This window comes from Hippopotamus amphibius, chromosome 1, assembly GCF_030028045.1.
Source record: "Hippopotamus amphibius kiboko isolate mHipAmp2 chromosome 1, mHipAmp2.hap2, whole genome shotgun sequence".
Classification (NCBI taxonomy): Eukaryota; Metazoa; Chordata; class Mammalia; order Artiodactyla; family Hippopotamidae; genus Hippopotamus; species Hippopotamus amphibius.
This window is the reverse complement of record NC_080186.1, coordinates 220,837,115-221,067,990: the sequence shown is the minus strand read 5'-3', so window position 1 is coordinate 221,067,990 and position 230,876 is coordinate 220,837,115. Positions and strand designations below refer to the sequence as shown.

At 39.7% G+C, this 230,876-nt stretch overlaps 4 protein-coding genes, 2 non-coding genes and 1 pseudogene across 21 annotated transcripts; 3 read left to right on the top strand and 4 right to left on the bottom strand.

Moving 5' to 3' along the window:
- Nucleotides 1–40,972: 40,972 nt before the first annotated feature.
- Nucleotides 40,973–88,620, top strand: OCLN (occludin). Of its 8 annotated transcripts, none has more exons than XM_057741626.1 (10): nucleotides 41,145–41,194; nucleotides 46,851–47,053; nucleotides 48,598–48,711; nucleotides 52,535–53,213; nucleotides 56,215–56,376; nucleotides 74,248–74,393; nucleotides 79,630–79,845; nucleotides 81,860–82,031; nucleotides 84,503–84,544; nucleotides 86,154–88,620. In XM_057741626.1, exons 3-10 carry the CDS (start codon nucleotides 48,662–48,664, stop codon nucleotides 86,253–86,255), a joined length of 1,569 nt encoding a protein of 522 aa, XP_057597609.1. In that variant the 5' UTR covers nucleotides 41,145–41,194; nucleotides 46,851–47,053; nucleotides 48,598–48,661; the 3' UTR covers nucleotides 86,256–88,620. The 8 variants fall into 8 exon arrangements, with proteins under 8 accessions (XP_057597617.1, XP_057597595.1, XP_057597609.1 ...); XM_057741617.1 differs by lacking the exon at nucleotides 41,145–41,194 and adding an exon at nucleotides 41,291–41,444; XM_057741634.1 differs by lacking the exons at nucleotides 41,145–41,194; nucleotides 46,851–47,053 and adding an exon at nucleotides 40,973–41,049.
- LOC130842780 (U6 spliceosomal RNA) lies at nucleotides 70,540–70,649 on the bottom strand. Its single transcript, XR_009050570.1, has one exon. It is a non-coding gene; the product is annotated as a U6 spliceosomal RNA (small nuclear RNA).
- A 6,399-nt stretch (nucleotides 88,621–95,019) lies between the features above and the next one.
- LOC130856742 (general transcription factor IIH subunit 2) lies at nucleotides 95,020–172,938 on the top strand. 4 transcript variants are annotated; one of them, XM_057741604.1, is made up of 29 exons: nucleotides 95,109–95,142; nucleotides 97,484–97,641; nucleotides 98,659–98,736; nucleotides 99,062–99,098; nucleotides 99,292–99,378; nucleotides 100,042–100,092; nucleotides 100,409–100,463; nucleotides 104,657–104,762; nucleotides 106,884–106,974; nucleotides 107,140–107,227; nucleotides 107,778–107,885; nucleotides 110,538–110,601; nucleotides 112,978–113,081; nucleotides 113,640–113,742; nucleotides 116,611–116,650; nucleotides 134,306–134,879; nucleotides 136,614–136,713; nucleotides 140,853–140,934; nucleotides 142,496–142,547; nucleotides 144,697–144,816; nucleotides 146,868–146,967; nucleotides 155,437–155,518; nucleotides 156,939–156,996; nucleotides 157,233–159,341; nucleotides 163,921–164,088; nucleotides 165,192–165,344; nucleotides 165,686–165,772; nucleotides 167,991–168,155; nucleotides 170,491–172,938. In XM_057741604.1, the coding sequence occupies exons 2-29, from the start codon at nucleotides 97,586–97,588 to the stop codon at nucleotides 170,853–170,855; spliced, it is 5,283 nt and encodes a 1,760-aa protein (XP_057597587.1). In that variant the 5' UTR covers nucleotides 95,109–95,142; nucleotides 97,484–97,585; the 3' UTR covers nucleotides 170,856–172,938. The 4 variants fall into 4 exon arrangements, with proteins under 4 accessions (XP_057597581.1, XP_057597587.1, XP_057597576.1 ...); XM_057741598.1 differs by lacking the exons at nucleotides 134,306–134,879; nucleotides 136,614–136,713; nucleotides 140,853–140,934; ... (9 more) ...; nucleotides 167,991–168,155; nucleotides 170,491–172,938 and adding an exon at nucleotides 119,037–119,225 and having other exon boundaries at nucleotides 95,020–95,142; nucleotides 97,576–97,641; XM_057741593.1 differs by lacking the exons at nucleotides 134,306–134,879; nucleotides 136,614–136,713; nucleotides 140,853–140,934; ... (9 more) ...; nucleotides 167,991–168,155; nucleotides 170,491–172,938 and adding an exon at nucleotides 119,037–119,225.
- LOC130859066 (FGGY carbohydrate kinase domain-containing protein-like) lies at nucleotides 127,595–128,308 on the bottom strand (annotated as a pseudogene).
- Nucleotides 172,939–176,367: 3,429 nt separating the features above from the next.
- LOC130856723 (survival motor neuron protein) lies at nucleotides 176,368–211,679 on the bottom strand. Of its 6 annotated transcripts, XR_009054672.1 has the most exons (11): nucleotides 211,566–211,679; nucleotides 197,092–197,163; nucleotides 195,503–195,622; nucleotides 194,058–194,258; nucleotides 193,738–193,893; nucleotides 192,265–192,363; nucleotides 192,028–192,138; nucleotides 181,342–181,392; nucleotides 179,428–179,540; nucleotides 177,374–177,413; nucleotides 176,368–176,724 (listed from the first exon to the last, which is right to left on the bottom strand). XR_009054672.1 is itself a non-coding variant. In XM_057741562.1 (10 exons), the coding sequence occupies exons 1-8, from the start codon at nucleotides 211,638–211,640 to the stop codon at nucleotides 181,345–181,347; spliced, it is 882 nt and encodes a 293-aa protein (XP_057597545.1). In that variant the 5' UTR covers nucleotides 211,641–211,679; the 3' UTR covers nucleotides 176,368–176,724; nucleotides 177,374–177,413; nucleotides 181,342–181,344. The 6 variants fall into 6 exon arrangements, 4 of the variants coding, with proteins under 4 accessions (XP_057597545.1, XP_057597535.1, XP_057597568.1 ...); XR_009054671.1 differs by lacking the exon at nucleotides 177,374–177,413; XM_057741562.1 differs by lacking the exon at nucleotides 179,428–179,540.
- A 6,133-nt stretch (nucleotides 211,680–217,812) lies between these two features.
- TRNAG-CCC (transfer RNA glycine (anticodon CCC)) lies at nucleotides 217,813–217,885 on the top strand. The gene has a single exon. It is a non-coding gene; the product is annotated as a tRNA-Gly (tRNA).
- Nucleotides 217,886–223,382: 5,497 nt separating this feature from the next.
- Nucleotides 223,383–227,846, bottom strand: LOC130831438 (small EDRK-rich factor 1). The gene is made up of 3 exons (XM_057699586.1): nucleotides 227,698–227,846; nucleotides 226,801–226,909; nucleotides 223,383–223,649 (listed from the first exon to the last, which is right to left on the bottom strand). Exons 1-3 carry the CDS (start codon nucleotides 227,702–227,704, stop codon nucleotides 223,577–223,579), a joined length of 189 nt encoding a protein of 62 aa, XP_057555569.1. The 5' UTR covers nucleotides 227,705–227,846; the 3' UTR covers nucleotides 223,383–223,576.
- Nucleotides 227,847–230,876: the final 3,030 nt, after the last annotated feature.

Below are 230,876 nucleotides of genomic sequence, written 5' to 3'. Positions count from 1 at the left end.
TTGAAAAGCACTTAGAGCCTGGCACATTGTAAGCACTGCATTAGTGTTTGTGAACTATATAGACGTGTTAGTGGAATGAATAAACTACCTGGAATGAGTCTCAGAGAGAGGACCTTAATGAGCAAGTGCAGCCAGCTAACCCAAGGCCGTGGCCTCATGACTTTCTCTTTTTGTGCTGTAAATAACTCTTACACACATCGCCTTAAGCAGGTGCTTCCCTGTGGCCCTGTGCCCACTGGGGTCTAGCACGGCCGTCTTTAATCAGCATCACTGTGCACGCAACTCCTCGTCCCCACAGCCCAGCCATTCCTGTAAACCTCGAATAGGAGGATTGTGTGAATATTGTTGCTGTTTCTGTCCTGTTTAGATGTCCATCCTGAGGCCCCATGATGTTCCATCTGCCTAGACACTCCCTTTGATTTATCGGAATGCCTCATCGTCCCAAGAATTATCTTGGCTTTGAGGCTTTATTCATGAGAAATATTCTATTTTTATTACTGCGAACGAGAGACTGTCTTAAAAATGTTTTTTAAAAAATCATTGTTATTCAGCAGCATCTCTCTGGTAATCATTTCCCAGGTGTAGAAATACAGTTTCTGCTTCGTATAGCTGCCATTCAAGCAATTAATACTTGAGGAATTTTCTAAGTAATGAAACCAAAGAAAAGCATGCAGAAAAGTAAAGGCTTACAAAGTATGGGTTACTGAGTAAACTTCCTAGTGCTTCTTTGTCAATGAAATCTTACTTAGTGTATGTTGTTACTATTTTCAATCCGTGGTTCTCAGACGGTGCTTAGGGCACTAAGAGTCTTAAGAGGTGATACCGAGGGAAGTGTGAGGCCCCCTCTAGCCCCACCCCCAACCTAGAACAGCTTCACTTTGTGTTTTACATATTGAGGCCCCACGTCAACATTTCACTTAAGAGGAGCGCCTGTGCTTGAAAAAAGAAAAGATGAAATAATACCATTTTGATAAACTGTAAAGAGTTCGATTAATATTGAAATGAAGTGTTAAGGAACTTTAACTTTGTGAAACTTTATTTTACTACCGTTGTAAATGTTAATCTTTGGAGACCAATGTTGTAATGCTGATTTTCACAGTTTTCATGTGACTACCTGGGTATATTAAAATTTCAGTTACCTGTTGTTTTGTGTGTGTCCTTTATTGTTTACTGTCCTAGCATTCCTGAGATGACTGGGCATGTTCTTGAAAATATTTTCCATTATTAGAAAATAAACTGGAAGGTCATTGAAAACTTGTAGGTCATGATGCTCAGGTGACTATTTCCTCCTCCCCCATTATTTGCAAGAATTCAAAGTCAAGGCCACTGTTGTTTTCCTCAGGCTGCCTGCCATAACCAAGTACCACAAGCTTGAGACAACAGAAACGTAGTGTCTCACAGCTGTGCAGTTTAAGTCTGAAATCAAGGTGTCAGCAGGGCCAAGCTCCCTTCAAGCCTGTAGGGGGATCCTTCCCAGCTTCTGGTGATTTGGGCTGGCAGTCTTGGACATTCCGTGGCTTGTATACTTATGGCCCCAATCTTCCGTCCTCACGTGGCCTTCTCCCTGTGCCCCTGTCTTCACACAGCCATGATCTTGTAAGGACACCAGTCATATTGGATCAGGGACCCACCCTCTCTAGTATGACCTCGTCTTAACTAATTATACCTGCAAAGACCCTATGTCCAAATAATGTCACATTCTGAGGTCCCAGAGGTTAGGACCTCAACCTGTCTTTTTGGAGGGGACACAGTTCAACCCATAACAGCCACCTTTGGCAAGTTGTGAGGTTCAGAAAAAGATAGTTCCCTGTACATTTTTTCTTTCACCTGACTTTTAACATGTTTTCTATTTTGAAACTTAATATGAGAACATATCAGTATATCTAAAACTTGGAAAGAGAAAGTATGTATCCTTCGCTTATTCATTTGACAGTTATGTGCCAAATGCTTTCATTGGCCAGATGTTCTAGCATTGAAGATACGGTAGTTAGTAAAACAGGTGGAGACCCTGAGGTTACTGTCTAACAGGAGATCCGAATGAGAAGACAAAGGGTTGGTGATGAAGTATGCATTTTTCTCAAGGTCATTTCTAGAAATGGTTTGTGTAGTGAGCCTGATACTGAAATGTACCAATGTTCAAAAGATAGACAATATAGGAAAAAGTATAATTTTTGACTCATGTTTTGTTTTTTTTTAAAAAAACTATTATAGAAAACTTTTTAAAAGAAAAAAAAAACTGGGACTTCCTTGATGGTAGGAGAGCAGCTCTCCTACGTTAGAGAAGCTGGGCTTAGGGGAAGGTGGACTTCGAGCTCACCACAACCGAGACTCCATTATTTCCTGTGTGATCTTGACAAATGACCCTAAGCATCAGCCTCCTTATCTATGACGTGGGGACAATATCACTACCTGATGAAACTTATCGAAAGGAAATAATGTTTGTAAAATACCAGGAAGATGCTTGCTCAGTTAGTGGGGGCCAGATATTCAAACTGTGCTTTTCGCTGCGTTAGATGATGAGTTGGTTGTTTTAAAGGTAGACTATCACAACGACTTTAATTATAATAATGATAAAGGGCTTTTTTCGAAAGTATAGGTAATGCATTTATTGTAGAAAATTTAGAAAATGAAACTAAGCTAATACTCTTCCTCCCAAGCTCACACAAATAAAATTGCCCACAAATCTGCCCCTTGGAGATAGTCACTGTTAACATTGGTATCATAACCTTCCATTCTCATCTTACACAGGTGTGTATTTATATAGGCATATTATATGAAGAGAGTTTTGGTATTTACAAAATAAGTGTATTACATAGTACGTTGTATTCTGTGTTTTAATTCATAAAACTAGACCATGTAATTTTTCTGAATTTAGATTTTTTATGTTTTCTATTTATTTCATTTTAATGCCATGCAGTTATCATTTTAGTTATTGATGTTCATATTGTATGGCAGAAAAAGCAAGGAATGGGAGTTAGGGCTAGATTCAAGCTGTGTGGCCTCAGGTAAGTCATTTAACTCCTCTGAGCAATGGGATTAGATGAGATAAAAGTGCCTGAAATAATTTTGTAAATGATAAATCTCTATGAAAATCCTTACATTTATTTTTATTTTTTTGTTCTGACAGTGTTATCAGTAAGAACTCTGCATAAGTGGTTTAGTTCATTATTAGTCACTTGAGCTATTGGTGAGCATATTTATTATATAATCAGGGCTTCTTTGGAGGTCTGTATATTCTCATACAGCTAGAATGGCTTTGATGCATACAAAGAAAATTTCCATTACAACTGATTGACTTGGAAGCCACAGCATGTGCCAAAGTGGAAGGAGGAAATAGCAGGCAGCTGGGGAACAGGGCATTTTCCAATTAATAAGGTGCAGATTCAGCACCTTCCTCTCTTCTTTATAAAGAGGGAATAAAGGCCCGCAGATATAAGGAGCTTATCACACACCCCACCTCCAGGTATGTATGTGTGTATGTATTTATTTATTAAATTTATTTATTTTATTGGCTGTGTTGGGTCTTTTTTGCTGTGCGCGGGCTTTCTTTTTAGTTGTGAGCGGGGGCTGCTCTTCGTTGTGGTGCGCGGGCTCCTCATTGCCGTGGCTTCTCTTGTTGCGGAGCATGGGCTCTAGGCGCGTGGGCTTCAGTAGCTGCAGTACATGGGCTCAGTAGTTGTGACTCATGGGCTCTAAAGCGCAGGCTCAGTAGTTGTGGCACACGGGCTTTGTTGCTCCGCGGCATGTGGGATCTTCCTGGAGCAGGGATCGAACCCGTGTCCCCTGCATTGGCAGGCGGATTCTCAACCACTGCGCCACCTAGGAAGGCCTGTATGTATTTATTTTTAATTTTTTTATTTTTTGGTTGTGTTGGGTCTTCATTGCTCCTTGTGGGCTTTCTCTAGTATGGCGAGTGGAAGCTACTCCTCATTGTGGTGCGCTGGCTTCTTATTGCGGTGGCTTCTCTTGTTGTGGAGCACGGGCTCTAGGTGTGCAGGCTTCAGTAGTTGTAGCATACAGACTCATTAGTTGTGGCTCATGGGCTCTAGAGCGCAGGCTCAGTAGTTGCGGTGCACAGGCTTAGTTGCTCTGAGGCATGTGGGATCTTCCCGGACCAGGGATCAAACCCATGTCCCCTGCATTGGCAGGCGGATTCTTAACCACTGCACCACCAGGGAAGTCCCTAGGTATGTATTTAAAGACTTAATTCTGTTTGCCTTGTAATTTGTTTCATGGATAACCCTATCATTTAATTGCTCTGAAGAAACTAAAGTTATTGCAAGATGTTAGACCCATAACAGGCATTTATTAAGACAGTTGGAATGGTAAGTAGTATACAAGGATGCTCTTTTTTACACAAAACACCATTTTGTGCTACCAGTTAAAACAATAAATATTTGTAATCATTATTTATGGGGCAATTTTGGTAGGAGGATGTAGCAGTGTTCTTAGTTATAAGCCACAGAAAACAAAGCTGGTTGATTTAGGAGATGAGGGATTTATTAGCATCTACTGTCTAGCTTACAGAATTGCTGGGAGGCCTGGAGAACTGAGTTGGAGGCTATACAGCAGGAAAACTGCCCAAAATCACACCTAATATTTGATCTGGTGAAAACAGTTCTCCTGCTCCTGCTGCCCTCTGTGTGCCAAATATGCCACCAACCCTGCCATCCTTGAAAGTGTGACTCAGATTCAGATCATTCAGAGCGAGAGATGACTTGGCGGAAGCTAGGTCCCTTGCCATGCTCTATTTGCAAAGGAGACTGGGATGGGAAGGGCCTTTTGAACTTCAGCAGGCAGACCGGCCTCCTACTGAGATTCATCACTTGGAGAATTCCCCAAAGTATGAAGGGATTTGGATGCTGACAGCCAAAGAGAAAACAATTATCACCTACAGATTAGTAGTTGTCTTCCCTGCGAGTGTAGTCAGGGATTTATCTTATTCATTTATGAACAGGCCAGATATACACATGACAGCTAGTGCCAGAACACCCTTAACCTTAACGCTTCCAGAGCAGAGAGAAAAGAAAGGAAGGGTCCCCACTAAGGTCCTGGATATAAATGATGTGTCCCTGGCCTCCAGGTTTGAGATTCAGAAAAACATTATCACCCAGAAAGCACTGCAGTGCAGTAATTTCCTGGCCTTTCAAGATTAGATCAAATCCTCCTACTAAATGCTCTTCTACAACTGTACCTCTTATTGAAATGAGTACAAGTGGGTTTTTTTGTTTGTTTGTTTTTTAAGAACTTTTATTGAGATACAATTAACATACAATAAACCACATATATTTAGAATGTACAATTTGGTATTTTTTTTCTTATTGGTAATGTATATATGGCAATCCCAATCTCCCAATTCATTCCCCCCCAACCCTCCCCGCTTTCCCTACTTGGTGTCCATATGTTTGTTCTCTACATCTCTGTCTCTATTTCTGCCTTGCAAACTGGTTGATTTGTGCCATTTTTCTGTATTCCACATGTATGTGTTAATATACGATATTTGTTTTTCTCTTTCTGATTCACTTCACTCTGTATGACAGTCTCTAGGTCCATCTGTGTCTGAAATGAGTACAAGTGTTTACCAAAAGGCGTGTACAAGACTGTTCATAGCAGCTTTACTCATCATAGCCTTAAGCTGGCAATAGCTCAGACGTCCATCAACAGTAGAGTAGTAGAAATGAGAAATTGTGGTATAGTCATAGAATACTACAGAACAATTTTAAAAAAGCATGAACTGCTGTTACATCAAAACACAGCACAATGTTGAACAAAAGCCAGGCCAGAGCGCATACTGCACAGCTCGGTTTATACAAAGTCCCAGATTGGGCAAGAGAATAGGGGTTAACTTCAGAGAGCCAGTTATTAACTGGGACGAGGTATAAGGGAGTCTTCTGGGGTATGAAAATGTTCCATACATTGCTCTGGATGGTAGTTACATGGTTATGTACATATTTAAATGTTTATTTCGGTCTGCCCTTGAGTTCATTTTATACACTTAACATATGTCTGTTCTATATCAATAAAAAAGCTACTGTATTATAAAAATCTAATCTCTGGTGGTAGAATTCAAAATAGAGATTACCTCTGAGAACTGGTTATTGGCTGGGATGAGGCATGTGGGAGCCTTCAGGGTGCTATACATTGATCTGGTTGGTTACCTGGGTATATAAATATGTAAAAGTTCGTGAAGAATTAAAATTAGTGCCTTTTACTGCATATATGCAATACCTCAATTTTTTAACAATATATGTATGTTTGAAGAAAAAGTATATTCCCAGTTTAAACCAATCAATGTAAATTTGGGAACACAGTCCTTTCATAAATTGAGAACTGCCTAGTGTTCTAGTGGTCTCTGGAGAACATCTACAAAGCTATAGCTGGGGCAACACAGCAGTCTTACAACTGTTGATATAATGAGTTATATTTGAAACCCAAGGTTGTATGTGTTTGTGACTTTGAACCAACCCCCGCATCAGAGATGGCAGATTATAACCATTTTCTTCCTCTTTTCCTCTACTAGCTGTCCAAAAACAGATGGTCTACACATGAAGGAAGCTGAAGATTATTTATACCTGTTTCAACACTTTTGTTCTAACACTGTTGAATTCGTGGCTATTAATTCTCTGTGCATAGAGCAGGAGGCTGACAGATATATGACAGGTGAGGAAAATACTGTTTGGTAGTAACGTGTGAAAAACAGCAGCCCTTCCCTATTTAAATCTTGTTTGCAATCAGGAAGGCTGCCAATGTTGTTAATATTCAAGGGATTGTTTTTGCCGAAGGGCAAACTCAAGTTAAACCGTGGGACAAAGTTATGCCCAACTACTGTCCAAGTATTTGGAGGTGCCTGCCATGTGATTCCGCTGCCCAGATGCAACAGGGTGGTGGAAACAGTCTGTTGCTCTCCATATAATTAGCGGTGATATCCAGGATTTTCTTAGAAACCCTTGGGATTAAGTGTTTCAAATCATACTATAGAGAGTTTACGTATTGCAGGCATGTTATTGTAGGTGTCTGATGTCAGCATGCCATGGGTCAGTGAGTCATTCTTCATGAGTCACTTTCATAGTTTCACTATTTCCCTACAGGCTGCTCCTTGATTTTCCCCTATTCTCATGATGAGAAACTGGCACCGAACAACAGGACTATAGAAATTCTTCTTTATCTTTGTGACATTCAGATCTTCAGCAGCTCACACCTAGGCTGGCACCTGGTCCTCCCACCTCCGTTTCGTGATGTTAATTAAATAGGAATTGAGCTGCTTCTATGTACAAAGTAGATGCTTTGCTCATAGGGCTGCACGTGAGACAACCGTGGTTTTTCCTTTCGTAGGAGTCATTGGTGCACATGTGCCCACAAGCTATGTTAGAAGCTGTAGAGTAGAGTGGTTAAGAGCGCTGGCTCTGGGACCAGACTGCCTGGGTCCAAATCCTGGCAATGCTACTTTCTAGCTGTCTAAACTCGGGCAGGTTACTTCAGCTCTCAGAGTAGGGACCATGACTCCATCATTTTTGTGCTTCTGCTTGGGCCCTTGAAGTGGTTGGTCTGATTATCAGAATTACCTGGGATGCTGTTATTAGTTTAGGTTCCTAGTTCCCTCCCTGGGATTTTCTGACCAGTCTAGAGTGGGGCCCAGTGTTTGTATTTGTTACATATTTGTGTTTATTATGTATTATGAGAGATACTCAGGGAAGAGACTCAGGGAACAAAAACTCCAGTCTTATCCTCTTCCTCTTCCCGTGTCCTGCTTGTACCTCCCATTACCCAACCAGAAGGCAGAGACAAAGAGCCTGATGATGTGGTCTACCCAGGTCAGTCCCTGGCACCCGGGTGGAGAAGGGTGGAAAGTGGGTCTGGAGGAAGACATCCAGCATCCGTGTTACCTCACCAAATTCCAACCAACATCAACTCCGTGATATGAGTGCGATTATTATACTGTTTTACAGTTGAGGTCACTGGGGCCCAGAGGCAGACACTCAAGTTTCCTGCACAAGCAATGCTTAATTCTACCTACAAGGCATTAATCCTAACAGGATTGGCATTGAAGCTCATAGGGCCTAGGTACCTCTCATTGAATACCCCGCTTATTTAACGCCTCGTCCTTCTCATCTTCCTTTTTTCTACTGCGCCGCTTGTGGTCAGAGCTGCAGAGGCCACAATTCATTATTGTCCTGGTTCCGTTAACATATAGACTGTTGGAGTTAGAGAGTTCAAGGAGGTGTCATCCAACCGACTCTTATTTTGCACAGTTATTGGCAGCCCAAGATCCAGTTCACGTATTCATTTTCCACTTCCTGACTAGCCTGTAAGCTGCAGGAGGGCAGAAGTCAAGTCTTTCGCATCATCTCTATCTTCCACCCACTTATCAGAGTGGAATGTATTGCTGATACTCAACAAATTCATTTTGATTGGTTTGATTGGTTATTATTATTACTTGACTAACAGACAAGCTATTTTAGCATTGAAATCATCTGACCTGAAGGTGAGAGAGAAACAAAAACATCCTCATTCACGGCTGTTGAGAGTAGAAGTTGTTAAACCATCCAATGTCCATTGCCAAAGTATCAGATATAATGCAATCCTTTAAAAAAAGCTATACCTTCTGACTTGGCAATCTCACTTCTAGGGGTTCAGCCCAAAGATCAATCACAGATACATGTAGACTTATGGACACCTGTGTTCATCTCAGTGTTGTGTATAACTACACACATACAGATGCACCTAGATTGTAAGAGACTGATGTAGACAATGATCAAACCATATATAAAAAGAGAATTCTGGCCCACAGCCTGGTAGCAAGGAGTCCAGGAATATAAACCACAACCTCTGTATCAATCAGCCCCAAACAGCAAGGATGTGATCAATAATTGCCAGCTTCCCTAATTTTTGCCCCCCCCCCCCCATTCCAATTTAGGATCAACCAGAAAGAGCCAAGTATGCTCTCCTAACCAAGTACATGGTGCCTGTTTCTCATTAGCCCACCCCCAGTTTCCCTTGCCAGCAACCTCCAATCAGGGCCTGCCTGAAGCCTTTCTTTTCTTTCAACTTCTTTCAATAAAGCCTTTCAATTCCTCTGCCTGCCTGCCTTTGAGTCCCTGCCAAATGGGTGTGATGGTGCCTGACTTCCTGGCTATAGCCAGCTCTGAATAAATAGGCCGCTCCCTTTCATTTGGGTGGTCTTCCTTTATTTCCACAACTGGAAACAACCCAAAGGATCTGACAATAGAAAATGGTGTATCTACGAGGGTAAGTCAAAAATTATCTGCACTCTGGCTGTAGAATTTATTTTAATTAACTTTTAGAAAAGATAAATACATCATTTTTCAACATAATCTCCTTGCTTTTCTTTTTTTTCTTTTTGTTTTTTTTATTTTATTGGCTGTGTTGCGTCTTTTTTGCTGTGCGCAGGCTTTCTTTTCAGTTGCGGTGAGTGGGGGCTACTCCTTGTTGTGGTGGGCGGGCTACTTCTTGTTGTGGTGCGCAGGCTCCTCACTGCCGTGGTTTCTCTTGTTACAGAGCACGAGCTCTAGGCGCGTGAGCTTCAGTAGTTGCAGCACATGGGCTCAATAGTTGTGGCTCACGGGCTCTAAAGCGCAGGCTCAATAGTTGCAGTGCATGGGCTTAGTTGTTCTGCGCATGTAGGATCTTCCTGGAGCAGGGATCAAACCCGTGTCCCCTGCATTGGCAGGTGGATTCTTAACCATCGCGCCACCTAGGAAGCCCTCTCCTTGCTTTTCAATACACTTTGTCCATCGGTCAACAAACTTTTGTATTCCCTCATTAAAAAATGTTTTAGGCTGAGCTGCGAGCCATGAATGCACTGCTGTCTTCACTTCTTCATCAGAAGTGAATCTTCATCCTCGTAGGGCTGCTTTCAGGGGACCAAACAGGTAAAAGTCCGATGGAACAAGATCAGAACTATTTAACACCTCAAAATGAAGTTTTTGCAGAAATTTGCAGAAGTGCATTGTCATGCAAGATCACAACGCCCTTGGATGGCAGTCCTCTATGTTTAATCCCAAGTTTAGGCTTGAGCACAAACTTTTTGAAATTAAGTCTGTCGTGGATTATTTTATAGGCAGAGCAATGGCTGAATTGCAAATGATTTGCCACATAATCCCGTCACTCATCTATTCAACAGAATCATTTCACGTGTACGTTCAGTGTTGTCAACAGCCATGGACGTGGACAGGCATATGGCTTCTTCTTGATGGCTAACACTTGTGTGAACTTCCTTTAACTTCTCTATCCATTCATACACATTTCTTCGCGACAAAACACTTTCTCCATACTGCGCACAAAGCCTTCAATAAATAATGGCACCAGGTACACCCTCGGACCACAAAAAATGAATCACTGCATGCTGCTCTTCTTTCGTGTAGATCACAAGTGGGGCATCCATTTTTGCTCTCACCGCAGTTTCAAATGAACCGATGTAACACGTTCACACCTGCACAGCAGTGACTGGGGAGACAGTAGCCTTGAACGGAAAGCACTGAGACAGTGTGACCAACAGAAGTTTTAATACAACCAGAGTGCTGATAATTTTTGACTCACCCTTGTACAATGAGTAAAAATCAACTTTTTGCAGAAAAGTCGATGGTAAATGCTCCTGAAGTAATATTGGGTGTAAAAAGCATAGTTATAAATACAGTATGGTCTATATGCAGTTATACTTGCTTTTATATATATATATATATATACACGCATTTTATATACATTCACACATTTCTGTGTGCACACTACGGAAAAAAATAGTTTAAGGAAATCCACCAAAATGTTAACAGTTTCCTGTGAGTTGGTAACACTGTGTATTGTTTTCAATTTCTTTATGTTTTTCTATAATTTCCAATTTTTCTCCATTGACTACGCATTTATTTTGTAATAAGAAAAAAATTAACTTTAAAAAATTATCTTTAGTTTTAACAAGCTTTTGAAGAATTGGCCATTACAAACTAAATATCTGTCATCTTCCTGTCCCTTCCCTTGTCAGTTCCCCAATCATAGAAACTTTATGTCTCTTGGGAAAACCAGATGTCAAATTGGTTTTCTCCTACCGATCAAGTTGGTCAAGTAATTTCAGTCTCACTGAAGACTAAAAGACCTGATGTTGAGCTGACCACCTGTGGCTACGCCCTGGTGTGAAGAATCAATATGAGAATGGATCTATCACATTTGAAACATATTAAGGCATGTGAGAGACGATTAATAGGTCTTGTCTGGTTCTTTTTACATTGTGGTAAAATATACATTAAATTTACCATTTTCACCTTTTTTTTTTTTTTTTTAGGTAAGAAGTGGATTTATTTAGAGAGATACACATTCCATAGACAGAATGTGGTCTGTCCCAAAAGGCAAGAATGGCCTTGGGAGAAACACACTCCACTCCACAGAGTGTGAGCCATCCCAGAAGGTGAGAGGCCCCAAAATATGGGGTGGTTAGTTTTTATGAGCCAAGTCATTTCATAGGCTAATGATTGGGAGAATTATTCCAACTATTTTGGGGAAGGGGTGGAGGTTTCCAGGAATTGGGCCACCGTCCATTTTTAGTCCTTTTATAATTGTCCTTGGAACTGTCATGGTGCCTGTGGGTGTGTCATTTAGATGCTACTGTGTTACAATGAGCACATAATGAGGCTCAAGGTCACCCAGAAGTCGAATCTTCTACAATCATGGACCTAGTTGGTTCTAACCAGTTTTTGTCATGCCCTATGGGTATGTCATTCTTTTAAAGATTGTGCCCTGCCATCTTCCAACCTGTTTCATTCCCCCCTCAGAGATTTTACTCCCATATTCTTATCTTAAAGTATATAATTCTTAAGTGTACAATTCACTGGCATTAAGCACAGTCATAATGTTGTGCAACTGCCACAATTATTCATTTATGGAATTTGTTCATCACCCAAAACAGAAACTCTGTGCCCATTAAACTATAACTTCTCATTCCTGCCTCCCTGGTAGCCTCTATTCTACCTTCTGTGTCAAATATATGAATTTGCCTATTCTGGATACCTAATAGAAGTGGAGTCATGCAATATTTCTCCTCTTGTGTCTGGCTTATTTCACTTAACATAATGTTTCAAGATTCACCCACATTGTAACGAGTCAGAACTTTATTCTCTTTTTGTGGTTGAATAATCTTCTACTATGTGTATATATTACATTGTTCTTATCTATTCATCTGTAGATGGACATGGATTTTTTCCATCTTCTGGCTGTTGTGAATAATGCTGCTATGAATACTGATGTGTGTTTGACTCCTCACTTTCAGCTGTTTGGGAGATGTATCTAGGACTGAAATTGCTGGATCATGTGGTAATTCTATGTTTAACCTCTTGAGGAACCACTACACTAGTTTCAACAGCAACTGCACCATTTTACATCCCCACCAGCAATGCATGAGGGTTCCAATTTCTGCACTTTCTCACCAATTCTTGTTATTTTCTCTCTGTTTTTTTGGGTGTGAAGTGATATCTCATTATGGTTTTCATTTGTCTTCCTAATAATTAGTGATGTTGAACATCTTTTCATGTGCTTATTGGTCATGTGTATATCTTCCATAGAGACATATCTATTCAAGTCCTTTGACCATTTTTTAGTTGGGTGTTTTGTTGTTGTTGAGTTGTAAGAGTTCTTTATATACTCTGGATTTGATTTAGTTTTGAACTAGGCTAAAGCCATCTGTTCATCAGAAGACTTATAAACATAGACTCTGGAAAATATTCTCAACTAGATTATCTTTAGAAGCAAAAATATATAAAATAATATAATCTGATGGGAGCTTAATGGTGTTGGAGGGTACTTAACAACACATAAATTGATCAAACATTACTTCTGGACTGTTGGCTGGGCTGGCCAGATTACTTAAGGATAATAGGTCACCAAAAAGTGAATGTCAAGCAACAAAAGCCAAGACTCCTTTCATTCCTGTGTTTGCTGTGTCCCTTGATACCCAAGCCTGCTGTAGCCATTTACTGCAGCCTGTGTGTCCCTAGAGTGGTGGGAAATGGAGGGGACACATTTCTGAGGTGTTTGGGGCTTGTAGTGGGGGAAGGAGTGCTCCAGTGACTGATTTGGGATCTTCTGGGTCAAAAGATTCTGAAGAAAATGGTATATGTACCTGGTGAACATATTATGAGGCATAGGAGTGAAATGAGAAGAAGATTATGGAGGAAGAGTTTCAGAGACATTTAGATAGAAATATTGAATGAGAAGATGTCAAAGTAGGTATTCAGAAGTAAGTACTTGGGAACAAGATTTTAAAATTAAAACAAACCACTCAGTTATGCTTTTCACCCCCAGAAGTGATTTCAGAAACACTATTTTATGGGAATAAAGTTATTTTAAGAGGTAGCTGACAAGAGCTATTTTAAAAGGCAATCTAAATATTTACTTTCATGCTGTAACCTTTGCCTTGCTTGTAGTTTAGTTTAAGCCTTTAGACTGAAGACAAAAGAATAAAAGGATTTAAGTTTTGAGATAACTACATGAATATTAAAAATAATTGAAGCACCGTGCTAACAAAATTGACCTTTTCAAATTAGCAACACAAAATTGGTTATATCTAATTTATGGAAAACTATTTTTATCTAGTTATTTCATTGTAATTATTCAACATATATTGCAAACAAGAGGAGGGAAAACTATTTTAAACTTCTATCAAAACCAGTTAAAAAGCTCTTTAAATAATATGAATGAATAAATAACTTCTAAATTTCTAGATTTCATTAATCTATTAAAAAAGGTTTAAAGAAGGACCAAAATCATATTATATATTTAAAAATCATATATTTGTGTGTATGTATGTATAAAATATACATTTAATTTAAATATACAATTTAATTGAGAAAAAAGTGGTGTGGGGTTTTTTCTTGTTGAAAAATGGGAGAGGACAGAGGGTAAATATTTTCTTATTAAATCTTTGCCTGGAGGAAGCTAAATGGAAAAAGGGTGGTAAATGTTTAATTTTGTTTCCATTTAAAAGAAACCAAACTTTGTTATTTTGCCACCTTTGAAAATCTGCCTTTTCTTTTCTGAAGAGCTGGGGGGGTTGCAAATCAGAGGGGATGGCCCACCAGTTCAAAAGACCCGGAGGGGTGTTACTTCCTTTTCTTCACAAGTTTAAAAGACGTGGATGCCTAAGACAAGTCCCCAGGGGTGGAGAGAGGATGTGGTGTTGCTAGTCTTGGTAACTTTGGAGGCAGGACCACATCCACTGGAAGTCCTAGATTAAGTTTATTAATATTTTTAATCTGAGAGCAGGGAAGGCAAAGAATCTGTGGCTCTAATTTGTGACTCTCCATTTCTAAGGACATGAACTACCAACACAGTCACCATTCTCTATCTTCCCTCATGGAATCTTTGTTTTATTTTTGGGTGGCTTATAATAACTGACTTCACCTTCTCTCTTCCCTGCCTACTCTGAGATGTCCCTTACCAGGAAATGACTTGGTCTTAATTCCAAAGGAATACCGAAAGCACAGGGTGCAATGGTCTCAGAGACGCTAATTGCTCCCTTAAATTAAAGAACTGGGGACTTCCCTGGTGGTGCAGGGGTTAAGAATCCACTTGTCAATACAGGGGATACACATTCAATCCCTGGGCCAGGAAGATCCCACATGCCATGGAGCAACTAAGCCCGTGAGCCACAACTGCTGAAGCCTACCTGCCTAGAGCTCGTGCTCTGCAACAAGAGAAGCCATTGCAATGAGAAGGCGTCGCACCACAACGAAGAGTAGCCCCCACTCACTGCAACTAGAGAAAGTCTGGATGCACCAACAAAGACCCAACACAGCCAAAAATAAATGAATAAATAAATTAATAAAAAAAAAATAATAAAACTGGGCTGGGTCAGATCTATTGCTCTTCTTCTAAGAAACTTGCTTCTAGACTTCAGAATTGTCCTCCCAGGGAAAAGATTTTAAAGTATGAAGTCCAGGTCAAAGCAGCTCCACCCACATGTGTGACGTATTCATTTTCCTCTCAGAAACCTGTGCACATTCTTACTCTTCCCAATATCCAATTCGTTACCAGGTTTTACATGCGAAATATCTCTCAAAACCCTTGCCTTCCATTCATTTATTCAACAAATTTATTGACCATCTACTACATGTCAGGCTCTGCTAGCTCCTGAGGATACAAGAGTAGAACAATTCTAGTGGAGAACCCAGTAGAGCTCACAGTCTGGTTGATTCCTCCCCAGCTAAGCCAAGCCAAACCAGAAAACTAGGCCAGCTCCCCATAGCACTGGTCATTTCTCCCTCCTAACTCTTGGCACATGCACTTCTCCCCACTTTACAGGTGAAAACACTGAGGGCTGGGACAATGATGTAACATGCCCTAGGTCACAGTTGGTAATCAGCTGGAATTCTCTAAGAATCTTGTTTGTTCATCATCCAAAAAGAATTGATCATTCACCATCAGGCGTGTCCTCAGGATATAGTGGTGAACAGAAAAGAATAGGTCCCTGCTGTCATGCACTTTATATTCTAGTGAAGGAGATAAAGAGTAAATAAGAAAACAGGAATTAGAATAGCTGGATGGCTACTTAACTCTGGGTGGTCAGGGACGGCAACTCTTTAAATCTCTGTAACTTCTGCAGATTTACGTTATTTTTTTAAATTAATTAATCTATTTATTTATTGGGTGCATTGGGTCTTCGTTGCTGTGTGCTGGCTTTCTCTAGTTGCAGCAAGCGGGGGCTACTCTTCGTTGTGGTGTGCGGGCTTGTCATAGCAGTGGCTCCTCTTCTTGCAGAGCACAGGCTTTAGGCATGCGGGCTTCAGTAGTTGTGGCACACAGGCTCAGTAGTTGTGGCTCATGGGCTTAGTTGCTCCACAGCATGTGGGATCTTCCTGGACCAGGGCTTGCAACTGTGTCCCCTGCACTGACAGGCGGGTTCTTAACCACTGTGCCACCAGGGAAGTCCCGATTTATGTTCTGTTTTATAACTCTGTCCATTTTCCCAGAGTGGTAAAAAAGCAAAATCTTCAGACTAGTTTTTAGAACAGAGAAAAGAGGAAGCTGGGTATATTTGTTTCCTAGGGCTCCTGTAACAAAGTACCACAAACTGGGTGGCTTAAAACAACAGAAATGTATGTCTCACGGTTCTGGATGCTGGAAGTCTGAAATTAAGCTGTCAGCAGAGCCATGTCCCCTCTGAAACCTCAGGGGAGACTCTTTTCTTGCCTCTCCCCTAGCTTCTGGTGGTTTGTGGTAATCCCTGGCAGCCCTTAGCTTACAGCTGCAATCTCTGCCTCCAGTGCTACACAGCATCTGGCCTGCGTCTGTCTCTCTGTTTCCTCCTCTTCTTCTTTTCTCTCTTTTTTTTTTAAACAGATCTTTATTGGAGTATAATTGCTTTATAATGTTGTGCCAGTTTCCGCTGTGCAACAAAGTGAATCAGCTGTATTTACACATATATCCCCGTATCCCTTCCCTCTGGAGCCTCTCTCCCACACTCCCTAACCCACCCCTCTTCCTTTTCCTATAAGGACACCAGTCATGGTGGATTAAGGGCCCATCCTTTCCAGTATGACCTTTTTTTTTCCCCTTTGGCCATGCGATGCAGCATGTGGGATCTTAATTCCCCAACCAAGAATCGAACCTGTGCCCTCTGCATTGGAAGTGTGGAGTCTTAACCACTGGACTGCAGGGGAAGTCCCATGACCTCATTTAAAAAAAAATTTTTTTTAACTTTATAGAAGTATGGTTGATTTATAATGTTGTGTTAATTTCTGCTATATAGCAAAGTGACTCAGTTATACATATACATTCTCTTTAGCACTGTTTTTCTTTATGATTTATTACAGGCTATAGAATATAGTTCCCTGTGCTGTACAATAGGACCTTGTTGTTTATCTACCCTATCTGTACTAGTTTACATCTGCTAATCCCAAATTCCCAATCCTTCTCTCCCCCCAACCCCTTGGCAACTATAAGTCTGTTCTGTCTGTGAGTCTGTTTCATAGATATGTTCATTGTGTCGTGTTTTAAATTCCACATGTAAGTGGTATCATATGGTATTTGTCTTTGTCTTTCTGACTTAATTCACTTAGTATGATAATCTCTAGTTGCTCCATGTTGCTGAAAATGGCATTATTTCATTTTCATTTTCATCCTTTTGAAAAATATTCCATTTTGTATATGTACCACATCTTCTTTATCCGTTTACCTGTCAATGGACATTTAGGTTATTTCCATGTCTTGGCTATTGTAAATAGTGCTGCAGTGAACATAGGGGTGCATGTATCTTTTCGATTATAGTTTTGCAGTGTGACCTCCTTTTAACTTAACTAATTGTATCTTCAAGGACCCTATTGCCAAATAAGGTCACATTCTGAGGTACTGGGGCTTAGTATTTCATACGTTGCATGAAAGACTTTTTAAACTTTCATATGGTCAAACATCAGTTTTTTGGGGGGGTGGGATTTAAGTCAGAAAAACCTTCCCCACTCTGAGACTAAAAATATTCTTCCATAGTTTCTTCTAGATGCTTATCATTTCATTATTTGTAGTAATTCTTTGATCCGTCTGAAATTTATTTTAGTGTGCAGTACTTCATCATATGAATATATCTTCTTGGCAATGCCCCATGCTCCCCATACCACCCCCCCCCACAAAACAAACAAACAAAAAGACAAATGACAAACTGGCAAAAAAAAAATCCATGACTCATAGTGCAAAGGGCCAATTTTATTATGTATGAAGAGTCCCTATAAATTGATACAATAAAGATAAATAGTTCAATAGAAAATTGGCACAGGATTAAGACAGTTCACTGAAAGGAATACAAATGGCTCTTTTTTAAAAAAATTATTTATTTATTTATTTATTGGCTGTGTTGGGTCTTTGTTGCTGCACATGGGCTTTCTCTAGTTGCAGCGAGCAGGGGCCACTCTTCGTTGTGCTGCACGGGCTCCTCATTGCCGTGGCTTCTCCTGCTTCAGAGCATGGGTTCTAGGCACGTGGGCTTCAGTAGTTGCACAGTACGGGCTCAACAGCTGTGGCTCATGGGCTCTAAAGCACAGGCTCAATAGCTGTGGCACATGGGCCCTGTTGCTCCGCGGCATGTGGGATCCTCCTGGAGCAGGGATCAAACCCGTGTCCCCTGCATTGGCAGGCAGATTCTTAACCACTGCTCCACCTAGGAAGTCCCAAATGGTTCTTAAACATATGAAAAGTTGCTCATCTCACTCAATGCAAATTAAAATTATACCAAAATACCATTTGTTTGTCATCTATCAAAGTGCCAAAGATTTGATAATCCACTGTTGACCAGAATTTGGGAAACGGTTACGTACATATATTTCCTGTAGGTGTATAAATTGGTGCATCCTCTATAGAGAGCAATTTGGCAATATCTATGAAAATTTAAAATGAACAATCCTTTGGAATACTCTCACTTCGAGGAGAAAGATGCCCACCTGGTACCAGGAAGGAGAGAACATTTTTATTGCTGGAGCTGGGGAGTTGATGCCAAGATGAGTCTGCTTACTGAAATAATCCTTGTCTTCCATTATTTCCCCCTATATATTTCTTAGTCACTTTCCCAAAATTTACCACCCCTAAAAACCCAGCCCCCTTTTCCTTTTTTCCTAGTCATTTCTCTACATTTTTGGGCCCTTTGTTAAAGTGGTATGTAAGTCCCCAATTCTAATCACTTCTTTGGGGTTTTCACTTTTCCATGAAGCCTCAAATGCCACATAAAAATACTAACATCAAAAAAAATTTGTATGCTTTTCTCCTGTTAATCTGTCTTTTGTCAGTGTAATTCACAGGCTCCAGTAACAGAGCCTAAGAGGGTAGAAGAAAAGTTTTTCTTCCATGGTGGCTGCATCATTTTACATTCCCACCAACAGTGCTCAATGGTTCAGTTTCTGCACATCTTTGCCAATATTTCTTTTATTTTCTTTTTTTTTATTGTAGCCATGCTAAATGGGTGTGAGGAGGTGTCTCATAGTAGATTTGATCTGCATTTCCCTAATGTTTAGTGATATTGAGCATCTTTTCATGTGCACATTGACCATTCATGTATCTTCTTTTGGGAAATGTCCACCCAAGTCCTTTGCCCATTTTTAATTGGGTTATTTGGTATTTTTGCTGTTGAGGTTTAGGAATTCTTTGTGTACTCTGGGTATCAATCCATTATCAAATATATGATCTCCAAATATTTTCTCCCATTCCTTGGGTTGCCTTTTCACTCTATTGATAGTGTCTTTTGATGCACACAAGATTTCAATTTTGATGAAGTCCAACTTATCTATTTTTTCTTTTGTTGCCTTTGTCTTTGGTGTCATATTTAAGAAATCATTGCCAAATCCAATGTGGTGAAAACTTTCCTCTATATTTCTTCTAAGTGTTTTATTGTTTTAGCTCTAATTTTGGGTCTTTGATCTCTTCGAGTCGGTTTTATTATGTGGTGTAAGGTAAGGGTCCGCCTTCATTTTCTTGCATATTATGAATATCCAGGTTTTCCCAGTGCCAGTTTTTGAAAAGACTGCTCTTTCCTCATTGAATGGTCATGGCACTTTTGTCTAAAATAGCAATATGGGGACTTCCCTTGTGGCAGAGTGGTTAAGACTCCACCTGCCAGTGCAGCGGACATGGGTTCGATCCCCGGTCCAGAAAGATACCACATTCCGAGAAACAACTAAGCCTGTGTGCTCTAGAACCCACAAGCCACAACTACTGAGCGTGCGTGCTGCAACTACTGAAGTCCACATGCCTAGAGCCTGTGCTCCGCAACAAGAGAAGCCACCGTGCTGAGAAGCCTGCACACTGCCATGAAGCGTAGCCCCTGTTCACCACAACTAGAGAAAAGCCCGTGTGCAGCAAAACAAAAAACACAGCCAAAAACAAGAAAATAAAAAGCAATATATTTTAAACAAAACAAGTGTGTTGTCAATATCATATCACAATGTGATACCACAATATAGACTAAGAATATCGTTAATATATTTTTCCTCATAAGCAAATTGAGATAGATATACTGCTGGATACATAATATAAAATCACTTGGTATTTACTTGACAACAGAAGAATATGAGCTTGCCCACAGGATTATATATTATAAAACAATGTCTTATACATTTAAAAATAACACATTGTTTTGTTGCACTTAACTTGAATTCCATGTTATAAGCTATATAAATAGCACAAATTCATGAGAAACACATAACCAATGAAGTGCCCTTGCAAGGATATTTCTAGGGGATTATAAAAATATCTGATTTAGCAATAGGAGTATAAAGGAATCCTATTAGACCATCAACTCACACATATCTTAAAGTCTAGTTCCTTGAAAATTATGGTCCCCAAATTGACAATAAGAAAGCTAAACTAACAATAATTGACATTTAAAGGAAAGACTAAGCCAACCTAATACCTAAAGACCAACCTGAGTCAACATTGACAATACACTCTTAACAAAGCCTGCTAGCTGGAAAACCGAGGAATTCCAGCTATCTGGGTGTTTGCACCCTGGGATCTTTGCAAAGTTGTTGACCACTCAGCTTCTCAGTACAATGCTGAATCAATTCCTATGTGAACTTGAGTTCAGAGTCAGTACTCTGGTTTATGAATAGCAAAGATGAGTTACCTTTAATACCTTCTGTAGGTTATTAGTAATCTTTAGTGTTGTATAAAAATTTACCCCTTAAAAAGAAAAAAAAAGAACTGCATGTTTTTGTATGTAGGAAACAAGGGAAAGACTTTCAAATTCTGGGTGCACGGATGGCCTCTTAGGAGGTGCACTTGAAGAAAAAAAGCTAACCCCCAGAAGGGTGTGTGGTGTGGGGGGAGGGGAGGGAGTGGAGGATGGAAGAAGAGGGTTGACTCCAGAGACCCTTGGAGAAACATAAAAGTGGCCTAGATTTTCTCCGTAAAAGCAGAGCTCTCTTGAGCTAAGCTGGAAAGAATGTGAAGGCTAGGCGCGGTTGAGAAGTATGAAGTACACTGTGTTAGTAAGTGCTGAGCTTTAGAATTCAGAGAAGTCTGAAAAGCATTTTTGGCTCTTTAGGAATTTTCCACAGAGCTGAGGATGAGGGGATACGTTTATGTTTAAATAGCAATTCAAGTGATACTATACTGTTACACTTATATGACCTTTGTTCTTTCTTAAACCCTTTTACATGGTTTATTTTAGGATTGACAGCCTCCAACAGTGTTAGGAATTCTGGAGATAGGGAGTTCTGGAGAGACAACAGTAGGCTGGAGTGGCCAGAAAGTGGATAAAGAAGTAAGGTTGGAGTTGAGCCCTGGACTGGGTTTACGAAATAGGGTGTGTTAAGAGGCTCTGAGAAGGTGAGATTGACTGAATTGGAGGTGAGTCCCAAAGAATGCACAGATGCAGGTGGAAGAAGGTGTGGCAAGTTCAACTTTAGGTAACACAGAACTCAGAACCCTTGAGGGTTTGGAAAGTCAGGAAAGTGTCAGGTTTTGGAAAGCGCACACATTAGCAGTCATCAGTCTCAAACCTCAGTCTCCTCTCGTTCATTCTCTCCACAGTCCCAAGCACTCTTTGTCTTAACATACTTTCATTTGTGTAACTTCCTTCAGAAGCTCTCTCTCCATGCCTACACCATGAAATCGAAAATTCCAGCGTATATAGCATACTCTGTGGTCTGCTACGTACCTCATCCCAGTGGTGTAAGGATGGGGCAGGTGTGAGATGCTGTCTACTTCAGGGAGGCAAGCTTTTGTATATGTTCTTCCTTGTTTCTAGAATGCCCCTTTTATACCCTAGCTAGGGTTTCTTTCAATACTCTAATGCATTCGCCTCTTAGGCGCCAAGGATTCTGCTCAACCATGGAAATACAAAGATGTATACAACATCAAAATTATATGACTTACAGACCAAATGGTATTAAACATGAAGGGAGTTAAACATTTCATATTAAGTGGACTCTGTCACCTAATATATGAATCATCTTGAAGTTTTGTCTGAGAATAAGTTTTAAAATTTCAGAAGCTTACATGGATTTTTAATGAGTGAAATGAATATTCCAACCTGTAAGTAAGTTTTTACCTCCTGTTGTTCAGGTAGGACAGTTTTGAAGTCAACAGATTGTTGTTCCCTTACCTGACATAGTCAGGACCAGAAACTTGAATGTCAACTGCAAAAAGTAGATTAAAGCTGAGGATCAAAGGGCAACATATAGATACCTTAAACAGTTCCTTTTAATTTGAACTACACAGTGTGCATTCATTTGCTGTTAGTTTGGTGTAAGATCAAGACCTTTCCTTTGTATATGGACTTTTTCCTCCTTTTCTCATTTTCAGCTTTCTCATCATTTTCATAAACTATCTATGATTTTTAGTTTCAGTTTCCTTAAAGTTGAGTGAGAAATTAAAGGTACTTGGGAAGAAATCTGAGTATAGAGGCCTTCTGAGTTTTAGTACTTTTCCTTCCAATCTTTTACAGTTGTTTCTACCATGCCTAACTTGACAAAAAATGTTTTTTTGTTTTTTTAAATTAAAATTTATTTATTTATTTATTTATTTATTTACTTATTGGCTGCGTTGGGTCTGTTGCTGCGCGCAGGCTTTCTCTAGTGATGGTAAACGAGGACTACTCTTCATTGCAGTGCATGGGTTTCTCATTGCAGTGGCTTTTCTTGTGAAGCGCGGGCTCTAGGCACGTGGGCTTCAGTAGTTGCAGCACGTGGGCTCAATAGTTGTGGCTCATGGGTTCCAAAGCACAGGTTCAATAGTTATGGTGCACGGGCTTAGTTGCTCCACAGCATGTGGGATCTTCCTGGAGCAGAGATTGAACCCGTGTCCCCTGCATTGGCAGGCGGATTCTTAACCACTGCGCCACCAGGGAAGCCCTACAACAAATGTTTTTAAGCAACATGTCTATTGAGTCTTTTAACAATTAACTTGCCTTTCACAGGAACATCTCTCTTTTGGAGGTCTGTCACATTTCATCAGTTTACATAGTACTTAATTTGTGTGTGTGTGTGTGTGTGTGTATGTGTATTTATAATAACAAGTGGTTGGGGGGGACTCGAGGGAGGGTGGGGGGGGAGTCGAGGGAGGGAGGAAATACAGGGATATGTGTATAAAAACAGATGATTGAACTTGGTGTACCCCCCCAAAAAATAATAAATAAATAAATAAAATTAATAAAAAAATAAAATAAAATAAATGAAAAGAAAAAAAAAATAACAAGTGGCAAGATCAGGTTTGGGTAAAACACAGATTGGTGAGGGTACCACCAACTCCACTGTTGGGAGGAGAGTTAGCACAGTTCACTAGAAACTTGCCTTCCAACTGTGAGATTCCAGGGTGCTAAAGGCATTACAAGGTACTTAAACTCAGCGGGTATGTTATAGAAACAGCTGATATGTTTTTAAAATGGTCTCCATTTTTTATTAAGTAAATAATTATATGGTTTATAAGATATGAGTTATTTGAGGATTGAGACTGTATCAGTCAGAACTTCTTTGGTTGCAAGTGACGGAAACTTAACTCAAAGCAGCTGATGCATAAAAGGGAATCTAGCGATTTAGGTAACTGAAAAGTCCAGGAGTGGACTTGGCCTCAGGGCTTCCTCTCAGCCCATCTCTCCTGTCTCCTCTGCTTCTCACAGCATGTTAGTCTCCTGTTCTCATACTTGCGCGTCCTCTGTGTAACTGAGGAAGGTGGCTCAGCTCCAGCATGCAGCATGGCTATATCCCGGGAACACAGGAAGAGGCTCTGCTCCAGCAGCCCTCCATCACATGTCTGAGGAGCCTCTGGTGGGCCTCGATTTGGGTCACGTGTCCGTCGCTGAACCAGTCCCCACCTCTGAGGAGCCTCTGGTGGGCCTCGATTTGGGTCACGTGTCCGTCGCTGAACCAGTCCCCACCTCTGAGGAGCCTCTGGTGGGCCTCGATTTGGGTCGCGTGTCCGTCGCTGAACCAGTCCCCACCTCTGAGGAGCCTCTGATGGGCCCTGATTTGGGTCGTGTGTCCATCGCTGAACCAGTCCCCACCTCTGAGGAGCCTCTGGTGGGCCTCGATTTGGGTCGCGTGTCCGTCGCTGAACCAGTCCCCACCTCTGAGGAGCCTCTGGTGGGCCTCGATTTGGGTCGTGTGTCCGTCACTGAGCCAGTCCCCACCTCTGACCCGCCAGCCTGGATCCCACCCCAACTTTTGTTGGGGGGCATTGTGACTGACAGCCCCATCAGACCTCATGAAGTCGGGGAAGAGACAAGTCTTCAAAGGAAAAGCGGTGCGCTCTTCATAGAAGCTAGACATGCAAAAGCAACAGATGCCCACAGCACGGACCATGCTTTAGGTACTCTTGTACTCTAAAACCAAGCACACAGAAGCTTAGCTTTAAATATTGAATGGGGGACTTCCCTGGTGGTCTAGTAGTAAAGAATCCACCTTCCAATGCAGGGAATGTGGGTTCAGCCCCTGGTTGGGGAACTAAGATCCCACATGCTGCGGAGCAACTAAGCCCACATGCTGCAAGCAAGCCACAGTGAGAGAACCCTTGTGCCGCAACAAAGACCTAAGGCAGCCAAAATAATAATAATAATAATAAATATTTAAAAATAAATAAATAAATGTTGAATGAATAACTACTGATGACACTTTATACTTCCAAAGCATTCCCACAGGCATTATTTTATTGTCAACGGTAACAACAGATTAAATAACTTGCTTAAAGTTACACAGCTGATTTCTGATAGAGCTGAGTTTATAACTGCATCTCCCAGTTTCCAGTTCAGTTCCCTTAGGAAGTCTTCCTCTTTTCTTCTCTCTTGCTGCCAGGACTGATGTCAAAGCGGAAAGAAAGAAGAGAGAGATATTTTGGTCATATTTTTACTGTTTTTCAGAAGGCTTGAGTGGGTTTTGTCCCTAGAAGGCCATGATGATAGTAGGTGACTAGTAGGTTGCCTTTATCTTTCAGACTAATCATAGGTACATGTAACGGATGGCTCTCATCACTATTTGAACTATTAATTCATTGAGTTGTGGAATCTGCCGGGGGAAACCTCATATATTATTTTGTTTCTAAGGCTAATATTTGCCCTGTGTTTGACAATAATTTAATGTGCTAACAGTCATGAAGATGGTACTTAAAGATAGTGTAGTGTACTGCAGGTAATGTAGGATGCAGAGGCAAACTGTTTGAATCTCAGCTCTGTTACTTATAATTGTGGGCAAACTGGGTAACCTCCATGAGCCTTAGCCTCCTAAAGAAAGGGTGATATTAACATCTGTCTACTATACCTACTCCACAGGGTTGTGGTGAAGATGAAATAAGGTCATATTTGTAAAAGTACCTCGGTAAAGTGTCCTAAAGGGCTCCATGAAATTTATAAGTTATCAATTTTACATTATTATGTCTTATTTTAAGAAGAAACATTCATACAGGCATTCTCTCCTATCTGTATAACCAACTTGTGGTCACAGAAAAGATACCCAGTTTTCTTCCCCTTCTAGGCACATGGAAGACTGGCTGGGTGAAGCTCTGGCAATATGCTGTTAACAGAAGTGACCTAATCACTTCCGAGTCAGAGCATTTAATTGCCAGTGTGAGACCCTCCAGAACGTTCTTTTCATTTACTATGTCTGGTAACATGAGAAATGGTGGCTTCTCTGATGCCTAGTGTAAGAAAATTGTGGAACAAAGCCTCTAGCCAACTCTCCTTAGACATGCAGCATGAGCAAAAACAAACCTTTGTTGTTTTAGACACCACCATGTTTTGAGGTTTTTGTTATGTCAGCAGAACCCAGCCCATCTCAGCTGAACCCCCAGGATCCGCTTAGCCATTTTCGACATGGATGTTTCTGTTTATGTTACTGAAGGTTTGTGGCAATGTCTCTTTAGTAGAAGAGGCAGAAGAAATGAATCTTGCCAAGTAATAGTCTTATAACTTCTTGTGAATGAGCTCTCCCTTAAGGAAAAGTGAGCACCTTCCTCCCTTCATTAGTATAGAAGACAGTGGAGCCATGGTATCGAAAGATCCTAGTTTGATTCCCAAATTCAGCATTGACCAGCTCTGTGACTTTAAGCAAATCACTTAACCAGCTGAGACTTAATTTCCTTATCTATAAAATGGGGGTGATGATCGTACCCACCTTGGAAGGGTTGTTTATAAAATGACTAGCCTTTTTCCTAGCACTAAAGAGAGATTATTCAATGGATATTTACTAAATGACTATACTTTCTATATCAGGATGATTTTAGCTCAACGCACCAAAAAAAAAAAAAAAACCCAAAAAACCCAAAAAAACCCAAGTGTAAGGGGGCGTAAATAATACGGCAATGTATTATCTCACATAACTGGAAGTCCAGAGTGGGCTCCATCCCTGGCTTTCCTTAGTTCTCTTGGCTCTGCCTCCTCTGGGCGCGGACTTGATCCTTGGGCTGGTGCCCCTTGTGGTTGTAAGATGGTTGCCAACAGCGCTAGAGCAACGTGTCCAGCTATGTACGCGCTGGTTAGGTTTAGGTGTGAGTTCCTGAGCCAGTCACTGGCAAGGGGACTAGAGGGTTTTTCGTTTGTTTAATGGTTTTCACTTCCTATTTTTTTAAATAATTTTTTTGAGTTTTGTTGAGGAATAATTGACATACATCACTGAATAAGTCTAAAGTGTGCAGCATAATGGTTTGATTTATGTGTATCGTTAAATTGTTACCACAATAGGTTCAGCTAACATTCATCTTCTCATACAGAGAAAATAAAAAGAAAAGGAAGGAGAAAGGAAAAGAATTTTCTCCTCGTGATGAGAACTCTTAGAATTTACTCTCAACCACTTTTCCCATATATCATACAGCAGTGTTAGCTATAGTCACATGTTGTACATTTCATCCCTAGTACTTATTTATCTTATACCTGGAAGTGTGTACCTTTTCTCCATCTTCCTCCAATTCCCCTTCCTCTTCCTCTCCACCTCTGGTAACAAGTCTGATCTCTTTTTCTATGAGGTGTTTTGTTTTTGTTTTTTCTTTAGATTCTACAAATAAGTGAGATCATACAGTATTTGTCTTTCTCTGTCTGGCTTATTTCACTTAGCATGCTGACGTCAAGGTCCATCCATATTGTTGCAAATGATAGGATTTTATGGCCCAATGATATTCTATTGTATATAAACACCACATTTTCTTTATTCAGTAATCCATCGACAGACACCTAGGTTGTTTGTCTGTCTTGGCTGTTGTAAATAATGCTGCTATGAACACTGAGGTGCAGATATCTATTTAAGTTAGTATTTTGTTTCTTTTGGATACATTCCCAGAAGTGGAATTGCTAGATCATATGGTAGTTTTATTTTTAATTTTTTGAGGATCCTCCATACTGTCTTCTATAGTGGTTTACCAGTTTACAATCCCAACATGTGCTGTGTTTGTTATCCACACCAGCATTTGTTGTCTCTTGTCTTTTTACGATGGCCATTCTAACAAGTTTGAGGTGACACCTCATTGTGGTTTTAATTTGCATTTTCTTAATGACTAGTAACGTTGAGCACCTTTTCATGTACCTGTTGACCTTTCATATATCTTCTTTGGAGAAATGTCTATTCAAGTCCTTTGCCCATTTTAAAAATTGGGTTATTTGGTTGTTTGCTGTTGAGTTGTATGAGTTCTTTAGACTAGAATCATCTTTAGCCAATATGGCCCTCCCCTGGAGCTGGGATAGGGTCAGCCTCTCAGTCTCTGACTGCGTGGGGAAGGTGAATATAAGAATAAAATTGAGATTCGGTGTGATTGGAAGAAAGTGGTAGTGGCGACTGGGAGACATTCAGTTGTATTCCGAATTCATGCACCAAGCATTGGGGTAGGTTATGCGGACATAGGACTTCACAGTTTGATGTAGGGGGCTGGTATCTGAATAAGTACAGTCCTATAATGATGCCATGGATTTGGGGGCAGAAAGACAGGTGTTTTAAAATCCTAGCCTTATCCTTTTCTAGCTGTGTATTTGAAGCAAGTTTTTTTTTTAATCACCTATGAAACCCAGTTTTCTTATCTACAAAATTACATAATCTTTAACATGTGATGTTTTAGTGACACAGAGTAGTTACTCAACAAATAGTATGTTCTATTTCTTTTTTTAACAATGTACAAAGTGTATGGGAGCCCAGAAAGGAAGCAAGTTATCTGCCTGCTGCATCCGACCAGTTCCTGGATCACAAGTTTGATCATGAACGCAGCTTTCAGTTGATGATTATGGATACTTAAATAATATCTATTTACTGCTGTTAAAAGGCTGTATTTTAGCTACTTCCTTTAGATAAAAACAAGCCAAATTGCTCTCCTGGAAATTCTTAAAGCTCAAAGCAACTTTGATTCTTTCAAGTGCAACTGTGATGACCTAATATCGTGCATAATTCCTCTTGTAATGGAAAGGAACAAATATTTGATATTCATCTTCATTGTTTGCAGTGGCTTGGTTTCCTGTTATTTTTTTTTCCTCTGTCTAGAGGAAGGAGTAAAGGAAACTTCCTTGTTAACCTACTACTGTAAGGAACATGTTTGAAAAAAATAAGCACAGAGGACAAGAGTAGAGTTTCTTATCAAAGTTATTACCAGCATAATTCAACTCCAGCATACTTAGGGATAGTTTATTGAGGCATTGACTGTTGTTCATTTACTGCATTAAAGTAACAAAAGTGCAAAGTACCAGAAGGAGGGGCCTTCAGGGCGCCCAGGCAAATCACAAGGAGAGCTCACCTTCAGAGAGTGTACAGTCTAGGAGAAGGGCCCACACACTTACGTAACCCAAGTCAGACAGTGATTTAACATTGGACAGTCAAAAGATTGAGGTAAATTGTTTTTGGAATATGTGCAGAATTGGGAGAAGCCATTTCTTAGAGAAGAAGAGAAGTTAAAGAACGTTTTGTTGTTGTTTAATAAAGAGGTGGTAGCTCAGCCTTGAAGCGCTGGCAATATTTTAGTACATGAACCTGCAGACACCAGGGTGGACTGGGAACATTCCAGGTAGAAAAATTAGTGTGAGCAAAGGGCAAGTCACAGAGACAGGGGTGGGAGGAGGCTATGGGCAGCCAGGTGAGCAGTTCCACTGAGAAAGAAAGTATTCTTATCTCTACCACTCATCCAGCACTTATCTGTCCTTTTATTATTTTTTGTTTGTATGAGTGTACACTTCATCTCCTAGACTACGTGAGGGAAGAGTGCTATACAACAGTGTGATCTGATTTCTCCCCGCATCACCTCCCCTCCTTAGTAAATAAACAAGCAATACATATATTATGCAGGTGAGGAGATTGGTGACTTCTTAAAGGCAAAACAGAAGGAAATTGCATCACTAAAATGTTTTTTTCACGTAAGGTCACTATTTTAATGAATTATGTTTTCCACCTTCTTTTAATCACACTTTAAAATTCATCATTTTTTCCTTCAGAGTACTAGTGTTTGTCTGCTATGTTTGTTTGTTTGTCTGCTATGTTTGTTTGATTGTCTGCTATGTTTGTTTGTTTGTTTGTTTGTTTTGTGGCCATGTTGTCCAGCATGCAGGATCTTAGTTCCCCAACCAGGGATTGAACCATTTCCCCCTACAGTGGAAACGTGGAGCTCTAACGACTGGACAGCCAGGGAATTCCCTAGATAGTGTTGATACCAATATTTGATAGTATTAGAAAAAAAATTATGCACCAACTGATGCAATACTTGAATCAGGCAAGAATGAGCAATGGGCACTAAAAGTTTTCATTGGATAAAAGGTTGTTGGGGAATAAGATAGTCACAGTTATCAAAGTGTTCCCTCCCCCCACAGAATACATATTAATTATAAAGGGAAAAGGGGGATCTGGAAGGTACCACCTGATTCAAACCGACCATCACTCATCCTGGGACCACTTGATAGTGTCAGCCTCTGGACGTAATGGAGTAGGATGTCCATTACATCACTGAGATGGTATTCTTACCAATGGTGTTTCCTCCAAATCTAATAGTTGTGGGGGTGGGGACATACAAATCCAGACTGTGAGACATTCAACAGGACAACTGGACCACACGCTTTTAAAAAAAGACAATGTCATGAAAAATAAAAATAGCATTGGGACTGTTCAAGAATTAAGGAGACTAAAGAGACATGACAATGAAATGCAAGGAATGATCCTTGACTGGCTCCTGGATTAAAAATAAAATGACAGGGGCTTCCTAGGTGGCACAGTGGTTGAGAATCCCCCTGCCAATGCAGGGACACGGGTTTGAGCCCTGCTCCAGGAGGATCCCACATACCGTGGAGCAATTAAGCCCGTGAGCCACAACTATTGAGCCTGCACTTTAGAGCCCATGAGCTACAACTATTGAGCCCATGTGCTGCAACTACTGAAGCCCATGCGCCCAGAGCCTGTGCTCCGCAACAAGAGAAGCCAGGGCAATGAGGAGACTGTATACCACAACAAAGAGTAGCCCCTGCTCACCGCAACTAAAGAAAGCCCACCCACAGCAATAAAGACCCAACACAGCCAATAAATAAATAAATAAATTTATTAAAGAAAAAGAAAAAAAAATAAAACAACAAACCGTAAAAGACATTTTTGGTACAATTAGAGCAATGCGAATATGTACTTCATATTAGATAAGATTATGTATTAATGTTCATTTGTGGGCATATGTTAATATTATGATAGTTATGGAGTGAATGTTTGTCTCCTCCCTCCCCCAAATTCATATGTTGAAATCCTAACCTCTGGGACTTCCCTGGTGGCTCAGTGGTTAAGAATCCACCTGCCAATGCAGGGGACACGAGTTCGAGCCCTGGTCCGGGAAGATCCCACATGCCCAGGAAGCAACTAAGCCTGTGTGCCACAGCTACTGAGCCGGCGCTCTAGAGCCCACGAGCTACAACTACTGAGCCCACATGCCACAACTGCTGAGGCCTGTGTGCCTAGAGCCACAACAAGAGAAGCTACCGCAATGAGAAGCCCATGCACCGCAATGAAGGGTAGCCCCCGCTGGTCACAACTAGAGAAAGCCCACTCTCAGCAACGAAGACCCAACACAGCCCCAAAATAAATAAATAAATTAGAAATTAAAAAAAAAAGAAATCCTAAGCTCCAATGTGATTGTATTAGGAGGTGAAGCCTTTGGGGACGTGACAAGGTCTTGAGGGTGGAGCCCTCAGGAATGGGAAAAGCACCCTTATAAAAGATATCCCAGAGAGCCCTCTTCCCTCTCCACCATATAAGGAGGAAACTGCCATCTGCAAGTCCAGAGAGGGTTCTCACCAGAACCTGACCATGCTGGCGCACTGATCTCAGCATTCTCTCCTCCAGAATTGTGAGAAATAAATTCCTTTTTTTTATAAACCACCTAGTCTATGGTATTCTGTTAAAGCAGCACAAACTAAGATGGTGGTCGAATTGGAAAATGGCTTGGTTCTTATGAGACACATGCTGGAGTATGTAGGGGTGAAGTGTCATCGTATCTGCAAATTACTTTTAAATGGTTGAACCAAATAAAAGTATAAATGTGCTTGGGTATAAATGGTTGAGCAAAAATAATACTATGCATACATTTCGAGTATGTATGGTGTGTGCGTGAGAGAGAGAGAGAGGGGGAGAGAGGGCAAACAAGCAGGTGTGGACAATGTTAACAATCTGTGAATCTGAGTAAAGAACACAATTCATTGTGCTATTTTCTCAACTTTTCTACATAGTAAGTTAGGGGAAAATTAAATACCTTTTGCTAATTGTCAAAAGTAATACAGGCTTGTTCAATGAGAAATTTTAGAAAAATATAGAAGCAAGAAAAATAAATAATTATGTGATTATGGTAGAGCTTCTCTTACCCTCTTCTTTTCTAGTCCCTCTGCATGTGGTACCTCTTAGGCACAAAGACCAACCTTTCTAATTAAGATTCATGTAGGAAGATGAATAGGAGTGGTTTACATTTCTCAAAGATTGTATCTATTGGGTTTCAGATCACCCTGGCTCTCTTTCTCAGGTTTAATCCTTTCTGCTTAGAAGCTACAAACTTTAAAGATAAATACTCCAGTTACCAAAAATTATTTTTAAAAAACAGGAATATGCTAAGGTTGACACAAAATCCCATGAAATTCGAAACATAAATTCATCACTATAAAATGCCTAAAACCCGCCACAGCTTCTGGTTGCAGTCAGAAGAAAACAAACACTGAGGTGTCCTGGCATCCAGGATCTGACCTCTGCCTTCCTCAGACTTCATCTCCCACTCTCTTCCCTTCTTCTGGCCTCCCGTGCTTTGAACCTCCACAGTGGCTCTAGATTTTGCCCTAGGATGTTCTTGGCCCAGATCTTTGCATGGCTGGCTCTGTCTCATCATTAAAGTCTCAGCACAAATGTCACCTCTTCAGAGCAGCAGCCTGTGACCACTCTACCCAAGGCAGCTCCTCCCCACTGCTTCTCCCAGCCCTCTTTGTCCCCTTAGCCTGTTTCATTTTCTTCAGTCACTCATCACTGTGTAACATTATCTTGTTCATTTCCAGTTTAATCATCACTGTTGCATGTCTTCTCCCAGCTAGAGTGTAAACCTCCATGAGGGACCCTGTCTGTCGTGAGTCCACTGTATCTCCAGGGCTGAACGGCAACCGGAACATAGAAGATATTGAGTAAACATTTTTTGACTGAATAAGTATTTCTTTAGGTATGCAGTTGACAAATGTGCCACTGAGACCACATTCTATGTCTGTGAGCATCAACATTTCAGGAACGGTAGTGAGTTCCCCTTTACAGGCTCCTAAATTTTCTCCTAAAGAAATTCCAAATAAAGGGAATTCCCTGGCAGTTCAGTGATTAAGACTTGGCGCTTTCACTGCCGCGACCGGGGTTCAGTCCCTGGTCTGGGAAGTAAGATCCCACAAGCCGCTTGGCGCAGCCAAATAAATAAATAAAACAAATACATTAATTAAAAACATAAAATAAGAAATTCCAGATAAAATCAGAAAAGCTGCCATGTGGAAGCCCCTGTAATGGATAAGAGAACTGCATCCTATAATGAGCAGAATGTCACGGGAAGTTTGTCATCTGCTTAGAGCATATCCGTTTCATACCCACCTGATTCAAGTGATTTTTCTAGGGTGAGGATTCAGCTTATTATCAGGACTTTTTAAAGTTTGGGGACCCAGGAGGTAAAGAGCCCCAAGAAGTTAAAATTAGATACGAGAACACAGCCTTTGCAGTATTTGGTTGTTTACTTTTTCCTCTTTCCTTTTTTGAGCTGAATATTCAAGAAGGCCAGTTCCTGAAAAGGCTTTGTGAGGCCAAGTTTCCCCCTGTAATGGATGACTGATGCAGTTTCAAACACAAAAAATCAGCCCCAATCTCTTTCTCTGCACCACCCGTTTAATGACGGAAATATTCTGTCCAGGTCAAGACCTCCCTCTCCCTCTTCAGATGAGGATCTCTACTTACTCTGATCCTATGAAGTGATCTTCTGTTAGTATTTGAGGAATATTACTCACAAAACCATACACCTAGACACGGGTATCCAACCACCTTTTAAGAATGTCCCTAAACTCTATTAAATAAATTTTTCATTATAAAATTCCTACCAAAAAGTGTATAAAGTATATGTGTACAGTTTAATAACTTTTAAGGCTCACAGCTGTGTAACCTGCACACAGGTGAAGAAACAGATTATTGCTAGGAACCCAAGAGCATCTCCACTCCTGTATCCCCATCCCTACCCTCTCTCTTCTCCTACAGGTAACCACTCTCTTGACTTTTATGATAACAATGGCTTTGCTTTCCTTTGTCGCTTTGCCATTTACGTATGAACCCCCAAATGATGTGGTTTAGTTTTGCCTGTTTTTGAACTTTATATAAATGGACTCATACTGTATTGGGGGAGGACTTTAGTTTGTTTAATTTTATGTTTGAAAGATTCACCCTGTTGTTGGGAGTAGCTCTAATTGGTTCATTCAAATCCATGACACCGAGTGGTATTCAATTTTTTTTTTTTTAGGATTTTTTTCTTCTACAGCTACACTATGAACTCTATGAGTAGTTTTTTAAAAAAGTTTGGGTGTTTTTAAAGACAAAAAGTGATGCTAAATTATAGTAAAATTGTTGAGTACATTAGTTCTGGAGGTAGATGACCTGTGTTTGAATCCCTACTCTACAACTTAGCAGAAATCTTGAGTAAGTGATTAAAACTTTCTGAGCTTTTAGTTTTTCAAAAATGGGGGAAATAATAATACATCATAAAATTGTTATAAAGAAAAACAAAAGTTCATAAAGCACATAGTACAGTGCTTGGTACATCGACAGATATCCTGAGTAAATGATGGTGGTTACTCTTGTTATTATTCTACTTGTTGAATTTCCAGTTCAAGTGCTGACTCAGTTTAACCTCAGATTCTTCCGGAAGGCTCTTGCTTAATGCACAGGAATTGAGGCGACAGAGCTTTACTCACCAAGTGTCATCATCCTCTCAGAAACTGCCTTCCTGGTGACTTCCCCATAAATTCCTCCATAAATCTATTCAAGGAAACTGTGCTAAGTGGACTGGGAGCCTCCCACCTCTTGAATGGGTGGGGAACCGAGAGCCCTCAACGACTCCAAACTGAGTTGCCCTTGAAAAATACCAATCACTGAATTCATCCACTAAGCACGTGAGGTAGAGTAGAAATATTCTAATCCAACGTCTTTTCTCCTCTAAGACTATGTACTAAGGATTTCCCTGGTGGTCTAATGGTTAGGATTCAGTGCTTTCACTGCCGTGGCCTGGGTTCAATCCCTTGTTGGGGAACTGAGATCCCGCAAGCTAAATAAATAAATAAATAAATAAATAAATAAAATTTGTTAAAAAAAAAAAGACCACATACTAGAGATATAACCTTTGACATGGTTTTAAGAATGAACTGGCTTAGATAGCTTCCTCCACAAGAGGGCAGACAGCAGTATCAAGCAGTATCAGCAGTACTTCGTCTTATGGAACTGAAACCCACAGCCACAGAAAGATAGAGAAAATGAAAAAGCAGAGGACTTGTACCAGATGAAGGGACAGGATAAAACCCCAGAAAAACAACGAAATGAAGAGGAGATAGGCACCCTTACAGAAAAATAATTCAGAATAATGATAGTGAAGATGATCTAGGACTTTGAAAAAAGATTGGGTGCAAAGATTGAAAAGTTTACCAAAGACCTAGGAGAATTAAAGAGCAAACAAACAGAGATATGCAACACAATAACTGAAATGAAAAATACACTGGAAGGAACCAATGGCAGATTAACTGAGGCAGAAGGGCAAATAAGTGACCTGGAAAATAGAATGGTGATAATCACTGATGCGGAAAAGAATAAGGAAAAAAGAATGAAGAACTGAAGACAGCCTAAGAGACCTCTGGGACAACGTTAAATGCAACAACATTTGCATTATAGGGGTCCCAGAAGGAGAAGAGAGAGAGAAAGGACCCGAGAAAATATTGGAAGAGATTATAGTTGAAAACTTCCCTCACATGGGAAAGGAAATAGCTCCCCAAGTCCAGGAAGTGCAGAGAGTCCCAGGCAGGATAAACCCAAGGAGAAACACGCCAAGACATATAGTAGTCAAATTGACAAAAATTAAAGACAGAGAAAAATTATTAAAAGCAACAAGGCAAGTAATCCCACTACTGGGCATATACCCAAAGAAAACCATAATCCCAAAAGAAACATGTACCATAATGTTTATTGCAGCACTATTTACAATAGCCAGGACATGGAAGCAACCTAAATGCCCATCAACAAATGAATGGATACAGAAGATGTGGCATATATATACAATGGAATATTACTCAGCTATAAAAAGGGATGAGATGGAGCTATATGTAATGAGGTGGATAGAACTACAGTCTGTCATACAGAGTGAAGTAAGTCAGAAAGAGAAAGACAAATATTGTATGCTAACTCACATATACGGAATCTAAAAATGGTACTGATGAACTCAGTGACAAGAACAAGGACGCAGATACAGAGAATGGACTGGAGAACTCAAGGTTTGGGAGGGGGTGGGGGGTGAAGGGGAAGCTGAGACGAAGCGAGAGAGTAGCACAGACATATATATACTACCAACTGTAAAATAGATAGTCAGTGGGAAGTTGTTGTATAACAAAGGGAGTCCAACTCGAGGATGGAAGATGTCTTAGAGGACTGGGGCGGGGGGGGGGGAGTCAAGGAAGGGAGGAATATGGGGATATGTGTATAAAAACAGATGATTGAACTTGGTGTACCCCCCCCAAAAAAAAAAAAAAAAAAACCACAACAAGGCAAAAACGACATATAACATACAAGGGAACTCCCATAAGGGTAACAGCTGATTTCTCAGCAGAAACTCTGCAAGCCAGAAGGGAGTGCCACAATATATTTCAAGTGATGAAAGGGAAGAACCTACAACCAAGAATACTGTACCAAGCAAGGATCTCATTCAGATTCAATGGAGAAACCCAAAGCTTTACAGACAAGCAACAGCTAAGAGAATTCAGCACCACCAAACCAGCCCTACAACAAATGCTAAAGGAACTTCTCTAAGCAGGAAACATAAGAGAAGAAAAGGACCTACAAAAACAACAACAAAACAATTAAGAAAATGGTAATAGGAACATACATATCGACAATTACCTTGAATGTAAATGGACTAAAATGCACCAACCAAAAGACACAGACTGGCTGAATCGATACAAAAATAAGACCCATATATATGCTGTCTACAAGAGACCCACTTCAGACCTAGGGACACATACAGACTGAAAGTGAGGGGATGGAAAAAGATATTCCATGCAAATGGAAATCAAAAGAAAGCTGGAGTACCAGTACTCATATCAGATAAACTAGACTTTAAAATAAAAAATGTTACAAGAGACAAGAAAGGACATTACATAAAGATCAAGGGATCAATCCAAGAAGAGGAGATAACAATTATAAATATATATGCACCCAATATAGGAGCACCTCAATACATAAGGCAAATGCTAACAACTATGAAAGAGGAAATGCAAGGCAGAAACAGAAACACAGGTGTAGAGAACAAACACATGGACACCAAGTGGGGAAAGAGGGGAGGGTTGGGGGGGAATGAATTGGGAGATTGGGATACCAAATTGTACACTCTAAATATATGCTGTTTATTGTCTGTTAACTGTATCTCAATAAGAGTTCTTAAAAATAATAAAATAAAATAAAAAATAAAGATGGAGGAGCCAGGAGCTCAAAGTTCAAAAAAAAAAAAAAGAATGAACTGGACACTTCTGAACGTAAAATAGATAGCTAGTGGGAAGCTGCTGCATAACACAGAGAGATCAACTCGATGACTGATGATGGCCTAGAGGGGTGGGACAAGGAAGGTGGGAAAGAGACTCAAGAAGGAGGGGATATGGGGATATATGTATAAATACAACTGACACTTCGTTGTACAGCAGAAACTGGCACAACAATGTAAAGCAGTAATACTTCCAAAAAACAATACAAAACAAAACAAACAAACAAAAAAAGAACTGGGGACTTCCCTGGTGGCTCAGTGGTTAAGAATTTGCCTGCCAATGCAGGAGACACGGGTTTGAGCCCTAGACCAGGAAGATCCCACAACTGTTGAAGCCTGTGCACCCAGAGCCCGTGCTCTGCAACAACAGAAGCCACTGCAGCGAGAAGCCCACACACCGCAACAAAGAGTAGCCCCTGCTCACCACACCTAGAGAAAGCCCACGCGCAGTAACGAAGATCCAACGCAGCCAAAAAAAAAAAAGAATGAACTGTTTTCACAGTGGCAGCAGGCTATCTGAGAGATGCACACAATTCCATGAGCATGTTGGATTCAGGAATCAGGGTTATATTCATTCACTCATTGAACAAATATTTATAGAATAACTGTGTGACAGGACAGGGACTGTTTGAGGAAGACAGACAGGATACAGCAATGACCTCAAATGTATCAAGACTTGTTTTCTTGCCCAGCATGTGATCTATCTTGGTGAGTGGTCCACTTGCCTCCCAACAATCTCATGAAGAGCATTGCTTAATATCATCCCAAATTACAGCAGAGAAAAATGGAAACTTATGCATTTAGCTTCCCTTCCAGCTAGTAAGTGGCAACCTTGAGTTTTGGGGTTTTTTTAAATCTTAACACTGAGATTTTGAACCCAAATTTCTGATACCATAATCTGAGCTCCTAATTTTCTCCTTTACATATGAAAATGAATTAAAGAAGTTTTTTTAGGTCTTATTTTACTGCAGGTAAAGTCAACAAATTTCTAATCATGGGTCCTCTGAGAATAATATTTACTTTGTTGCTGAGTCATGAAGATTTTCATCAAATGGTGTTCATTAGTGGATAACAGCGATTAATACTTCCATGAGCTGCCAAGAAGGAATACTTGATTAATTAAAATTTTGTTAGAATTTATGATTATGTAACATGATTACATTCAGCATTGCATCATTTACCATCTAACAAATTTGATTTTGCTACTGATGTGTTTAGGTTTTAAGGCTGGATTTTCTTTCTGAACATTTTCAAATATAGTACTATCTAATAGGCACACTATTAGGTAATAGTTAAAAGAATATAGTTTTTAGATTTTTCAATGTTATGAGCATTGTTTGGAAAATTAATCTGAATGAAACAAAAATGGCATACACCATTCCAATAGAAATTTAGTTTAGTATTAAGTTAAACCATATTAAATTGCCATTTTGTAGTTTAAAATGATCAGCTATTACCAGTTTCATATAGTTCAAGTTAAAAAAAAACCCTGCTATTCTATATGGCTGAATGCAGCAGTAACTAGAGTGTACTCTTTGCCAAGAAAGGGATTTTGGGGTTTTGTTCACTATTGTGTGCATGGTAGGCATTCAGAAAATGGTTGTTGAATGACTGAATCAGGAAAGCAAATAAAACACAGTAACTAACCTTCCAACCTAACATGTCTTTGGGTTTAGGTTTAAAATGGGAATAAGAAAAAGAGCGTGATATGCATAAGTTAGTCTCTTGAAATGATAAAAAGTTTAATTTAAATACTTAATTTACTCAAGAGAATTGAAAACCTATGTTCACACAAAAACCTGTACATGAAGGTTTATAGCAGCATTATTCATAATAACCAAAAAGTGAAATAACCCAAATGTCCATCAACTGATGAAGGTTTAAATAAAATGTGGTACATCCATGCGATGGAATATTACTGAGTCATAAAAAGGACACAAATGAAACTTGAAAACATGCTAAGTGAAAGTATCCAGACACAAAAGGCCATATATGATATTAACAGTTCATATAAAATGTCCAGAATGGGCAAATCAAGAGAGACAGAAAGTAGATCAGTAGATGCCAGGGTTTAGAGGCAAGAAGAAGTGAAGAGTTACTTCCTTCTGGGTGATGAAAATGAAAATGAAAATGTTCTGGAATTAGTGGTGATAATCGTACAACATGGTGAATAGACTAAAACCACTGAATTGTATATATACTTTAAAATTAAGGGTGAATTTTACAGTATATGAAATATATTTCATTTTCCCCCCAGAAGTTTATTTTCTTATGTATTTGGTTGCACCAGGTCTTAGTTGCAGCAGGTGGGCTCTTTAGTTGTGGCACGTGAACTCTTGGTTGCAACATGCATGTGGGATCTAATTCCCTGACCAGGGATGGAACCCAGGCCCCCTGCACTGGGAGCGTGGAGTCTTATCCACTACTCCACCAGAGAAGTCCCTTATTTCAATTTTTAAAAGTGGAAAAAAAACTAACTTCTCCCCTTCAGAACATGTCAAAAGTACACTATAAAATAATAGACATGTGTTTATAAATGTGAGAGTATTAGGAAATGTTCCCTTGTTTAATTATAAACCAAGTGGAATGTTTGGAGATTTCAGTAATCTGACAGGGAACATTAAGAGGATTAACCTGACTTCCCCAGTGTTAACAATACCAATTTAAACTGCATCATTCAAAAACTACATAGTCATATTAAAATAACTGTAGCAATGACTTCCACAAAAAACACCAATTAGATTAATTACTCATTAAGGCTGTCATCATTTTAACTACCTTATATTTATATAATGCCTTTACTTCCTTAAGTGTTGAACTGTGCCTTAAGATCTAATGTACAGGAGAGTCACATCTCTAACCACATAATTAGAGGCAGAGAAGTGGGTGGGATTGCACTGAAATTTATTAGCAATGCTGACGTTCCAGATTGGAACACAAAGTGAAGCAGGATTTAAGAAACCTAAATTCTAGCCTTCAACCTGCAGACACTTAAATAGCAGGAACTAAAATTGCCCCATTCAGCAGTGCATTTTTTTTTAAATATTGAAATACAACATATAAGTAAGTGTACATATCGTTAAGTGTAGACTATGAGTTTTCCTACATTGAATACTCCTTTGGAAACAGCCTCCAGATAAAGAAGTAGAACACAGTGCACAGAACTAGGGCTTTTTGTTGTTGTTGATCTTAAGCCAAAGAGAATATTCAAATAGCTTAAATCCCCTCAAGAGCAGACCCTCAGTCACGTCCTAGTTAAATGTGGGAAGGGCAGAGAACCCTGAAATGGTCTTAATGTAGTATACACTTTATGGTAATCGCAGCGTACATTTAATTTTGATGGCAAATTTACCAACACCAGCATCTGCAATACTTCACCTTCAGTGAGCCACTCTGAGAAATGGTCTTTTTCTGGATCCAGAGATTCAGAAACAGTTCCTAAATTCACACATGACTTTTGAAAGTCTCTCACATCTGGATGCTCCTTTCCCACACAACTTTAACTCAGTTTTTGGAGCAGGAAAGGTCTGTGTCGGGTCGTGTCTTTCACACCAAAGTGCTGAGCACCCTTGAACACCCTTGAGGAGGAACAGTCCCCTGCAGACCACGCTCGCCAAACGCGCCGCAGGGCTACCCGAAGCCCGCGGAGCTCTGAGCGCTCCCTGGAGCGGCCCAGGACCACCCCCCGCCCTCGGGGAGCCCGAGCCCCTCTCCCACGCCACCCCCTTTGCTCTCCGTCCCCGCCCGTTGGGGCCGAAACGCCGCGCTGCTCCTTTAAGACCCGACGCCACAAGGGTGTGCGGAGAAGGGCCGGTTCCTCCCGCCTCCTGCTCCACCGCTCCCTTCCCCCTCCCAGCGGAGTTTCAGGTGAATGGGTCACGGCGGGAGGAGGCCGCCACGCCACCCCGCCTAGCCAGCGTCCACCTCCCCCTTTGTCCTTCTTGTAGCGAAGGCGGCGGGACTCCGGGGAGCGCGAGCCAGAGAGCCGAGGAGCCCGCGCGGGGCGCAGCAGGTGGGGCTCGCCCGCGCGGGGCCCTGGCCCTCCCGGCCCGGGGCCGGGGGTTGGTGCGCATGCCCGAGGGCAGGACGGCGGGGTGGGTGGGGAGAGAAGAGGAGGGAGAGGGAGAGGGCGAGGGCTGGGTCCCCCCGCGGAGTCGGGGCGCCGGGCCGGCTGTCCGCGCGGCGTCAGGTGCGCCCTCCAGGTGCGCGCGCTGCTGGGCTCGCGCGGTCCTCGGTGGGCTGGGCCGGGCGGCGGTGAGGAGGTGAGAGCTGGGGGCGCGCGGGGGGACCGAGGCCCCTCCGGGTGGCCGGGGAGGCGCGCGGGGAGCACGCCCCGCGCGGGTTTCGGCGGTGGTTTCGCTCCTGGGCTGGGCCTGGCGGGAGCCGGAGAGGCGCGGGGCGGCGGAGAGAGCCGCGCCGGGCCAACCTGCAGCCCGCTTCCCGGGGCGAGGGGCCGCGTGCAGCCGCCCGTCGGCTCCTCCGGCGGGAAGGCTTCCAGCCACCCGTGTCTGGGCGGCGCGGGCAACTTTTCGCTGTCAAGGGGGCCGGGATGGGGGGGAGGTTTGTGAACGTCCAGCACCCTGCGCCCGGCTCTCCGGGCTGCAGTTCTGGGAGGTCCTCGGGGAGAGGGCCCTGAGCTTGGGGGCTGGAGCGAGGGTCGCCGCTCGCTGGCCGGGGCGGGGCGGCTCGGACCTCGGGGGGACCCTGCTGTTCTCCGCCCCCATCCCACGCCTCTGGGTGTCCCCGGAGGAGAGGGGGTGGCCGGCTTTAATCCGCTCAGTGTTCCCGGAGACCTGGGGTGGGCCGATTGGCTGCCTTCAACCCTCTTGGGGGGAGTTGTGTGGGCCCGCGTCGATTTCAGCTAGGGGCGGGGAGTTCATTTGGAAGGAAGCTGTGCTTCGAGGGAAGCCGCCGGCGCTCGGGATTCTCACCCCTGACCGAAAGGCCGCCGCCGGGTGGGCGCACCTGCCTCGGGGCTGTCCCTGCTCGGCGGGCGCGCGCCGCCCGGGGTGCTCCTGGGCGCGGCGGGGGCGTACAGCCGCCGGGACCTGCTCGCGGCCAGGCCGCCGGCTCCTGCGACCCCGGCGAGGGCAGGCCCCGCGCGCCGCAGACGTGCTGCCCGTGGTGGCGGAGGTGTGCGGGGCCGGTGGGATGAGGGGCCGAGATGGCCTCTGCAGCTCGCAGCTGGGCCAGGAAGCCCGAGCCCCTCGTGTCCCAGGTGGAGCGGCTGAGCCGCAGGAGAGGCTCGGCATCCTCGGGCCGGCCGGGCAGCCCGGCCAGCTGGCAGGTGACCCGGGGCGCGGAGGAGGCAGCCTTCCAGGGTAGCGTGCGGCTCTCACGCACGACAGGTGTATTATTGGACCCCGGGAAAAGAACCTCTTCCCATGAAGGCACTTGTGCCTTTTGTGATTGAAACTAGTTCTTTCCAGACGGAGGTAAATTTCTCGAACGACGTGTTCCCTAGTGTAGCAGTGTTTTCTTTTGCACCGTACATGTTGAATCTTTGTTTTCCCTTCATGGTGTTTTAAAATAGACATTTTTAAAAGGTGGCGCCACAGGAATTGATATCTGCTCAGAGCAGCAGCGCTTTTGTATTTTGTAGTTTTGCATGTATTCGGTTATCAGGCGCCTTCTTTGTTAGAGTATGGAGGGGAGGAGAGCGAGATTTCCGCAGCTTCCAGGCAATTTAGGGAAACGATGAGCGTTACCTCCTATGTGTAAGGTATTGCGCTAAAAGCCTGTTGCACTTTATATCATTTAATCACCCCAGCATCTCTACAAGCTAGATCTTATTAGAACTCCATTTTAAAAGTGAGTAAACACCAGGTAGCAGAAACATGATTTAAAGGGGCTGGCTTGAAAATTATTTCAGCTAATCAGGGAAGGTATATCATTAAAGGAACAGTCCTTGGTATTCCAGCGCGAAACCAGATTTGGGGAGTTTTTCTGGAATTTTCTACCTTCGACTAGTCCCTATGGCCTCATGTAAGTGTTCCCCATCTTCCTTGATGTAAAGGTAAAACTTTTCCTTTTTCTTCTAAAGATAATGCTGGAATTATTGCCCTTTCAAAATGATAGAGGACTGCTTTCAACCACATAAAGTAACTCATATAATGTCTTTCACCTTTCCAGGAACCTCCCAGAGGGAAGTTTTCTTTAGCTGCATTTCAAGGTTTACTTGATTGGAATATTTAGTGGGCTTTTTTCATCCACATTACTATTTCTGGAACTATTGGAGTAAAAAGGCTATTGTTATACCTTTTTAAAAATGTGCCTCCAGGATTGCACCTGTTCTGTAACTTCGTGCTTTCCAATATTGAAGGTGGTATGAATCACCTGGAGATCTTATTAAACTACAGATTCTGATTCATAGGTCAAGGGTGGAGCCTGGAATTCTGCCTTTCTAACAAGTTCCCAGGTGATTCCTCTACAGTTGTGAGTTTGACCCTTTTTTTCCCCTCACACTGTAAGCACTTAACTACTTTTGTTGAACTTAACTTGAAGGATTGTCTTTCTTGGGTGTAAGTTTCATGAAGAACTTCAAGGCATTCACTGCTGAATTGAAATCCCAACTCTGATATGGGCTGTTGATCTTATAAATCAAATATTGATTGAGCATCCCTTTGTACCACGAACTGGATCTAGGGATCAGGAATAAGAGTGATGATCAAGACAGACATTTAAGTGCTTGAGAAGCTGGTCTTCCTTTTGGGGTGGAGATGGTGGCAGTTTGGGGGGGAAAAAAAGAAAGAAAAAGAGGGGAAATTTGCTCTGAAAATAAATTGGTTTGATGGATCAAGTGAGTTACTGGGAGGACATCTCTGAGGAGGTGACATTGAGCTGAGACCTGATTGGGAGATGCCTGCCATGTAAAGATTTGAGAATTCTAAATAGGAAACCCTCAAGATCAAGGCCTTCCTTGATTTGATGCCTTTATTCTAGGCAATGAGTCTCAAAATATATGGTGTGGTTAAAAATCATCTGGAGAGCTTATTTAAAATGTGGTTTCTCACACAGAGCTAGTCTATTTCAAAATCTTCCTAATTTCAAAATTTTAGACAATTTATCAATGATGTGCGTATAATCTAAATAGAATCATTTAATATCAACTTAAAAAACCTCTTAAAGGCAAATTAAAGGCATGTGAAAAGGAACAGAGTGCCCTTATATATAATAACATTTATTTATTTTTACTTACAGTTTGCTTTAAAGAATAATTTTGAAGCATAGCATTTTCATGTTTTCCTTTAAAAAAATTATTTTTATTTATTTGGTTGCACTGGGTCTTAGTTGCGGCCAGTGGGCTCCTTAGTTGTGGCATGCATGTGGGATCTAGTTCCCTGACTAGGATCGAACCCAAGCCCCTTGCATTGGGAGCACAGAGTCTTATCCACTGCACGGCCAGGAAGTCCCAGGCTTTACTTTTTTTTTTTTTTTTTTAATCTTAGCTTAGTTTTCTAAAATTTTTTTGGCCAGTAAATATTTTCAAAGAGAGAATTTTTATATTTTGACATCAGCTGGCTTTCAGCTTACCATGTTCAGTAAGGCTCAACTGCTTCCCCTGTGCCCTGACTCTGAGTCAGCTGTTTGAGTTATATCCCTATCATTCTTATGACACAGGTTCTGTGAAGGTGACCAGTGAGCCCCTTCAGCCAGATCCTGTGGCCTTTTCACTTCTCATGTTATTTTTTTCCTTCACTCAGCATACGCTTATTGACCAGATACTGTTAATGTTGCTGGGCATCGGGCAGTGCTCTTGGTCCTCTCTTTGCTATTGCCTTTGCCTTAAAACCCAGTCATAGGCTGCCTTGAAGGAGACCTTAGAAGTCCTGTAGTCCACTTCCCCCCAACCCAGGGCAAATACGGAACAAGCTTTCCATAAATGACATGAGGTCAAATTGTTGTTTGTTATTTTGGGAGGGTGTGTGGAAAGACTTCCTAACATTGAGGTGAAATCTGACCCTCTGGAGTGTTTTTGTTTTTTTTTTTAAGGAACCATTTCTAGGACTACAAAGACAGCTCGTTAGCTATTTGAAGGCTGCCATAGTAGTCCTTCTAATGTTGAATTCTTCAGGCCAAACATTTCCTGTTTTTCCAGTCATTTGTCCTAAGACATGGTTTTTCTAGATCTTTAACAACCTTAGTCTACCTCCTGGAGAGACACCTCATTGGAACATGATGTTCAAATTTCACGGTTCCGCAGGGGTTTGTTTCTTTTTATTATTATTTTATGTTTTTATTTTTATAAATTTGTTTATTTATTTATTGGCTGTGTTGGGTCTTCGTTGCTGCACACGGGCTTTCTCTAGTTGCGGTGATGGGGGCTATTCTTTGCTGCGGGGCTTGGGCTTCTCATTGCGGTGGCTTCTCTTGTTTGGGAGTACAGGCTCTAGGCTCACGGGCTTCAGTAGTTGTGGCTCACGGGCTCTAGAGCACAGGTTCAGTAGTTGTGGTGCACTGGCTTAGTTGCTCTGCGGCATGTGGGATCTTCCTGGACCAGGGATTAAACCCGTGTCCCCAGCGTTGGCAGGTGGGTTCTTAACCACTAAGCCACCAGGGAAGTTCCTCTTTCTTTTTAATAATAAAAACTATATTATTCATTGATCTAAGCACTGTCTCTAAAAATACTGCCTAAATTTGGGATAGCTTGCTAGCTTCTGTTGAAATTCTGATCACGGAAATGCACTTTTAAAAATGAAAAGTTATTAAGCCAGGTTTCCCTTATCTAGTACTTATACTATTAATTTTTTAAAATTGAGTTTTATGTATTTAAAATGGTTTACTCCTGACACCAGTATTTGAAAATGGGTACAAGATACCTAAGTGCCTAAACACTGAAATTTATCACCTTCAGAATAATCACCTTGCTGAAATGCTTTTTGCTCACCTTCTTTAATACATTATCTTACCTATTTATCCCAGTCCAGAGGTCAGGATTATTCCCCTCTTTGTCACAGGAGGGTAGCAATGCTCCTAGAAGAGACGAATTTGTCTCCTCAGATTGTGAGCTTTTAAAACCACTAGGTTTTAAGGGGATATGTGTATAAATACAGCTGATTCACTTTGTTGTACAGCAGAAACTGGCACAACAGTGTAAAAGCAATTATACTCCAATAAAGAGCTTTAAAAAAAAAGACAGGAAGCCGGGGGAAAAAAATGAAATGATAAACCCTTTTCACCACACATTTTGGAGGGAATATAAAGTGTCATAAACTTTTTGGAGGACAATAAAAATTATAAATGTAAAACAAAATAAAAAAACCCACTAGGTTTGTTTTAGCCCATCATTTTAGCCTTATGGAGGCCTTGATCAGTGTTGATGTACTTGTAGCCAGTGGGTTACTTATCCTTTCCAGTGTCTTGTCAGCTGCAAATCTGGATACACTTGGCCATGTTGTCTCTGCTCACGATTAGAGACTTCCCTCCAGGTGGATATAAATGGTCCATTCATTCATCCTAATTAGGTTCCATTATTCAGCACCGTAGGAATCTGCCTACCCACACTATATACAAGAGGATGTGTCCAAGATTCTCAGGATTCTCTCTGATTTCCCTTATCTACTGGTCTGGTAACCTTCTCAAAAAAGAAGATGAAGTTAATGGCATAACTTGTTCTTATTGAACTTTCTGAAATTATTTGCTTCACAATTTAAAATCTCTGCTTTTAGGGGAGACATGACAACTGAACTCTGAATCCAGGAAATAAAAATTTGAAAAGGGATTTTGTTGTCTGGATTTTTGACAAAACTTAAAACTTCAGCCTGAGTCTGGGTTAATTGAGAATTTTCAAGAACTACCACTGAGCCTGGAATTTTTGGCAGAGTCTTGAATGAGTTAGACCTAGCTGTAGAAGAGAGAAGATTCCTGTAAGGTCAGTGTGTCAGTATTTGACATTCAGCTTCAGAAGTAGGGTCCCATATTTAATAGTGTTTAAATTCAGTGTTCTTTAATGTTCTTTTTCTGAACGCAAATAAGGAAGATAGTTTATCTGTACTTTTTACTCTTTCATAGCACCATAATATTGTAGCCTAAATTGCTACATGTGTGTTTGGGTGCTAGTTCCAGGGCTGTATACACTTAGATTTGTGCACTTTTCTATATATTATACCTCAGTAAAGCAGTTTTTAGAAATAAAAGAATATGGAGAAGTTGTCTTCCCTCACTGTGTTTGGAAAATTATGTGAATTGTGTTGGTGGTACTAACATTTAATGTATTTCCGTCTTTGAGGTTTTTACCTACATACATTTGGGAAATATTTTATTCTGAGAAATTTGTAACTGAATGTTCTTAAGGATGTGGAAGATAGTTGCTGTTGATTTTAAAGAACAAAGTTTAAAGAGTTTGAATTGATTTACTATGTTCCTAACACAGTAATGTATGATTACACAGCCCTTATCTGAAAAGGAGAAAGTATTAGACACGTTAACATACTCAGGTTATAGATCTTGCTCGTGTCCTTCCCCCCACCCACCCCCAAGCTTTCGGTTCTTCTTGCCAAGTCTTCCCTGTTATCTCCAAACTGGACTTACTCATGTAGCTTAGCCCTACATAATGCCTGTTGTAGGTGCTATTTTCTTTGTGCGTGACCTTTGAGAGAACTTGGTCTCATAGTTAACTTCCACAGGCTCCTATGGTACAGTGTAGGCATTTAATAAATACTTGTTGATTGAGTGAAGTTGCCTCTCAGATGTTCAGGGATTTTTGCTCTGAGGAATTTTAGAACAAAAGTATTCTGCTTTTCTCTTAGTGAAGAGGACTCTTTAATACAGTGTGTGTTTGATGTTTTTCCTTTTTTTGAAAATTATATTTTATCTTGAAGACTTGGAAAAGATAAGGGAAAAATGTTCACAATCCTACCATTCATAGATGCTTTTTGTAACCCTTTTTAATGATAAAAACATCCTTTTATGCCACATTATGCTTTAGTTGACATTGAAGGGCTGGTATATGCTGGACACAGCTATGCCTGCACTCCCGTATGCATTCTCATTTTATATGAACTTTGAAAAGTAATACGAGAGAGAATAAATGTATTTTAAGAAATTTTATCTTTTATACATCTTTGTATTCTTTGAAGTGACTATTTAAAAAAATACCGTTTTTACCTATGCTGTAAAAAGCTTTGTGAAATATTCATTACCGCAGAATTTCAAGTTTAAACAATAATCACATGCCAGTAATGCAGAAAGCATGATGCCGGGTGCTCTGAGGACCACCAGGCCAAATGATTCCTACACTCAGTGATTTCTTGTGCTCGAAGAATTAGTGGTCCGATGGGTAAAAATGACAGTGGAAAAGACAAGAGAAATAACCATGGGGTGGGAGGTTACTTGAGATTGATATTATTAGTTTTCTTAGTTATGCAAGGAAACTGAGCTCAGTAGTAATGTCGTTACCCTACTTATGTTGCTTAGATTGGCTCTTGGGAGCTACGGGGCATTGCTCATCCTGAAGATCAGGTGACCACCGACATCAGCCATGTCATCCAGGCCTTTTGAAAGTCCACCTCCTTATAGACCTGATGAATTGTAAGTAAATACATAATTCCTTTTCTTTTTTCTTTTTTTTTTGACCGAGCCTCACAGCTTGTGGGATTTTAGTTCCCTGAGCAGGGATTGAACCCGGACGTTTGGCAGTGAGAGCACAGAGTCTGAACCACTGGACCGCCCCGGGATTTCCCCTTTTTATTTTTTTAAAAGTCTATTACATGTTTAAAAAAAAAAAAAAAAGATAATGTGTAGTTGAAACTTTCATCTGTTATGTGTTTGCTTTTAAAAATAAAATCTGATATGTGTTTGGTTCATTTATAAAATCAAATTGAACCAGAGGGTATGCACTGAAGAGTGCATTTCCCTCTTACCTTTATCTTCTAGGATGACAGTTTTTTCTGCAGTGGGAGCTATTATCACTTGTTTTTAATGTTTGCTTCAGTATAGTCTAGGCTTATATTTGTGTGTGTATTTGTTTCTTTTTGTTTTTCACAAATGGTATGAAGCTTCCTTATTAATGCTTTATTTAGATGACTGTTGGCAATAGATTATCAGTTTTTCAAATGACACCTTTATTGAGGCATAACTCACACACCTACAATTCACCCGTTTAGAATGGGCAATTCATCAGTTGGGTGTATCCACAGAGTTGTACAGCCATGACCACAGTCAGTTTTAGAACATTTTCATCATCCGCTTCCCAGAGAAACGCCCCCATCCATTCGCCGTCACTCCCCATCTCCCCACCAGCACTAGGCAACCACCAGTCCACTTTGTTTCTAGATTTGTCCATCCTGAACACTTCATATAAGTGGAGTCGTACAATGTTTGGTCTTTTGTGACTGACTTCTTTCACTTGGCATAATGTTTTCCACATTGTCAGTTTTAAGTAATTCCTTAATTATATTAAAACAAGAAACAAAGTTCAGGGTTCTTGGTGTCTTTAGCCATTTGGAGATTTAACAGTGAATTCTTAAACTTTAAATTTACTACCAAACGTGGATCGGGATTTCCTCCTTTAAGTAGTTTGTAGCTTTAACTCTGGTAACTGTAGTAAGGGGATGTGCTCCTGTTCCATAGCCTCCTGACTGACACCTGAATGTGGGAGGGACGCAGTTCTTTATGGCAATGAGGTATGCTGGAGAATATAGTGCTCCTTTAACCTCACGCTTATTTTTGTAAACAATGGCAAAATATGCATATCGAAAAGGGCACAGAACATGCATATAAAATGGTGAGTAAATACAAAGCAAAAGCATCATCTCAGTCAACAAATAGGACACCTCAGAGTCTTTGCCTGTGTCCTCTCCTTCCTGTGGAAGCCACTGTTCTGACATATGGACTTCACTTGCTTTTCTCTATTATCTTACCACTTTGTACATCCTAAACAATATGGTTTAGTTTTATTTGTTCTTAAACTTTGTATGAACATAATATGCTGTATATTTTCTTTTCTGCCTTGTTTCTTCTTTACTTGTAAGATTTATCTGCATGCATTTGTAGTTCATTTTTTGCTTCAACCTAGTGCTAAAGAAATATAATGCAAGCCATATATGTAGTTTCGTGTTTTCTTGCAACCATATTAAACATACAAGAAATTAATTTTAATAATATATTTCACTTAACTCATATCCAAAATGTTATCATTTCAACATGCGATGGATATAAACACTGATGGACAAGATAGGTTATATTCTTTTTTTTTTAACGTAGTTGTTATTTTTTAGAGCAGTTAGGTTCACAGCAAAATTGAGAGGAAGGTAGAGAGATTTCCCATAGGCCTCCTGCCCCAACGCAAGCATAGCCACCCCCATTATGAGTATTCCCCACCGGAGTGGTGCATTTGCTATAATTGACACATCATTTTCACCCAAAGTCCATAGTTAATACTAGGGTTCTCTCTTGCTGATGTTACACCCTTTCTTCACACTGTGAGCACTTTGTGTTTTACACTTAACAGTACATCTCAGTTTGGACTGGCCGCATTTCAAGTGCTTTGTCAATCTGAGTGGCTAGTGGCTGCCATATTAGCACAGCGCTGTAGCATTCCATTGTGAGGCTGTGTCACAGCTACCCGTGGCACTGTAGGTAGGCGTTTGGACCATTTCCAGTTTGGGGTTATCATAAGCAATGTTTCTGTGAACATTACACTGTTAATGGGAGTATAAGTGAAACAATCATTTTGCAAAAAACAGTTTGACATTGTTCAGTAGAACTGAAAATTTTTAAAAAGTTTGACCCAGAAATTCTGTTCCTGGATATATACCCTAAAAAAGAAGTACCTGTGTGTACCAGGATGTATGTTGGAGATTGTGTCAGAGCTACGCTGTTCGTGACAGCCCCAAATGAAAACTACCCAAATATCCAAGTAGAATGTGTTATGAAATTTTCTTCCTTGACATTTTCAGTGTTCTCTCCAGTTTCTCCATTTCCTTTTCATTCTCCTATGCAGCACTCAGGTAATTCTTCTAATTCCTGTGGTTAGTGGCACCCAGTAGTAAAATGTCTCCTTTGGAGTGAGGAAGGTGGTCTGTGGAAATAATAGCAAAAACAAAAGGGGCTTCAGTCGGTTTAGGGATTGAATTTTGCCTCCCCAGGGCCCACAGTTTTTAGATTCAGTATGTCCACACATCATTGTGTCTATTACAGGCTGTGTGTTTATGATTAAATTCCTGGAGTTTGCAAGGTATTTTTATAAAGGAGACTCAAGATCTGATTAGCCATTATTCTGATGAGCCCTCATTGATATTTGATCTTTGTAGCTCTTGCCATAACTGGCTGTAATTCATGTAGTGCTTTGTTTGATGTGTTAGTGCTCTGACAGACTACACTCAGTGAGGGGCCTAGACTGAGGCTGTCCTGTTCACTGTTGTATCCCCAGTACCTAGCACAGAGCCCAGCCTGGCAGCTCCAGGAAACAGCTAGCCGTCAAATGAATGAGTGAATGAATGTGCTTTCCTAGGTAAGAGAGCGAGGCTGCCAGGAATTGCACCTAACCCAGTGTAGGCCAGTGTAGGTGTCATGTCCAAAGGAATTGGTCTCCAGTCACAAAGGCAAAAGGGTTGATAGCACTGTTCTAAACTGCCTGGCTCCCATCCCTAGGGATTATGATTTAACTGGTCTGGAGTGCTCCATCTGGGGATTTTACACATTCCCCAGGCGATTCTAATGTGCTGCAAAATTTGAGAACCTCTGCTTCATAGAAACTAAGCAGTCATTCTCAGTGTACGGTTCCCAGACTGCAGCATCAGTAGCATCTAGAAACTTGTTCTACACCAGACTGCAGACTCAGCAGCTCTGGGGATGAGGGCCAATAGACCCTGCAGGTGATTTTGATGCATCACGCACAGATACCTTTACTGTTCAATGGCTGTCTGAGTCAGTTGGGGCTACTATAATAGAGTACCACAGACTGGGTGGCTTACGAACGACAGAAATATACTTCTCACAGTCTGGAGGCTGGAAGTCCAAGACAGGGTGCCAGCATGGCCAGGTTCCGGTGGAGGCCCTCTTCCAGATTGCAGACTGCCAACCTCTTGTATCCTCACATTGAGAAGGGGCAGAAGAGCTCTCTGGGGCCTCCTTAATAAGGGCACTAATCCCATTCGTGTGGGCTCCACCCTCATGACCTAATTACATCCCAAAGACCCCACCTCCTAATACCATCACATTGGGGGTTAGGATTTTGATATTTGAATTTGATGGGGGGTGGAGAGACACAGATTGTCCTATTGCAATGGGACAGTACAAATAGTAGTTTTATTTGCCAATGGTTTGTTTACATTATTGCAGGTTCTTTATATGTTCTTTCTGCTTACCACTAAAAAGTGCTAACTTAAAATTGTTCTCGTGTGCCTTTCAGCAAACCCAATCATTATGCACCAAGCAATGACGTATCTGCTGGGGAGATGCACGTTCGACCGATGCTCTCTCAGCCAGCGTATTCTTTCTACCCGGAAGATGAAATTCTCCACTTCTACAGATGGACCTCTCCTCCAGGAGTGATTCGGATTCTGTCTATGCTTGTTATCGTGATGTGCATTGCCATTTTTGCCTGTGTTGCCTCCACTCTTGCCTGGGACAGAGGCTATGGAACTTTGCTAGGAGGTGGGATTGGCTACCCTTACGGAGGAAGTAGCTTTGGTGGCTACGGAAGTAGCTTTGGCTACGGCTACGGCTACGGTTATGGCTATGGAGGAGGCTACACAGACCCAAGAGCGGCAAAGGGATTCCTACTGGCCATGGCTGCCTTTTGTTTCATTGCTGCGCTGGTGATTTTCGTTACCAGCGTTATAAGATCTGAAATATCTAGAACAAGAAGATACTATTTGATTGTGATAATAGTGAGTGCTGTCCTGAGTGTTATGGTGTTTATTGCCACAATTGTCTACATCATGGGAGTCAACCCAACTGCCCAGTCATCTGGGTCTCTCTACAGTTCACAGATATATGCCCTCTGCAACCAGTTTTATACACCTGCAGCTACTGGACTCTATGTGGATCAATATTTATATCACTACTGTGTGGTGGATCCCCAGGAGGTAAGGATAGTTTTGTTTTTTTTCCTTCCCCTCTTTCCTTGGGTCAGAGGCTCTCATCTTGGGATGCTCAGTAGATTCACTTTGGGAATGTTTTAAAAAGTATTGATGCTGCGGCCTCACTTCTACTTAAATCAGCATCTGGGAGAAGGGCTGGGTGTCATTATTAAGGCATGATTAACATACCATCTAATTCATCCACTTAAAGTACCGTTCAGTTGTTTTTAGTTATTCACAGAGGTGTACAACCATCACCGCAATTGATCTTAGAACATTTCACTACCCCAGAAGGAAACCCCGTGCTCATTAGCAGTCACTCCTCATTTCCCTAACCATCCCAGATTGAGAAACCATTAATCCTGTTCTGCAGATTTGCCTATTCTGAATATTTCATATAAGCAGAATCACACAGTATGTGTTTTTTTACGGTTGGCTTCTTTCACTTAGCATTAATGTTTTAAGGTTCATTGAGCATGTACCACTAGTTCATTCCTTTTTATTGCTGAATACTGTTCCATTGTGTGGATATACCACTTTTTATTTATTCGTCAGTTGATAGACATTTGGGCTATTTCCACATTGGCTATTGCAAATAATGTTCTGAACGTTTGTAAGGTTTTGTGTTTTAAGACCTATGTTTTAATGTCTCTTGAGTTCAGTATATACCTAGAGGCAGAATTGATGGGTCTTATAGAGACTCTGTGTTTAGCCTTTGGAGGAACTGTCACATTGTTCTCCAAAGAGGTTGCATTATTGTCCATTTACCAGAATTGTACGAGGAATCCAATTTCTCCACATCCTTAGCAACATTGTTTTTGTCAGTTTGATTCTAACTATGCTGTCGGGTATGAAGTGGTACTTCATTTTGGTTTTGATTTGCGTTTCCTTGATAGCTAGTGATATTTTCTTGTGCTTATTCTCAATTAGTATATCTTCTTTGGAGAAATGGTTTTTCAGAATCTTTGCCCATTTTTTAGTTGGGCTATTTGGATTTATATTATTGAGTTGTAAGAAATTTTATATATTTGGATACAAGGCCCTTATAATATGATTTGCAAATATTTTCTCCATTTTGTCATTCCCTTTTCACTTTCTGGATGATGTTCTTTGCACAAAAGTTTTTAATTTTGGTGAGGTCTGATTTAATTTTTCTTTATTGCTTGTGCTTTTGGTGTCATATCTAAAAACTTTGCCTAATTCAGGGTCACAAAAATTTACTCCTATGTTTTCTTCGAGGAGTTTTGTAATTTTAGCTCTTAACAGTTAGGTCTGTGATCCATTTTGAGTTAATTTGGGGCATGTTATAAGGAAAGGGTCCAACATTTCTTGCATCTGGATATCCAGTTGTCTTAGTATTATTTGTTGAAAGGACTGTTTCTCCATTGAATTATTTTCATGCACTTGTCAAAAATGAATTGACCATAAATGTGACTATTTATTTCTAGACTCTCAATTTGTTTCCATTAACCTGTGTTTCTGTCCTTAGGTCAGTACCACACTTCATGATTACTATAGCTTTGTCATCAATTTTGAAATTGGGAAGTAGGGGTCCTCCAACTTTGTTCTTCATTTTCAAGATTCTTTTGGCTAGAGTCTAGGTCTCTTGCATTTTCTTATGAATATTGGGGTCAGCTTGTTAACTTCTGAAAAAATGTCAGCTAGGATTTTGAAAGATTGCATTGAATTTGTACATCAATGCAGTCCTTCAGAATCCTAGCTGGGAGAAGAACTGTTATATTTACAGTAAGTCTTCTGATCCATGAACATAGGGTACCTTTCCATTTACTTACGTCTTCTTTAATTTCTTTTAAAAGTGTTTTTTAATTTTCATTGTGTAAATCAGTATTTCAAAAAGCTATCAGGTGATTCAGATGTACAGGTGGGGTTGAGAACCCTGCCCTCAGTAACCATGAGTCATCCTAATTAAGCAAATGTTTCTGAGTTACAGATCTTTTTCCCTTGTTCTTTTTTTCTTCCCCCTCCTTATACTGACCCAGGAATTTTCATTGTCTTACCTGAATGAGCCACTTTTGGGGGGGTTAGACCTTCTCTGATAATTACCATTATTTTGAAGACTGAAATGTGGGTTTCAGAGTGTTGTTGATGTTCAGAATGTCTGTGGTAAATGGGGCTGAGGGTTGATACTCCTGTCCTACCATACTGCCATCCCTCTTAGTCCTCTGACTGCCTGAAACCTGTATTCTTTGAAAACGGATATCACTGTTAGCCGCGAAGAGAGCTTCCCGTTACCCGTTAGCAGATATCCAGGCCAGAGTCCTGGTACCTGTCTCAACTCCAAGTGCCTCCAGGCTAGTGTACCACTTAACATACCTGTTAAGACACTAAGAGAACTGCCAGGGGTAGGGTTTCCTTGTCTCAGGCCCTTCTGATAATACACAAAAGACACCTAAAACAGAGCAACCTAACAGACTAAATGAATCATTAGCGCATTTTCTCTAATTTATAGCTTGGTTAGATCATATCTGCATAATTTATGGTAAGGCAGATTCTCTTTGGACTGCAGCTTACGTTCACGGTAAAAAGTCGTTGTCGAGCATGTGTTACGAACCAGACTATAAGCATGATTGGGTATTTAAAACTACTGAGAATAACATTTTCCAGCTCTTTACAAGTGAACCAGCGATTGAGTTAATTTATTGACCATTCTCATCTGTTTATGCAAATATGGCCCCTTGGTGCTCAGGCTTTGAAACTGGTTTTCTGTAATTCTAAAACAGGGATGCATATTCGTTCCAAGGACTGAATCAAAGTGGGGGGGGTGGTGGTGTGTGGGGGTGTGTGTGTGTGGGGGGGGGTGTAGCTAGCCTTAGCCCCACTGGCTTGTAGGCTAGGTTTTCTATTTCCAAAATGTAACCATGTGTATCAGTTTTATAGCCGTTAAGCCACAGATATTTAGTAGGGCCTTAGGTATTTGTAGAGTGTGGGTTGGGATAAAGTAAGTGATTAAAAACTAAGTATGTCAATATCCTTAATCTCTTTTTAGGCCCTTGCCATTGTACTGGGGTTCATGGTTATTGTGGCTTTCGCTTTACTAATTTTCTTTGCCGTGAGAACGCGAAGGAAGATGGGCCGGTGTGACAAGTCGAATATTTTGTGGGACAAGGAACGTGTTTATGATGAGCAGCCCCCCGATGTCGAAGAGTGGGTAAGTGTTTTCAGAAAGGCAGCAGACCTGCGGCTTTTTATTAAACCCCCAGATCTGTCTCCAAGTTTGACCTCGAGTGCTCTGTGGAACGTTGTGCTTCGAATGATGGTCTGTGTATAGTGCAAAAGCTGTGGCCTCCGGTTTTACTGCGAACCTTAAGAAAGTGGGATGAGTGGACATGTTTTTGCTGCAAGGTAAAAAGCCAGATTCCTGTTTCTAAGAAGTGGATCTAGGCACTGAGAAGAAATGCCTTTTAAAGGAATCACGAGGGAGGAAACGTGGCTTCACAGAGCAAAAACAACTCTCCCCGTTATTTTCCTGCTGATCATTTCGGAGGGACATACCATTGCTCGGGATGTTCACTGTCTTGGGTCAAGCTTGGCAAGGGTGTTTTTGGGGTGGTAGCAGGTCTTTAAACGTTTTACATGGAGAACAGCCTGGTGAATCACAGGGACAAATGCTTTACTAATGTTGACCTATGAAATACTTTAGTGAAGGCAGAGAGAGATTAGGGCAGTTTTTTTTTTTTTTTCCATAATGTTAATCCTACCAGTAGGTGACTTCCTAAATGATGTGATTTGCTGAAAGTGCAGAGAGTCCCTCTTACCAAAAATACCTCCCAAATGCACGTTACTGACAGCTAACCTGTTTTTAGGGTTGTTCCAAACTTTGTTTCTTGGAAATGCTTTGTTAGGATGTTGTTGAGAGCAGCCTCAGAAACTGCCTTCATAGGTTTCTTTGAGCAGATTGGTTTCTTGCCTCTTCAGTTAGTTGAGAATCCTGGACCCTGGTTCCAGGGTAGGTTGGTTTTGGCCCGTGGGAGTGGGGCAGAGTGGGCTGAGGATGGGTCCTTCTGGTCAGGTCGGGGGTGAAGATATTGATCATCTTGAAGGCTCCTAGCTCTAGCATCCTGTCCATCTGATGTTTGAAGAAATTTAGGAATGTAGACGAAAATTTTCTAGTTAAGGTGCAAAGAGAAAAGCAGTCAGGAAGATCAGAAGGTCTGGTATGTATGTGCCTGTGTTCCTGACGTCTCCTTGAAGCCTGCTTGTTGTTTTTTTTCTTCCTCATTTTTCCCCCATGAAGTCTGAAGGTGTTGGGGATAGTTTTCTTTCGACCTTTAGCTCCAGGCAAGGTCACCTGTATAGGACAGTCTATTGTAAACTGTGAAGTCAAGGTTTCACCGAGAGTTTCTGGGTGTGTCAGTTTTCACTGGCTATTGGATTTGTTTACTTAAGGTTTCGAGAGCCTAAAAAACTGACTCGAGAGAGACCAGTGCCAGTAATATTAGAGTCCCAGTGAACTTTGGCTTCTTATCTGATTTTACTGCCATGAAAGTTTAATCAGCTCTAGGTGCTTTTGATAATTTGACAAAAGATGGAGGTGATGACGCTGAAGCTTGAAAGGGCTTAACTTTTAAAGCGGCATTATTTTTATAATGCTGCCTCACTGAATCCCTGGAAATCTGATAGCCAGCCTGTAGGTTGTTTCACGTGTACGTCATAGTTTCTCTACAGTAATAAATGTTTTGTCGTATGAAACTAATCATCTGTTGGCTAGCAGACATGATTTTGAGCACACTGATGTTTCATGCAGTACTTAATTACTTGAAAATTCCTCGTTTCCTTTTCCCTTGTTTCCCCAACTCAAATGCCTAAGAAAGGCTGTTTGAAAATAAGCTTATTGGGAGTCATAGGTATGGTGCTTTTGCTTCCTTTCTTCCCTCACCTGCCCAGGTTTGCTTTGCTGAACTTAATCTCACATTTTCATCCTTGCCTCAATTTACTTCCACAACCAGATGCAGGTTGTTCCTCAGATTTCTCTGCTCTTATGCAATATTCTGCTCGAATGGGTTTCATTCCGTTAACGTAGCTGCCCAAGTGGAAATGTTTGATACTGCATCTGAAGTGCCTGGCGTTACAGAGTATTGAGTAGAGTACAGGAAAAGAATCTAAAAAAAGAGTGGATATATGTACGAGGGTGAGTCAAAAATTATCCACACTTACGTGTGTGTGTGTGTGTGTGTGTGTGTGTGTGTGTGTGTGTGTGTAAGTGTAATTGATTCACTTTTTGCTCTATAGCAGAAAGTAACACAACATTGAGTCAACTATACTCCAATTAATTAAGTAAGTAAATAAATAAATAAATCAAATAAAGTAGGGAATTCCCTGGCAGTCCACTGGTTAGGACTTGACACTTTCACTGCTAGGGCCTGAGTTTAATCCCTGGTTGGGGAACTAAGATCCTGCAAGCCATGTGGCATGGCCAAAAAGATAAATTAAACATTTAAAAATAAAGTAAAATAAAGTGCTTGGCATTGGAGTGGATTAGTGTTTTTTCTTCCTTTTGGTCATTGGAAAGTAATATCTTAAGAATTATCTCCACTTGAAATAGTGGAAGAGAATCTAGAATTAATTACTTGTACTAAATGAGAATTAAAATTTGAATTCTAATTGTGGAGGACTAAGGCAAGATACTCCCCATGCAGCTAATAATAGATTGTTTGGAGTAGGGGGGTATCTTACTAAACTTACTGAAGGAACAGTTACCTACTAAATATTTGTTTACTCCTTTCCTACACATTGGGGTAGGTCCAGACATTTAGTATTAAATCTTACTGCCTTTCTTGAATTAGGATAAAAACCCCCAGAGCAAAGGCACCTCAACAGCTGAGGATCAGAGTTTTAAGCAGGTTTCAGCCCTTTAGTATTATCTGTGAGAAAACGTGTGTAGTCATTTTCTAGTTTCCTGTCTCGAATCTCTGGCACAGTGGTTTCTCTGCCTTCTTAGAGATTTTTAGGGTTGTATTTTTTCCCTCCCCTTTCTGGATATCTTGTACTTTGTAAAATAAACAGGCCATGTTTGCACACTGTTTGGATGTTAACCTGGTCCTTTGTAGTCTGCCACTCACTTAAGTTTGTACCAACCTCATTGTATTTTAAATGTTTAAAGGCTTTTTTTTTAAATTAATTTTATTTATTGGCTGTGTTGGGTCTTCGTTGCTGCGCGTGGGTTTTCTCTAGTTGCAGCCAGCAGGGGCTACTCTTTGTTGTGGTGCGAGGGCTTCTCATTGTGGTGGCTTCGCTTGTTGTGGAGCATGGGCTCTAGGCGCCAGGGCTCAATAGTTGTGGTTCTCAGGCTGTAGAGCACAGGCTCAGAAGTTGTGGGGCGTGGGCTTAGTTGCTCCAAGGCATGCGGGATCTTCCCGGATCGGGGCTCAAACCCTGTCCCTTGCATTGGCAGGCGGATTCTTTTTTGTTTGTTTTTAATAACGTGTTTTTTGTGTGTGTTTGTTTTAATTAATTAATTTATTTCATTGGCTGTGTTGGGTATTTTTTTTTGCTGTGCGCAGGCTTTCTTTGGTTGCAGTGAGTGGGGGCTCCTCGGCATTGTGTGCAGGCTCCTCATTGCTGTGGCTTCTCTTGTGGAGCACGGGCTCTAGGCGCGTGGGCTTCAGTGATTGCAGCACATGGGCTCAATAGTTGTGGCTCACGGGCTCTAAAGCGCAGGCTCAGTAGTTGTGGCGCATGGGCTTAGTTGCTCCGCGGCACGTGGGATCTTCCTGGAGCAGGGATCGAACCTGTGTCCCCTGCATTGGCAGGCGGATTCTCAACCACTGTGCCACCTAGGAAGCCCCAGCAGGTGGATTCTTAACCACTGCGCCACCAGGAAAGTCCTAAAGACTCTTTTAATTAAACTTGTAGATCTTTATTTTTTCTATTACGTCCTCAAACCCCAGATTAATTGGTACTTTTTCTGAATTAAAAAAAACTTGATTATTTATTTTAACTAAATAATTTTGAAAATACTGTGAAGTATAAAGAAAATTCTCCCATCCTGAGTTAACCTTTTTGGGTATATTTTCTTTAATCCTTTCCTCCTCTTCCTCCTACTTTGTATTCTAATTAAGAACTATGATTATAGTCCTTACAGTGTAAAACTCTACCTTTTTTTTAATTTAACATGGTATTACAGGCTTTTTAACCACATAACTAAATATTTCTCAGAAACAATTTTGATATTGTTAAAAATTTTACTGAAGTGTAATGTGCATCTACACACACAGTGAAGTACATTAAAAACACTAATTTAATTGTGTGGCCTGGGGAAGTTTTATATGTATAAGCCCAGTTGTGAACAGCACCTAAATCAAGATATAGGACATTCCAGTGTCCAAGGTTTCCTCATGCCTCTTAGTCAGTATCCCCTAGGGGTTGGTAACTCCTCTTATTCTTATCACATCAATTAGTTTTGCCAGTTTTTAAACTTCACATAAGTGGAATTATGTACTGTGTGCTGTTATGTCCATTCAGCATAATGCTATAAGATTCATTCATGTTGTTGCCTTGGTTGGTGTGATACTGTTTTTGTTTTTGTATTTTTTTGGAACGATAAAAGCTTTCTAATTACCTCTTTTTAAAAAGCCTGTGGCCATGCAACAAGGGAAGCCACCGCAACGAGAAGCCTGCGCACCTCAAGGAAGAGTAGCCCCCGCTCGCCACAACTAGAGAAAGCCCGCATGCAACAATGAAGACCCAACACAGCCCCCCCACCCCCCAAAAAACCCCCAAAAAGACCCAAACCACCTATGGCTAGAATTACAATTTTTCACAAAAACAGGTTTTCAGGCAATTTCCCTGCCATCCTTGTGTTTCCATTTGCCCATTTCTGGGTATCTTTCCCCACCCTCTCCCACACTTGTACGTACTCTTCTTACTTTCTTATGGTTCCGTTCAGTGTTTTATTTTGTGAAAATAAAGCCAAAGAAAAATACACTTCCTGCTTTTTTTATACAGAAGTTAGTGTACTGATCGCACCATTCTATCTTCACCTCACCTTTTTACTTTACAGTGTGTCTTGGTGATCTTTCCTTACCACTTCATATCCTCTTCGCGGTATGGATGTACCGTGGTTTATGTAATCAATCTTGCATTGATGGATACATTTATTATTTAATATTATAAACAATGATAGGATTTTAAAAAAGAAAACATTGTATCCTTTGTGTATATGTCTGTCTATATATATGTACTCCTACAGGCTAAATTTCCCAGAGTATTATTGAGTCAAGGGGTATGTATATACATACGTCTGTAACTTTGATAGATAGTGAGAAATTGCCCTTCAGAGATGTACCAGTTTATACAGCCATCAGTGATGTGTGGAATTCTGGTTCCACACACCTTTTCTAATAACATTCCATTGTAGAGATGTATTTGACCGATCCCTATTGCTGCATATTAGATTTTTTACAATTTTTTTCCAGAATAATTATGTGAAAAGTAATTTTCTTACAGTGAGTATATGGTAATTTTTTATTAATTAACTAATTAGTTTTGGGGACTGCATTGCGTCTTCGTTGCTGCGTGAGAGCTTTCTTTAGTTGTGGTGAGCGGGGGCTACTCTTTGTTGTGGTGCACAGGCTTCTCAGTACCATGGCTTCTCTTGTTGCAGAGCACAGGCTCTAGGTGCGCAGGCTTCATTAGTTGCAGCACATGGGCTCAGTAGTTGTAGCGCATGGGCTCTAGAGCACAGGTTCAGTAGTTGTGGCACATGGGCTTAGTTACTCCATGACATGTGAGATCTTCCCAGACCAGGGATTGAACTCATGTCCCCTGCATTGGCAGGTGGGTTCTTAACCCCTATGCCACCAGGGAAGTCCCGGTAGGTTTTTTTTTTGAAAGTGGAGAAAATTGATGTTGAAGATAACTTTGCTGTCACATAAATGGAAAGTATTTTTTAGTTTACATGCCTGGGCTCACATAATGTGACAAAACGAGTACTAGAGCCCTAGTTGAGCATTTCCATAACAATGCTTTTAGAAAGCCTTAGTGATTACATTCTCTCTCTCTCTCTCTCTCTCTCTCTCGCTCTCTCTCGCTCTCGCTCTCTTTAAATTGCCTTCAGGTGCACAGAAATAGATTATTCCCAATTCTTGGTTCATGACCTTGTCGTCTTTGGTCCATGTTGTATTTGTTGATTTGTTTCATAATGAACACCCGAGAATTACAATACTAGGTCTAAGTTACATTACCCCATGTGTTTTCTACTCTCCCATCCACCTGCTTCTGCCTTCTCCCAGAGGTTACCTGTCTCTGGAGTGCCTTCCCTACTTTAATTAGAAAAGACCGTGATGTGTTCCTTCCCTTTTCTGTTGTCTTGATTGCACGACTGCAGTGCTGTCGGTGCTGGGAATGGAACTAATGGTTCCATTGTGGTCAGAGTAGGTATGCTCAGATGTTCTCACACTGAGCAGACTTCCTCGCCCTTGCCCTAAGTCATGTGACTACTTACCGGCTGGAAAACCAGGCTCTGCAGAGTTTTTACATTGCTTTAGAGGAAACCCTCTGTTTCGTCTCAGATGGATAGCCCTGGGGGATTGGTGGTCTTCGCCTGTCTTTTACTCTTGCTGTGTAATGCTGTCTTTTCTACTTCTGTCTAATAGAAGCAGCGTGTCAGGGAGGTGGAATACCAGGGTTTGAATTCTAGCGTCACTGCGTTTGCCGTGACTCTAGGCGGATCAGTTCTGTTATTTTTAACCCATATGTATGTCAAGAAAGTCTAGTTTGGAGAGAATTCCTGGTAGAGGGACAACAGCACCGGACCCTAAAGCTGTGGGTTTGAGTCCTGATTCCAGCACTCTTTGGTAAACAGAGTAACCCTTCTGATCCTCAGTTTTCTTATCTATAAAGTTGGCTGTATTATTTGGCCTGCCTCTCCAGACTCATGTGAGATGCATATGAGAAAATGAAGACGACCAGTAATAGGTGGCTGTCTGTCTTACAGGGATACTGAAAGGAAAACAGCTGACTGTACAGAAAAGAATTTTGGTGTTGCATGAGTACTAGTTACAGTTGACAAAAACAGAACTTAGCATAGGTAAAAAGAGGAATATATCTGCAAGATTTTGCAGGGTGATTTGTGAAATCCTAGAAAGAGCTGAAGCAATTTAGCCACAGAAGCAAGGATGTGGCTGTGTTTCAGGCACAGCTAAAATCAGAACTTCAAGGCCATTAGGATCTGCTTTCTCACCTTGACTCCCTCCTGTCTGGTAGGTTTCATTTTCTCACGGAAAAGGCGAGCAGAAAGCAGCTACCGAGAGCCCTTGAGTTGTTCATATTAGTGCTTCATCTAAGACGGGCCCGGGGAACAGGCCCTGATGGATAAGTAGCCTTGGGCCAGGCGGCCATCCTCACACTAACCCACTGTGCCCAGGGACAGGGCTTTTCTCACATCATCTGCCATGTGGCAGTTCCCACAATTACTGTGTGGAACGGGTTTCTAGAGAAACTGCTCTGATGATAATACTTATTACCTGAATATGCACTACATGGGGTAATTGTAATTGCCCTTGTATTTTTTATGTGTGTATCATCTGACTAGGTTTAAGTGCAGAGTGCAATTTGAATAGCTTAGGATGAGTTTCTGAGCAGCTTTGAACGTGCCTGCTTCACCCCAGTGCCGCTTAGTACTCTGCTGGTTCCTGTCTCGCCCCAGTGCCCCTCAGTAGTCTGCAAGCTCCTCCCGGGAAGGTGTCACGCTGCTCAGATCCCTTTCTGCCCCTTTGAGCTTGGCCTCACACAAGGGCAGGGGACTGTGGTCTAACGAGCTGTGTCCTGCCAGCACACTGAGAATGCTGGTAGGGGGACTGTTCAGCCATGGGTACTGGAGCTGAGTTGGGAGGGGCTGATACCCTAATGCCCACGAGCATGAGTATTTCATGTTTTTGTTTTTAAGAACTTTTATTGAGATACAATTGACATACAATAAAATGCATATATTTAAAGTGTACGATGTGATTTTTTTTCTCATCAGTAATGTATATATGACAATCCCAATCTCCCAATTCATTCCCCCCCAACCCCTCCCCCCTTCCCCACTTGGTGTCCATATGTTTGCTCTCTACATCTGTGTCTCTATTTCTGCCTTGCAAACTGGTTGATTTGTACCATTTTTCTATATTCCGCATATGTTACTATACGATATTTTTCTCTTTCTGACTCACTTCACTCTGTATGACAGTGATGAGTATTTCATGTTAATCTTTGTGTTCAGATTCCCCCCCGCCCCCGCATTTTCAGAAGGTCATAAATAAAAATATCAAGACATACACCTTCATTTTCTCTACAGTAAAGACTTAGAACTGGGGTCTGGCTTTGGAATAGCACACGCCTATGGTAAATATTAAAGAGCTGATTGTAAAACATATATACTTGAGATTAGCTTTTGTTGATACCTGCAGTATTCTGGTGAAATAGTAACTGAAAGTTAAGCACTTCAGTTTCCATTGCTCCTGTGAATGACTTTTGGTTTGGCTTTGGTAAAGTGAAATAAAACAGGATCTGAGAGCAATCTGGGACCTTAGGGTGAGGTCATGCAGTCTGTCTCAGTGAACTTACACAGAGAACGCTGAAGACCTGGTAGGTGGACACAGTGATAAGGAGAAGGCTGGCTGGTGGTGACCCGATGAGTCGGGACTAGAAGTTTGGACTCTGCTTTCTCAGTGTTCTTTTCAGTATAGTACATCAGGCTGACTTGGGATTGAGCTTCACATCTTGATTTTGGCAACAAAGTTTTTAAAAAAGCCACAGTAAAAGAAAGATAGGAACCACCGTTCCCTAAGTAGCCATTATAGGCGTAGCCACTCTGTCCATTCTTCTTCTTACCCTAACTGCAGTCTTTACAGTGTGGATATTCTTCTTATACAAGGGGACCCTGAGGTTTGCAGAGGGCTTCAGTAATTTGTCTCAAGCCTGAGGTGCTAACCAGCAGGACAAGTGTTACCTTTGCCTTTATAACTTGTATTTTTTTGATGTCTTTTTTTTCCCTCTGAGGTCTCTAAGCCTCAGTTTTCTTTGCCAGTAGAGCTGGGGGAAATAGTTCATAGTTAATAAAACTAACATTAAAATGAGGTGATATATGTGTAACGTGCTTACCTCTACCACAAATCAGCATGCCAGTTCTCAGGGAGTATTTTCTGCCTGTCTCCTGAGTTGCACTTTTTCTTGTTATGCCACATGATTTATGTCAGAAGCAAGAATAAACTTAAGTTTGGAGAGAACATGCCATAAACTATTTCTGTATTGTTACCAAGTAGTAAATGGAGGTTGTTAAATAAGATCCTGTTTTTAAGTATGAAATGCTTGGATCTAAAAGCTAAGTGTATTGTTTAGGTAGCCTATTTCTAGAAGTTTCTAAGGCTTTGACATTGTGATGCAGCATTGGTATAGCATTGTTCCCAGCGTTTACCTGTCAAGGCAGGAGCTAGTGAGGATGATCAGGCCTGGGTGTAGAGAAGGGGCAGGGTCCTGGGCCCCGTCCTTCGTGGTCAGCTTTGAGGAGCGTTTGGTCTCCTTGGACTCTGATGAAGGTAATCCCTTTGCCTGTTCATTTAATAGATTTCTCATGTGTAAATGGGGAAAATAAAAGTTCCATCTACAGGGTATATGTGCTGATTCTGTAACAACTAGAGGGCTTAGGTCAGGGCCCGCACATATTTATTAATGCCCAGTAAGTTTCAGCTAAAGTAATAATTGTTAGTATTTGCAATGATGGCATTGAGTAAGAGAGGTTGGGTAAGAGTACCCAAAATGTGAATATTAACCAATGTTGATGTTGGTTGCAGTTGTTAAACTGTTAATCTTCTTCTTACGTGTAAGCGTGCTCCGAGATAAGAACAAATGTTTTTCCGGAGGGTGTAGGCAGGATCTGCATATCATCTCCTTGCACACAGGAGAGGGGAACAGGTCCAGGTGGGGCAGGTGCCTGGGACCGGGTGGTGGTGGTAATCAACTGGTTAGACAGCTGAAGAAACGCGAATCGCGTTCTTATCTTTAACCAGTAAGTACACGTGTTCTTTAGTGTAAAAGCAGTTCTGTGGGCTGCCGACAGTTAGTGTAGCGGGCTCTCACCCTAGACAGGTTTCGCTGTTATCTGTGGTCTCAGGTGAGGGGAAGTGGAACAGGAACAGAAGTGTCCTATGCGTCGACTGACCTTCATCAGCCAGCAGCATGGAGGACAGAAGGTTGTCTCTGTCCAGGGCATCCTGAGGAGCTGGCATGGAGAGTTGTAGTGGAAGGTGAGGTAGGATGTGTGCTAGAGCTGATGGGTGTCTTTGTGGCTCTCTGAAAGCAGGGATTCCTAGATTTCCAGCACTAAACAGAGTTAATTCTAACTATAGGTGTAATGGTCTAAACAGGGCAGTTGTCTTTGACATAGAGGCAAACGGCCCTCGTGGTTCTCAGACCTCAGCAAGCATCAGAATCACCTGGAGCGCTGGTTAAGACAGCTTGCTGAGCCCACCCCCACTGTTTCTTGTGCAGTGGATCGGGAATGGGGCATTTCTGAGTTCCCAGAGTTCCCAGGTGATGTTGATGCCACTGGTCTGGGGAACACACTTTGAGAACCGCTGTTCCATAGAGTTAGGCTGCAGCCGTAACGCTGCACGCCCTGCGAGCCCTCACTGTAGTGAGATCTGAGTTAAGGTGTGTATAAGGCCTCTTCCAGGCGTGGCATACTTAGAAAACGCTGAGGGTGTGTGGAGTACTATATAGTAAACGGAAGGGGATTTGGAACCCTAGGTGGTGACTGGCACGGGCTCTGAGGACTACGGTGTGCTTTGCGTGTGGCACACCTGTTGGGGAGGCTGGCATAAGATACATGAGTGTTAAAATGCAGTCTGCACCAGGGTTTCCCTTTCTAGAGCAAGGGGCCTCGAATGGGACCGCTCACTGAGTGTAAGCTTCTCCACCTCACCCCTCCCAAAGCTCTAACATCCATTGACTCTTAGGAGCTGCAGAGGTTGCCTTTGCTGGTGTATGTTGGTACTTCCCTATGGGCAGCCTGCGTTTGGGTAGGAAACATTGTGTTTGCTGAATCCCCGGAGCCACCTGACCAGCCATGACTTGCTCAAGCCTGGTCCAAGATCTCTTCCTTTGTGGGGTTCGTATATTTGGGAGTGTTTGCCTTCAAGCCACCAAAGGTGGAGAAAAGTCTGAGGGAACTTTCTAGAGGCAGTTTTGAGGCTCTCATTGGGGGAGCATCTGTGAGTGTAAGATACCAGAAAACGGGAAAAACAAGTTGGACCACTAGTGTTTTGAAAACTTGTAGTGTAAGGGCACGTGGCCCGGAAGGTGGACCTCGGGTTGTAAAGCTGGAGATGGTATTTTGAGATGAAGGTGCTCCTTCCTGTGATGTCTGGTGTATTTCTCCACCGTAATTACCAAGCAGGAAGAGCCCTTCTGTTTCCCTTTTGAGGGTGGTGTTCCTACAGTCTGACCTAAACAAAAGTACCCGATGACTGAAGCAAGTGTTATAGTAATTTTGTGTCAAAAGCTGCTCTTAGAATGGATAGTCCAGTAGGCAAATAAAACTCTTCAAAATGGACTCACATTGTATCCTTCGGGAGTGGTGAGGAGTTAAGGCAGTGAGAATGGTTCTTTTTCTAACAGGGAATAGTCAGTGCCCAGCTGAGATGCTTGAATTGTATTTAAATTAATGAGCAAGCCATGTTTAAATTACTGAGGTGTCAGTTTGTTATGCCAGAAACAGCTGAGCTTGGAGGTCAGGCGGACCAGGTTTACATCCGCCTCTATTATGTCACCTTCTGTGTGACCTTGAGCAAGTTAATTGGACCTTAGAGACTCAATTTCCTGATCTGAATGTGGAGATAGTCCGTATCTCATCGGACAATGGTGAGGAGCAAATGGGGTCAGGATTTGCCTGGTATGTGAACTTTCCTCTCCTTCTTAGAGGTAGATGACTTTATCAGATGGCTACACCAGTTGGACGCAGGTCTGGTCTGACTGTTTTCCTGTGTTGTGTGAGCTAGGAATTAAGGCTGCACAAAGAGTGAAATGGGGCATGGCTGTCATTGCTCCTTTGTGCTTGTACTAATTCCAGATGAAGTATACAGTTGATTTTTGTGGAGAGAAAGGTTTTTCCCAGAGTTTGTTTTATATATTTATGAATTTATTTTAATTAATTAATTGGCTGCATTGTGTCTTTGTTGCTGTGCATGGGCTTTCTCCAGTTGCAGCGAGCGGGGGCTACTCTTCGTCGCAGTGCACAGGCTTCTCGTGTTGTGGAGCACGGGCTCTAGGTGCATAGGCTTCAGAAGTTGTGGCATATGGGCTCAGCAGATGTGGCTCGCAGGCTGTAGAACGCAGGCTCAGTAGTTGTGGCACACAGGCTTAGTTGTTCCGTGGCATGTGGGATCTTCCCAGCCCAAGCATCGAACCTGTGTCCCCTGCATTGACAGGTGGATTCTTAACCACTGTGCCACTAGGGTAGTCCTCCAGACTTTGTTTTAGAGGAGTGAATTGACCTAAAACATTCTTGACCTCTTTTACTCCACCCCTGACTTCAAGGAGTTGGGGTGCAGAGGCTGCTTGTGAGTCAGGAGCATGGGTAGGCATGGTTGTGCAGCTCCATCCTGGTCCCCAGGGAGGGGAGGAAGGCTCTGAGCTGACAGGTGCTGGGAGGAGACCTGCTCTGAGCCACCCTCTTTGTTTTCCCCTTGGCACCCACAGGGATATAGGATGTTTTCATTAATTCTCCAAAGACTGTTAGGTATTATATGTTACAAAGATTTTTTTCACAAGTGACATAGAACACTTCTAATGAGTATAATTAAATTCTGAATGAAAATTTGTCCTCATTATAACTACCTCTTGTGAAGGTCTTTTGAAATTATTTCACTTGAATTTTTTTCATTTTGACGTTTCAGAAACACTTTAGTTCTTTCTTGATTGGAATATGAATCTTAGAAAAACTTTCCTATCACCTTAAAATTAATAATTCACATTCCTTAGACGTGGTCTGTGAGGGTGCTTGTCCTTTTTGAAGTTAGTCTCTAGAGTGTGCTTCTCCTCAGCCTCAGCGTGTCTGTCTTCTGCTGTCTTGTCTTTCCCTTTAATAAAGTCTGTCTGTGAGGTGGCGGTGCCACTGGGACCAGGAACTCTGCAGGCAGATCCCAGTTAAGAGCGGCCAGCTGGGCGCTGCCGTGTGGCTTTCTGTGCCTGCAGCGCCTTCCACGCCTCACTGCCCACCCCATCCCCACCCTACCCCCACCCCACCCCACCCCCACCCCTCCCCCACTGGAGGGCCTGGGGTGGGAGCCCTGGGTCAGCCCTCCAGGCCCAAGGCTCCTCTTAGCTAAAGAGCAGCAGTTCCAGCATTTGCTTGACTCTCAAGCGTTTCTTTCCCCTCAGTACTTAGTAGAAGACAAAACTTTCTGGATTTGTGTTTTCACTCTGCTTTCTTTTGCCCCTAATTTCTTAGAGCTAGTCTCAAGTTATGTGAGGAAAACTGTTCACGATTTGCTGTTTAGAATTAAACCGAGTTTTTCTCAGGTTCTAAATCTTTAACAGTTTACTGTAGTTATTAAAATGGTAGGGCTTTGTTTTGTTTGTTTTTTTAATTAATTAATTTATTTTATTGGCTGTGTTGGGTCTTTTGCTGTGCGTGAGCTTTCTTTTCAGTTGCAGTGAGTGGGGGCTACTTTTCGTTGTGGTGCACGGGCTCCTCATTGCTGTGGCTTCTCTTGTTGCGGAGCACGGGCTCTAGGCACGTGGGCTTCAGTAGTTGCAGCACATGGGCTCAATAGTTGTGGCTCACAGGCTCTAAAGCGCAGGCTCGATAGTTGTGGCTCACGGGCTTAGTTGCTCTGCGGCACATGGGATCTTCCTGGAGCAGGGATCGAACCTGTGTCCCCTGCATTGGCAGGCAGATTCTCAACCACTGCGCCACCTAGGAAGCCCCCTTTGTTTTGTTTTAAAGAACTTTAGCTACATCCTCGGGAATTGTGGACTGTCTTGGGATCCTATCAGTAACAACAGTGATTCAGAAATCCCTATTTTCATCATAGGAAACGCAAGTGGAAGACTCGTGTAAATTACTAATACTGGTCCCTCCCCCCGGGGCCTCCCCCCTTCCTCTCACTGTCTTTTGGAAGCAGCAGGTTTATACTTACCTTGCATTGGTACCTTGACAGAAAGTAATATTTCAGCTTCTTTTGGGAAAAGTGAAGCGTAAAAAGGAAAAAAAATGACCGTACTCCTTGTTTTACAAATACATTTTGCCTCTGCCTCTAGATGTTTAAGCTCCTTTCGAGGACAGAAGCTGCTGCTGCTTCATCTTTGAGTCTGGCGGGGCATTCTTTTCAACAGTATGTATCACATCACAAGTTTGCAGGTCATCCTTGCGCAGGGGCCATGCTAATAATTCATCTTCTCGGTATTGTTCTAATTTTAGTGTGTCCTGTCAAAGCGAGCATGGCCTGAGAATTTATTGTGCGTGACATAAGTGAATAAATGAAAAAGATTGAAGTAATGAAAGACGGTGCTGGAGGGTGACGTCAGTGGTCAAGCTAGTGCAGTTCTGCTGCCTCTGAGAGATAAAGCTCAGCTCACAGCAGCTCATCTGATAAGGCAGTTGGCTATACAGTGTAGAAGTAGAAGAGCAGTAAATGAAGGAGCCTTTATGCATCAGACTCTGGGCTCCTGCTTTGTGCCAGGTACTGTGCTGGGCTTTGGAGACCCAAAGAGGAAGGAAGGTAGGAGGCTGCCCAGGGAGAGGTAGTGGACTGGAGCTGAGGCTTTTGAGTATTTAAATCCCACCTCACCATTTATTAGGTGTAGGTCCTTGGGAAAGTTGTCTAGTGCCCTGAGCCCTCACTTCCTCCTTTCTGAAAAGGGAGTACTACTAGTATTGTTACCTGAAAACTGAGTTCACCTCCTGGTGGGTGTTGAGCCAGTAGCCACCACCCAGCCAAAGACGGGGAGAAGGAAGAATGTATCATTACCTGCAGCAGCTAAGGAGAACACTGGGGATCCTTTCCGAAGCACGTCTCACCGAGCAGCGAAACTGGGGACGTTTTAAGCTAAGGGTGCGTGCGGATTCATGAAGGGCCTTGAGCAGAGGAGAATTCAGCATAGAATTGGGGCAGAGATCCGCAGAGTCCCAGCCTTAGTTGATTGCAGTCAGGAGGGTCAACATTATCATTCCATCCTCCACCTGGGTGGGGGCCTTAGTTCCTGCAGAACTCAAAGGTGTGTTATGATATATATCCCTTGAGGAGGAACTGGGACTCTGCTTTATCCCTGCACTGTCGTTTGAGTGCCTTTCCTCTGTTCCTGCATTCCTTTGTTCCTTCAAGATCGTTAATTACTGATACCCGTTCAAGGGCGAGCATTGTGGCCAGGCTTAGATCACAAAATGGCTTCTCTTATGTCAAGAAAGCCGTTGCTGGTTCTGTTTCTCCAGGGACCCCCTAATTTATCTGCTTACAGTATTTATGTGTAAGGTGGTACCTACTAAATGATCCCTCAGTTCAGTATGTGGCACGCTGGAAGCAGGCAGGCGTGGTGGCTTTTAAGAACTGTCCACTGCCTATTGAAATTAGAGATGTGGGTGCTGCATCCCTCTGTGCGTAAACAGTCTGTCCGCAGTACACACGTGCTCCGGTGGGAGGTGTGTATGCACAGGTGCTGGAGAGACAGGAGGATGGGGAGGTGTCTCACCCAGCAGGGACATGTGTGGAAGGCCCCCGGGAGGTAGTGGCACCACCATTACTTGGTAGTGAGCCAGGACTTGAAGTCCAATGAAGCCGGCAAATAAAGGGGGAAGAACATTCCATTCTGGGCAGTCAGAAGGCTCTACAAAGACACCCAGGCACCTCTTTTGTAAGGTTTTGGTTTCTCTTTGCCCCGGTCAGTAGGAAATCCATGAGCTCTGCACCCTCTGCTAAATTTGCAAAGGGGAAACAAACCTGGAAAAGAGTTAACTGGGTTTTCAAGAAAGGGAGGTCTTTTTAAATCTGAAGTCTCCAGAATAAAAATAGGCCTTTCGCTTGGCCAGCTGTTTGCCTGGTGATGGTGTCAAGTCCTCAGGAATTCAGTGGGCGCCAGTGCTGGTTCCCACCCGGCCTGCCTGTGGTGGGATCTGAGCACACTCCCTGGCAAACCACCCACTGATTTCCCAGTTGCTGCCAAACTCCACTTTCAGAAGGAAATGATTCCATTCCTTTCTGACTCATGGGAATATTAAACAATCAAGAATAAATACCTCTATGGACTTCAAGGGGTGGGTAAATAAATATCTTTTGACATGTGATAGTACAGTGATAAGAAAGAAAACAGGTCATATTTTAATGCTATGCTTGACTGGCAACAAGATGTGAAGTGTGTGAATGGCAGGGAAATACTGGCTACTATGTTGATGCTGAATCTAATTGCGAAGATTTATAATAGCAAAGTAATCCAATTAAAAGTCTGCCATCCCCTTCAAATACTTGTAAAAATTATTTGTTTAGATCCGACAGCTTTGATTCCAGAAACCAGCATCTTCTGAGGTTTTCCTGTGTTCGTAAAGGCTCTGTGCTAAATGTGATACCTTGTCATCTCATTTAATTGTCAAAACAACTTTATGAAGTAGGTAGCTTTCCCATTTCTTACAGATGAAGAGATTGAGGCTTTCTTGAACTTGTAGTGGCAGATCTGGAGTGAGCCCAGGTAATTGGATGCCATTGTTCTCATCACCAAACTAAAACAGTCCCACCCTCCCTAATTTTGAAACATTGCTCTTTTTCATGGAAATAATTTTTAGAATTAAGTTTTTCCCCCCCCACACCTTAGTTTTATTCCTTTGCTTTGGACCAACTCAATGACTTGTCTGGGCTTAGCAGTTTTTTTTTTATAGCAGAGTAATATGTAATAATGTGAAGTTTTTTAGGTGAAATTTAAAGTGTTGGATCTACCACATCTAGCAATGTTGAGACTAATTGGCTATGCTTTTTTTTTTATTATTTATTTTATTGGCTGTGTTGGATCTTCGTTGCTGCACATGGGCTTTCTCTAGTTGCAGCGAGTGGGGGCTACTCTTCCTTGTGGTGTGCGGGCTTCTCATTGTGGTGGCCTCTCTTGTTGCGGAGCACGGGCTCTAGGCGCGTGGGCTTCAGTAGTTGCAGCACATGGGCTCAGTAGTTGTGGCTCACAGGCTATAGAGTGCAGGCTCAATAGTTGTGGCGCACGGGCTTAGTTGCTCCGCGGCATGTGGGATCTTCCTGGGGCAGGGCTTGAACCCATGTCCCCTGCATTGGCAGGTGGATTCTTACCCACTGCGCCACCTAGGAAGTCCGGCTATGCTTATTACATATAAAATTTTCTCCCAGAGTTTCTCTGGGAAAATTTTCATGTTAACAAGGCATAATCTCCAATGTGTATTATTTCTTTGCACACATGTGCTCACACATCAGAGTACAGCAAGGAAAGGAGAGGGAAGGCAGTGATGCTGTGGCTGTACTGTATAGGCTGTTAGTGATAGAGCCATTGAGAACGTAAAGGGAGAATAAACACATCTGTTATTAAAGAACCATAGCAGAAATCAGTTTGAGCTTCTTAATGTGGTTTTAACATTCCATGTTTAGGGTGAATGGATTAAGAAGAGTCAATGTTCTTTGTCCTGGATTAGCGGTTTTCCAAGAGTGGCGCCCAGATGGTAGCACAAGCATTACCTTAGAACTTGTTAGAAGTGAAAATTCTCGCTCTCAGACCTAGGCCTGATAAAATGAGATTAGTCTTCCTAAGATGGGGTGGATAATTAATCCACCTAATCACATCAGGATGAGAATCAGGTAATTGGGATTTTTTTCTTCTTTGTAATTGGTTCTGGATTTGTTAAACTAACTGTAGCACCATTTCTGTGCTGATTTGACTGTTAACATTGGATAATAACAAGATAGCCAGATAGGTTAACAGTATACAATGAGCCCAATAAATATTAGATAATTTTATATATTTTTTTCTTCCATTTCTTCCCCCTTTTAAGTTACAGGCTAAATAATAATTGAGTCTCTTGGGACTGTTTCCTTAGGTTAAAAACGTTTCTGCAGGCACGCAAGACATGCCTCCTCCCCTTACTGACTACGTGGAGAGAGTGGACAGCCCCGTGGCCTACTCCTCCAATGGTAAAGTGAATGAGAAGCGGCCTTATCCAGAGTCTTCCTATAAATCTACACCGTAAGTAGTGCCTTCCTTCTTTTGCTAGAATGAGTCTTAAAAAAATGAGTATTTGCACGTGTTTATAAATCAGTTGCTGTTTTGTACCATTTGCCTTAAAAAAAAATCCAACAGTTTTCACGAAGGCTGGAGACTGATCTCTGCCTTACAGGTGGAGGCAGAATGTGGTTCTTCCCTATTTCTGGTTTTGAAGTTTAGATGAGGGTGGAAGGGGTTGATAGCAGAGCTAAGTGTGGTTCTCAGTCTCTCCTCCTGCCTGTAATCGTTAGATCTCTTTAATAGAAGAGACTACTCATTGATCAACCCTATCCACATACATTTTTATTAAACTGGAACACTTCATTTGAATTCAGGAGTTCTTTGCTGTGCTAGAGCCTTCATATTGCTGGGGGACGTGAAACTGATAAAGCCTCTAGATTTTGTTTTACATGTGGTGTAAAAAACCTCACAGTGAGTTTCTGGTCTAGAGTAGGTACCATTCAGGTTTTTGAAATAGTATCCCTTCAGGTTACCCTGAAGTCTAATTCTAATTCACCTTAATGATGAGAGAGAGATGTTGGGGCTTATTGTTAAGGACTTGGATGTAGTTTTTGCTTAAGGATGATAAATTAATGTTCCTGTATGTAATTCTAAAACTCCAAGTTCCTTCATAGACCAGAAGAGTAAACCTTCCCTTTAGCGCATTTGATCCTTCTAAGTTAAAGGTTTATCTGCTGGGAAACTTTTTGTTCAAAGTTTTATCTCCAACCTCCACCCCCACTTAGTGAGCCGAGTCTGTAGAGATCCACTCTGCGTGCATAGTAGTTTGGGTGCCTGGAGCCCCATAAGATGACACCAGCAGCTGAGTTAAGTAAGGAAATCAGTTTGAAGAGAATAGATTTTATTATTACCCTGGGATGGAATTTGGAAGTAGACTGGCATTCTGCCTTACCTTCCATGTATTTCATTTTGGTCTTCAGATTCACGCTTGCTTTTGATTTCAGTTGTGAAGAATTTGGAGGAAGAGCATTTTGTCTGTTCTTCTTCTCTTTGGATTTTGAGAAAAACCAAATCATGTGAGGCTGTGAGAGGCAGAGGTACACAGTAGAGATGCAATCCTTGTAAAAGGTTCAAGCTGTGATTTGCATGACTTCCATGCATACAAAGCAAATATCTGTAATGCATCTTGTGACCAGCTGTGCCTCCAAATTAATTGTAAGGCCTGCAGGGCTCCACAGCATTCCCACATGCTGTCCCTTGTTACGAGAACTAAGGTATTTTCACAGATTCATTTGGAACAATTTAAATATCTTACTTATTCTTCAATAAGCCAGTACATTCATGATGTAAAACTTAAAAGGAGCATAAGGGAATCCCTTTTTGTCCCCAGCTGTCTAGTTTCTCTCCCCAGGAGCAGCTAGTGTTATCAGTTTCTTTTATGTCCTTCCAGAGGTTATTTTTAAATAAATATGCTGGCCAAATAGGTATATTGGTTATTTTTTCCTTTTAAAAAATAATAGCATATTAAATGCATTGTTGGCAAAATACCTTAGTGATTGTCCATATCAGTGTAGAGTCTACTGATCTGTTTTATAGCTGCATAATATTCCATTAAATGGGTACGCTAAAATTTTTTATTAATCCCACATTGATGCCCACTTTTCCCCAGTGCTTTGTTATTGCAAACCTCTGCAGAGAATACACTTGCACATTGCACGTTTATCACTTGGCAAATACACGAATGTGTCTGGAGGAAAAATATTAAAAGCAGAATTGCTAGGTTGAAGGAAATTGCATATTCCATTTTGATAGATGTCATCAAATTGTACTCCATAAGGGTTGTACCAGTTTATATGCCCAGCGTACACCCTGGAACTTTTTAGACAGTCTGGAAAATGCAAATATGATGCTTAGTTTTAGAACCCAGCAGACGGGGAAGATGGGGTTGGTGCTAAGGGATACGAATGCAGCAGTGTGTAGCAATGATGGGAGGAACTTGCGGCCTCTGGGAGGTAACAGACATTGTTGAGTGTGGTCCGTGGCAGGGCATTGAGTGCTGTGGAGGATTCAGTGTACGTCCTCCTGGGTGACGAAGGGATGCGCATTAAGTCATAGCCTCTCTTTCCTCAGGTGTTTCTTGAAGATGTTTAGGAACTCACCGGCCCCTCCCCTCCTTACTATTGTAGTGAATAGAGAAGGAATTAGAATGGGAACATTGTCTGAGGTCCAGGCTAAGAATGCGGTACCTCATTACTAAGATATTTTCCCCCCAAAGCATAACATACATTCAGTAAAGAGCACTAATCTTGATATACAGTGTGATGAGATTTCACACGTCAACTCTGAAGTAACTACCACTACACCCAAGGGAGAGGCATTTCAAGCGCTCTGAAATGTTCTTTTCTCTCTGGATACCTCCCCTTCCCCCACCACCACTATTTTGATGCCTGTCGCCATATCAGAGTTCTTATAAAATGGAATCATATGGAAATTACTCTGGTGTCTGGCTGCTTTTGCTCACCGAAATGTCCTAACCTTAGAATTTTAAGGCAGTTAGAATTAATCCTGGATTAGGAGACAGCAGAATGTAGCTGAAGATAATTGCTTCTCTACCCTTTCTAAGGGAATTTGGGAGACAGTAGGTACACTCCCTACTATCCTGTCCACACCCAGGGTGAATTAATCTTTGTAAATCAAAGAAGTGGAATGTTGATGCATGCAGAACTTTCAAGGCCGGCTGACACCTTAGTATGCCAAATGAGACCGTCATCTGGTAGCAATATTCAGGCTGGTAAGGATAATCTGTTAGGACTTTTATGCAAGTTGTAGGAATTCACTGGTTCACATAAGGCCCAGAGACTTTGGGCATAGCTAACTTTGGGCATAGCATTATCCAGAGACTCAGAAGCTATCAGGGCTTTTGTTGCTCTGCTGGGTTTATTCTCAGTACAGGTTCTTCTTTGTATCAGGCTGGCCATGCACATTCTCCAGACTGCCCTGATCCTCTAGCACCAGATTCAGAGAATGGAATTTCCTTTCCCAAAACATATATATCATTATCTATTGGAAAGATTCTGATTGGTCCTTTTTGGGTCCAGGAAGGTGGAGTTCTCTGATTGGCAAGGCTTGGATATTCCCCTCAATGATGATGGCAGTTTTAAAATACCGTGTATTTCATGACATCATTCCGACAGTCATGACACTGGTGTGATCATGTATTTTGTTTCACTCTCCTCCCTGATACTGGCTGTCCTCAGAAAAGAGGATTCTTGTGAATGTCTTTTCAGTGCAGTAATTACCTTGAACCACTGCCACGTACTGGGCCAGGTGCCCCTGGGAACACGGAGTTCGTGCTCCCATGGAGGTTGCAGTCCAATAGAGGTGGAAGGAAGTACACAGTAACTGCACTGTCGGGGTGAGATAGGAGCACAGCCATGTGGGGGCGGGGGGTTGTGTGAGAGAGAGAGAGCGAGAGAATAAGACAAGTGTGAAAAGAAGGAAAAAGGGCAGATTTCTGCACCTAGGGGACTGAGTTGTATACTGAGGAAAGTATACAGGTGGTTACTTCTGGGTTGTGCAGATTTTTGACCTGATGGGACTTGTCTCTAAAAGTAGGTTTGAAGATGACTAAGGGTACACATATCCCCTGTTAAATTTATATATACTTTTCTTGCCAAGCATTTCGTTTTTAGCTTTCATGCTGTATCAAATTATCGTTTAGTGTTTGAAAGAGTGTAGGAAGAGGGGAGATGGAAAACTTCTAAGAGGAAGCTTTGGATAATTAGATATTGATATGCTCTAATATGATATCCATAATATAAAATTATGAGAGGAGGCCTGCCTTAATATTTTGTTTTTCTTCTAGTTTCTTTTGCCCTTTAGTGTCCTACCCCTCTGGCCCCCAACTTCTCAAACAAACCCACTGTATTCTAAAGGTTTTGTTCGCCACCTCGAAGCTAGAAGCATAGTACCTGGCCAGAGTATCTAGGAACTCGTTAATCATTGACTCAAAGAGAAAGTCACATTTTCCTTCCCTTAGAAGTAGTATTAACAGAGCACTCAAAGCCATGTTAGCCTGGATAAATTTAGAAAGAAGAAATAAATACCGCCATCCCCCCCAACTACACCCCCCCCAAAGCTTTAGGAATCTATAAGAAATTAATAAGTGTGATTAGAAATCTAAGACTTTCTCAACATTGGAACCAAGCAGTTTTGGATCACCTAGAAAACAGTCCACTTGGTGAATAAAACTCAAGATGACAGTTTCTTTACGTTGAAAGTAATAGCAAAAAAATTCTTCAGACTTTGAAATAGTTGACTTGAATAGCAAGGCCGACGTTGGGGAGGGTCTCAGATGCCTTGTTTCTCCTCTTGCCCTTCTCCAGCTCTGCTACAGGGGAAAGTGCAGCTTTGTATGTCTGTTACTCAGAAGTCGTCTACAGTTGTCACAGCTCTTGGTCTTTTATCCTACATTAGGGTTTGTTTTTCTGCTTGTGGCAGAAACATTATATGCTAATAAAAATCTGATGCAGTATTAAATAACTGGCATTAGAAAAAATAAGTGTAATAATGTTAACTCTTCCATTTCATTCATTCTGCAAGGCTTCAGGATTAACAGCGCAATTTTAAAAAGTTTTAACGAGCTTTCATCTATTACAATATAGTTTTTTTAGTTTAAATTTTCAGGGTTTTTTTTGTTTTGTTTTTCAACACTTTATCTTGAAAAGACAATTGGTATAGAGGCGTCTAAAATTAATATTACCAAGAGCTTATCTCTGAGAGCCTGCCTCCAAAGGTAGATATGTGTGTACTTTCCTCTCCCCACTCAGCATTCCATGGAACTGGAAGAACCTGTTGAAGAGTTGTGGTCCTTATTTTCCTAACAGGCTTTTGTGGAGTAAGGTTAGGTCAATACCTCTTCCAGATGAGCGTGTTTCCCAAAGTGAAATCTTATATCCATTTTACTTAGAAGGTTTACTAATGAGCTCCTCTTACATCAGAGCCTTAATGCTGTGTGTGTGTGTGTGTGTGTGTGTGTGTGTGTGTGTGTGTGTGTGTGTGTGTGTGTGTGTGTGTGTGTGTGTGTGTTGCTGAGCTGAGTGCAGGAAGCTGGGGATCTGCCAGTGCTGGGCAGGTGGCTGCTTCAGTGAATGCGCCCACGTGTAGGTGTCTGCATGCTTACTGTCGCTGCCCCCTGGTCGCAGTGCTCTGACAAAGGGCGGTAGTGTTCACAGACAGATGATTCCTGTTTTGCTAGGATGCCTGAAGTGGCTCAGGAGCTGCCAGTGACTTCACCTGTGGAGGACTTCCGGCAGCCTTATTACAGCAGCAGTGGTAACTTGGAGACCCTTTCAAAAAGGGCTCCCTCGAAGGGCAGAGCAGGAAAGTCAAGGAGATCAGAGCAAGACCACTATGAAACAGACTACACGACGGGCGGCGAGTCCTGCGATGAGCTGGAGGACGACTGGATCAGGTACTGGGGCGCCTCTTGCTGGCACCCCTTGCATATCTGATGGTTGTACAGTCAGGTTTTGGTGGTGTTGCCTCCTCAGCTGGAGTGGGTGGTATAACTTCATTTTTTGCCAACCACGGCTGGAGACAGTTTTTTGTTATATTTTTTCCCTTAGTACTCTTTTGTAATAAAGATTGACCTGGAGGGAATGTGTTTGGCTTAAAAACACTGGCTTAAAAACACTGGCTTAAAAACATGTCTTAAAAACACTTTCACTGCACCCCCACAAAATGTCTGATAAACTTCGCCAGTGCAGTATACTTTTACCAATAGTCACCCAAGAAAGATTTTTCAAATAAATGAAATACAAGTATGGAGGAACTTTATATTACTAACTATAAAATTCCAGACCAGTGCTATGGCTTTCCTTTGGCGTTTACTTTTAAGTTAAGCTTTCAAGAGGAGACCAGAGATTCTTTTAAAAATTTAATCCAGAGGACTTTGGCAAATGGTTTTGTAAACAATTGAGTTAACAGCTTAGTGTTGTGGTTAAATTACTTTGTGTGTCAGTGGTTTTGTTATAGTCCATCATCACCAGCTGTACTCGTGTGTGACCCGTAGCCTTTTTTAGCTCACGTATTCTCAGGAATGGGACACAAATCAGAAACATTTGCAGTGTGAATTGTGGTTAATCAGAACATTGCTTCTCAAGGTATTAGGAGGGATGGATAGGGCAAGTATAGCTAGAAATCCCTTACTCACTGGTGGCTCTCATATTTCATCTCCCCCTTCCTGCTCAAGAGTTTTGGCCTAGTTCAGTCATCTATCTATAAAATAGTTGCGTATCTTGCATCAATGCAAGAATTAAATGAAAACGTTTAGAAATTTCGAATTCTTATTTCCCTTCTGAGCAAATCATTTAATTTCTCCCCTCTGTAAAATGAAGATATTTAGACTGTCTTAGATATAACATGTAAAATTCCATGTTACTATGAAGTCACTCAGTCCTGTGACACAACTCAGAGAGTTTCCTCAGTGGATCATGGGTGGTTAATAGCATCACTGTCATATGTAAAGAATAGCTGGCATATTAAGAGATACGAGTGATAACAGAACTTCAGGGTTTTTTTCATAGTTTAACAGATTGCCAGATTACTTTTACAGTGAGTGTGCATTTTCATACATGTACCTTTTATTGTCTACTTTTACAATCAAAGTAATTTCCGTTAAGGAAAAACAAGACACCACCCCCACCCCCAAAATGCTCAAAACAGTCTGAAAACTGTACGTCATCGCACAAAACAGCCAGCTGCCAGTCAGTGCTCTGCCCCTGAAGTAGTGAAAATATCCTTTGTGTTCCACAAGTACACTTTTTGGCTTTAAATATAAGTATCCATTCTCATGTGGTGGTGTATATTCAGAATAAATGATTTCCTAAGACCACCCTGAAATATCATAAATGATTTTCAACTTATTTCTAAAAATCAGTAGGCATAGTTTTTTTGTTTGTTTTTTTACAATAAACTGCATATATTTAGAGTGTACAATTTGGTATCCCAGTCTCCCAGTTCATTCCCCCCCAACCCTCCCCACTTTCCCCACTTCGTGTCCATTTGTTTGTTCTCTACATCTGTGTCTCTGTTTCTGAGTAGGCATAGTTTTTTTAAAAAACATGAGCAGCGGTGTAAAAAGCATAATCATCCTTATACTGCCTTTTCTTTTTTTAATTGTGGTGCACGGGGCTTAGTTGCTCCGCGGCATGTGGGATCTTCCCGGAGCAGGGATCAAACCCGTGTCCCCTACAATGGCAGGCGGATTCTCAACCACTGCGCCACCTAGGAAGCCCAGCATAATTATTCTTAAAAGGACTTCCTTGCCTGCCACATTCCTCTACCTATAAGCAATAACAACAAAAACAAAACCAAGAGGATGTCATTCTCCACATCCCACCAGCTTCATTATCATTGAGGAAGAAGCACTGGATCTTAGGTCTGTTAAGGATACATAAGTAATCATTTTCTCACTGAATTTTTAGGGAATATCCACCTATCACTTCAGATCACCAAAGACAGCTCTACAAGAGAAGTTTTGACACTGGCCTGCAGGAATACAAGAGCTTACAAGCAGAGCTTGATGAGATCAATAAAGAACTCTCTCGTCTGGATAAAGAGCTGGATGACTATAGAGAAGAGAGTGAAGAGTACATGGTAAATTCAAACCTGATAATTATATATGACAGGATTTTATTCTAATCTATGGAGCTACATTATCCTTTACACTAATACTCATATACTGTAATACTGATACAGATTTTGCTAGTAATTATCAAACTGTAATTTCATTGACGAGTAATTGAAATGAAGTCCTGGATTAGGCTTTCCAAATTGAAGAGTGTACTAATGTAGTTCAGAATTACAAAGCGATAGTCTATGTATATGTATCACTTCGTATTTAAAAGAAAATAGCTACATTATTTTTTCTATTTATAAAACAAAGTTCATTCTTTCTGTAAAAATTTCAAATAATACAGAATTGCATACGGGAAAATAAATTGCCTTAAATTTTGTCACCAAAATATTAGTTGTTAAAATGTCCCCTCCGTGCAGAAGTGCACTTGAGACACACAATCTTTGATAGTCATAAGTTTTACTTATATCCTTCCTGCTTTTTACTTAATAGTAGTTTATAGCGTGTGTTTTTTTGTTTTTTGTTTTTTTTCCCGTGATCACCTGGCTGGGGTAGTGTTTGTCCATAGTAAAGTTACTCTTTATTTTTTAACCCCCCCCCCCCCCCCCATATTGTACTCTTTGGAAGGAAGTCACTGTGTGTAGATCACACTTAAGGAATGGGGAACTATGCTCCAGTTCTTCAAAGGCGGTATACCTGCACAAATTATCTGGAATTCATCTGCATGGGAAATTTGTCACTTCCTCCCATTCGTTTTATCGTTTATGTCAGTATAGACTCATGGATACCTGTTTTATACTTTGGGTTATAATCCAACACTACTTAGTTGTATGGCTTGAATTGTTTTAGCAAGGACCATTGGGAGCTCTTTCCGTTGTCTCCTGTGTTTCTTTGACATACCCCCACCATTGTGAAGATTTTTCTTTTTAAATACTTTCTGGCACTGCATATATCCTGCTTTTTTATTCTGTAGTAATTTATGGTTATCATTGCATGTCAGTAATAAAGGTCTACTTACTGAGAAGATATTTTTATAAGTTAAAAAATAACTCCACACAGTTTTCAATTTCGTGGTTGTAGCATAATTTACTTGAGTCATCCTCTGTGAATAGACATTTAGGTGTGTCTCCTCCCGCCACACATACACTCTGCCCCTACTAGTATTACACTGGTGAACCTCTCCATCCTTGTTCGCTGATCTGCTTATCTGCTAGATTGAATTCCAGAATGTGAAACTCCTGAGTCATAGGTTGTGTACATTTAAACTTCTGTTGTGAAACTGCCCTCCAGAAAGATTACATCAACTGTATTCCCCCTACTAACGCTCTAGAGGCTCCTCTACTCACATCTTATTAACATTTTGTGTCTGAAAATTTACCACCTTGTGTCTTAGATACCAGTATTTAAACTTTCCTCTCATATCATGTATTCACGGGAATTTCATCGTCCTTTTATGAAATACCCTTTGGCGTTTTTAATTGGGGTTATCTGCTTTCCGGTTTTGAAGTTTTTGCTTCTTATGTACTTTGATTTATTATTTTCTTTTATGGCTTCTCTATGGTATCAGAAACCTTACTCAATCCAATCAATACTTATTCATTGTTACTGTGTCCTTCATGTGGAAGTGCTGAGGTTAGAAAGGTAAATCATGTTTTCACCCTCAAGGAGCTCATATTCAAAGAAACTGATACCTAAACAACTTCGACAATGGGACTAATGCCATATTTACATTATGTATAGAAAGTATTGTAATTAACTGCTCTGAGAAGGAATAAAGTCTGCTGAAGACCTGGGGAGTTGAGGAGAGGCTTCACTGGGAGGTAACCACCACAGATTCTCCAGACAGTAGGGGAAGTACATGAGAACAACTCTTAAGGGGAACATGATGGAAATCTAGAAGCATTAACATGCTTAAAATTTTAAAGGACTTGCACTGAGGCTGGGAAGGTAGGAGACTAGATTAGTAGAGAATTTTTTTTTTAATTTATTATTTTTTGGGGGGGGTATACCAAGTTCAATCATCTGTTTTTATACACATATCCCCGTATTCCCTCCCTCCCTCGACTCCCCCACCACCCTCCCTCGAGTCCCCCCCATAGTAGAGAATTTAATGTGGTGTTCAGACCAGTTTTATAATGGGATGTAACCTAATCAGAGCCGTGCTTTACGAAAAACATCTCTGGGGGCCATGTAGCACATGGACTGTGCTGGGAGTCCATGGGGAGAGATGAGAGCCAGCAGAACAAATAGTTACCTGCCTGTGTGAATGGAGCGTGAGAAGTATCTTAATGTCATAAATTTCCTGTAACTGGATTCCTTCAGGCCCTCCTACTGACCATAATAGTTTTGAGAACTTTAAGACTTCATTATTTTAATTCCCTATATTTTTGTCATAAGATGACATTTTTAGCTCCAAAATATAACATCAGGGGTGTAATTTTTGAAAGAGAAAATGCCCCACTAAACATATTCCTTTGTTTCTCATTAATAGGCTGCTGCTGATGAATACAATAGACTGAAACAAGTGAAGGGGGTGAGTATCCCAGATGGTAAGATTCTTTTAGGAAGAACCTTTCTGTTATGTGTTTTTCATTTAACCTTTAGAATGACTCTGAATACCCTGTCACACATGCACTGATTATAGACGACAGGCCCTGTAAATGCAAGATGAAAACTATAAGAAGTTAGAACCTTAATTTCATTTGTTTGCAGCTACAACCACTACTGATTCAAAAAAAAAAATTTTTTTTAGGTTGAAGTATACATACAGAAAAGTACACAGGTCATAAATATACAACTTGGTAAATTTTCATGAAGTAATCACACACCTTTGTACCTGGCACCCCAATAAAGAACTACATTTGCTAGCAGCCCTTGTATGCTTGTCCAGTTTTAACACACCCCAGGGGTAACCACCATCCTTAAGTTCTAACATCATGGATTAGTATTGCCTGTTTTGAACTTTATGTAAATAGAATCATACAGTATGTAATTTGTGTGTGATTTCTTTTGCTCAGTATTGTTTGTGAGAACCATTCCTGTGGTGGCATGCAGCCGTGGTTCATTTTTTAAGTGTCTGTGCACCTGGGCACACATTTGCTAGGTATATACGTAGGTGTGAAATGGCAGGGTCAGTGAGCAAGTGGGGATCCAGCCGGGGGTGGGGACTGTCAGCAGTGTCCCTGGCTTGTGCCAATTTGCATTCCCACCAGCAGTGTGAATTCCTATTGCTCTGTATCCTTGCCAACACTAGGCATCATCAGCCTTTTTTTTTTTTTCTTTTTGGCCACACTGCGTGGCTTGTGGGATTGTGGTTCCCCGATCAAGGGTTAAACCCGGGCCCTCAGCAGTGAAAGTGCCGAGTCTTAACCACTGGACGACCAGGGAATTCCCAGAGTTAATTAACTAATTAATTGTTAGGAACTTATTTATTATTTATTTTTTGTTTTTGGCTGCGCACGTGGCTTTCTCTAGTTGCAGCGAGAGGGGGCTACTCTTCGTTGCTGTGCACAGACTTCTCATTGTGGTGGCTTCTCTTGTTGCAGGGTACGGGCTCTAGGCTCGAGGACTTCAGTAGTTATGGCACTTGGGCTTCAGTAGTTGTGGCACACAGTCTTAGTTGCTCTGCGACATGTGGGATCTTCCCAGACTAGAGATCGAACCCATGTCCCCTGCATTGACAGGCGGATTCTCAACCACTGCACCACCGTGGAAGTCCCAACGTCATGAATTTAAATTCAAGAGTTTAAAAGTGTACATAGTAAAATTTTCTCTCTCATTCCCTATTTACCCAGTTTCCTTATGCTAAGTCAACCCATATCACCAGTTTCTAGTTTTGCTGATTTTTTTGCTAAGGTGATATAAAAGAAAAAGGTGGATAAATTTTCTTGGATAAAAGGTGGATAAAATTTCTTGTAAAACTCAGAAAATACGATTGAGCAAAGAGAATCAGCTGCTCATGTGGTTAGAGATACCGCCAGGTGCCTTATGCATGTTACTTCACTTAACACTCCCTGCAGTTCTGTATGACTAAGACTCTCTTTTATTGTTGTTGTTCACCTCTGCCTTCCCAGCAGATAACACATAATTCGTTTTTATTTTGTTAAATTTACCAGATTCTTTTTTTTTCCCCTCTTTTTTAGTCTGTGGATTACAAAAGCAAGAGGGATTATTGCAAGCAGTTGAAGAGCAAATTGTCACACATTAAGAAGATGGTTGGAGATTATGATCGACAGAAAACATAGACGGCAGATGACACGTCCTTAGAGAGGTTAAGAAGTATCTCACTGACATCTCTGCAATGTTGTCAGGAGTCCGAGTGACTTTGGACTCTTAACCTGGGAGGCCAAATCTTTGTGATCATTACAGAGTTTTTGGTAGCTTTAATAACATCAGTATTGAAGCATTTTATAAATAGCTTTTGATAATCAACTGGGCTGAACACTCCGAGTAAGGATTTTATGCTTTAAACATGGGTTCTTGTATTAAGAACTATTGTTTGAAATTTTTAAACCTGTAAGGAAGGTCCTGGAGTGGACTGTGCTGTGAACTTTCACACCCTAGGCAATCAGGTCTTAATACCTAACTGTGCTCATTGGGTCTTGTAGGGGATAATTTAATCCTCCCAGAGTTCTCCCTTCAGATAACTGTTACTGATAATCATTTATTTTCAGATAAGGAAACTGGGCCCCTGCAGTCAAGTCTCTGAAGTGAAGCTACTTGTTGCCTAGCTTGCAGTTTTGGTTAAGTCTGTTTTATGACTCCATTGATAAAGTTCCTGTCCTTTTCCTATTTTAGCTACTATGGATACTCGGGTCCTACCAGCCTCCCTATTGATTTTTTTCTGTGAATAAATGCTTAAGAGCTCTTTATTTCATGTTATCCTGGTAATAAATATCATGTAAAAGTAACAAATGTGTGAAATTTGAAGATTGTAAATATATGTTTACTTTTTAAAAATCAGAGTTTTAACCTGCTGGTTAGAATTTTGTTGTGTATTTTTAAATCCTTTTTCTCTTTTATGGTTTACAGACTTTTTCTTAAACCAACTAGGCTTTTCCATTATATCAAAGTATCCAATTACATTTATCATTCAATTGTGACTTGAATTGTATCTTATGGGAATGTTCAAGTTTTGTACATATTTTATAATTATTAAACCTGGTGTTTTCTTTCCATAATATATACCTTTTTGACATCATCAGTGCTGTTAATATTAAGCTATGGAAAACTGCACTCAGAAGTTGTATCTGTTATTGTTTTAAACTGTTTTGGGTGCTGTGCTGGTTGGCAGTTTCCTAAGTCCTTTGCCTAACAGAAGGCTGATTTGTCTGGAAGTGGACGCCAGTATCATAAAACACCAAATTACTTCAAATGGTGCCCTTAAATCTCAGCATTTTTTTTTTAATTCAAATCTTTCCTGGTAAAGTAAAATGAGCTGATAATACTGGATATGTAGCTACCCTAGTCGATTGTGGTTATCCCCTTAGTTTAGAACTCTCATTTAAGTATATTGTTTTTGATATATAAGCCTGAATAATTTTCCAAAGATAAACTTTTTTTTTTTGGCGCACGGGCTTAGTTGCTCTGTGGCATGTGGGATCTTCCTGTAGCGGGGATCAAACCCGTATCCTCTGCATTGGCAGGCGGATTCTCAACCACTGCGCCACCTAGGAAGCCTCTCCAAAGATACACTTTTAAATAAGGTTTCCATTATAACACTGATTCGTTTCTTCAAGTTGAAGAAATTCTTAATTCTCTATGTGCTGCACATACTTACTACAGAAAGTAATAAATAGTTTGTTTTTCATGCCTTTTGGATTCATACCAAATGGTAAGGACTCTGTTGAGCAACTTCATTGATTTTTACACATGTTAAAATTTAAACTCTGTTCTTGGAAGTCAGCATACTTAGTTTATGAAGGCAAGTTTGCCAGTGTTGTGACAAAATAAAACCATTCGGCTGAATGCAGAGAATCAAATAGCATGAGTTTGCGTTGTAAAATTGTGCCATAAAATTGGACTTTGAAAGTTAAAAAAGTCATTTTTCAGATGTGGTCTTTACACTAACGACCACTTCAGGGGCCAGGATCACAGTGTTTGGGGGTGGGGGTTGGCATTTTTCTTTCTTCCTTTTTTTTTTTGGCCATGCCACACGGCTGAATCACAGAGTCCTAACCACTGGACCACCAGGGAATCCCCCTGAGGGGTTGGCATTAACCAGAGGGACGTAACTTTGAAAAACAACTCAGGCAATTTTCTAGTCTGGAAAAGAGCGGTTTGGATTAGATTTCAGAGGTCTCTTCCATCTCTGACCTTCTGTAGTTATGTTTGCATTCTGCTTTCTGCTGTAAACCATTGTTCCAAAGATTTTGTTAAAAAAGCATGTGGTTCATCTGATGAAGGTTCACAGCATAAAGTGATTCCCTTACACGTGTGATGCTGGACTACAAGTAGATAAGATCAATATTTTAATTTCTCTTTATTTTGAAAAATTTAAAGCAATACAGAAAACTATGAACATGTAAACCCACCACCTGGAAATAACAGGTGTTAATATTTTGTCATATATGCTTTGTATTTTTTGGAATAAATTTAAATCTGTAAGTATTTATAGTAAAAGTTACATTGTATACACATATATGGAATTTCATTTAATCCTTATAACAATCTATGGACATAGAACCATTTCTCATTCTCATTTTACAGAAGAGGAAACTAATGATTTGATAGGTTAACTGGTCCATTGTCTCGTTACCAAGTGACTAAACTAGGATTGGAATGGTCTGTTGGGATATAAGCTTCTATACTCCCATTCTATTGATAGGTTGACTTTGTTAGTAAATTAATGGGTTGGATAAGGTGGGATTGCTCTGTCTGCTGTTATTAATCCCATTATAATTTTGAGTGCGTTTACCCTTGAACAGCTTGGGTTTGAGCTGCTTGGGTCTCCTTACACGTGGATTTTTTTTTCACTCAATACATACTATGGTACTACACGATCTATGGACACAGAAGGCCGACTGTAAAGTTACATGTTTGGGTTTTTGACTGCTCAGAGGGTCATGCCCCTAACTCCCCTCATTGTTTGAGGGTTATCTGTACTTTTAATTAGCATGAAGTGCTTCATGTAGAAGATCTGAAGTATTTGCAAAGGTCTGAATGGGTATGTGTGGGAAGACATTCAGAAGTCTTTCTGAAACCTTGTAAATGTTACTAAAAGTAATTAAAGTATGTGGGCCAAGTGACTGGATGCAGAATGTCCTGCTTGAGCAGTGGAGGAGCTAAGGGTGCTGGGCGTGGAGACCATGGGGGCATAGGCTACCATGGAAACAGAATATTGACCCTCTCTGGGGACGCAGCCCCTTTCTCACTTGCACAGCTCATATCACCCTGTTTGGCCCCGGAGGATGGCTGGTTAGCCAGAGACGGGTAAGATTCCTCAGGGGAGGAACAACCTAAGACAGGCACAGTCGCAGAGGGGCCAACAGGGGTGGGGCACAGACCCCTCCCTCATCCTTCAGAGAGAGGTCTCCTGCCCCCAGGGCTGCTTTGCTCTCCACCCCCAGCTCATATCTGCACCCTGCTCAGATCCACACCTGCTCAAATCGAACCCAGGAGGCAAACAAAGATCATTGCCCCAGTCATGTGAGGCCTTTGTGTGTTTATTTCAAAGATAGCCTTGTTTATGGGACTAAACTGGAAGCGTTAGACCCTTAGGCTATGCCAAGAACTCGATAAAAGCAACGTGGGATCAATCAGCAAGGCTCTTGATCCCAGAGGTCTTGAGTCCCCCGGTCCCATCTTTCTCTTAAATCTGTGTCTGTGTTTTATTTAAGCTTGCGGCACACCCATCACTCACCTCGAGTCGCCGAGCTGGTCTCTGCAGGTATGCATGTGTAAAGAAGGATCAAGGCAGAAAAGTGCTTTAATCATGGCTCCAGGGACCTTCACTTAAGTTGGGATTGAAGCAGACAATCTCCCTACTTAAGCATTGGGATGGAAGTGTCTCCCATCTGGACATATGCAAAGGCTCAGCTGGAGGAATCAGAATTTAAATTCAATCTGCTAGCAGCTCATGGTTCTACTATACTATGTCACTTGTTATTTCAAAGGACAGATAAATTAGATGGAGGAATCCATGACATCCCTTGTGTTTCTTCTAATGGGAATAGTTTTCATGAACAAAAATGCCCAAGTAACTTAAGTAGTTTTTAGAAAACATGTTAAAATAATGCCATTTTGGAGTTAGAAAAAGAACTTGGACACACAACCAGGATTTTTTTTGTGACTGCAACAAAACCTAGAAGGGTGTCCCTCTAAAAATTTCAGTTGCTGCCACAGGACCTCTTGCTTTCGCTGCATGTGTGTCCTATTATTGTTGCTTTGCCCTCCAGCAATTACTTGCTGTGTGACCTTGAACAAATTACTTAGCCTTCCTGTACTTCAGTTTGCTTATATGTAAGAAAGATATTTGTACCTAATCTCATGGTTGTTATGAAGGTAGTTAATGTTTGACTTAGGACAGTCTTTGTCAGAAAGTAAATAATAAATACGGCCAGTTACACCTATTTTCCAAAGCCAAATGGTGAAACTTTAAACAAATTTTTAAAAGCAAACTGGATTTTAAAAGTACATGTGGACTTCCTAGGTGGCACAGTGGTTAAGAATCTGCCTGCCAATGCAAGGGACACGGGTTTGATCCCTGCTCTAGGAAGATCCCACATGCTGCAGAGCAACGAAGCCTGTGCGCCACAACTATTGAGCCCATGTGCCACAACTAATGAAGTCCATGCGCCTAGAGCCCATGCTCTGCAACAAGAGAAGCCACGGCAATGAGGAACCCACGCATGAAGAGTAGCCCCCCACTCACCACAACTAGAGAAAGTCTGTGCAGCAATGAAGACCCAACACAGCCAATAAATAAATAAAATTTATTTTAAAAAATAAAAAAATAAAAGTACATGTATCATCCCAATCCTATATGCTTGGTGTGTGCTAGGTACAGCTTTACGTTGTAAATTCTTTTTGATTTTAGGCAGATAAGTGCATTATGTTTGGCACTGTGATAATTCATAGATAATGAACAAATGCTTTAAAAGATAGTATAGAGTTTACATATCAAGATAAAGGTTATTAGATCCTCTTACAAGTAATTCTGGAGGTCTTTAATGAGTCTCGAATGACTGAGATTCCATCTAAAGGTACTGCAATAGGAGGCTCACCTCTTCCAGTCTTGGAAGTTGTACACTTCGAATTTCAGCTTGATTCCACTGGCAGAGCTGTTTGTGAATTTCCTAACTCCATGGATTCTGTCCAGCCACCCGTGGGCAGAGAACAGATTGTTCCATTCTTTATAGTTCCTTAGTTTTACAAACTGAAACTTGTATCACTTCTTTATTCTACCACATTGTACACACTTAAAATATGGTGTCAGTCATAATGATGGCAAAAGATTACCATGGATTTATGCATTTTTGTTTTGTTTTGTTTTGCCTTAGTACCATTCCTACTTGAGTCAAGATCTGAGACTGAAATATATTCAGAGGAGAGTAAACTTTACAGTTGGGAAAAACTTGAATGATTCAGCCTCCTGTCCACAAATATGCTTTAATTTAAATTTATTGGAAAGTCCCCTGACCTTTTCCTGGTTTTCCACAAAGTCTTCCTAGACAAATGCATAGTAAATATAAGTGAAAAACTTGGGGCTTGGGGTTGTAGCTGTTTGTCTTAGAGGGGTGAATCTCATCTTGGAATAAAATGCCAATCAGAACAGAAGGAGAGAAAAGAAAAGTGTGGAGTTTGTGGAAAGAAGGGAGGAGGGGAGAAGGAGACTAGGAAGGAAATAAAAGGAAAAAAGGGTGGAGTTTGGGTATAAGTCCTGTAAAGGAGCCAAAGATGTGGGGGAGGCAATGGAAGCCAACTGGCACTGGGAATCAGCAGCTCTAATTTTTCCTCCTCACCTTTTAAAGACAACAGACCTTGTCTTCTGGGGAGAAATAAAAGGAACTGGTTATGGACTTTTGACTATGTGATGTGTAAGCCCTGTAGGGTAGGTAATAACTCCAATTTATAGATCAGACTTGGTTTGTGATTTGCTTGAGGTCACCCAGCTAGTGTTGCAGAGCCTGATTTTTAATTCAGGCCTGTTCTTTCCACTACTATGCAAGATGGATTCTGTTTATGTTTTTGTGGGGGAAGAATACATGGAAAGATTTTAGTACCAATAAAGCAACATAGGAAACAGAGGGAAAGCACGTGGTGATGGGGAACTAAAGAGGCTCCCTCAGTTCCTTTCTCCTTTTCCTGGGCATAATCCTTTTCTGATGCTCCAGGGTGCCTTGCCTCTCCATTTCTCAAGTGTGGGAAATAGTAATTAGTGTGTGTTAGCAGATATCTCAAACAACTTGTCCAAAATTGAACTGATCTTACCAACCCCTCACCCTAACAGTAATTGCAACTCCAACCTTTCTGTTGCTCAGCAACAAACTTTGCAGTCTTTGGTTCTTTTTTTGCAACACACATCCAGTCTATTGACAAGATTGAGAATCCAACCATTTCTCACTAGCTGCACTGCCATACTATGCTAGTCCAAGCCATCATCATCCCTCCAAAGTTTTTACGGTGCTTCAAGATCCCTTCTTCTCCTCCTCCTCCTTCAAGCTCTGTATTGGAATATAATTGCTTTACACTGTTGTGCCAGTTTTTGCTGTACAACAAAGTGAATCAGCTGTATTTATACATATATCTCTATATCCCCTCCCTCCTGTGACTCCTTCCCATCCTCCCTATCCCAGCCCTCTGTCATCACCCATCACTGAGTTGATCTCCCTGTGATATGCAGCAGCTTCCCACTAGCTATCTATTTTACATTTGGTAGTGTATATATGTCAATGCTGCTCTCTCACTTCATCTCAGCTTCCCCTTAGCCCTCACCCCCGCCCCTTGTCCTCAAGTCCGCTCTCTGCATCTGCATCTTTATTCTTGCCCAGTCACTGGGTTCATCAGTACCATTTCTTCAGATTCCATATATATGAGTTAGCATACGGTATTTGTTTTTCTCTTTCTGGCTTACTTTGCTCTGTAGGACAGTCTCTAGGTCCATCCACCTCACTACAAATAACTCAATTTCATTTCTTTTTATGGCTGAGTAATATTCTACTGTATATATGTGCCACATCTTCTTTATGCATTCATCTGTTGATGGGCATTTAGGTTGCTTCCATGTCCTGGCTATTGTAAATAGTGCTGCAGTGAACATTGTGGTACGTTTCTTTTTGGATTATGGTTTTCTCAGGGTATATGCCCAGTAGTGGGATTGCTGAGTCATATGGTAGTTCTATTTTTAGTTTTTTAAGGCACCTCCATACTGTTTTCCATAGTGGCTGTACCAATTTACATTCCCACCAACAGTGCAGGAGGGTTCCCTTTTCTCCACACCCTCTCTAGCACTTATTGTTTCTAGATTTTTTAAAAATAAATAAATTTATTTATTTATTTATTGGCTGCATTGGATCTTCATTGGTTGCTGCACACAGGCTTTCTCTAGTTGCAGTGAGTGGGGCTACTCTTCATTGTGGTGCACAGGTTCCTCGTTGGGGTTCCTCATTATGGTGGCTTCTCTTGTGGAGCACGGACTCTAGGCATGTGGGCTTCAGTAGTTGCGGCACATGGGCTTAGTTGCTCCATGGCATGTGGGATCTTCCTGGAGCAGGGCTCGAACCTGTGTCCCCTGCATTGGCAGTCAGATTCTTAACCACTGCACCACCTAGGAAGTCCTAGATTTTTTGATGATGGCCATTCTGACTGATGTTAGGTGATACCTCACTGTGGCTTTGACTTGCATTTCTCTAATGATTAGTGATGTTGAGCATCTTTTCACGTGTTTGTTAGCCACCTGCATGTCTTCTTTGGAGAAATGTCTATTTACGTCTTCTGTCCATTTTTGGATTGGGTTATTTGCTTTTTTGGTATTAAGATGCATGAGCTGCTTGTATATTTTGGAGATTAATCCTTTGCCCGTTGCTTCGTTGGCAAATATTTTCTCCCATTCTAATGCTGTCGTCTTGTTTATGGTTTCTTTTGCTGTGCAAAAGCTTTTAAGTTTCATCAGGTCCCATTTGTTTATTTTTTATTGTATTTCCACTATTCTAGGAGGTGAAGACCCCCACTTCTGATTTCAGTTGCCACCACTCATCCCCTGCTTCCCCATGCTGCCTTCAAACACACCAACGTGCCTCTACCCCACGACCTTTGTATACTTGCAGCTCCCTTTCCCTGGAGAGATCTTTCCCTAGGTATCAGCATGGTTAACTCCCTCCCTCATTCTGTTCATGGTTCAACTGTCTTCTCAGTGGGGGCTCTTCTGACCACGATATTGGATTTTGTTGTTGCTGTTGCTGTTGTTTGTTTTGGCCCCCAGCATGCAGCATGCGGGATCTTAGTTCCCGGACTAGGATGGAACCCTCACCCCCTGCAGTGGAACCCCTGCAATGGAAGTTTTAATCACTGGACCCAGGGAGGTCCCCTGACTACCTATTTTAAACCGCAGCCGTTTTCCCCTTCCATGCTTAATTTTTCTCTATGCCACGATCACTCTTTGATACAGTATGTTTGTCTTTAGAATCGTCATGAGGGCAAGGATTTTTGTCAGGTTTTCATCGCTATTTCCTCAGTGCTTAGAACCGTATCAGGCCCAAAGTAGGTGCTCAATAAATATTCGAGGCATTTAGCAGGAGGAGCAGTGGAGTCCAGGAAAACCGCTGCACAGCACGCTGGCTCAGCTAAGGCTGCTGCTGTAGTCAGAGTCCTTCATGCCAACCTCTTGGAAATAATAAAATCGAGTCCTCAGAAGCCAGATGCACGGCTACCGGGCCTCCGACTTTCCAAGAGCGAACGACTACCACTCTTCTAGCCTCTTTGCAAATAGCTGGAAGGGAGCAGGAGGTCCCTCCGCGCACCCAGAAGTCCGCAACTAGGTTGCTCCGGCCTGCGAGCGCCCCGCTCTGGCCACCGCCGCTCCCGGTAGTCGGAACGTTTGCGCGTCGCCACTGCGCGCGGCGGAAGGACTTCGGCGGCGCCCTTACAGCGAGTTGAGCCGAGCTTCCGGCAGAGCGGCGCCCGGCAGTACTGGTGAGTCGGTGGTAGAGGTTTGCCTGGAGCCGGGGCTGGGAGCCGCCGCCTGAGAAGCGCGGCAGCGGGAGGGGCCTTCGCGGCTGCCAGCGGAGATTGAATGGCCCCGAACCGCCTCGTAGGGAATGAGGGTGTGTGGGAGCGTGTGGAGGGGGCGGAGGGCAGCTTCCGTCTGCGGAGCTGCATAGACGCATCTGAGGCAGCAGTGTGCAGGCTGGCTCTCCTTCCTAAGGCAGGGCGCTGGTTGGGGGGACTTGTCTTGGGTTTTGGCTCGTGACCAGCCTCCAGTTGTGTGGCCTCAATAGTTACCAATCTCTCAGCCTTGAGTTCCACACCTGAAAAGCAAGGACAGTTATCACCCATGCCTGTCGCACAGCGCTTGGCAGGGTTAGGTGTGAGGGAAAGCTTCGTAAATTACGATGTTTGGTGCAGATCTCATTTGTTTAAATGTAGCCTTCTGAGCTCATGTGAAGGAATCATACCACCAGGCTTCCCTTGGGGGAAGTGGCTTTTCTGGGGTTGGATTTCCAGCGATATTTGTAAGAAGGTGGAATATTGGGTAGTCATAGGCAGCTGGAGATGCTGACCTAAGAGGTTCCCAAGCACGTCGTCCTCCAGGTTACGTAAATCCCTTCTCTATTAACTGCATGCATTGTAAACATCCATCTTCCTTTTGAACATCTGCAGTTATGGGGATCGTAATACCTCTGTCCTATTCCTGTAATTTCCCATTGCAGACAGTCCGAATTAAGAAGTCCTTATATGCAGTGAGCCAGAGGTGTTCCTGCTTGCAGTTTCTGCTCATTAGTTCTCACTTTGCTTCTGAACTTTCAGAGAATTAAAAGTAATAAACTGAAAATAAAATACAGTTTAAATATTGATGTGATGGATGGCAGTAGCCACGTCTTTAACAAGTTAAGCTTTTGATTTTTGACATTCAGGATAAACACAAAAACACCTCCATGGAAGATCAAAACGTTCAACTTAGTCTATGTCACTACACTCATCATTAAACCTACAAGGCACTAAAATAGTGTGCTGAAATAGCACGGATGTCAGAATTAAGTCACTTCTTGTTACTAAAGTGGACCATCAGATCTCCTGGAACAAATGAATCTCTTCCAACGCCAGGGAGTGGCTTGAGACACACAGAACTTTAGCAAATAATATCTTGTAGCAGGTGCCAGAGAAAGCAGTGATGCCATAAGAGCAGTCTTCAACTTGTCAATAGGTTTTAACTCCAGAAGTCCATTTATTTAAAAAAAAATTGTATTTTTTAGATTTTTAAGTATATTTTTCAACAGAAAAAATGAAATAAATGGAGGTTGACATCTTGGTTATTGTCCTCATCACAGAAATTAATCTTTGCCCCTGCCAATGATAGGATTTGTTTTATCCTCAATGTCTTGGCGCTTAGGATTCCTTTGATCCTTCATTTATGGTAGAGGGAAGGTGAAAGTGAGAAAGTAGAACGGGGAGGGAGATTCCATTGGGGAGGGTGGAGGTGTGTATGTGATGGGGGTGTTTATTACTTGGTATGGTTAATAGATTCCTCCCCACACCAGTTTTATCCCTGATTATTAAAGAAATACATGTTCATATTGAAAATATGAAAATGCAGAAAAGAATAAAGAAGCAAAAAACCAGTCATCCTTAATCCTTACATCCAGTCAAAACCATCTGTTCTGTTTATTGAGTGACTGAATATTTCCTTTTTCTTTTAATCGTTGGGGTTATAGTGTAGTTTTAATATTGTATTTTTAAAAAAATTATGGGCCATAATCATTTATCATTTATGAATAATAAATTTCATTTTAAAACTTGATTATGAGACGGACTTCCCTGGTGGCATAGTGGTTAAGAATCCGCCTTCCAATGCAGGGGACATGGGTTCGAGCCTTGCTCCAAGAAGATCCCCAAGAAAAAAAAAATAATAAAACTTGATTATGAGAAAATTCACAGAAACACAAAGGTGGAAAGGTGGTACAGTGAATCACCATGTATTCATCACTCAGCTGTAATAAGCAGCACTTGTGGCTAATGTTTCATCTACACCTGTACCCACTTTCCATAATTCTGTGGTTCTGTCCTATGACACATCTTTAATATATTTTTGTTTTTTTTAAATTGTAAAGAGATGCTTATTTCTGTTGGTACCAAATTTGTGCATAAATATTCATATTCTTTCTTGGGGGTGGGAAAAAGAGTTACTTACATAAGGATTTTAAAGTATTTTTATGCAACTACAATTATTGAATAAATTGCCAAGAATGATATGGCTTTGCTTTCTGAGTTTTTTTTTTTTACTTTGTATGTTTACTTTCCTCTCTTTACTTTTCAGATTTAATTATATGCATTTGGTGACAAACATCTGTAATCAATTCACAATCTAATGATTTTTTTTTTTACTGAATATTGAATAATACAATACAGTAAGAAAAAAATGGATGAAGAGCCTGAAAGAACTAAGCGATGGGAAGGAGGCTATGAAAGAACATGGTAAGTAGGGCATTATTACTCCCCCTTACCTTTTAGACACTGCTTTGGGGTTTTTTTGTTGTTGTTTTTTGTTTGTTTGTTTTTACAACTTTATTGAAGTATATTTTACACCTGTTAAAATTCACCTGTTTCTTATGTATAATTCAGTGATTTTTTTTTAATTAAATTTATTTATTTATTTTATTGGCTGTGTTGGGTCTTTTTTGCTGTGCGTGGCAGTGAGTGGGGACTACTCTGAGTGGGGCTACTCTTCCTCGTGGTGCGGGAGCTCCTCATTGCCATGGCTTCTCTTGCTTCTCTTGTTGCGGAGCACGGGCTCTAGGTGCGTGGGCTTCAGTAGTTGCAGCACATGGGCTCAATAGTTGTGGCTCACGGGCTCTAAAGCTCAATAGTTGTGGCGCATGGGCTTAGTTGCTCCACATCATGTGGGATCTTCCTGGAGCAGGGATCAAACCTGGGTCCCCTGCATTGGCAGGCGGATTCTTAACCACTGCGCCACCTAGGAAGCCCTATAATTCAGTGATTTTTTAAGAAAATTTACAGGTTGTGCAATCATCAACATAAATCAGTTTTAGAACATTTTTACCACCCCAGTAATATCCCTCCTGTCCATTTACAATTAATTTCATTCCCACCTCCAGTCCTAGGCAACCACTGTGTACTTTCTGTCTCTCTAGATTTGCCCTTTCTGGACATTTCGTGTAAATGTAATCATATAATATGTGGTCAGTTGTGTCTGACTTCTTTAACTGAACATACTGTTTTCAAGTTCATCCATGTTGTGGCATGTATCAGTAATTCCTTTTTATTTCTGAATAGTATTCTATGTTTACGCCATGTTTTTATCCATCCTTTCCTCATTTGATGGACATTTAGATTGTTTATAATTTTTGGCTGTTATGAATAATGCAGCTGTAAACACTCAGGTGCGAATCTTTGTGTGGACATATGTTTTCATTTCTCTTGGGTTAATGAAGTTTTAGCTTATCTTTTCAAACAAGTAATTATTGCTTATAGGGAGATTCTTAAAGAAGATGAATCGGGATCACTTAAAGCTACAATAGAAGACATTCTCTTCAAAGCAAAGAGAAAAAGGTATGTAAACTTTGTGTGTGTTACAAGAGGTAAAATATATTCCTTTAAGCATTTCTGTCCACCTATGCCCACTCCTCAGTACTTCACATGAGCTGTGTTTCAGGGAAACTGACTTTTAGCCTTCTGAATAGGGGGAAGGAACCAGCAACCTTGTGCCTCAGCAGGGAAATTGATCTTCAGGGACTGTCCAAAAATGCCCATAATTATATGTATTCCATAAGCTAACAATTTCCTTCACTAAAAAAATGCATGTTAGTTGAAAAGTTGTAATGATTTTTCAGATAGTATGTGGTATTCCATTAAAATGTTTGCAAAATTTTCACAGGGTATTTGAGCACCATGGACAAGTTCGACTTGGAATGGTATGTTATTTTTTTTTCCTTTTCTGGTACAGAAGTAGTTTGAGAAAAACAACAAACTTTTCAGAGGAATATACTGAAATATATATGTGTAGAATATGTGAGTACTAAATGCCATTTTTACTTCTTTGTCAAAAGTGTATTTGAAAATTGTTCTTATCTGTGTGTTTTCTTTGTTTTTGGTTTTTTTTGGTAGATGCGCCATCTTTATGTGGTAGTAGATGGATCAAGAACGATGGAAGACCAAGATTTAAAGCCAAATAGACTGACATGTACTTTAAAGGTATACTAAAACTATTCTAATTTATACTACATGTGAGGAAGGACGCTGAATTCTAAAAGGAATGTTTTTAAGGAATGCAGTCTTGTTTTTGAACTAATACAGACTGTAGCTAAGTAGAAGTGCTACCGAATCATTTACGGAAATGGTGTACCAAAATAGCTAATTATTTATGCCCTTAATTCCACTCCATATTAGGTCTTGCTTTGTCAGTTATCCCTTTTCTTTATTGAAACTTAATTCTCCTTTGACTTACTTGAATCAGTCTCCTCAGCTTATAAACACATTCAGATTATTCCTAATTTATTAAAACCCATCCTCAGTTTTGCTTATTCTCCTGTTTGTCTTTATTGGATCTTTTCCTTGTTTAAATTGTTTCTGTCTTACATGTCCAAATGGTTCCATCTTTAAGGCATAGCTCAAACCTATCTCATCACTTAAACCATTTCAAATTCGGGTTTATTTAATATTTTAATTTTCACTTATTTACTATTTTAAAATTTATTGTTTTTTATTTACTTAATATTTTTACTGCTGAATATTTTTTGAAAATCTATAAACTTAAAAATCATTAGAAATAATGTTTGATAAATAGATTTCACAAAACCTGTTCTCTATGGTTATTTTGCCCTTATCTAGTATTTCCTTTTTGTTTTCTTTAAACAGTTGTTGGAATACTTCGTAGAGGAATATTTTGATCAAAATCCTATTAGTCAGGTATGTAGATAAGTGATATAATTCAGAATTAGCCTCCTGATGTTATTGCCAAATATAATTTATTTTTTAAAACATTGTGCATATATTCTATCAATCATTAAGTGATTCAGATTGTGTACAAGTTTCTGGGACACTTACAATGAGAAGCAAGATAACTCTGGAAGTTAAACAGTGTACAGTGAACACAGCTAAATTTTTATCAAAAGTTTCTCACATGTTACTTATTCTTTTTGTAGTCATTTATTTTAGTTATGTACATTCTTATCAAGAAGAAATAATGTGTTAAATTAATAATCATTTTTGTTTTTATTTTGAGATTGGAATAATTATAACAAAGAGTAAAAGAGCTGAAAAACTGACTGAACTCTCAGGTATGCATAAAATTACCTTTATAGCACTCAAGGACTTGGCTTTATTTACCCAACTTTGTAACCCTGTTCGTAAGTTTGCCTAGTAAGTAAAATGAAGCCTTCCTGCAGGCTCTCTTGGTAAAACACTTTAAAAACCCTCTGTTAAACTCTCGACCTCTAAAATGACCTGTTTGTTGTCTGGTTGTTTTGTTTTGTTTTGTTTTTTGAGGCATGCAGGATCTTAGTTCCCTGACCAGGGATCTAATGCGTGCCCCCTGCAGTGGAAGCACGGAGTCTTAACCACTGATCTGTTTTAAATTGAGTTTTGTTTGTTGGAAATTGAGTTCTGCACAGTCGTGAATAGTATTACAATGAATGTAAATGTTTATTCTTATCCTGAAAGTATTAAGATTAAATTATTTTAACTGTTCAGAAGATGCACTTAATCTTTTTTTTTTTTAAAGTTTTTTTTTTTTTTAATTTATTTTTATTCATTGGCTGCATTGGGTCTTTGTTGCTGCACGCAGGATTTCTCTAGTTGTGAGCATAGTCTACTCTTTGTTGCGGTGCACAGGCTTCTCATTGCAGTGGCTTCTCTTGCTGCAGAGCACAGGCTCTAGGCACGTGGGCTTCAGTAGTTGTAGCACGCGGGCTCAGTAGTTGGGGCTCTGGAGCGCAGGCTCAGTAGTTGTGGTGCACAGGCTTAGTTGCTCTGTGGCATGTAGGATCTTACAGGACCAGGGATTAAACCCATGTCCCCTGCATTGGCAGGTAGATTCTTAACCATTGTGCCAGCAGGGAATTCCCTTCACTTAATGTTAAAATTAACTTTTTTAAAGGTAAACCTCTAATTTAAAAGAACAAAGAGTATAAAAATCGAATTGTAGTTGTTGTTAATGAGTAGATTTTCTGCATGCATGACATGCCTAACTGAATTTTATTCTCTTAAGAGAATAATAGCAGATTTTATTTGCTTTGGCATATGTGCTATTACAAAATTACATCACTAATTCTATTTTATTTTCTGTAAATTACACTATCCCTTCAGTGTGATTCTCAACCTTTCATCCTCACCAGTCACATACAGTTGACACACTTCCATCATTAATAATTTTTCATTATGGTAGTAAGGAGTGAAACATCTGTTAGCCTGGAGTGATCCAAGAAACTCAGTTGGAAATAATAAAAAAAATTGCAAACTAGCTTAAGGGCAAAGAGGGAATTACTGGCTCATGTTGAAAGGTGGGCTGATTTCACGTATAGTTGTTTCTGTCTGGCTTCATTCTCTGATAGATTTTCTGAGAGGTGAAAAGATGTCTGTTAATAGCCCAAGCCTACATGATCCTCCTAGTCCGTAGCCTCAGCACAAGTTCCAAAGAGGACTCTTATTGACCCTGATTATGATCTGCCCATCCATGAGCAGTCAGAGTGGCCAAGGGAATGAAGTGTTTTGTTGGTAGGCCTGGATTACATGTGTGTGTCTAGTGTAGGATAGAAGCAGGGTAAGTTCCACTTGAACCACATAGTCTAAACTGGATTATTATGCAGTGAAGGAGGGATGGTTCCCCTAAGGAAAGGATGTGGACCAACCCTCCTGCACGCCCCCTCCCCCAAGTTAATAGCAATATTTTGTGGGTGCCAGGGAAGTCATATGTACAGAGATGAAAAGTCCCCTGGTGATTCTTATAGGCCTCTTGAAAATACCTTCTCTTCCTCTGGACAGAATCACTGCTATAAACCACACTGAACCATAATGTAAGTATGCTTTTTTCTATACTCATAACACAATAAGAGATAAAAAAATTTTTCGTATGGTATGGTAGAAAGAACAGTGGATAGAAAGCCAGAAGATCTAGGTTTGAATGCTGGTCCTGCCATTGGGTAGGCATATGTCTTTGGGCAAATTATTTAACTTGTTAGATTTGTTTCTCAGTTATGCAGTGAAGGATTTAGACTCAGCTACTTTTCGTTTCTAAAATTTTATGATTCCAAGAATAAATACTTGCATGTAGCTGACCCTAGAACAACTTGAGGATTAGGAATGCTGACCCTCTGCACAGTTGAAAACCTGCATACAACTTTACAGTTCGCCCTCCATTTCCATGGTTCCACATCTGTGAGTTCAACTAACTGCACATCATGTAGTACTATAATACGTACTTAGTGAAAAAAAAACTGCATGTAAGTAGACCCACAAAGTTCAAACACTTAATGTTCAAGGGTCCACTGCATAGTAACTATGGCAAATGGTTAATATTTTAAAACTTATTCAAATAAATAAGAACACCAAGAAGCTCCAAGTAGATATATGGGCAAAGAATACAGATAATTCATACCAGAATAAAAAGAGGAATTAAATAACTATTAAAAAAGAAAGTTTAGCCAAACTAGTATTCGAAAAAAAGGAGGGGGGACCACTCAACAACATTCTACATATTTTATTTATTTATTTTAATTAATTAATTAATTTACTGGCTGTGTTGGGTCTTTGTTGCTGCATGGGCTTTCTCTAGTTGTGGTGAGCGGGGGCTACTCGTCATTGCGGTGTGCAGGCTTCTTGTTGTGGTGGCCTCTCTTGTTGTAGGGCACAGGCTCCAGTAGTTGTGGCATGAGGGCTCAGTAGTTATGGCTCACAAGCTATAGAGCTCAGGCTTTGTTGTTGTGGCAACGGGCTTAGTTGCTCTGAGGCATGTGAGATTCTTCCGGACCAGGACTCAAACCTATCTCTCCTGTATTGGCAGGTGGATTCTTAACCACTGTGCCACTGTGCCCAACAACATTTTACATGTTTTAAAAGAGCAAAATTAAGTTTCAAAAGCAGTATATGGCTTGCTGAACTATGGAGAAGCTGGTGCTTATAATGCTGATAGTCTGGTTAATTTGTTTAACGTTTTCTGGAAAAGAGCCGTAAAGATGTTCCTTGGGGGAATTCCCTGGTGGTCCAATGGTTAGGACTCTACACTTTTATTGCCAAGGGCTCGGGTTTGATCCCTGGTCAGGGAACTAAGATCCTGAAAGCCGTGAGGCACGGCCAAAAGAAGAACAAAAAGGTATTTAAAAAAAAAATGTTCCTTGAAAAAAAAATTTCCTTGGAGTATACATAGGAAATGTTGTGAAAGAAGAAAAAGCCTCACTCTACAAATACACTGCAACAGTATGTATAATAGTGACAAATTGGAAATAAATGTTCGACAGTATGAAGGTCGTTTTTGCTATACGATAAACTCGATGTTTTCATTATCTTTCATTAATATGAAGACAATGTTGAAATAGGAGGAAATGTCTGAAGAATACCATATTTTACTGAATCTCAGATTCTATCATTTGTAAGATACCTTTATTTTATGAGCCATCAGAAAGGAAGCACTCTAGCAGTTAACCTTTGACACAATGTCAAATGATATGTGAATTTTTCATACCAGCTTTTTGGTGGTTTGACATGTCTCAGCTATTCTAAAGAATTTGGCAGTTTCTCTTCCCTTCATTTGTATTGCTTAGCCTGAGACAGAGAATCTTTTCAGATGTTCTTTCAATAACAACATAACACAGTTTTGTCTCTTTGTGGAAATCCTCCTTTCTCAGGTCTTATAAAGTGCTTGTTTTTTACCCTTGAAGAAAAACATGGAATTGCAGGCATTCTTCTATTAATGAGTTTTTGCTTCACCAATAACAAATTTACACCTCACTGTCCTGTTCCATGCCTTTCTACATAACCTTCTCTATTAACCTTTCTAAAAACACTTTAAATCACAGTTAAATTCAACATGAACAGCGCAAACAATGCACATAACGCAGCTGAAGCAGCAACACATCAGTACCATTCATAGGTTCACATGTGAGCAGGCAGTGGCAGCTGTGTCACAGTGGCTGCCAGTGATTGTGAGACACATTGTCATTGCAGAGATGTTAAAATGTGAGCATATATTAGTATTAAAAATGATGAAATAGGAAATATTAAGAGTAAAAAGTTATGCACTCTAGGTTATTATTATTAAAATCCGTGCTAATAGACAAAAAGATTATTTGTATTTTTTCATTATGAGTGAGACTTTATATAACAAAACATTTCTGCTAAAAGTGCAATTTGCTAAAAATGTAAATCAAAGGGATTCTGTTGTTTAACATCATAAATATGTAAATTTGGGTAAAAGGTAAATTTCCATAATGTATATATAGATTTTTATTAAAAGTAGACTATTCCATTTCTATTTTAGGAAACCCAAGGAAACACATAATGTCTTTGAAGAAAGCTGTAGATATGACTTGCCATGGAGAACCATCTCTTTATAACTCCTTAAGCATGGCTATGCAGACGCTAAAGTTAGTAGTTTACACTTATTGTTTATAATTTATTTCAAAGTTTTTTGAATGAGTTAAGTTGAAATGATAATGTTAAAATGCATCTTCATAAACCCAGCTATAATGAAATCACTATTAAGAGAAGTATGTAATGTCATTTATAATGTTTAGTATGGTGTTAGTAATTTTTATTTTACAATTTAGTTGCTGAGGTATATCCTTAAAGGTTTTAGAAAAATATAATTAAAGCTATAGCAATATTAGTAGTACAAAAGAAATATGGTAAAAAATATTTTATTGAAAATTGTATGTGGAATTTAATGTGGTATAATAACTGGGTTTGTTGTACTTTCATTTTTATTAACTTAGTTTGTAATACATCTATAAATTAATAGCACTTTTCTAGCAAGTTTAACTACGTGGAATATAGTTAAAACCCCAAAGAAAGTATTCAGTATAGTTAAAGCTTATATGTTTTATCCCTGGATCGTCTGTCCTGATTCAGACTTTTATACCTTTATATAATAGATTTTTTTTTTTTAGTTTTGAAGTAGATGAGAAGGAGGTAACACACATAGTGAAGGTAAGCACAATAGCAGCATCCACAAGTGAAAGCTGAGCCTAATAATGAAACTATAAGCAGGAAAGCTAATTGATAAAACTGCTCCCAAAGGCATAGAAATCTCTATTTGGTATAGAGGAAAACAGTTCATCACATCTTTAAATCCCATAAGCCATCATTTAATTAAATGGTATACAAACATTCATGTTTATGAGTATTATGACTGAATCACCACAAGGTTAAATTGTAGTCTTTAAAAAAGAAGTATGTTACTATTTTCAAGCCACACATAGCCACCTTAAAGTTGATTCATATGGTATTGTCATACTTTCCACTGTACACTTTAGACTTTGTATGAATCAAACTTGTGCCACGACTACTGAAGCCCACGCACCTAGAGCCCGTGCTCCACAGCAAGAGAAGCCACGGCAATCAGGCGAGCACCATGATGAAGAGTAGCCCCTGCTCGCCTCAACTAGAGTAAGCCCGTGTGCAGCAACAAAAATCCAATGCAGCCAATAAACAAATTAAATAACTAAATAGGGACTCCCTTGGTGCGCAGTGGTTAGGAATCCGCCTGCCAATGCAGGGGACATGGGTTCGAGCCCTGCTCTGGGAAGATTCCACATGCCGTGGAGCAGCTAAGCCCATGCGCCACAACTATTGAGCCTGTGCCCTAGAGCCCGTGAGCCACAACTATTGAAGCCCACACGCCTAGGGCCTGTGCTCCACAACAAGAGAAGCCACTACAGTGAACCCTTGCACCACAAAGAGGAGTGGCCCCTGCTCACAACAACTAGAGAAAGCCCGTGTGCAGCAACGAAGACCCAACGCAGCCAACAGATAAATAAAATAAATAAATATATTTAAATAAATAAGTAAATAAATAAATTTATTAAAAAAAGAAAGAAGAAAAAAGACTTTGTATGAATCAAATCTATTAGAATGTAAGCTTCATAATGTCAGGAACCTTGCTGGTCTTGTTTATCACTTTATCCCCAGAACTTAAAAGAGTGTTCAATAAATATTTATTGAATGAATAAGTGAATCAATGAATTTTTTTGAAGTGTAGAGCTAATTTTAGAAAAACTGGCATTAAGGTTTTTAGAGGGCTTCCCCGGAGGCTCAGTGGTTAAGAATCCACCTGCCAATGCAGGGGACACAAATTCGAGCCCTGGTCTGGGAAGATTCCACATACTGCAACTAAGCTCATGCACCACAACTACTGAGACCATGTGCCACAACTACTGAAGCCTATGTAGCTAGAGCCTGTGCTCTGCAATAAGAGAAGCCACTGCAGTGAAAAGCCTGTGCACTGTGACAAAGAGTAGCCCCCACTCTCTGCAACTAGAGAAAGTCTGTGAAAGCAACGAAGACCCAATGCAGCCAAAAATAAAATAAATAGAAAATTAATTAATTAAAAAAAGGTTTTTAGAGTATACTCACAATTCATTCCTTTGTAGTGTTGAAATAGATGGGATTATTCTGTATTCTAAGTGTGTCAACCATGTGTACTATTCTAAGTTTTTTATTAGTGTAATTTGTTATACCTAATTGGAATGGTTTTTATCTTTCTTTAGGCACATGCCTGGACATACGAGCAGAGAAGTCCTAATCATCTTTAGCAGCCTCACAACCTGTGATCCATCCAATATTTATGATCTAATCAAGGTAGGACCAATAATTTCTTCATAATCAAAATCAAAGTTACAACTCTAAAGAGAATTCTATAGTGAATTTATTACTAGTTTTCAGAGCATTCTATTTTTCAAACACATTAATTACTCAATTTTTTTTCTTCCCTCAAAATTCTCCATTTACTTGGATTTTACGAAGACCCTAAAGGCGGCTAAAATTAGAGTGTCTGTTATTGGATTGTCTGCAGAGGTTCGGGTTTGCACTGTGCTTGCTCGTGAAACTGGTGGTATATATCTAAAATTTTCAGTATTTACTCATAATTACCGTGTTAAAAAGTAACAATTCATTAATTAGGATGTTTTATATGTTTTTTAAGCTGCTAAACTTAAATTAGTTCATGTCCTGAAGTCCAAAATATGGTAGTTACATTAAATGTGTCGCCGATTCTATAAGGTATCGTCTCAAAATGCAAGGAATTTTCAGTAGTTATTATCAGAGTTTAGTTATGTCAGTGCTTAGTGTTTCAGTGGTTATGTTCACTGTTTCAGTTATAACTTCTCAGTTATGAAAAGCTAGAAATTTTACCATATGTAATTCTTAGTAAAGATCTTGTAACTTGGCTTTAAGTAAATTGTAATTACAGTTATTCCTAGAGAAGTCAATTTAGAGATGTTATTTAAATAAAGTTTTTGAAAAATGATAATTAAAGTTAAATATTTACTTTGAAAATGAACATTTTCAGATGATAAAACTTTTATAGAATTATATAGAAATTACAGTTCATTCTTATGTCTGGAAAGCTGATATTTCTTTTCTTTTACATCCCGTCTTGTTAGGCACATACCATGTTATTTTAGATGAAAGCCATTACAAAGAATTGCTAACACATCATGTTAGTCCTCCTCCTGCTAGCTCAAGTTCTGAATGCTCACTTATTCGTATGGGTAAGTGTTTATTTTGTGTTATTTTATCTCTGTATTTATTTACTTTTTTTTTTTTTTTTTTTTTTTTTTGTTGACCGCATTGCTTGCGGGATCTAGAATAATAGTTCACCAACCAGGGATTGAACCCAGGCCACTGCAGTGAAAGCACCAGGTCCTATCCACTGGACCATCAGGGAATCCCCTATTTTGTGTTATTTTAAAATAGACATTTTTGACTCAAGCTAGACTTTCTGTTTTCATTAGCACAAGTTATTTTAACGTTTAAGAATTTCTTGTATTTAACTTAAATGTTCTACAATTAGAGAAAATTATGCTGTTGAAGCAGTTTTGGGAAATACAGAGAAGTGAAAAGAAAATTAAACTCATTTGTAGTCCTATCACTCAGGGAGCACCCCTGGCTTTTATTTATTTTTTATTATTGTTAAGGACAGAAAGGAATAAAGACTGTTTATAGAGAAATTCTTGTATTAAGAAATCAAGAAAATAAGCTATAAAATCTGCTGTACTGTTTGATCAAAGCTGTGTAATACAATTATAGTAAACATTTATTATATTTATGATTGAAAAAGCCAAACTTTTTCAATATAAAAGGAGTCTTCTTGTTTAATATGCATTTTTAAACTGTCAGTGAGACAGAATGCGTTTCTGCCTTGTTTTTCGCCATTTCAGGTAGTGTTCAGCCTCTCTTTCCTGTTTCCTCATCTCAGATATTAATATCCATCTCATAGTGTGTCGCAAGGGTTAAGTTAATACAGACCAAGTATTTAGAATAATGCTTGACATAAACACTCAGTGCATTTTAGATACTATGTTGGCTAATCTTTTCAATTTACTGATACATTTCCTTAGCATATCTTAAAATTATTTTTAAACTTATAATAATTTATTCTCCAAATTGATTTGTTAGAACCATTTAGGAGTAGAAACCCATTTTCAGTCACCTGATGCAAATGTTTTTTCAGTTGGTCATTTACCTTTATTTTATTTATTTGTTTTGATATGTAGGTAGGTTTAAAATTTTTATATAGAATGAAATTTCTCTTTTTTTATGGTTCTGCTTTTCTTAGACTTTTTTTCAGAATTTAAAAATATATATGAAAATAAACTACATGGGTTTGGACATGTCAAAATTTTAAACTAGAAGTGTGTTCTTGTATAAAACGAACGACTATGTGATAGACTCCTCTGTTGTGTCAGAAAGTATTTAAAAATTACACACATCTTTTTTTTAAAAAGCAGAGTGTGTTGTGTTGTTAAATTAGAAAATATGGCACTGTTAGCCCTTTGACAATAATTCTTTCCTTCTTGATTTTGCCTCTCTTATTTTTTTCTTTGTCACTGGTTTATAGCAGTTTTACCATGATGTATGTACCTGAGTGTAACTTTTTTGTACTGATCATGTTTGGAGTTCAAAGAGCTTCTGTTATGTGTTACAAGATATGACTTATCAATTTGGCCAATATTTACAATTTTGACCAATACGTACTTTAATATTTATTCTGCCTCATATTCTCTCATCACTTTTTATACTCCAGTTAGTAATATATTTATATTTTTCTTTTTAAAATTTTCACCTTATTTTTATTTTCAAAATAATTTCTGTTATTATTATTTATTGTAGCTCTTTCACTTTTTTCCTATATTTTCCATTCTTTTTATTCATGTGTTTGCTTCAATCTAGACACTTTTCTAGATACCTACTCAATACTTTTTCAGTTACCTAATTCTCTCTTCTGCTGTGTTTGGTCTGCTCTTAAATACATCTGTTAATTATTACTTATTTATTTTTCAGTTCTTCAGTTTCTATTTAATTACTTTCTATGAATTGTAGCTCATTAATCACATTTGTTTTTTTTTTAAATTATAGGCACATTTTAATAATAGTTATTTTAAGTCTTACCATCTAAACTTTCAGGCAAAGGGCCATTAAGACAATGAAGGCTATAGGTACTCTTGGGGGATGGTAAGTGTTATGTAGATTTCACAGTGTTTCTCATCATTATCATGACAAAGTCAATATTCATAACAAAAACTAAATTATGTTCTCTGGTGACCCCAATGCTTGGATTATCTAAGGCTCTCATTTAGTATGTGATTATATATATATATATTTTTTTACTCCTAGTTTCTTGGTAATTTTCCTGCCTCAACTTATATTTTTGAATAAATGCTTAATGTCTTATATAAAATAATTTTAGGGCTTCTGAATCAGGGTGCTGTCAATTCTCACTGTTTGTGGTAATTATGTTCTATAAAGTCACTGAATTAGTAAATTTTGAACCAGTGCTCTTAGGGGAAATACAAGGTTAGGTTCCTGGGGGCCTCTGGTCACAATACTCTCAAGATACTGAGGATATATATATATCAATAAATATATAACCTTGAAAAAAAAAAGAAAATATGGATGTGAACTTTAGAATCTGAGGCCACATGTATGGACAGATCTTTCCCCCATTTCTTCCACTATTAATTCTTCTTCTAACTGGCAATTACTGTCAATTTGACCATGCTATAATAAAGATATCTAAAAGGCAGGAAAGAGAACTTTTGCACAACTTTGTGGACTGTCTGGTAGCAACATTTTTAGGTTTCTATTACTAGAATTTTTCAATTTCCTTGGGGAAAAAAAGTAATACATTTTCTTCCTTGAAGGATTTCCTCAGCATACCATTGCTTCTCTGTCTGATCAGGATGCAAAACCCTCTTTCAGTATGGCGTAAGTAAAAACCATGAAACTGCCCGTGATAATGTTTTTACATTGTTAAGTCCTTCCTGTAAGTTATAAATTTAAAATGGGCTTGTAATGTAATGGCTTTTGTAGAATATTACTTTCTATGCAGCTGTAAAAAGGAGTGAGAACTATATATACTCCTATAATATTAGGAAGTAAAGCAGCAAGGTAGAGAAAAGTGTATAGTATGTTACCAATCATCTAAGAAGAGGGTGGAGATTTGAGTAGATATACATGCTTGTTTATATTAATAATAAAAATAGTAATGGAAATGAAAAGTAGAAACTAAAAAAATGTTTACTAAAGGCAATGCATAGAGAAAGGCAAAGAGATGGATCCTAGACTGTTGTGAATATACCTTGTTTTAACTTTGGAGCTTTACATTTAACGTAATTATAAAACAAAAGTAAATTTTTTTAAAATAAATTTATTTATTTATTTATTTAATTGGCTGTGTTGGGTCTTCGTTGCTGCACACGGGCTTTCTCTAGTTGCAGTGAGCGGGGGCTACTCTTCATTGTGGTGTGTGGGCTTCTCATTGTGGTGGCCTTTAGAGCACAGGCTCAATAGTTGTGGTACACGGGCTTAGTTGCTCCGCAGCACGTGGTATCTTCCTAGGGCAGGGCTCGAACCCGTGTCCCCTGCATTGGCAGGTGAATTCTTACCCACTGCGCCACCTAGGAAGTCCAACAAAAGTAAATTTAAGAAAGTAATTCTTAAAACTCATAAATAAGACTACTGTCTCTAGGTATAAAAGTGTAATAGGGAATAGATTTACGCTTCTGTCTCCTTGCAGAAAACCAAACAAAATATACAAAACAGTAGTTTTCAGACATCAGATAATAGGTAGTGCAGATAATGATCCCTGCAAGAAGGGAAACAAGTGAGGTGGGCCTATGATTTCAGGCTTACTGCCTAGAGAGAATTTCCAGGCTGTTGTGCAGGGAGGAAAGGCCCACACAGAGCTAGGAGGTTTTGCTCAGTTCAGAAACAAAGTTCAGAGTTTAGGGGGAGGTGGGTGGGTGGAAGTGGCTACCATTTGGCAGGATAGAGTACTAGAGAGTAAAGAGCTGCACAGAAAGCTCTGGAGAGCTTCGGAGACCTACCCCCTTCTCCCCCCCACCCCGAGTCATTAGCTGAGTGTTGATCTGTACATTTCTGTTGGGAAACTCCTGGAGGCCAGGGTAAGAAGCACTGGAGAGGAGCAGCAGAACAATCTCTAGAGCTCACATGGGCCCGGAAATAGTTCATGTTCCCACCAGTCAGTGTGGAAAGGCCTCTTAACACCACAGGCATTGAATAGAGTCCACAGTTATGAAACCAGATCAACCCTAGACTAGCAGCTGTTCTGGACAGCCTCATGAACTTAAAAACAAGACTTGGCATCAAACTATTTCACAGTTACTTAAGCATGTTCCAGAAAAAGCCACAACATATTTAAGGCAATACAAAAAAAATCCAGCACCCAAAACAGAGCAAACTTAATATCTGACAACCAATTAAAAATTACCAGTCATGCGAAGAAGTAGGAAAGTATGACCCATAACAAGGAGAAAAATCATAGAATGGAAACATATCCAGAAATAACACAGTTGATAGAACTAGCAGGTAAGGTGTTAAAATAATTATTATAAATATACTCCATATGTTCAGGAAAGTTGAGGAGTTCATGAGTATGATAAGAGATATGGAAGACAGAAAAAAGGTCCCAATCAAATTTCTAGAGATGAAGAATACATGTCTTAGATAAAAAATAAACTGGATTAGGGTTAACGGCAGATTAGTCACTAAAGAAGAGAATATGGGGACTTCCCTTGTGGCACGGTGGTTAAGAATCCACCTGCCAGTGCAGGGGACACGGTTCAGTCCCTGATCTGGGACGATCCCACATGCCTCAGAGCAGCTAAGCCCGTGCGCCACAACTGCAGAGTCTGTGCTCTGTAGCCTGTGAGCCACAATTACTGAGCCCACATGCCACGACTGCTGAAGCCCGTGTGCACCTAGAGCCCGTGCTTGGCAACAAGAGAAGCCACCACAATGAGAAGCCCGAGTACCACAGCAAAGAGTAGCCCCTGCTCGCCACAACTAGAGAAAGCCCGCATGCAGCAATGAAGACCCAATGCAGCCAATAAATAAATTAATTAATTAAAAGAAAAAAGGAAGAGAATATGAGTGAATTCAAAGACATTAATGAAACTATTCAAAACAAAATGCAGAGAGAAAAAAAAGAAAAATGAACAGAGCATAAGTGAACTATGAAACAACTTGAAGGTTTTAAAATCAAAGTGATGTACTTTCTTTCGCTCTAACTGCTCACATCTTTATGTATCACTTTTTAAAAAGTAGTGTTTCCCCCTACAGGCATCTGGATAGCAACACTGAGCCAGGACTTACATTAGGAGGCTATTTCTGCCCACAGTGTCGGGCAAAGTACTGTGAGCTTCCTGTTGAATGTAAAATCTGTGGTAAGAAACCAACTGTTCATTATGCAGTAAATTTATCTTGAATAACCTCTTACCTATATTGCTATTAAAATAAATATAAATATTAAGCTCTGGTTATGTTTCTATTTAATCTGTGAAAAGAGACATAGATTGCTTTTTTCATTGTGAGCCTAGCACTCCATTTCTAAGAATAAACATGGCATTCTAGAAGAGTCTCTTGATTCTCTTTCTGAAAAAATTGTGTTCTTTAAAGCAATGGAGTAGATCTAGTAGATGTTTTTGCAGCTCTTCATAAAGTAAATACATATAAGGACAATGAGGAGTTAAAGTAATAGAATTGCAGAATTTTATTTCATTTATAAGTAACATAGGCCAAGAGAGTTTACATACTTAGTGATGGAACGAAGACTCCATCCTGGAGTCTCCTTTTGTAGCTGTAGGTAAACTAAAGAAATCAATGCCTGCAATACTAAAAAAAAATCTTGAAAATATTTAGCCTAAGTTATATCATTTGACATTTCAACCATCATCTTTACGAGGTTTGAGTTATTAAATATGTCTTTCTGCTTTATGTGTTAGGTCTTACTTTGGTGTCTGCTCCCCACTTGGCACGATCTTACCATCATTTATTTCCTTTGGATGCTTTTCAAGAAATTCCCCTGGAAGAACATAATGGAGAAAGGTATGTGAGTTCTGTTTTGTTTTTAATATTTACTCATTTAGTTGGTTGGTTGGTTGGTTGGTTGTGCCGGGTCTTAGTTGCGGCAGATGGGCTCCTTAGTTGCGGCATGCATGTAGGATCTAGTTCCCTGGCCAAGGATCGAACCTGGGACCCCTGCATTGGGAGCTCGAAGTCTTAACCACTGCGCCACCAGGGAGGTCCCCGTATATGAGTTTTGGTTAATTTGTATCTGTTACAAGTGGTAAAGTAATGTTTGAATATATTATTACTACATTAAAAAGAGTTACATTCACTTGGGGAAGATTACTGCTAATATAGAAAATGAGATGTAGAATGCCTTGTTTATGACTAAAATGATTCATTTAAACAGATCTGGATCTCCAGAAATCTATTAATTACCCTAAAGCCATCTATGTGTAGTAGGAGTGGTGGTATATAGGTAAATCAGCCCTCCGAAGAAAAAAAAAAAAAAGGCCCTGATATGTAGTATTTGCTGATTTCCATGGTATAAAACTGTAAGATTTATCCAGAAGACCTAAAAACAAACTAATGTAACAAATAAAAGATCAAATGAAGAGTAGGAAAGAAATATTCAAGGATAATTTTTTCTATTTAAGGAAAGAACTTTCTAGATTGAAAGGGACTGTCAAGTGCCTGACATATTGAAGGCAAACAGACCTGCAGTAAAGTGTATCATTGTGAAATTTCAGAATATGCAGCAAAATACTAACCCTAAACATTTCTGGAGAGGGAGAATTAGATCACATGACCTGGAATTAAAATTGTTTGGCTTTTCATGAGCAACACTGCATGCTGACAGGGAGCAATTTCCTTCAAAATTGGGAATGAAAATTATCATCAACCTAAATTATATATGCAGCCAAGGTAGAAGAGGGACTTCCCTGGAGGTCCAGTGGTTAAGGACTCTGTGCTTCCAGTGCAGAGGGTGCCACTACGATTTCTGGTCGGGGAACTAAGTTTCTACATGCTGTGCAGTGCAGCCAAAAATACATATACATGTAGAATAAAGATATTTTTAGACTTGTAAGGTCTCAAAAAAGGGACTTTCTTGGGAAGCTGTGGAAGAGATGATTCAAAAGAACTGAGAAAGAGAATGAATGAATGAAAGAGAATAGAAATATTTATCTAATTCAAAAGTGGCTAAAGAAAGCTGTAGGATGGGGCTTCCCTGGTGGTGCAATGGTTGGGAATCCACCTGCCAATGCAGGGGACACGGGTTCGAGCACTGGGTCGAGAAGATCCCACATGCCACAGAGCAACTAAGCCTGGGCATCACAACAACTGAGCCTGTGCTCTAGAGCCTGCGAGCCACAGCTGTTGAGCTCACATGCCACAGCTACTGAAGCCTGCACTCCTAGAGCCCGTGCTCTGCAACAAGAGAAGCCACCACAATGAGAAGCCCACACACCATGAGGAGGAGTAGCCCCCACTCTCTGCAACTAGAGAAAGCCTACACACAGTGATGAAGACGCAATGCAGCCAATAAATAAATAAATAAATAAATAAATAAATAAATAAATAAATGTATTTATTTAAAAAAAAATCATTACAACAAATTTAAGAGAAAAAAAAAAGCTGTAGGATGACATCCCAGAATGATACTTGTATGTCAGTTACAGAGGACAGTTAATCCAGTTTGGAGATGGTCAGAGTGTTCTAGGAGAGATGTCACCAGAGGATGTAAACTATAGAATTCCTGACCTAGCTGATAACAGGAGGGTATTCAGACTTCTCAGGGATTGGTTGGGGCTGAGTTAGTTGTAATTGGAAAACTTAAACTTGTGAATAACAATACAGTTATTAACTCCAGGGAAAAATGTTTTACAGAGAGGAAAAATATGGCATGGCTCATCTGAGTGTGTCTATATAGTCATAATAAAGTGAACATTTAATATTGTTCTATCCAAAAGGATTTAACTACATAGAAGAATTGATTGAGAATGACATTTGTTATGTGTGTACGTGCTGTTGGTTCAAGATGGTTGAAAGAGAGGTAAAATCTCATCTTCCATAGTGGGAGGTTCATAGGCAATGCCTATGAAAAAACCAAGAGGTAGCACTGTGAGCGTAGGTAACTGTCAAAACAGTTAAAAATTTTGAAAGTATTTGCTCTGGAAATGAAGTGGGGATAGGTAGGGACGGAACTAGTCTTTTTTTGTAATAAATTTTGAGAACTTTTCATTCTTTAAACCATTCCTTGAAAATTAAGCCCTTATGCATCCATTTTTATGATAAATTAACTTCTCTCCTATCCATCTAGACTTGTACCAGCTGTCTGCTGTCTTTGGGAAAGTTGAAAAATAGTCATGCAAGTCATCTTCTGTAGGGCTTAATTCCCTTGCAGAATCACAGTTGAGAAAGCATACTCGTATTTAACCTTGATGAAAATAAAATAAAATTTAAGGAAGATTTTAAGCTGTCACATGACCTTGGGTTATACTGCGAAATTTTCTTAAATTACTGGCATTCTTAGTTCTTTCTCCTAAAAATCATGTGTAAAGATAATTACAGTTGACCCTTGAATAACACAGATTTGTACTGCGGGGGTCCAGTTACATGCAGATTTTTTCCATAGATGCGTACGATAGTGCTACATGATCCACAGTTGGTTGAATCCTTGGATGTGGAACTGCTGATGTGGAGGGTCAGAGGGCCAGAGGGCCAGAGGGCCAGAGGGCCAACTGTGCAGTTACACTCAGATTTTTGACTGCAGGGATTTGTACCCCTTAACTGCTTGTTGTTCCAGGGTCAGCTGTACTTATTAGAGGTTTCTTGTTATTGAGATTTTCCTGAGCTATTTTAATGAATGAATTCTTAACAAAATGATTCTTAAATTTTCTTTTTCAGATTTTGTTATGCCTGTCAGGGGGAGTTGAAAGACCAACATGTAAGTTCATGTGCTTTGTAAAGATTAGTATTGTACAATAAATATTGAGAAAATAGTATTTTAAGTTTTCAATAGATTGTTGAAGACCAGGCTCATATCAGGTGATTCCTCAGAAGTGTAACAGTAGGAAGAGATAAAATGGGCGCTATTACAGTTGTTTTGTAATTCTGCATTCTAATTTTGCTGTAGAGATATTTTAGTTTGTCTTCAGTTTGTAAACTGAACTGCATATAGTTTGGAAATACTAAAAGTTTTATTCTCCATATTGTACTTTAGGCCCTCATAACTCATTTTGAAGTTAGCATTTAAGGTGACCACAGACCAAAGCTTATTCCCCCATTGTGCCACTGAGAAAATATTTTTTAAAATTTTGATGGGGCCAATTTGAACATATAAACTTATGTAAAATTGCAAATAGAATAGATCACTGTCTAGTTTTAATTTTTTGTTAATTTAGTTACATGTCCATATTTAAAACTATACTTTATAAACTATATAAAGTTGAAAGGATTGCTTGTTTTATTGTACTCTCACATTTTATAAAATGATTGTATTGGGAGTTCCCTGGTGGTCTAGTGGTTAGGATTCAGCACTTTCACTGCCATGGCCTAGGTTCAGTCCCTGATTGGGGAACTGAGATCCCACAAGCCTTGAGGCATGCCAAAACACACACACACACACACACACACACACACACACACACACACACACACACACACACACACACGAGTCAAAAATTATCCGCACTCTGGTTATATTAAAACTTCTGTTGGCCACACTGTCTTATCAGCGCTTTCCGTTCAAGGCTACTGTCTCCCCTGTCACTGCTGTGCAGGGGTGAACATGTTACCTCAGTTCGTTTGTAACTGTGGTGCAACCAAAAATGGATGCCCTGCTTGTGATTTGCATGAAAGAAGAGCAGCGTGCAGTGATTCGTTTTTTGTGGTCTGAGGGTCTGCATGTCTACACACTTCTGCCCACACTGTCGACATGCTGCAAAAACTTCGTTTTGAGGTATTAAAGCATCCTCCCTATAGTCCTGATCTTGCTCCATTGGACTTTCATGTTTGGTCCCCTGCAAGCAGCCCTACAAGGACGAAGATTCACCTCTGATGAAGAAGTGAAGACGGGTGCATTCGTGGCTCTCAGCTCAGCCTAAAGCATTTTCTTTTCATAAGAATTTTATTTTTTTTTTTTTTATATTTTTTTATTTTAACTTTTTATTTTTTTATTTTTTACAATTAACTGCATATATTTACAGTGTACAATTTGGTATCCCAATCTCCCAATTCATTCCCCCCTCAACCCTCCCTGCTTTCCCCATTTGGTGTCCATATGTTTGTTCTCTACATCTGTGTCTCTATTTCTGCCTTGCAAACCGGTTGATTTGTACCATTTTTCTATAGTCTACATATATGTGTTAATATACAATATTTATTTTTCTCTTTCTGACTCACTTCACTCTGTATGACAGTCTCTAGGTCCATCCATGTCTCTAAAAATGTCCCAGTTTCATTGCTTTTTACAGCTGAGTAATATTCCATTGTATGTATGTACCACATCTTCTTTATCCATTCATCTGTCGATGGACATTTAGCCTAAAGCATTTTTTAATGAGGGAATACGAAAGCTTGTTGACAGATGGACAAAGTGTATTGAAAAACAAGGAGATTATGTTGCAAAATGGTGTATTCACCTTTTCTGAAAGTTAATTAAATTCTACAGCCAGACAGCGGATAATTTTTGACTCACTCTAGTGTGTATACATATATATACATATCTATTTATATATATATATATATATAAAACCAACTAAAAAACAATTTTATTAAGTTTTACATACTTCTTTGATATAAGTAGCTGCATCCTCACTAGAACCACTTTTTGACTCATTTGACAGTTTTTAAGAAGACTCCACCTTCTGTGCTGTTTGAAATTTAATGATTTTTGAATCTGTGTATGATGTTGCCCTGGAAATTTTACCCCCAGGCACAAGTTTTTGTATATGTAATACTGATAGAATATTACATTCTTTTCCTTTGATTTTATTTTATTATTATTGTTATATAGCACTAATTTCAAACTGATGTGTCTTCCCCAAATAATTACTTAAAATGAAATAATTGAGAGTATCTTATAATTCAGGGGACTTTAAGAACTCAAGAACAAAGTTATTTCCTCATTTCTAAGGAATAATTTTTTGGAGCAAATTAATTGCCTTCGATTTGAGAATGTATAGTACATTGGAACTAATAAAGTAGGTAAGTGAGTGGGGGGAAAGTGATAGAGATATAAGAGAGCAAAGCAACTTGAATGTCTTCTAGCTATGCTGTACTTAACTTTTGGAAACTACTCTTTAAATTTAGTTTTCTTCTTTTCACTGCAGGTCTATGTTTGCACTGTGTGCCAAAATGTCTTTTGTGTGGACTGTGATGTTTTTGTTCATGACTCTCTCCATTGTTGTCCTGGCTGTATTCATAAGATTCCAGCTCCTTCGACTGTTTGATTCCAGCATCTAGTACACATTGAATGTGTTAAAAAGAAATTTGCTACTGTAAATAAAATGATTCTTCAGAAGAAACTCCAATGAAGAACAGTTCGAAAGGAAAATCTGATCTAAGAAACTTGCTGTTTTAAAGCTTCTTCTATAATGACTGGTAAAGTATTTGCTTACTGGCGTATATCTAATACCACCATTTTGGTGGTTTGTTATCTGAGACTGGTTTACCTTATACAGTTCAGGTTAATGAACTATTCTTGTTAGCCTCACTCATGTTCATACCCAGGGACTGTTTAACTTAACCCTCCTCAACTTTTCTACCCTCGGTCATTAGAAAAATGTAGGTGAGGATGTATGATGCGGTCCATGTTTCAGGTTCAATGAAGATATACTGTTTTAGGCAGAACTCTTTGTAGGGTATACCCTTCTGAGAGTGAATCGGGTTTCCATAGCAAAGGTCTGTTTATTTTAAGCCTACAACTTTAGTCACTCTAGATTGAAGTTTCACTATGATATTCATGATTTTATAAATAACAATTCTTAGTGAAGAACATTATCAGTAAAGACAGTATAATCCCACCCTCCACCCTGGAGAGTCTATTCAGTAAATCTTCGAGGGAGCCCAGGAATATGCTTGTTTTTTAGTTATATATGTGTGTGTGTGTGTGTGTGTGTGTGTATTGTTTTTCAGATTCTTTTCCCTTATAGGTTGTTAGAGGGAATATGCATTTTTAACAGCACATGTGTACACACACACATTAAGACATAATTTGACCAAAGTACAGTTATTTCTCCAAGAGTCAGACTCTCTGTGTCTAGACCCAAATGGTTCTTTACAGGTAAACAGATTTCGGCTCTAGGTAATCAGATAATTGCTGTCTTTCTTCCTTTTGCTGTGTCCACAAGAGGTTTCAGTGGCTTGAAGGAGATGTCTTTAACATAATCAGAGTATTCTGTCTCCCCCTACTTGAATTAAAAGAAAGGCCATGAGTAGGCACCTCTTGAAAAGTTACTTAGAAATGTATTAGACACACACCCACACTACTGTATATAAAAAGGACATCCAGTGCCTTTTGGGGGGGTGCTTTATCTCTTTCTACAATTTTGGGTTTTATTTGTATACTTGATGAGGTTAAGGTGAATATTTTAGTTAGACTTAAGGAGGAATTTCTAGTCGCAAAATTATAGAGAAAATCCTGGTTTGTTTATGATTACAGAAAAAAAAATGGTAATCTAATAATACTGTTACTTCTGGCCTTAATTTCCCTCATGGAACTCCAAAATATACTACAATAATGAAGGAAATGTTTTAACACTAGGAATCTTTCTGAATAATGTCTTTCTGAGTTCTGTTTGATTAGAAAACTCCTTAAGGCTTAAAGTTCATTATGAAAATTAGATGTATTTTAAATACTTTTGAATGCATACATTTCACTTCATATTCTTTTTTATTTTCCTGACAATCCTTCTTTTTTCTTCTTTTTTTTAAAATCCTTTTCTTTTAACTGAGGCATTTAGTCCGTTTATATTTATGTGCCTACTGATACATTTTGGTTTAAATCTACCATCTTACTTTGTGTGATTTGTTTCAACTATTCCATCTTCATTTTTTCTCCTCTTTCTTGCCTTTTTTTGAACTGCTTATTTCCCACCATTCTGTGTTTTCCTAAACTAGTTTGGAAATTGTATACTCTTTTTATTCTTTTAGTGGTTATTATAGAAATTATAGTACACATAATTCCTTAACTTGGGTCCTCTAGAAGGCAGAACCTCAGGCAGAAGTGAAAGTATAATTATTTTGGAGATGCGGATCCAGGGAAGCAAGGGTAAGGAAAAAAAGGGAAAGTGAGACAAGGAAAAACAATATGTTATTACAGTGGCCAGGCTTGATGACGAACTATGAAGAGTCCCAAGAGTCTCCCAGCAAGTGTGTTCACTTAGAGTTTGGGATTTCTCCCGAAGGTTTATATGGAGAAGCTGCCCCTGTGCACAGTCCATCGACGGGAGGAGGCAAGGGTGATGCAATTTCCTAACTTCTTCTATTTCCCATTTCCCATTGGCCAGGGTTTGCCACACACGGCTGTGTCACCCGGGCCTTTGGTAACTGCTAAGGAAGCCAGATCTCGGGCTCAGCAGTGTGGCGTCGCAGCCAACTCTGGAAGGTCAGATAGGCTTGGTGTAGTTCAGTTTGGACTTGGCCAGCTCAGGAAGCTGTGCAAAGGCAGCAGCAGTGCCGAGGAGGAAGCAGGCAACACCTTGGAAAGAAGGAAGTGGCCAAGAGAATCTGAGGAAGCATTGCTTCCAGTACATCTTCATAACATCAAAACCTAAAGTTAACCAGTACCTTTACCCTCCCCACAGATGATACATTTAACCTCATTTACCTCCTTCCTCACTTATATGTTATTAGTGTTGTATATGTAATTGTTTTGGTTTTTCACTAGACATTTATATTTGTTTTAATCAGTTAGTGTTTATTAAGATTTAATCACATATTTACCACCTTCATGACTCTTGACTTATTCTTACATCTCAGATCTGTTGAGGATCATTTTCCTTCTACCTGAAGTACATTTTTCAGAATATACTAGTGTTCAGGGTATGTACATGCTACCTGTTATGTAAGGAAGAAGGAAAAATAAGAATATATATTTGTCTTAGCAAAAATAAACAGTGGAAAACAATAGAGAAAAATCAATGAAAGCAAAAGTTGGTTCAACCCGTTGACACATATTTTGCTCAGTTGACCAAGAGAAAAAAAAAAAAGACTCAAATAACTAAAATCAAGAGTGAAAGAGGAGACATCACTATGGACTTTAGAAAAATAAAGATTGTGGTGGAATGCTACCAGCAGGTGGGGGAGGAGTGAGTGTTAATGGGTGTAGAGTTTCTTTTCGAGGTGATGCAAGTGTCCTAAGGTTGACTGTGGTGATGGTGGTTTACTCTGTGAACATACTAAACCCACTGAATTGTACACTGTGAGTAGGTTGTTATATGCTATGTGAAATATATCTCAAGAAAGCTGTCTTTTTTTTCAAAATGAGGGAATTCCCTGGCAATCCAGTGGTTAGGACTCTTCGCTTCATTTGCAAGGGGCACGGGTTCAATCCCTGGTTGGGGGACTAAGATCGCGCAAGCCACATAACGTGGCCAAAAAAAAAACAATAATAATTTAAAAAATAATAAAAAAACACTGGAAGAATACATAGGGGGCTTATAAAAGTGGTTGCCTGGGCCGGGGGTATAGAACAGTGGATGAATAAGAATTATTATTTTTATATAGTTTAAATTTTTAAGCCCTACTGTAAATGAATTAAGTATTGAAAACTGATAAAATGTATGAAACCCTGGGAAGTTGTGGTGAGGCGAATGAAAGTAATGTAGCTAATGTTAGCTGTTAGTTGAGGGCCTGAAAGCGATCAATCATGTTCATCAAATAAGGTAATAGGTATGGAGCTGGAGGTTGGAGGAGAACTGGCATAAAATTTCTTTTTCATTTATTTGGGTCATAGTGCAAACAATACATTTCCACCTACATGTGGCAGTGTGTGCACTGTTTCTATTAGTTGTGACCCTGTTTGCCTTTGAGAATAACTACAAGGTGAAGATGGAAATACTATTTGGAGGCTGAAGAAGAGAAATAATTAGATTAAAAGCACAGAAGTCCTGTCTTTAAGGAGCACAGGTGACCCACTGTGTATCTGAGTACATGTCATAAAACACTAATGTGTGTTGAAACAGTGAGGGAACAACAGGGCTTCTGCTGCTCGGAATGGCAGTAGGAAAAAAGAACTGTAAACATTTTGTAAGATTTCTCAATACTTTGTGAAGTTCCTCATATTTGTGGTCCTATCTGTATTCTGCTTTCTGTATCTCTGTAATGATCGGCAAATGTATAACATTAAATGATTTCATGGGTGGTGAGAAAGAAAGGGGACAACCAGCCCTTGGGAGGTGGAGTGGTAGAATCCCACAATCTTCAGTGGGTGGTAGAGTTCAGGCGAAAAGGCAAGAAGTTTGAGTCCCTCGCGTATTAGTAAGGAAGAAAAGGGCTATGGGAGATTGCCACACTTCTGGGAAGTAGCCTCAGGGGTGTCCTAATACTGCTTTTGGGTCCTGTTCTATAAGAATAGAAGAGTCATTATTTTCTTTACACATTTTCTAATTCTCTTCTGGGGAGACCTGTTACAAGGTAGGCTGGGAACACTGATGGGGTCCTTATGGGATTTAAATTCTTAATTTCATCTGACTAAATTGTTATTTGAGTCACACCTCAGGCCAGGGCCCTGAAAGTAACGCACAGTTTGTTCATTTATTCATTAATTCACTCAACAAAACTTGTACATCTGCTGTCTGACGAGACAGTAGGTGTCAGGATATAGACACCAAGAAGAGGACACAAACCCTAACCTTGTGGCTCTGTGACCCTCCCAGCCTAAGAGGCAGACCTATAAAGAAGACAGTGTGGCTCTACCAATTTATATTCCCACCAACAGTGTAGGAGGATTCCCTTTTCTCCGTACCCTCTCCTGCATTTATTGTTTCTAGATTTTTTATAAGTAATTAATTTAGTTACTTAGTTATTGGCTGTGTTGGGCCTTCATTGTGGCACACGGGCTTTCTCTAGTTGCGGCGAGTGGGGGCTACTCTTCATTGTGGTGCGAGGGCTCCTCATTGTGATGGCTTCTCTTGTTGTGGAGCATGGGCTCTAGGCGCACGGGCTTCAGTAGTTGTGGCACATGGGCTCAATAGTTGTGGCTCATGGGCTCTAGAGCACAGGCTCAATAGTTGTGGCACACGGGCTTAGTTGCTCCGTGGCATGTGGTATCTTCCTAGAGTAAGGATCAAACCTGTGTCCCCTGCATTGGCAGGCAGATTCTCAACCACTGTGCCACCTAGGAAGTCCCTAGATTTTTTGATAATAGCCACGGTGTGAGGTGATACCTCATTGTCGCTTTGACTTGCATTTCTCTAATGATTAGTGATGTTGAGCATCTTTTCATGTGTTTGTTAGCCATCTGCATGTCTTCTTTGGAGAAATGTCTATTTACATCTCCTGCCCATTTTTGGATTGGGTTATTTGCTTTTCTGATATTGAGCTGCATGAGCTGCTTGTATGTTTTGGAGATTAAACCTTTGTCAATTGCTTCATTGGCAAATATTTTCTCCCATTCTGAGGGTTGTCTTCTTGTCTTGTTTATGGTTTCTTTTGCTGTGCAAAAGCTTTTAAGTTTCATTAGGTCCCATTTGTTTATTTTTGACTTTATTTCCATGATTCTAGGAGGTGGGTCAAAAAGGATCTTGCTTTGATGTATGTCGTGGAGTGTTCTGCCTATGTTTTCCTCTAAGAGTTTTATAGTGTCTGGTACAGACACTATGGAAAACAGTATGGAGGTTCCTTAAAAAACTAAAAATAGAACTACCATATGATCCAGAAATCCCACTACTGGGCACATACCCTGAGAAAACCATAATCCAAAAAGAAACATGTACCACAATGTTCATTGCAGCACAATTTACAATAACCAGGACATGGAAGCAACCTAAATGCTCATCAACAGATGAATGGATAAAGAAGATGTGGCACATGTATACAGTGGAATATTACTCAGCCATAAAAAGGAATGAAACTGAGTTATTTGTAGTGAGGTGGATGGATCTAGAGTCTGTCATACAGAGCAAAATAAGCCAGAAAGAGAAGAATACCGTATGCTAACTCATATATGGAATCTAAAAAAATGGTACTGGTGAACCCAGTGACAGGGCAAGAATAAAGATGCAGGTGTAGAGAACAGACTTGAGGACACAGGGTGGGGGATGAAGGGGCAGCTGGGACGAAGTGAGAGAGTAGCATTGACATATGTACACTACCAAATGTAAAATCACTAGTGGGAAGCTGCTGCATATCACAGGAGATCAACTTGATTGGTGATGACTTAGAGGAGTGGGATAGGGAGGGGATGTGGGGATATATGTATAAACACAGCTGCTTCACGTTGTTGTACAGCAGAAACTGGCACAACAGTGTAAAGCAATTATACTCCAATAAAGAGCGGGGAAAAATAGACGACAGTGTGGGCACTTCCCTGACGGTCCAGTGGTTAGGACTCTGAGCTTCCACTGCAGGGGGCACGGCTTCTATTCTTGGTTGGGGAACTAAGATCCCACATGCTGTGTGGCATGTCCAAAAAATGAAATAATAATTAGTTAGTTTTTTTCAAAGTCAGTGTGAAAGTGTACCAGTACACTTTCCAGGTACCAAGTGCCTGGGAATGCAGGAGAGGGGCTGTAAAATGGGCTCAGATTCAAATTCAGATGCCTGAGGGGACCAGGCAGGTAATGCAAATACTTGAAAATGCACCATGTTAATGCAAAGTGGTTGCATCTGGAAAGAACTGGTTCCATCTAAAGGAGGCATCCTCTAGATGCCAGGCTTAGGGGCAGAAGAGAGATGTAGTTTTCACTTTACACCCTTTTGTACGTTTTGAATTTTATACATGCACATTTGTTACCTAGTCCAAGAGAAAAAAATTCTTTCAAAGGAGGTAACAATTACTCAGCCACAGTCGATTTTTTCTTTCTGGGAATGTAGTTTCCCTTGGGCCGTATATTTTGATATTTAAAGAGAAACTGAAAAACTGGATTTTTAAGTGAATCCTGCTAAGTTTTAAATGTTGACATCTAATTTTTTAAAACCACACAGTCTAAATAAAACTTGCCTGCAGGCCACCAGTTAACCGACTTTGGCCTGGCCAGTCTCTCTATCCCTTATTAGGGCAGATAATTTTTTAACTTTTAGGTGATAGGCTGTTCTGGGATATACCCCTTTTAGGGGATAATTCAGTTCAGATTTTAGGTATTTAGAATTGATTCTTTGCAGAAAGAGGGATCTTTTAAGGCTCTTTGGAACCAGTGATTCTCAGGGTGGTGTCTGGACCAGTAGCATCAGCAGCATCACCCCAGGAACCCATTAGAAATGCAAATTCTTGGGCCCCATCACAGACCTATTGAATCAGAGACTCCAGGGGTGGGCCTAGCAATCTGTGTTTTAACAGGTCCTCCAGGTGACTGTGACAGATGCTAAAGGAGAACCACTGCCTCTGATCATACTACAGAGATAATGGATGACTTAAAGACAGGTTCTTGGTAATAGAATTGTTCTGAACTTAAAAAAAAAAAAAATTTAACTCAGCTTTACAGAAAACAAATCCCAAATCTGGAATTGCTTTTTCGTTTCTTTAATCCTCCTTAGACACAAGCTATTTGTATGTATAGTTAGAGTTGTTTGAAAATCAAATTTGAGTTATAATTAACAGAATAAAATGCTCCCATTTTAAGTGGGCAGTTTGATACCTTTTAACAAATACACACATGGAACGACAACCTCAGTCAGAAGAGAACACTTTCATCTTGCCCAGCGGGCCCCTTTGCAGTCAGTATCCCCAGGGACTTAGCACCAGGTACCACTCATCTGTTTTCCGTCACTGTAGGTTAGTTTTGCCTGTTACACAGTTTCTTACAAATTGAATCATACAGTATATGTGGCTTCTTTTGCTTAGCATGTTTTTAAGATCCATCCATGTTTTGTATATACATAGTTTGTTCTTTTTTATTGCCTACTAGTATTTCATTGCATGGATACTTTATCATTGGTTTATTCCCAATGGACATTGAGATTGTTTCTGGTTTTTTGGTTATTATGAATAAACCTACTGTGAACATTCCTGTATGTCTTTGTGTGTTCATATGTTTTCATTTTTCTTGGATAAATACATAGGAATGGAATTGCTAGGTTGAATAGTAAGTGTATAGTTAACTTTACATGACACTGCCAAGCTGTCTTTCCAAAGAATTGTACCATTTTACACTCCCACAAGTCACGTATGGTGGTTTCAGTTGCTCCACACATCCTTAACCAAAAGTTGGTATTGTACAACGCAAATGTTAGTTTTTAGAACATCATTACAACCTTAACAGTAGGCCATGATTTCTTAGGACACAAAAAGCATCTATCATAAAGCAAAAAATTAAAATCAGGCTTCATCAAAATTTAAAACATCTGCTTTGGAAGATGCCATTAAGAAGATAAAAAGACAATTCATAGACTGAGAGAGCATATTTGCAATGCAAACATAGAACAAAGGACTGGTATCCACAATATATAAAGAATTCTTGCAATTAAATAATAAAAAGGTAAATAACTCATTTTTATTCTTTTTCTGATTGAACATGTCTCAGCTTTTTTTTTTTTATTGAAAGGACAATACAGTAATGATGATATCTAAGGATTCTGAATATACTGTGAAATGACAGAGGTGCAGAAATGACATAAAACCTGGCATCAGCACCTGCAAGTTCTGTTAGGTCTCCTTTCTTGATTACTGCATACTCGCTGGTGGTCAACCAGGTTCAGGAATATTTGATATTTCTTGTCATAATATCTTTTATCCTTTCATCCAGGAAACACAACTTTCCCAACTTGTCTCATTCTTGCCATGACCTCCTGTACAGACATGAAATCCCCCGAGGCACAGGCTCTCAGACTGGCAGCACCCACAAGGACAGATTCCACCTCTTGTGACAGAATCACAGGCCTGCCAGTAATGTCTGCACACATTTGCACAGAAAGGGGATTCTTGCGCAAGCCCCCACGCAGAAAGAGAGTGCTGACGGAGCCCCGCTGCCTCCCTGGCTTCTGGACTCAGGCAAGTTCCTGAAAGCAGGTAGAGAATGGCAAGATTATCAGGGTCCTGAGACAGTTTCAATCCATTGGCCATGTCTTTCAGTATTAGATCTGCTAATACTGAAAGGGAGACCCATTTCCATGGAAATCTGACCAAACATGTACATCAACAGTGAGGAACCCCATAGGCTGAGCCTTCTTAATCAGATCCACTCTGGCATCTGGCTGTAGCTTTGGCTTATAGTTAGGGAAGCTGGCATGGCCTTGTCCCATGTGGTCTCTCAATTTTCTGGTAATGCTCCGACCACCTTCATTCACCCAAGACCCAGGGACCATGGCTGAAAACCAAGTGCCGCAGATGCCTGGTAGAAACATCTGGTTTTGTGCCTATCCCCATGTGACAAGATGTTCCACAGATGACAGCCAGCCATGATGTCCCTGGCTGTCCCTCACAGGCGTGGCCATGTCCCCTCATATCTCTCCAGTCACTCCCTGGGGACAAAGATGCTGGTGGCAAACACCACCCCAGAATCCTCCCTCTGTTAAACAACCCGATCTAAAAATGGGCAAGAGATTTGATCGCCTTACCAAAGAAGATACATGGATAGCCAATAAGCCATTAGATTAAAGCCACAATGAGATACGTAACTATGCTCTACAATGGCTAAGTGGTACTGCTCTCTAGGTGTGCATGTATGTTTTGGTTGAAAAACGTCATTGAAAATAGTATTTTAAAACTCAAAACATCAAATCCTCTCTTCAGATTGTGTAGTGGACATTTGTGAGTGTTCTCTTCCTTTGGGGATTTTTTTTCTCTCCTGCCGTATAAGGTGATACGTATATCTTTTTCCAATGAAGACTATGCAAAAGTGTTTCCTGTCACTAGTGTTCCCTGTCTTTCAACTGATAAAGGGTATCCACTAACCATCTGCAAACTTTAGAATTCCTACAAAGTCAAGAGTAAGATCTCTATAATCACTGTTATTAAGGAACATGATATTAAAGGATATACTCTATTCAACAAGAAAATGAAATGACATAAAATACAAAATAATACATAGTATTCAGATAATACAAATACCTACTTAGAAAATTCAAGATGATTTACAATCCTATATTAAAAGTAGACCAGCAGTCTATATATCATCAATAAACATTTAGAAAATAGAATAGTAAAAAAAAAATCCAATTCACAAGGGCAACAAAATCTACAAGGTGCTACAATAAATGTGCATTGGACACAGATGTACATAACAACAATATAGATGAAAAGTAAGGTTGATTGGGCAAAATTTTACAGACAGCACGTTCAGTAGTATAGAGACGTTCGCCTGACTTCTGAACTTCCTGTAAAAAGAATTGCTGGTCCAGGAGCAGCTGGATGTATTAGGGAAAGTGCTTCAAAAAAAACACTGTCCTTGTAATGCTATATGTGTTAATACAAAAGTTAGGAAGGGTCAACGATTTACAATGATTGCTTCCTGGCTGGGTAAATGGTGTTGTTGGACCAGAACTTGGCCAGAGAAGTTCACATGCTGATGAGGCTGGTAATAGCTAGAAGCCTTGCTAACTCAGCAAACAACTAAACTACCAAAATGGAGAGGGCATGAGCTTTCTCAGACACCTGGGTTTGCCTTTCCTTAATATCTAGTCTTTACGGTAGCGTAACACAGTGGTTAAAAGAGCAGTCTGTCTGGTTAACCTGAACCCCTATGTGCCTGGGTTTTCTGATCTGCAAAATGGACGTAATAAAAATAGCTGCTTCATTTGGACCGTTAAAGGGATCAAATGGACATATCTAAGGTGCTTAGAACTGTGCCTGGAAGTAGCAGGCTGTAAACAAATTTTAGTTTTTATAACTGGTAAAAATTACATAATATTATTGAAATGATTTTTAAAACTATAAACCCAGAAAAAATTAAGAAAGCAGGAGGGGACCATCAGCCTACAGAATATTTTTACAAATATTTGGAAGGTGGAAACTCCAATGGAATATTAGTAACCAATGAAGCAGACCAAAGAAGCCCACAGCCTGAACACACATGTAACCCCTGGAAGACTATGTACCTTATACAGAACTCTGGAGCACCTGGGAGCCCAGAATGCCAGGTAAGAAGGCAGACAGGAATGACCGAAAGGGCTGAAAATCAAGGGACTAACAAAGTCTGCATGAGACAGTCGGCTCCGTCTACCCCTCTGTCAGACTAGTTCACACGCAGGTGTTAACACTGAGGCGAACAATTAGCGGATTCTTTTCTTCTAAAAAAAAATAGAATAAACCGTTTCAGCTGACAGGAGCTAGCGTGGGCCCTGGGCATCCCCAAACGAGGAATCCTTCACGAACTGGCCATTTGATGCTCAAGGAATACCCAAAGTGAGCTTTCGGCTGCTAGCTGTCTTTAACTAACTTGAAATCATTTTCTGAGGTGTTCCTCTGACATCAAGGGCTTCTCCAGGGTAAATCTTGGCTCCCCCATCTGTTCTCCATAAAGTAAAGGGCTTAGGTTCAGGTCACACTCATGTGGCTTTTCATCAGACTTTTAACCATAATTTTGATCAATCAGCTTTGAAAGTGCCTAACTTTCACACATGAATTGAAAACCAAGGATTAGGACACATTTGAGGAAAGCCGGTAATGTGAAAAATAAACACAAAGGTAAACAGTAATTAGCCTCGGTGGAAACAGATCATTCAGGAGACAGATGAACTTTATTTTGTATTAGTCCTGAGAAAGATAACTTGTACATCAAGATCCACAAAATGGGGGCCGCCTAAGTGGCCCCGCCCCAGTCACAAATCTAACCCCCAAGTCAGCCTGCCCTTACAGGAAACACCTGTCAAGGAAACCTAATATACACCGATCACAATCCCCCAACTCAGCTTTGCCTAGTTTGCCTGACCCTAGAAAACAGGACCTGATGGACTTATATAATGAATCCCCGACCCCCTAGCCAACCATGCCTCCTCTCTATAAAGCCCGCTCTTGCCTGCATCCCTCTGAAGCAGCCGTCTCACTGCTGTGCGACACTGTGCTCCCTCAGTCTATGGGTGGTTTCCCCTTGACTGAAGGACAACAAACTCGTTGTTAAGTTGTTTCAGTCGTGTCATTTGACAGTATTGGAGAGATTCATTAAAGATTGCGTTGGCTAAGAAAATTAGATCTCGTGCAAATAACAAACAAGAAGAAAGAGCTGTGGGAAATGGAAAGTATAATTGCTGAACTTAAAGAATTACTGCTGGTGGGACTTCCCTGGTATGCCGGTGGTTAACACTGCACGCCCAATGCAGGGGGCCCAGGTTCCATCCCTGGTCGGGGAACTAGATCCCGCAAGGGAGATCTCACCCGCAGCAACGAAGATCCTGGGTGCCACAACTAAGATTCGGCGTAGCCAAATAAATATTAAAAAAAAAAAAAAAAAAAAAGAATTACTGTTGGACAGTTGAAAGATAATGTAGAGGAAATCTCCCAGAAAGTAAAGCCAACCACAGAATACATGAGCAAAAAAGAACTTCGGTGATAAATCCGCATCTGAATAACGGGAATACCAGAAAGAGTAAAAAGAGAAGAGTAGGCAGTAGGAAATTACCAAAGAAATTATAGAAGATAATTTCCCAGGACTGATGGGAGGCCCACACTTTCAGCTTGAAACAAGTCCACTGGGTCCAATGAATGTAGAAAGACCCAAACCGAGGCACAATAACTTTGAAATTTTATAACCTATGGATAAAAGAGAAAAGTGTGAAAGATACCAGAAACTGGAAATTGCCACCAAAGAAATGACTTATACTAGCACCAGAAATATGAATCAGTCAAATTATTTTGAATAAAATACTTCTGTTGTGGGACTTGGTAGGTTTTGTGAGACCTTTCGGTTCCTGACTAAGCACTGCTGACTCAGCATCCTAGAGCATTTCCTGGTGATTTCTCAGGAAATTGCAACTTGTTTTGAGTTTTAGTTCCTCAAATATGTTCTCACTGGTTCTTATTAAAGGACAAAGAGCATTTGTATTTACGCCTTGCATTCTCCTTCCATTTGACTGGACCTCTGGATGAACCTCTAGGTAAGTAAATTACCATCTCTGGCAAAGGTGCTTTTCTTCCACACCTAAACTTATGACCCTCTTATTTCCCTTACTCTTGTTTTTCTCTTTGGAGGCAAAAGGACAGGCACTGGAGTCATCCAGATATGGGTTTAAATCCTTTCCACGACACAGCAGCATCGCTGGTACTCTTAGCTCTTGTAGTTAAAGAGCATGAAACCCGGAGAGGGCCTTGAAGATCTTCTCTCCTCCCCAGACATGGCCCCAGGACCAGTAAAACTGACCACTGAACTTTGTTGTAGAAGTGCAGGATTGATTCCAGCTGGTCTTTTCCCACCCTGTGCTTATTTATCTCCAGGGAGGCCTGGAGCTCTGGTGTTGTCTGTTGGCCAAACCTAAATGAAACATACTAACTAGCAATGAATGTAGCCCTGTGCTAGGATCTGAGAGGCGGGGGACAGCCCATGCCAGCTTGGTTGAGGCTGGTCAGGCATCCTACTTTGGGCCATGTGACCGAAGCAGCATAAAAGACCCCTCCTTAGGTGAGAGTGTGGTTTCCCTGAAACCAAGGTACCTTGCATATATCCAGGTGGTTCATTACCTAAAATGAAGCACATTCTGTACAACAGAGAAAGGCTCCTAGAAACTGGGCCTGAAGGCTGAGACCTCTCTGATATTTGTCTGTTTTTTTTTGTTTTTATTTTTGTATCTTATCTTTTACCTTTTATTAAAGTCTCAAGTAAGTATACTAGGTAGAGGCTTGTGAGTTTTTCCATTATCTGACTGTGTACTTGCTGAAGTTGGCACTGTGAATTGGATAATGGGAATAGTTTTTGTTTGTTTTTTAATTTATTATTTATTTACTTATTTTGGCTGCACCAGGTCTTAGTTGTGGCATGTGGAATCTTTTTTTTTTTTTAGTTGTGGCATGCAGACTTCTTAGTCATGGCATGAGGACTCCTAGTTGTGTCATGCATTCGGGATCTAGTTCCCAGACTAGGGATGGAACCTGGGCCCCCTGCATTGGGAGTGCGTAGACTCACCCACTGGACCAGCAGGGAACAGGTTCTGACTTAATTTAAATGTTGACTCAGGCTTTGGGAGAAGAAAAGATGAGAAGTGGGAGAAAGACGTAGAACCGCTGATGCCATCCTGGTTTGAATTCGCCCTAGTGCTATAACTATTCACAGGAGGAAAAGCACAGCAATGAAATTTTTTTTTTTGCTGGTTTTTTTAAATTGAAGTATAGTTGATTTACAATGTTTCAGGTGTACAGCAAAGTGATTCAGTTATATATATATATTTTTTTTCAGATTCTTTCCCATTAAAGGTTATTACAAGATATTGAACATAGTGTCCTGTGCTATACAATAGGTCCTTGTTGTTTATTTTCTATATAGGGTGTATCTGTTAATCCCAAATTCCCAATTTATCCCTCCCCTGCCCCCAGCAATGGAATTTAAAGGTGGTAGATCCAGAAGCAGCCGTTAAATGGGTTAAACCCAGAAATTCAGACAGGGGGGCAGTCAGCCAAGAACAGTGAGGCAACAAGAAAGGCCTCAGCCGCCAGCCTGGCATCAGTGGTTCTAAATCGTTCTTCTGCTTTTCTTGGTTTTGGCTGCTTTGGCAAAAGTGAAAGTACTGAGAAAGAGCCCTAGGCTGCCGAGTCCACCAAGCTTTAGCCGGTTCCTTCTGTAAAGGGAGGGAACATGATGCCAGAGGGAGAGCTGGGCGGAATGTGAGGCTCACCTGAAACCCACTAAAGGGGCTCTACGAGGAGAGGGCATGAAGGGACAGCTGAAACGAAGGAGCTCTTCAGTCAAAAAGCCAAGTAACCTTGTGGACTGAGAGAGCTTCCCAAGGAACCATTGCTGAAACAGACTTAACATATTAGCCACAAAGGAGCTCTTTTCCTTGCATTAGGTGCTGCCAAATGAAGGGCATGCTTGGGCTTAATCAAGATCTTCAATTAGCTTCGGCTTCTGCAGAAATGTGGGTAGATGGGCAAGTTCTAAATCAGCTGAGCTGGATCAAGGCGGGGCATATGAAGCAAAGCTGGCAGAGTGGAACTATCCAACTCCACCTGTAGGTATGAACTGGAATCCCTTGCTGATTCCTGAAATGTGGAGGATGCAAGCACGCGTCTTTGAACTTATCATATGATGATATGGGTATCCCCTATTTTATGCCTTTAACTTAAGTGACAATATGATGCGAAGGGGGCCTCCATAGGTGACTTTACTGTTGAGTGCAGGATAGCACAGACCTACTGCCATCACAGACCTACTAGCATATTTGCTCAGAATTGTGCTAAATGATGAGCAGGAGATCAATGTTATTCAGAAGAAAAAACGGGAAGAACAAAGGGTCGAAACCTCAGGACTAGTAAACCACGTGGCAATGTTCATGAGCCTTGTCTTCTCCTTTTCAGAAAATGGCCGCCCAGGACAAAGCCCCTCCCGAGAGGATTTCCCAGTTTGATTATGATTTGCTCCCAGAGGTGTCTGCTCTTCTAGGCATAGATGCGTTTCAATATGCAAAGCAAGTGGAAGAAGAGGAGCAGAAAGAACGAGAAAAGATGCGAAAAGGCTTTAATGCACAAATGCGTAGTGAAGCAAAACGGTTAAAGACTTTCGTGCCCTATGAGGCCTACAGCGCGTGGACACCCCAGGAGATGGCAGCGACTGGGTTTTACTTCACTGGCGTAAAAGCTGGGGTTCAGTGCTTCTGCTGTAGCTTAATCCTCTTTGGTACCAGCGTCAACCGTTTCCCTGCGGAACACCATAAGAAGTTCCATCCAGATTGCGAGTTCCTTTTGGGCAAAGATGTTGGTAACATTGCCAAGTATGATGTAAGAGTAAAGAATCCAGAGAACAAGCTGAGGAGGGTCGACAAAGCACGGTACCAAGAAGAGAAGGCCAGACTCGAATCCTTCAAGAACTGGCCCTTTTATGCCCAAGGAACCTCCCCAAGGGAGCTCTCCGCTGCCGGCTTTGTCTTTACAGGTAGTTTGAAATCAATTTCTGAAGGATTTCGCTGGAATCATGTTTAGGTTCCATATTTCAGTTGCAATATTTTGTAAATCTTTCCTCATTTGGTCAGTGTGTTCTATTAGGTAGAAGGTCTTTCATTAAAATTCAACTTCAGTAATTTTACTTTAGCTTTATTCATGTGTAGTACAACATGTCAATTTACCAAAAATATATAAAAAATAAGAAACTGACTTTTCCTAAAATTTTGGCTCTTAGACAGTACTTGACTGGATTTCTAAGGCCCTGAAAATAAGCTGTGAGGTCAGCCTGACCCTAGTCTCCTTCTCACCCATCCTCCTTTTGCTGCTCTTAAATGATCTTTCTTTGATTCTTTAATTGCTGCAATATTGGAAGGTTTTTGGTTTTGTTTTGTTTTGTTTTTAACCTTAAGGCCAACTCTAACATATAGGGCAAGTTGCATTTCAGAAAATTGTACTTTGTTTGAATTCTCCTAGCCACGCCATGAATGTTATGACAGATCTGAGTGAGAGTTTTGATGACAAAAACAGCTATCATTTACTGAGTACCTACTTGATGCTAAGCGTGGATTAAGCACTAATCCTAATCCAATAAACTTGCCCTTTCCCCTCATTTCACAGTTGACTTCATTGAGGCTCAAAAAGTTTGAGAAATGTGCCCAAGGATAACCAACAAGGACCTACAATATAGCACAGGGAATCCTGCTCAAGAGTTATGTGGCCCCCTGGATGAGAAGGGAGTTTGGGGAGAATGGATACATGTATATATATGGCTGAGTAGCTTTACTCTGCACCTGAAACTATCGCAACATTGTTAATCGGCTATAGTCCAATATAAAAAAGCTAAAAAAAAAAAAAGAAAATATTTAAATTTATCTCAGGTACACTGCATAGTGCTTGGCACAGAGTATAAGTTGGATGTATGAAATGTTAATTGTTACTATTGTTAATTAATAGCAGAAGCTGAAGAAATTCATCTTGATGCTGTTACCCAAGTTGGACCTAAGTAGAAAATTTAAGAGATTTCTGGTATAGAATTCCCCAGGTGTCACAGTGAGCTTATCACTTATTTCTTCAAGATATTAGAGCTCATGTCCTAATTGACATAGAGACTGAAGCAGAGTAAAATGCAGAAAAGACAGATCTTTCTGTTGTGTTCAAAAAAGTTGGAGTCTGTAGGTTGATTGTCATTTGCCTACCAGTTTGTGTACTGTTTACATCTCAAAATGCCTTAAACCTCAAGTGATTTTTCTTCTTAGTTTTGAAAACTAGTGAGTGAATCCCTCTGTAGTTTCCCTAAAAACAGTTGTCAAAAAAGAAAGATCTACTTGTCAAATAGAAATGTCAAATGTGAAAAAAAAATGTGCCTAAGCTTCCACAGAAAATTCATAGCAAAGCTACAGCTTAGGCGTTCCAACTGTGCTTTACTTCATGAGTGTGGGGGTTCCTCTGTTCCCCCACTACTTCAGTGGGCACATTGAGTTCAACAGCTTAGAGGTCTGTGTGTAAAGTATGGCCACAGCTGAGAGGTGGGGTCCCAGGCTTTGAAAATGGTCACTTAGGGCAGTGGGGCTGTGGGTGGGGATTCAGCTAGATGAGATTGTGAGTGGGCAGATGTGATGGAGCGTGTGTCACTCATGCACAGAACAGTCTACTTCCAGAGACACCCCTTCTGGACCATCCCATGGTGCTGTTGCCCAGCAATCTAAGTGTCTTCCTTCATGTGCAGGTAAACGTGACACTGTGCAGTGCTTTTCCTGTGGGGGATGTTTAGGAAATTGGGAAGATGATGATGATCCCTGGAAGGAACATGCCAAGTGGTTCCCCAAGTAAGTAGATAAGTATTTTTTGCTTGTAATTTTTTTAAAGACAAAACAAAACTGAAGACAAGAGTCACCTTCCCAGAGCAGAACCTTCAGTTTGGATCTTTCTCTTTCCTGAATTGGAACACTCCAGGATTTATTCAAGCAAAAAAGCCCTGATGATATCATGAAAATTTTTAAGTGTATAATTTCAAAATAGTTTCTAATGTTGTTTTATTATCTAAAATACTAAGATATGTTTTGCCAAGTAGAAGTTTCAAGATCTGCCTTAATAAGTATGAATAATTTGCATAGGGATGATGTAAAATGATATATAAAGGAAGTTGGAAAGTAAGACAATGTTTAAAGCATGATTACAAATGGTTTCATGTAATGCTGAATATATACCAAATGAAAACAATGTATTTCAAAACCTCAGTAAGAGTTTTGATTATTACAATGGTCTTGAGTTCTCTGCTTAGAAGATAGTCTTTTATTTTTTTATTTTATTTTTTTTAATTTTATTTATTTATTTATTGGCTGCGTTGGGTCTTCATTGCTGCACACGGGCTTTCTCTAGTTGCGGAGAGCCGGGGCTACTCTTCACTGTGGTGCTCGGGCTCCTCATTGTAGTGGCTTCTCTTGTTTCGGAGCGTGGGCTCTAGGCACATGGGCTTCAGTACTTGTGGCACATGAGCTCAACAGTTGTGGCTCACGGGCTCTAGAGCGCAGGCTCAATAGTTGTGGCACACGGGCTTAGTTGCTCGCTGGCATGTGGGATCTTCCTGGGGCAGGGATCGAACCCATGTTCCCTGCATTGGCAGGCAGATTCTTAACCACTTTGCCACCTAGGAAGTCCCCAAAGTGTTTTTTAAAAATTATTTCTAATGTGAAATTTACTAGTATTTTCTACATGACTCTGTATTTACCAAATACAAATTCATTCCTTTAAAAATTTTTAAAACTTTCATTTTGGAAAATTTCATATACATATTTTGGAACACTTATCAACATCCATCTCCTACCCACCTCTTCCCTGGAAATAAAAATAAACAGATTATTTTAAAGTAAACACCAGACATCACATAATGTCATTTGTTGATATTTTAGTATATAACTGTAAAATACAAGAATATTTTTTAAAAACATAATCACAGTATCATTCTGTCTCCTAAAGAGGATTAACAGTAATTGCTCAATAACATCAAATATCTGAGGCAGTGTTCAAATGTCCACATCCCCCACACCACTTTCTCTTTACCGTTGGTTGATTTGAATCACGATCTAGACAAGAGCCATACATTACATTTAGTTGATATATCTCAAGACTGATTGATTGGTTGATTTATGGCTGTGTTGGGTCTTCATTGTGGTGCACAGGCTTCTCATTGCAGTGGCTTCTCTTGTTGTGGAGCCCAGGTTCTAGGGGCATGGGCCTCAGTAGTTGTGGCACATAGGCTCAATAGTTGTGGCTCATGGGCTCTAGAGCTCAGGCTCAGTAGTTGCAGCACACAGGCTTAGTTGCTCCGAGGCACGTGGAATCTTCCCTGACCAGGGATCGTACCTGCATCCCCTGCATTGGCAAGTGGATTCTTAACCACTGCGCCACCAGGGAAGTCCCAAGATTTTTAATTTACAGATTTTTCTCTTCCCTGACTTTTTTTGTCACTTACTCATGAAAGGAGCCGTGTGGTCTGTCCTGTAAAATTGCCTACACTCTAGGTTTGACTGAATGTTTCTGTGGTGTCATTTAACATGTTTCTCTACTTCCTTATTTCCTATAATCTAATCATTGGATCTCGCAGTGTGCTTCGGCTCACATTTTATTTCTTTAACATATATGTCATACACCTACCACTTGCAGAGAAGTTGCTGGTTGCATCATAGGTCAACTACCAAACAGCTGGGCTCTTCTTGAGGTTTAGAAGTCATCTTTCACATGGACAGCCATGCTCACGAACGTGGAAGGATGTCTGATAACGTGAAGTGAAAAAAGCAGCATGCAAGATAATGTGTAGTGTAAGCCTTTAAAAATGTTTCACAGTATTCAACCTATACATGGACTCATTTGGAATATATATAGGAAAAGTTAAGAAAATATACAAACCAAACAATTGATCTCTTGAGGTCTGTCAGGAGATGAGGTGGAGAGGGATTTTCACATTTTACTTTGCTCATTTCTATCTTGTTTTAAATTCTGGGAAACAAATATGTATGTCTTTTATAGTAGAAAAGGAAGTGAGGGGGTGGGAGGGAGGAGGGGAACAAAGGAGAGAAGGAAGAGGGGGAGAGAGAGAGAGAGATGGAGAGGGAGACTAGAAAGGGAGGGCAGCTCTTCCTGACAAGCAGATGAGACAGTTATAGGGATGCATGAAGCCAGATGGTGAAATACTTTGAATGTCACTCTGGTTCCTTGACCAATCAAGAATAGCCAATCATACTGAGTGTTGGCAGTGTACCACGTGGGTGTGTACTGAGTGAGCATCAGCCCTGGCTCTTGGGCACCTGTCTTAGCTCCAGCCTCAGCCAATGCTTCACTTACCCTCAGGGCCACGATGCTTAGTGTCCCTGGGCTATACACTGGACAGCTCCCAGCAGCACCATTCATATCGACCATCACGTGATGGTCTAGCACCAACAAGAGTTGTGCATCCTGTCTCGGGTGGCCCTGGTACGCCTCTGATGTAGGGCTGAGGGAAAGGTGAGAAGCATAGGGAGTTCCGGACTCAGCCCCAGAGGGAGAAGGAGCTAAGGTCTGCTGCTGTCAATACAAAGTGCAGGGCAGAGCGCAGAGGCTCGGAGATACACAGAGCAGCTTCCTCACCACCAGACCCCAGCTACGTTACTGACCCGCTGGGTCTCATGTGTGAAGATGAAAGTGATAACCCAGACTTGGTGGGGTTGTTGTAAGAGTTATAAATAAAATATATGGAGCCAATCCCTTGTAAAAACTACCATGTCTTTATTACATGACCATTGCACCTTTCACCTGTTGGTCATGGTAAGCATATGGTTAGCTAGTACATTTCAGAGCTGGAATTAGAACTAAGAATCCCCCAGTTTCCTGTTGGTTGTGCTCTAACCTTAGCTGTTTGGGCATCCATTTTGGCTTTGTTGCTGCTTTTATAAACGATGGACTATGTCTGAATATACTCCTACTCTTTAAAATGTGGTACTCAGTTACTAAATAATTGTAAATAAATAAAATAAGCTGATTTTTATTGGTTTTTTTTTTTTTTTTAAGAAGGAGTATGTATCAAGCACCTTCTCAATCCACACAGCATGGGGGGAGGGCCCCATCCGTCATGTGCTATGTGGGTTGTGTACGGATTTGGGTTGTATGCAGGTTTGGGGCACTCCTCGGAAGGATCTGTACACCCAAAAACTGGGGACCTCAGCTGCCCAGAGTGGTGGCCCTGGAGCAATCTATGACTCATCTAACAGAGTTCACTTTCTCATGTCTGTACCAGAGGACAATGGCGAGATCACTCTCCCGTTAGTGGCAGAACTGGGACTTTCTGGCCTCCTGACATTCAGCCCTCAGGTTACTATAACATCACTAGAAAGGAACCCTTAAATTTGAATGAGATTTTTTTTAAGTTAATTTAAAACTTGCTTCTGTTTCGTGGAAAGGAATGTGTTTTTAAAATGTATTCAATATGCTCTTTTTTAAAAAAATTCGATTTATTAATTTCCTTTGTTTTTTTTTAAGGAGTAGTGATATATGTTTTTCAGTAGCCGAAATTTATTATAGTTTGTTCTCCTTACTGCCAGTAACTTTCATATAACCACAGGAACTAGATTTAGTCACCATAGTTTAATTTAACAAACAAAAACCCCTCCAGTGTATATATTACTGTAAATCTGCCTCTTTGATTGTATTACATTTTGTTTCAAGAGGAAAGATAATCTGAAGATTTAGTTTTAAATTATTACACAGGTGTTAATGGAAATAATAATTATATGAGGATAATGATAATTGTCATCATACGTTTTGGGGTAGATTTCTTGACAGCTTTATCAAAGTAAAATAAAATTGAGCAACTTAAAGTATACGATGCAATAAGTTTTAACAAATGTTCATTGTGTCACTGCAGTTATATACAGATACAGGACATCTCTATCACAGCATCAGGGCAAATTTTAATTCTGTTTATTAATTATAGATGTGAATTTCTTCAAAGTAAGAAATCCTCGGAGGAAATTACCCAGTATATTCAAAGCTACAAGGGATTTGTTGGCGTCACGGTAATTTACAACAGCAATTTTTTTCTCAAGTTGGCTTTTAATTACCTAATATCTGATTGAGAAGGTGGGTGGCATCCCTCTTTTGTCACGGGCTCTCCTTTCTTCTTCCCTTATTTCATTCCCCTACTTTTCGTTGGGCAGATTGTAGAAATCATGTTCTCTTGTTCAACTAGAGCCCTTAGAATTTTTTTCCAGGGCTGCCTTTTGATTGGTCTGGCTGCCTTCCTGGTAGTCTTCCCCTCTTTGACTGAGGTCACCTCCCCTAGCTTCTCTTGACCACCCGCATCTGAGTGCCCACAGAAGACATTCAGACCACTGCACACTCCCCACAGTGGGCCTCAGGGCTGGTTACTGTAGAGAACCACAGAGGACACAGAGGACACTGACTTGGAGTAACAATCCTGAGAGCGCATGACCGGCTACATGGCTGCAAGCAGTTCTGAAAGCAGAACTAGTCTCAAGGAAAAACGATTGAGATAAAACAGTCATATAGCCCAATGGCTCCAGGCTCCAGCTCTGAGTTAAAGATTAACTATCTCCCCTAGTAATCATAAAAAACAAGGTGTTCTGCTTTTTTCTCTATTTGAAGCATATACCTTGTGATGTCCATTATCGTGATTTATAATCTAGAATGCTAGAATGCTTTTTCTTAATAAATACGCTATGGGAATCAGAGCTCGGGACTCTTGACTGGCTTGGTCTTGAGTCCCCTGACCCCATGATTTCCTATACACTTGTGTCAATTTTCTTAATTCTGCCGTGCCGCTCACATTCAGGTTCGTTCGTGTGGATGAGATTGCCACAGTTACTTTATGCTCTATTGGAAAGGCTTCCCTAGTGGCAGGTGATGGGAAAACCCAGCTTAAATTGGTGTATGCAAAAAAAGCGAATTTATTAGTTAACATGACCCAGACGAGAACCCTACAGAAAACATGGCCTGAAAGTGGGGGAGGAGTGTTTCCTCAGAGAGCAATCTGGGTGCACTTTTCAGAGAAGAATCAGTCCAGACCTAACCACCCCTCTGAATCCAGTTTCCTTCCTATATCTCATACTTCTCATTAGTCAGAGAACCTCTGTGACATCTCATAACTTATCTTTTGAGTTGGATCTCTGGAAGCACTGACCTGGAGAAGGCTTCCTGTTGAGTATAAATAAGCATTCACAGGGTTTTTTTTTCCTTTACACTGTGTAAAAAATTACAACATTAATAGAAATAATAATTAAAGGAATAATTCTCTAACAACACTGCCACTCAATCCAATGAAACTCTTTATTGGATTTGGGGGCAGGGGGTGTAGGAGGGAGTTCTTTTAATTTTTATTCGTAGACAGTTGTATACTCCAAGTCAGTAACTTGAGTTTTTTAAAATTGAGGTATGGTCGATGCACAATATTTGTTTCAGGTGTACAACACCATGATTCACAATTTTTAAAGGTTATACTCCATTTATAGTTACTATAAAATATTAAATATGTTCCCAGTGCTATACATTAGGTATTTATAGCATATTTATTTCATACACAGTAGTTTTTATGACAACTTGAGTTTTAATTTTCTTCAGGGAGAACATTTTGTGAATTCTTGGGTCAAGAGAGATTTACCTGTGGCATCAGGTAAAGACTAAGACGTACTTCAAAAATCTTTGCTTGTTTATTTCTTCTTCTCCTCCCCCTCCCCTGTTTTTTTGTTTGTTTGTTTAAACTCTTCCATTTTCCTCCTCATTTTATGGTGCCATAGTAATTTATTTTTAGTACATTTATTTATTTATTTATTGGCTGCTTTGGGCTTTCTCTAGTTGCGGTGAGCAGGGGTTACTCTTCATTGTGGTGCATGTGGTTCTTATTGTGGTGGCTTCTCTCATTGCGGTAAACGGGCTTCAGTAGTTGTGGTGCACAGGCTCAGTAGCTGTGGTGCATGGGCTTAGTTGCTCCGTGACATGTGGGATCTTCTGGGACCAGGGATCAAACCCATGTCCCCTGCATTGGTAGGCAGATTCTTAACAACTGTGCCACCAGGGAAGTCCCCACAGTAATTTTTTTTTTTTTTTTGGGTGGGATCTTCCTGGAGCAGGGATCGAACCCGTGTCCCTTGCATTGGCAGGCGGATTCTCAACCATTGCGCCACCAAGGAAGTCCCCCCCCCCCCACAGTAATTTTTTAAAAAACATTTCATTAGAGATTTATGGTCTCCTGGAGTGGCTTAGTTTTTTAACAACTGAGCATAGGGAAATGTCAGGATTGGGTCCTTGACTGAATTTCCCTTAAAACAATTAAGGTCTCTGGATAAAATGGTTTTGAAAACATGTTTACATGGATCAATGTCTGTTAAGAAATTAAATGTGAAGTAATAGAAAATAAATATTGGCCTCTGCCCCCTGTTCCTGGCACAGAGCTCCTAAAATCCATGTAATTTCCTAACTGATAAGATCATGAGATGCATCTCTTGTTGTAATACTTGATCTTTGACACTGTCCCTGACACAGGGCTCCTAAAATCCTTGTAAACTCCTAAGTGATAAGAGCACTAGGAGCGTCTTTAGTTTCTAATGAGGTGACTCTGGGTGGCTCCTGGATGGGGGCTGGTCACCGGAAAGAACAAGCCATGATTAGAAGCTTGGAATTTTCAGCGCCAACCCCTTTCTAAAGAGCAGTGAGAGGGGATATCAGTGGAGTTAATGATGAATGATGCCTACATGAGGAAGCCTCCATAAAAATCCCAAGAGTACAGGGTTTCAGGAGCCATCGGGTGCATGAACACATCCGCACACTGGGAATGTGACACATCCCAACTTCATGGAGACAGAAGCTCCCAGATCTCACCCTATAAGCTAGTTTGTCTGGCTGTTCGTCAGACTTGATCATATCCTTTACTAAACAAACATAAGTGTTTCCCTGAGTTCTGTGAGCCCCTCTAACAAATGAAATGGGGTGGGAGCTGTGTTATGGGATCGAGCCTTTAACCTGTAGGATCTGACACTACTAAGTAGACAGTGTCAGAATAGAGTTAAATTGCAGGACACCCGGCTGGTGTTGTAGAGAATGACTTAACGGGGGAAGACCCCCACACATCTAGTACCAGAAGTACTGTGAGTGTGATAGCAGCGTGAGAGTAAAGGAGACACACAGGAGGAAAAGACAGGTTTTTCCAGTACATTGAGTCGTAGTCCAATTAATAATGAAGTGACAGCAGGAATCCTGGCATTAAGTGGAATACTGAAGCAAGCTTTTATCTTAAGGAATTTTGCAGTATCTAATTTCATTAACATATTTGATAAACATAAGTTGGTTTTCAAATCCTCAAGGGGTGCAGAAAATAGGAACCAAACCCCAGGGCCAGCCCAATGTGGAAAGTCTAATGGAGACCACCCCATGGAGTGGACACCCAAAGGGCAAGAAATAAATCTGCCTTCTCTTAAGGGAGCTGCAAGGAAAATTTGCCTTTCTCAAATCTCTAGCTTTTTCTTGCTTTACTCTGATGCTATATGTTGAAAAGGTAATTAGAAAATATTTTAGTATAAAAAATTTGAATTGTTTCAGAAATAAGACAATAGTAAATCCCCACCAGGTACCCACCACTCTGCTTCAAGAATTTTACATGTGGTCAGTCTCGCTGTGCCTGTTTCTTCTTTTCTAACCCCCTCCTTCAATTATATTGAAGCAAACTCCAAACATATCATTCTCTCTGTAAATATGAAAGGATAACTCAAACCCTGATACTTGCAATATCAAAGCTGGCTGGTCTCACCTTATGCTTTTTATTCAAGTTTGTTGCAACTGTGACATCTTTGCTAATGAAGAACTCCGACTGGACTCTTTCAAGAACTGGCCCCAGGCCTCCTCTGTGGGAGCTGCACCTCTGGCCAAAGCAGGTTTTTTCTACACAGGTGAGTCAGCAGTCTGCTCCTGCCTTACTGCCCACTTAAACCCCACATATACTTCATGACCCTGGTCTTGTATTTTACTAAGCTCAACAATCCCTGCTTCATTATTCCTTTAAAAAAAAAATTATTTATTTTGGCTGTGACGGGTCTTATTTGTGGCAAGTGGGATCTTTGTTGCGGTGTGCAGGATCTTTTTTCTTTTTTTTCTTTTTTTTGGTTGCAGTACATGGGCTCCCTAGTTGTGGCATGCAGACTTCTTAGTTGTAGCATGCAAACTCTTAGTTGCAGCATGCATGTGGGATCTAGTTCCCTGACCAGGGATTGAACCCGGGCCCCCTGCATTGGGAACACGAAGTCTTACCCACTGGGCCACCAGGGAAATCCCTCATTATTCCTTATATATTCCTTTTTCTTTCTGTATCATAAATCCTCTCGCGGTTCGCCACACCTCCTTTAGGTGATGAAGCTTCAACCTTGAAAACTTAAGGTCTGGACTAACAGTAAACACAGGTATTCTGTTGGGGATAATTCTCATGTCTTTGTACATACACTTTACTCTCCACCACCACCTCCCACCCCCACCTCTCTGGGAACTGTTACATGACTCTTCTACGTCCCTCTCTCTTTAACCAGAACTCAGCAGTCAGATGGCCATACCTACCTATAAGAGGAGCTGGGATGTTTAATTTTTTTGTCTGGGTATCAATGTGCCCAGCTGAAAATTGGGCTTTCTGTTACTATGGAAGAATGAGAGAGAATAGGGGTATGGATAGCAGTCTTTGCAACATGCTCCTTGGAAGAGAAAGTAAGGAAATTCCTTTTTATGATTCCTAAGCATGTAGAATCTTCCATCACTTCAAAGCATTCCCTCCTGAGCTGCGGGTCATCAAGGCGTTCCACCCTGTGATGCACAAAGAGTGGGCAGGTGCCCCTCAGCTAAACCTCTGTCTGAGGTACAGTAAGGTGAAAGGATATTGTGTCCTTCCTGGGGACCTTGCTGGCCTTCCGCAGACCAAACACACATGCTAAGTTACAGTGGAGGTCCACGTGGGCCTTTTACAGAGGGGTCAAGTCAAGAATAGCACAGAGCAGTACAGAGTAGGGGGATGTAGTGTTCACTTGAACTAACAGACATGTTCCATTGGTACAAAACATCTTAATGCCTCACAGTCTTCAGCATTTGGAAAGGTGGTGTTCCACCCTTTCTTCCTGCTCTCTCCAGTCTGTCTTCCTCTTGCCAGCCTTCTTCAAGGACCCTCTGTCCAGTGTCCGCACCCTCCTCCTCTCTCCACAAATCCTAGTCATCTCACCCTTTCCAGGTCTTGCACGCTCTAGGACCTCCTATTTTTGTCCAGACATAAAGGGAGGTTTTCCTCTGCTCTGGCTTTACAATGCCTACAGGAGTCCAAGAGGAGAAGGAAGATGATGCGTGCTCCATTTTTAGTTCAATACTTTGGCAGAACCAAATGCTAATTTCCTTCCGAAGAAACAGTCTCACATGAAGACTTGATCCTAGTTCTAGGGGAATAAACCTAGCAATAATGTAGTAAGAGGCGTTTGATTCTTCACGAACTTACTTACACAAGAGTTGCTATATTGGCTCATATATATTTTCCTGAGCTTCAAGTATATTCTTTCTGATGTATTCATCAAACAAATAACTTATCAAGTGCCTAGTACGTGCCAGGCACTCTTCTAGGTCCATGAGATTCATTAGGGAGCAAGACAGGCAAAAATCTCTTTCTTCACGGAACTTCAGTTCCACATTTTGATTTGCAAACCTCTTGCTCTGTAGAACGAGGCGGGGACAGGGGAGGGTGTTGATCAGCGTGCACTTGCACAGGAACATTCAGCGATAGTTGCTCCTGACCCCACTGGTGAGAGAAGAGCTTTATATAGAATATTTCCTCGCTGGTGACCCAGTTTGTGACTTTGTCCAAAAATCTGATTGAAAGTACAAGTAAGGTTTTGCTAATAAAGTCCTGGTGGTTGTTATCTGTGTCACTTGACAAATACACTGGCCAGTGGCACTGATCGAATTTCCTTACTTCTAGGTGAATGGAACTCTTTCCAGTGTTTTTCCTGTGGAGGATGTTTGCGTAAGTGGGAGGAAGGTGATGACCCATTAGAAGGACACACCAAATATTTTCCCAAGTGAGTAGAATGAATGTTTAGTGTTTATAAATCTGGATGTATTGATACTTTAGCAATTTCCCCCTCATTTTTTATTCTGATTAAGACTTTGCCCACCTCTCTGATTCTTATGATGAAGGATAAGTCTCTCTCTCTTTCATCCCCTTGCTTTCACGACCCTCTTTCCGTCTAGCCTTCCGCTCACAATAGCTACAGCGCAGTTTTGGTTCAATCGTTATTTTCACATTACATGTTTACATCATCATGACTTCATAAAGCCGGAGCCTAGTAGTAAATAATTTATCTTCCTGCCCTTGTACTTCCAATTTCTGTAGGAAGTAATAATTGTCTTATTAGTATGTTTGCTTAGTTTTTTTGTTTTTAAGGTGAAATTCACACATAAACTATTTTAAAATGCACAATCCAGTGGCATTTAGTACATGCACAATATTACACAACCACCCCCGCTATCTAATTCCAAAACATTTTCATTATCCCAAAAGAGAACTCTGTACCCATTAAGCGGTCATTCCCTATCTCCCCAGTGCGCCCTAGTTCCTTAGAGCTATCAGTCAGCTTTCTGTCTCTACAGATTTACTGTTCTGGATATTTCATGTAAATGGAAACATGGAATATGATCTTTTGTATTTGGCTTCCCTTAGCACAATGTTTTGAGGTTCTTCTGTGTTGTAACATGTATCAGTACTTCATTCTTTCTTTTATGGATGATATATATATAATTGTATATGTGTGTGTATATATATGTATTTCAGTTTCTCCATCTCCTCACCAACACTTATCTTCCTTTTTTAAAAAATATAGCCATTTTCTTAGTTTTTAAAGTGTATTTAGCAACAGTTCATCTTCAGATTCTCCCAGATGTTTAAGTCTTCTCTCCGGTCATTCAAACTTGTAAGATAGTCCACCATTTTCATTTTCTTAAAGGAGTCTGTTGTGAAGTCTCTGACCTGCTTCGATATGAATGATTTGTCCTGTAGTCACCCTAGGATGCTGGGATTGTTCTTCATGGTCATCCTAGGGACTCGTATTGCCTCTCTCCTGTGCTGTAGCTCCTGTTTCCTGGATCTACTGTCATCCTCTTCTTGGTTTATTCACTCACTTTGTTGTTGCTGTTGTTTTGTTTTGTTTTGTTTTTAATTGTGGAATCGGATTATGTCTTTTTATTTTTTTAACTAATTTTTATTGGAGTATAGTTGCTCTACAGTGTTGTGTTAGTTTCTAATGTACAGTAAAGTGAATCAGCTATACATATACATGTAAACCCTCTATTTTGGATTTCCTTCCCATTTAGGTCACCACATAGCATTAAGCAGAGTTTCCTGTGCTATGCAGTATGTTCTCATTAACTATCTATTTTATACATAGTATCAATAGTGTATATGTGTCGATCCCAATCTCCCAATTCCTCCTACCACCACCTGTTTTCTCCCTTGGTATTCATACATTTGTTCTCTACATCTTTTTCTGCTTTGCAAATAAGATCATCTATACCATTTTTCTAGATTCCACACATATGTGTTAATATATGATATTTGTTTTTCTGTTTCTGACTTACTTCACTCTATTCACTCACTTTGGAACACTCCTCCACAGTTCCCTGGGAAAGACTGCATAAGAGATACATGTTTTTTAGCTTTCATTTAATGCATATATCTGAATATTTATATATATTTTCTCACACTTGTTTGGTAGTTTAGCTAAGTATAGAATTCCAGGTTGGAAGTCATTCTAATTCTAAATTGTACAGACATTGCTACATTTTCTAATAGCTTCCAATATTGCTGTTGAAGTTCCATGTCTCTCTGATTCTTAATCCTTTTATTGCAAACTACTTTTTCCCATCCTGGAAGCATTTAGGATTTTCTGTTTGTTTCCAGTGTTCTAAAATTTCATGAAGAATTGGCTATTTTTTAATACTTATTTTCTGTAGCTCTTTAACCTTTTTTTTTTTTTTTTGGCTTATTTTTCACTCACCAAACTCTTCAAATGTGTTCAACTGTAAGAGGACATCTTTTAGTTTTCACTTTGTAATTAGTAAGTGCTCTTCCAGAAATAAATATTCATACAAACAGGTCTTAAATGCTTCCATCTAATTCTAAGATTCTAAAGAGGCTACAGTTTTGAAGGTGTTTTGACAGAAACAGTTGTGTTTTTTTCTTACTTGGATTTAGTAGTTAGTAAATTTTTAAACGGTGAAGATATTTTTTTTTTAGATTGATTATTATACAAATAGTTATATTTGTAACAGGAAGTTATACACTATAAATAAGTAGAAAGAATAAAATTATATGACTCTATTATCTCCTAACTATAAATTCTATTAACATTTTGATTTCTTGCTTTCAGATTTTTTTTCTGGGTATGTGCTTTGGTGTTTATGTTTGTGAGTGTTTAGTGTATTCATACATGCATACTTAGTTTATTTTTTTTCCAATTTTATTTTATTTGTATTTTTTTATTATTTTTTATTCTTTTTCAAAATCTTTTTTCTTTTTGCTCTTTATTGAAATATAATTGCCTTACACTGTTATGCCAGTTTTTGCTGTACAACAGCGTGAATCAGCTATATTTATACATATATCCCCATATTCCCTCCCTCCTGTGACTCCTTCCCACCCTCCCCATCCCAGCCCTCTAAGTCATCACCCATCATCGAGTTGATCTCCCTGTGTTATGCAGCAGCTTCCCACTAACCATCTATTTTACATTTGGTAGTGTATATATGTCAGTGCTACTGTCTCACTTCATCCCAGCTTCCCCTTCACCCCCCACCCTGTGTCCTCGAGTCGGTTCTCTACATCTGCATCTTTATTCTTTCCCGGTCACTGGGTTCATCAGCACCATTTTTTTTTTTTTTTTTTGCTTTTAGATTCCATACATATGAGTTATCATACAGTATTTGTTTTTCTCTTTCTAGCTTACTTCACTCTGTATGACAGACTCTGGGTCCATCCACCTCACTACAAATAACTCAGTCTCATTCCTTTTTATCCCTGAGTAACATTCCAGTGTATATATGTGCCACATCTAAAATGGTGGAGATATTCTTCTTGGAAAAATAAGCTAGGATGCAGTCTAATTTTATATAGAAACTTTTCTGGACTCTAGCAACTCCCTTTTTTAAAAATAAACTTATTTATTTATGTATTTATTCATTGCATTGGGTCTTCATTGCTGCGTGGGCTTTCTCTAGTTGTGGCAAGTGGGGGACTACTCTTCATTGTGGTGCACGGGCTTCTTATTGTGTGTGGGGGTTCTCACTGTGTTGGCTTCTCTTGTTGTGGAGCACAGGCTCCAGGTGAGTGGGCTTCAGTAGTTGTGGCACGTGGGCTCAATAGTTGTGGCTCTTGGGCTCTAGAGAGCAGGCTCAGTAGTTGTGGCTCATGGGCTTAGTTGCTCCATGGCATGTGGGATCTTCCCAGCTCAGACACTGAACCCATGTCCCCTGCATTGGCAGGTGGATTCTTTTTTTTTTTTTTAATAAATTTATTTATTTATTTAATTTATTTATTGCCTGCGTTGGGTCTTCATTGCTGCACACGGGCTTTCTCTAGTTGCTGCAAGTGGGAGATACTCTTCATTGTGGTGCACAGGCTCCTCATTGTAGTGGCTTCTCTTGTTGCGGAGCACAGGCCCTAGGCGCATGGGCTTCAACAGTTGCAGCACATGGGCTCAATAGTTGTGGCTCATGGGCTCTAGACCACAGGCTCAATAGTTGTGGCGCTCAGGCTTAGTTGCTCTGTGGCATGTGGAATCTTCCCAGGGCAGGGCTCGAACCCATGTCCCCTGCATTGGCAGGCAGATTCTCAACCACTGCACCACCAGGGAAGCCCAACTCCCTTTTTGTGTGGCTTTTTATTTTTCCTCTGCCTTTTTTTGTTTGTTTTTTGTTTTGTTTGCTTTGTTGTTTTTGTTATTATTTTTTTTTGGTGCTCCATGTGAGGCTCAAATCTTCTGCCTCTTTTTAAAAATTGCAAACTAGGATGCCTTTAAAGGAGTACCTAAAATATTTATGTATGATTTAAAGGACAATTAACAAAGAAACGAATGAACCCAGCACTAAAGTTAAGAAACTGAATATTATCAAGTCCTTAGAAGGCTACTGTGTGCCCAGCTTCCTGATTCTGATTATATCCTTGTCCTTCCAATCCAGAGGTAAACATGATCCTGAAATTTGGGTTAATTGTTCCTTCTTCTCCTAATGGTTTGACCAACTACATATATATCATTAACCATATTTAACTTTGCCTGTTCTTGAAATTCAAATAAGTGGAAGCATACGGCATGGTTCTTCTGTGATGACTGACTTGTTTTACTCCACAGAGTTTTTGAGACTCATTCATAATTAGGTATAGAGTTGTAGTTCACTTGTTCCCATTGCTATATAGTATATTGTTTTATGAATATATAATTTATCCATTATATTCTAGATTCAACATCTGGGTTGTTTTCATAGTGTTGCAATTCAAATAACGCGAGGTAGAATCAAGATGGCAGAGTAGGAGGTCATGTGCTCACTCCCTCTTGCAAGAGCACCGGAATTACAACTAACTGCTGAACAACCATCGACAGAAAGACACTGGAACTCACCAAAAAAACCCACCCCACATCCAGAGACAAAGGAGAAGCCACAGTGAGACGGTAGGAGGGGCACAATCGCGTTACAATCAAATCCCACAAATGCTGGGTGGGTGACTCACAAGCTGGAGAACAGCTATACCGCAAAAGTCCTGAGGGTTCGGAGCCCCATGTCAGGCTTCCTGACCTGGCGGTCCAGCAACGGGAGGAGGAATCCCCAGAGAATCAGACTTTGAAAGCCAGTGGGATTTGATTGCAGGACCTCCACAGGACTGGGGGAAAGGGAGACTCCACTCTTGGAGGGCACACAAAAAAGTGTGCTCATCAGGACCCAGGGGGAAGGAGCAGTGACTGAACCAGACCTACCTGCTGGTGTTGGAGGGTTGCCTGCAGAGGTGGGGGGCAGCTGTGGCTCACCGAGGAGACAGGGGCACTGGCAGCAGGGGTTCTGAGAAGTGCTCACTAGCGTGAGCCCTTCCAGAGTCCACCATTAGCCCCACCAAAGAGCCTGTAAGCTCCAGGGCTGGGTCGCCTCAGGCCAAACAACCAGCAGGGTGGGAACACAGCCCCACCCATTGGCAGACAAGCAGATTAAACTGTCACTGAGCTCCACCCACCAAATTGGATTAAAGTTTTACTGAGCTCCGCCCACCCAGCCCAACCCACCATCAGTCCCTCCCATCAGGAAGCACCCACGAGCCTCCTAGACAGCTTCCTCCACAAGAGGGCAGACAGCACAATCAAGCAGGATCAGCAGTATTTCATCTTGTGGAACTGAAAATCACAGCCACAGAAAGACAGAGAAAATGAAAAGGCAAAAGACTTTGTACTAGATGAAGGGACAAGATAAAACACCAGAAAAACAACTAAATGAAGAGGAGATAGGCACTCTTCTGGAAAAAGAATTCAGAATAATGATGGTGAAGATGATCCAGGACTTTGAAAAAAGATTGGATGCAAAGATCGAAAAGTTGCAAGAAAAGTTTACCAAAGACCTAAAAGAATTAAAGAACAAACAGAGATATGCAACACAATAACTGAAATGAAAAATACACTAGAAGGAACCAATAGCAGATTAACTGAGGCAAAAGGGCGAATAAGTGACCTGGAAGACAGAATGGTGGTAATAACTGATGCAGCAAAGAATAAAGAAAAAAGAATGAAAAGAACTGAAGACAGCCTAAGAGACCTCTGGGACAATGTTAAACACACCAACATTCGCATTGTAGGGGTCCCAGAAGGAGAAGAGAGAGAGAAAGGACCCGAGAAAATACTGGGAGAGATTATAGTTGAAAACTTCCCTAACATGGGAAAGGAAATAGCTACTCAAATAATGCCACTATGAACCTTCTTGTACATAATTCCCAGTGCTCATATGTGTTTCTCTAGGGTACATAACCAACCATGGAATTGCAGAGTAATAGGGTTTGCACATATTCAACTTTACTAGATTATGCAAAACGTTTTTCAAAGTGATTGTACTGATTTATATTCTCACTATCATCGATGTTTCCACTCTGTCTGCTTCCTCACTAATTTAGTATTGCCCAAATTTTAATTTTTGTCAACCTAATTACAAATAATGTTGACCATATTTTCATAATTTCCCATACCGTGTCCTTGTTCTTTTTCTTCAGGAACATACCTTGGCTGTTCTTTGCCCTTTCCTCTTTCATATTCAGAGAATATATAAAATGTCCCTCTTTATCTCTCATAGTACTCCTTATTCTTAAGTCTTTATCTGATACTAATGTGCAAGGGTGAGTCAAAAATTATCCATACTCTGGCTGTAGAAATTTTGGACTCACCCTCGTATGTAGCCACTCCAGCTTCTCTATAAATTCTACATGATACTATCTTTTTTGAAATCATTTTACCTTTTTTTTTTTTTTTTTTTGGGCCGTGCTGCGTGGCTTGAGAGATCTTAGTTCCCTGACCAGGGATCAAACCCAGAGAGCACCAAGTCCTAACAATTGGACTGCCAGGGAATTCCCGATATCATTTTACTTTTAATCTATGACTTTATATAAGTGAGTTTCTTGTAGGCAACATAGTTGAGTCTTGCTTGTTTTTTTTAACAGTCTGAAAATATCTGCTTTCTTCTTTTTGTTTCTGTTGTCATTGTTGTTGTTGTTTGTTTTTGTTTGTTTGGGGTTTTTTGGCTGCATCACCGGCTTGCAGGATCTTAGTTCCCTGACCAGGGATCTAACCTGGGCCCCTGGCAGTCAGAGCATGGAGTCCTAACCACTGGACCGTCAAGAAATTCCCCAATATCTGCTTTATAATGGGAGTGTTTAGAACATTTACATTTAATATAATTATTGATATGGGTGGATTTAAATCTACTATTTTGCTAATGTTTTCTATTTATCCCATCTCTTCTTTGTTTCTTCTTCTTTTCCTGACTTACGTTTGAGTATTTTTTAGTATCCCATTTTATCTCTATTGTTGACTTTTTAGCTGTACATCTTTGTCTTTTAATGACTCTTCTAGAATCTACATAATGCATGTTTAACACACCACAGTCATCTTCAAATAATATTATAACATTTGACATATAATGTATGAACCATACAACAGTATACTTCTATTTTCCCCGTCCTGTTCTTTGTTCTATTGTTGTCATACATTTTTACTTCACATATATTCTAAATCTCCCAGTATCGTGTTATATCTTTGCTTTAAATAATCTTTCAAATACATTTTAAAAAGAGAAAAAAAAACATATTTCATATTTACCCATTGAGTTGCCATCGCAGGCACACTTCATTCCTTTGGGTAGAACCAAGTTCCCGTCTGTTATCATTTTCCTTTTAGCTGAAGAAATTCCTTTAACATTTCTTGTAGTACCGGTCTGCTGGCAACTAAGTGTATTGGCTTTATTTGTATGAAAATGTCTATATTTTACCTTCCTTCAGAGTCCTTTTCTTTGATGGGTTTATCTGCCTAGTGACCTTGGACAGAAACATTTAAAGTCCTATTGGTTATTTTTCTGTAGCTGCCCTTCTATTCCTTGGCTTATCTCCAAGTCATCTAGGGAAATAAAAATGATGTGTCCTCTCGCTTTATCTCCTACTTTCCTGTAATTCAGCAGCATAAAAATAAGCCAAGATAGTTGTTTCTGGTTTTATCATTTACTTACTGACATTTATAGTTCTCATCTATCCAAGTTAATGATTGTGAGTAGAGCTCTTTAGAATTTTCTTCCTTGGTTCTTCAGGTAGACATCATACCTGAATTTAGAAGGTATTTTATGTTCCAGTTTCATGATGTCTAGCAAATTGTTTTTAGAGAGTATGTTTGTGCCCGTTCTTTAGTCTTCATATTGATGGAGGTTTTTTTTAAATAAACTTTTTACTTGGGAATAATTTTTGGTTTAGAGAAAAGGTGCAAAGATAATACAGAGAGTTCCTATATTCCCACACCCAGTTTCCTCTACCATTAACACATTACCCTGGTACATTTGTTAAAATTAAAAAACCAACACTGGTATATTCCTATCAACTTCAGACGTTATATGTATTTCACCATTTTTTTCTACTAATGTCCTTTTAGTCGTCATTGTTCCAGAATCTGTAGATGGAGTTGTCTTCTCTACTTTTTTTCCTTTAGGTTCATTTTAGTTGGTTTCATGAATGAGTGTTAAATATGCTCCCCTTCCACCAAATTGGCTGCTTAGCCCCACCATTACTTTAGGAACCATTTACATCTCTGCTGCCGAGAGCTACAGTCTACATGTCTTGTTTGATAATGACACTGACTGTTTGATAATGGCACTGTTCATTTCATACTTACTTTTTGCCACTAAAACTCTAACAGTGTTTTTGAAAACCTAATGCAAATGCTTAATTGCATACAACTATTTTTATAACTTTTCACTTTTGTGCTTAGTTGTCAGTTTCTCCAACACATGAAGTCCTCTGCAGAAGTGATTCCAGAATTTCAGAGCCATGGTGAACTTTCTGAATTAACGGTATGAACACCACCTTGTTTATTCTCGGAGTGTGTGATCAGGTGATTAAACACTGTGAACAGGGACTGCTCATCATAAATAAATAAATAAATAATAAATAAATTCTACAGATATCTGTTGAGCACTGATCGTGTGCTAGTTGCAAATGGGGATACTGTAATAAACAAGACATAATACCTAGTTTCATTCAATGTAGAGTCAACCCCTTCTACTTTGGGGTCCTGACTCATTTGGACCTAAGGGTTGATTAGCATCTAGGCTACCTGGATTCCATTTGGAGGACAGTAAGATCTGACGTGCTAGTTGGCTTTTCTCAAAGCTGGGAAGATAGGTTTCTTTTACAAAAGCAAACGTCCAACCAAATCAAAAATCCAGATTAATAGATTGACCCCTTTTTAATCTGAGAAATTTTACACAGTTCTCTGGGAGATTAGCCACTACTGATGTAATACACATGCACTTCTTACTTGAGGCTGCGTGTTAGGTGTATTATGTCTGTCATCCCACAAAAAGAAAACAAGGGAACTTGCTGTTCACTTGATTCATCTTTTGTATTTGTCAATGGAAAATGCAATTGAAGAAAAAACATTTGGGGGTATAGAAACAGCTTATTTTTCTCTTAGTGACATGTATGTGACTGACGATATTAGTTCCAGGTATACAACATCGTGATTAGATGTTTCTAGACTTTACAAAATGACTACCACCATAAGTCTAGTTACTATCTGTCGTCATACAAAGTTATGATAATAATATGACTATACTCCCCTTGCTGTACATAACATCTCTGTGGCTTACTTATTTTACAGCTGGCAGTTTGTACCTCTTAATCCCCTTCATCTATTTTGTTCATTCCCCCACCTCCCTTAAATACCTTATTTTTAAAAAAATATTCATTTATTATTTACTTTGGCTGTGCTGGGTCTTAGTTGCGGCACACGGAATCTTTTAGTTGCTGTATGTGGGCTCATGGTTGCGGCATGCGGGCTTCTTAGTTGCAGCATGCTGACTCTTAGTTGCAGCATGCATGTAGGACCTAGTTCTCTGACTAGGAATTGAACCCAGGCCCTCTGCATTGGGAGCATGGAGTCTTACCCACTGGACCACAAGGGAAGTCCCTTAAATATCTTATTTTTAAAGGAAGAAACATCACCTTCCTATATCCCAGGTATGTGACATTAAAATACTGTTGATAACTAAGATCTAATGATTCCTGGAGGGTCGCACTGTTTGGGTATCACCGAGGAGCACACGCTTGTGAGTGTTTACACGTCACTTATTTTTTCATTCTTGTAGCGCTCCTCCTTGCAACTGGCATAAATATTTGAGGGTGTTTAGAAAATGTCTGGCCCCTAATTGTAATTTGAGACCCCACCCTCTTATACAACTGTTGATTTAATAGAGGATTTTCTTTTCAAAGGATACTACAAGTGAAAGCAATCTTGAAGAGTCAGCAGCAGTTAGTTCTGTAGTGCCAGGTAAGGATCTGGAAGTAGCACATGGGATTATATGAATGTGTACATATTTTTGTAGGTAGGGGATTTTAAAAGAGTATTTATGGGGATATGGGGATATATGTAGAAATAGAGCTGATTCACTTTGTTGTACAGCAAAAACTGGCACCACAGTGTAAAGCAATTATATTCCAGTAAAGAGCTTAAAAAAATTTAAAAAAAAAGTATTTATAACTGTGCCTCTTCGCTTTCCTCCACAGAAATGGCCCAGGGTGAAGCCCAGTGGTTTCAGGAGGCAAAGAGTCTGAGTGAGCGCCTGAGAAAAGCCTATACTAGTGCCCCTTTCTGCCACATGTCTTTGCTTGAGGTCTCTTCCTGCCTAGCCACCGATCAGCTGCTGAGCTGTGATCTGTCCCTTGCTTCAAAACACATCATCAGTCCTATGGAAGAGCCTGTGGTGTTGCCTGAGGTCTTTGCTAACTTGAACTCCATCATGTGCGTGGAGGGTGAAGCAGGTAGTGGAAAGACGGTCCTCCTGAAGAAAATAGCTCTTCTCTGGGCATCAGGCTGCTGTCCCTTGTTAAACAGGTTCCAGCTGGTCTTCTATGTCTCGCTTGGCTCTACCAGACTGGACCAGGGGCTGGCCAACATTGTTTGTGACCAACTCCTAGAGACAGAAGGATCTGTTACTGAAATGGGCCTGAGGAACATCATCCAGCAGTTAAAGAACCAGGTGTTATTCCTTTTGGATGACTACAAAGAAATCTGCTCCATCCCCCAAGTCATAGAGAGGATGATTAAAAAAAACCATTTGTCAAGGACATGCTTATTGATTGCTGTCCATACAAATAGGGCCAAGGACATCCGCCGATACCTAGATTCAATTCTAGAGATCAAAGCGTTTCCCTTCTATAATACTATCAATATATTACGGAAGCTCTTTCCAGACAATTTGAGCCGTCTACGAAAGTTTATGGTTGACTTTAGAATCAATGAAACTCTAACGGGAATTCAGAAAACTCCCTTCTTCGTAGCAGCAGTCTGTGCCAATTGGCTTCAGTATCCTTTATGTCATTCCTTTGATGATGTGGCTGTTTTCAAGTCCTATATGAAATGCCTTTTCTTAAAGCACAAAACCGCAGCTGACCTTCTCAAAGCAACTGTGTCCTCCTGTGGTGAGCTGGCCTTGAAAGGGTTTTTTTCATCCTGCTTTGAGTTTAGCGATGATGATCTCATAGAAGCAGGGATTGGTGAAGATGAAGATTTAGCCATGTACCTGATGAGCAAATTCACAGCCCAGAGACTGAGGCCAGTCTATCAGTTTTTAAATTCTGCATTCCAAGAATTTCTTGCTGGGATGAGACTGATGGAACTGCTGGATTCAGATAGGCAAGAGGATCAAGATTTGGGACTCCATTATTTGAAACAAATTAACTCATCCATGATGGCTGTATGTCCCTATGATAATTTCTTGAACTATGTCTCCTGCCACCCTTCAACAAAGGCAGCGCCCAAAATTGTATCCCATTTGCTTCTTTTGGTGGATAATAAAGAGACACTGGAGAATATATTTGAAAATGATGACTACCTGAAGCAGCATCCAGAAACTTCAGAGAAGATGCAATGTCTCAGGATAATGTGGCAATTTTCTCCACAAGATTACTTTTCACTGGTTTCAAAACATTTACTGGCTCTGGCTGTAAAAATTGCATATCGAAGCAACACTGTTGCTGCATGTTCTCCATTTATTTTGCAATTTCTTCAGGGGAGAACCCTGTCTTTGGATGTACTTAAGTTACCATATTTTTTTGACCACCCAGAAAGCCTGTTATTGTTAAGGAGAATCCAGGTCTCCATAAGTGGAAATGGGTTACCCAGATCACCTCTTTTATCCCTGGAGGGAATTTTGGACAAATCCCAGGCACCAACTATAGATCAGGACTATGCTTCTGCCTTTGAACATGAGAATGAATGGAGGCAAAATTTAGTTGAAAAACAGGAAAACATGAAGAGTTTTCTGAACATGAAACTCAACCCACTACCAGATATCAGCACTGGCTATTGGAACCTTTCTCCAAGGCACTACAAGATTCCCCTTCTGAATGTTCGTGTGACTGGTACTGATGCTGCAGGTCAGGATATGCTGAGGTTTCTAACGGAAGTTTTCTCAGCTTCACAGCACATTGAACTCCACGTAAGCAGCAGCAAGGGTTTTATTGAAAGCATCCGCCCAGCTCTTGAGCAGTACAAGGCCTCTTTCACCAAGTGCTCCATAAGCCAATTAGAGCTGAGTGCAGTAGAACAGGAACTGCTTCTCACTCTGCCTTCCCTAGAATCTCTTGAAGTCTCAGAGGCACGCTGTCTACAAGGTAAACCTGGACCTATTTTAGATGACTATTAGGAGGTATACTTTCAACTTAAAGCATGAGACCATAAAACCTTGCTGACTGAACAGAAATAAAATAAATCTTTACTAACTTATTTCTGTCAGTAATGTGAATTAGTGGAAGGCTTCCACATAATACAATGGCTTTCAAACTCTGATAAAAATAATAAAATGACTAATGAAGGCTCTTAATATTAACAAATGACTTGTTATTAGTAAAAGTATGATCTATATGTAAAGGATGCTTGAGAATTACCCTCATCCCACCTGCTTCATGGAAGAAAGGGCTTGTACTCTGGGAAATACACAAGTGTGAAGTAATATCTCCCAGTTATTTGTGTCTTCTTTCACTTGTCTAAGCAGTTTGAGAGTTTTCAGTGGAGACTTTATCATCTTTCATTAAATTTATTCCTAGGTACTTGTATTTTTGATACTTTTATAAATGGTACTTAAATTTTTTTCATTTTGTGATTGCTGCTAGTATGGGTTTGATTTACAGCAGTTTGTTAAATACCTAGATGTGCTTTGCTTTGTTTCTGTCTCACTTGAGGGTCACTGAATGTTTTTTTGGATCTGTGGGTTGATATTTATCATCAAATTTAGAAAAATTTTGTTCTTTTTTTTCAAATATTTTTTGTTATGGTAAAACACACATAAAACTTTTTTTTAAGAAATTTTTAAAAAATTAATTAATTAATGTATTTATTTTATTGGCTGCGTTGGGTCTTTTTTGCTGTGCATGGGCTTTCTTTAGTTGTGGTGAGTGGCGGCTACTTTTCGTTGTGGTGTGTGGATGCCTCATTGCCGTGGCTTCTCTTGTTGTGGAGCACCGGCTCTGGGCTTCAGTAGTTGCAGCACATGGGCTCAATAGTTGTGGCACACCACCTGCTCCGCAGCTCCTGGAGCAAGGATCAAACCCGCGTCCCCTGCATTGGCAGGCAGATTCTCAACCACTGCGCCACCTAGGAAGCCCCACACATAAAACTTGAAAACCATTTTTCAGTATACAATTCAGTGGCATTAAGCGCAATTACAGTGTTGGGCAAACATTGTCCCTATCCGCTTCCAGAGCCTTTTCATCATCCCAAACTCTGTACCTACTAAACAATCATTCCTTCTTCTCCCCAGCCACTGACATCTCTGTGAATTTGTCTAATCTATTTCATATACGTGAATCCATGCAATATTTGGTCCTTTTGTGTCGTTTCTTTCTCTTAGCATAATGTTTTCAAGGTTCACCCGTGTTGTAGCATGCATCAGAACTTCACTACTTTTATAGCTGAATGATATTTCATTGTATGTATGTGTCACATTTTGTTAATTCATCTGTTGAGGGACACGTGCCCTGTTTGTTCTGGCTGAAGTTGCTGTGAACATGGGTGCACAAGTATTACTTTGAGACGCTACTTTCAATTCTTGTGGATATATACCCAGAAGGGGAATTATTGGATCATATTAATGATAGTAATTCTATTTTAATTTTCAAGGAAATTCCAAACTATTTTCCACACAGACTGCAGCATTTTATATTCTTACTAGCAATGTACTAGCAAGGGCCCCAGTTTCTTCACATCCCCGATGCTTTTTTGTTTTTTAAAAATCAGAGACATCCTAGTAGGTGTGAAATTGTATCTCGCTGTGGTTTTGATTTGCATTTTCCTAACGACTAATGCTGTTGAGCATCTTTTTCATGTGCTTATTGGCTGTGAGTGTGTCTTTTTTGGAGACAGTCTATTAAATCCTTTTGCTGCGGGAGGGACGGTATATATATATATATATATATATATATATATATATATATATATAGAATCTCCAGCTGATTCACTTTGTTGTACAGCAGAAATTGGCACAACAGTGTAAAGCAATTATACTCCAATAAAGAGCTTAAAAAAATTCTTTTGCCCATTTAAAAAAAATTGAAGTGTAGTTTATTTACAATGTTGTGTTAGTTTCTGGTGATTAGCAAAGTGATTCAGATAGCGTGTGTGTGTATATATATACTTTTTCAGATTCTTTTCCATTAGAGGTTGTTACAAGATATTGAATATAGTTCCCTGTGCTATGCTGTAGGTCCTTCTTTATTTTATACATAGTAGTGTATTTCTATTCATCTCAAACTCCTAAGTTATTCCTCCCTCCCTCCCCTTTCCCCTTTGGTAACCATAAGTTTGTTTTCTCTGTCTGTGAGTCTACTTGTTTTGTCAATAAGTTCATTTGTATCACATTTTTTAGATTCCACCTATACGTGATATCATATGATATTTGTGTTTCTGTCTGACTTCACTTCACTTAGTATGATAATCCTTAGGTCCATCCATGTAGGTGCAAATGGCATTATTTCATTTTTTTATGGCTGAATAATATTCCAGTGTGTGTGTGTGTGTGTGTGTGTGTGTGTGTGTGTGTGTATCAGATCTTCTTTATCCAGTCATCTGTTGATGGACATTGAGGTAGCTTCCATGTCTTGGCTATTGTAAGTAGTGCTGCTATGAACATTGGGGTGCATGTATCCTTTCCAACTATGGTTTTCTCCTGATATATGCCCAGGAGTGGGATTGCTGGATCATAAGGTAACTCTATTTTTAGTTTTTTAAAGAATCTCTTTACTGTCTTCCAGAGTGGCTGCACCAATTTTCATCTCCTCTAACAGTGTAGGAGAGTTTCCTTTTTTCTGCATCCTCTCCAGCATTTATTTGTAGATTTTTTGATGATAGCCATTCTGACCATTGTGAGGTGATACCTCATTGTAGTTTTGATTTGCATTTCTCTAATAATTAGCGATGTTGAGCATCTTATGTGCTTATTAGCCATCTGTATGTCTTCTTTGGAGAGATGTCTCTTTAGGTCTCCTTCCCGTTTTCTGGTTGGATTGTTTGCTCCTTTGCCCACTTTTTTAAATTGTGTTGTCTTTTTTGTTTTGAGTTATAGGAGTTCTTTGCATAATTAAATCTTTATTGGATGTAGATTTAAAATATTTTCTCCTATTCTATAGATTACCCTTTTCACTGACTCAATAAGGTACTTCAATCTGTAAAGTTTCAAATTTCAATGAAGTCCAATTTGTCTGTTTTTCTTTTGTGCTAGTGCTCTTGTTACCATATCTAAGAATCCACTGTCAAATCCAAGGTCATGAAGATTTATCCCTGTTTTCTTCTAAGAGTTGTATGATTTTAGCTCTTATATTTAGGTTGTTGATTCATTTTGAGCTAATTTTATATATGGTGGTGGGAGGTAGGGGTCCAACTACTTCTGCATGGAGAAATTCAGTTGTCCCAGCCCCATTTGTTGAGATGGCTTATTTTTGTGAATCCAGAGTGTCGTGGATTCTCATATAGTAGATGAGAAATAAAATACTGCCTGCCATATCAGTAAACAAAGGATGTCATAGTCCTTAGCAATGGCAGCCACCCCCGATGGTGAGCCCTGAGGAAACTCAGGAAGGAAACAAAGAATACCTGCCATCTAGTGGTCATCAGGCTGCAGCCTCCCCCAAGGGTGCAGCTTGAGGAAACTCAGGATATGAAAACACAGGATACTGGCCCCAGATAGCTGAGGTGCATAGCAAAGGAATGATTTTAGTGAGCCCAGACTCTTGCATCTTCCCATACATAGAAAAGTGCTAAATTCCTTAACTCGAGATGTCTAGTTTTCTTTTATTAACCATAATCTTTTTTTTTTTTTAAATATTTATTTTATTGGCTGTGTTGGGTCTTTTTTGCTGTGTGAGGGCTTTCTTTAGTTGCGGTGAGTGGGGGCTACTCTTTTTTTTTTTTTTTTTGGCACACGGGCTTAGTTGCTCCGTGGCATGTGGGATCTTCCTGGAGCTGGGATTGAACCCGTGACCTCTGCATTGTCAGGCAGATTCTTAACCACTGCGCCACCTAGGAAGCCCCTGGGGCTACTCTTCATTGTGGTGTGCGGGCTCCTCGTTGCCGTGGCTTCTCTTGTTGCAGAGCACGGGCTCTAGGCACATGGGCTTCAGTAGTTGCAGCACAATAGTTGCAGCTCAATAGTTGTGGCTCACGGGCTCTAAAGTGCAGGCTCAATAGTTGTGGCACATGGGCTTAGTTGCTCCGCAGCATGGGGGATCTTCCTGAAGCAGGGATCGAACCCATGTGCCCTGCATTGGCAGGTGGATTCTTAACCACTGCGCCACGTAGGAAGCCCTATTAACCATAATCTTTTGTTCTGACTACTTGCCCTTTGTTGCAAAACTCCTATATATCCTAGCTGCCTCCCCTTGCCTCCTTGGAGCAGTTTTCTCAGAGTTACTTGAGATGCTGCCTCCCGGACCTGAAGTCCTAAGAATGTCCACCAAATAAAGCATAACTCTCAGCTTTCAGGTTGTGCATGTTTTTTTTTTTAGTCAACATAGATAATCACTAAATGCTGCAAAAAGCATTATCTTCATATACGTGCTTTCTAAAAAAGAATGTCTCACGGCATGTGAAACGTTTTCATTTGAAAATATGAAAATAGCTTGATGAATCAAAATGACAGTATGAAATTTTCCATTTGGAACTCTTTAGATTAATAATGGGAAACTGTGTGCTGCTTTCTAGATCAACTCTTTCTTAATTTGGACAAGTTCTCGTGCCTGAAAGAATTGTCTGTGAAGCTGGATGATAAACAAGATATTTTTTCAGTCATTTCTGAAGAATTCCTAAATCTCCACCATATGGAGAAATTATTGATTCAAATTTCAGCTGAGCATGGTCCTTCCAAACTAGGTAAGGTTGGCACTTTGACTTGTTTTCACATCACATGTAAAAGCTACTTGGCCAATAATTTATTTAAGAGTTAAAGCTTCGGTAGATCTGAGGGTGTAGACTGTATCCAAGGTAAATTGTGGGAATAGCACTTGTCTTAAAAAAGCAGAGAGCTATTTGTAATTACTGAGCCCTTACTACATGCTAGGAATTGTTCTAAGCACTTTATAAATATTAACTCATTTAACCTTCATACCTATTCTACAAGGTAAAGTACTATTATTCTCATTTTACAACTGGGGAAATGGAGTTATAGAGGTTAAGTATTGATAATTTGCTCAAGGTCACCCAGATAAGGAAATGGTAAATCTGCAATTAAACACAGAATTCTGACTATTAAGTCAGAGCTCTTAACCAGTGCTATACTGCCTCTCCAAAAATAGTTTGCAGAGTTCTTTTATTTTGCTTTTAAGTTGCTCTTACCTTGCAACTTAGACATCTGCCAGATCAGAGGGAAGGAAATCTGATGACTGGTAGTAATCAGCAGCATTTCCCTGTTTCTCATCAGCCTATTCTCATGGTTGATGAACAACCTGTACAGCTATCTTTCTTAAATATATCATTTAGCAACATGTGTCACCAATTCCTTAGTTTAGTAAAGACTAGACACTAAAGACTGAAGAAAGGTAAATCTCTACTGAACTGACATGCAGAGTTGCATGCAAAAAAATTTCTAGCTGAAGCTGGAAGTAGTAGTTTTCTTATATTTCTCAGCAATGTTTTCATCAAATTTAGGTTTTGCTTCTTCAGAGTTGTCACTGCCTTCATGTTTCTTTGCATAGCGTTTCTATAGTGTAAACGTCACGTGCAAACTTAGAGACATTAGGATGTTAAAGCTGAAGGTTTTGGCTGAGTCAATGCCATTATTATATGGAGGAGTAAACAGAGACAGTCACTAACTACGGTTCACATAGCTTGTCAATTAGTCACAGACCCTGAACCTAAGTCCAATTCATTACATCATGATGCTTTAATTCACTATTGTTGAAACAAATTAATTAATTACATGGCTAATTCTGATAGAAATTTTCAATCTCTAATGTCTAAAATCTGATATTTTACAGTCAAATTAATTCAGAATTCTCCGAACCTTCGTGTTTTCCACCTACAATGTAATTTCTTTTCGGATTTTGAGTCTCTCATGACTGTACTTGCTTCCTGCAAGAAACTTGAAGAAATTAAGCTTTCTGGAGCATTTTTTGAAGCCGTCACATTTGGTAAGCGCTAGAATTGTAAAACTTTGGTTTAAGATGCTTCTGTGGACATTTTTTAACAGCCAAATTTTAAAAATGCAAGTGATGTCAAAGGACAGAACTATTACAATAGATATCTGATCTTAAATGAATTTTCAAGTAAGGTATTGTGTCTAGATGTTTAAACATTTCTAGTTATGAGAATTGTTTCCTGAGCAAAGATTTGTGTTATCTACTTGTCACATTAATTAATTCAATCTGAATTATTATCTTATTGTCTATCACTTTTAAAATATTCTTTAAACACATTACTTTCTGGTATAAGAAATGTAGCTGACATAATTAAATTTTTTTCCCTTTTATAGTCATTGTTTTGCCAAATTTTATTTCTCTGAAGATATTAAATCTTGAGCACCAATATATTCCTGATAAGGAAACAGCTGAAAAATTTGGTATGTTTATAAAACAGTGCCTTTTACTTACTCTTTATTCTTTTCCCCCACAAAATCCTTCTATTTTGCATTAGTTATAACAAATTACAGTATGTAGTAGCTGCCCGTGCTCATTAGGAGGAAGGGACAGTGCGTCTCAACTTTTACCCTCCAGACGCCTTGATCTCACTTGATGTCTTTCAAAACCATGTTCTCAGAGCGACTCATTTCTTTGAATACAAATTTGTTACAGCAGTATGCAATTTTTAATTAATTAAATAATTAATTTGGCTGCACCAGGTCTCAGTTGTGGCATGCAGGATCTTCAGTGCAGCATGCCAGATCTTTTAGTTGCGGCATGTGGGATCTTTAGTTGCGGCATGCAAGTTCTTAGTTGCGGCATGTGGGATCTAGTTCCCTGACCAGAGATTGAACCCCGACCCCCTGCACTGGGAGTGCAGAGTCTTAGCCACTGGACCACCAGGGAAATCCCAGCACTATGCAATTTCATTGCCAGGTATCCATTTCAAACAAGTTAAATACCTGTTGTTTCAAAGGTTTCTAGAATATAGGTAAAACTACCTTTTAAGGTTATGAAAACTCAGTATGTGAAAACCTAGACTTAACAAAATGGTAACTACAGAGATTATTTTTTCAACTTATTTTTTTATAATTACAAACGCAATATATGCTCTGGAAAAAAGTTTTAATAGGTTTTAAAAGAAACTGAAGCATATTAAAAATTAAGAATTTATTTGAACAAAAATGATTCTGAGTCACACAGAATCCAATCTAGCATACAGAAAGGAGCTCTGAGGAGCTGTACAAATGAAAGACTTTCACAGGCAGAAGGGAGCAGTGACAAGGAAGTTAAACTAGGCGAGAACGCCAGTCAGTTATCGCAAGGTTATTTTTTTTTTAGGGGATGGGGATGGCAGGGCTCGTCAGGCCATTCCTGATTGACTACATTTCTGGGAGAGCCAAAACTGTAATTAAGTTTTGGGGCTTGCTGTCTTGTTTTTAACACAGGAAAATATAAGGGGAGCATAGACAAGTAGTACTCTCACACTTCGGTGTACCTGAGGGTCACCTAGATCTCTTGCTTTTCCTCTTTCCATCTTTTGGAGGCGGCTGTGTGGGGAGGGGAGGGACATGAGGGCTGAGGCAGCAGAAGCAGGATCAGGGGCCAAGGAGGTGGCTAGCATACACTGAGCGAGTAACACACTGAATATAACAGGCCAGATTTCTTCACTATTGGAGGAGAAATGTATAAATATTGAAAGGGGAAGGAAGGAAATTTGAGGTGTTAAATTAGAACTGGAAGTGTTGGTGTGGACTCGTGGTTTTTAACCTATATATGTAGATATGAGGATAGCTGTATCTCTCACTACACACACATGTATACACATATTTCTCAGCTCAGTCAACTGAGAGACTAGAAAGTACCTTAGTAGCAGTGAGCATACCAACTACCCAGATTCTGACTTCTAAATACTGGTCTCCCTAAAAGGAACGAGGGTTCTTGGAGAAATGGATGATATAAGAACTGGGACAGGGAAAGGAAAAGATAAGCCTGGTACATTGTTTTATGCTAGAAAGTGTTCAAAACATGTCCAGGTATGATCAAATGATCTATAATGTATCATACTAAGGAGGGATCAAAGAGAAAAGGCAAGTTATGGAGTGGTGGGTTGTGAGGCTTTAGTGCTAGGAGGAAGAGGCAGAACTCACTGAGGATGACAGAGAGCAGAAAGGAAGGCGGCTGAAGGCACCGAGGAGCTAGGAGAGCATCCTGGAGGCCAGGAGATGCTCCGGTCTAAAAGAGGAAATGGATGGGAATTCCCTGGTGGTCCAGTGGTCAGGACTCCTCACTTTCACTGCTGAAGTCTCAGGATCAATCCCTGGTCGGGGAACTAAGATTCTGCAAACTACACGGTGTGACCAAAAAAACAAAAACAAAAAAAAAAAAAAAAAAAAAAGGAAAAAAAGGAAATGGAGACGTGATAGGCCTTTTGGACTTCAGGGCAGGAGAGACTGGTTGGGGAAGGGTGCAGGAATTGTGTAAAGGCAGCAGTGAGGATCAAGGTGTAGGCTGACCCCTTTCTCTAGCCCTTGGAGAGAAAGAGGAATAGCCTCTCTGCCACATGGGGCCTCCTAGAATGTGCACGATTCTGAGGCTTTCAATTGCAATTATTTGGGAACACAGCACAGAGCACAGCTTTTTTGTCTCTTTGGATAGCCGATGCTTTAGGTTCTTTACATAACCTGGAAGAACTGATCCTTCCTACTGGGGATGGGATTCATCAGGTGGCCAAACGGATCATCCAGCAGTGTCAGCATCTTCAGTGTCTCCGCATCCTCTCGTTTTTCCAGACTTTGGATGATGACAGCGTGGTGGAAATTGGTGAGCTACCCTCAGATGAGCTCTTTCAGTTCACACAAAAGCCAGTGGTATCACTCAAGCTTTCTGCTGCAAAATGTCTACAAAAACATGTGCCCTGCTCAAAATGGTCAACCCACTTGCCACTTCCTCATTTTTGCTATCATATTGGTCCCTTAAATGTTCTGTGGATTTTGATTCATTCTGGTCACATTTAGAAGTAAAAGACAGCCTCCCACTTGAGACTATACAAGCTCTCAAGTCCATTCTTTTTTTTTTTTTTAATTAACTTATTTTTGGCTGTATTGGGTCTTTGTTCTGTGCGAGGACTTTCTCTAGTTGCAGCGTGCAGGCTTCTCATTGCAGTGGCTTCTCTTGTTGCGGAGCACGGGCTCTAGGTGCGCAGGCTTCAGTAGTTATGGCCCACGGGCTCAGCTGCTCTGCAGCATGTGGAACTTTTCCCGGACCAGGGCTTGAACCCATGTCCCCTGCATTGGCAGGCGGATTCTCAACCACTACGCCACCAGGGAAATCCCCAAGTCCATTTTTAACACCTAGTGTTTCAGACACCTGGTCACATACCTACTACCATGGGCTCCTTTTTATAGTTTTTTAAATTGAAAATTAATACACATAAAGAAAAGTACAAAATCGTACGTGTACAGCTCAATAAGTTTTCAAGTGAACATAGTTAAATCTTGTTACTCATACTTGGGTAACAATTACTCATTAAGTGACAATGTTACATCCCAGAAGCCTCCCTTGTGTTCCTCCCGATACTGCATTGCTCTCCTCCCTAAAGGTGATCACTATAGTGCTTTCTTTTACCATGGATTAGTTTTACCTGTTTTTTTAAAAATATATGTCATGGAATCCCACACAGTATGTACTCTTGTGCTTGCCTCTTTGGGCTCAGCATACTTGTGATACTGATTCATACTGATGCCATGTGACTGTACAATTCACTGATTTTCATTGCTATACATGATCCCATTGTATGACTATACATATGCCAATTTATTTACCCATTCAACTGGATGTGAGGTCGCTAGTACGAATAACGCTATGAACATTTTGTACATGACTGTTGATGCGGAGGTATTTCTAGGGTGGACCTGGAGTCATTTGGTAAATATTCTGTTTTCCATAGTTGTACCAGCTTACATTCTGGCTACTACTTGGTAATGTCAGACCTTTACACTTTAGTCATTCTCATGAATCTGTTGTGATATCTCATTGTGGATTTTCTATTGGTATATGTTTGTGTTATCATTGGTTTAGTTTGGGCAAGTTACATTTTTTTTTTTTGGCTGTGTTGGGTCTTCATTGCTGTGCACGGGCTTACTCTAGCTGTGGCGAGTAGGGGCTACTCTTTGTTGTGGTGTTTGGGCTGCTCAGTGCAGTGGCTTCTGTTGCAGAGCACAGGCTCTAGGCGTGCTGGCTTCAGTAGCTGCATACATGGGCTAGGTAGTTGTGGCAACATGGGCTCTAGAGCGCAGGCTCAGTAGTTGTGGCACGAGGGCTTAGTTGCTCCGTGGTATGTGGGCTCTTCCCTGACCAGGGATAGAACCCGTGTCCCCTGCACTGGCAGGTGGATTCTTAACCACTGCACCACCAGGGAAGTCCCTGGGCAAGTTACATTTTTCTAAGGATTTAAAATTTTTCTAAAATTGCTCATAATATTTATAATTTAAAAAATATCTGTATGACCTGTGTGATATTCCCAGTTTCATTCCTGTTATATTCAATACATTCTTTTTATTTTTATTTTTTTTACCTGACTGGTTTTTCGATTTTATTAAATTTTTTTCTCTCCATGTTTTTCATTTCTGCTTTTACCTCTATTATCCACTGCTACTTTCTTTCGATATAATTTTCTTTTTTTTGGTCCTAATTTCTCTTTCTCTTTCTTTTTGCTGTCCCAATTTTCTGAGATGGATAGTTAGAGTGCTAATTTTGGCTTTAGCTCCCTCTCATAAGTTTTAGTATCATAGTTTCATTCTCATTCAGTTCAAAATATTTTCTAATTTCAGTTGTCATTTTTTTGCCACATCAGTTATTTAGAGATGTATCCCTTTTACTTTTAATCTATGTCCTTATATTTAAAGTGTGTCTCTTGTAAAAATATACAGTTTGGTTTTTTAAAATGCAATTTATTAATCTTTAATACTCCAATTAGAAGTAAATCTATCTAATGTACTTATTATTGTTAAATTTATATATCTTTATTAAAACTGGGCATTTTCTACTTTAAGTGATGGTGGGAGAAGAGGTTGGTTCAAATAACCTAGTCTACCAGTATTGAAATAAAAGTCCTTATGATTCTGTTTTCATAAATATTTTGCTTTTATATTTATAGCCAAGGTAGCAATCAATGGAGGGTTCCAGAAACTTGAGGATCTTAATCTTTCAATCAACCACAAGATTACAGAGGAAGGATACAGAAACTTCTTTCAAACACTGGACAACATGCCCAACTTGCAAGAGCTAACTGTTTCCAGGCATTTCAAAGAATGTATCAAAGCTCAGGCCACAACAGTCAAGTCTTTGAGTCGATGTGTGTTACGACTGCCAAGACTCACCAGACTTAACATGTTAAGTTGGCTCCTGGATGCAGAAGACGTCGCACTGCTTACTGCCACGATAGAAAAGCATCCTCTATCTAAACACTTCACCCTTCATTGGAAATGGGTACTGCCATTCTCTCCAATCATTCAGAAATAGAAGATTTGGCTAAACAGTGTTAAATCGAGAAAATTTTTGTCAATACAAAAAACCTAATTATCCAAAACCTGTTATTAAAAGAATACAAAAGAAGAAAATGCATAAGGCATTGAATGAAAGAACCCAAACACCCTGCTTACCCATTACTGAGCTTAAGAAACAGATTACTACAAGTAACTTTGAAGTCCCTAAACGATCCTCCCCAACCAAAGATCAGACCTTTAGTCAAGTTTATACAGCTAACTCTTCATGACCCAGGGTCAGCATCAGACTTTCAGGCTAACGAAGGTGAACAGCAACAAAGCCACAGGGCAGGGGGTGGGAGAGGGGTACCAACCTATCTTAAAGCCACAATAGGAAAGGAGTCTTCAAGTTATTACAAAGTGGCTGACTTAAGGACTGAATCAATTTCACACATGGGTGAAACAGGAGATATTCCTTAAGCCTTGTAGGGTCTGTTTGTACATTTAATTAACTTTGCCATGGTAGGGTTTACTTACACCTTCCCTTTATCCACTGTGTTGGATATGAAGAAATAGGATTTAGGGAAAACGCTAGTTTTCTAGAGGCGTTTGATTCAATGCTTATCGTAGAAGCAAAGAATAGAATTTAGCATTATTAGAAATTAGCTAATTCTGTGTTTTCAAAAATCTTAACTATCCATGTTTTTTTAGATAACCACGTTTGAGTCCAACATGCATTTATAATGGCCTTAAAATGTTCTTATGAATCCACTTTGCTGAGGGAGAACATATTGTCAGTAACTTCATATTGTTCAAGGTATTACATCTGGTGTGAATGTCTACATCTGTGCCTGTGTCCAAAATTTCACTCTTACCAGTTAATAAGAGTTTTCTGAATGGCTAGAAGGCCATTCCAAATTCATAATGCTAGTGTAAGTTGGAAAACAGCGATTCTTTTACCGTAATTTTTATTTTTACCATGAAACACAGGGATGGTATATATGGTATGATCCTATTTGTTTAAAAACTATACTCTCATGTTTCTAGATGCGGTAAGCATTTCTGGAAGAATATACAAAAAAATGTTAATAGTGGTAACTATTTTCAGTGGTTAGAAAGGGGACAGGAAGGCTTTCTTTTTCACTTTCTTCCTTTTTGTACTGCTTTTTGTTTTAGCATTACAACATTAATTGTTGCTCTGGAGGGTGAGTACTAGAAGGTGAGATGGATTATCTTGTCTGATTTTATATCTAATGCTTTTGTAATCAGAAAGGTTTTAAGTATTATATCAGAGTCCAATCAGGAGATAGAAACCACACAGTAATTTGGGGAAAGTTTACTATAAGGAGTTATTCACTGTGACAGGAAACTGGAGTGATGAGGATTGATTAGTGTGAAACCGAGAACTCTAGGCAGATATAGGGAATAGCCTATTGGCTGTTCATGCTAGGCTGAGACAGAGCATCCAAAGAAAGTGCCCCACGGCTGAGATCTAGACCTCGACAGAGAAGGCACAGCCATGGACAACAGAGAGGCTGGCTGAATTAAAGCGGTGCAGCCCGAGAAAGTGTAAGCTTGGGGCACTTTGCTTAAAAAGTGTTTTGGGGGTGCCAGGGGAAGCCATCCATGTGGGGGGTGGTTGAGTGCTGCTGGCCACTGGGTACTGCTGAAGCCAGGCACTGCACAAGGCTGTAGGAACCATGTGCTGCAGGCATCTGCTAGAGGGGCACGCCGGACCCAGGAAAGTAGACCCTTGTCCCGCCAGCACCCTCTACTGACAAAGCTTTACCCTGTACCTGCTGACAAGGGAGTATTTACAGGGTCCGTATTCATTATTGGAGACTAGGCAGTGAAGGCTGGATTTGGACATGAAGGCAATAATGTCATAAGCAGTACAAGTATTACTTTTTACATTTCATAATTCAGACCTAAAGGAAAAAGAACCTAGTTAAATTTAAGACTGACTGAGAGCGTATGCATACATGCATGTTCATAGCTTCATAGAAGACTTCTTAAATAAGAAAATGGTCATGATGACAGATTCTAGGGAGGGGAGCAGGATAGCTAGTGGACAGGGTAGGGAGGTTTACTTTGTCCTGCATATTAATCACCTGAATTCTGTTCCGTGTACCTGTACTATTAAAAATGATACTTTAAAAAATAACAGGACTCCATGCAAATTATTTGTCCAGAGCTTCTGCTAAGGGCTTTTATATAAAGCAGGGGGCAGCAGGAATTCCTTGGTGGTCCAGTGGTTAGGACTCTGCAGCACTTTCACTGCCGAGGGTCAGGGTTCAATCTCTGGTCAAGGACCTAAGATCCCCTAAGCCATATGGCACGACTCCCCCCACCCCCCCAAAAAAGCCCAGGTGGCAGCAAAGTATGACCACAGCCTAAACAGCTTACAAGTGAAGAATGTTTTTTACATTTTTAGAGGCCCACAAAGCTAAACTAATTTACCCTGGCCTTTTACAGAGAATGATTATTTCTGGATCGTAAGATCACTGCACCCCTATTTCAGTATACATTAATTTCCACAAGACTCCTAAGTCATCCCTCATTGCCCTGACACTCATCCTTATGTTTCAAAACTTCTCCCTTTCTGGACTTCCCTGGTGGCGCAATGGTTAAGAATCCTACTGCCAATACAGGGGACACAGGTTCAGTCCTTGGTCTGGGAAGATCCCACATGCCGCGAAGCAACTAAGCCCGTGTGCCACAACTACTTAGCCCGTGCACTGCAACTACTGAAGCTTGCACGCTCTAGGGCCCGCATACCGCAACTACTGAGCCTGCATGCTGCAACTACTGAAGCTAGCACGCCTAGAGCCCGTGCTCCAAAATGACAGAAGTCACTGCAATGAGAAGTCCACGCACCATAACAAAGAGTAGCCCCCCACGCCAGAACTAGAGAAAAGCCTGTGTGCAGCAACGAAGACCCAACACAGCCATATAATAAAAGAATAACTTAAGAAAAAACCTTCTCCCTCTCTGATCACACATCCCAACCTTCTCCAACTCCCTAAATCCTTCCCCTGTGCTCACATGAGTAACATCTCCTATATCCTTCATCTCTTTTCTAAACATTCTCTGAACCTTCTTGTTTTAATCCTACATTTTTAAAACCTTTTTTAACCATGACACACAGTAAATCTTACATAAAAATTTTACCTACACATATATATAACCAACACAAGATTCACAAAAAATTTTAAAGCTGTGTCAAATATAATTTTACTAATACCCAAATATAACAAATTCAGAAATACAAGTTTCCATGAAAGTTGTTTACGTGCGGTCTTCATTTGTTCTCTTTTACATTCTCTACCACCTCCTCCATTGCACCAAAACAGCCCTTATGACGGTCACTGCTAAATTCAACAAATATTTCTTAGTCCTCATTCTACGTGACGTGCCAGCAGCATCTGACCCATAGGCAGCTTTGATATAGCCCATCACTCCTCAAAACACTTTCTCCATTTGGCTTCCAGGGCATCCCTCTGAGTTTCCTAATTAATTGAGAGCTCCCTCTCAGTCTCTTTTACTGCATCTCCTCATATTTCACCTCTAAACATTGGGAGTACCCCCCGAGTCCTCCTCTAACCTCTGTATTTATACACACTTCCTTGGCTAGCTCACCCTGTCGAATGGCTTTACATTCTAGGTCTGTGCTAACTTTTAAAAAGTCATCTTTATCCCAGGTCTCTCCTTTGGACACTTTACTACATATCCAACTCCTCAGACTATACATCCAAACCCAACGCCTATCCTTCCTTTCCGCAAAAGTATTCTCTAGGCAGACATCTCCATTTCATTACTTTATTCTCCCACTTGCTCAGGCTAAAAACCTCGGGGGTCATCCTTGACTCCTTTTTTTCATGCTCCACATGGCATCTACTGGCAAATCCTGAGCTCCACTTGGAAAATATACTCAGATCCAAGCCTTACTCAGCCTGCTCTCTCCCTTGATACTTACGGTCTTTTTTCAACAAAGCAGTCGGAAGCCTTTTTTATTATTATTATTATTTTTGGCCGTGCTGCTTGGCACGTGGCATCTTTTTTCCCCAACCAGGGATCAAACCTGTGCCCCGTGCAGTGGAAGCCCAGAGTTCTAACCACCGGACCCCCAGGAAATCCCCCCCAAGAAGCCTCCTTTTATGCATCCAATCATGCAACGCCTTTGGTTCAAAACCTTCCAGTGGATTCCCAGCTGCAAGAAATGCTAAAGACCTTGCAATGGCCTACATATGACCGGACCTCGGGCTGCCTCTCTTACCTCCATCTCTTTAATCTCTCCTCCTTGCTCACTTTCACTCTAGTGAGGCTGGTCTCTTTGTTGTTCCCTGAACACACTAAACACACTCTTGTCTCAGGGCCTTTGCACCTGTCATTTTCTTTGCTTGGGAGGTTCTTCCTCTACTTATGTGAATGGCTCTCATTTTCTTCAGATCTCTGTTCAAATGTCACCTCAACTAGGAGTTCCCAGACTGTTCTTTTTTTAAAAAGCATCCCTGCTTCCAACCCCACTCTCCTGTTTCCCTTTTTCTCTACGACATGAATTACTATGTGCCACCTTCTAAATGTCACCTATTTACTAGCTAGTTTCCTCCACTGTAAGCAGGGACTCTCATCTGTTTGGTCCCACACACCTAGAAGAGTGCCTAACACAAAGTTGAATAAATATTTGCTGAAATGAATGACTTTCCTGAACCTACAACTACTCTCCAACTGCATTAGGTACAATATTAGGGGAGGTAACACCCAAAAATCTTAGAAAGCAAATAAGCTACCTTCATAACCAAATTTAACCTGGCATATTTTAGGCAACTGATATAAAATATTAGCTAATTGTCGTGAAAAATGATAAAACTCTACCCCCCTTGTACAAAAAAGCCTAAGCAGTATAACATCCCATTCTGCAAAGCTTACTTACCAGGCACTTGAATATTCACTTATGTATTCAACAAATACTGGGCAGCTACTAACATGCTAGGCACACGCAGCTGCCCCAAGCAAAACCTCTGAAAGAAACAGCACTTATCATACTAACGTCTTCTCCCACAGCTAAATGGACTAGGGAGAATCTCAAGCGTATGGACACCAATCTTTTAGACTAAACTGAAACAGTGTTATGTTCTACCTCTCCAGAGAATCTGAATTGAGAGACACGGATATAGTCAAATGGATGGTAGATGGAACTGCAAGGTAAATGGTGCAGAGAAAATGGCTTGGGCACTCTGTTAGGCAGTGTGCATGAGGAGGGTGGGGAGAAGGCTAGAAGAGAGGCAGACAGACAAGAAAAGGTGCAGGAGGAGAATGACAACATGACTTCCAAGCAATGGAACACGGCCTTGGTTCCTGCCTGGCCCAGTCAAGTCCTCTGACATTCTGTTTCAGCAAGGCTTTGTTCCCTAACCTTGGATTATCAGCAACACTGTTTTACAACTGATTGTATCTTTACAATACTACCCTTTACCCAAAGAAGCCTGAGCAGTTCTTTCTATATCTTTAGACACACTCCAACCTACCAAAGAAAAATATCCAGATGGTCAAGGTTTAAAAAAAAAAGTTATTTATTTTTAAAGGCATTAATACAAACCTTAATATACTTACTAGGAAAAAGTTACAATATACAAATGGGCTCAGTCGAGATTTTGACAGATTGACTTTCTGCACTGTATGTGACCTTGAGTTTCTTTTAATCACTCATATTTCCATCGTTCAATTATTCAAACTGATTATTCCCTCGAAATATCTAACTGCTTATTTAAGCATGAGTCACATGCAACAAGGGGAAAGGAATATGACATGCACCCATCCGAGTGTTCATGAAGAAAATGATGAAACTTCTGTTCACATCGACCAGGGCACATCAATATACTATTCTCCTTGGGAGAGAGCTGCACCTGAATATGAGATACAAAGTCTAAATACAATTATGAAATTTAAAAATCTATTTCCTTATAAAATCATAAAGAGAGAAAACAAAGCAACACACTCATCATGGTAAATAAAACTAGAATAAAATATGCTAACACAAAAGACAATGTAATACTAATTTCAATCCTTATGGGAAAGTTAGGTATTTAGACAAATTAATTGTGAAATTCATTCGAAGGAATAAATGGGCAAGAATATTTTTTTAAAAATTCTTAAGGAGCACTGGTATTTGATCTGTCCTAAAAGAATTTAAAACATATTAAAAACAATAAGCAAAATTATGTGCTAAAAAATAGTAATTAGGACAATACAAACAACATTCTACAACTACAATACAATAAAACTAGAAATTAAACCTAACTACCTGAAATTAAAACAGCTATAAAGAATAAATAAAATAACAATGCCTAGCAACACACAGTAATCACTCAAAAAATACAGCTATGATTACTTGTAGAGGAAAGAAAAATATCATGTAACAGTTTCTAGTTTCCTTTACAATAAAAACCCAACGAACACAGAGCTAAGAGGCTACTGAAACCAAGATCTATAAAATAAGACTTTATTTACTCTTAACCAGAAATATTTATTTAAAATTTAAACACAAAGACTCACTAATGCTTAGGTACACTGCTTCACATCTTTCTTCTTCTGCCTAGGAACCAAGAACTGGTTTTATTTAAAGTGGAATACAGCTCAACTCTAAATAATATGTCATTTTAAAATGTAAAAGGCCAATCCATGTGTCACAATAACCAGTAATGAAAGGATCAGAACTTCGAAGCTCAGAAGATTAGTCTCTCCTACAGTACGGAGGTTCCTTAAAAAACTAAAAATAGAGTTACCATGTGATCCAGCAATTCCACTCCTGGCCACTTGTCTAGAGAAAATTCTAATTCGAAAAGATACATGTACCCCAATGTTCACAGAAGCACTATTTAAAATAGCCAAGACATGGAAGCCATCGACAGATGAATGGATAAAGAAGACGTGGTGTATACATATACAATGGAATATTACTCAGCCATAAAAAGAATGAAGTAATGCCATTTGCAACAACATGGATGGACCTGGAGATTATCGTACTAAGTGAACTGAGTCAGACAGAAAGACAAATATCATATGATATCACTTATGTGTGAAATCTAAAACAATGATATACATGAACTTATTTACAAAATAGAAATAAACTCACAGACACAGAAAACAAACTTATGGTTACCAAAAAGGAAAGAGGGAACAGGGATAAGTGTGGAATTTGGGATTAACAGATACACACTATTATATATAAAACAGATAACAAAGACCAACTGTATAGCATTATCTTACAATAACATATAATGGAAAAGAATCTGAAAAAGAATGGGTATACATACATGTATATGTATAACTGAATCACTTTGCTGTTTACATAAAACACTGTAAATCAACTATACTTCCATTAAAAAAAAATTAACCCCCCCCCCCAAAAAAAAAAAGAAAGAAAAGAAATTAGTTTCTCCAAAAGCTTCTCTGACTATATTACTTGGTGTCTTCAAAATATGTTACATATATAATCTCAGGACAATAGCTGAACCCACAAGTAATGATAACTTAAAATAATCCTGTGCAAAAGAGTACATACTGTATGACTGCATTACATGAAGTTCTAAAATAAGTAAAACTAATCTTTGTTCACAGAGGTCAGAATGGTGATTGCCAGGAGAGGTAAGCATGGTGAATGACTAGAAAGGGGTATAAAGGAACTTACGGATTGAGAGAAATGTTCTTTTATCTTGAAGTAGTAACAATGGTACACCTTCTCAAAACTGATCAAACTCTTCACTTTAAATCTGTGCATTTTACTGTATATAAATTATACCTCAAAAAAAGTATTTGAAAAAAAATGAGAGTGGTATAAAAATGTTCTTGAATCCTCTTGAAAGATGACAATTCACACATAAAAATGATAAAACGCCAAGTATTTTGTGAAATACCTGAATACTGAATGCCTTCTACTGATTGCTGTGTATAAATACAGATTTCTGCAGAAGCAGGAGCTGCTTTGGTTAAACTTTCAGAATTTTATTTTTGAATTGAATTCACTGTTTTCTATTCACCAAGAGCTTGAAACAACACATAACTTAAGTTTATAACCATTAACCCTGTAGTTTATTTCTGTTAATGGCAACCATGCATAAAAGCCAAACTGACAACATGACTAGGATAAAGTAAGGGATCTCTGGCTGATCCCTTAATGAAGGTATGCTTCAAATACAGCATCTCACCTTCTGTTTGCTTATCTTCTGAATATAGGTCAGACCATGGGTCTTTCATCTAGGATTCTTCACAACAAAGACAATTACTACAGTGAAAGCCAGAAAACAAGCTGTTTTGACTTTACTAGTAGGATTAGTCTAGATAGTTAGTGTGGTGACTTTGCTGTTGTCTCTCTGTACTTAAGGGGGAAGCTGCTTCATTATTCAGTACTTAAGTTAAGGAAAATAGTGTCTAAAAATAACCCTGGGTCAAACACCATTACAAGTAACTCAACTTTCAAAACCATTCACCCAATGCAGGATTTGTTCTAAAGAAAAGCCTTCTAGCAAGAAACAGAACTGATGCCTAACCTTTCATGATGAATAAAAGATTTGATCTGAAAACAACTCTGAAATCTTACTTCCATTTACCATTTTCTCTCTTCTTTGACATTCCCTCCAATCTCTGCTTTAAGCCCATCCTAGATTTCAAAAAACTGTGCCAGATACTGTAGACATGATGAATGAGATGTAGTACCTTGCCTCTAATGACAGAGGAAAGACAGATATATAAACAATAAAGATAATATACTGTGAAAAGTTATGTAATAGAAATAAGCAGAGAACAGATTCTGAGAGGGGAACTTGGATGGATGGAAAACGGATGAGAAGGCTGAGTGGCATTACGGACAGTGGTATAACATCTGGGCTACCTTAGGCCTTGAAACACACTGCCCTAATGCTTCCAGCTTGTGCATTCTCTGCTTGGAACACTTCAGCCTAAGTCGTCCCCTGCCTGATTCTTCTATTCACCTTTTTAGACGCAGCTGAATAACCTAGCTGAAGACCTTCAACTGAATAAAAATGACTTTAATTGAGGAATGAAATATAGGTAACTACACTTTTAAATGTGAGGAGTTACATAATTTTAAAAATATACCTCCCAGGAATGCATCGATTTTATAAATGATGTTTTTCAAAATTTGCTTTTCAAGGCAACATGGAAACACCTACCAAGAATCATAATGTCCATAACTTTTTATTAAATAGTCACAACACAGAAAGTTACCCTAAGGCTGTGACAGAATAGAATCAAGTACTACATATAAGAAGGTATTTACTAGTGTTATTGAGAATGCCAAAAGCTACTGAACTAAAGGAACAGTGGCATAACATACAGGCAAACAATCTGACAGAAAGAATATGTAAAAACATAAAAAATGTGATGTTAAGTGGGGATACACACACACACACACATGCACAAAATACTGATGACAAACATATCAAAATATGAATGAATATGGACCAAAAGCGTAAAATAATATGTAAAAAGGGAATACAAGAACAGACACATAGCTTTTACTAATTTAGTTAAAAACACTGAACATTTTTCTTATGTACTTTTCAAACATACAGAAAATAGAAAAAAACAGTACAATGAACAACCACATGAACACCACTTAGATTCAATAACAGCCACATGTTTCACGCACACACGTATACATCTTGCTAAATCATTTAGAAACGTATTACAGACACTATAACACTTCACTTCTAAATACTTTAGTATGCACATTTAAAGACATTCTTCTAGAAACTACAATGCCCTTATCACAGCTCCTAAAATTAGCAATAATTATCTAAAAGCATGTAAAATGCAGTCCATATTCAAATTTCCTCAACCCCCAAGTCTCTTATAAATGGCTTTTCAAAACCAGGGTCTAATGAAGGACGCCACATTGCATTTGGCTGTTATATCTCAAGTCACTTTTAATCTGGGATAGTTACCCACTCCGTGTCATTTTCTCTTTCATGACACTGACTTTTTGAAGAAAGGAGGCCAGTTATCTTCTACAACATCCCACGTTCTGGATCTGTCTAATCATTTCTTTTGTGGTGTCATTTAACTTGTTGCTCTATCCCCAGTATTTCCAGTAGATCTTAAAGATTTGTTTAAATTCCAGTTAAACTTTTTTGACCAGAACACTTCATAGGTAATATAGTGTGTTTCATACTGCATCTCAAATCAAAAAGCAAATCTGACTACAGTGATGCAAACTTTCATCTCTGATTCTAAGGATCTCCTTATTATAAAGGTATGTTTTCCTTTCCATACCACCAACCAACAAGTATTTGCTGAGATGATACTTTGACATCATGAGAATTCTAGAGGGGATTGTAGATCAATCTTTTATCAAATAGTTTTTGCATCAAAATGTCTTTAATATTGTTTTACACTAACTTTTCTACTTTTCAATATTTCAATTTTTAAACATATATTTTTCACAAACTATAAAATTTATTAAAAAAAAGCAAGATTCTCTTTTATAACGATGGCAGACTTACTCCTTAATTGAAATGTGAGCACCTTCCTTCTTTTTGACTTTGTTTGAAACCCTGTAAAGATAATAAAGGAATTTAGAATAACAGAATACACATTTTATACAGAAGTGAACATTTTGTTTCACATAAGACATTTCACTAATTCTCTTTAACAAAATATCATAAGAAAATAAGTTTACAGTCTTCAAATGTGCTTTAAAAGTGATCCCAGGGTAAACAATTATTAAGCTGCAATTAAGAAATTTTCTTCTTTCACTAAGTCTAAAGATGTTCCTGAGCCAACTTATACCTTATTTCTGTCAAATAAAATATACCTGTCATACTCATTTATTAAAATAAAACCACTAAAAACCAGTGCTCACTAGGTAAAAACATTTTAAAGTTAAAAAAAAAAATCAAGACCCAAATATTTACTTTTTTTTGCTGGTCACACCTAGTACAAATGTCCTACTCCTCTCTTCTGGTCTCAATGCCTTCTATCTTTCCCTAGATATATACTAACTTTGTACTTCAGTAATCTTTATCTTCGAGGCCACAAGATGTATTAAGTGACTTTTTACTAATAAGTACCAAAGTTAGAGCCTATATTATGTTATTTCAGTAACATTACTTTCATTCATCTGCCGCCTCCTAGGATTTCTAGAAAAAGAAAAAAAGGTATGGGTTAAGAGCTGCACCCAAATCCTATCTGGTTGCTCTTATGACAACAGATTAGTAATGGAAAAGTTGTCAATCGTGTATGCTTCTGAGGAGCAATGGTTAAGAACTGCTAGCTGAAGGCAACGGTCTCTAAAACACACATAAGCTATTGGAAAACATAACAGTGAATAGAAACTTCTTTTTAATGGTAAAAATTTCCAAGAGACAAAAATGCAAGATCTAGGAAATGGCAATTTTACACTTCTGAATATGAACATAGGTTTATATTTTAATTTATGCAGATATACAAATAATACTGCCAAAAGTAAAGATCTTTTCTCTGGAACAAGTTAATCATAGCTTAACCCTGAACTTGTGGCAAATATACTGGAGAAGGCTGCTTTCCTAGGAACTGTTGCTTGAACTCACGAAAGAAACAGAAACATCTGCATTTTGCTGGTCAGGATCAGAGTTCAAGGTCTGTTGAAAATCTGCTAGGTTTTAATAACAGTACAATCAAGTATGTGAAATATGAATGTTTATGAGTACAATTAATCAACTCTAATTTTCATCCATGTCTTCCTTCAAATCAAATATATTCTAACATGTTAGAACATTCATATTTTCTACCTGTTGCTAGACTTATCAAAGAAGAAAGCAAGGTGTAGAACTATTTAAGGCTGTGGTAAACAGACATTTTCAAGTTGTGCCGGTGGCAATACACATGGAAAGAATTGTGGAAAGCCAATCAAAAGTATCAAAAGCTATTAAAATGTTTAAAAAATAAAATCAAATGTTTATACTTTTTGACCCAATAGTGGTACTTCCAGATGTCATAAGGAAATAATCTGCATGGAGCTTTATATACAAAAATGGTTATCTAATTACCAGAGGAAAAACTTGCTAATATTCCACATTTAGCAAATGATGAACTTATTCTGAACCAGACTTACTATGAACTGGGCACTATTCCAGATGCTAGAGATTCGAGGTTACAAGACAGACAAGGTCCCTGCTCCCATGGAGCTTACACTCTACTGGAAGGAGACATAAACAGGTGAAGAAAATCATACCAGGAACGATAAATGCCATACAGAGAATCTAAGTGGGGTGATATAATAGAGAATGAGGGTGGATCACTTCTAGCTTCAACAGGGAGGATGAAATTTCAGTTGAGATGTGAATAGCAAGCCAGACAAGTGAAATATAAGGTAACAGCTTTCCAGACTAACGAATAATGAGCAAAGGCCCAGAAGAAGATATAAACCTGGACATGAGCAAGAAAAGAGGCCAGTGTTGCAGGAGTGTAGTGAGTAAGAAGAGTGTGGAGGGACTTCCCTGGTGGTCCAGTGGGTAAGACTCCACACACCCAATGCAGGGGGCCCTGGTTTGATCCCTGGTTGTGGAACTAGATCCTGCATGTGTGTCACAACTAAAGAGTTCACATGCCACAACTAAGAAGTCCTCATGATGCAACTAAAGATCCTGTGTGCTGCAACTAAGACCCAGCGCAGCCAAAAGAAAGAAAGAAAATTAAAAAAAAAAAAAAAAAAAAAAAAAGCATGGAATTGTGGGTAATAGAACTTGACAAGATACATCATATAATACTTTGCAAACCACAACAAGGGTTTTGGATTTTAACCTCAGCGTGACTGTAAGCTATCGGGGGTCTTAAAGGGAAAAACATGATGTGCTTTACATTTTAAAATATCACTCTAGGGACTTTCCTGGTGGCGCAGTGAATAAGACCCCGTGCTCCCAATGCAGGGGGCCTGGGTCAAGGAACTAGATCCCATGTGCAAGCTGCAACTAAGAGTTTGCATGCCACAACCAAGGAGCCCATGTGCTGAAACAAAGGAGCCCGCCTGCTGCAATGAAGATCCAGTGCAGCCAAATTAAATGAGTAAATAAATAAATATTTTAAAATAAAATAAAATATCACTCTAGCTGCCATATGCAGAATGGATTCAGTAGGGTGGGACGTGAGATTTCCTAAGCAAAAAGAATACTTGGGATCTGCTGCAGTAAGGTAAGAGATAATGATGTCTTATCTAGAATATATAAAGAGCTATTACAACTTGTCAACAAAAAGACAAACAACCTATTTAAAAAGTAGCCAAAGGATGTGAATAGACAGTTCTCCACAAAAAGATATATAAATGGACAACAAACACATGAAAAGATGCTCAACATCATTAAATTATTAGAGAAATGCAAACCAAAACCATAATAAAGTATCCCTTCATGCCCACTAGGATGGCTATAATCAAAAAGGAGACAATAACAAGTGTTGATGAGGATGTGGAGAAATAGGAAACCTCACACATTGCTGGTGGTTATATAAAATGGTGCAGTCACTTTATTTCTTTAAAAGGGTTTGTTGTTGTTGTTTTCTGATGTGGGCCATTTTTTAAAAGTCTTTATTGAATTTGTTACAGTATTGCTTCTATTTCTTGTTTTGGTTTTCTGGCCAAGAGGCACGTGGGATCTTAGCTTCCTGACCATGGTTCCACTAGAATGATCTTTTGAGCCAGCAATTCTACTCCTACATATATACCCAAGAAAACTGAAAACATACGTCCACATAAAATTTTACACACACAAATGCTGGTAACAGAATTATTCACTGTAGCCAAAAAGAGAAGACAACCCAAGTGTGCACCAACTGATGACTGGAGAAACACAATGTGGTACATCCATAAAATGGAATACTATCCAGCAATTAAAAGAAATGAAGTATTACTATCTGTGAAAACAGAGAAGAACCTTGAGAAGCTTAGGCTGAGGGAAAGAAGTCAGGCACAAAAGGCCATGTATTGTATGATTCCATTTATATGAAATGTCCAGAAATAAGCAAATCCTTGGAAAGTAGATTATCAGTTGCCAGGGGCTGGGCGGAGGGGATATTAGTGACTGCTACTGACTATGGGTTTTTTTTACATGGGTGATGAAAATGGTCTGGAATTGGATAATGATGGTGGCTGCACTTTGTGAGTATAATTTAAAAACCAATTAATTGTACACTTTAAAAGAGTGAATTACTGGGTTGGCCAAAAAGTTCATTCAGGCTTCGTAAGATCTTATGAACAAACTTTTTGGCCAACCCAATACATCTCAGTTAAAAATAGAGATGATAGTATCTTGAATGGGTAATAGTAGCGGAGAGGAAGCAAAATGCATTGATTCAGGATCTGTATGGAAATAGTCAAACAGAATTTTCTTACAAATTGTTTGTAAAAAGTGAAGAAAAGTGAGGAATCAATGTTAATTCCGTATTTGTGGCTTGAGAACCTGGTGCTGCTAGTGTGCCAATGCTACTCCTTACTGAGATGGAAAGGCTGTGGGAACAGAGGTGCAGGAAATAACACTAGCAGTTGGGTTCTGGCCATATGTGGTTTGAGATGTACCTAACAGACATCCATGCGGTGAGGGAAAACAGGCAGCTGGATGAATACATCTCAAATTCGGAGCTAGGCATCTGAGGACTTCCAGGACAAACATGCCATTTTAAGTCCTAGAGGAGATGAGGTCACCTAGTGAGAGTTTATAGTTAGAGAAGAGAAGGGGGCTATGGGCTGGGCATCAGGAATCCCACAGAGACACTGGGTAGAGGAGGAAAAGCTTCTGAAGGAGTCTAGAAGAAGCAGCCAAGGAGGAAGGTACAAGACTAGTGGATTAAAAAGTGTTACTGGAGGCAGAAGAAGAAAGTGTTTCAAAAGTGTAGTCAATTCATTAAAATGTTGGTGAGAGGCAGAGAAAGCAGAGAACCGACACCAAGGCAGAAGTTTGGAGGTAAAATCTCAATACAGCCGGGAAGACAGACGTCTGCCTCACAGGCCTGAAGAGAACGTGAGGTAAGGAAGTAAAGAGGACAACTAGAGGTAACTTTTTAAAGAAGTTTATCTATGAAGAGGAGGAGAGAAGCGATGTGATAACTAGGGAAGTTAGAAAGAATACAGTTGAAATGGTCACTAAATTTAGTGAAATTGGTCACCAACAGAAAAACAAACTTCATTTTTCTTTTTTGGTTGCACTGCGTGGCACGCAGGATCTTAATTCCCCAACCAGGGATTGAACCTGTGCCTCCTGCAGTAGAAGCGCAGAGTCCTAACCTGGACTGCCAGGGAATTCCTGAACTCCTATAGTATGTCTTTATATATAGAAAGATGAACATAAAAACAATACACTTCTGGGCTTCCCTGGTGGCACAGTGTTAAGAATCCGCCTGCCAATGCAGGGGACCTGGGTTCGAGCTCTGATCCGGGAAGATTCCACATGCCACAGAGCAACTAAGCCTGTGCACCACAACTACTGAGCCTGCGTTCTAGAGCCCGCGAGCCACAACTATTGAGCCCATGTGCCACAACTACTGAAGCCCGTGCACCTAGAGCCTGTGCTCTGCAACTAGAGAAGTCACCACAATGAGAAGTCTGCACACCACAACGAAGAGTAGCCCCTGCTCACCGCAGCTAGAGAAAGCTCGCATGCAGCAATGAAGACCCAAAGCAGCCAATAAATAAATGAATTTATTAAAAAAAAAACCAACAAACTTCGCTTAAAAAAAAATACATTTCTTATGAGCACTCATATATACCTGAACATGAAAGAGATTTGATAAGCTATACAGCAAACTAATATCAGTGGTGACCTCTGGAGAAGGGTGGAAACTGGGCCTGGCTTTTTTTTTTAAATTAACTTTTATTGGAGAACAGTTGATTTACAATGTTGTGTTTGTTTCTGCTGTACAGCAAAGTGAATCAGTTATACGTATACACACATCCACTCTTTTCTAGATTCTATTCCCATTTAGGTCATTACAGAGTACTGAATAGAGTTCCCTGTGCTGTACAGTAGGTTCTCAGTAATGATCTGTTTTATATAGTAGTGTGTATATGTCAATTTCAATCTCCCAATTTATGGGCCTGGCTTTGGTCACCAACAGGATTTTTGTCTCATCTTTAATTTTTGAAATTTTTACAAGGTAATGTATTCATTTATCACTTGTAATTAAGAAATATGTATTTTTAAAGGATACAAAACAATGTAAACGGTATTAGGACAAAAATATATTTAAAAAGTCAGTCATGTAAGACTAAAGAGATATGACAACAAAAGGTAACATGTGGTCCTGGACTGAATTCTAGATTAAAAAAACAATTTTTTCTTTGGTTGTAAAGGACATTCATAAAGCAACTGGCAAAATTTGAATAAGGCCAGTAGATTAGATCATAGTATCAATATTATATGAATTTAAGTTCCTGATTTGATAACTATATGGTGATTATACAAGAGAATGTTCTTGCTTTCAGGAAATAGATACTGTATTTAAATGCTAGGGGCATCATATCTGCAACTGATTCTGAATTGTTTTGGGGGGAAAATATAGTTAGATACAGAGAGAGACAGAGAGAAGGAGGAGAGAAGGAAAAATGAAACGAATGAGAATGAGAAAACTGAGGGGTAAAAAGCTGACATTTGGGGAACCTACACATTTTTGTACTATTTTTGCAATTTTTCTGTAAGCCTGAAATTATTAAAACAACAACAAAACACTTGTACTTTGGTTTGGTTACCTACCAAAGCTGAACCTTCACATACCATGTGACCCAGCAATTCCACTCCTAGGTATATATCCAAGAGAAATGAAAACATACATCCACACGAAAACTTGTACACGAATGTACACAGCAGCATTATTCATTACAGCCAAAAAGTGGAAACAACCCAAATGGTTAAAACATGGTATACACAATGGAGTGTTATTTGGCAATAAAAAATGAAGTACTGATACATGCTACAACACAGACAGATCTAGAAAACGTTATGCTAAATGAAAAAAAGATATACACCAAGGACCACATACAGTATGATTCTATTTATTCAAAATGCCCAGAATAGGCAAATTCAAAAGAAGACAGAAAGTAGTTTAGTCATTGCCTGGTGCTGGGAGGCTGGGGAAAATGAGGGCATGTAATTTTCTTGGGGTTGGGGGTAGATAATGAAATTATTCTAAAACTGATAGTAGGGACTTTCCTGGCGATCCAGTGGTTAAAACTCTCTGCTTCCCTCTCACACCCTAGAGCCCATGTGCCACAACTACTGAAGCCCACGTGCCTACAGCCTGTGGTCTACAACAAGAGTAGCCATCACACTGAGAAGCCCGAACACCACAACGAAGAGTAGCCCCCACTTGCCACAACTAGAGAAAACCTGCGCACAGCAATGAAGACCCAACACAGCCAAAAAAACCCACCACAACAAAAACATATTCCTAAAAAACAAACAAACAAAAAAACCTGTACATCCTAAGCAGGGGGCACAGGTTCAATCCCTGGTCAGGGAACTAAGATCCAACACGCCATGTGGTGTGACATAAAATAAAAATTAATATCAAATAAAATTGATTGTAGTGATGGCTACACTAATTGTGAATATAATAAAAACTAAAACCGCTGACTTGTACACTTTAAATGGGTGACCTGTATGCCATGTAAATTATATCTTAATAAAACAATTACTGGAAACAAACCAAATGTCCATCAATGGTTAAAATGAATAAACAGATTATGATATATGCATAGAATGGAATGAAATACAGCTACAACCACGCACAATGTAGGTTAGTCTCTCAAGCAAAGTGTTGAGCAAAATAACCCAGGCACAAAGGAGTATATGTGTGATTCTATCCATAAGGGTAAAAAAGTTGATGACATTATAAGTCAGGAAAAGGGTTACCCTCAGGAAAGGGATTGGTAATGACTAGAATGGGATAAGAGGAAATTTTAGCATTGTGTTCTTTTTCTTGATATTAGTGATTACACAGATGTGATCACTTTGTGAAAATTTATCAGTCTGTGGACTTCTAATATGTGTACTTTTCTGTGTGCATATTTCAATAAAAAGTTTATATTAACAACAATAACCAAATACAAAGCCATGAAACTTTGCATAATATGAACCTGAAAACAAGTCAAAATATGGTGCATGTGGGTAATAGAACTTTGGATGAATTTTGCCCCCTCTATCTTTTCCTGTCTAAAAAATTTAAAAATAAACATAAATTATGCCAATACTTTATACATTTTTCAAAATACAGCTGGCCTTCTGTAGCCACTGATTCCACATCCACAACCAACTACAGATCAAAAATATTATAAAAAAGGAATTCCTGAAAGTTCCCAAAAGCAAAACTTTAATTTACCACATACTAGCAACTATGTACATATCATTTACATTGTATTAGGTATTAAAAGTAATCTAAAGATGATTCAAAGTATATAGGAGGATGTGTGTAGATTATATGCAAGTACTATGCCGTTTTCTATACGGGACATGAGCATCCCAGAATTTTGCTAACTGCAGGGATCCTGGAGCCAATCCCCTGCAGATAACGAGGAACAACCATATTTCATAATTTACAGAAAACATGCAGAGAAACTGAAGTGCAGAAGGGGGAAGCTTAAAAAGCTGGCCAGATGACTGGTCTCGAAACACATTACAAACTATGAATTTAGTTTCCATTATCGTTTCAGTCATCAAAAGGGGAACTTCATCGTACCGTACAAACATATCAGGGTTATACAACAGCTGAAGAGTAGCTTTCAAGTAAGAATATTGGTGGAGGAACATACAGATGATATATTTATTTATTTTTCTGCCACAGTGGGTCTTTGTTGCTGCATGTGGGCTTCTCTTGTTGCACAGCACGGGCTCTAGGCTTTGGGCTTCAGTAGTTGTGGCCCAAGGGCTCTAGAGTGTAGGCTCAGTAGTTGTGGCACACAGACTTAGTTGCTCCTCGGCACGTGGGATCTTCCCACACCGGGGATCGAACCCGTGTCCCCTGCATCAGCATAGGAATTCTTAACCACTGCGCCACCAGGGAAGTCCCCAGATGATACAGTTATAAAATTACACCTTCAACTCGGTTGTTTACTTTCTTCTATATATGCGTTAACTAAAAATCCAACAGCCTACAGTATCACATCATAATTTTAGCATGGCATACTAGTTTCACTTTTTAAAAACTAACATTTCCTGCTAAATTACAACAGAACATGTCTGCAACAGATCGATTCCTAAAATGACAAGTCTGGAGCCTCAGTTCCTAAGGTCCAGTCTGGCATTTATCACCCCAGACTTTCCTCTGTGAACAAAGATAACTTTTTTTTTTTTATCTTTCTTTTTCTGGGGGGATAATGGGGGAATTATCCTTTCTTTTTCCATTTCCTACAACTCACTTCATTTCAAATCAAAACAGGGAGACTAATGAGCTTGGGAAATAATTTAGAAAAAGTTTCATTAAAATTAGAAAGGGGGGAGTCGTGGGAGAGAGGGGATATGTGTATAAATACAGCTGATTCACTTTGGTGTACCTCAAAAGCTGGTACAAGAGTGTAAAGCAATTAAAATCCAATGAAGAGCTTAAAAAAAAAAGTTGCATAAATTGTTAAGAATCAGGATTGGAGCTGACAAGAAGGATGCTTCTTAAGCAAGGATTGACTGGGGTCCAAAATGGTTGCATAGTTAATGGGGGAGACCTTGAGAACATAGGGTTGCAGTTGGTAGCTGCTAGCAGGTATTTTTTTGAAAATGGCTGTGTGCGCGTGCACACACACACACACACACACACACACGCACGCGCGCACACACATGAGATCCCTGGACCATCAGCATTACCAGTTACTTATTGGAAATGTGAATTCTCAAGGCTTACTCTAGACCTACTGAGGGTAGAATTAGGCAAGCTAGTGCAACAGACAACTCTCTGGGGAATTCTGATGCATGGTTATCTGTGAGAACCACTGTAGTAGTGTTCTAATTAAACATAGGTGACATCAACCATACTCGCTCAGGAAAAAAAGGCAACAATTAAATTTTTTCATACCAAAAAAAAATTAAATAATAAATAAAATAAAATTAGAAAATGTACACATTCATCCCTTGATAGCCATGGAGGATTAATTCTAGGATACACCCCCCCCACCAAATATCAAAATCTATGGATGCCCCAGTCCCTTATATAAAATGTTATAATACCTGCATATAACCTGTGCACTTCCTCCCATATACTTCCAATCATCTCTAGATTACTTATAATATCTAACACTATGTAAATAGTTGTCAGCATGCGGTAAATTCCAATTTTGCTTTTTGGGAACTTTCTGGAATTTTTTCTTCGAACAGTCACAGCTGATTGATTCTGCGGATGCAGAACCCATGGATACAGAGGGCCAACTGTAATCAAAAAACCTACTAATAGGAAAGATTTTTAAGTGCACTACAACTATACTAAGTGGGGACAATACAAGAGTAATTTTAGCCTTAGAGAGCTGTATTGTTGAAAACTGTAAGGTACAGACATACCTTGTTTTACCGTACTTCACAGATACTGTATTCTGTACAAATTGAAGGGAGTGGCAACCCTGTGTTGCCAGTTAGTAGCGTGTTTTAGCAATAAAGTATTTTAAAATTAAGGTACGTACACTGTTTTTAAGACATAATGCCATTACGTATATACTAGAATACAGTATAGTGTAAACATAACTTTTTAAAATAAATTTATTTATTTATTTATTGGCTATGTTGGGTCTTCATTGCTACACACAGGCTTTCTGTAGTTGTGGCGAGTGGGGGCTACTCTTTGTTGCTGTGCATGGGCTTCTTATTGAAATGGCTTCTCTTGTTGCGGAACACAGGCTCTAGGCACGCGGGGTTCAGCAGTTGCAGTGTGTGGGCTCAGTAGTTGTGGTGCACAGGCTTAGTTGCTCCGCGGCATGTGGGATCTTCCCAGACCAGGGCTCGAATCCATGTCCCCTGCGTTAGCAGGAGGATTCTCAACCACTGCGCCACCAGGGAAGCCCCTAAACATAACTTTTATGCGTACTAGGAAACCAAAAAATTCATATAACTTGCTTAATTGTGACACTGTATGCCTACAGGTTTCAACTGTTAGGATTTACCTAACACAAGAAACCACTTTTTAGTCACAAACAAAACAAAGTCACAAAACCACAAAGTGACTGTCAGGAAAGATGCTGAGTGATCACTTACCATATAGTAACCAGTATGATAACCACTCATGTACCAAGAGATTAACATACTTCCCAAAGCATCAGTATCATCCAGAGAATCTGGACATAGGGGAGGTGGTGGGGGAATTATCTGGAAGCAGAGAAAGATACTTTTAAAGTCAGTTGATATAAAATGACATTTCCGAACTACCTATGTTCTGATAAGTCCCAAACTATGTATATAAGCAAAGTTTAATCTGAATTCTTTTGCACTTACTGGAGGTCCAGAAGGAAATGGAGGCAGCCAGCATGACAGTAAGTGTGGTGGTGGTGGTGGTGGTGGCGGTGGCGGTGGGCCATTGAATTTTAGACCTGGCTATAAATAATATTTCAAAGGAAGATTAATTTACCAGTTTCAATACATTAAAAAAAAAATCAATGTCAAAAGAAAGTAATTGTGAGAATATTTATATTATTCATATCAAAAAGGCTAAATAGAATTTCACGTACCAAATGCTGAAGTCATATAGACTCATAAATCTAGATTTTTCTCATTTCCTTTCTATATACACATTCAGGCAGTAAAACCACAGTAAGAAAAAATTTTAATTACCTAATAAATCAGAGACCATATTTTTAGCAAGACATTTCAATCATAAAAGACCGCTATCTCCCACAATTCATTAATTAAATTGTACAATCTACTGGACGTCCTTTTAGCTACATATGCTAACTTAGATGATACATTATAAAAATTAGTAAGCCTCTCACCTAACAAGAAAAATCAGCCCCTTGAGGCCAATGAAGCATATTACATATATAAATTAAAAGGTCTGACCATTCTGAAAAATGTAATATAATATAAACCTCAACAAGGAAGCAGTCAACAGGGAGAAGTTTTAATGTCATGCTTGATTTTAAAAAAATCTTTATTATTATTGCCTGAAGAAATCAATGCTTTATACAAAACAACTGGACAGGGACTTGGATTCCATGATATAACCTAAAGTAAAAATCTTTTTTGTTTAAGCTGATTTGTTACTGATAACCAAAAGAACCATAAATAAAAACAGTATTTACATTTTGCTCTACAAAACAATCTTGGAGTTTCCTTGGATTTCACCTGTATCAGATGTAAATACTACGTTCTCTTCCAGCTTTTACATACCTATACAAGTGACATAGAGAACTATAGCACAATATCCAGCTGATGATAAAATATTATACTTTCAAACGTAAGTTTGCTAAATTATTTTTTAATTAATTTTTATTGGAATATAGTTGCTTTACAATGTTGGGTTAGTTTCTGCTGTACAACAAAGTGAATCAGTTATACATATATCCCCTCATTTTTGGATTTCCTTCCCATGTAGGTCAACACACAGCACTGAGGAGAGTTCCCTGTGCTATACAGTAGGTTCTCATACTCCATAAAAATTGTTGGGGAGAGCTTTCATTATAAACTATTCTGCATTACTATCTTATTTCCTTTTCAAAGAATTCTCAGGTATGTATTTACATCTATAGAAAGCTACAAAAGTTTCATGAGAGAAGTCCCTAGCAGTCTAGGTGGCCCGGGTTCACTCCCTGGTCAGGAAACTAAGATCCTACAAGCTTTATGGTGCGGTCAAAAAAAAAAAAAAAAAAAAAAAAGATTTCATGAGAAAAGCTACAATTCACTTAATGGAGGGGTTGAATGTTCCAATACTATTAACTATTCCTGGGAAACCTTTTCTGGGTAGAAGTTTACCTTTCCTGGTCCCAGATCTGGTCCTGGCATATGGGGTGGTGGAGGGAGAAAAGAGTTCCAAGGAGCAGCTTTTGATTTGAAGTTACTTGGTTTATTTACAGGAGACCTGGAGGAGTTCTCACTTTCATCTGTTGAAATTTGACTTTCATTTTCATTCTTTTAAGAGAAAAAAATACATGTTATAAAGGCATATAAATACATGTTATAAAGGCATCATTAAGAAAAATTCAATGCTTCAGTGGCTCAAACTGACAACCAGCTATACTATTTAATGTTTCATCTAGTCTCTGCTTTCAAGAATTCTATTTTTTTATCCTTACCTCCTGAGCATTTTGTTCTATATTATTAGCTACTTCAGAGGTTGGAGAAAGTAGATCAGACAGATTTTGCTCCTCTCTATTTCCATATCCAGTGTAAAGCACAACACAGGTTTCTCTCTTAAAATCAATCGAGGCAATGGTAGCTGGGTAAACGCAGCCGTCTTCTGACCAAATGGCCGAACATCTGTCACCAACTTTCCACTACAAAAGAAACCAAAAATAAACACACACACACACACACACACACACACACACACATTTCTTTAAAAGAGGGTAAATTATAATCTTGTTGGGGTGGGGTGGGGTGGGGTGGGGGTGGAGGCGACAGTCTCCAGTTAACTGCTCTGGGAGGCAGAATGTTACAGTGAAAAAAACTTGGGGCCAAAAACACAGAAATCTGGATTCTAATATAAATATCACATAAATCTGCCATTTATATAATCATGGACAAGTTTCTTAACCTCCTTGAGTCTTATTTTCCTCCTCTGTTAAGTGGGTGTAGTATAATCTGCCTCACGTATTTGTTGGAAGGACAGAAAAGAGGGGAAGCAAGTAAAGTGTGTCCAGTATGCTGGCCCAGCACACAACAAGTAGTTATCAAACATCAGCTCTCCTCCCTCTTGGTAGTGATGGAACTAAAGCAACAAATGAGGGGTTTCCCTGGTGGCACAGTGGTTAAGAATCTGCCTGCTAATGCAGGGGAGACAGGTTCGAGCCCTGGGCTGGGAAGATGCCACATGCCGCGGAGCAACTAAGCCTGTGTGCCACAACTACTGAGCCCACGTGCCACAGCTACTGAAGCCCACAAACCTAGAGCCTGTGCTCCACAAGAGAAGCTACCTCAATGAGAAGCCCACGCACCACAATGAAGAGTAGCCCCTGCTTGTCGCAGCTAGAGAAAGCCTTTGTGCAGCACCAAAGACCCAACACAGCCAATAAATAAATAAATGTATTAAAAAAGATAATTAAAAAAAAATAAAGCAACTAATGAGACACCAAAACAATCAGCTTCTAGGTTGACAGTTTTAAATAGCAGAAATGATTCAACCCAGAATATCTGGTCCCCAGGTATTAACACTTAGGATTTTTGAAGGAAAAAAAAGGATACCTCTCTCAGTTTTAGAAAAGTCAAACACTGCTAATTCAGTTTAAGCCTTCAGTTACTCCTCCCCAAGCAGCACTGCCTTCCTCTCCTCTACCCCCAACACAAGACAGTGTTTGCTGTCCTGAATTCAGTATTTATCATTTCCTCCTAATTTCTTATACTTTTATTAACATGTATGTTCCTAAACAATAGAAAGTTTAATAGGTGCTTTAGAAATTTTATGATTACACGTCAGTGGAAAACACTGTACTAATCATTTAGATTAAAGGTATTTTATACTATTTAATAAGGACTGTAACAAGAAATTTTTTGAAGTTAAATCTCAAGGTTTTAAAATAACCTGCTTCAAGGGAGTTGTGGTATTCTTTCTTTGGCTTTTACTCTTCTTAGCAGGTTTTCTTTTAGGTGTGCCTCTTGGTTTTTCTGAAGCTTCGGAAATGTCACCATTCTTTAGAGCGTGCTACGAAAACATGAATAGAAATGTACATGTTACAGAGTGATATATTTAAAAAGTCACAATATAACTCAGTCACTATAAACTGGTCTCCAGGCCCCAGCACCTCAGATAGCCTCTATTTCCTCTTTTCACCACCCCACATGCTACAGAAACTGCTCTTGAAGATATCATATATCTGATTATTAGCTCTAAGGACTCTTTTAAGCAAGTCTCCTCACTCTCAACCTTTCCATAACATTAGACTCTGTCAATAATTTTTCTTCTTGATAGTCATGACATTTTTGATGACATAGCAATGGAAGGCCCTAACGCTTTTATTATTTCTCTCATCAAGTTTTAAACTTGGGCATTCACAATAAGAACTGGCCATCCTTCTTTACCTGCTTAGGGTCATCTATTCCTACTGCTTCAATTACACCTTCTATGCAAACAAACTTCCAGAGTCATCATCCAGCTCTGACTTTTCTCCTTAGTTCAACATTTCCAATTAACAATTTTATATCTTCACAATTTACCTTGAATGCAACACAGCAAAAGATAAACTATCTCTTGCCCAAATAAGCTCTTTTTCTCTACTCAGTCTACTTTCCCCTGCAACATCACCAACCCCATGCCACATCAAGCCCCATTTTAATCTGCATTTTACAGAACTCTCTTGATAACTGTGCATTAGTGTATTTCTAGTCTAAGTGGATGTTGGAAAGCATGTCATTGACAAATTTAGGGTTGAGCTTCAAGGGTGACATACTGATGTGGTCTTCACCGCATGCTACAGGAGTGACTAGGGAAGGAAGTGGACTCCATGTTTGGTGCTCTGTGTGAGTGTGTGGTCTGTGCCCGGACTACGGATGACCCAGGCATGATGCTCCGTAAGACGAAGCGCCTCAGACAGTGGGGACAATGACGATACTGGACACCTGTGTAAATGTCTTGTTTGGGCCACAAAAAACAGACCTCACCCTGCAAAAGAACTGTATATTCCTTGATGTTCATCACTGTCAGAAACACTTGATACCTCATGGGATTTAGTGAGGATTAAATTAATTTAATTTATGTAAAGCACATGCAAAGTGCCTAGAACACTGTAAACACTGCTACTTGCATTCATTACTGCACTACGGCTATTTATCAATATTATTTCAATAAAGGCTTGTTAAATACTTAAAAGGTATAATTCAGACTGTCCTTCCACTAATCTGAATTAGAAGACTTTGATAGTTCAATCCGATATAAACATATTAACGATAATAAATGTTTAAAACTCTGCTTAAATTGCCTCTGTTAAAGGGATGACATATAGACAGGTTAACAACTTCTAAAGGAAGATAACTAATTTATCTAAATTGCTATCTTTTAATCTTCAGAATCAGAATGAGTAATATGTAGTTTAACACTTTATTGTAAATATGCTATCAATTTTTCCCTGAATGAGTATACATGAGGAAATAAGGAAAAGAATACACATTTCATACCTTAAATGAAGCCACAGCTTTATCATAAGCTTTTATCAATGCTGTATCATCCCAAATGTCAGAATCATCACTCTGGAAGGGTAAAGAATAGAAACAACTCACGTTTGGTTGGGTTTCATCAAAAATGTGTGTTAGTGACAAGAGCTATCTTAATCTAGACATAATGAAATTACACTAAACATGAGTATTTTAAATCTTAAATAAACCACAAGAAGTCTACCTGATTAGAGATTGTGACATTACCCTCAAAGTTAGACATATGTAAATATCCTAAGAGTGCCATGAATAAATACTCCAGAATTTAACTCCTATCCACCAACCACAAGTGGGTTTGTTCAAGGGTAACAGGCCCACTGTTTCAGTCATTTCAGAGAGCAGATAACGGGTTTAGTTTGGCAGAATGGGAAAACATTCGGCCATCAGCTCAACTGTAGCCAGACTATGGTAATGCTGTTCTGACCACCGACCCTGTGGTCCAAAGAATATTTTTTCCTCTTGACCTTACAATGTGTCTAGATTATTCAAAAAAGAATTCTCAAAATGTTTAAGGATATAAACTGTTAATAGTGATTCATCAATTAGTTTTAATTTTAAAAGGGAATGATATTAAGTAATCAGGAAAAGACCTAAAATAATTACTTCTTTTTATTTAAATTTAATCCAATTCAAAAAGAAATATTTTTGAGCACCCACTATGTACTAAGCACTCATCACTGAGAGGTATATGAAATCATGCTCTCAGGAGAGACAGTCTAGTCAGGGATTTAAGACAATACTGTCACACAAAAGAATAATATAAACATGATAAAATATTAAAATGTGAAGAACAAACAATAAATGTTTTATTTCAAAAGTGGGAAGGAGAGGCCAAGAAATAATCTTGCCACAAACCCCACTCCTGACATAGCAACCCACAATCAGGAGGGAACCCGAAACCTGGAGCTTCTCCCTGAGGAGCAAAGGGTTTGAACCCCAAATTGGGCACCCCAGGTTTTAAGACCAGCACCTGACATGAGTCCCCAAAACATCTAACTTTAAAAACTAAGGGGGTTCACATCTAGGAGCCCCACAAGGGAACAGGTACTGAGAAATGTCTCTCAAAGGGTTCCCATGCTTGGAACCACCCCTCCCCTCCATGACCCAGTGCAGAAGCAGCTAATTGAGAGGTGCCCTGACTTTCTGTCAAAGAGGCTCACTTGCTTACCTTAAAGTGCTGGCCTGCAGGGCAGGCATTTAATTTAACATACATCTAGGACACTAAGGACTGAGGCTAGCAGCATCATTTTTATGCTATCTACCTCACTCCAGCCAGCAAGGGCCATCTGTGCCCTCTGCTGCTCTCCACAGCACCATTATCTCCTAGAGGGGCCCTTTCATGCACATCTGATGTCCCAGTTTTTATGTCTTGTGTCCCAGTTTTTACAGCTTTGGCCCAGGGCGGGGCTTGCGTTCTTGGGTCCCACGGGACTGTAACAAAAGAGACAGTCCTTGGCAGGCTACCACCCCCAGGGAACTGCATGGACAGCAGACTGAAACATTCCCCAGTCATTCTGTGAAAAAGGCCTATTTGCTTGTCCAGGAAATTAGGCTTGAGGAGGAGGCTTCTAGTTTGGCACATATCTAGGGATCTGTGGAGATGCTCAGAGGCTGCTAGATGCAACATTTGCACTCTCTCTCTGCCTGGCTCAAGCTCACTATATCTCCCAAAAAGGAGCTTAATGTAAAATGTAACATCAAAGACAAAATGTGGGGGGGGGGGGGAGGTAAAAATGTAGAGCTTTAGAATGAGTTCAAATTTAACTTACTATCAACTTAAAACAGATGGTTATAAATGTAAGTTATTATATGTAAGACTCATGACAACCACAAGGCAAAAATCTACAGAAAATAGACAAAAGATACAGAGAAAAATACCTAAGCATACCACTAGAAAAAATGATCAAACCACAAAGGAAGAGAGAAGAGGAAACAGAAGAACTACAAAACCTCCAGAAGAAATTCAACAAAATGGCAATAAGTACATACTCACCAGAGTGAGTCAAAAATTATCCACACTTCAGTTAGAGCAAAACTTCTATAAATTCTAGAACCAGAGTGCACATAATTTTTGACTCACTCTCATATCCATAATTACTTAAAACGTAAATGGAGGGGCTTGCCTGGTGGTGCAGTGGTTAAAAATCTGCCTGCCAATGCAGGGCACATGGGTTCAATCCCTGGTCTGGTAAGATCCCACATGCTACAGAGCAACTAAGCCTGTGTACCACAACTATGGAGCCTGTGCTCTAGAGCCTGTGAGCCATAATTACCGAGCCCGTGCTCTAGAGCCTGTGAGCCATAACTACTGAGCCCATGTGCCGCAACTACTGAAGCCCACATGCCTAGAGCCAGTGCTCTGCAACAAGAGAAGCCAATGCAATGAGAAATCCACACACGGCAACAAAGAGTAGCCCCTGCTTGCCACAACTAGAGAAAGGCTGTGTGCAACAAAAACCCAATGCAGCCAAAAATAAATAAATAAATAATAAAATAAATCTTTAAAAAAATGTAAATGGACTAAATTCTCCAATCCAAAGACACAGAATGGTTAAATGGATTAAAAAACAAAACTCAACTATATGCTGCATGCAGGAGACTCACTTTACATGTAAGAACACACACAGACTCAAAGTGAAGAGATGGAAAAAGATATTTCATGCAAATGGGAATGAAAAGAAAGCTGGAGTACAAATAGTTATAAGACAAGTAGACTTTAAATCAAATACTGTAATAAAAGGTAAAGAAGAGCACTATGCAATAATAAAGGTGTCAATCCATGAAAAGAATACAACATCCAGAAATATGTATGCACCCCACATAGGCACCCCTAAATATATAAAGCAAGTATTAACAGACCTAAAAGGAGAAACACACAATACAATAATAGTAGGGGACTTTAACACCCCATTGTCAGCAACAGATATATTATTTAGATAAAAAATCAATAAGGACCTATCTGCCTTGAACGATATGTCAAATCAGATAAACTGACTGGATATATACAGAACATTCCATACAAAGTAACGGAATATACATGTTTCACAAGTGCAAAAGAACATCCTCCAGGGTAGATCATATGTTAGGACACAAAACAAGCCTTAATAAATTTAAGAAAATGGAAATCACATCAAGTATCTTGTCTGACCACAATGTATGAAAGCAGAAACCAATTATAAGAAAAAAACTGTATGTTCCTGGTGGCGCAGTGGTTAAGAATCCACCTGCCAATGCAGGGGACATGGGTTCTATCTCTGGTCAGGGAAGATCCCACATACTGCAGAGCAACTAGGCCCATGAGCCACAACTGCTGAGCCCATGTACTGTAACTACTGAAGCCCGCAAGCCTAGAGCCTGTAATCTGCAACAAGAGAAGCCACCTCAATGAGAAGCCTGAACACCCCAACAAAGAGAAAGCCTATGCGCAGCAATGAAGACCTAATGCAGCCAAAAAATAAATAATTAAAAATTTTAAAACAAGTAAGAAAAAAATTGGAAAATTCACAATACATGGAGATTAAACAACATTCTACCAGACAACCAATAGGTCAAAGAAGAAATCAAAAGAAAAATAAAAAAATAACTTGATACAAATGAAAATAGAAACATAATGTACCAAACTTAGGGGCAGAGCAAAAGCAGTTCTATGCAGGAAGTTCACAATGATAAATGCCAATATCAAGAAATAAGAAAAAATCTCAAACAACCTAAGTTTCAACGAAGTATTAGAAAAAGAAGAACCCAACGAAATTCAAAATTGGTAAAAGAAAGGAATTAACAGAGATCAAAGTGAAAAGAAATGAAACAGAAACTAAAAAGACAATAAAAAAGATCAATGAAACTAAGAATAGGTTCTTTAAAAAGATAAAACAAAACTGACAAACCTCTAGATGCACTCACAAAGAAAAAAAAACACAGGACTCAAATAAATATAACCAGAAATGGAAGTGGAAACATTACAACTGATACTACAAAAATACAAAGGAATTTAACACATTATTGACCAGAGACATATTAATGTGTCTTGTTACCCGAACGTTATTGACCAGAGACCTGTCAGTATCACTTGCATAACAAAACACCAGCCATAGGCGTTAGTTTCTGCAAGAATCCCCCAGTCAATAATGAATTCAGTAACTACAGTCATCCCTCAATATCCATGGGGTATTGGTTCCAGGACCCTCATGGATACCAAAATTGACACACGCTCAAGTACTTTATATAAAATGGCACAGTAATTGCATATAGCCTATGCAATTCTCCTGCATACTTTATTATAAGTAATACCCAATATGATATTAACATATGTAAACAGTTTCTGGCATGTGACAAATTTAAGTTTTGCTTTTTGGAACTTTCTGGAAATTTTTACCCACCCAAATATAATTGATCTGCAGTTGGCTGAATGTGCAAATGTGGAACCTGCAGATATGAAAGGCTATGAACAATTACATGCCAACAAATCTGATAACCTAGAAGAAACGGACCAATTCAAAGAGATATACACCCTACCAAGAGTGACTCATGACGAAACAGAAAATCTCAACAGGCCAATTACTAGTAAGGAGATCATTAGGAGGCTTTTGATTATTAATTCAAACAAAAGTTCAGGACCAGATAGCGTCATAGGTCAATTCTATCAAACATTCAATTAAGAATTAATACTAATCCTTCTTAAACTCTTCCAACAAAACAGAAGAAGAAGGAACACTTCCAAACTCATTTCATGAGGCCAACATTACACTGATACCAAAAGCAAACAAGGACCCCCCAAAAAAAAAGAAAATTACAGGCCAATATCCCTGATGAAGACAGATGCAAAACTCCTCAACAAAATAATAGCAATCCAGATTCAACAACACATTAAAAGAATCTTAAGCCATGATCAAGTGGGATTTATCCCAGGGATACAAGAATGGTTCAACATTCACAAAGTAATCTACATGATTACATTACATTAACAAAAGAAGGGATGAAAATCATATGATCATCTCAATAGATCCAGAAAAAGCACTTGACAAAATTCAACTTCCATTTATGATAAAAACTCTCAACAAAGTGGGTACAGAGGGAACATATCTCAACATCATAAAGGCTATACACGACAAACTTACAGCTAACATCATCCTAAATGGTGAAAAGCTGAAAGCTTTTCCTCTAAAATCAGGAACAAGACAAAGAGGTCCACTCTTGTCACTTTTATTCAACAAAGCATTAGAAATCCTAGCCAGAGCAATTAGGCAAGAGAAATAAATAACATGCATCCAATTTGTAAAGGAAGAAATAAAATTGTCACTATTTGCAGATAACATGATATTATATATAGAAAGACTTCAAGACTCCACCCAAAACACTTAGAATAAACAAATTTAGTGAAGGTGCAGGACACAAAATCAATACACAAAAGCCCATTGAATTTCTATACCCTAAAAACAAACTATCAGAAAAAGAAATTAATACAATCCCATTTACAACTGTATTAAAAAGAATAAAATACCTAGGAATAAACCTAACCAAGGAAAAGAAAGACTTGTACACTAATAACTATAAGATATTAATTAAAGTAACTGAAGAAGACAGAAATAAATGGAAGGATATTCTGTACTCATGGATTTGAAATATTAATACTGTTAAAAGGTCCACACTACCCAAAGCAACCTACAGATTCAAAGCAACCCCTAGAAAAATCCCAAAATTTGTATGGAACCATGAAAGACCCCAAAGAGCTAAAGCAATCTTGAGAAAGAACAACAAAGCTGGAGGCACCATTCTCCCTGATTCCAATCTAGATTACAAAGCTATAGTAATCAAAACAGTATGGTATTGGTATAAAAACAGACAGATCAATGGAACAGAAGAGACAGCCCAGAAACAAACTGACACATATATGGTCAATTACTATATGACAAACGAGCCAAGAATATATAATGGGGAAAGGACCATCTCTTCAATAAATGGTGCAAGAAAAACTGGACAGCCACATGCAAAAGAATGAAATTGGGCATTGTCATACACTACATATAAAAATTAACTCAAAATGCTACTGTATAGGACAGGAAACTATATTCAATATCCTGTGATAAACCATAATGGAAAAGAATATGAAAAAGAACATATATATATATGTATAATTCAATCACTTTGTAGAGTAGAAATTAACACAACACTGTAAATCAATTATATTTCAATAAAAATAAATTTTTAAAAAAGAACTCAAAATGGATTAAAGATTTAAACGTAAAATCTGAAATCATAAAACTCCTAGAAGAAAACATGGTAAGTTCCTTGATATCAGTCTTGGCAATGATTTTTTTTTGGATTTGACACCAAAGCAAAAGCAACAAAAGCAAAAACTAACAAGTGGGAGTACATCAAACTTAAAAGCTTTTCGCAAAGAAAACAAAAATCAACAAATTTAAAAGGTAACCAACCCAATGCAAGAAAATATTTGCAAATCACTTATCTGAAAGGGGGCTAATATCCAAAATATATAAAGAACTCATGTGGGGCTTCCTAGGTGGCGCAGTGGTTGGGAGTCTGCCTGCCAATGTGGAGGACATGAGTTCAATCCCTGCTCCAGGAAGATCCCACATGCAGCAGAGCAACTAAGCCCGTGTGCCAAAAAAAAAAAAAAAAAAAAAAAAAAGAACTCATGCAACTCAAGAACAAAACTGCAAACAATTCAATTAAAAGTGGGCAGAAGATGTGAACAGACATTTTTCCAAAGAATACATACAGATGGCCAACAGGGACATGAAAAGATGCTTAATGTCACCAATCATTAGGGAAATGCAAATCAAAATCACAGTGATATATCATCTCACACCTGCTAGAATGGCTATTATCAAAAGACAATAACAAGTATTGATGAGGGTAAGGATGTACTGTTGGTGGGAATGTAAACTGGTATAGCCACTATGGAAAACAGTATGAAGGTTCCTTAAAAAATTAAAAGTAGAATTACCATATGATCCAGCAATTCCACTTCTGGAATTTATCCAAAGAAAAGAAAAACACTAACTTGAAAAGATATATGTACCCCCATGTTCACTGCAACCATTATTTACAATAGACAAGATATGGAAAAACCTAAGTGTCCAACAATGGGTGAATGGATAAAGAAAATGTATACAGGTTTCCCCCACTATTTAAAAGTAGAGTGTTTCTGTGAATCCTTTCGTAAATGGAGATGGAGTAAAGCAAAGAATCAATTATGTTAGAATACAACTTGCTAATGGATAAACAAAATAAATCAGGATAAAGTACAGATGCTCACAGGCACAGTTCAAAGCTATGGTGGCCTGATGCTGAGATGCTGAGTGTAGCTCCTGGGGAAGGAGCTTGGTGGTGTCACTCTCACTGCTTGGGTTGCATGCTGCCTCTATAATGGCTTGCTGCAAAACAAAACACTCAATATTATTTTTGCTTTTCACCTTTTTTTCATAAAAGAAAAAATCCTTTTTGGATTTCTTTCAGTTAGTGAAAACAGATACTAATGTAGGTCTTTCATAAAAGCAAAGTGGCACAAAGTGAACTTTTAAAAAGCAGGGGATACCTGTTCATATGCAATAGAATATTACTCAGGCATAAAAAGGACAGAAATCTTGTCATTTGAACAAAATGAATGGATCTTGAGGGCATTACACTAAGTGAAATAAGTAAGACAGACAGACAAATACCATGTGATCTTACTTGTATGTAGAATTTAAAACAAAAAACAAACCAAACAAAAACCCACCACATATATACAAAGAACAGATTGGTGGTTTTCAGAGGTAGGGGTAGAAGGGATGGAGTGGGGATTGATACTGGCATAGGGGGTCAAAAAGTACCAACTTCCAGTTATAAAGTAAATAAGTCATGGGGATGTAAGGTGCAGCATGGTGACTATAGTAATAACACTGTATTGCATATGTGAAAGTTGCAAAGACATAAAATTCTCAACACAAGAAAAAATTTTATAACTATGTATGGTGACAGATATTAACTAGACTTATTGTGATCATTTTGCAATATATATAAATAGCAAATCATTATGTTGTACAACTAAAATTAATATAATGTTAATGTCAATTATACCTCAATAAAAAAAGAAAAAAAGGGAAAGGAACATATGGTGTATGATCACGGAAGAAACAGGCTAGGAAATGAAAACTAAAAGGATCTGGATAGATAGAAAAAAAAAAAAGAAAGTACTCCAAGAACAATCACGAGCCAAAAAAAGCATGGAAACAAAAATAAACACACTGACTATATGATTCCACTCATGTGAGGCACCTAAGTAGTCAAAAGCACAGAAACGGAAAGTAGAATGGCAGTTATCAGGGCTTGTTAGGGAGGAGGTTATAAGGAACTGCTTAATGGGCAGAGTTTCAGTTTTGCAAGATTAAAAAGTTTTGGAGATCTACTGTACAACAATGTGAATATACTTAGCACTACTTCAGTGTACACTTAAAAGTGGTTAGGATGATACATTTTATGTGTTTTTTTTAAACCACAGTTAAAAATAAAAATAAAACACCTTGTATTTGACAGGCCAATGAGGCAACAAGTCCAACTAGAATCATTCTCATGCTACAGCTTAGTTGAAGGTAACTTTGGATACATAATGTTGGTGATGGGAAGACAGGTTACAAAACACCATCAATTAGTATGTTGGATTTTGTACAATATTAGTCAATCAATGAGTTCCAAAGAAGTTTGTTATAAAACTCTTCTAGTTGTAAAATGAATTTTGGTCATTTTCTTATTAATCTCCATTATACATAAAGAAATAGGTTCTGATATAAACTGTTATCTTGCTATATGATAAAAAGTACTTAAAAATCATTAAGTCATTTGCAGACAAGGAAAGTAATCACAAACAGGTAATTGACTTGTTCAACGTTATACTGCCCCTTGGAATGGGAATGGTTCCTTAAAGCAGAAGATATATCAATTCTGCAAATGCAAAAGATACTACTAATAAAGGAAAGTGTACTCCACTCCGTCAATAGAAGTGGGCACTCTTAAAAGTGAGATACAAATACATAGCAATGTGGGACCTCCTTGGTGGTCCAGTGGTTAAGACTCCGTGCTCCCAATGCAGGGGGCCCAGGTTGGATTCCTGGTCGGGGAACTAGATCCCGCATGCAGCAACTAAAATATCCCGCATGCCGCAACTAAAGATCCCGCACTCGGCAAATGAAGATCCCATGTGCCGCAACTAAGACTGGTGCAGCCAAATAAATAAATAAATAAAAAATTTAAGACCCCCCCCCCAAAACAAAAAAACCAATAGGTTGCAACCCAAACTCATCACATGTCAACTGTTATAAGACATTTAAAAAAGAACAGCAAACAAAGACATCCATACAACGTTATTATAAGAAGAAACATTTCAGGTGATAAAACTTCTCAACTAACAATTACAAACAGAAGAAAATACAACAACCATCTGAAATTAAATTGTCTTAAACTGGCATTAGCAAGCCAATCAACAGACAAAGGACTAATCTCCAAAATATATAAACAGTTCATCCAGCTCAATACCAAAAAAACAAGCAACCCAATCAAAAAATGGGCAGAAAACCTAAATAGGCACTTTTCCAAAGAAGACATATGAATGGCCAAAAGGCACATGAAAAGCTGCTCAACATCACTAATTATTAGAGAAATGCAAATCAAAATGACAATGAGGTATCACCTCACACCGGTCAGAATGGGCATCATCAGAAAATCTACAAACAGTAAATGCTGGAGAGGGTGTGGAGAAAAGGGAATGCTCCTGCACTGTTGGTGGGAATGTAAATTGATACAGCCACTGTGGAGAACAGTATGGAGGTTTCTTGCAAAACTAAAAATAGAGTTGCCGTATGACCCAGCAATCCCACTGCTGGGCATATACCCAGAGGACACCATAATTCAGAAAGACACACGCACTCCAATGTTCACTGCAGCGCTATTTACAATAGCCAGGACATGGAAGCAACCTAAATGTCCATCAACAGATGAATGGATAAAAAAGATGTGGTAAATATATACAATGGAATATTACTCAGCTGTAAAAAGCAAGGATGAACTTGGAGACGGTCATACAGAGTGAAGTGAGTCAGAAGGAGAAAAACAAATACCGTATATTAACACATATATGTGGACTATAGAAAAATGGTACAAATCAACCTGTTTGCAAGGCAGAAATAGAGACACAGATGTAGAGAACAAACATATGGACACCAAGTGGGGAAAGCGGGGAGGGTTGGGGGGAATGAATTGGGAGATTGGGATACCAAATTGTATGCTCTAAATATATGCAGTTTATTGTATGTTAACTGTAACTCAATAAAAGTTCTAAAAAAATTTTTAAAAAATAAAAAATAAAAATGAACAGCAAACAAAGACATCCATACAATGCTATTATAAGAAGAAATATTTTAGGTGATAAAACTTCTCAACTAACAATTACAAACAGAAGAATATACAATAACCATCTGAAATTAAATTGTCTTAAACTGGCATTTGCAATATGGAAAAAAACACCTTGAATCAAAATTTCTAACAACTCAGATGACAAAAGGTGACAAAAGGGAAAGAGTCAAATCAGGAGTTAAAATCAAAAAAGTAATGGAAGAAAAAGTAATACCACTACAAGGTACCCAAAAAAGAATATATTTGACTGAAAATCTAATGGGTACCAAGGAAAAGACATGGAAAAAAATTAAATGAAAATAAATGAAGTGTCAATTGGCAAAGAATATTTAACATATGTATAAATGGGGTCCCTTTAGAATAAAAGCTAAACAAACAAATAAAAACCTCTAAAAAGAATTCTTAGGGCCTTTAAGCAAAAAGATCAAGTCATTTACAAAATAAAGAAAACTAGTTAGTATTAGACTTCCTCATAGAAATTTATGGGAAAAAAGTATGAGCCAAGGATTTTATATACACTCTAGCTGTCCTTCAAGCAGCAAGACTAAGATTTTTGTTTCAGGGTTGTTTTTTTTCTGGCCGCGCTGCATGGTGTGTGGGATCTTAGTTCCCCAATCATGTACTGAACCTGGGCCCTTCACAGTGAGAGCATGGAGTCCTAACCACTGCATCAGGGAATTCTCAAAAAGATACTGTTAAGAGAATGAGAAATGAATGAAGTCACCAATTGGAAGAAAACATTTGCAAATTACCTATCTGATAAAGGTTTTGTATCTAGCATATATAAAGAATTCTCAAATCTCAACAAAAAATAAAAATTCAATTTAAAAATGGGCAAAAGATTTGAACAGACACATTGTCTAAGAAGATATATGGACAGCAAATAAGCACATGAAATGATGGTCAACATCATCAGTCATCAGGGAAATGCTAATTAAAACCACAATGAGACACCACTACACATTAGAATGTCTAAAATTAACAAGACTGACCATACCAAGTGTTAGCAAGGATGAAGAGTAAATGGAACTTTCATACTCTGCTGGTTGAAACACAAAATGGTACAACCACTTTGAAGAAGAGTTTGGTAGCTTCTTAAAGAATTAAATTGGAAGTTTCCTGGTCCAGTGCTTAGGACTCTGAGCTCTCACTGCTGGGGGCCCGGGTTCACTCCCTAGTCAGGGATCTAAGATTCCACCAGCCATGAAGCGTGGCAGAAAGAAAGAAAGAAAGAAGGGAGGGAGGGAGGGAGGGAGGGAGGAAAGGAAGGGAGGGAGGAAAGGAAGGGAGGGAGGAAAGGAAGGAAAGGAAGGAAAGGAAGGAAGGAAGGAAGGAAGGAAGGAAAGGAAGGAAGGAAGGAAGGAAGAAAAAGAAAGAAAGAAAGAAAGAAAGAAAGAAAGAAAGGAAGGAAGGAAGGAAGAGAAAATACCTACTCCATGACCAAGGTGTTTGTCAAAGAGAAATGAAAGCATATGCCTAACAAAATCATCTACACTAATACTCATGGTGGTTCTATTTGCAACAGCCCCAAACTGAAAGCAACCCAAACGTTCGTGAACAAATGAATGCATAAACAAACTGTAGTACAGTCATGCAACAGAATCCTACAGCAATGAAAAGGCATGAGTGACTGATATACACAAGAAAATGGATGAAACTCAAAATAACTATGCTGAGTAAAAGCAGCATAGTTATTATAAAAGATACTATAAAAAATAAAAAAGATTCCATGTTTGTAGAATTCTAGAAAATGCAGACTAATTAATGGTGACAGAAAGTGGGGATCAGCAGCTGTCTGGGGACAGGAGATGAGGAGGGATGAAAAGGAAGGATTACAAAGGGGTATAAGGACATTCAAACCATCCCACACACTGGGAGCACATGGAGAAGCCTTGACAACATGAAGAGATGGCCTGTCAATCCGTAGCTGCTCCACGCCCAGCTATTGTAGCTCTGACTACTACGCAGATGCAACCACACGAAAGGTCTGAAAGAGAACTGCCCAGCAAGGCCTTCACAAATTCCTGACCCACAGAAAATATGACAGACAATAAAATGATTATTGTTTCAAGCCACTAAGTTTTGGGTGATTTGTTACACAGCAATAGCAAAGAGAACAGACCATCAGGACTGCATTTATATCTGTTTCTCAGTCATCAATAGTAGCCCACCTCTTTCCTTGCAGGCATTTCAAAATGAAATGTTTTCTTCTCCATATCCCTCAAATCACTGTACCAGAGGTGGGGAAGGAATCTTCCCTGTGCCTCACTGCCATCTCCAGATTATTCTTCCTCCCTAAAAATCCCCAGGTTTGAAAATCCTGTCACCCAACTCCACTGTCCACTAGCCCTCCTCATTGCAATCATCTATAGCGTCCTTTGTCACTCTTCCTCATTCCTTGAGGTTTATGTCCCACTAACTCTCTGCAACACTACTATCATAATTTTCGGTTATTTAAAAACCTACACACATGATCCTTCCCATACCCTATCCTTGTTCGTTCTTTATAGGCTTCGCTACCAATGACCTTTCACAGTACCCAATCTCAGCTACTCACTTGTACAGTCTTTATCATAACCATTAACTACAACCTCTCCAGAAACTCAGCTGCAAGAATCCTACTCTCCAACGACCAACTTCTAGGCTCTGCAACTTATGCCTTCCAGGAAGTTGAGGAGGGCAATCATCTCACCTCACTGGTACAACAGCCATCCTCCCACTTTTTCTCACCACGCTAACTTCCTCACTTCCTTTCCTAGCCAGCTTAAATTTCACCATCAACCATTACGATAATTCCCTGTAGCACCTACCCTCACTTCATACTTGGTAAAACTACAACCCTATTAATTTCAACTATTCATTACTTTGTATCTGCCCTCACACACTTGAACTTGAATTTAGCTAACAAAAAACAATCATGCTGTCTAGTCTCCTTTAAACTCATAACCACAAATCTAAAATAGGCCTTTGATATTGCCTAGCAACATTTCCACTATATTTCCCTAACCCAACACTCATCCGCTCTCCTACAGGCTTACATCCTACCTTCTCTCTTCTCTAACCTCCAACACCTGCCCCCTCCCCCCTCCTCACTACTAGCAGATGACCTTGCTTCTTTTACTGAGAGAACAGCAACAATCAAAACAGAATTTTCATAATCTCCTGCCACTGGATCTGCCCATCCACACAAATCTGTACCTATTTAACTGCCACATGAACTGTCAATATTTCTAACGAAGGCCAAATTATTCCCTCCTACCTACTCTAGAACATTGCTTCGCAATTCTCTTCTGTCTCCTGCATATCAATTATACCGTCTTTACAGATCCTTCCTATCAGACCACAAACATGCTAAAACATTTCTTCCATCTTAAAAACAAAAAACACAATTAAGAACCCTGTTTAGTCCACTTCCCTCTCCATCTAACTGGCCAATTTCTCTATCTTCCAGTACTCACAAAACTTCTTGCAGTATTTGCTTACACATGTCGCCTTGAATTCCTCCTTTCTCTGGAACTCTCTCCAATCACACTTCGCCCAAGAATGAGTTCTAATCTTAGCCCCTTACAAACATGCTCTACTTGCAGTCTTTCCCATCTCAGTAAACGGCAACTTCATCTTTTCAGATGTTCAGAACAATCTTGGAGTCATTCTTGACTTTCCTCTCTCTCAAGCCTCTATTATCGCATCCACGTGCACAACCTGTTGCCTGACTTCAAGATGTATCTAGAATCCAAGTAACCTGCTCTCTACTGCCAACACCTGGTTCATGTCAACAGGCTCCTAACTGGTCTCCCTGCTTCGACCCCTGGCCTGCCCCCGCACACCTCCCAGCAGGAGAGAGAGGCGGACAACCAAGGTACTATCAAGTGGCGGTAGGGCCTAGGCTCAAAGTCATTAAGGAGCCCAAACTGCGCAAGGAAGGAGCTTGGAAAGATGTGGAAGCACGCGGACCACGGCGCGGCAGTGAGCGGACTGGCCCGGGAAGGAGCGCGGGGGCTGGACCGGGACAGCGCCGGCCGCGACCTCACCTGGCCCGTGCCGCGCCGGAACAGCACCGAGTCCTCCGGCTCTGGGACGCCGCCGCCGCCTCCGCCCATCGCCATGGCGAGCTTGCTGCCGGGTGCGCAGCGTGGGCTCCGTCCCTCGCGAGTGACGACTTCCGGCGCCGGGCCTCTGGGAGAGGAAGCGCATGGCGGCCTGGGGGCGGCCGGCTCGCCGGCGGGGAGGACCCCGCGCGCTCCGTGCCAGCGGGCGCCCCCTGCCCGTTTCCGGCGCGGTGGTGTTTCTTCTCCGTATCCTCTCAAGTCTTTGATTTCACTCTCTCGGCTGTTCGTAGTGATTCGACCAGGGTTTTTGTTTTGTTTTAAACAATAAATCCACTTAGGAAAGTAGTGTTCGGTTGCAGGTCACTTAAAGAATATGGGTAAGCAAGCCGTAAAATAAAAATAAGTCCATTGGCAATCAATAATAATATAGCTGTCATTTAAAAAAAAGTGTTTTTTTTTTTTTTTTTTGTAGGTGAATATTTTTACTCTGGTTCACTGAAAGGGAACAAAATGTTAAAAGTCCACAGTACTGCAGGTGAACAATCACCATGTAAACTTCTCCATGTGATGTTTTAATGTGTTTTATTCATGTTATGTAAAGACTGAAGCTGAATGGCTCTTTGCTTTAATTTTCTATTACACTTAACATCTGTCATTACTTTTGGTGCCGTAACAGTTTTCATGGGTGGCAGGGCAATATCTTAGGCTGAAAATTTTATATATATATTTTATATATATATATAAAATGGGAAGGAGAAAGAAATGAAAGAGGAAAATCACGCTATAAAAAAACGGAAACAAAACACTGACAAGAAACCACTTATTTAAAAGCAGTTTGAATAAAGGCTTCAAAACTCAAAAGTAATTTTCTGGTAAGAACTTCAAGTACTATACATCAGAAAGTTTAAAAGTATTTCAACAGGAAAAAAATCTTTAACCCCCCAAAATGGAAACTGAGAAATCTGTGTCCCCAAAAAATATGCAATAGTGCAGGACTTTTCCTTGAACATGGAAGACCTCATTCAAGGGGGAAAAAAAGGGACAGATTTAATTTTACTCATATTGCCCAGTACATGAAAAAGAAAATATGTGCATCATTTGCTAGTTTACTAAACAGCAAACAGTTCCATAATTCAGAATCAGTTTGCTATTATGTCAAGTGCATTTTTTTGTTTGTTTTTACTAAGATAGAATGGAGAAGTCTTCCATGCTAACAAGCAGCTTTAAGTGGTCACACGTATTTACCCCACTCCTAGCCTGAAACATCAGAAACTGGTAGGCACCGAATGCTCCAAGCATAAAATTGGATATCCCTTGTCATACTTGTGGTTTACTGGAACTTGCTATAAAGACAGACAATAATCCAGCAGCTACAAACTTTGCTCACAGAATTGTTTAGAGATTCATGTAAAAATAAAAGATGTCGTCCCAGACTTAAATTCAGAGCCACTCGGGTGCTGACATCAGTTCAAGAATTGTGCAAAATGAATGACACTTCCCTGCCCCCCAAATAGAAAATGCAAACACTTAAGAGCTGCTGTTCCTTTTGAAAATTGCAGTATCCTCACTTCAGGTTTACTTGCCATTTATGGAATCTGACTGCTTTTAAAATGTCACTAAAAATGTACATCAAGTTGATTGACTTTTCCAAGCTTCCACGTTCACATTCAGGCTAACGGAAAAGTCAACAAGAGACTTACTCAAATAACTAACTTTCTCCTTCCCTCTCCCTCCCAAACACACAAGACTCCCTCCCACAGAGAACACAAAGTTGTTAACTGAAGAACAAGGTAAATAATATGCTAGTCAATTTTACTGATTTTAAAGATACTGCAATTTTTATACATCTCAATGATTTTTCAACATTTTGCAGCTGTTTGGCTTTGCAGCACAGCAATTCATACACTATACTGTACAAAATTACCAGCAAGACTGGAATGATGTATTAATAGAAGGCACCATCATGCTTATTACATTACCAGAGAACAAAAATACAGTAAAGACAATTTTCACTGTACACAGCTTAAAGAAAGGAAAAGGGGGAGGAGTGTGTTGAGCAGCCAGCCATCCCTGTACTGAAGAGGGGCAGGTAGAAAAATCTTAGATATGGAGCTAGTAAATCTGGTCAAATACTCAAGACCATAGCATTTGAAGTTCTGAATTTTGTTATTTAGTTCATAGCTAAATGATTTCCTTCTGGAATATATTTGTAGTCTTGTTAAGGTTTATGTGTACACACGCTGGTCACAGCAAGCAGGTAAAAATGCCCTCATCATTTCACAAACTATGCTCTACTGGAAAAAAAGATGAAAGATTTTTTTCCCCTGTTGCCTCCTGTTGCAGATGTCAATGTTAATGAGTTCAGAGTCCATTGGCAATCAATAATAATATAGCTGTCATTTAAAAAAAAGTGCTTTTAAGAGTTATGTACTTGACTTCCCTGGTGGTGCGGTGGTTAAGAATCCGCCTGCCAGTGCAGGGGACACACCTCTTCCTTGGTCCTGGAAGATCCCACATGCCTCGGGGCAACTGAACCCTTTTGTCACAGCTACTGAGCCTGTGCTCTAGAGCCCATGAGCCACAACTACTGGAGCCTGTGTGCCTAGAGCCCGTGCTTTGCAACAAGAGAAGCCACTGCAATGAGAAGCCTGAGCACTGCAACCAAGAGTAGCCCCCACACACAGCTAGAGAAAGCCCATGGGCAGCAACAAAGACCCAACACAGCCAATTAATTAATTAAATAGATGAACGGATTAAAAAAAAAAAAGATCCCACATGCCGCAACTAAACATGCCTCAAGGAAGATCAAGCATGCTGCAACTAACACCCAGTGCAGCCAAAATAAATAAATATTTTTTAAAAAACCCAAAACCAAAAAAAACAAGTATGGAGAAAGTCTCCACCAAACTAGAGTGCAAGGAAATGTTTCTGTACTGATACATAATAAGTGAAGTCACATTCAACTGATAAAGCAGCAAGAGTACTATAAATGTTACATTATAATCAAATTTTAAAACCTCAGTTTTTGGGCTTCCCTGGCAGTCCCGTGGTTAAGACTGTGCTTCCAATGCAGGGGACTCGGGTTCAATCCCTGGTCAGGAAACTAAGATCCTACATGCCAAGCAGTGTAGCCAAAAAATAAAATTAAAAAAAAAAATTTCAATTTTCCCAGGCAAATGGTCCAATAGTAGGCTACCTGTGATCTTTTGATGTGTATTAGCTAATTAGGGCTATGTAAAAGGTTTCTGTTTGGTTTTAAGCAGCAAAAGGAAAAGCCTGTAGTAACTTTAAATCTCTCTGGAATTTATAGGAAAGTGCATTTGAGCAACTTATAGTCATTCTTCTTTTCTCAGTGATATTTTCATGACTTGGCCATCTGTAAAGACAATATATTCCAATATGTGATTACTATATAGCAAGTAGTACTTTTGTAAAGTTGTAGGAAGCAGTTTAATAAATATTGTTACTCAATGTGATCTAATGGAAAACCACGACTGACAATTCCCTAGAAATAATTTTTCAGTTGAATTTTGTTTTTTTTAAAAAAGGTTCTCATCACCAAAGGCAATTAACAATTTACCTAAAGAATCATGTTGAAGTTAAAAATCAAATGCTTAAATCAGCTAACGAATACACCGGATTTCTCTGTATTATTCCTTACAATTGAATATGAATTTATAATTATTTCAAAATTAAAAAGTTTAATTAAAAAATCAAATGATTTGAATAATGATTTCAATTAAGTGCCCTAAAAATTAATCAAAAACATTGTTTTGGATTTAAATTATTTAATAACTTTTATTATTTAAAAAATTTTTAATTTATTTTTGGCTGTTTTGGGTCTTCATTGCTGTGCATGGCCTTTCTCTAGTTGGGGCAAGCAGGGGCTGCTCTTCGTTGCAGTGCGTAGGCTTCTCATTGCGGTGGCTTCTCTTGTTGCGGAGCACTGGCTTTAGGTACCCCAGCTTCTGTAGTTGCAGCATTCGGGCTCAAGAGCATAGGCTCAGTAGCTGTGGTGCACGGGCTTAGTTGCTCCTCAGCATGTGGGATCTTCCTGGGCCAGGGATCAAACTCATATCCCCTGCATTGGCAGGAAGACTGCGCCACCAGGGAAGTTCCTGCATTTAAATTTTAATGATTAATTATAACCTAGAGATCTTCCTTACCCTAATATCTATGTTCTTTCAAAGATGGTAGTTTTCTCTAGATTTTTAAGAATTAACTTTTATCATTATATTTTAATTAATTAATTGTTTATTTTGCCATGCCTCGAGGTATGTGGGATTTTAGTTCCCTGACCAGGGATAGAACCTGCGCCCCCTGCATTGGAAGCACGGAATCTTCACCACTGGACTGGCAGGGAAGTCCCAAGAATTAACTTTTTAAAAGTCCAAAGTCATTCCTCTACACAGGACATTTTAAATATGGAAATTATTCATTTTTAAAAAAAGGAAATAAAGGGGGACTTCCCTGATGGTCCAGTGATTGGGACTCCTTGCTTCCGCTGCAGGGGGAGAAGGTTCAACCCCTGGTTGTGGAACCAGAATTCTGCATGCCATGCAGCACAGCCAAAAAAAAAAAAAGAGGAAATAAAGGATATGGCTTAAAGCATAACAAGCTCTCTTTGTACTCAAGGCTTATCACTCTGTAAAGAAATTCTGGAGATAGAATTACAGAAATCAGACCCACAAAGAATTTTTGTCGTACAATCAGACTTCTTCATTATACCTCTTATTAGAATGGAAATTAAGCTGTTGTAATCCTTTTGCCCTTGTGATCACCATCATATAAAGTTTTGAAGACTAAAGATAACTCCAAAAACAAACAGCTTTACTTTAACTGAAAATCTGTGTTAATATGAAGATACATCAGGCTAAAAAACTTCATGTTTGCCTCATTCCTATTAGAGACACTTAGGATTCCATCCTATTTATGGGTGGTACCATTGGTAAGTGACCTATTACAAGATCACCAGAACCATCATTAAGATATTAGGTGAATTCTTGAAGATCTGGCCACTCATGTAGTGGTAGACATAATAGATGATCAGTAAAAACCTGTTGAATTGCATGATGTGAAAAAGTAAGTATTTGAATAATACTCTAAAGTGACCTTATTTATCACTTCAATGGAATTTTAATTCTTTTTGCAATAATTATGCATATTTTTTTCAGAACAGAACAAGGTCTCAAACCTCAGTTTCTTTAAGTTAATGTATTTCCAAATTTAAAATCATCAAGTCACAAATTTTTGATGAGTCTCAGAACAGACTAAAATTGGCAAATATATATAGTAAAGGCAGTGGATCAGCCAGTAAAAAGCTAGCATGAAAATTAAAAGACAAAAGTAGTTAAAGTAACTATAACCACAATTAGTAGTTAAGTAATGCACAAAATAAAAAGATGTAAAATATGTCAAAAACATAAAACTGGATGTGGAGAAAAGGGAACACTGTACACCGTTGGTGGGTATGTAAATTGGTGTAGCCACTGTAGAAAACACCATGGAGGATCCTCGGAAAACTAAAAACGGAAACACCATATGATCCAGCAATTCCACTCCTGGGTATTTGAAGGAAACAAAAACACTAATTTGAAAAGATTCATGCACCCAATGTTCACAGCAGCATTATTTACAACAGCCAAGATATGGAAGCAATCTAAGTGTCCATCAACAGATGAATGGGTAAAGAAGATGTGGTATGTATATATGTATATATGCACACACACACACAATTAAATACTACTCAGCCATAAAAAAGAATTAAATTTTGCCATTTGCAACAACATGGGTGGACTTGGAGGATATTACGCTTAGTGAAGTAAGTCAGACAGAGAAAGACAAATACTGTATGTTATCATTTATATGTGGAATCTAAAAAATAAAGCAAATTAGTGAATATAACAGAAAAGAAGCAGACTCACAGATATAGAGAATGAACTATTGGGTACCAGTAGGGAGAGGGAAGGAGGGAGGGGCAAGATAGAGGTAGGGCATTAAGAGGTACAAACTACTATGTATAAAAGACATAAGCTACAAGGATATATTATAAAGGGAATATAGCCAATAATTTATACAGCACAGGGACTATAGCCAATAATTTATAACTATTAATGGCATATAATCTTTAAAAATTGTGAATAACTATATTGTACACCTGAAACTTATATAATATTGTAACTAAACTATACTGCAATTAAAAAAAAACACACACAAAAACATAGGGACTTCCCTGATGGTCCAGTGGGTAAGACTCTGCACTCCCAATGCAGGGGGCCTGGGTTCGATCCCTGGTCAGGGAACTAGATCTGACATGTATGCCACAACTAAGAAGCCTGCATGCTGCAACTAAAGATCCCATGTGCTGCAACTAAGACCCAGAGCAGTCAAAATAAATAAATAAATAATAATTTTTTAAAAATTAGATGCCTTAGAGGACTGGGACAGGGAGGGTGGGGGGGACTCGAGGGAGGGTGGGGGGGGAGTCAAGGGAGGGAGGGAATACGGGGATATGTGTATAAAAACAGATGATTGAACTTGGTGTACCCCCCCAAAAATAGAAATTAAAAAAAAAAACCCATAAAACATAGGGAGTAAAAATGTAATGCTTTTAGAATGTGTTCAAACTCAACCACAAATCAAAAACTTACAATAGATACACAAACAATAATGAAAAAATATAACAAATATAACATTAAGAAAATCATCAAACTCTAAGGAAGAGATCAAGAGGAAAAGAAGGGAACAGTGAAGAACTACAAAAACAACCAGAACAATTAACAAAATGGCAGTAAGCACATACCTATCATTTATCACTTTAAATGTAAATGGACTACAGACAGAGGGTGGCTGAACTGATTTTAAAAAAGAGCAATGTAGTGCTTGCTTCAGCAGCACATATACTGAAAAAGACCAATGTATATGTTGCCAAGAAGAGGCTGACTTCAGATCTAAAGACACACAGACTGACAGTGAAGAGATGGGAAAAGATATTCCATGCAAATGGAAACAAAAAGAAAGCTGTGGTAGCAATACACATATAAAACAAAACAGACTTTAAATAAAGACTGTAGTAAGAGACTGACAAGGACATTACATAATGATAAAGGGGTCAATTCTAGAAGAGGATGTAAAATTCATAAATGTTTATGCACCCAACACAGGGGCACCTAAATACATAAAGCAAATATTGGCATAAAGGAAGAAATTGCCAGTAATACAATAATAGCAGGGGACTTTCATATCCCCCTTATATCAGATGGATAGATTATCCAGACAGAAAATCAATAAGGAAATACTGACTTTAAACTGCAACATATGGAGACTAAACAACATGTTTCTAAACCACCAGTGGCTCAATGAAAAAATCAAAGAGGAAATTAAAAAATACCTTAGGACAAATGAAAATGGAAACACAATTTCCCAAAATCTATGGCATGCAGCAATAGCAGTTCTAAGAGGGTAGCTCATAGCAATACAGACCAACCTCAAGAAACAAGAAAAAATCTCAAATACACAATCTAACTTTACATCTCAAGGAACTAGAAAAAGAACAAAGACCAAATTTAGTAGGAGGAAGGAAATAATAAAGATCAGAGCAGGAATAAATGAAATAGAGACTAAAATATCAATAGAAAAGATCAACGAAACTAACAGCTGGTTCTCTGAAAAGATAAAGAAAATTAATAAACCTTTAGCAAGACTCATCGAGAAAAAGAGAGCGCCCAAATAAAATCAGAAATGAAAGGGGAGAAGTTTGCAATCAATACCACAGAAATACAAAGAATCATGAGACTACCACAAACAGTTATATGCTAACAAATTGGACCACATAGAAGAAATGGATAAATTCCTAGATACACAGTCTTCCAAGAATGAATTAGAAAGAAACAGAAAATCCGAACAGACTAATTACTAGTAATGAAATTGAATCAGTAACCAAAAAACTGCCAACAAACAGAAGTCCAGGATCAGAAAGCTTCACAGGTAAATTCTACCACACATTTAAATAACAGTTAATTAATACCTACCCTTCTGAAACTCTTCCAAAAAATGGAAGAGGAAGGAGTGCTTCCAAACTCATTCTACGAGGTCAGCATTACCCCGATACCAAAACCAGACAAAGACACTATAAAAAAAAAAAAAGGAAATTATAGGCCGATACCACTGATGAACAAAGATGCAAGAATCTTCAACAAAATGTTAGCAAACCAAATTCAACAATACATTTAAAGGATCACACACTGTAACCAAGTGGGATTTATCCCAGGGATGCAAGAGTGGTTCAATATCTACAGATCCATCAATGTTATACACCACATTAACAAACTGCAGAATAAAAATCATATAAATAGATGCAGAAAAAGATTTTGATAAAATTCAACATCCATTTATGATAAAAACTTTAAACAAAGGGGATATAGAGGGAACGTACCTCAACATAATTAAGGTCATATATGACAAACCCACAGTTAACTTCATACACAATAGTGAAAAGCTGAAAGCTTTTCCTCTAAAATCGCGAACAAGACAAGGACACCCACTCTTGCCACTTTTATTCAACATAGTTAGACATCCTAGGCACAGCAATAAGATACAGAAACAAAAGTCATTCAAATTGGACAGGAAGAAATAAAACTGTCACTATTTGCAGATGACATGATACTATATATAGAAAACCTTAAAACATGCCACCAAAAAACCATTCAAACTAAAAAATAAATTTAGTATAATTTCAGGATACAAAGTGAATATACAGAAATCTATTGCATTTTTATATCTTAATAATGTAACAGGCTTCCCTGGTGGTGCAGTGGTTAAGAATCTGCCTGCTATTGCAGGGGACACAGGTTCGAGCCCCGGTCTGGGACGATCCCACATGCCATGGAGCAACTAAGCCCATGCACCACAACTACTGAGCCTGCACTCTAGAGCCCTCGAGCTACAACTACTGAGCCTATGTGCCACAGCTACCGAATCCCGTGTGCCTAGAACCCGTGCTCTGCAACAAGAGAAGCCACTACAATGAGAAGCCTGCACCCTACAACGAAGAGTAGCCCCCATTTGCCACAACCAGAGAAAGCCCGTGTGCAGCAACAAAGACCCAATGCAGCCAAAAAATAAAATAAGTTTATAAAAAAAAATGTAACTGTCAGAGAAATTAAGAAAACAATCCACTTAGAATTGCATCAAAAAGAATAAAATATTGTATCTAGGAATTAATTTGCTCAAGGAGGTGAAAGACCTGTGCTCTGAAAACTGTAAAACACTGATGAACGAAATTGCAGACAACTCAAATAAATGGAAAGATATTCTGTGCTCATGGAATGGAAGAATTATTATTGCAAAATGTCCATACCACCCAAAGCAATCTACAGATTTGATGCAATCTCTTATCAAAATACCCACTGCGTTTTTCACAGAACCACAACAAATCTTATCCTCAAATAGCCAAAGCAATCTTGAGAAAGAACAAACCTGGAGGTATCACGTTCCCTGATTTCAAACCATGACTACGCTACAATCATTAAAACGATATGGTACTGGCACAAAAACAGACATATAGATCAAGTGAGCAAAATAGCCCAGAAATGAACCCACACTTATATGGTCAATTAATCCACAACAAAGGTAGCAAGAATACAAAATGGGGAAAAGACAGTCTCTTCAATAAATGGCAGTGGGAAAACTGTACAGTTATGTGCAAAAGAATGAAACTAGACAACTTCTTTACACCATGTACAAAAGTAAACTCAAAATAGATTAAAGACAAATATAAGACACGAAACCACAAAACTCCTAGAAGAAAACACAGGCAGTATGTATGCTCTTTCACATCAGCATTAGCAATATTTTTGTGGATCCGTCCCCTCAGACAAAGGCAATAAAAGCAAAAATAAACAAACAGGACTACATCAAACTAAAAAGGTTTTGCATGGCAAAGGAAACCATCAACAAAACGAAAAGGCAGGGACTTCCCTGTTGGCACAGTGGTTAAGACTGTGCTTGCAACGCAGGGGGCCCAGGTTTGATCCCTGGTAAGGGAACTCAATCCCACATGCATGCGGAAACTGAGTTTGCATGCTGCAACTAAGAAGCCTGCCTGCCGCAACAAAGACCTGGCACAACCAAATAAAAATAAATAAATAGATAAATAACAACAAAAACAAAAAGGCAGCATCCTGAATGGGAGAAGATATTTGCAAATGATATGTCCAATAAGGGGTTAATATTTTATATATATATATATATATATATATATATATATATATAAAAGAAAAACATATAGAGAACTTATACAACTCAATATATATAAAAAAAGAAATAATCTAATTAAAAAATGGGCAGAGGACCTGAATAGACATTTTACCAGAGAAGAAATACAGATGGCCAACCGGTGCATGAAAAGATGCCCAACACCATTTATCATCAGGGAAATGCAAATCAAAACCACAATGAGGTATCACCACAAACTTCTCAGAATGACTTTTATGAAAAAGAAAGAACAAGTATAGGTAAGGATATGGAGAAAAGGGAACTCTTGTTTTAGTGCTGGGAATGTAAATTGGTTCAGTATGAAGGTTCCTCAAAAACTTAAAAATATGTGAAGAAAACACACACTAACTTGAAAAGTTTTACCTGCCCCTATGTTCACTGCAGCACTTGCAACAGCCAAGATATGGAAGCAACCTAACTGTCCCTTGAGAGATGAATGGATAAAGGAGATGTGGTGTATATATACACATATACCACAGAGTATTACTCAGCAATAAAAAAAGAATGAAATCTTACCATTTGTGACAAGACATTTGTGACAAATCTTACATTTGTGAATGGACAGAGAGGGTATTACTATGCTAAACGAAATAAGCCAGACAAAGACAAATATCATATGGTTTCACTTACATGTGGAATCTAAAAAACCAAACAAATGAACAAACATAACAAAACAGAAACAAACTCACAGGTACTGCAAACAAACTGGTGTTACCAGAGGGGAGGAAAGTGGGGAAACAGGTGAAACAAGGGAAGAAGATTGAGAGATACAAATTTAGCTATAAAATTAAAAAATCACAGGGACACAATGTACCGCATAGGGAATACAGTCAATAATATTACAGTGACTTTTTGTGGTGATGGATGCTAACTAGACACTTTGTAACATATAAAAACACGGAATCACTGTGTTGCACACCTGAAACTAATACTGTAAGTCAATTACACTTCAATTAAAAAAATAAACATTAACATATCCATAAAAAAAAAAAGGCACTCTTAGAACACAAAGAGTGAATCCTAATGTAAACTCCCTACTTTGGATGATAATGATGTGTCAATGTAGGTTTGTCAGTTACAACAAAAGCACCACTCAGAGGATGTTCCTAATGGGGAGGCTATGCATGAGTAGGGCCAGGGGGTATGTGAGAAATGGAAATTTTGTTGCGACCCTAATTTTGCTCTAAAAAAATAAGTCTATTTAAAAAAAGGCACTTATTGCAGAAAATCTTAAAGCTGTAAGTAGAACTCTGAGATTTCATTTAGTTGACATTCATTTAGTTGCTATTCCAAGTGGTTGGTACTGTTTTGTAAATTCTTCAAGCAAACCAGTTGATTACAAAGCAAAATCAGACATATCTTAAATTCTATTATACAACAAAGTTGACTTTAAAGATCTACTTTAGCAAAGTTAATGACCACGATTCTCGATTTATATACGAGATCCTATTACCTGATCATATTACCTCTCTAATAAGTTATATAAATGCTCTCTGCTGATAACAAATAATGTTCACCAATATGTCACAGGCATGGTTAGTGTTTTATTCTTTGAAGAATGGTTCTGAAACATCACACTGAGTCAGGCTGAAAGGAAAAGTTTAAAATAGTTTTATAAGGATATAACATATGTACTGACTGTTCACTCTACAAAATCTTGATCACAGAGCTTATGATACACCTAGTTAGCAGTAGCACCCAGGTTTTCCAAATAGTCATCATTTTTCTCTTGTCTGCATAGACTTCTTCTCATTGGCTGCCTTCTGCTTTTGTTGCATGATCTCAGAGTCCCTATAAGAGGGGAAAACGCTGTAAGTCGTTACAGAAAAACTGATTCTATGTTCTCACTTGTTTTCTATAATAATCCATTCAGTATATTAGAAGACAATTTAAAAAGAAGATACAAACTTCCATATCTTTCCAGTTTCATGGATGGAGATAGAATGGGAAGGCAAAGAATGGAAAAGCTTTGAAGTCAGATCTTATTTTGAATACAGTTTGTACTGTTGTCATGACCTTGGGTAAATAACCTCCAAGCCTTCTCAAAACTAGAGTAATACATATGAGGGCTGTTCTGAGGAACAGATATACATGTATATGCATGTGTGTGTGTGTACATACATAGACACACACATATACACACCATTTGACATGAGGCAGCTATATGCAGAAATAATGGCAATTATTTCTTGGCATGGTTGTCAACAAAGTTAATTCACTATAAATTTTTTCGTGAAAGAAGGGGCATTTCAGAAGTCCTCTAGATATCCTAAGTGGTACCCAGGATTAGGACACGCATGTTATTAAGCAATTCAGTTTCTTACAATCTGAAAGCCAAATAGCTAGTGATGAAAAATGGATTACACTAAAGAAAAGCAGGATATTCATGGCATTTTCTTAACCCTTTGTGTCTCTGGTTGAACCTCCACACACTGTAAACTAAAACCAGACTACCTGGGCTGGACGGTCCATGAGCCCATATTAAAAATATATTAAATGCCTATGTATTCAGCAGCTACTATGTGCCAGGCACTTTGCTGGCTCTGGATTAAGTCCCACAACAACTTTGAGTTATTGTCCCTATGTTTTAGATTTTAAAAAAAGTTAAATGCTTAGAGCTAAATAATTTGCCCCAAATCACATAAAAACCAAGGCCTGTCCAATTTCAAAGCCCAGGCTTTTTTCTATGTTGTTGTTGCATATATTTAGTACTAGATTTTAACTCAGGATGAGTGGTTCTGTCCATGTCAGTAAGACATTTCTGTGAAGCCAATAGCAAAAACAAGGAATGAGAACGAAGGAAAAACAAGACAACTACAAAAACAAAAAAACAAAAAAGAGGTATCCTGGATAAAAACAGTAATAGTTACTTTCTGTTTGTAACCAAACTCTGCTGTGCTTGCTGTATGACCTTAGTAATATATCTGAAGTTCAGAGCCTCAGTCTCTCATTGCACGCACTGGGGCTAATACCACTTTTCAGGATTGTGATGAATAGAGGTAATAAATATAGAGCACGTAGCACAGAGCTTTGTAAGTAGTAGGCAGTCATTAAGCAGTGGCTATCACTGAGCCAAGCTATACTAGGTTTCCCAATAAAAATACTATTTCAGGGTTACTAATCTGTATCATTCCACTGATTGGTTCACTTTTATTCCAATGTAGGTAAATAAATTTAAAACAAAACTAATCACTTTACAAATAAATGTCATAGAAAGACAGTGTGAAGTGATAATTAAGGGATCAACCTCATTAGACTCTGACTGCGTATCAGAATCACCTGGGGAGCCTTTAAAATCAAGTTTCCCTTAAGTATAATAAAATTTACCTAGACAACCTGTTTTTTTTGTTTTTTGTTTTGTTTTTTTCTGGCCACAGTGGCATGTGGGATCTTAGTTCCCGGACCAGGGATTGAGTACAGAGTCCTAACCACTGGACCGCCAAGGAATTCCCCAGAGCACCTTTTAAAGTCCAACCCCAGACCAATTAAATCAGGACCGGGTGTAAGGCAGAGGCTTGAGCAGATGTCAACATTTCCCAGGTGGTTCTGATGTGCATGCAGCCAGGCTTGAGGACCACAGAGCAGTCACAATGAAGCCTGTGTAGTCAATTATTCACCTGACTGCCAAGTCACATGGAAAACCAAGTTTGATTTTAGAATAAAATTAAATTTGGCTAACTTTTTTTTAGAAACATGAATTTAAAAAAAAATTATTTATTTACTTATTTATTTACTTATTTATTTATTTATTTATATATGGTATGTGGAATCTTAGTTCCCTGACCAGGGATTGAACCCATGCCTCCTGCAGTGGAAGCATGGAATCTTTTTTTTTTTTCCTTTTAAAGATTTTTTTTCATGTGAACCAATTTTTTTTTCATGTGAACCATTTTTAAAGTCTTTATTGAATTTGTTCCTATATAGCTTCTGTTTTATGTTTTTTGGGCCACAAGGTATGTGAAATCTTAGCTCCCTGACCAGGGATTGAACCTGCACCCTCTACATTAACCACTGGACTGCCAGGAAAGTCCCTGCCATTTTTTTTTTTTTTTTAAACTTAAGCTGTGACCTCAAAGTATTTCTTTTTTTTTTTTTAATAAATTTATTTATTTATTGGCTGCATTGGGTCTTTGTTGCTGCTCATGGGCTTTCTCTAGTTGCGGCAAGTGGGGGGCTACTCTTCATTGTGGTGTGTGGGCTCCTCATTGCCGTGGCTTCTCTTGCTGTGGAGCACACGCTCTAGGTGCTTGGGCTTCAGTAGTTGCAGCACATGGGCTCAATAGTTGTGGCTCATGGGCTCTAGAGCACAGGCTCAGTAGTTGTGGCTCACGGGCTTAGTTGCTCCATGGCATGTGGGATCTTCCTGGAGCAGGGCTTGAACCCATGTCCCCTGCATTGGCAGGTGCATTCTTAACCACTGTGCCACCTAGGAAGTCCCTCAAAGTATTTCAGTAGTAGTTTTATATTATTTGTCACTCATAGTCATATGTCAAGGCTGTTTACCTGCATTCTCTCCAATCCAATGGAGCTTCAGAAGTCAATATAGCTATGTATACTTTGTGAAGAGTTATCAGTATAATTGGTGACCTGTCATCCAGACTAGTTATGGGTAGGATGTCTGCTTTGAAAACATTTATCTTTAGCATCTAACAATGCTTTGACATAGAAGCTAAATGAAATTCTTATGGTTGTGGTGGAGTTCCATGAGATGTTGCATGAGATTCTCTGCAAGACAAATTATAGCTTGAGAGCTTCAAATTCTTCATCCACGGGTGGGATAATGGCTACCCCGTATAGCTGTAGTATGCCTGGCACACAACAGATACGCAGCTGTTACCCCTTCCTGCAGGTTAGGTCTCATTCTACTCAAGATTTAAAAACTGCTTTCCATTCTCCAAAATGAAAACTTCTGTGACTTAAGAATTCCTTTAGTATCACTTACCTCTGTTTCCTCTGAGATGTGGTCAAGCTATCCTCTTTTCTTTTTCCCTTACTAATTTCCTGGGATTTCTTCATGTTTTTCTGGCGGGCAACTTCTCGTTGATTTCCACCTACAAAGAGAAACAGTCCTGTTATTTTTCCATCTCCAAAATTAACAATGCCATTCTAAGGCTCTTATCTAAATGCATCTTAAGTGTGCTTTTTAAGAGATAAGCCAGCAGAGTACTGCACTGAATGGTGTTCCGGGATCCGACAACAAGGAGGAAGCTTAAAGGTAAACACTTAAAGTCTTAACAGTATCATCATACCAGTTAAGGTGTTCACTGGCTAGAAATACCTGATCTCTTAAAAGAGGCATTCCAATCATCTGTCTACACGGGCCAATATTCCAAAATAAGTTCTGGCTTTTGAGAGGGATGGGTGGAGAGAAAAAGATACACCACAGGTCACACTTGGCACAAGCTGGCCCATCATAATTCAACTGCTAAGCAAGCAAATACGGATGCTTGTAAAACAGTACCTTCTAGGGCCAAACAAAAGAACTAGGGAGGAGACTGAGAGCTCCCAGTTCTTACACCTCACGACTTTTAAGTGCCAGCTATAAACCACCTCCAGACCAGGATCCCTCCTGGGGCTGCCATCTCCACACACCTCACCTCCGCAGAGGTGTTCCTAACCATGTAAACTCGCACCCTTGGGGCAGGCACCTGCCCGACCTTTCAGGCGGGACCGCAGCCAACCATCCCTCTCCCTCTGCTGATGAAACACCGGGTCCCCACCGCGCCGGACCGAAGGGGGTGTCACCAGCCGGCCCCCGCCTACGCGCCCGCCGCGCCTTGGAGCTCGACTTCCTCGCCGGACACTCCCCGCCGCTTCCCCCACCCGTCCGCACACTCACGGGCCATGCTGACCGCCGGACCGAGCCTGGAAGAGAGCGACTCGGAAAAGCAACGACTGGCTCGCGCGCTCCGCGCCGGTCCCCACCCGTCGGTCTGGAAGACGGAGCCGGCGCCCGCGCTCCGCGGGGACACGCCTGTGCTCGCTCGACGGCCCCGCCCACCGCGACCCCACGACGGCAGCCGGCACGGCGGGGGAGCCACTGCGCGTGCGCAGCCGGGAGGGCGGGGCTGTGCGGGCAGGGGTCCCGGAGCCGCCCCTCAGACGGCGGTAGTGCCCCCCCGGGGGCGTCTCCCGTGCAAGCTTCGCGGAGACCAGAAAGGGGGTCCTGTGTCTGAGAGAGGGATAGGCGTGTGTGGATTTTCCCCTCTGTGTATCGGGCACTGGGGCTTGACCAGGCCACAGATGTTGGTAACGACGTTAAATGCGACTGCAATATCTAACTTTTCGACGAAGAACGTTAGCTTTTTTTTTCATCACGTTGATGAGGCGGGAAGGGGAGAAAGGGGACAGAACAGGTTGAGGATTCACTGTCAAAGGCAGTGGTAGCCTTTTACATATTTTCCTTCTTTATTCACGCACCAAGCCTGCAAGGTAGGCTTCACTGTTCTCATTTTACGAAAGGGGCGACTGAGACTTAGACCAAGAAGCACTGACCTGATAATAGGCAGGGACTGCTAGAAGTGAGATTCAAATTTAAAACGGACTCTCGAATCTGTTCATTTCCCGTTTGATCCCAGTACGTGTGTAACGATCGGCAGTACTTTAGGAGTTCCGTGGCTCTATGCTTGGCTTATGTGATGGGGAGAGAATGCTAGGGGACGCAGTCTTACCACGAATTCAGAATAGCCCGGAAAGAGCTTTAACCTACGTAAAGCTGTGGAGCATCTGCCATTGCTAGAAACAAACGTGTAAAGATGCTTGGCACTTGTTTTCTTCATCTATTCCGTTAATTATTACAAACTGAGAAATGTGTAGAGTTGGTATGGACACCCTAAAATCACCCTATTTTTTTTTAAGTCCTTATTTTGGAAGATTTCAAACATATACAGAAGTATAGAAAATACTAAGATGGACCTCCAAGTATAAACGACCAAGCTTCAACAATTTTTATTTCACCTCATAAAATTGGTTGAGAGTTCTGGAGATGGAATGTCTGGGTTGAAAGCCCTGCTCTTCCAATGAACAGGTGTGTGAACTTGGGAATGTCATTTCATTGCATAAAACTTCCTTACCAATAAATTGGGGAGGTAATTGTACTTCATTAATCAAATTAATATATGTGAAGTACTAAGTACCCAGCACAGCATAGCACTCAACATGTTAGGTATACTTGTCATCATTCTTTCAACCTCAGAGCCTTTCGTGCTTATCACTCTCCCTAGGTCCCACCCCTCCTCCTCCATACGGCTTCCAGGCCAGATGTCTGTTTCTACTTAGTGGCCTCTTCTGCAGTAACTTGAGCAGGGAAAAGATTGACTTTCTGGCCAGGCTCTTTATATAGAGAGAGAGATCATCTAAAGAGGAAGGGAGGGAAGGAGTTTGGGATTGAAATTAAGTGGTAGAGTTGTTTCTGTGAGTGGTCTTAAGAGTCTAACTGAGGTTTTTCTTTGCAGCTGAAAATACACTATTTTGAGCTGTAGGGATACATTTGACGTATACCATGTATACAAAAAATGTTGGGTGTGTTGGGAGACTTAAAATTACTATGATGCCGTTAAGACTTTACAAACTTGGGTGTGTAACAAATATCTTATGATTTTATATTAAATACTAAAATTAAATCTGACTCTGTTCCCATGCATTTACAAATGTGAAATTAAATCCTAGTCATTATTTACTTCTTTACCTGCAGAATTGTGGGAATACCATAGACTCTTAGGTGAAACAGAACATTTGGGGAAAGGTCTTGTGTCTTCAGTCTATACCAGAATATGCTGTCCAAAGCTATATGGTTCTGGCAGTAGCTCAAATATTCCTGAGATATCTTCAGCAGGGGTTATCTTTGTCAAGTCCTTGAGCTTCCTTAGGTGTGTTTGAGGTCCTGTTCCCTCTCTAGAGTACTGGAGGGAGCGCACAGAACTCCATTTCCTTCTGAGTCTGTTTTTTTTAAAGTGTACAATTTGATATTTTTTCTTATTATTAGTCATCTATTTTATACATATTAATGTATGTACGTCAACCCCAATCTCCCTCCTTCCAAGTTTTAAAGAAATCTCTTTCTCTTTCAACCTTGCTTTCCTACTCTCAAAAACACTTGTCTCTCTTCTTTCTCTTTCTGGATGACCTAGCAATCTCTTCAATCAGTCCAGGCTTTTATTCCTTTGACATTTTGTTGTTAGTATAGGAGGATGTTCTTCAGGAATTTTCTTCTCCTTCCAAGAAGGAAGACAGGCCTTTGTTTTCCATGAATTAGGGGACTTGTGTTACCAGTTCAAACACTGGCCCACAATCTGTAGAGTCAGCCTCATCTCTGGACATTTTCCCTCTCATCATAGAGGACTTCCCTAACCATCCTACATAAAGTAAGCCAGCCTCCCATTAACCTCTGTGATATTATCTTTTACATTTCTTTTTTAAAAATTTTTATTTATTTATTTATTGGCTGTGTTGGGTATTCGTTCCTGTGAGTGGGCTTTCTCTAGTTGGGACCAGTGGGGGCTACTCTTCATTGAGGTGCATGGGCTTCTTATTGTGGTGGCTTCTCTTGCTGCGGAGCACAGGCTCTAGGCATGCAGGCTTCAGTAGTTGTGGCACACAGGCTCAGTAGTTGTGGCACATGGGCTTAGTTGCTCCGCAGCACGTGGGATCTTCCCGAACCGGGGATTGAACCCATGTCCCCTGCATTGGCAGGCAGATTCTTAACCACTGCGCCACCAGGCAAGTCCCTATCCTTTAAAGTCCTTTCATGGCATTTAATAATTCTTAAATTATCTTGTTCATTTGTTGAATTTTCCTCTCTCATCCAGAGTGCCTTGCTTATTGCTCTATTGCTCCCTCCTGAAGCAGATTAAGAATGCTCACATTAATTTACAAAGTTTTAACTTTAATAATTTTTTTCTTTCTTTCTTTCTTTTTTTTTTTTTTGCCACGCCATGGGGGCTTGTAGGATCTTATTTCCCCGCAACCAGGGATCGAATCCGAGCCCTCAGCAGTGAAAACGTGGAGTCCTAACCACTG

Coding starts and splice junctions, on each gene's coding strand:
- OCLN (XM_057741634.1), top strand. CDS start 48,662: ATGTCATCCAGGCCTTTTGAAAGTCCACCTCCTTATAGACCTGATGAA. Junction 53,214..56,214: donor GTGTGGTGGATCCCCAGGAG/GTAAGGATAGTT, acceptor ATCTCTTTTTAG/GCCCTTGCCATTGTACTGGG. Junction 74,394..79,629: donor TCTTCCTATAAATCTACACC/GTAAGTAGTGCC, acceptor CTGTTTTGCTAG/GATGCCTGAAGTGGCTCAGG.
- LOC130856742 (XM_057741604.1), top strand. CDS start 97,586: ATGGATGAAGAGCCTGAAAGAACTAAGCGATGGGAAGGAGGCTATGAA. Junction 134,880..136,613: donor TGCCGGCTTTGTCTTTACAG/GTAGTTTGAAAT, acceptor CTTCATGTGCAG/GTAAACGTGACACTGTGCAG. Junction 142,548..144,696: donor AGATTTACCTGTGGCATCAG/GTAAAGACTAAG, acceptor TTTTTATTCAAG/TTTGTTGCAACTGTGACATC.
- LOC130856723 (XM_057741562.1), bottom strand. CDS start 211,640: ATGGCGATGGGCGGAGGCGGCGGCGGCGTCCCAGAGCCGGAGGACTCG. Junction 197,164..211,565: donor TCCGGCGCGGCACGGGCCAG/GTGAGGTCGCGG, acceptor TTACCCTTCCAG/AGTGATGATTCTGACATTTG. Junction 194,259..195,502: donor CCACAACTCCCTTGAAGCAG/GTTATTTTAAAA, acceptor TTTCTTTTGTAG/TGGAAAGTTGGTGACAGATG.
- LOC130831438 (XM_057699586.1), bottom strand. Junction 223,650..226,800: donor ACATCTCAGAGGAAACAGAG/GTAAGTGATACT, acceptor CCCCTCTTATAG/GGACTCTGAGATCATGCAAC.